Source organism: Coffea eugenioides, chromosome 8 (genome assembly GCF_003713205.1).
Source record: "Coffea eugenioides isolate CCC68of chromosome 8, Ceug_1.0, whole genome shotgun sequence".
NCBI classification, from domain to species: domain Eukaryota; kingdom Viridiplantae; phylum Streptophyta; class Magnoliopsida; order Gentianales; family Rubiaceae; genus Coffea; species Coffea eugenioides.
This window is the reverse complement of record NC_040042.1, coordinates 46398216-46636047: the sequence shown is the minus strand read 5'-3', so window position 1 is coordinate 46636047 and position 237832 is coordinate 46398216. Positions and strand designations below refer to the sequence as shown.

The window sequence follows — 237832 nt, the reverse complement described above, 5'->3', positions numbered from 1 at the left end:
GGATTTACCCGAAGAAGTAAAGAAGAAATAAGAAAATGGGGTGCAGAGGAAAGAGTCAAAAAGGTTTCAGACTCTGCCTTTTGAGCGTCCGTCTCCATTTGCTCAATTGGAAATTGTCCATCCTGACCTTTACCTCTCCCCCCTGACTGCCAGGTGCCTCTCAACCATAATGGCCAATACTCTTTGTCTGCTTTCACTACTAGTTTTTAGTCTTTTACTTGGCCATGGGCAGTTGAGCTAACCTGCATGATGGACAAAGCTAAGTACAACTAGTAAATAACCTACATTAATCATTTGGAAAGAGTTCATCGGCCAATGAACGGGGATTTTTCGCTTGCGTCTTTAACCCAATCGCATCCAGAATCTTATGAACAAATTAACAAATTGAGTAACTAACCAACGGGTCTCGCCTCTCATAGGTAACTGGATGGACACGTAGACTAGTTTGTCTTTTTTTTTTTCCGGAAAAAATAATCATTGTATAATCTATTCTATCATAAACTACAGGAAAAGGGGAGTCTAAAAAGACTTTGTGCTAGGAATTAGTAAGTACACAGATCTTACTTAAATTAAAAGGGTGTTTTGACACCACTCTTAAATTGTTTTCGTTGCACATGAAATTTAAACCTCCACCCCTCCTTGATAGTCAAGGGGCCAAACTCAGCGAGTATATAGAGTAGTTTGTCAAGGAGTAACTTTTACGCACGTCTCCAGCCGAAGCGGTTTAACTTATGCTGTGCAGTAAAAAGAAATTACTGCATACTTGATCAATGAAAAGCGGAAGAAAATGAATATCATTAAAAAGGGTTACAAAGGATAGGGTGAAAAATGCAATGATTATCATCAACCCTAGAAGATCAACGTAAAACGCTAGTCTATTAGCCAGGAAGTCTGGTAAAAAGATGAACGTAGTCATGTGATTACAATCATATCCTTCATCATCATTAAGGGATTTAAAGAAAGAACATTGACTTTATTTGCCTTGAGCGCCTCCCTTGTTGGCTGAGTTAATTCTCAATTGTAAAAACGCTTTAACTACTCGAGCATCTTTTGACAACCAAATGATAATGGTCTAAACATAGTAGATCACGAATGCGAAATCCCAAGTTCTGATCTAAATTGCTTTTTTAACTCATCATGATTGTATAAGATCAAACATAATTTAGAAAGAGCAGCCAAATTGAAAGACGCAAAGGGAATAAAAGATGAAGTGATCACGAGTGACCAACCAGATCTAATACAGTTTCCAACCCTCCCTGCGTTCGATCTGCATGAATGTAAAGAAAGCCATACTGATCCTCATGCTATTTGTGATTATTGTCCCGAAATTCACAGTTACTCGTGTGTTAATATGGTCGAAATTCTGTTTTATATTAACCTCTTCACAATTACACGACGATCTACGCATACAAATTTACTTTGCTTTTTTCTTCTTCTTTTTTTTTTTCTCTCCTATTCGCTTTACTTTTTTTTTTTTGGCTACAGAAAAGAAAAAATAAAAAAAAATCACTTCTCTTTGCCTATTTTCCTATGAATGAAAGATGAACAAATTAAAGAGTGATATATTTAGAAGCAAGCTTTTAACACAAAATTGTGTACCAATTCAAGAGAGGCTTGTACTTAAAATTGATTGTTAACATAAACGGCAAGCTTGAACTAACTAAAAAAAAAAACAACACTTTGGACTTTTGGGAACTTTAGTTATGCTTTTGCAAACTAATATCGAATGAACAAGTTGGGCTCAATCTCAGAATGTACCATAACAGAAATGTTCAACGAGTTTCGATACAGAATTCAAGTTTAAAGAAGAGTTTCAAGTATACAGAATTAACATGGATCCGATTTATTTAGCCTAGTCCGCTGATTCGACCCGTGTCTAGTAGAGTGAATCGGGTGAAAATGACTCCAGGATCTCCCACCTGCAAACTTCCCAACAACGTGGCAGCTGAAGGACGCATGGATTTTGGACCAGAATCATACAAATTGACTGGCGGTAAAGACCATTCAATAACCCGACAAACAACGCTCACGGCTCAGCCCCTTTAAAATTTTCTATCTGGCATTAGCATCGGATGGAACACCGACATCACGCGGTTAATATTTTATTACTGTTACTGACGGTCAAAACTGACTACGGCAATGGCTTGCTCGCGAATATCTCCCAAAGCTGAGGTTGTTTTCTCAACCTAGAAAATCAAAAAGCGTAAGAGAGTAAAATGACAAAAGAGGGAAGATACGGTCAAAGAGTGGGTCCACATAAGAAGTTCTTTATTCCAACCGCAATCAACGGCCTTAGGAAAAAGAAATTCGAAATCTCTTTTTCCTTTTGCTCTTTTCAGAAACAGAAAAAGGTACTTACCTCTGGGAAAAAGTGTCACGAAAGAAAAACAATTTGTAAAAATACAAAAGTGATCGAAACGAAAAATCTTAACACGTCATACATAAGTTAAAAGAGACCAATTTCCGCAGTTACCGGCAGGGGCTGGCGACGGTTTTGGTACGATCACGGCAGTATGTCCCACTACTGCCAATCACCGGCGGTCGAGCTATGCTTCCAGCGTTCCCACGTAGTGCCTTCACCGGGATGCCCCGGCCACCAACCGATTGCAAACTTGTGATCCTCCTTGTTTAGGATTACAACCTTGATTGACTAGGGATGTTTACAATTGCCCCCCCAAAAACAAATAAATCACATTTACAGTTCTTGAAAATTCGAGTACAAAATGGCTTTTCCTAGTAAAGTACGAATCTTCTTTTCGGTAACACTCGTTTGTTATGAAGTTCGTTCAAGGGTAATTTGATTTTGGTCCAAGACTATACAAGTTTGGGGAGCATATGTGTAAAGTTTAAACTAGAGATAAAACTATAGCATATATGTAGAGTTAAAACTATAGGTAAATTTAGGTTCTATACAAGGTCTTCGGGTTTAGTTGCATATTTGTTGTTGGTTTTTCAAATTTGAACTATTTGCAGAACGTACAGACGATTTTATGTGAAATAGTCATCTTTTGCGGCAAATCCCTTATCATATTACAAATAATTTCTATGCACTGAAAGTGTATACACTGTCATTATTAGATGTATAATACGTAATCTAAAATTTTGCATATATATCGTGTATCTAATCGTGATAGTGTATACACTGTCAGTGTATATAAGATTTACTCTGTTTGAAAATGGGAGCAATTCAAAATTGTGTTAGCTAATGTTTTGTAGAGTAAACATCATTGGGAAAAAGTTCGACTAGAATTCATCAGTAGTTGAATACAAAAATAAATGCTCTCTATTTCTGGTAAGGTCTACAAGAAGATAACACATCTATTAGTGTAAACTCTGCAGAAGAAGTAGTTAGGTGTAAACGCAATAAGGGAACTCAATTGTTTTTGGTTGGTGTGTGCTAAATGCTGGTAATAAGCTTCGATGGTTTTGTGTTGCCGAGCAATAACCGATTAATTAATCAGTTGTTGTGTGTGCTCGTCGACGAATAGTCTACTGTCGCTGAAGCCTCACCCATCAAGACTCAATTTCGGAGTTCCTGCCAGCAGTTGTTTCCTGTTTATGTTTAATCTACTACGCACATTGTCAACTCTGCGAACAGGAAAAATTTGAATCCCGATGAATAAGGTGTTAGTTTTATTAAAAGGTTTTTCTAAACTCTTTTTTCTTTTGCTGTAGTTGGATTGGAACCGAGTGGGCATAGTTCCACTTTTTCTCTTTTCGGTGGTAATGCTCAATTGCTGTCCTTTTGCAACTGTCGCGTATTCACACTACCGAATTTGCGTAACAAATAGTAGTAGTTCGGACTAGAGAATTTGGCCAAAGTCATTTGTCGGCTCTTTTTCCTGGTACTGAACTCTGAAGTTTGAAGCTTGCGGTATTGGCGGAGCAATCTTTTGCGCTGTAATCAGGGGGGAAAATGGAGTTAGACAATAACGTTGACTTTAATCATATTATTGTCATTTGTTGCATGCATTGACTGCATATTCAAATTGCGAAATTATTTTGATTATCTTCTAGCAATTGAATGGAGAAGTAGAGGAAGTAGGAATGCCCAAATGCATGGGGCAGCGAGATGGAGGGAGACAAAATGTTCTTTGCTAGTCTTTCGTACTTCGATATATAGTAGATCATGTATGTAAGTCCATTAAAAATAATATGAATAGTTAATGAAGAACGACTTAACCCCAAAAAAAAAAAAAAAAATTGGAACAAAAATTGTCTGACAAAATCCGCAGCTGACAATTAGATACTAACAATTCAAATTTCAAATTTACGAATGTGTTTGGTGGAAGATTTAAATTGATCAGGACAGAAAGCCGCAAAAGTGGAGTAATTCATGCTAGTGTATAGCTCGCTGCTTGCATTTAATTAGTCGAGTGAGCATTAAAGTTGTGGTGTTTTCCACTCAACTCAAAGATTACTAGATACGATGTCGAGCATTGACTTAAAACTAAGACCTTCAAATCTTGTACTCCTGTGTAACTGCTGTGTAATTTATAATTAATTTTTTAAGTGGAGTGGGATATCTTGCATGTAAAACTAAAAAGTGGCATGTCTTCTGGGAAGCTTCTGAAATAGTATATTCCAACCAAAGGCACCAAACATTAGTGGTCTCTTGCATAATACGGTAAGCGGAATTCAATCACCAAAGCTCAAGAATTAGCCCCTCAATCTTCAATCTTCAATCTTGTGGAGCTGCGTAAATCCGGATCCCTTGCTGCACGTGCATGAATTTTTTTGTCAATTGCACGAGTACATGAATTTTTTTTGTTTATTATTCCTTTGTCAGGATTCAGGAAAACAGAAAACTAGCTAGCAATGCTAATGCTTTTTTACTTTTTTTTTTCAAATATTACTACTAGTTTATTTAAAATGACCTCTCTAACAATAATAATAACCTTTTTTTTTTTTGGTTGCTAGAAGCACATCTTATTGCTATCAGCTACTATTTGTGAAAAAGATCTATGCAAGATAACATGAAACAGAGAGGTAAAAGGCATTAATTGACAAGCACAAATTTTAGTTCCACAACATATATTTCTTAGCCATGCCCTTCACCAGTTACACATTGAGATCATCTTAGAAAAGGTAAATTTGTCATTTCATGAATAATTTTACTGTGGAATAAAAATAAGTATTGTGACTCACCTAGAGGTAAATGCATACAATTTAAAAAATAATATAAAATTGACAAACCTCATACTGGTTGGTGCAAATTATTCCATTTCCCCCCAAAACAAAATCGTAAACAAGTTTACTACATCTAAAATTGGGAACGAGGAGTGGGGATATATGTTCGAGGATGAAATTGATTGTATGATCGTTCCTTCAAGTAAATCACCGCTAAGCTGAGCAGTTTTATTTTATAATTATTACTTCCCCCAACAAGCAAAAAAAAAAAAAAAAAATTTCTGGCCCCCAGCCACCGCTCCCTCACGGCCCTGATTCTATAAACATTATCCAAATGAAATGCAAAGGAAGTTCCATGGCATGTGAACTAAATTCACCCCCCACCAATAACATGTCTGTTTCATCATTTGGATGCCAATCAAATAATAGAGAAGACAACCACATGACAGGACTGATAATAGAGAAGAAGCAATTGTTAGTAGTTTCCAAAAGTGTGTATGTGGAGAGTTGAGACTGATAATGCGAGCTGGACGACAAATGCGTTCTCGGAGCTTTTTTGCAACTATAATGAAAACTGTCTGTCAAAAAAGCAAAAGCAAAAACAAAATGTAATAAACGAGAAAGAGGAGTTTCCAATTGACTAGACTCAACTAGGAATATTGAACTAGATCATCTAATAAGTTCAAGTAAATGTAAAAAATAAATAAGTAAAGCATGAAAATATAGTTTTTCACTATTTAACAAAACTTGCCTTTTTTATGATTACAAAAAAAAAAAAAGATATAGAAGGAAGCAGAGTGGCTCAAAATACATCAAGGATTACTAGTGTGGGGGGAGGGGGAGGGAAGGAGAGGAACTTAGAAGAAAAAGTGACTTGTGTTTCGTTTCCTTTTTCTTTAATTTTGTTAAGTCCTCTTATTTGGAATGTAATTTGTGTGTGTTTTTTTAATGCTATTTGGTGTATAATTGAATCTTCTGTGAGGGCTAGTATGGTCATTTTGTAGTAACAAGGGTAATAAATGTAATATTCAAAACGAGATGGGCGTTAGGTGAAATTATCAAAACTCAAGGGAGGTTTTCGAAATTATCCTGAATTCCAGTCCAATCACATTTTCGGTTTTACACGTGCATGCACAAGTACTGGAACATGAATAACAAGTTTCAGCAAGTATAGTAACGTTAAACTCAACCAGAGACTTTTATCTGAATGAATTCTTTGGTGTTTGAACCATCGGAGAATGGGAAATTTACGTTTAAACAATGAAGGATGCTATTGTTTGCCATAAAATTACTTGTTTCTTGTAATCTCGTTAAATTTTATAACATCTTAAAATCAAAGCAAGTACCTCCAAAAGTGTTTGTTTCATGGATTTGCCTCCAACATTGTTAAACTTAGTTGATCTTGTACTTGTTAATTTGTGCAGTAAATAGTTTATTTGATCTACCCAAAATATTTTCTTTTCCTACTCCATTTCCTTGTGGGTTCACACAGCAATAATTTTCTTATAGTTTAATTTGTAAGTTTTTGGAAAAAAATTACAATATTCCCTTGATACGTTTTCTAACTAGTTTCTTATCTTACATATATATCAAATCTTAGAAAAGTGCAGCTCAAAATCACCAAATCCAAACAAATGATTAGTTTCATACTCAGAGACTCGAAATTGTAATTACTGACTTCATTTAGATTTAAAAAAAAAGGATAATTTCAGAAATCTCCCCTGAGATTTCTGGCAATTGCATAGACCTGCCCTCAAGTTTATTAAATTACACTTACCTCCCTTGCTTTTACTGTTTATACAACAATATAGGTCCAAAAGGCTATATTTTTCTCAAAAAATTTAAAATACCCTTTTTGTATAAAAATAAAACAAAATTTGTTTTGCCAATTGGTTTTTCCCATATTTTAACCCAACCCACTATACTAATAAACTAGCCTAACAAATAGTCTAATTCCAAATTCTAAATCCAAGCAATTCCATCATCATAGTCATAAAATTGCTTCTCCCAAAGTATGCATTCAATTATGAAGATTCGTTCCATACTTTAGAAATATTCTTACCATATGGTTCCATAGAATAGTTAAACTCACAATCAACTGCGCTTATATTTGCATAATCTTCAACATAGAATGTTGTGATTTGATTCCATATAAGTGGCTCAACTCCTACTACATGAACCACATTATGGTCATGAAGAAAATCCTTAGAGGAGATTTAAGTATGGATGGGATTAATCAAATTTAAGAGAAGAAATGACATCATTATGACTATAGAGATCTTCAAGAAATTTATTTTGCCAAAAGTCAAAATTTTATTTACAACTAATCACATCCCAAATTTCAAACCCAATGCCCACACTTTTTCAAAACAAAATGATATAGTCTAAAAAACTCTATCTTCATAGCAAAACCACAACCAACAAATGTCAAGTATAAAAAGAAATATAAATGTACTTATTAACATCTTAAAAAGTTTTTTGGATAGATGATAGACAAATTAGTAAATTTATGAATTTCAGTCCCTTTTCCTCTTTTGGTCAATGATTGCATTATTTGTTCCATTATTATTGTGTGCCTCTTCATCTCCTTTTAGTCTGACCATGAAATTGAATTTTATTTCAACCATCAAATCTAATCCCTCAACTAAACATGCGCATTGGCAATTCCAAAGAGAAGAAAGGAGGAATAGGAATATATAGTAAAGTTTGAGGGATAACTTGTGGTGTGATTGATTGTAGTTATAGGCAATAGTTGGTGGTAATTTGAGAGCGAGTTATAGAAGGAAGGGATTTATGGATGAGAACAGATTGACAGTAAATAAAAGAGAATCATCGTTGGCTATAACTTATAAACAAAATAGTCGAAAAGGTCAGGTTTTTTTTTTTTAAATCTCATTTCATTATGCTGTGAATTATTTATTAAGTGAAGGTTATTATAGTCATTTTATTATGATAAGAGAGGTCAGTGTAATTTGTAAAACCTAAGAGAAGCAGAGTGAAATTGCCATAAACATTAGGGAAGGTTTGTGAAATTATCCCCAAAAAAAGGTGATTGACAAATGCATTAGAGAAAATAATTCAAAAAAAAAAACCAAATAAAATTTTTCCCTCAAAACAAGCAATGCAAACATTTTCTTAGGTAACTAGAAAACAAGAATAACAATACCCAAAAACCGGACGTGGGGTAGAGACATGACTGAGGTACACGGAACAGAAGTTCCTCAGTAATTGGAGTAGCAGCACTGAGCCCCGAAAGGAGAAAAATATAAGTAGTACTAATAAAACTTCCCGACATGCTATCAATCACAGTTGCCTTGTTATTACTTTTACAAGCTCTCATCAATTCGCATGCCACAGTAAATGGTGCCTCTCCCTTTTAAACCATTACGATATCATTACTCATTAGGGACATTGACCCCCAAAACCCAAAACCAGTAACACGCTTCATGGCTCATCGTCGTCATCGACTCATGCGCGTTCTTTTAACTCCCATAAACCTAATTACAGCTTTTGGTCCCAACTGTCACACGTGCTGTTCACTGTCGATTAGAGACCCTTCAGCACAGGACCCTCTTCTAGATCTTATCTGATTTCTTGCATGTTCCCGGCTTAAACTCCTTGAGAATGACCCTTCTCTAGGAGTAATTATTCTTTTCAACTCGAAGAAAAGGGAATGTGGTAACTAATCTACTTCTCTCGTAACGAGTTTTGTATCCATCCTGCTACCATGAAGAAGAATGTTCAATTATTCAAATCGACATCCACGATGTGTGACCAAATTCTTTGTCCCTGATTGAGAAATAAATTCAATTAGAGCCCAAAAAAAAAAAAAATTTTAACAGAGCAACGGATGTGGTCAGATAAGCCAGACATCCCCTACCATGATATAACAAACATCAAAGTAGCTTTCACATTTTTTTCTATGCGAAAAAATCCAAAGCACTGCATGTTCAATCAACATCCCGTTCTTCCCACAGCATATGAGACCACCTGCAAATAGACGCAAATCAAGGAAGATAATGGACTCAGATTATATATCGGCTCTGCTCTTTAGATTTTATAATAGCCTCACTCTTAGACCATCAGCCAATCGCGGAGGTACAGGCCTACACGGCGCACTTGCGTTTGATCTTTTTGCATTTTTTTTTTTAAATTAAAGATGGATGAAATCTTGTAATGCATGTATTTTTTTTTAAAATTTTTTTCCAAACAAGCTTGGACCAGTCTGTGGCCATTATATGATGCAGAATCTATTGTAATTCTAATTCCTATAATTGTGGGGCTTCCGCTTTATTAAAGGTTCCTTGGTTTCTAGTGCTAAGTGCAGACAAATATCCCGTTAATCAGTTAGGTTCGTGCTGTATATTCAAGGACTAGTTACATATTTGGACTCCCAACTTTCGGCATACGAATTTAATCCTTTGAGGTTTTAGTTCGAAAGCATCAAGAACAATTGTGAAATTTTGGTTAATTACCAATACCGGAAGCATATTTGCAATGAAAATAAGAAACGGGTCATTTTAAGAACACGAGTTGGATCAATTGGTAAATACGGATCACTTTCTAATAAAAAAAACGCGCGTTTGAATTTCGCTGTCGGTGCGATGGTTGCATTGATATGTATTTGAATTTCAATGCTGATGTGAGGATTGTGTTGATGTACGATGGTTTTTATAAGTGACCTATGATTCCAACTACCAATGTGAGAGTTGTATTAACGTGTGTTCGATCTCACTATTGATATGAGAGTTGTATTAGTGTATGATTTATAAGAATCATACAAGTGACCTATAATTCCAAATATATGTCTGACCTAAGGTGATGACTAGGGTCGAGCCTACCAAAATTTTTTTGTATCCACAAAAAAAATAAAGAGCATGTCGTATCTTTTACTTTTAGCAGTGTTTCAATTTCTATTTTTTTGGTGATATAATTGGAGTTCAAAAAGGAGAAAGATAAGTGATATGGCTAGAAGATCGGCGTAGACCGTTGATCCAAATGTTGGGGACTCTGAAGTGCTGGTGAATATAAAAAAAAAATCAGAATTCCAATACAACAGGGAAACACCGACGCTGTTACTGTACGCTATTTGAGCTATAGCAATAATTAATATTTAAAACTGTCACCAAGGTCCTACATACAAGCAGATATTATTCTAACCACCTGCTAACTGTTTGTTGCCTTACACGCCATCAGAAAGAACACCCATGAATTAAAATTTCAAAGATTTCATTTTATGTGACCTTAGAAACAAAAACAATAAAATCAAGGGCCATCATTCCCTTTTTTTTAAGCAAGAAAAAGACATGAATTTTTTAGTTTAATAGTAAAATCTTAACATCATAACGGTAGCCCAAAGCCGAAGCATTTAATGGTCAGCTAACCACTTCGTTGGTCGCATTTCCCAAATATTATTATTATTTTGTTGTCCATAGAGCTTTTAGGTATTGTGTGAATGTGACACAACTTAGGGCCAAGGTTATCACTTTCATGGCCACCGTTGATTTTCTTGTCGGGGTGCGCTCTTCATTTTAAGTTATAACTAGACTAGATGGCATCATTTCACTTTGATATATAATAATATCCCTTACCCCACTATGCATAAAGATAATAGATATGCTAAAATATGAGATGATTTCATGAGCTCGTAAAACGTTTAACTTTATCCCCAGTTACGAATGCGCATGGAGATCTTTCAGCCCCCAAAGGTTCCGCCTAGAGGTGTCAAAATGGGTGACTTGGGCGGGTTTGGGTTAGGTAAAATGGGTAATGGGTATAAGTGAGTCAACTCATTTATACCCATTTAATTAGATGGGTATAAATGGGTAAGTCAAAAAATGAATTGGGTAACCCAATTACCCATTTATAACCCATTTATTTTAAATTTTTGTAAACTCATTTAAATTCATTTTTTGCAAACTAAGTTATCAATTTATACCACTCTTTGTACCCATTATTAGTTTTAAATATTTACTTATAATGTTCAATAAACTTAATTACCAATTTTTTTTCATTTATACTCTATTTCACAAAATTACCTATTATTTAATAATTGAATAATAAGAATATAAAAATTTGAACTAAGTACTATAAAAACTTAATCCAAAAATTTTGAACCCCTAACATTTTTGTCATATATAAATTTAAATTTTCATTTTATAAAGATAAGAAAATAGGCTAAAATTTATCATAAATTGGTAATGCTAAAAAATAAGCAAGTTAACAAACTAAGAGAAAATAAAATAATAAGATAAAACTAACAAATAATAATAATAATAATAATAATAATAATGAAACAAAAATAATTAACATCATGACAAAATGAAAAATTTGAAAAAAAAAATGTGGGGGAAAAGAAGAGACTTGGGGGGAAGAGAATTCTAAATGGGTTAATTGGGTTTGATGGGTTACCCAATAATACCCATTTATTAAATGGGTATTATTGGGTAACCCATTTATACCCATATATAAAAATTTAAGATACCCATACCCATCTATTCATGGACGGGTATGGGTAAATTTAGTTAAATGGTTCGCAAGGCCTCATAAACTTCTTATCTACGGATATCATGAAATTTCAGAATTCTTTTGTCAAGAGGAAATTTTCCTACCTTTTTGAGCCAGAATTCCCCCCTGCTTCACCGGATAAAATAAATAAAAATTCTCCCACTGTGTCAACGGGATTGACAAGTAAGAGGAATTTTTCCTACCTTTTTGTTGAGCCAGAATTCCAACCGCTTCACCAGATAAAATAAATAAATATTCTTCCACAATGTCAACGGCATTGACATCTCAAGCATTCCGATGTTGCTTTTCCTACAAATTGTGGGGATTGCACACAACTTCCTCTTCCAGAGAGAATGAATGTTAGATGAGATTCGCCCGTGAGAAGGCAAGGGACTACTACAGGGATGGGCAAATCGATCTGTTTGGATTGTAAATTATTTGGGATTATTTGAGATATTTTTGCTGTAGCACTTTTTATGATGTGATGTATGTGAGATAAAAAGATATTGGGAAGATAAAAAGGTGTATTGAAAATTGTAAAGATAATGTAAGCAAATAAAATTGGGAAAATATGAAGCAATCCAAACAAACCGCAAGACACCGGAATGCCCACATATCTTTTTGCGAAATCCTTAAATACGTTATAGTTTTTTTTTTGGGACAAGCATTTGGAAGTTGGAACACAAATAATATTTCCACATTTCACTAAGTCTCACAAAGGTTAAAAAGCATAAATCTTGACAGTTAATACCATAATTGTTGTTGCAACAAAATTCTCATCGAGTCAAATATAATTAGTGGCGACAACAGAATATCCCAACTAGGGGCGGCCTCTGCCCAACTTAGGGGATCAGTTTTGGTGATTCTAGGATACCCCTTTAGATGGAAAAAAAAATTCAAGTGACATCCATCAAAGAGTGTCCAGAGCTTTGTTAATGATATACATGAGAAAAAAAATAAATAAATAAAGTGCTGAAATGCCAAAAGCATGGATTACTAATTTCTGAAATTTTTATAGAAAAAATATATTATAGTGATTTAATATATGTAAGATAAAAAATTAATTTAAAAATATGATAAAAAATGTAAATATTTTACTTTGAAATAAGGCAGTAAATTTTTTGCAATCCTAATCGTGAAGTACTATCATTAAAAAAAAAAAATTTTTTTAAAAAAAAGAAAAAGGCCGACAACAGAATCCCAAGCATAAGGTCGGCTCTAACTGCAAAAGATACGAGGGGGGCAGTTCTTTTTGTACTTGCATATCGTTGCATGAGACGCAATAGTGTGTTGTGTGATGCAACAATTGGATTCTCCGAGCTGCCCGACGCTGCACTCTGCAGTTTTTAACGATACGACCACTCATGGCTTTGCCCCAGTTTCCTTGACTTGCACTGAGCATTTAATCCCAACTGAAAACTGTCCCATCTCTTTCTTTGCTTTGATTTATTCTACGGTCGAGATTTAGAAGAAAATTTTATGCGCCTTGTTAAGGCCAAGAAAATCAACAAATGTTAGTAAACCTCAGGTGTTGAAATAACATGTTGAATGCTGTGAATTCTCAAGTTACCAATTTTTTTTTTTTTTTGGTCCTCAAGTTACCAATTAGTGCCTCGTTTGCTGCTTTTTTTTTTCCTACAGTCAATAATAGTTTATTCTACACTCACTTTGTTTAGTTTGTTATCGTTATTGTAAGTTGCTACCAAGAATCATGACATTTTTTTTCCTTGTCAACTAGTGATTATATATATATATATAAATTTTATTTTATATCTACCCCTACTCTGCATTAAGAGAAATAGTAAATTTTTAGAAAATTATGAACAAGAATGTTACAGCTATTGAGAGTTTTAGAACCCTCCTTGGTGGCCAACTATTGGTTTCGTCACTAGTGATTATGATATGGAAAAATTGTATGATGTATTATTAGTGATTATCGATGTGGGAAAAAAAGATATAAAATATGACTGGGGCTTAGCGAATTAAGTTATAAACATAAAGTAGGAGACGTCTCATTTTATAACTATCTCCCACCTATATATTTTTGTATTCTCTCTTCTATAGATGAAGTTAATCTTATGATCCGTATGATTCGCTTTCTGGTGTCGAAGTTTCGCTCGGTATGGTAATAACGTTGGATCGATATTCTTGCCCAAAACAAACCATTAGTAAGTAGTAATTCATTTGTTTTGTTAGAATTGTTTGTGCAACAGCCTTCATTATCGGACAGCGACTTTGAGCAAGCAGCGCAACGTCGTTGGTGGGTCCGACTTCATTGTCAAATCGCAATCACTGGTGGGTGGCGTCACGGCCGTTAAGTCCGGCGATGACGCGTGTGAGACTGAGGGGCAGACGACGATTAAGAACGGAGGATAATCTCCGTCATGTGAGGAAGGCCATGCAAGATCTGAGTCTGACACAATAGGAAGGGGACCCCACCACGTGCCAGCCCCACATTTTATTACACGAGAAAAAGGGCAAGAAGGAGCACATGCCATGTGCAAGGACCAACCAGTGAGAACGGGACACGTTGACGAGGGGACGATTGTAAGGTCACATGCTTATAACTACCACTTTGAATAGGACCAAGGAAGGAGTTCGCTTCGCAGTATGGGACAAGGGATGGAAGATTTAGAAGTGATCACCTGATATTTGATCTTAAATTCTTAATTAACAACACAATAATCTCTTTGCCATCTTGGATACACAACCAAAACGACCTCATCAATCCCTCTTCCCCTCTCCCCCCCCCCCCCCCTTAAAAAAAGAAAAAAAGAAAAAGACGTCCTCAATCCTCATTTACTGGCTCAAGTATGCGACGTGTGTCATTAGTCACAAGTACTCTTGTTTCAGTGAATGTTGACTCTATATATTAGCGTGCCTTAATCCTCAATCCAGAAAATTCATTCTCACACAATATTAACATATCAGTTATTAATTGGTTTTTTTTTATGGATTAATTTTACATACACTGATAATATATATACTTTTATTATTAGATGTATGACACATAATTTGAATTTGAATTTTGAATATGTGTCGTATATTCAATCGTAACATTGTATATGCACCACGGTATATAAAATTTACTTTTTTTTTTCGTATAAAACAGGGGAATGTGGGGGTTATACACTTAATACTACTTCACAATAAGAAATGATTTATGTTAAGTGACCCATTTTACGTCAAGGAAGGAAAGGCTTATTTTCCTAGTAGTACTGGAACGAAAATTAATGCCATCCCGAGAATGGCTGCAATTCTTCACTGAAACACAAATATGTGCATAGATTGCGGATAAAGTGATTCATCTGATGTTGAAAGATATATGACGTTTTATAGCACTACATATATATTTTTTAGTAATAAAGATCGTTTGTATTCATTGGTTTATTAAATATGTTTGGGGTTGAATGTGCCCTTAGTATGGATTTAAGGCAATGAAATTATTTTGTTTATTAAAAAAGAATATCCAAATTCGAAGTCTCAAACTTGTGTAAACGCTCATTGATGACTCTTGATCACTAGATAACCCATGGTTGCCAAAGGATAAACTTATTTAGTTTTGAGTCTTTGAGAGGGAAGCATTTCCTTCGTCTTTGATTTTGTCTGAGTTTTGCTGGAGTTATCAGAGAAGCAACACGACTACAGCGGGTTTCCTATGCATGCCAAATGATTAAAAAGAAAAGAAAAGAATATTGCTTCTCTCTTTCTTTTTTATTTCCATTCTGCTTAATTTGCACAAACTTTCAGTGTTTTATATTTTCTCAATCTTATAGTATATGCAGAAGAAGGAATTCTGCGTACGAGCATGTCAATTTCTGCTAGGTGGGAAGATGGAGGTTGATCATATATAGTAAATCAATCGGTTTGGATGGTTCTTTTAAAATGTGTTTTTTTTTAATATATATAAAAAGAAAAATATATTGTTCTAGCTCTTTTTTGGGGTAAATATACATGCGAAATGAAAAAATGGTTGAAGCGCATGGTAGAAGTTTTCTGTACCAGAAACAGAAATTTTAACAAAAGCAACTCCATCCAAATTGAGCTGAAATTCATCATTGACCGCGAATTCAGTTCTGCCAAAAAGAAAAGAATGATGAACTCTACTACTACTTTCTCTCCATTTTGCAGCTATCATGCACGTGAAGTTGTCCAAAATCAAATCGTAATTGATTGCAATTGCTGCTTATCAAAAGAGGAAGCAGGAAACTTTGGATGACAAATTTGATTCTAACAAGCCTCCAAATTCTGCATTATGTCTTTAAATTAAAGGGGAATCTTTGGATTTCAGAGAGCTTCATTCTTTCAATCTTAATGCACGCCAGTTTGTTGACGCCTGCGGTAGCACAAAATATTACAAGTAGCTAGAAAACAAAAGGACGAACATGCTACAATAATATGTATGAATCCATCCATACATGTATGTGAATGTTCATAAGAGAGTGCTGAGATATAAATGCATTTTTCCCTTTTTTGTGCCCTCAAATGGAGGTTGCAACTCACCAATCACCATGCCCGTGCCCGTGTGCTAACAATTCCCTAAACTATCCATGCGGTGGTGCCCGTCAACCTTTCTTCCCTTGCTGCGAATGGGCGGTACCCTCTTGCGTGAATATTTCCTCTGTTACTCAGTCAAAATCTAACGTCTACGAGTTGGTTGTCTTGTGATCATGTGATCAATCAAATGCTTGCCGGGCTTATCTAAGCATGCCGTCCTTGTTATCAAAGTCTGACTTGGTCTTTATCTTTTCCAAAGTGTTGCTTTAAGTAGTGTGCTTGTTTCAAGCTCTGGTGTTACACCGCCATTCCTTTTATTATTTAGATTATTTGCGGCCTAACAAACATGGCCCAACACAACAAGTGAGCCCAAAAAGAAACAGATGCATCGACTTCAATCCAAGTGATGAACATGTATATACCCTAACTACTACCATCCATGATCCAACCAACATTGAGAGGCGGGAACTATACTCTTTTTTTTTTTTTTTGGGTCAATAAAAGATTTCAAACTTTATAAAGAAAGGGAGAAAGAAGAAGACTCGACGGTTGAACATACCCAACAGGCATAATAGTATGCTGCTGGGGATCTTTTGGCACCCTTCATTTGTATGTAAGCAACAAAAAGATGCCAATCAACTTACAGTTGCACCGATGTACAATTTGATGTGCAACAAATAGACCGACTAAATTTTTCTTCTGATACTGCCCCAACCCTCACACTATTTTTATGAGCTATTTGATGGCTTTAAGTCACAGATGAAATGGGCCATTGCTTAGAAGTGCACCTTGACATCAGACTTGGGCCATTTGTTAACGCTCGAATCTGGCCTATGAAACTTGTCCAGTGAAGTTTGTCTTCTAATGGGTCCTGAAAGAACGGACGGTACGGCAATCTTTTTTTTTTGTTGCAAAAAAATCCTCTTGGGCAATCCATGTTTTTTTTTCCTGCGAAAAAAAATCAATAATGATTCCAAGCTTACTCCTTAATAATTTGAACATGCAACCCTACTACTTATTAAGTGAAGCGTCTAGGTGGTGCACAAAGCAAACCTTGTTTGTATTGCCATTTTTCTTCAAAATATTTTTATATTTTCTATGAACACATTTTTTGATTATTTTTTTAACTCACATATATCAAATTATTACAGTACACTTTTCTATAAAAACTCGAGAAAACAGCAATCCAAACTGGACAATTAGTTATATCGAACAAACAAGAGGGATATCAAATGATACAAATTGCTAATACGTTGTTCATGCCATTGACCTTCACAATAGTATATTGTTGAAGCTAGAGTTTTGTCCATTATACAAAAAACTGAAAAAGCTATACTTTACGTGTGGCATCCTACAATCTGTCCATCTTTGTAAGAGTAAAGAGTAACTCCCCTCCCAAAATTCAAAGACAAGATTGTTTTTCTGTTTTGTCAGGGAACTTGTTTTGGCAGAACATTTTGGCAAATGAAAACCATACTCCCTGTTGAGAAAAAGAAAGATGGGGAAAAAAAAACAGTATATTCACTTTAACAGCTACTAATCCTTCCAAGCTTCCTTGTTAATACGTCTTGAGGCAATGCCATTGGAAGAGATGCTCGGAGTAACTGGCACAGACGGTGTTTTCGGTGCCTCCTCGTCATCCCAACTGTCACCCCAACTGTCATCCCATCCATCATTTGAATCTGGTATTACTTTGCTGGCACCTGAAACCGGAAGCTCCATCTCGAGTTTTTCATAACTAGGGCTATTTCTTGCACCATATTTCCGCCGGAACCCAATACCAATGCAAACTGATGCTATCACTAGGATTGCAGCAAAAGATATGAACCATGCCGAGGGTGTGCTTTTAAGCAGGTTAATATATGTCAACTGGGCAGAGACAGCAGTCTCTTCCTTGGATCTCTGTACACTCATCTCCTTGATATCAATATTGCAATTGCCATTGCCTGCGTTTAGGATGATACCAGTTGTGCTTTCTCCATTTCCTATTGAAACCTTGACCTGAGTCACCCAAAATCATCAGATTCAGAGATATAAGGCACTTCTATTCAGAACAACTGGAGAAGGCAAGACATTATCCAATCGATGCAAAATATGTTACAATGAGTTAAGCTGCAATACCAAGTTAACTATATTAAGACAGTCATAACAATGACATCTATCAATAAACGACTAGGAGTCCTCATTTCTTTTGACAGTAAGCAGCAAGCATACAAATTTAGTCTAGCTATTGGAAAAGAGAAAAAAAATGTAAAATCGAATTTACAAAGTGCTTAGCAAATAAGCAATATACAATCAGATGTTCACGCAGATAAAAGTGCATACAGCAGGCGTTGATTTGCTTCTCCATGACCATCAAATTAAAGCATTTTCAGATGGATAACATGTAAGATGCTGATACGTACAATTAAGACTGACCTCAGTAGACAGTTTAACGGCAGTACTCTTAAAATACAATGGAACTCCACAAAAATTGATAAAAGCATGTAAAATGCAACTTCTTTCAGAGAATCCGACAAAATTAATAACATGCAGACTTCTTACATAAGGAGTAGACTTGAATAGCCAATGACTAGACCTGAAACAAACCACCATAATTATTTTCTTTAACATTTCACTGTGCTACATCAAGTCTTTTATAAGCCAGTCAAATTTGTAAATGACAAATGTCCTAAGTTTCAGCTGTGATTCCAGCTACACATTGAAAAATACCATCCTTCACTAGTTCTTCCTCCCAAACAAGTTCACAGCCAATTAAAGGAATATGCCATGACTAGACCAAAGCTATTATAGTTTAGAAAAGCACATAAGTCTCTATTTTACTTTTAAATTTCTGGTGCAGCATAGATTAATTTGCCAAGTCTTTTCTGTGACTAAATTAGGGGACATTTAAGGTCTTGAATCTTTCCTTTCTATCTAAAAGATTCCTTCCAATGAGATTGCTAAAGTTATGAATGAAAAGTGAAAGGTATTATGCATCTCATATACAAGTAGGTTGCATCCCTAAGTACTTCTAATATAAGAAATAACTAATGCAGCTGATCAAGCACCTGATTACACGTGTCAATCTATAATCTGCAAATAGCCTGCAATTCTTATTATTGTTTTTTCATTTTCTTATCTGAAGGGATAAAAAGAATATGGGACTAAGTCAAAGGAAATTTGTCACAGTTTATTCTTAATGTACAGAGCTTTTGAAAAGTGATGATTACTTCTACATACCTTCTCGTTGTTGTTAGCTTGAACTTGTACTTGCTTTTTCTCCAGCAGGACAAAATCAGGTGCAGAAAGTGTTACACTGACCGGTACATTCCCCTTGTTTTGAATCAGAAGTGAAAGTTGTTCAGACTCTAGGAGGTACAAAACAAAGATTGAATTGTCTTAGTACATTAATAAATTATCAACACATAATCAAGTCAAACTCAAAAGCATTAGCAAAGAACCTGTCTTTTTTAGGCTGCTTTTGTGGTGATCATAGCAAAGATGATATACATACACCAATTTTTGACACATATCAATTAACTTGTAAAACGTCCAAATTGAAAAATAATAACCTATCCACATGTGCAATCTAGCAAAAAGAAGAAGCACTCAAGGCATGACAAGCATTACAAATGAGCCACCAGTAGTATTTAAGAACCAAATGCAGTGCAAATTTTGACTATCATCCATTATGATACTCGAGATTCCTATTTAAGATGTTCAACTTATCTGCCATCTTTGACACCGTCCATCTAGAAATTGTTAAGAAGTACAATGTTCTATATGTCGTCAATAAAAACATGACAAAGTTACTAAAACGGTAGCCAAAAGCGCCAAAGCACTGCAAATGTCACACCCAATATAACAAACTCTTTTCAATGTGCAAGCCCAAGTTGAGGTCATTTTTTAAAACACTAGGACTTTGAAACTTTCCTTCAGATTAACATCTCCATCATACTTGTACAGAAGATAAGAGCCTCATGTCGTGAACGCATTAAGCAAGCAGATTAAACCATATAGGCATCAATTGAAGCCTAACTAGCAAGGTACCCTGAAAAAAAATCACATTAGGCCGTTGCCTTAAACATGCAAAAACACTTACCACTTCCTGGAACTCTCAGACAAGCAATGACTGACTTCTCCTCAATCGTGCAGCTATTTGATGATGAATCACAGGCTTCACCCCCTTCCTTCCTCACTTGTGTCGCGGAGATATCTTTAGACTGGGAACCCGAATCCCCTCGTGCCTTGTCTTTCTTGCCAACGTCCTTAGTGACATTATCATTTGGCTTCTCCTGCTTAGAACTTGTATCAACCGTTTTCTTCTGCTCAGAACCCGCAACATCTGTTTTCTTCTGCTCAGAACTAGTACCATCCGTTTTCTTCTGCTCCGAACCTGAACCGTCCGTTTTCTTCGGCTCAGAACCAGAAGCATCCGTTTTCTTCTGTTCAATGCCACCTCCTTTCGACCCAACTTGTTTACCTTTTACATCGTCAGTGGTTTTGTTATCAGCACCCTCTTTCAACCCAGTACCAACTTGATCTTGTTCTTTCTTTTCTGGGTTCACCACTTTCTCCTTCCCACCATCATTCTTGTTTGATATATCCGAACCTTTCACATTTTTACCAGTTTTTAAATCTCCCAGGACCTAAAAACAAAATCCCAAATCGATAACAATGCGCGTAAAACATTAAAAAGTTAACATAAAAATTGAATCTTTATTTACCTCTAAATCAGAAGCCTCAGAAGAGTTGACAATGAGTAAGGCCAGAAATACTGTCCCCAGAAGTCTACAACTTAATCCCATCTTTTAGTTCTCAAGCACTTGCTTTAATCTAAACTAAAAAAACAAAAAAAAAAATCCTTTTTTACATAATTATGATAGAAATATGGGATTTTTTCGCCCTTTTTTCTTCCTTTTTTCTCTTTGTCAATTTCCTAAAGATTGATGAAATCTTTGCAGGGTCCGAATAAACCAAAGAACGAAAATCCGATCAAAAAGTTCGAAATTAAAGTTTAAAGGAATAGCAACCTCAGAAGTCGTTCTCCGGTGCCTCCCTCGTCCCTCACGTCCCAGTAGTCACCAAGTCTTCAGCAGTCAACATCCAAAGCTTATAAAGTAGCACAAATATTATTGTATCTAAGAACTTAAATTTTGCATCCGCGAGGGCGGAAGAAGTCAATACTCCAGGAGGGACTGGGGGCAGAGGGCGGCCGCCGGCGAGGGAAGTGGGAGCTGGCGAAAGAAGGTCATCGGGTGGTGGACTATGAGGAGAGCAAAGGAATATCAATTTGGAGCGCTGCGGTCAACAGTAGCTTTACTGTTTTTCTGGTAAGTGAAATGACAAAAGCAACCCTCGAAGGTCAAGAAGTAGAGTTTTGTTGGGTTTGGGCTTATTATCTGGAAGAAAGCCTATCAAGTTACTTGCTCCCTATCATCTTGGGTTAACATCTTCTTTCTAAAGTGAAAAGCCCGGTAGTATCGCTCGAAGAATGGGCTAAATTGCATAGCTTATTAGTGGATTTTAGCAGAAAGCATTTGGGAGGCCGAATCCACTGATGGCTGTCCACTTCTTTTTTGGGGGACATGTTTTTGTTTAAACAACTTGGTTAGAGAGTAGAGAACAAGCCACTCAAGTTCAAGAAAGTAGGATAAATGATCGAACGAAAGATTAATTTTGTGAAGTGATACAGGAAAATACCACCTTTTATCTACTCTAGTGGATCATGGAAAACATTTGGATTGAGATGATTTGAAAAAAAATAATTTGCTTCACAAATCTCAAACACCTTTTTATCTTACATACATCACATTATAAAAAGTGCTACAGTAATTATCTCAAATAAATTATCCAAATAAACTCATATCCAAACAATTGATTGAGTAACGTAGTCTCCAGTGAATTGCATTGTACTAACTAGTCATGACATGTTGCCAATATATATATATATATATATATATATATGTATATATAGAGGTATATATAGTCATGAGAATGATAACATATAACAAGTTGGGTAATTTTGTCTTGAATGTCCGAACCAAATTAGTGCCATGAATTTGTATTCGAACAAATTTCCTTCTTCTGACTCAATCTACCATCTCACTTATATATTCACGTTAATATTTCATGGATGCTCTGATTTTGTGCTAGAGACAAAGACACTGGTTGAACACACTTTCAATCTATAATGTTGTGTGTACTAACATCATCATTATTGTCTCTCTTGCACCTAAATTTAGCCTTTGTTTGGATTGCATTTTTCTGGACTTTTTGTTGAAAAATTATTGTAGCGATTTGATAAATGTGAGATTAAAAGATGATTGGAAAATATGTCTACCGAAAACGTAGCAATTTTTCTTTGGAAAATTGCAATCAAACCTCAAAAAATTTACACTTAGTGTCTACTAGTATTACACAAACCCATGGTCAAACAAAGACATGTTTGGCCCTCCACCAAAAACAAGAAATTAATTAAATAAATAAATAAAAATTCCCTAACCACTCTACAGCGGGGGCTTTCCCATTTGTGCGTCTTGCTTTTCTGCTTTCCGGAGCTTAGAGAGGAAATATCATGCAGCTGGTAATGGATTATGCATGGACCGAGAAGTAGACTCGTTCGTCAGACACTTCAACATCCAAGTCGGTGGCGAGGCATGGCCGGCGGCCACGGGCTTAGAACAAGTCAATTCCCTTAGCACAGGGGTTTACAAATTCGACCTTGGATTAAGACTGGCAACCGAGTGGAGATGGCTCTTAAATATTTTGTGCTATTATACATCTCTGGAGGTGGCAACGGTTTTTCAATCATTGAACATCTCAAATAATTCTGATCAGCGTAGAAAAAGAGCTCAAAATTTGAAGACTGGTATGAAGTCATCAGAGTTAACAAAATTAGTCAAACCGACCTTGTTCCAATTGATACCTTTTCTAAAATATTCCTCAAGGATTAGGACATCTCGATAAAACGTTGAAAAAGGTTGCTCGAGAAGGCAATGGTTGCATTTTTCTCCTTTTCGTTTCGAGGCAATGGATCTTCTGTCCCAAATTTTAGAGTATAACTTTCACGTTATAAATTCTAATACATTGACACTTGTAATAAATAAGAGTGTGTGTATACATTAATACGTAACAAAAAAACCCCATTATCCAATTAGTTGATGATATTGCGATAATTTTGCAGGGAGTAACACTTATTTCCCCGACTAGAAAAGTGAGCGTCAGCGGGGTCTCTCCTAATTTGTTCATGACCAATCAATTCTAATTAAAAAAAGTATGCTTGTCTATTTCAACGCTCTCTAGCTTATTTTGTCTAACGCTTGCTTTTAACTCATTCCAAATTGGCTTCCAAAGGTGCTCGTACGTAGAAGTGCTTTTGTAGAACAAGTTTTGCTTTTCAACACATTTAAGACACAATCAATTACCTCTCAAATTTCGGAACAAAAATGTCATAAAATCATACTTGCGAATTAAGCAGCTACGAAAAGGTGGCACGTAGAGACCACGATAAAAGGAGCCAACATAAATGCGTTTTCCCTACCTTCAGCTTTACGGATGATAATAGAAATTGAATTTAAGGTTTCTAGAGGTTCGAAACTGTTTGGTGTTCCGTGCTTCTTTCATCTTTCTGTTGGTTTTTTTGTGTCATCATTTTACTCACTTTTTTGTCACTTACACTTAAGTTTGGATGGAAGGGGTTTGGACGGCACAAGAGAAAAGGATGAGAAAGAATGGGTCTTTTTAAGTGGAAGGAAAGGGAAGTAGAGGGAGAGAAATAGAAGGGCTAATGGTTAAAAGGTTTTTCTCTCCAAATATTGAGAGGAATGGAGGGAAAATGAAAGTAAAGCTTCCCAATCTTTTCTTATTATTCTCTCCGTCCCACCTTGATAGTCATGATTCTTTTTCACACAGTTTAAGAAAAAGTAGTTAACTTTGTTGGAAAAGTAAATTTAGATTGCTATTTTCTTAAAATACCCTCACATTAAATATGGTACAACTTTATAGGAACTTGAATTGATGGTAAAAAAAGAATCAATTCTCATTAAATGGGGTAGGTTTATAGTAACAACTAGTTACATTGAATAAGGGTATTTTAGGAAAATTAAAATACAACTACATTCTTCAATTGGAAAGTGGACTACAATTTAGGACAGATGAAAAAAGAATACATGACTATCAAAGTGGGACGGAGGGAGTATCAAACTTGTTCATACTATTCTAATAAACAAAATAGTACAACAATCGTATAGAACTCAAATTATTGTTATCCGGAAATGTTTGTCAGGAATCGTATAGAACTGGGCTAAGAATCTTTGCCGATTCAAACTACAACATCTACCATATTTCCAACCCCTTTACTTCGAGTCTTGGACTACTTCAATGAACTTCGACATTCTATCTGGTCATTCTTGTTATCGTGAATAATAATTAAGAAAAAAAATGGTGTGTACGTACTTAACAAAACCTATTTACTTGCACAACAGAAGTATTGAATATTGCACTACAGCATTAATTATCCCTCGAAAAAAAAGGTTTATGTAACTTAATAAAATGATGTAGGACGCAAGCCTGATAAGTTACTCCTAGAAAATGAAACAAACATAACGCGGAATATATCTGGAAATAAACATATTATTGTGAGTTTAGAAATAACAAGTATGACAATTAACATATATTTGTGAAGATCGAATAACTATCCATTGCAAGTTTGATGCCAAGCAATTATCCACTTTTACCACCCCCACGAGTACCGTCCCAAGAACCATATGAGTATATTTGATAAATACATTTATTCTTTTTGTGTGCAAGTAAACAATTAATTATTTTCGCATGAAATTCTAAAAAATCATACAAAACATAATAATGCGGTTTCTTACCGTAATACAACATAATAATAATTCCAAATCCACTTTACTTCCCACCAATTAACCGAAATCATGATACTATCTATCAATAATGCTTTTTGTAATTTTCTAACTCGAGATGTATAATTAGATTCTCCAATGCAGTTTTACATTACCTTTTACAAAAATTAGTCTGCTATTTCATTCTAATTGTTTACACTACTTTATTTATTCATCGTCTCAAAACGAAGATTCATTTTTCACTCACCTATGCCTCTTCTCGATTCTTCATTTATTTATCCTCATCCCCTTAATTTTTAAGATAAATCTTACACGTCTCTCATATGTAGGCAATGGGAACAGTAACCTTTATATATATATATTGGGAATGAACAGTCATGGATGTATTTTCCTCTATCATTGAGTATGAGCCGCAACCACCAACGAATACAACAGGGAACGAGGGTCGAGACTCGAGAGGCAAGGCCACGAGAGTGGCTGGCTAGGTCCACACATAACTTCGATATCAAACACCATGAATATTACAAGAGCGAGTGGTGGACCAGACAGTTGCCTCTGGGACACGTCACAAAACTGATGGTGATGATGTCATTATGACATGGCAGTTGACGTGCAGTAGCCTTGTCCCAAAACGTGAAAGACATGTACAAAGATGATAAAGCTTACCCATAACTTAAGTTTTGTACCTATAACTTAAGTTTGTTTTAATATATAATCCCTTTTATTACAAAAAAAAAAAAGATGATAAAGCTTCAATACATGGCACCCCCCAACCCCCCCCCTCCAAAAACAAAAAATGGAAAAAAAAAAGATTTTTTATGGGGGAGAAGGAGGATGGGGAGGGGGGGGGGGAAGAAGAGGGGAGAGGTTTTACACAAGCAGTTGACCCAAAACGACGTCACTTCGTTTTGCAAGCTTCAGAAGAAAAAGAAATCACGAGAGGGGGGTAATGAGTAAGGTTCAGCTGTATCGAGTTGTTGACCTTGTCTTGATAGTATTTAATGTACGAGGTGACACGTTGATGATCCGATCAGCCAAGTGGGACGCGTCGGCATTCGGAGGTGGGACCACATTTGTTGTCGGCGTCATCCAGTGCGTTTGTAGGCCAGCCCCAGCCGAATACAGCCAAAATACAACTTTTTGAAAGGTCAACCCTACACGTAATCACTCGAATTAGTGACTAGCAGTGAGTGGGGATGATCATATGGAATTTCAAACAATTTTGGGCCATGATGATGCGGATGCGGCCTCAAAGAATTGGCCAAGATGTCGTTTGTGTAAACCGCCACCGCCAGAAGAGAAATTTCCACTTTCTCGAGCAAGTATGATTTCACATTCACACCCGAAAATGCGAAGTGAAAGCCAAAAAAAGAAAAAAGAAAAAAAGGAAACTTAGGAACAATGGTGTTACATCAAAAAAAGGCCTGTTTCTTAAGCGAAAGGCACCCATTCTAGGTCTCAAATTTAACGAGTTGTTAATGGTGCAGTTCCTATAAGTAACAAAGATGCATAGCAAAGAATGTGCTTTTTTGAGCATGTTTAATTTGAAGACGAATTCAGAGAAGCCCGGTTTGGGTTCCATCAAGGAAGGAGAGAAAGAGGATTCTCATTTCGACTCAAATTTGGAAACTGAACGACCATAAAAAAAAGAGTGAAATTAGGTTGATGTCATCGTCATTTTTGGCTTTGTGAATTTCTTTATCGTTGCCTAATAATCCTCATACTCGTCTTGGATAGTTTGGTGAAAGAGGGAATTGAAGGCCAAAAAAAAAAATATCAGAAGAGTGGGCATTTTGCATAAAGGGAGGGAGGAGGGCATGAGAGGCACGGGGGATGGGGGGAAAAGGATATGAATTGACTTTACGAGAGAAGAAGAAGAGGGTTAGGTTTGTATCACATGCAGATAGGAAAAAAGGGCCTCTAGGCCTTTGAAATTGGGTCCATCACGAGCCTTGTCTTCAAAACGCCATCATCATCATCATCCTTCAAAGCCACCTTTACGTCTTTAATGCCTCGGGTCCCATGCAAAAAGATGCGACAACAACTCTCTCTGATGACTGGTCTGATTTCACTCCCTCTTCACCATCTAAAAGAAGATGAGGATGGATGCAGAATCGGTCATCAGCCTCCATTTGGAATTCAGCCACTGGTTGATTGTTGAGCGCTTGGTCCTCCCACCCTGTTTCACCCTTTGACGGTGATGATATTTTTGCAAGTTTCGTTTCGTAGTGGCTTTTGGACTCCGCTTGGCTCCTCCTTTTGACTTTTCTACTACCACATCATTAGTTAGTTCTACTTTGAATTATGCGCCGCGAAATCTTTTCAAGACCATGATCGATGATTATGCATCATACAATTTGGATCCAATTTGGTTAGTTTCTGTAAACGTGAACTTTTTAAATTACACATGACATGATGTGAATTTAGAGACTTTAAAAATTGTGAATTAATCATCAGGACTTTGCAGATTATTAGGTGCATGACAGTCTGTTGTAGGAGCATTACTCTTGTAGATTAAATTACGTGTGGATACAAATTTTGTTTTGGGCACAATTTAAGGTAGTAGGACAAAAGTGTGTCTTGTCATTCTTGAAATGCTGGCGATGCAGAATTTAAGATTAGCTTTCCTTGATTATTCCTGAAATTGCTTGTCTGTCAGCCACAGCTACAACAGGAATTATATAATCTTTGAGATGAATGTCAAGAGCGTGCGATCCTGTTTAATATTCCAGTTGTCAAGACAAATCCAAAGCAATATGCATAATTGATTGGGGTAACAGTGGTCAAGACACTTCCACTGAAATTTTAGGCAAGTACCATAGCTGACACGTACTAGTAAGTATAAAAGATACTAGTAAGTACATTTGCTCTTTAACAGTAGAAGGAGGGAGAAATTATTGAGGAGGTGTGCGATTTCTCCCGATCCGAATATTAAAAAGGGGGTTTGAAGCAAATTCAAACGTTAAAAAGGTTTACTTTCGGATTTTTCTCATCTACAGAGGGTAAAGGGCAACAATAATGATTCTATTTGCCTGAATTTTTGACAAGCAAATCTTTTGATAAGAAACAAGATCTAGAACTATTTTCTTTTTTTTTTTTTGTTTAATACGTACACTAAATAAAGTGCCTTTTTGTTTCTTTTGACTAAGCTCGTAACTAGGGAAATTTTTTTATACATTTGGGTTAAAGAAGCTTTTAGCTTTTCGACAGGATTCTAAGACTTTTTTGTGAGCTTTAGAAAAGTTGTAACCTTGATATATATATATATAAAGACCGTGAATGTTACTTAGAGGCCATTATTGGATGATCTAATCACTAACCACGTATATGAGTGTGTTTAGATTGTAAATTATTACATCTTATTTACATACACTGACTTGCTTGTATCATCAACACATTTTTAATCACTTTTTTATCTCATATATATCATATTAAAAAAGTAACAATGCTATAATACTTTTTTCATAAAATTATCTTAAATAATTTACGATCCAAATGCACTCGTGCCTTTCTTTGATTTATGCAAATGGAAAATCTAAATGGGCTGAATCCCAATAATTACCGGTATTGTGTAAGTTACGGAACGTTGAAAATATCCTGATCTTGAGTTTGCATTGTGAAATGAGAAGATTTTCATCTGAACAAGTTAACCAAGCTGAGCTGCAATCGGCCGTCGCTCTCCTCCCGAGGAATGGTAAAGAAGAAGAGGACACAAGGATTCATTCGTTACAAAAAGAGTGGAAGCAAATTTCCCCTGCCATACATAAGCAGAAAATGGCAATCAAAGGCAAAATCTCAACCAGACTGGGGCGCGTGGCAATGAATTAATGCGTACATTTTGGACTTTAACTGCAACTGGGCTGGCTCCACATGTAATAAATTCATAAAGTAAGCTTTTATAATCACTTGTACGGACCACTTTGGTCCACACGGGATAAGTTAAAAACTTAGCCCTCCTTCCCTCATGTCTGATTCTGTGCTCAGTCTCATCTCTTTTCTTTCTCCGTTTTTGCTTTATTATCATTTTGTTATGGACTTCTAAGGTTTCTGACACTTTCACTGACATCCCCTGAGGTTCTCAAAATTTCACTTACCTCCCTTGATAAAAAATTGGGCCCCTTTTCTGACGTCATCAGGGCCAAAATTACAGATATATCCCAAGTAGTTGGGGTTAATTACTACCGTTTATGTTTAAGTTACATAATGAATTTTCTTATTCTTTACGTACCTATTCTTGTCATGCAAGATTACACGCCTGACTTCAAATTACGTACTTTGCAAGAAAATGTCTGTGGAGTCATTTGTTACAAGACAAGAAGTTCAATCAAATAAGAACAATTTATGTACACAGGTGGGATTGGGAATTCAAGCTTGTCCTTTTTGGTATTTAGGATAATGTTTTTATATGAACTCAAGGAAGATGGATAGCCTATTTTGCAAGGTTATTAGGTAATTTACCTTTGTGGAATTCTTGATATCAAGCCATTTGATTGCTAATGTGGACAGGTGGCTTAAGCGCGTAATAAGTGCCATGGATTCGAAGTTCGGCTGAAATATCACATATCGAACGAAGTCTTTATTAGAAACCTAATTAGAAACCTATTAGAGTTCAGTGAGCTCTCGTACTAAGCTCCACCGCCAACCCTCCATTTCGAAAAAAAAAAGACAAAAGCAAAACAAAAGCAAACACACGAAGCGCAGAATAACGTTGAAACCCGCAAGCGGGATTATGTGTTTTTTCTATTTCAAGGTTAGCTCGCATGCGGGTTAATGTTATATTTGAGCGCGAGAAGAAAAAATTGGTAATTAGGCTCTTTGGGCATTATAAGTAAATATTTAAATTAATGGCAGTTTTATTACACCAATATTATTGTATTATCATTATTATGATTATTGTATTATTTCTTATGCAAATATAACATTTAATTATTTAAATTTGATTTTATTTTTACAATTTATAAAATTTTTATCACTTATATAATATTTTTAAAACCCTAATACATCTAAATTTGATTTTATTTTTCAAATTTATAAGATTTTTATTTAAAAAAATGGGATACGGATAAGATATCCGGTTGGTTCGATTTGCATAGGTGCATATGAGAATATCCGAATACTCCTGAAACCCGCAAGCGGGATTCTGTGTTTTTTCTATTTCAAGGTTAGCTCGCATGCGGGTTAATGTTATATTTGAGCGCGAGAAGAAAAAATTGGTAATTAGGCTCTTTGGGCATTATAAGTAAATATTTAAATTAATGGCAGTTTTATTACACCAATATTATTGTATTATCATTATTATGATTATTATATTATGTCTTTCGCGTGGTGTATCATTCTTCTAAAACCTAACCTCCCCTGAGGTTTCCACAATTACACTGACCTCCCCTGGCAGAACTTGGGACCCAATTGCTGACATCATATAATGCAAAATTACTATTATACCCAAGACATTTTGTGTTATTATAGGACTAAAATATGATAAGGCAGATGGTGTTTTGGATAGTATTGGATTGCATTTCTATTTATTTAATGTATGGTTATGAAATTTGTAATGATATTACTCTTGGATTGCAGTTTTGGTTTGCACCTTATTACTGTTAAGGTTTTATAAATGACTGTTTTAGTTCTTGGATTACACCTTACCTCCAAATTTTGGGAATTTACCCAAATTTTCCATTTTCTAATATTCCTACAAATATGCAAAATTATGCATATCCCTCAAATCTACCCAATATTAATGTTTTGTTAAACTCTAAATAACAAAAATATGAAATATAATATTTAAATATATTTTAATACACACAAGTTGGACGGGTAACTAGTGTGTCAGAGAGTTGCCATAATCTCCTTAAACCCGCATGCGGGTTTAAAGAGTATTCAGATATTCTTATATGCACCTATGCAAATCGAACCAACCGGATATCTTATCCGTATCCCATTTTTTTAAATAAAAATCTTATAAATTTGAAAAATAAAATCAAATTTAGATGTATTAGGGTTTTAAAAATATTATATAAGTGATAAAAATTTTATAAATTGTAAAACTAAAATCAAATTTAAATAATAGCTCGCATGCGGGTTAATGTTATATTTGAGCGCGAGAAGAAAAAATTGGTAATTAGGCTCTTTGGGCATTATAAGTAAATATTTAAATTAATGGCAGTTTTATTACACCAATATTATTGTATTATCATTATTATGATTATTGTATTATTTCTTATGCAAATATAACATTTAATTATTTAAATTTGATTTTATTTTTACAATTTATAAAATTTTTATCACTTATATAATATTTTTAAAACCCTAATACATCTAAATTTGATTTTATTTTTCAAATTTATAAGATTTTTATTTAAAAAAATGGGATACGGATAAGATATCCGGTTGGTTCGATTTGCATAGGTGCATATGAGAATATCCGAATACTCCTGAAACCCGCAAGCGGGAATCTGTGTTTTTTCTATTTCAAGGTTAGCTCGCATGCGGGTTAATGTTATATTTGAGCGCGAGAAGAAAAAATTGGTAATTAGGCTCTTTGGGCATTATAAGTAAATATTTAAATTAATGGCAGTTTTATTACACCAATATTATTGTATTATCATTATTATGATTATTGTATTATTTCTTATGCAAATATAACATTTAATTATTTAAATTTGATTTTATTTTTACAATTTATAAAATTTTTATCACTTATATAATATTTTAAAACCCTAATACATCTAAATTTGATTTTATTTTTCAAATTTATAAGATTTTTATTTAAAAAAATGGGATACGGATAAGATATCCGGTTGGTTCGATTTGCATAGGTGCATATGAGAATATCCGAATACTCCTGAAACCCGCAAGCGGGATTCTGTGTTTTTTCTATTTCAAGGTTAGCTCGCATGCGGGTTAATGTTATATTTGAGCGCAAGAAGAAAAAATTGGTAATTAGGCTCTTTGGGCATTATAAGTAAATATTTAAATTAATGGCAGTTTTATTACACCAATATTATTGTATTATCATTATTATGATTATTGTATTATTTCTTATGCAAATATAACATTTAATTATTTAAATTTGATTTTATTTTTACAATTTATAAAATTTTTATCACTTATATAATATTTTTAAAACCCTAATACATCTAAATTTGATTTTATTTTTCAAATTTATAAGATTTTTATTTAAAAAAATGGGATACGGATAAGATATCCGGTTGGTTCGATTTGCATAGGTGCATATGAGAATATCCGAATACTCCTGAAACCCGCAAGCGGGATTCTGTGTTTTTTCTATTTCAAGGTTAGCTCGCATGCGGGTTAATGTTATATTTGAGCGCGAGAAGAAAAAATTGGTAATTAGGCTCTTTGGGCATTATAAGTAAATATTTAAATTAATGGCAGTTTTATTACACCAATATTATTGTATTATCATTATTATGATTATTGTATTATTTCTTATGCAAATATAACATTTAATTATCCAAGCAGTTTGATTTTATTTTTACAATTTATAAAATTTTTATCACTTATATAATATTTTTAAAACCCTAATACATCTAAATTTGAATCTAATTTTCTACAAGTCATACTTATAAATGTGAAATCTAACAAAAAAGTTAAATACAATTTTTGCAGGTCAAATTTAACAAACGCGAGCTATTTGCAAAATTTTAAATATTTGCAACATTTTTTAAAACAAAAATTAGAAGCTTTCTGCAAATAATTCCCTACCTCTCAAAAAATACCAAAATAAAAAAGATAAGAGCTCGCATTTGCTTCCTAGAAATAATTCCCTAGCTCTTAAAAAAGGAAAAAAAAAAAATTGAGAAGAGCTCGCATTCGTGGAATGCGAGCTCAATAACCAGAGCTCGCATTTGTGAAATTCACAAATGCGAAGACCCCCCTGACGGAAATTAAACCCAAAATCACCCCTTTTGTAGAATTTTTTTAAAATTCATCACAAAGTTGGAAATTTCTCAATAGAAATACAACTTGTCTGGATTCCTTTCACTCTCTGATATCATTACGGTTGCTTTGCGATTACAGCGGCAAAACCTGTTTTTAATGGAGAAAGATGTAGGTGAATTCCATGATTCTCCCCTATGGCTTGAAGAGGCCATGGTTGCAGCTAAAACTTTTTACTCAGAGCTCTAATTGTAGCACAGCAAATGCACTTGTTATCACTCCAAATTAGTAGCAAAGAATGTTAGTAGCTTGAAACCTCAGAGGTAGTTAAGTTGCTTTGCTTTATATGCTATTGCTACTGAAACAGCAAACCTTCTGGCCGTTGCAATTTGCAGCTAGCCGTTGCAAAATCTGCCAAATAACTGTTGCATGGCACATCTGGTGCATGCAATTTTTTGTATTGCACTTACCCCCCCTCAACTTTACTAATTAGTCCAAATCATTTATTCTTCTTTGAATCTTCTACTAATACAACTTCTGCAAAGGGTAGCTATGGAATAAAAATACCTTCTCACACATGAAAATAATATTTTAATCTGATTTGGACTGGATTGTTACCACAAAATCAAAAGCAAGGGAGGTAAGTGAAATTTTGAGAACCTCAGGGGATGTCAGTGAAAGTGTCAGAAACCTCAGGGGAGGTTTCTGAAATTATCCCAAAGATTAATCCTATCAAAGAATTGATTAATTTTGTTATGTACTGGTAGTATAGTGATTATTTTTTACACTAACAGTTATATGTGCACGTCACGTGTACATGATTTAAATCTGAAATTTGAATTCGTTTTATAATCTAAACCTGTTAATATTTAAAAAAAATTATACATCGACAGTGTATATGTTAGTATTAAAAGGATTAAAACATATTAGATGCGAAAATCTATCATGATTATTGTTGAAAACACTTGAATATAGTTATAGCTAGGCACTTGAATGTTCTTTCTATCCACCTGATATGCAGAATTTAAAGAAGATGGAGGAGTAAATATTAGGCCCATTCTGAGGATCTTTAAATCTACTCTTCTACTTTTATCAGTAAATTGATCATTTTATCTACCTTTTTGGGGATAAAGTTTGAAACGAGTGGCACTGTTCTATTTCAGTAGATGAGAGTAAAAGTTGAATCATAAATGTGAACTCTTGACAGGCTGAAGCAGTCCTTGGCCAAAAAATCGTCTGCAGCTATAAATACAGCGAGCGGAGACCCAACCCTGAAATAATTCTCATATTGCAGGGTGTAGGCTAGAATCTCTGCGCTAGGACTACTACTTTTTACTAACAGCTTTCACATTTCTATCTCCATTCAAAAGAGTAAATACTCTCTGTTGCTTCTCATTCTCCAACTTCATCCCTTCTCTTCATTCAGGTCCTTCAATCCTTGTCTTCATCTTGTATCACTAACCATTTCTGCATCAAATTTTTGAACTCAAAATCCCTCAAAACCCCAGTTCCCAGTTGATCCCGATATTTTGTGTGGATCATCAGCTGCCATTAAGTACTGAATAGAGTTATTATCCTTCCTTTCATTGCCAAATTCTTCTTCTTATAGATTTCCTCTTTTCTCATCAATCTCACTCTCCTGATCCAGGAAAATGGGACAAATTTTTTTTTGAGTCCCCTGTTTCCTCCTCTGTTTCTCCCCTGTTTTGTCTCGCTTTGAAAATCAAATCCCAAGTAAAATGGCAAGAGTTCAAGAAAACACCGTGCCTTTAGCATTTGAAGATGGTGCTAGCATTCGATCTTCACTCTCGCATCTCATTTTAACTGGTGGTGCTAACACCTTAGACTCAATCCTCTCTTACGGCCAACAGCCAAATCCTGTGGCGGACTCTGTTTTTGAGCCACTAGGATCTTCAGTCTACCTCAAACAAAGAGATCTGCTCCACAAATTCTATGAAGAAAATAAAGGAAACTCCTCTGCAGTTTCAAGAATTAGGCTAACGAACCCTCTTCAGAACTCTGTATATGCACAGAGTTTTATGCATCCATGCAAGAAAAAGCTATACAGAGGGGTGCGGCAGAGGCACTGGGGCAAGTGGGTAGCTGAGATAAGACTTCCTCAGAACAGAATGAGAGTTTGGCTTGGAACCTATGACACAGCTGAAGCAGCAGCCTATGCATACGACAGAGCAGCTTACAAGCTTCGCGGGGAGTATGCCCGGTTGAATTTTCCCAATCTTCGCGATCCTAGCAAGTTGGGATTTGGAGATGGTGCCAGGTTGAACGCTCTGAAGAATGCTGTGGATGCTAAAATTCAAGCAATTTGCCAGAAGGTTAAAAGAGAGAAAGCCAACAAGAAAGCCAAGAAAAGTAGTGGCGGAAGTGGTGATGCTACAAAGGTTAAAGAGAGCAAGAAGGAAATGAAGATTCTTGATACATCCTCATCCTCATCCTCACTGCCTCCGCTTGGTAACGACAACAGTTGGAGTAGTGAATTGGTTTCACCGACTCCTAGTGTTTCGGAGGATGGAATTTGGAAGGGTGAGAATTCATCTACCTCGATCTCAGGTGAATTTCCAGTTGGACCGATGGGTTCAGAGTTTGAGGATTGCTCCCTTGCTAGATTTCCCTCCTTTGATCCTGATTTGATATGGGAAGTGCTGGCTAATTAGAAATTAGATTTTGAGGAGACTTCGCTTCTTTTTTTTTTTTTCCTCCAGTCACTATTAGTACGTCTAGAAATTTAGGGAATTCAGTCTTTAGTTCTTACGTCTTATGTAATAATACTAGTAGTTAGTGTAAATGCTTAATTTTGGTGGTACCCTGTCTAGTAGTAGTACTACTGTCAGGTTTGCTGCGCTCAGTTGTGTGTTGGTGTTTAACCTTTGTTTGGATGGTGAGGAGTTCGAATATTAGTGAGTGGAGTTGGGTGTTGAATCATCAATTTATGCAGATCACTTCACCCTGAAGAAGTTTTCATATGCATCTAGGACATGAGAAGTAGCAAGTTATCTCACCCACCCAACTCGTGATTACTAAAAAAAGTTCATAATGATTTGTCGTGATGGATTTGTTAATTTTTCTTCGATATGCAAGAAGATGCAAAGAACGTCTGGTTAGTACTCAATTTCTGCTATCCTCTGGCTCTGTCTATAATATCTATCTGTGGTTGATCATTTTGGAAGATGTGTGGGGGTAACTTAACCATAGTAGTGAGCTACAAATACAAGATTTCACCAAGGCAGAAATCCACGCGCAGAATCATTTGCAACATTCATTTGTTTTTGTTAGAAAATTACGAATTCAATCACATGGAGAAAATAATTTAGTCCTTTCATTGTCGCGAAGGAAAACCAGAGAGGGAGAGTACCGCGGTTGGCTGCTTTTGACAATGAAGAGTTCGTTCTGGTAAAGTCCCCCGTGGTGACTGATTTTGGGTTTGGTAATCAGTTATCAGTCTACGTGTTTTTAGACCGAGAGTGCAAAAATTTTCTCTTCCGATTCTCAAAACGTTTGGAACTCATGCGATTTTCTAAAAGCAAAGATTGAAGTCAAGGAGGTTATTTATTCGCAGTTTTACTTTCCAAGAACACGCAGCAGTGCTCTTTTAGCACTTCAGAAGGGTGAGGACCAAAAGATAATTCGTGTTGTACGATGGAGGATTTAGTACCCAACCACCAGCTCTTGGGCTGGTGCCCACCACCAAGCCCTTAAGGCTTTGGTGGGGTGGTGGTTCTGTCCCCATCGGTCCCCATAGGCTCAGTTGAATCTCTCCCGTAGATAGAGTAGGAGTAGGAGTAGAGATGACAATTGACAAAAAAAATAAAAAAAAAAAAGAAAAAAAAAAGATGGAGGATTTAGTACCCATGTTATTTTGGCACGAATACACGTTCCATTCCAGCTTCCACTTCATGGTTAAAATAAAAGAAAAAGAAGAAAAAAAGAAAAAACACAAGGCCTGTTGCTACACAACATTCCTTACTAGGACTAGGGAATGCAAAGTTGTCTGAAACATTTGCACAACATCTAATGGATTATGTTCTGTAATTAGCACAGAGATTATATTCTGAACAACAGTACATCCTACTGATCAAAGTGCCACTCAAGATTCCACCTACAGGTGCCAACTGGAAGCCCGTCTAAATATTTAGTGATATTCATTGCATGGAATAAATTGCACTTAAAATTCTTCAGATTACTTGCCTAAGCCATATGAGATATCTTACATACATGACAACTGTTAATAAATTACTGATCTCTACAACTTTTTGCCATGACAACTATAATATGTTACGTACATGACAACCGTTAATGACTCCCAACTGCTAACTGAAAAAAGTGGAGCAAAAGTACCAGCATGCCTCAGAAAAACAAATGGACTTGACACTTTTATATCAACCTATCAACTTATAGAAGTAAAATTACACATGATGAAGAATAATATTTACTCTACCAGTTCAGTGAGTTCTTTGACTCCTGAAGTTTGGCACTATAGGAACTCTCTATCTCCTCCTGCGCAGTTCACAAAATGCCTTGGGTCAATCCTAATGTTTCTCAACTCTGTTCATTCAAATTCGAAATAGATGCAGATTTCATTGCTAGTCCAGGGGAATAGCTAAGAGATAATTAATACAGGAAAAAGGCAAAATTAAAAAAAAAAAATGGAGTTCAAGGCCTAGGGCTAACAAAATTTAGATGGTGTTAAAAAACTTTTGACCTTAGATGACATAAGAGCTAGCCTATATACCACTAGTGTTCATAGAGAAAATATAATGTGTCTCAGAAAACAATGAACACAACCCCAAAATTCAAAAAAATAATAAAGGAAGAAAATGGAAAAGAGCATAGTCTTTTAGTATGAGAACAAGTTATCATAATAATTGGGAAATACCTTGCATGATTTTAGCAGAGGCTGCAAGAAAGATGATCGAAAATATCTGACAGAATCTCCCAGTGATGTTCTATCCCATTCTGCCACCAAGAATTACCATAATGTATAACTAATATCTGACCTTCCAGTTTGGAAAGACTTGGAGTCATTAGACAACTATCTTGAATGGAATATACTACTAAATGTGAAGATGTTTAAAAGCCATGACAGTTTTCAAGTTTTATCATGGTCATTCCAGATAAATTCACCTAATGACAAAAGGAAGAAACACCAACCTGAAGCAATTGTGTGCCATCTAATTCACAATGAACATAACATTTATTCTAAATAATTAGGCAATTAAGAAGAGCCAGAAATAATTATTCATTCTGGGATGCATGCTAGATTAACTTTCATCAACCAAATCAAAGAGCACTCATAGAATCTCTGGTTCTGTAAGCATACCATTGTCACCTTCCTTTCTTGAACCTTCCGTATTAAGTTCTTCAAGGATCTGCATATTTGGGTAAGGAGATAATGAATAGATAAGAAACTTATCTGTGATAAAAAACTAGATTTTTATTTTGAGAACGAATTAACTATTTAAAACCATTTGACCACTCCCAAAATAAGGGGGCATACAGAAGGCTATCAGCATTCCCATAATAAATTTTTGTAGAAATGAAGAATAATTTCTTGCACATTGATGCTTACCTTGGAAAGTGTCGGTACTGCAGTAGGGTCAAAATCTTCACAGCAGTTTGGATCAATAGGAATGCACACACGGCCTGCAGAAAAAAAAGGAAGCAAGATGCAAGAATTGTATGTCAAGGAGCTGCAAACAAGAAAAATGCATTTCAGATGAATCACAGTACATATGCTCAACAGGTATCATATCTTCACAACTAAAGTTTAAACCCAAAGTCCAAAGATAGGTTTTCCAATCAATGCACACGGTTTCTAATACTAAAATCAAATGAAAGTGACCACCCATCAGAATTTATAAAATCCTGAACTTCTATATATCTTGAAGGTTAATGCAAACCTGTTTTTGGGTGTACACAGAAGGGTGCCTTTAGCAAATGGTTCATGTGTCTTGAAACCTGATACATTTCAGTGATTCATTCAGGTTGGGAACAGAAGAAGTTAAGGTGATTAGCAAGGAAATATGTCGAAGAGGTAGGGGGAATTTACAGACCTCCATGTCAAGCCTTGGATATGTAAAAGAAAAAACTATCTCTTCCACACACCGACGAAGATGCAACTGAAACGGGAAAAGGAAAGTACATTTTGATTTACTCAATCAAGATTTGATTGTTTATCGGTAACTTCAGACTGGGAGTACATAGAAGGAGCAGGATACATGAATTAGCTTTAGCTAACTGCAGCTCCTTTACTCTGACCTACTGACCTTTTGTTTCCCTGATTGCAGCATGTGCTTCAGTTGCTGCCAGCGGACAACATTAATATCTTCTTTTGAGCGCCTATTGTCAGCCCACTTTCCACGAAGCTCTGAAGTAATGGCTGCAAAATAAACATTCTGTTTCACAACTTCCCAGTGCTTGAGGAAGGGTTACCCATAACACAACAGAACGAGGACCAGGAGATGAATTCCAATGATATTTAAATACACATACATTCATCAGGAATCATTCCTAGAATCTTCTCGTATCGGTCCTCATCTAATAATAGATTTTGAGTGGAAAGCAATTTTTCCTCGAAGAAAATTTTCAGAACTTCATTGTGTGCTCTCCTGCAGAGAAATAATGAGGACTAATTCACAAAGATGCAAATAGATATAGAAAATCACTTGATTACCTATCATAAGAAAATGACAAATGCACTTACACAAGGAAGGGATGAAGTGCTTGACCTAATAGAGAAACCATTTTATGACTATTCTCATTACCCTGAACAGAAAAATGTGCTCGTTAGATCTTGGGCTAAGAAAAAATAATCCAGAATCACTGGAGATCTGAGATAGGTATGGATTACCTTATACACACGAAAGTAATCTGCAATAGCTGCCCTCTGTTCATTATTCAACCTGGTGTAGTAGCAATATAAGGCACACCTCAATTGGTGAATAGCAAATTTACAAGTCTAAATTTCCTTTACTTTTCTCAAATGTTAGCATTACCTCCTAGCTTTTCCATCGCACACCCAACAATGCACACCACGTCGACCACTGTACACCCAGAGGATGTGATTAAATCCAAAGTCATCTGCAGGACAAAGTTGAGTGAAATTAGGATACTGTAGTATATGATATTTGGTCAACAGATTATATTCTTTTGTAGATAAATCCACAAAAAATTCTTTAGTATATAATTTCAGTATCTAAGAGATTATAAGAAAAAATTCGAACCTCAACAGAAATTGAAAACAAGTTCCAATGAAATGAAAGTAAGCACTCACAAAAAAAAAAAAAAAAGAAAACCGCTCTGAAGAGGAAGAAAATACTGTTTGACAGGACAAAAAGGATCAAATATTATTCAACCAGTTAAAAATTGGCAGTTCGCAAGATCATATACTACATCAGAAAGTGAACAAAGAGTACCAAAAAACAAAAAAACACTGTCAATTAGCATATCAATGAGCCGCAATACAATAGTGATAATGGAAAAGAAATTTCTCTTAACATATAAATGCCAGAAATGACAGCTTTAAGGATGAGCAGAGAACATACTCAGATCATAGATGAAAACAGTATGAATACCTCTAAGGGCAGAATCAAGAACTTTAATAGCAACTGTCATCAATGGCCAGCAATCCAAACAGACATCGGCCCCTGAGCAGCAATATCTTACGTCATCATAGTCAGACATATCCTGTATCATAGAGATGTCAAATGGCTGGGGATTCCAACTATGCAGTCTTAAATTGTAAAATTAAGCAACTCACTATATCAAAAATGAGCTCCCTCTCGACTGGAGTGAAGACATTATCACTCCCTTGTGCATAGGCATGCCTCCTTGCAGGCTGCAGGAAACGAGAAAGCACATAAAATGCTAAATGAAAAGCCGATGACTCATTCATGCGTACAGGATGGTACTGAGCATTCAAATAAAAGAAGCCTCAAGCATGTTTTGATAAAAACAACATCGATTTCCAGTCTTCCGCTATTCATTCATTGCATTCTCATATTGCGCTTGCAACATATGTCATAACTCATACGTACCCAGAATGTAAACAAATGGACATTTTTACCAATAAAACAGGACCAAAGCAAAGAAATCTTACATCCACACTGTAAACAGGGCCAATATCAATTTTAAAGGGACATTTTTCCCTTATAGAATTTTCCATTTCAGACAAGCCACTGAAAGACTGAAACCGCAAATATATGTCATTATCCAAGGTGAAGGAGAATTCTCTGCGCCCGAAGTATGAATGGTCGCACCCGGGATGCTTCCCATCTAACCAGCCAAAACATAACTCTGTGAGTTCTTCAAAAGAAAAGATACAGTATCTCTTTTTTCCCCCAACAAAAAGGGGAACCTGTAGGTTAAGATATCCAGCATACCGTTCCCATACGACATCCATTTAAACACATCAGCATGAGGAAAAAGCTTCCCTGCCACAGACAGAAACTATATAAGGAAGCATCCGGTAGACAATAGGTTTTTCTTTTTCCGAAAAAAGAAATCTTTCAACGGGAGAGAGGTGGGAAGGATGAAGTAGGATGGGGAAGGTAAGGGAATGGAGGCACTAAAAATTAAATCCAGAATCCTTGCTCTAAGGCAAGGAACAAAAAGGCACTGGGATTTATACAATTCTCGAATTTATGCATAATCGATGATAGATTAAAAGCAGTAAACTTGTTCAAGATTAAGAAATGAACATTCATATTCTAAGACGAAGAAAACTTACCGTAATAAAGTTTGAGGTAATTCACGTTGACTCCATCAAAGATTAAATTATTCTGCCTCTGCTGATCAGCTCCTGATCCATCAATAATCATATCGTCTCTTCCATTTTCAGCTCCCTCTCCAGCCATGACTAGGAAACTCGTCACACTATTTTCACAGATGATATGCAAAAAGGGTTATTGTAAAGAAAAAGAAAACCTGGCCCTAAGGAAAATTAAAATATTACTACTACTTAATATATACTGATTTTTGTAATTAAAACTTTGAGATATTGCAGAAACGAAGAAGAAAACTTACGATCCGCGTGGGGTTGGCGAGCTGAGGAATGGAGAAGGAGCTTTGAACTCTGAGAAGCGAATCGATTGAGAAGATTTGCGGAATGGCGGGAAAAAGGGAGGCCGATGAAGGCGAGGAGCAGTACTGGCGGGAAATTATTGTCCGGGAAGATCGCCTTCTGGGCCCGTTTGCAAACTGAGGAGCTTTTCATTTGGGTCGGCCCAATGAAATTTCCAGCAAATTTTCTTTACGTACGCAGTTGCAATTTACAAGTCTAGGATTTTGTTAAAGAGTTAATCTAATATGCATTAGTGTAAATGCTATCACTATTAAATACTGTATATAACATATGTGTAAAATTTGAATTTAAAATTCAAAATTTACTTACGTGTCATTCATCTAACTGTGATAGTATATATACTAATAGTATATAAAAAATTTACTCTTTGTTAAATCCTAGAAGAAGGAAAAAGTTGTATCTTGTGAAGTACCGGATTTATGAGGCACTTGCATGATCTCCGAGATGGCTACAATTTTGCACTAGTTAATGTAAACAAAAGACAAAACGAAAATTTTTTTCCAAAATAATGACATTTTTGAGTTCCAAATTCAACTAGACTTTGTCAAAAATTTTTTTTTTTTGGGAACTCAATGATTTTATCAAAGTTAATCTCTGAATAAAATGATGCTACAACATTTTTCTTCTAATGGGAGATTTTCAAACCTTAAGAAAGACGATCAGTAAAACTCAAAATGAAGGGTTTGAATCAAAGACCGTACGATCAATGTCCTTACAACTTAAGTTGGCTCTCGGAGGCTAAATGACATCATTCTACTTGGCCACAGCTCGGGCAAAGACTCTTGATCAAGCAATTTTTTTTTTTATTTTTTTTTTTGAAACACTTGGTCAAGCTAATTTTGATGTTTACTACTACTAGTGGAATGCCATTATTGACATGATACAAGTCCTAATTTTGGCTTTTGAAAGAGAAGAAGCGTCGCATGAAAGGCGTGAACAGAATAAATTATTCGATCTGTAAGATATTTGGGCAGACCTTTCACCTTCGTCGCGTGGATCATTTGGTAACTGGTACTACGCGCTTTCAGTCCTCACATCATTTCAAGTTCTACTTAAGGGAGGGCTTATTGGGAAAAAAAAATAAGGGAGGGCTTATGTAGGTAGGGTCGAAAGATGGGTAACAATCGACGCTTTAATTAGCCAACGCAAGTTAATATGGTTGAAAGGGGTTACCCTCCATCTCCATGCCTCTTTTTTTTAAAAAAAATATTCAACAGTATAAGTATTAGCCAAACCTTTTTATTTCATGCTTTAATTAACTTAAAATTGTCGTCAAATTTTGTTGTTCGCGTAGGGAAGGCAATTTGGACTTGAGCCGCCTCATTATTTACATGTAAATTTTTAACCTTTTCACTAATTTTTTTTCAACAATCGAAATTAAGGAACAAACACAACAAAATTAAATTAACACTCAGAGTTAATCGAAATCCTGGTGCAAAGCACAATCTAAGATGGAGTCCACAAATCAACACCATCCAGCCAATTGATAACTGGAAGTGCGGCGGAGAACCTTAAACCCAGAGTAGGGTAACCTTTTCACTAATTGCCAAGGCAATTTGGCGACGGCCGCTTCCTCAGGTCGTGTTTAATGCGGGTTTGTTTGGATACCTCAATTATCCCAAATAATATTTCGCTTGCATCATAGACACATTTTCCAACCCACCTTTTATATTTCCAACCACCTTTTTATCTCACATACATCACATCACAAAAAATGCTACAGTAATTATTCCAAATAATATTTCAAATAATACACTATCCAAAGGCAAATACTAACCGAACGTTTTAGTCAAGTTTAATATTTGACGAGCACTAAGTCGTAAGCCGATTTCATTTGATTTGTCCACAACCAAATGATTATGAATAAACTCTTACCAAACTCCCCGAGTATATTATACTAGGCAAAGCCAAAGTACTAAAAATAAGTACTCTAATAATATACGTGTGAGGTAAAATGATAATTTAAAAAATATTTTAATTATTTTTGAAAAACTTCCAAAGATTAGAGGAAAATTTTTTAAAATATTTCCTTAACACATTTTTTAATTATTTGTTTCTTGTCACCTATATCCCATCACTATAAATAATTTTTTTATATGAAAAAGGACAATGGCAGGCAATGAGAAATTTAGTTTAATCCATCTGGCCAATAACAAGAAACAGCAGACATTGCAGCCATTAATGCAGTAGGCAATTAAGTTTTTCTTTTTATTTATTACATAAAATGGAAATGAGATGTGGATGAGAGAGAGAGAGAGAGAGAGCACTTCTGTTCACACTTTTTAGGCCCATTATTTATTTAAAGCCAGGGGAGGTTTCAATGGCGGTGTATTTTGGACCCTTCCAGGGCTGACTTTACCGCAAACATCCACTCCCTCTGCCCTTTCTCTTCATCCCATCCGATAACACGCAAAATCCACTCAAGTTCCTGCTTCTGTCGGTGGAAATAATCTCTTACGGAATTGCTTATTGTTTGATTAGTAGTGATTATGTTCAGCATAATGAGTGGCGAAAAAGGAACTGGAATGGAAGATGAGCACATCAGAAGGCATCACATGCATGAGGTCAAAGCCAACCAATGCTCGTCGTCTCTTGTTAAACATATTAAAGCCCCAGTTCACCTTGTAAGTCAAAGGGGCTCTTGATTCTTTTTTTTTTTTTGGTCTATGCTTATATAAAACTGTTCAGTTGGGCTTTGGATCTGTGTTTCCTGATTTACGGGCAGTTAATCTTTTTGTGATTTTTATTTGGGATTTTTTTGAGCGAATTTGATCTGGGATTACTTTATTTTCATCATCGTCTCCTTGGATTTTTAGTTTGTCCGACGCTTTGGCATATTAATGCTTACTGGCACTTAGCAGTGCTTTTTCTGTTCACTGATACCGAAAGCGTGAGAGATAATGCAGGCAACGATAATCTTGAGGCTTTTCCCCTGCAAAAATTACTCATCTTTCCTTTTTTTCTTTTTTTCTTTTTTATGATACTTGGGGAAGGGGGAGAGGTCAGGACTAAGTAGTTGAGCTTGTGCGCTCCTGCAGTATGTAGCAGGAACTTCAACGATTAGCTAGTTTCTTGGAAGTTTTACACATCGATACTGTTAGCATTAACAGGGTAAACTTGGCATTTTCTGATTCTTTTTCCTGTGGGGAGTGGATAAATGAGCTAGCTATTGGGCATTTCAGGTGTGGTCTCTAGTAAGGAGGTTTGATCAACCGCAAAGGTACAAGCCCTTTGTGAGCAGGTGCGTGGTGCAGGGTGATCTTGAGATCGGGAGTGTAAGAGAAGTTAATGTCAAGTCTGGACTTCCAGCTACCACTAGCACTGAAAGATTAGAGTTTCTGGATGATGAGGAGCACATCTTTAGCATGCGGATTGTAGGTGGAGATCACAGGCTAAAGGTACTATACTTTATAGATTCTTCTCTGTTTGGCAAATTCAAAATGTGACTAGGAGAATACAAGTTGACTACTGATGATACGCAATTTCATCGGGATTTACCATGGCAGTCTAAATCGACTATATTAATGTAAGTATCTTTCTTTCTATGTTTTCTCTTGAGCCAGTAAAACACTTGTTGGTTGAGTTTTGTATTGCCTTGAGGAGTTTACTAGGTAATAAGGTGGTCTCATGCTGAAAAACTGTCCTCCTCATTCTATCTTGAAACCTCTTCATGTTTTCCAGTACAATTACCTGTGAACTGGGGGGAAATATTGTGACCTGGGAATTTAGGAGATTCAGTATTCAGTCGGCTGTATTTTGTACGTTTGTTAGATGACTGTTGATTTTCATTCACTACTTGAGGTGTAATATTTATTGCTGTGAACAGCTATTTTTCTTCAGCATGAATAGTCCATGAATGCATTTTTTTAAAAATCTTTTTAGTTGTATTAGTTTTTTTTTTCTTTCTGTTTTTATGTGTTGCCGGTCACCTACTGTATTATAACTGATACACAATTCATTCTCGAGAGAACGCACTGAGGTCCTTGTCACCTACAGTGCTTTAGAACATTGTGAGAATCGTAACTTGAAATGCTCTGGCATGTGCAGATTTGGGGAGGATTGAGTGTAAGTGAGAGGTTCCAGGTTCAAGCTCTCCCACTTACACTTAAAATAAACAAAAAAAAGAGTTATAGATGCTCCAATTCATATGCAACTCTGTGCCATGATTACAGTTTTTGTGCATTTGAGCGAACATGTTTATGGTGACTAGTTTCTACGCAATTAGCTGCATCAGCTGCAAATTACACGTACAGGATTTAGATTCTATTGATTTTTCATGGCTTCTTTGGCCAAACTTGTCTTGTTTGTGCTTTTTTCTTTACTATGTGTATATCAAGGGTAGTGAAAAATTCTGCAGAACTACATGTCAACCGTCACTGTTCATCCAGAGGTTATTGATGGGAGGCCAGGGACATTGGTTATTGAATCATTTGTGGTGGACGTGCCAGAGGGAAATACCAAGGATGAAACATGTTTTTTTGTTGAGGCTCTAATAAAGTGTAACCTCAAGTCACTTGCTGATGTCTCAGAGCGCCTAGCTGTGCAGGATAGAGTTGAGCCACTTAACAGAGATTGAGACATGATAGAGGTACACTTGATTTGCAGCTTCAGGTATCCAATTATCATCATTGAAGTAGAAGATTTTTCATTTCAATGACTAGAAAGAGCGGTATCTTGCCAATCCTCAATCTTTGAAGGATATGCCACTGCATAACCTAATCATTTGATGGCGTATGCTTGCTCTTTAGCGTCTCACGTCCCATCAGACTTTTAAACCATAAGTCTAGCATGTTATTCTCGAGTTTGGCTTGTAAATATATTTGCCTTTTAAGTGTTGTGTAATTCCAGGTGCATGTAATGCTTGGCTAAGGACATATTCTCTGGGTTTTCCTTCATATTGTCATATTATACTGTGAAGATGTTTGTACTGGATAGGTGATATGCCATGATAGATTAATAGTTGCATTCCTAGAATACATCCCGTTGTACCATTTCTTTTTAAAGAAAAAAAATAGGATACTCTTTTTGTTTACTGAAAATTATATTGATTTAAGCTTGACTTTTAAATGCTAAATTCTGCCTGCTTTTCACTAGAGGGTTGTCAACTCGTGTTTTGAGTTCTATACTATTCTTGCAGCGATTCATACCTGAATTGCTTGTGTAGCTTTCCTAGTTTTATGGATGAGCCAGTTGATGAATGTGCAATTTTAACTGTAATTTTCTATTGTGACCTTGCATGAATATCCAATGAATTGCCATCGGTAGTGGAATTTAGGAAGGAAAGTATATAGATACTGTTCTTTGTTGTGGACTGGACCTTGCTGGTAATGAATCAGTATAAAATATTAAAGGTGTCTTTGCAATAGAAGTGGTGTCATGGAGAAGATAGAGCATGGGCAGATTCTTATGGAGAATATGGTATCCATGTAGCTTGGGAAACTGAAAGCAGAGATTCAATGAACTTTCTCTGATTCGTGACCTATGAGAAGTGTTGTGCTATTAGCTTTATTCTTCATGTTCCCATTACTTATCTGTAGCTTTATGTAAAGCTGTGAAGCCTGTTCAACCGGCCAAACGATTAGAAAAAAAAAGTAAAAATGTGGTCAGTTATTGGTAAAGAGAGCGCAAGAAGGACAAAAACGTTGCATGCTGAATCTGGAAAAGGTCTGGTTGGAGAATCAGCGCATGGTTGAGCATTTGGGTGAGCTGGCCATGGCCTAGTGGCTAGTGGTGAGTGGTGACTTGAGTGATGAGTGGGTACTTAATCCCTACCCAATACCTCCACAAGGCAATAGGGTCTGCATTTAGATCAGGGGCCTTGAGGGCCGACAAAATATTTATGTGTTGCTAGCTCCTCGCCCACCTCTCTCATCCACACACAAGAAATGATGGACCAAATGAACAAACGGGAGGGGGTGCCTTGAGCCCAAGAGGACCACTTTTTCACAAAATTTCAGCTGGAAAATTGCCTTGCAACCAGAGCAATTAAGAGGACTTGTTAAGGGTGGTTCTTGAGGAATGCAACTTGCGAGTACTATTCTAGGTTCCACCATTGTCTGTCAGCTTTTTTAAAGTTGTGTTTAGATTGTATAATTTTTTGGAGTTTTTTTTTAAAAAGGTATAGCGATTTGATGAATGAGGTAAAAAGATGATTCGGAAATGTGGTCACAAAAACGGGTAGATTTTTTTTTTTTTGATAAAAAATTCCTTTCAAAACAAGGCCAGAGTTTCCTCTAGAGTCATATTGATGATTTAGTGGTCGTGGGGTCTAGCTGTGGTGTATGCATGGCTGATTCTATGATTCTGCTAGTACCGGGTCCCTGTAACGTACAAAACTTGAAGTAGTGTTTCAACTTTCCCCATAATTAATTATCAAAAAAAAAAAAAACTTTCCCCATAATTAAGGTTCGTGGCCCAAGTTGTGGTTAATTCCTTTAAAAAGTTTGTCAACATCATTACAAAAATTTCGCCAACATCAAAGGGTGCTCAACATTTCATGTTGTTTACCTTTTACTGAGAACCTTTTTTTAAAAAAAAAAATAAAAATCCAACTACCTTTTTTGAGACTTATTCTGTTTGATAATTTAATTCAGTGTTTAAATTTAATGGGTTTAAATTTTAATATGTTCAGACATATTTGATAATCAAGATAAATTTGAACATCTAAATTAATTAAGTGGCATTGAATGTTCTAAACAAAATTTGTGCTAAAAAATGAGTGATGATTTATTTATTTATCGTTTAATGTGATATATATATTTAAATGTAACAAATTTAGTACTTAATAATTTAATAAATTTCAATTTTAGATTTCAATTTTCAAATTTTGATTATATCAAACGCACCCTACTTGACTCGATAACAAATCTAGCAATTAGCACAATGCCAAGGATCTGTTATCGTTTGGGAAAAAAAAAAAAAAAAATTAGCACAATGCCAAGGACCAACCAAAGGCCCAAAAGGGACAAGAAAAGAGAGACGGAATTGGGTTTGGGGTGTAAACGGAAAGCTCTTGCTTGCAACTTGCAGTATCAGGGCATCCCCGAGAATGATCTATCAAGTAATGGTGGCCTAATTCCAGAAATACGTGCCTGCCTACATGACATTTCTGCTCATCAACAGATCAGCCCCCTTGGCCAAACTAAAATATGCTTCTCAATTTACTACTGCCACGTCAGTACCCGATCCAGCATGGAGCCATTAACTTCCTGTTTTGTATTGCGATCTTAGTTGTGAGTTACGAGTTATGCTGTTTTTTTTTTTTTTTTTTTTTAACGAGGAGTTATGCTGTTTAAGCTCACTCTGAAAAATTCTTAATAGCAGGGAACAAGAAAAACAAAACCGCCGTGAGCCCGTGACCGGGAAATCTGTTGATGTACCTAAAAGCAAGGGACTGTCTACTCCTAATGGTATTATAAACAAATGATAATGGTCTGTAAAGACGAATGCTATCGCAAAATCCAATCCAGGTTCCGCCTTGAATTCCTCTTCCAACACTTTTAAATATGCCAAATTGCTAATACAACAACCACAAATTGAAATTAACGAGATCTTGGGTTGCTTAATACTTGCTGTTTATTTTCTTAGTGTTTTATATGCACAGAATTTCTAAATTTTGTAAGCATTTTAGAAGTGAATTTCATTTTACTTTCTTTCCCTTCGAACTTTCGGTCACAAGTAATAAGACTAATGCAAGGCAATTAGTTTTTGAGTTTGGTATTTGGGCACTTCTTAAGAGACATTTTCAAGTGCTAAACTTTTTTTTTTTACATAAACAAAATAATTTTGAAAAGATGTCATGAAATAAATGTGAACGTATGCACTAGAAGTTATGCTTGATATAGGTATGTTGAGGGACGATTGACTGACGAGTGTTCAACTAGCATCATCCGTTAAAAATAATTCATAAAATTTTATTGAAAAATATTCTTTTAAAGATTTTAGAGAAATAAACTGCGTCATCTCAACAATAACAGAACATCTCAACCTAGAAATGTCTTAAACAAACATTACCATTCTATGAATGGGACAGTAAAGCCATTATACATATCAATTCTCGTCTTTGAAATGCAACTTTTGACAAGTTTTATGCTTTAATGTCGTAGAATTTGGTCAATGAAGCGGAATAAAGGGTAATGAAATTGAAAGGTTACTCGGAAGAGGCGGTTACAATCAATAGCAAAAGGCAAATATAACCCTGAGTGTGTGTTTGGAATAATTATTGTAATATTTTTTGTGATGTGATATATTATATATGTGAAATAAAAAGATAGTTCAAAATATAAAAAGATATATTGAGAAATGTGTTTATGATTCAATCGAAATTTGATATGAAATAATTCAACAATCCAAACGCATTCGCTAATTAATCAGTTTTAAGCCATCATAACTCGATGGATCTCCTCAAATCCGACCGTCAACTATCCGTTAGTTATTTATTACGGACGGCAGCCTTGAAAAATGAAAAGAATATATAGCAAAATACAAAATACTAATCAAAATGGCCATACATCCGTGTCCCTCCTTAGCTGGCGATTCGCATTAGCACCATATATTATCAGTCGGAATTTGCGCTCCCCTCAAAAGACGAATTACTTCTAGACAAGTAGAAGCTTTGGTTTTGCTTCTTCAGAGCCACTGCCTTCATCGGCTTCGGATGATTTCTTCAGGTGCTCTTTTGTTCCCCTTTAAAGGTTCATTTTTGTTCATTTCCGTAAGGTTCAGCTTAATCTTTCCTGGGTAAGATTCTTTATTGACAAATTTCCCAGCATCCATTTTCAGCTTTCTCGGTCGTGATTTGTTCTTTTGGAGCTTTCTGTTTGGAATGCCTATGGATCTTGCCTATGTTTATGCAGATAAATTTGAGGCCTTTATCAAGTTCTAGCCTTTCTTGGACTTACTTGCTTGGACTTCACAGCAGAAATTCACCGGCTTGTCAACCGCAGAAATTATTCTATTTCTCGTTCCTTCCTAGTCAATAAAGACTCTTTTGTACTTTTCCTCCTCGTTTTCCTCCATTCAACCACGAACACTGGTGGAAAATCTCGAAAGAAACTCCCCAATTTCACATATTTCCGTCATTTTTAGTTCGAAAAAGGAGAAAAACCCGTCTGGGTTCTAGTATGCGTCCAATTTCATCGATAGTTTTCGCCTTCTTGGCGGCTGCCCTGCTGCTAAACCAGTGCAAGGCAGCTGCTGAGTGGGTGACGTGCTCCGGCATTGTCCCGATGAGGTACCGGAATGATAAGATATCGATCACGGATTTTGGAGGAGTTGGAGATGGAAGGACATTGAACACCAAGGCATTTAGGGAGGCAATTTATCGAATTGAGCACTTGAGGAGGAGGGGTGGCACGCTTCTTTACATACCTCCTGGGGTGTACTTAACTGAGAGCTTTAATCTTACTAGCCACATGACTCTTTACTTGGCTCGAGGTGCTGTTATCAAAGCTACCACGGTAATCCAACTGTTTTTTGGTTGCTATATAGTTAGATATAGTTTTGAATATGATGGTGAACTTTTACTGCAATGATTAAGCTTCACTACCATAGTAGTAGTGTGGTACTTCTTTTGTCATGAAAATTTGAAAGAATTTGTGAAATGTGACATGCATATGCTTATGGGCTCATTATTCTGGTAGGTCCATATAATGCGGACGGATCAATTTCGATTTCATGCGATTAAGGAAGGAATGATGGTCTGGTTTTAGACTTCAGATTAAATTAGGTTTGACCATGATCCAATTTGAAGCCCTGAACTTTTATTTTATGTAGGGAGGGAAAAGGGTGAGGAGCACGGAGCGGATTATTATTTTAGGTCAGAAAATTAGAGGGGCCAAACATGAGTCGCATTATGCGCGTCATTAGCTTAAATAAATTAGTAGGACATGCATGAAAAGAAGGAACCCTTTATTTTGTTATCAAAATGGTACTATTAAAAGACTAAGGGTACACGTTAAGGATTACTTGTGGGCCTAGGATGATATGGATGTGGACAATTGTTCCCATGTGCATGGTTATTAAGATGTGGACAACCAAGCCAATCTGACACCTATAAGCCAAAGTTTTTTTTTTTTTTTTTTTTTTTTTCAAGATGGGATGTAAATACTATATTGATATGTCCTTGCTGTTGGAGATATGGCATGATGCTACTTCAATGTTCGTTAACATGGAAGATGATGACTATATACAGTACATAATATTGTTGCTGGTGAGACTGTAAAGCAACCAGCCGTAGCCCGTAGACCCAGGCCCTTTATTTAGTGATTCTGCTATTTCCTTACTGATGGCTGGTTCCAATAAAATCCACCAGTTTTACTTATCATCATACCCATTCAGTTAGTCTGGTGATTCGAATAGAGGCTTTCATTGACAAGATATATTAGTTTTTAACTGAAAGTTGAAGTTAATAGTATTGGCACCTCAGGGGAAAGGGATATCATCTCCAGTATTATAATTTTAATAATAATTGGTGGTTCCTATTCTCCCTCAAGTTTGCTAACATTTTCGCTAATGCCTATGTCGTCCATATCATGATATACAGTGAAGGTTGTAGCGAAATGCTAAGCTGTTATTAATAGTTCAGATCCGATTGCTAGTAGAAAGAATCTATGGATAGATTGTTCCTATTTTAAACAGTAATCCGTTTACATTAATATACACATTTGCTTTAATTGATACTTCAGGATACAAGATATTGGCCTTTAATTGCTCCCTTGCCTTCTTATGGAAGAGGAAGAGAACTACCTGGAGGAAGGTACATGAGCTTTATCCATGGGGATGGACTCCATGACGTGATAATCACTGGTTTGTTACTTTGTAAACCGTCTCTCTTGGTGAAGATATATTATTTGTAATTACTCCTAGGTGGACATGTGTCTATTAATATTCACATATTAATGTTTGATGACAAAGATTACAGTGTCATTTTATTGGCGTTGGTATAACAAATTGTATTTTTCCTACCTTTATTTCTCAGTGTTGTTGGTACAATGAACTGCTTTCCTTTTAGGTGAGAATGGGACCATTGATGGGCAAGGTGAAATATGGTGGAACATGTGGAGGCGTAGGGCCCTCCAATTTACTAGGCCAAATCTTATTGAGTTTATGAACTCCAGAGGCATAATTGTATCGAACGCCATCTTCAAGAACTCACCATTTTGGAACATCCATCCCGTGTATTGCAGGTAATATATCTTTGCTTAACCATGCATCCATTAGAGTAGCCACTTCTTATCATCTTTATGGCATCAAATCAAACTAAGAGGAGTTTCAATCATATTTTTAAGCTTGACCTTGCGCACAAAATAAGTTTCTTTTACAAGTCAAAAGAGTTTAGATCTTTTGAATAAAGGTCTCTAGAATAACTGCCTAAAGGTAAATTCTTTCTCTTTGTTTGCTATTTATGGGTTGTTTCTGTCCATAAGCACCTTAAATATGCTGAAAATGGAATCTGATACTTAACTGTGCAACTCTTAAGCTTTCCAAATTTGGTGGTTTGCTTGCAGTAGAAGGTCTCGCTTTGATAATTAAATAAGTAGAGGGTCTCGCTTTGACAATTAAATGAGATTATTTCTCTTTCGCGATCAACTCCATTATTTCAACTCTTTGAGGCATAAGGAGAAATAAGCCTAATCATCATTTCAGCAAAGAGTTTGCAACATGAAAATAGTGCAAATGTTATTAAATGATGTCCTGGACAGTAATAACAAAATGTGCATCTGATAGGATTCTGTTTCATCTGTCTGCAGCAATGTTGTTATTAACTATGTCACGATATTGGCTCCAGCTGATTCTCCAAATACTGATGGAATTGATCCAGGTACAGAATCCATTTCAGCAACAGTTGTTATATAATGCTCCCTTTATTGGTGATGATGTTGATTAAAAGTTCCACTAATACACTTATAAGATTACATTGTTTTCATTATGTGCTAGTCTGCACCAAAATATTGAACATCAGGATCATTGCTGAAATTCTTATCTATCCTGCTGTTAGATGGCATCTTTTTAACAGCATAAGTTCCAGCCTTTGATTTCTAAAGTATGTATCTAGGAGACTATTCCCAATATGCTTGATCTTACATTCACAACTGTTATTGTAGTGTGAAAACCTAAAGAAACAAACAGCAGCAAAGATCTTTTGCTGACGCAATACCTTAATAGGATCTCAATTACAATAGTGAAAGAGTGCAAAATGTCGACTTGCCTCACATATAACTGTGAATTCCATCCTTGAAAATTTTTAATATGACAAAGCATGCTAAAACTTCTAATTCTTACATTTGAATTGCCTCTACAATAATTTTAACATGTTTCATAATCTTGATGTACTTAAAACAGATTCAAGCACCCATGTTTGCATTGAGGACTCGTACATTTCCACTGGAGATGACCTTGTGGCTGTGAAGAGTGGTTGGGACGAATATGGTATTGCTTATGGTCGCCCCAGCCATGGCATCACAATTAGGCGGGTAACTGGATCATCCCCATTTGCTGGAATTGCAATTGGAAGTGAAACCTCTGGAGGCATAGAGGATGTGTTAGCTGAGCACATAAACCTGTACAACATGGGAGTTGGCATCCATTTGAAGACAAACATTGGCCGGGGTGGCGTCATAAGGAACATCACAGTCTCAAATGTCTATATGCAAAATGCCAGGAAAGGGATAAAAATTGCAGGGGATGTAGGAGACCATCCTGACAACAATTACAACCCAAATGCTCTACCAGTTGTTAAGGATGTCACGATAAAGGACGTCTGGGGTGAGGGGGTTCTGCAGGCTGGGCAAATACAAGGTCTGAAGAACTCCCCGTTCACGGGGATCTGCCTCTCCAACATCAACCTTCAGGGGAACGTAGGACCAAGAAATCCTCCATGGAAATGCTCTGATGTAAGTGGGGCTGCTGTTCAAGTTAGCCCCTGGCCATGTTCAGAGCTGACCAGCACCTATCAGGCTGGTTCTTGCTCTAATTCGTTCTAAGAACAATGTAACGTTTTTCATTTTTCAACTAAATATAGTATTCTTATGATTTGTTGTACACCTGCATATAAAGGTTAAACATCATCGACTGCCTAAAACTTTCTAATGAACATTAAACCATTTCTGTTGCATCCTTTCCTTGATACCTTTTCTTCATGCAACTCTTGTAATATTTGGGTGAACAAAATCAATTATCCTATGCCTTTTTTGGGTCCTCAAGTAGACTTCCATTCTTCTCTCTAGATAGTCCGCCTCTAATCGGAAACTCACTTATCATATTATAGATAGGACTTATTATTACAAGTCAAGCAGCAAATATGAAATGAAGTAGTAAATTTGTTTAACATGATCCTTCGAATTTTTTTTTTTTTTTTGTTTAACATGAAGAGAGCAGGTCGTGAGCGGAAACCAAACAAAAATTGCATCTTTTGACATGAAAGCAGGGGCAGGCCATAACTCATATCACAATACAAACGCGGGCTGATGGCAGGAACTGGATAGATATCTTCAACAAGATCACGATTTGAAGGAACTAATGACTGAAAATCTGAGCAAAACGGACCCATCCTATCAGATTGATAAAGTGTGATTACAACATATGTTGCAGTAATACATATGCTTCGTGCCTTCCTTACATCTCAGACGGATGCAACTTATTTACAAATATGACAAAACAAACAACAAAATCACTACGATCAGCAGCGCCATACATGCATGCAAGCATGTAAACTCATCAGACAGACATCTACAAAAAAACTTTTAACACTAGATCTTAGAAGCGATCCAAGAACTTGCGAATACGTTTCATAAAACTACCCTCTTCCTCTCTCTTTCCCACCCGCTCCTTCATTTCTTCATGATTATCCTCGTCCTCTTCCTCCTCATGATGGCGCAAGTGCTTCTTAAACTTCTCCTCACCAAACCTATGGCTATGCTTTGAAATAAACTTAGAAAACCCATCATCATCCTCCTCGTGATGGTCATCATGGTGGTGGTGATGGAACTTGACCAATTTCGCCGGGATCCGCCGCATGCGGCCGTGATGGAATATAAACGGATCCAACTCATTACTTTCGCCAGTGGACAATATCATATCATTTCCATATGGGACTTTCACGTGCTGTTGTTGTTGTTGTCCGATGGGCTTGAAAAAGGGGTGGTCATGGTGGTGGTGGTGGTGATGTCGGCAGTTGCGGAACCGAAAACTTGAACTGATGGGGAAGTGACGGTTGATCGGACGGAAAGTAGAGACCCTTAACGGAATAGATCCGACGGAGATGGATACAGATTCAGGGATGTCAACGGCGGGCTGATTAGAGCGAGATACATCATCGTTGACTCTGTCGCTGGGGAGATGAAGGACGGAGCTGGCGTCCGAGCCAGCGTGGGAGCGTGTAAGTTCAGGGTCGATGACATCACCCTCTGGGATATCTGATGGTACTCGGGCATGGGAAACTGTGACTAGAAAGAGAAGAACAAGTGTGAAAGTAAAGGCGACGGTGGCGGAGTATCGGGCCATAGTTTGAACGGTAAGGCTCGTCGGAAAATCGAGCATGAAAGGTAGATATAGGATGCTTAGGGGCTAGGGGGGATACTGGGCAGTTTGGGCAATTAGTGGATGTTTGACGGTTTGGAGTGATTTTGGAGTTTGGAGAGTGGAAACTGGGCAACGGGCAACGGGCAACGGGGTTTACCGTACACGTGTTATAATCGTGATAGTTGAGTTCGGCTATGTGTCTGGTTTTCCATTACGATGTGAGCTCAATTCTTTTTTTTTTTGAAAAATCGCTCATACAATTTTTTGACTTTTTGTCCACTACTTCAATAATTTTACCAATTACATGCCTCCTTAGATTGCGCAAGTGTCTGGTTATCTTAGTTGAGATAATTGACTTTGAATACAACAAAACAAACATTTCGATTGGCTCCCCCTTTCACTCAGCCAATTGTCTTTCAACGAAAAAATTAGAATTAAATTATTAACCCTAAATTTCAGGTAAACCTCAAAAGCCAGCAACTCTTGAAGCCACCCAGGGAACTAATAACCTAACCCTCAACCCCCTTTAATCGATGTGGGATTCTTGTGATAAGACCAGGGAGGCCTCTGCTACTAAAGGTGTACTAACTCCCAAGACACTCGGAAACCTCACCACTCGTACAATTGTCTGAGAGGGGAAGACAAAACGCGAGACTGTGTAGGATGGACCAGCTGAGTAATAGTTGAATATAAATAGGTCTTTAACTAGGAAGTTGGTGAGTGTATTTAAAATGTTATCTAAATTAATTATTGTAACATTTTTTTGTGGTAAATTGTATGTGAGATAAAATAAAGTAATAAAAAATATAAAAAGGATAATTTAAAAATGAATTTATAATATAAATAAATATTATTTATTTATAAAAAAAACTGTATCCAGTTGCACCCACTGTATTTTTTTTCCTTCTTTTTTGCGCAAAAGAAGAAGGTTGATGACTTCATGTCAAGCGTAGCGAAGCGAAAGGAAATGAAGGGAAGGAAGGAAAGGAAATGTGGAAGATGTTTCCAAGTTTTTAGTACTTTTCACTGGGATGCAATGGTGAATATTGCGCTTCAGTGTGGGCCAAAGCCCAAATGGAATAGTCAAAGTCCTGCGGAATGGCCCGAAGGCTTTTATATTAATCCCGACTCTTGCATGGATAGTAACCGAGGAAAAATAAGCTAATCCACTCTTTCATCTTCTTTGCTTATGTAGCTTACAATAGCCATAAGGAAAGAATAGGAGGAAGTGACTGTATAGGACTTGCTGTTTAACACTCTTATGCCCAGCTGGGCCTAGGCATACAGAATTCCTGGTCCTAGGCCATAGACATCTGACTTTTGCTTCTCTCTCTCTCTCTTATATCAATACGATAATTCATATTCTACACTAAAAGAATGGGTGCAGGAGTCAATGGACCTTTAGATCCGGAAGTTTCTGTTTTAGTCACTAGACTAATCCTATTTATATTATATGAGTTCTTACCTTATCCTTTTTCTTATCCTTATATGAGTTCCTACATTATTCTTATCTTATAGGGAGAGCAAACTCAATTGGACCTATATAATGGGTGAGTCGCCAGGCTAGATAAGACAATTTTTTTATCTAACAAAAATAATTTACACTATCCTATGCAGAGTGGAAGTTAAATTGAACCTGTATGGAGGATGAATCGCTAAATTAGACAAGTATAGATGAGAGCTCTAAAAGGCTCTTCTTAACCATCGGACCAAATTCAATGATTATATCAAGTGAAGACTTCGATGAATCCTATTTTTGGGTTAATCTCGTTCGTCCTATCGTTTTCTATTTTTTTTTATCAAGACGATAACTATTGTATAATCTATTCTATCCTACATTAGAGGAGAGGGGGAACCTAAAGAGGCTTGTATTGGGGATTAGCAGGTATACAGACCTTACTAAATCAAAGGGGTGCTCTGGTACCACCATTGAATTTTTTTTACTACAGGTGAGAATTGAACCGTTGCCTACAACTCAAGGAAGGACTTAAGTCCCACTTGGTGGCCACTGAGCCACCAAGCTCAAGGAAAACATGAAAAAGTGCATGACATAGTCAATTTTTAACAAACCACTGGGCCAATGGCCACCAGGGAGGGGCTTAAGTCCCTTCTTGGACCGAACCCTCACCTGCAGCGAAAAAAATCTAAGGGTTGTGTCATAACATTCTCTTGATCTAGTTGGATCTGTATATCCACTAGCCCCCTACCACAGTCTCCTTTAGCTCTCCTCCCCCTAGATTAGGATAGGATAGGTTATACAAATATATCGTTGCTGACAAAAAAAAAGGTCAATTTTTAACAGATGCAGCATATGTGTCCATCGTTCCTGAAGGTTCACGGCCACGATGTGGCCTCAAAAATTTGTGAGGCTCAAATTACAGCATGTAACTCGATTTTCACGTCATGTGTGGAGCCCACAAAAATTTGTTTTGAAGTTACTCTGTGTATAAAAAAAAGTTACGCGACGTGCAAAAAATATTACACGCTGTTGAAAAATGTACAAACCATCACAAACGGTTGCACCTGCCCCTTGTCCGTGTCCATTGGTGAATGTTGAGTACCTCACCTACGTGTGGGTCAGAACTCTGATGATGGACTTGACTGACTGACCATTTTTCATTTTGTGGGAAAAAGAAAAGGAGAGAAATTAATCAATCGTCAATCGACACATGGGAGGACCACGGCACCATGTGACTGAGGAAGCTGTCAGTGGATACACGTGTGCTTTAATGACCTTGTTATCACCGCTCAGACGGTACGGCCAGTCGGCCAACCTCTCCCGGCCGGCCCCCCACCCCCCTCCGCTAACTGCCTTCGTTTCTGACCTCTAGATCCCGCAATCAAGAATCTGAGCAATTTTCAGCTTGTAGTTTTTAATTTCTTGTCTCTCTTTGATTGGTACATTAGCAATAGCAATGGGACTTTAACAAAAATTTATACTAATGAATAACAATGAAAGTAATGTCGATCTAGATACCCTCAAAAAAAAAAAAGAAGAAGTCCATTTAGATGAAATTACACAATTTGCCTGATTTCTTTTTATTTTACTATAAATGCAAGGTTACCTCTTTAGTTCAGTGCGTGTCTGTGTGTGTGTTTATAAGATTTAATTCGGTATATATCTCTTTTAGTTTGGCCCCAAATCTCACCTGCATTTGAAGGTTAAGTAGAATTTCTTTACTTATAAATCCTTGGGAAACAAGAATCCTGTGTTCATAAAACTATAAATTTCAAGCTCAAACTCGCTTAACATACTAATCTGATTGTAAGAAAAGTACATTTGAAGAAACTTTGAAGCTCTGTTCATTTGTTGCCTGCATCCATAACCTCATTCAAAAGTCTGTACATGCTTTCAAAAGCAGATCATTACGCGATCTCTGAGTTCTTGCTACCAAATTCAATCTGGGAGCATATACGTTGATTGAATTTAAAGGCCGCTAAGTTTTGGCTACATCATGTTAATGCTCAGATCATTCGGAAGCTGTGATTTAACAGTATTTTTCTCTTCTGAAGAGATATTTGTCATTTTCTTTCTTAAAGTCGAGGTTTTGATTAACCAGACCAGATGAGCCTGTACATCTTCTGCAGGATTTCTCTAAGAACCGCTCATTGCATTTTGTCCTTTGTAGCCTGTTCACGGAGACGGATGAATACCGCCTCAGCGATCCATTGGATTAATCACTGAGGCAGCCAAGTTTGAACAGGTCCACCATGTTTGTTTAAAGAACAGGGTTGTAATTACTTTGCGTAGTATATATATGTGCATATATCTGCAGATACAAGTACTAAAAGAGCCTCGCGCTTTCCTCGAATGTCAGTAGTTGACTTTTCTACCATAATCACAATTAACTCGCACTAAAGCAAAACCCTAGGCAACAAAGCTCCAGTTTAAGATATTGTTAACTAAAGCATTATCTCCAGTATCGTCTAAACCCTACCCTAAGAAGGGACAAAAAAAGACGTTAAAGCATTTGATTAATTATATTATCGCAAAAGTGTCCCACTGGAATATATATTATGTTGTCAAAGTTGTCACTTGAATGACTTGGCCCCCCACCAAAAAAAAAAAAAATGTTGCCACTTGAATGTCTTCTTCTTTGTGATGCATCTTGCAGGGAAAATGAACATGATCTGCATCTTTCCAATCAGCCCAAATGCCATAGGATTAAAGTCTTTAACCGAAGAATAAGCTGTTCAAGTCTTGCATGATGAACATATATAGTCAATCGCATTCTGGCGGTGGCATATTTTGCTCGAGTTGTGTGGCTGGCATGAATAGGAATCTATTCGAGTATAACAACAGAGAAAAATAAAACTTTTGATGCATTATGCAATCAATCCTGATCAGTATAATCTCCATATACATGATTGCAGTTCTTGGTACCATTTTTTTTTAAAGGTGGCTAGAGTAACTAATAATTTCTTTGGGCTAGAAATGCTTATGCAATCAAGATTCCATGATTGTCTTGGCAAAAGTTTTCCTTTTCATTTTAATTTTGCTTTCTAGGTCGGCTTTTAAATGTCTAAGAGGGTAATTTTTCTTTACCCTAGTCGTGAACAGTTGGCACCGGGCATCACATTCCTGTATAAATAGCCAGGCAGTGGCATTTGTATCCTCTGCACATGTGCTAACTACTTAGCCAGAAGCAGTGATGGAAAGCACAAACAACGAGTTGCACTTCGTTTTCATGAATTATGATCCTGAATATGAGCGCCTTCGATCCAGCAGGTTTGTCTTTTGTTTTTCACCTAACTTGCTGTTTATTTTTCTCCATTATGAAGAAACCATTTCAACAAAAATAAGTGTATTAACAACGGTTTCGTCATTAATATGTGATTTCCTAAACATGTGGATCATATGCATCAACATTCTTTTCCGTAGAACGAAGAGGGGAGCGCATGAACTTCATTTGTACTTAAGCAAGAAGCACGATGATTTGTTGGCGAATACCCTCGAACCTGGCAGCTACAAGAAAACTCTGTCATTGGTCATCGTTGACGGGTTCGCGGTAGAAATCACTGATGATCAAGCAAATGTGCTTAGATCTGCTAAAGATGTCAGGCTTGTGGAGAAAAATCAAGAGCTTGCTTGATGCTAAACATGTCTGCAATTCGTAGGTAGCACTATTTATTGCTCTCACATATATATATATATATATATATATATATATATATATGGCGTGTGCTGTTTTCATCATTGGAGGTAGAAGTTAGGGGAAAACAAGTACGAGAAGGCGTAGTATAAGATACTAGGGTTTTATGATGCAAGATTGGGTGGAAGTGTTGAGCATTGTAAGTGATGAGCAGGCACTAAGGACTAGGATATTTCTCTTTGGAGCTAATTTTACTGCCTGTCCTTCGGCCTTCTCCTACGGTGAAGTCTGTTCCTTTTATTTTTTTTTTTTTGGGTGCTCTTGGTGTAATTATTAGAAATCATAACATGATAGTTATCGTCTACAATCTGGGATCTGGAGCTCATATCTAACAGTTCTTCTAGCCAAAAGATTGCACGTACATTCCTGCATTTTTTAAGGTCCTAATTACATGAACCATACATTTTGCTTTCTTGTCAGCTTACACTTTCACTGGGAAGCACCTATTTCTATGAAGCCGGATCTGTTCCACAGAAGTTAGAATGAAAATAAGAAAGAGACTCAATAAAACTGCACCTTTATTTATTTATTATTACGACTAGCATTGGTCATAAAGTCGAGTAACCTGTGTTAGGAATATTGTTGTGTTAATGAGTCAAGTAGTTGAATGGTTACCATTTGATGCAGTAATTACTTAAAGAAAGTGTGTGTGACTTGGTTTAGGATTGATCAAGTTATCTTTATTGTGCCTAAACACAAGGAAAGGATTTGTTATTTTCTACCACACTCACAAGGCAAAAATAGACAATAACATCATTCTCTACTACCCCACAAAAAATGTTAAAAAATAGTAGTCATTGCTCATCGGATATACTCCCTTAGGTAACAATCTACAGAAATATGATTCTTATGTTACTAGTAACACATACCAAGAGTCCAAGATCCATCGCATTGAGCCAATGCCTAATATTTCCAGTTTCACTTTCGAAGTCTTGTGTGGATGCATGTGTGTGTTTGTTTTAAATATTTCTCATCAGTCAATCACGAATCAAGCAATAACTCGAAAGAATAAGTCAATGACTCCATCAGTTGGATTAAATTCATTATCCATAGAGAAACATAATTATGCTTTCAACACTGTTCCCTATTCATATTTAATATGCTAATTATTGAGTTGTACTACTATATATTGAAACAGTATAAATAAATAAATGTGTGCGTGTGTGTGTGTGTTCAATGTTCTTTTAAACCGCGCAAGGCAAATCAAACCTAAAGAAGGGATACTGATGAAATGGAACACGGTCACACAGAGCGAGTGTAGGTGTATATGTGTGAAATGTGAAGCAGCAGCACCAAGATCAGAGTGGTTTTGAGTCTTCTGACAGCTTAAAATTAAAAATGCTACAAAGAGGTTGACAGTTCCTAGCTAGTGTACTGGGAGAAGTATGATTTGAAGCTCAATCAGGGTTCCCCTGAGAATCCTGATACACAAGTCCAGCTGCCAATTTCTCGCTTTCTTCTTGCACACAAAACATGCGGACACAAACAATGAGGTTCGATAAACGAAGAAATGCAGATAGATAGATTCCTTCTGATTAAGTTAGATGTGATACATTCATGCATAGGCCCTGTCCTTCCATCCCCACTTTTTCACTATCTTGTCCTTACGGATCCTACGAGTTGCAGAAGAGGACGACAGAGTTTCTACTTCTTGCTATATTATGCGTTTCCATTTTCAACAAAGATGTTTGAAAGAGAACCAAAAAAGCTGACATGCATGGTGATGGCCCTGGAGCCTGGTGGTGGGTGGGGGGTCAAGCCACTACTTACTCATCACATGCATCCCCAACGGCACTGTTTTGTCAAAGTTCTGTGGTACCACCACCACACCCTCTCCACTCGCTATTTTACTAGTACTACTATTACAAGTATGTTGGAATTTTAAGTCCAACTTTTTGTGTTGATGGAGTAATTTGATAATTGTCACACTTTTACACAATTAGTACGCCTATCACCGATCGTGAGCCTTCGGTATGGTAGCCTGTCGAATCCTTGTTCTCTAACGCGAGTATGCGTAATGTTTTGAGATGATATCAAGGAATGTAGCTGCTCCAGACCAGAATAAAATTTCTCAAGCATTCAAATTAATACGGACTCTCCCTCCAAGAATATCTTACCAATTATTGAATTAGGGCTAACAACATCAATCATGGTTAGGTAATGCATGTGTTAACCCTTGGAGATTGTTTCTTACCATGTATTTATCGTATCCAAATGGGTAGCAGGAAGAAAAAACTAGCACAAATATTTCCAACCTGATCAGAGAACTTAATTTGGCAGGGTCGGAGGAATAGTTGCTCAGGAGCCACTTGATTCTAGGCTTCCAGCTGCAGTGATAACTGATAACTAAACTACATGCGGTAACATTGGCTAGCATTATCCACTCTCCCCAAGCGCCTCAGCTCAGGCGCTCTTGAAGAGTCAAGTCGATCGGAAGCCCTTGAGGGAGAGTGAGCAATGAAAGCCATTGGTAATGCGAAACGATTCTCAAACTTCTGAAACGATGGTTGTCGGCATGATCATCATTTTTTGGCACAAGCACGCAAGGCATGACCTGTTCAATACTCCCCCAAGAGCTTCTCTAGCCTTGAGGCACGTTAACCCCTGTTAAATTATTGGGGCCATTCGTGCATGCCCCAGGTCGGGGAAGCCCTTGAGGGAGAGTGAACAACCAATGCCTTGAAGAATGAAGATTCTTGTGTATCCTTATTGGTCTATGAGACTCTACGCCTTGCTCCATGGACCAGGATTCGACAAGCAGCCCTTTATATAGACCTTAATAAAGTGGACATCTCTAATTCAAGAATGGAGAAAACGTGAACCGATCGACAGGGTATGATGGTAGGGTCTCCATATCTTGCCTTGTTATCTTTATCGGCATCGTCAAATCCCACTGCTTCCAAAAAGAGCTGGCAAAAAGGATAAAGGTATAGGCTAAATTATTTGCCTATGATCAACTGGCTTTTAAACTTTAAATCCACTACCGCTCAAATGGTATTCTCCACGTGAAAACTAATTTTTCAGCCATGCATCTATCTGCACTAAAGAAGATGGAGGGACTGTCACAAACAGATGGTATTAAGATTAATACACATCTGAGTTCGACTTATTCATGAAGCAAATACAATTTATATTCTCAATTTGTAACTCTTTAGGCATTATGACTCTAATGCGAACTGGCAATATAGTGACTGAAAGTAATATGTTACTATAGTAAAGAATCAAATAATTCAATGGATAGATGCGCTTAAAGGCTTTTCATTAAACAAAGACCAAAGAGAATTTTGACTTTTGCAAATAATGGAGTACGGAGATCACTCAGACACCTACCTTGAGAAATTGAAGGTTTCCAAACCCACCACAGAAACAGCGCTAAAGGTTAAACAGAAGTTGGCCCCTAAGAACCACGACTAGGCAATAAACTATTAGATTAATAAACAAAGGGCAAACCAGCTTAATCCTTAAGGCATCTCAAAACCATATCCAGCAAGGCTTGAAAGATAACACAGATGCGATTCCCCTGTAATTGATTGACATTCGCTTTTGCTGGCTAAAACATATTATTTGACATTTGTCGGAATCTTCATGTCCAATATGTTCAGCGAATTAACCAACTACCTCTGCAGCAGTAGTTGGCTACCACATATCTTGTGGAGTGGAAGATCAAGAATTCAAAATTTACCTCCCATCAAAGTTATCACTTGATAGCCCACATGAGAAGCCACATTAATATGGTGGTTTAATTCTCATCCGTTCTCGTGATCCTATTGGATCACGTCCCAGAATAGGTTAGAGTGGAGTAGGAATTGGTGTAGAAGATGACAATTAGCAAAAAAAAAAAAAAAAAGTTCAGCGAGAATTTGATAAGGGATCCTTGTAGCTGGTATGAATGGTACACTTGTGGGCATCTGATTGTTTGGCTTTTTGCCTTCACCATCTTGACTTTTGGGGGCACCTTTTTTTGTCATTACCCAAAATGCATCCGCCGATTTTGATAATATTGGTGCCTCTTGGGGTTGGCTCGGATGATTTTGGGATAGTCTTGCTAGGTTTCAAGATCGTGTGTTCGAATCACCTCTCTACCGCTTGTATATTCTTGGGGGGCGAGGTGTATAGGTGCAGGGAGATTAGTTTGGCAAAACTGGGATACTCCCTGTGTTAAAAAAAAAAAAAAGATTTTGATAATATTGGTAGCTATAAGCTCTAAGGAACAAATTTTACTAGTTTGACTTATCAGTATTTTGAGGGCCAATAGCTTCATTTGCTGAAAATTTTTTTACAGGTTTGAGCTACATACTTGGATTCTAGTGATAATTTGTGTGTAAACGCGAGGACTTCCCAAGCTTGTACCTGATCAAATGTTGTTTAGAGATCTAGTAAACTTAACGGGAGTCGGAGATTTGACTAGTGACGGAACCACAGTTTTTAATTTGCGAGGAGGGGGAGGGGGGATAAACGTGAAATTTAGCAATGGTTCTAGTAAACCATATTCCTAATTTTGGAGGACAACGGAGAAGGGGTCTGCACTGTACGGTTGAAATTTTTGTACAATTGGTACAGTTATTGCACTTTTTTTAGAATGTGTTGTACGTTTACAATCGTAGTTGTATTAAATTATTGATTTAGCGTATAAGAACAAAAATTACGTGTACAACACAGAAATGTAAATATACGCAAAAACATATAAAATGAACAATACCCACATAATTGTACGAAAATTTTGGTTGTACTGGCCCCTTCTCCAAGGGGAACAATAATATTAGATTAGTTTATTGAGTTATAAAAGCTTATATATCTAAAATTAGGATTTCTGAAATTTGTGGAGACAAAGATAGAATGTATGACAGTAATGTTTACTAGTATTCTCAACTGTAAATGGGTTGGTATGAACAACTGTATTGACCCAAGGTATGTATACTGCTGAGATCTCAAAGGCCACTAACTGGGCTTAACGCCCAAAACTTTTAAAAATATGGGCCTGCGGCTGTGGGTCTGATGCCCATACTTGCCCAATATTTCCCCCCAAAAGCTTGTGGCGCGAAAATCACAGCAAGAATCGAGAAAAGCATATAGTTAGGGGAAGAATAATAGGAAGTATGAAGCTGCTGAATTGATGAATTCAGAAAACCCATTTCTTAAATCTACTCATCTTCGCTTCTCTCTATCTGAGAATACTGTCAGCTATGCGGGCTTCAAAACGTCGGCGTACGAGCAGCCAGAGCCTCGAAAACGATCCTAAGGAACAAAATGCAGAAGAAGGGCGGGAAGAAACGACAGTCAATACCAGCGCATCTGTGAAGGGTAAGAAAGACAATTCATCACCTGTAATTGTCTTTGCTCATGGCGCTGGTGCTCCTTCTTCCTCTGACTGGATGGTCAGGTGGGTCCCGCGTTTCACCTTCCTCTACTGGTTTTGTGTGAGCGCGCTTTGGCTATATTGAATCTTCTTAGCTTGTGAAATCGACAGACTTGTATATTTCTGAAAACCTAATAAAAAACCTCAATATTCCTTTATTTTGTAAATAACCCAACTTAATAGTATTCTAAAGCAGATGGAAGAAGATGTTGCACAAGGCACTAAATGCTGTTGAAGTTGTAACCTTCGATTACCCATGTAAGCTGTTCCTTTTTCTTGCCAATCCCGACTCTTGTAGTACTTCCTTTATTTTTCTCGGTCACATGGTTCCTGTTAATATGAGAAATGATAGTGGGCATATTATTGTGTTCGATTAGGAGGTATAGTTTGAAGTTAGTGAGTAAAAAATAGCATGATATTTTTATGGTGTTTCAAAAAGTTTGAATTTTTAAGGTAAGGTTGTTGGTTTGATTTTTGGCAGATATTGCTGGAGGGAAAAGAAAGGCTCCTCCTAAGGCAGAAAAACTGGTTGAATTCCATACAGATATTGTTAGAAAGACGATGCAGATGTACGCCGGGCATCCGTTGATCATGGTTGGGAAATCCATGGGTTCTAGGTAACACTAGTTCATGCGTTATTCTTCTTCAGTTTGTCACAAAGTTGTGGAAGTCTTATAGATTGTCTTTCTGTTTGTAAGTTTTCTTCAATTGTGGCCAAGGCAATGGTCCTTACAAAGCTTACTGGTTTGCTGATGAGTAAATCGCCAAAAAAGCAGGAACCAATCAACTTTTGGAAATTACTGGGTACAGCATGAAACCTCATATATTTATGAGTCTGTCAAATGAGATCTTTTGCACTCTATCATCCTAGCCGAGTGAGACAATTATAATTTTTTGCAGAACGGCTTTATATGGTTTTGACTACTTTTTATTGAGACTATTCCTGGCTGTATGTATGGTACATGATGCAGATCTTTTTGTCATGGCTTTGGGTGTATAGGGTGAGCTGCATGGTTGCTAGTGGTAAAGAAGTCAATGCTTTGGCAGTAGTTTGTTTGGGCTACCCGTTAAAGGTTGGACATCATTTACATCTGATTTTATTTTTTCTGGTAGTTTTACTAGTGATGATCTGGTCCCTTTTTGTGCATATCAGATGTTTTTGAACTGATCTTTCAATTTGTATTCTGCAATTAAGCAATGGTCGATTCCATGTCTTGTCTCTGCACGAGCTGGAGATCAGTAGTTTTTATTTATGTAAGTTAGGCAGATGCATCATGGTGCATCTTACTTGGGTATTAAAGATGAAAAGAACTCATCCTATTAAGACTTCTTTCCTTTTTTGGCGAGCAGATTTTTGAGACTTGAGCAAGTATAAATATTCTGGAGGACTAAATTTCATAGGCAAAGGCGAAGGAGTGTGAATTTCCATTTAAGCCATAAAAACGAGTTCAAAAGCCCTTTACCCTTTATATTAGCACTGGGCAGTATTTTAATGTGGCCAAAAGTAACTGGGGAGTACAAAAAGAAATTGCTATATCTTTATCTGTTGAAGTCGCCGTTTCTGTGTGTGTATGTCTGCATGTCTGCTTGGGTGCACAAATTTATATTCTTCTACTCGGTTTAATCCCTCTCAATTTCAGGGGATGAATGGTGCAGTACGAGATGAAACACTGTTGCAACTCAAAGTTCCTGTCATGTTTGTACAGGTGACGAGATGATATCTTTTTTTTTTTCCCCCTTTCTTTCTTTCCCATTATGTGGAAATTTTCCCTGGTTGAAAAGCATGAATCTGGCTTCTATTCTGAGATTTGCTTTGGTTTCCATCTTTCTTCTACTGTGATACTGAATATTTACATGGCTGGTTTCAATTGAATTTATCACTGCTAATTGCATTATAGGCTCCTCAATGTTTAAGCATCATTTTTCCTGCAAACATGAAATTTTAACTGTATTTTCTGCTGTGTCATACTTGGCTGTGGGTTACATAACATTCAATCGTAAAGGGTAGCAAAGATGGGCTTTGTCCACTGGAGAAGTTGGATGCTGTAAAGAAGAAGATGACTGTAGTCAGTGAATTGCATGTTATTGAAGGTGGTGATCACTCTTTCAAGATTGCTAAGAAGCATCAACAATCATCTGGAACTTCTCAAGATGAAGCTGGAGACCGTGCAATCCAGGCTATAGCTACTTTTGTTTCCAATCTTTTAAAAGAAAGGTGACAAAGTGGCAGCTTAACCCTTTTGGTGGAAGAGTATTTTGTTTGTCAGATGGGCACGAACATATTTGGTTGACATGTTCTGCCGAGCTATCAATGTTTTTGTGCATATGTCTTGGTTATTACAAGGAGATGCTCTCTCTATTATTCACTAAAGCTTTTGTTGCATGTATGCTCCTAGAAAACAAGTTATTAGGATTTTGTGAGTTTTCATTTGGTCTTCCCAGGAGGATGTGGATAGACTACTTGGATCCTCGGAAAACTTTGAAGTGCAAAATTTGTTACTGTTTGTCTATATGGATACACATAACATGTTTATTTCTTTTATTTTACATCATTTTCCTAATTTATCGTGTTTCTGGTAAATACAAGTAACATCTCTTGTCTGGTATAATCTCATCTTTTGACTCTCATCCGGGGACACTTTGTGCGTGAACGTCTGATGGTACCTATCTGAGGCAGGAGTAAAACCAAATTTGATCCAATTTTGGTTTTGTTTCTTTTGCTTTTTTTTTTTTCTCTCACTTGAGTTATTCAGCTCTTTACATGATGACAGATTATTCAGTGCCTAGAACGCTGCATTTGTGCTGAAAAATTATTACTTTCCTGAAATTTGTGCTTTCCAGAGTCTCTGTAATTGGTTGGAAGTGCCCATTTACTATTTTCAGAAAAGAATTTACTTTTAAACCTCTGTAAAGCTCTAAGCAAGATGCCTCTGTAGAGAGTCTACCGATGGTTGAGTCAAAAGATATTGCGATCATAGTCTAGCTAGATTTAAAAAAAATAAAAATAAAAAATTGATCAGTACCATTTACCCATACTCGTTTCTTCAAGAGCATTGTTGAAAGTGTGGCCATTCAGAGAAGCTCAAAGTGATGGAACATGGAATAAATGAATAGGAGTCAGGCGAATGTTATCATCAGGGAATAAATTCTCCCAAATGTGTGCTTCGCAGGAAAAGGAGATTCGGAGTATAGCGTGACGGGCGGGGACTGAAAGCAATCCCACTACTATATGTAAGTTCTGATCAACAACTCGAAAGCTCAAGAAGCACTAGCAAATTAGCAATCAGAATCAGAACGGAAGCCGGCCAGAAACTGAACTTCAATGGCTTCAATGCAATGCCATATGCCTGTTGAGCAAACTTACACTCATGTGGAGTCTACTGTCATCAGCCAGAAGACAACCACTGAGACTTCCCACAAGGCTAACAATGAGCACTCTTTCACTAACAAGGTGAAGGAGATGGCTAATTCAGCCCGCAAAATATTCACTGAGCACAAGCACCAAGAGCATAATGGGCAAAATGGTGACCGTGATCACAGACATCATGCACAGCATGGTGCGGCCAAGAATCACGTTTCACTCCATCATGACCATGAGAGCCACGCTACTAGCCATGTTCAGCAATCGGCATGTCAAGGATCACAAATGTATGTGGCTAATGCTGCAGCAAATGACAAGAAAAAGAAGGAAGGCCATGGAGGCCATTTCATTGCCAATATTGGCGAGCACATAAAGAACATGAAGAACAAAATGAATCACAAGGCAGGCAAGTCCAGTGATGGAAGCAGCAGCGACGATGAGAGTGACAAAGAAACTTCTGCAGAGGTGTGTGTTTCCACTGTGTGCTAGCTTATATGAACTGATATCCCATGTAATGCCTGTCTAATACTAAAATACAAGAGGGAAATATGGCAACTAAGAATTGGCCGTCATTTTAAGACAAGGAGACTTGATCAGTGGGTCGTATTCTAATCTCTAAGATGTTTTTGTAAGAACAAGAAATTACTCTTTGTCCGGTTGATGGTACTAATTAAAGTTTGTTTTTTGGGTGCAGAACTGAATGCTGCTGGGAAAGATCAACGAGGAGGGCTGAAACTATACAGCAAGGGACTAATAAATATGAAGCAGAAGCTAAAGAAGTACCGAATTCTCAATTCAATTGCTATAAAAAAAAAAGCAAATTGAAAATGTTTTATCCTCCTAATTCTGAAACAGTACGAAGGAGATAAATCCTGGCTTATAAGTGTATAAATAAGGCTTCTTCAAGGTTGAAGTTTCTGTAGCAAAACCTTTACTATTTAAATTACATCGCCCGTTCAATGCAGTGCTGAACCAACCATTTGTAAGTTGGATGGCGGATCCAAATATTCGTTAGCTGATGTTCCTTATGTGAGCTCTAAATGAATGAATCTTTTTTTTTTTTTTTCGATACGATAGCTTCCTATACTATGTGGATGGGAAGGGCCTGAAGAGGTTCTGAGGTAACTCGGAGAGGACTAAACCACCACCACAAGGAATCCCTCCTCAGTTTTTTTGAATGAATGAATGAATCCTACACTAAATGAATGAATCCCTCCTCAGTTTTTTTTTACAACAAATCTCTCTATAGTCTCAGGTTTTTTTTGCCACTAAGGTAAACAAACTTTGCAAGAAGACACGGCTATAGAGACTCCCATTGAATTTTACGCGTTAATGGCTTTTAACCATACAAAAATTCGTAGGAAATGATATACTGCTGCTTTATCCTGGTGACTGGAGAGGTGCTCCTTATTTCTTAATATTGGCTGCCTCGTTGAAAATGTTATCATTAGTCAAATTCTATAATCCACTAGCCGTATACTGCTATTATTCCTGCGCAGGAGGAAAAAAAAAAAAATTAATTTCTCGTTTTTTTTTTCTATTGCTTCGAAGCTTCACCAGAGTCCTTGGTGCGTTAATTAATTGACCGTGATTTAAACTCCGGCAAAGTATTTTGCTTTTATATTACAGCTGGCAAGAACTGGTTGGTATATATCGCGGTGTGAATAATCTATAAATTGTAGAGCTGAAATCTAAAATCTTTTTAATAATTAAAAGTAAGAAATTCTCCACTACTCAAATCTTAGTGCAAGACAAGAGAGGCTTTCATTTACCAAACTGGAATTATGCATGTCTAATTTGTTCCCTTATAGGAATAAGAGTGAGTGGAGTATAAATGGTACATTTTGAAAAGAAGAAATCCTTCGGGGCCTATCTTGAAATTTTATGGACACAACATGTTTTCTTTTCTTTCCCGGTGAGTCTTGGATGTTCAGTTAATTTCGTTACTATAGACAAGACTGGTGGCAGATGCATACATGTCATATTAACAGATTTTTCTTTTAAATACCACCTTATTATGATTATGCAGTGGAGGGATCGAACTCGAGCCCTCTCATTTACACTTTTTTTTTTCTTCGAACCATCCGACCTATTCTCAATCATATATAATAGGAACTCTTTTCTCAAAAAAAAAAAAAAAAAAGGTTAAGAACTCGATTTACGAGTGGGACTAGTAGTTAAACTCACCAACTCTGATCCTTTGTTTTTCATTTTCGGTGGGGTAGGGGTGGGGGTGGGGGAGGGAGGTATTACGAATTGGAATCTTCATAATTTGGCCATTGAACGAAGTACTAGTATGTGGTGTCGTAGTAGTGAGAAGCCGCAATCAAGAAACCACGCGGAATGACGTATGAGGATTTATCTAAGCAGCTGCATATCCAAATCACCTAAATCCCTTTCTCTGACTTGGTAAGCTCCTCCAAACTTCAATCATGTGCGCCACGAATTTGCTGTCAAAAAGTATTTTCAGAGAAAGGAGGAAAGAAGGAAAGAAAGGAGGCCCATTTGGTTTGGAGCTTTGAATTGGTCAGCACTTGGACCTTACCAGTTACCACTGCATTTCCCCCCCCCCCCCCCCCCCTTCTTCCCCCGATGTGTTAGATTCTAGAATCTAATAATTCTAGTCTCAACGTTTCCAGTTCCAATTGTCAACAATTGTGGAGTAAATAATATATTACTACTAAATAAGCGAAATTTATTTTTTCATGACAAATTGTAAAAGATTAAAGTTCTTATGCCTTAGGCATTCTTTTGGATGAGGAATGGTGTTTTCCTCAGTGCAATTGAGTACTAGTTGTACAGCTTTTCAAGCCTCTACTCGCACATATAAATTCCCTTTTTAATGAATGAAAAGATCCTATCGTTTCAAAAAAAAAAATTTATGTGCTTCAAAGTTAGCAATAATTGGTGTCCATGGTGTGATGTAAATTGGGAACTTTTTTTTTTTTTTGAGGATTAAATTGAAAATTTCAAAAATCCAATGCTACATGCACTATTCTAAACAATTGAAGTTACCAATCTTGGTACATATTATAAAAAAAAAAAAAAGTAGAGGAGGTACAACAGTACACTTAGATGGAGAGGGGACTTGCCACTACCGCTTACCGGAACTCAAACCTTAAACGTGCTTTTTGAAACTGTTTCAAGGAAAAAGAACCCTTTTGAATTGGTCAGCATTCTTCCTTAGTTCCACTGCCTCACTATTCAGTAAGAGTACGTTTTACTTCTAAATTCCAATATGACCAAAGACCAATCTACGCGGAAAAACTCGGTTTCTCAGTCAAACTTCAACTCTCCCAGTCTTTTTCCACAGCCCCTCCTCTTTGTCAAGTATTCAAATCATAGATTAATACTCAAAGGTGTCTGTCTCTTTAAATTCAAATCCATCACTCTGCTTCTTCCTCAGCACTCAGCAGCTGCGGCTTCTCTCATTTTCAGTAGCGTCTTAGCAGTTAGCAGTTGCACCCAACAGCGTAACCTCAGTTTAGTTGCCCAGAAACAAACTTCCAAGTCCTCCTTCCAAAATCACTCCAGTCTGCAGTCTGGCAACTTCTTCATCGACCCTTTTCAGTTTGACAAAACATTTCCAAATTTTTTCTGCACCACTTCTGCTCCGTCTCCTGCTTATGCTGCAAACTGAAAACTTCGACAGCAGCAAACTCGCGGACCGAGTGTCGCTAATATAGCACTTGGACGAGATAAGCCATTTAAAGAAATCGAAGGCATTGTTCTTGAAACAGCAGTTAGTTGGGAACTATATCAAGATGGAGTACGGATCAAGCTGGGATTACTACACGCTGGTTAATGAGCTAACTCAAGGGATGGAGCAAGCTAAGCAGCTCAGAGTTCACTTGAGCTCAGGATATATGGAGCCTCAAGATTTGCTCTTGCAAAGGATCCTATCTTCTTATGAGAAAGCTCTCTCGATCCTCAAGTGGAATGGTGGCGGCTCGGTAGGACAATCACAGCCTACGCCACTGGCATCTGGCGCCCCGGAGTCTTCAATCTCGGTGGAGGGCAGCCCTCAGAATGAGGAAGCGAAGAACAACTTCAACGATTATCAGGACCTCAGAGATGTATCTAAGAAGAGGTGAATTTCGTCGAATTCAAATCTTATCACAACGCTTAAGTTTATGATAGGATGTCACCATGCTAAAAAATTCACCATTAATCTTGCAGAAAGACACAGCCCACATGGACAGAACAAGTGAGGGTTAGCCCTGAGAACGGACTTGAAGGACCTGCTGATGATGGCTATAGTTGGAGAAAGTACGGGCAGAAGGACATTTTGGGAGCCAAATATCCCAGGTGAGCGCGGTCAATTTCCTTTGTCCTCCCGCATAAAAGTCATAATAAAGCTACACACTCGCTTATTATTTAAAGTTCAAACAAACAACTGTAATAAGTACACAACCGATGCGTACATCCAGCTGACCTGACTACCTTAACTAAACTGCACTAAAATATGTAAAACACTCTGCAAACATGAAAGTAACCCTTACCTAAGAAGGTGCCTGCTTTTCAGATAAACAATCATCTACACGAAATGTAAATACTAACCCCTGTTTTCAATTTATCTGCAGAAGCTACTATAGATGCACATACCGCCACATGCGGAATTGCTGGGCAACAAAGCAAGTTCAGAGGTCTGATGATGATCCTACTCTATTTGAGATCACTTACAAAGGGACGCACGTATGCAACACGGCCACCAGCATTTCTGTTCCACAACACCCATCACCAGCAAAGCAAGAATTTAAACATAGTTACAATCACAATAACCACCAACAACCTCAACAGCCAAACCAGATCGTAATGAATTTTCGAGCAAATTTAAGGGTTAATACTGGGGATTCAGAGGCTAAGGAGATTGTATCCCCCTTCTCTTTCCCTTCAGCAACACATATGGATGATGAAAGTCAGCTCTTTCCAATGTCAGCACTTGTTGATGAAAACATCTTGGGGACTTATTCTCCATCCTTTGTCTCTCCAGCAACATCTGGATCGAACTACTTCTCGATGTCACCCTGCCACATGGCAAACCTTGGAAGGATTAAAAATTTGCACGGTTCAGAATCTGATCTCACGGAGATCATCTCAGCCACTGCATCAGCTACCAATTCACCAATCGCAGGGTTGGATTTTTCAATTGATTCTGTTGAGCTAGACCCAAATTTCCCATTCAATGCGCCTGGATTTTTCACATGATCCCAGGCTTGAATGTAAAAGGAAGAGGCGAATAGGCAAACAAACTGGCCATGCTTCTAAAATGGATAATTTGAGCAACTAATCTTTCCCATTTTCACAAGTAGAATGAGAATGTGCCTGTACAAATTTGTACGTCAGCTAAATAATGCTAGCCAAGGTAGTATCCAGAATTGTTTAGTTATTTAGCCAAGAGAGTATCTAAAATTGTTTATGAACCTAATAATATAGAGGCCAATCTCTGAGTACAGGGGCCATAGCTATAACATTCCCATCTAGCCCATCTAGCAGTTAAGCTCTAGAAATGTTCTTTATGAATAGACCAGTGTTCCTGAGAAGCTTAAGAATCTTACTAACCACTAACCAGTCGCATTGGATTGACAACTTCTTGACAAAGGCTTTGCCGCCAACTGCTTCCTAGTATGTTGGTATCCATGGATATTGCCTTCAATTTGCAGGCCTTCACTGAACAGAAGTTGCTCTTGTTTGCCAAGAATTAAGCTAAGAGTTCTCAGATGAACACAGATTATTTAATATGTATTTTCTTTTCTGTTTAGGTGTGTTCATAGGCCTTTCTTTAGCTAGCATAATTGCTCAATTATGTGCATAAGCGCTTGAGAATTAAAAGATAAAGTTGCTCCAGGGAAAGGAGATCAAAAATTCTTCGCATGGCACTATTTACGGTACCTGATATGAAAAATGTAACATGATTAATATTTTCTTCTGTCCTTTCTGAAGGGTGGATGGGGTTTCGACTCCATTAATATTATCTCAGGATGATTATTTAAACACGATACAGAATCAACCTGGAAAATTAGGTTCACAACCAAATTGCATGATTTTTGCAAACAGCAGACTGTCAATACTAGATCAAATGTATGCCAAAAGTTGTCCAAAGACAGAGGTGACGGAATTAGCTACGTATAAACATTGGCAAGGATAAGTATCCAATATAAAATGTCCGTTCTCTTAAAATTTGACATTGGATGACTTTTCCGTTTCAATACCAGAAGCCAAACTAGAGGAGGTTTCGTCTGCATTTTTCAACTTTCGAAGAGCTTGCCTCAGCCCAAGAACAACAAACAAGTTGGATAAAGTCAGCAGTGACTCAGCTCCACCATGCAACCAATCTACATTGGACAAGGAAGTTCCATATTGCACCTTTGCTGCTCAAGAGCACAAAATTTAGACAATTTTAGATTATGAGGAAGGTGTACTTGATTTGCATCAAAAATTTTGATAAGGGACAGTAGTTACCATATATTCCAGCTGGGACTGGCAGAAATAACCAAGAAGCAAAATGTTAGTGGTGTGGAATACTAGCTCTTGGTAGCAAAAATATGAAGCATAGGATGGCAAAAGCAATTGCAGTCAATTTAATGGTAAGAAACTTCACTCAACATAGCGAACATTGTTCACTTTCCAAGCGGTACACTAAGTCAGGGAACTGATTGTTTAATTCCAGATGTTGAATCAGAAAACATAAACAAGTCACTAGCAACTCATACCTAGTTTAGATTTGTTATAGTCATAATAGATAAGAAGGACATTCGGAATTAGAAATCAAAAGAGCAGAACCATTTGATTATTTGTTTATACAGTTATAGTCGGCAAAAGGATTTAAGTATTGATGAATATGATAGATGGCTTTCTTTTGAAAAGAATACGTGGAAAAGGGGGAAAGAGTCGAAGCCTATTTTTCTTGAAATGACAAAGGGATAATTGCAACTTTCTTCGTGTTCACACCCCAAAGAAAACACAAGAAATTCAGTGACAGGAAAAGAGCAAGAAACTCACTGGTGGCACCAACAAAGGCAAGCAGGAAATAGAATCCAAAAAGAGTGAGTTTTGGGGCAGACTTGGATTTGGTGATGTAATACAAGAAACCAATGTAGGGGAAAAGAGATAAAGCAAAGAGCGGTGGAGCTATGCTTTGTGAATCAACATTAGGTGCCCAGGGATCCACTGGCAAAAGAAACCCACCACACACTACAAGTCTCGCTCTATTTGCCAAAAATCTCCTGCCAAACTTGGATTGTTTGATTTTACAACCAAGATTTGTCTGAGAAACGCTAGTCCGAAGTGAGTAAGAATAAGAAGAACCCAGTGACAATTTGGGGCTCTTCAAACTCCAGAGAGGTTGTACGGAGTTCATCGCTGATATCATTCTTGCACAACGCGTAGTTTTACGGTAGTGTATCTGCAGTTCTGCGTTGGAAATTAAAGGGTGATATTGAGGAAAATTGTGTCTTTTTATTTATTTATTTATTTTTTGGAGGAAAATTGTGTTGGATATGAGCAGCCTTATCCTGTTTTGGAGAACTTAAATGGCCGGAGGGAAGCCAGTAGGCCCAAATGCCCAGGTGCCAAAAGCCCAAAGGTTGGAATCAGATGAGAAAGACATTGCCGAGTCCCTTCCGGGCAAAGTCATTCAACATGATTATAGAATTTTTATATGAAAAGTTCTACTACTGCTTATTATTGGTGAAAATCAAGAAACAAATGGAATCGGTGCCGGTGCCGGTGCCGGTTACGGTTAAGGTCATTATAATGTGGTTCGCCTGTGATGTAGGAAAGAAGAAACTTTAGTCGGACAAAGTGTATATCTTGCTCCTGGCACATATTAAGGCACAAAGAAAAATTAAATGTAGAAGTGCCACATTCTGAGGAGAAAGTGGAAAAGGAACATGCAGCAATACTGTCCATCGTCCTATGAACTCAAACAAAACCCCATTTAACTACTAAGTCCTAATTACCGATCCCTGCTCACTCACCTAAATACCTGTCTGCCAGTGGCTGGCTGAAACATGACCAAACCTTAAAAAAACCCAAAAAAAAAAAAAATTTGTAGACTTTCAGACCAACGATTGCAATTAACAATTGAATGACTTGTAAGATTGAAATCTTCTCCCCCGAAATATGTACCAGCTAATTAGGCAGACTAGGAACTTGGAACTCGACCAGCACTGCTTTTCATCTGATTAGCGCGATCAACAACCTTCTTTTTCATCTCTTCCATATCTGCCATAAGTCGTTCAAGTTCATCAATCTCTAGATCATCAACTTTTGGCAAATTCCATGAGGCCATCACCTTTGACTTCGCCGCTGCTGCATGCCCCTCCACTCTCTTCTCCCCTTCTTGATTACTACTGTTATTGTTGTTGTTCTTCAACACCAAACCCTTCTCCTGACCAGCCTTCCCTTCGTCAGATCTTTCAGGAGTCTCTTTTTCATCTGCAGGTAGTGATAAAGACAAAGCCAGACTCACCTCCCGTTTGTTCTGATGGTGATCGCCTGGAGAAGTTTCGTTTTCTTGATGATTTTCATCAGGTTTCTGGGCCCTGTCGGCCATGTAACGCTTCAGGACGGAGTCAACTGTGGGATGTCCCCAGGCATACATGTTGCCGGCCAGGGAAAAAGTGATGATTCCAATCTCATAATTGCTAATATTGCAAAGTGCACTGGCTTTCTTGAACAGCCCTTGCCGCCTTTTCGTGAAAGTCACTTGTCTTTTTGCTTTATCCTCAATTTTCACGATGTCCACTTTCTTTCTCACCATCTTTAACGTTTCTTGATCACAGAGAAGAATGGGGAGAAAAGTTTGTGGAGGCAGAGAGGAGGTGTCTATACATATATGTAGGGATACGTGTGAATGCAATGCAATGTAAATCAGCAGATTCGTCGAATCCCTACTGATTCTGGAATTCTAACTTTCCTAAAACAGGTTTGCTGCTTCTTTCCCGGTGTTCTAGTAACAATCAACCAAACATCCTTGTTCATATCTAGTCTCTAGTCGGTGGAACAAGCATACAGAAGAAAGCTCAGCCCAATTATTTTGGGCATTAAGATGATGGGCTTACAATTGAGGATAAAATCAGACACCAAGCACTAATTACGTAAAACATACATACTATGGATATACAATGAACACTTTTGCTAGACTCCTACGGGCATCAGGATTTTTAATGGGATTAGCTTAATACTTTATTTTAGGCATGTATAAGATTTATGCCATTGGCTCAAAAACATTTCGTGTGATCTCATGAGATTACTACGTGGAAGACGAACACGTATGAATAAATCTTATATATATTGATAGAATATAAATTATCACTTTTAGATTCATCATACATGTGGTGCTACTTAGGTTAATAATACAATACACAGTGAGACAGCGTATACATTCTTATTGTATAGAAGATTAATCTAAAAGGTAAATAGGATAACTTACTTTTTACTTTGATTTAATGTTTTACCATATAACTCCAATATGGTTTAAAAATTTATACACAATCCACCCATGGTCTAGGCTAAAAACTAAATGTCAAAGTCAAACTAATAAATTAACTTTTTACTACTTTTTTTCTTTTTTTGTCCAAATACCAAAAAAAAAAAGAAAGAAAAGGACATAAAAATAGATAAATAAGAAATAGAAAATGTTAAATCTTTAAAAGAAAATATTGTTGTATGATTTTAAACCAAATCTTTAATAGTATTCTCTATTTGTTATTTATCTATTTTTTTTTTTTGTATTTGGAGAAAGTTAAGATTTAGTAGGCCAAAAGTACAATCTTTCAAAATCATCTCTTATCTTCCCAAAGGGAAAAAAATAAAAATAAATAGACATGAAAAGAAAAAGAGAAAAAATAGTAGTGGAAAGTGAATTTGTCAATTTAACTGTTTCACTTTGATTTTTTAATATTGATCATTAGTTTTAACCAAAAAAAAAAAAAAAACTAATGATGATACTTTAACTCAAACTGTGATGGGACTATGTATAGGTTTTTAAACTATGGGGGGTAATATGATAAATCACCAAATCACATGCGGGTAAAAAATGATTTACCCAAGTAATATGCTTGTTTGAAGGACGGTTTTACACTGGTATTTGATATAAATTCATTGCTGTTTGTAGAAAGTAGAAAAAAATTTACTACATTACCTAAGCTAGTTTGTACAAGTCGTTGAGCCATAAGAGATGATGGATCGTGGAATTGGAATTGATCAAAGGCGTTGTTGATGGTCTCCGTCAAATGTTAATGGTTAAATTCAACCTTTCTAAAGGTTAATTTGTATTTCTTTTGTTTGCATCATCTGAAAAGGCAAAAACATTGGTTCCTGCATATTGTGCTACAGAAGGGGGATAAAGTATAAAAATTTCCAGTGATTGTGTATCTAGTAAACTATACTTCCAACAGGACATCTTAAGGGCTTGTAGTGATTGTGTTACAAGGTTTGCAGGAATTGCAGCACACTTGCAGTCAACCGAAGTAAAATTTACAAACTGAGTGTGTTCAAGAAATTGCCATTTCCTTATTTAAAAACAAAATTCCAAAACAAATTCACAACAACAATTTTGTACGAAGATTCAAGTAGTCGGGAGCACACCATTTTTTTACTTTTTTTTTTGGTAGTCAGATGTCAAAATTAGACGATTCATTCGGCATAAAGAGTTCTACCTTCTGTTGTTTCTTGCTTTTGCTATCTCCAATTTTTTTCCAGTATCGTTATTTTTGCATTGGCTTGGCCTAATAAAAGATTTTTGACTCCTTGTATTCGAACATATATCCCAATTTAAGGGAGGATTGAATTGAGTGATAAGATGGAAAGAATTATAAGTAGGAGATCCTGAAATCAAGCCTTCCACTTACGGAAAAAATCCCAATTTCCTGAATTTCGTCAAATCCATCAGTACCATCGATCTCTTCTTCCCCAATATCAAGTAGATCACGTTATAGTGGACAAAGTAGAATGGTCCCAACTTCTCCAGTTGCCTGGTTAAAGCAATTATCATCGCTCTTGTAATTACCATCTTGTGGAGCCACATGTAAGTGCCGTGAAAACTACACTTGCAATTTTACAGTCAAATATTAGCACAAGTGCCCCCAATCCAATTCGAATCCAAGAATTACAATCCAAGAGGAGTCAGGAGGACGAACAAACCCAAATTCTGCATCTATAACAGTGAAGCAAACTAACTGGTTGGCTCAAATAGAGCCTGCTCATGCCAAACCCCATTTAGGTTAGATTGCCATAACTTGACAACTCCATCGCTGCCGGTGGTGGCCAATGTCATTCCGCTTATGTCCCACTCCATCTGCCAAACCTATACAAGAAATATAATGTTTTTGTCAACCCAAAAATAACTGGTGTGCCAGGTGAGCTGGAGGTTAAAGATGCAAGGATAAACAATTCAATGTAAAACATTTCACAGTTCATACGTGCCAATTGACAATAAGATTTAGTAGAGAAAAATTTGTAAAGATTGGTAAAAGGTCCACAGACACAAAAGCATTGCAAAACCATATTGGGATTAGAGTGCAATATGATGTCACACCCAAAAACCAGAAAAATTGCACAAGTAGTTTCATACCACTATTCAGAATTGCTATCTAACCCCTGAAAGGAAAATGACATCGGAGTACATAAGCTTTAGCAAATGGTACCTCGCCGTTATGACCTGAGAGCAAGGCAACCCTCTCCACGGAGAGCCTCCCATTAGGATCATGGTTTGATCCGACATGCCACATCGAGATTCCCTTGCAAGTTGCAACTGCTATCACTTCATATGGCCTGCACAAAGTACAATGCTCTTATCCGCCATCATTAAACTTGAATATTTTAATCTGATTCTTATTCCAATTGCACCAATTAAGTAAAGGATCTGAGGTCCAGTGAGATGATAAAGTCCAGACTCATGTCTTGTTAGCATATGGTAGTTTCGGCTAACTAATAATGTGTTATGGTAGTCCTTGCAGCTTTATAAATGGTTTAATGTGCTCCACAATTTCAAATTATTAAATTTAACATAGGTGAAAGCATTGGAATGGTTCAAGATCTCAATCACCTATAACTTTTTCATAACCAAAATCTTGCTTTAGAAGTCAAAAGAACGGAACAGAAATGTTGGATCAAGTGCCTTATGACAAAGTAGACTAATCATAACCTAAAATTGTCACATCAACAAATTGCTATCTAGCTTTATCTCCTTGCTGTTTTGATTTCATGCTCTTGAAAGCTAATCTCAAATCAGAAAAACCAAATCCTATTAGGGATCTCATGTATAAAGGACAAATTCATGAAATGAACAGCTGTATGCCACCTTCCAATATTTGGTGCCCATTCAACAGCAAAAACTTGATCACCCTTATCTTCTGGCAAAGCCAATTCAGCAACAGGTAGCCATCTCTGGTGATCCTGATCAAATTCCCAAACCTGTGGAAGCCTATAAAAAGGTCATACAATGGAAACCTCCAGGGCAAGTCTCACCCAGCACTTCGTTGTTCACTCAATACTTGGACAATGATGATTTTCAATTGGACAAGATAAAAAATCTCAATTAACACATACAGTGCCACCCCTCATATTTAACAGAAATGGAAGCTACCTGATGATAATGCATCACCATATGGACCAACATATGTGCATTTCATGCAATAAGAACTATGGGACATTTAAGTCATGCACAAGCTTAACAGTTAAACAATTGACAGGATCCTCTTCATACAACAAACAGCACACTGTGAGAAACTAAGCATTTGTAACTAGTTATTCTAATAATAAACTATGTGAACAAACAAGTTTTGATGCTGAATATCAAACAGGTAAAAGAGTCAAAACCTTATGTTTCCATCAAGTGTCTGTAGCGTGAGGTGAAGAAAGAAGGAAGAAAGAATCTGTAATACCTTAGAGGAATTGAGTTGCGGAATATCTGAATTGAAACCCAAAACAAAGCTTGACTGCTGGAGTTCACCCCTTTGAGGATTCCAACACACTGCTGCAGACAAGCACAAAGGTCTACCAAATTTGGATGTAGATTCAATGACATTCTGAAATTCAGCCTACAAGGACAATATTCAGACCCACCATTCTCAAAAGATCAAAATATCATGTTTGTTAATGTGAATATTAAAAGTCTTCCAGCACATACAAGTATTAGGATCTGAGGGTGCAGGGGGCAGGGGAAATCTACTCAATACTTGAACCATGAATATTATTGAAACAAAAGAAGGAAAGAGAGAATAAAGGGAAAAAGGAGAACAATTGCTATAAGACACAAAAGCCTTGGAACTCCAAAGCCAAAAGAAATCGCAGCAATACTTGCTGTGACTAGTTTGCAGTAATATAAAGTAATTAAGTGATATAGAACAACCACCTGAAGTTGCCAATTTATCAAATCCAGGGGATCAAGGAGATCAAAGATTTTCACTTGACCATCTGAGTATGCAGCAACCTGGAAAAGACACAAAAGTGACATAATTAAGCAACTTGTTGCACATATGGAATAAATAACAGCAGGAATGAAAAAAAAAACTTAAATTTAAATTAGTTATATTAGCTAAGCCACAGCAGTTCAATCATAAGATAAGAATGGAGATTAGCAGAACTGTAAATGTTTTGAACTCCAGGAGGGGGGCAGAAGTCAACTCTTTCTTGCAAAAACTCCTTTAAGAAGATACAGGGGGAGTAAAGAATGAGTAGCATAAGAATGGCAGAGTCATGGAATATGTCTCTCCTTATTCATTCAATAGGGCAGGGCTGAACGATTCCCTCATCCTGTTAGAAAAATTCTGGCTAAATATACATCAGAGCATCGCATCAGGAGTTCTACTATTAGACCATTTCCTTTTGGTGATTAATTAAGTCCATTGAAAGTCACAAAAATCATCCAAAGGTTCCTTAATGAGAAATAGGAAGCCAGCCACAGATGTATATACAGCAGAAACAACACTGCATTGTCATTAAACTGGTGCATATACACCCTGTACCTCAGAATTGAGCGTACAAGAACTCTACTTGTTGAGTGCTGCAAGTAGACAATTACAAAGGTTTTACTATAGGAAGATCATATCGGGTAGCATCTCACTTTCAGAAGCTACCCTTCTTTCCTTCCAGACATACACATGACTAATACAACTTTATCAGGAACATTTATTATCAATATTCATAAAAGAAGCTTTGTGTAGTGAATGGAAGGATAACAAGTCTTTTCTTCCAGATGTACCCAAAAAAACAATGCAACCTTATCAGGCACTACAAATTCTTGAACAATAACCTACAGAATAATGACTTAATATAGAGTAGAAAAAGCACTCAACATATGTAGTCTGTGTTCATATCCCTATAAACTTACTTTTAAGTACCATTAAGTGAACAACAAAGCATTCACTCACTGGCTAATTGGAGTTTTTCCTTCAACAACAAATAAAACCCAAAAAGAAGGGGGCCACTTACAAGCCACACACTGATGCAGAACCAAAAAACAAAGAAGGGGGCCACTTACTAGGCACATAGTGATGCAGAAAAATAGAAAAACCTTACAAGTTATTTCGGCTCAGAAATTGGAATTTGTAATTCCCATTGCCCCACTACTAGAAATTTCAATGCAGAGTTGCAATTGTTATTAAATATCCAGAAACAGTTTCTCAATTTTTTCAAGTACAATATACAGTGTCACTGCAAACAAGGCTTAGAGTGTTATATCAGGCATGCTGGATTATTCAAACTTCAAAGACTAGGTAAAACGTAGCATGAGGAATCAATGCGGCAAAAAAATACAGAGAAACTTCTTCAACACATTGATACAGTAATAGACAATATATCTAAGAGATAATTCTATCAATAATTTCCCCATTGATCACACATGCATCAGAAAGTACAAATAATGAGAAAAGATGTTACTGGGCCTTCTTCAATATAATTACAATGTAATACTCTGCAGACTTTTAGATTTTGGTGGTTGAAGAAATGCAGAACTTTTAGTTCTTCCTTTTGCTATAAGCCCTTGTCAATTGTTCATGACATGACATGCATAATGAGATTGAAGTCGTCAAGAACTAAGTCCAAAACTTACCAATTTCAAACATGTGGCAAGGACTCCAAATTGAATGTCTAAAACTCGACTTGAGTTCCTGTCAAAGCGTTTGCACAGCTTCCACTGGAGAATATCAGCATCTAAAGAATTACCAAACGAATAGAATGATGAGAGTCAGGTTACATGGTCTAAGATTAAACATTTGATGCACTGATTGGTCCTACTGAACAAGCCCAGCATTTCAAAAGATTGTGGTAACAATTTTTATATAGGACTATAACTTCAAGGATAAACACCGTGTATTAAACTCAATAAGTACCTTCCACAACTTCTTCCCACAATGAATAACTTCCATCAGAGCAAATGCAGGCAACTGCGTCTCCAAACTCTGGAGGAACCCAGACAATTTTCAGAATGCTTGTTTCTTGCACCTAATTTGCATAAGAAATTGCATCATGTTTGGAATTTGAATCTCAGACAAATACAACATCAGAATACAGCAGTTGACCATACAAAGAACAAACAACTAATTTGAGTGTTTAAGTTCACAGAAACATCAACTCCAAAGCTACAACTTTAGAAAATGAAGCATTTCCACTACAGTTAAAGTTCCTTTTATTTTTATTTATTGCCTCAGAGCAGTGATAAGAAGAACTACACCCAGAAATGTTACTTTCTCAACACCGAAAACCCTGCTCAACGAGTAAGTTTTCGAATAAGTTTTTGTCACCAAAATCTATATCCTTTTCACAAATTAAACAAAACCCAACAAAATCTTCAAGAAAAGATGATTATTAACTTAACAATTTAAAGCCCACTGCATTTATAGCAGCAACTAGCAAATTGCACATTAAAAAGGGCAAAAAGAAAAAAGGCAAGAAATGGGTGCAGTAAATTTTTGTGACGCACCTTAAATCTGGAAGTGCAGGTGAAGGATGAAGAAGCTGGATCCTTTGAATCGTAAATGGCTAATGTCCCATTGATGGAGCCAGCAGCTAGTCTTTGCCCACTATAATTCCAAGCTGTACAAGTAGTATCCTGATCCAGTGTCAGTATTGTCTCCTCCATCTGCTGATCCTAAACCCCTTTCTCAGATTTTTCGCTAGGGTTTTAGGTTTTTGGGTTCATTTGAAAATTTTAATGTTCTCTACTAGGTAATTAGTTTACATGCTATGAATGAAGATTACTCATATGGCCCTGGGGTTGGGCTGCTTTTAATTCTGTCTCTCTAACGGGCCCAGTGACTAAGGGCTCTCTTCTCTTTTCGGCATTTTAGGAGGATGCAAATACTCCTTTGAAGGAGAATGCTGTGGGCTGAATACTTAGCTTGATTAATAGTCAAAAGTTTGGGAGTGATCAAGGTTTTGTTTGATAATCCAATTCAACACTTAAAATTAATGAATTTAGTTCTTAATATGTTCAGATGCGTTTGAGAATAAAAAATTGAATATATGAATTAATTAAGTGGCAAAACTTACTCTCAAAAATAAATGATAAACTATTCACTTATTACTAGATATGATATACATTCAAATGTATTTGATTTAATAACTTAACAATTCAATAATTTAATGGATTCCAATTTTAGTTTTCAGATTTCAGTTTTATCAAACGCACCTCAAGTGTAAGTCTTGAAGTGATGCTACATTAAAACAAGCTTAATTCCTTAATCCAGCTCATCTTTTTCAAGAGTTAAAACAAGCTCGATTCCTTAATTGAGCTCCTTTTTTTCTTGTAAAAGAAACATGGAAGCCGTTGATTTATAAGTCACCCTGGACAAAATTTCAGAGTAGGTGGTGGACTGTGATGTAGAAGAATTTTACTTTTGCACGTTAAAGGAACTCCATCTATGAGCCACTTCAGCAAGTGCCTTAACCGATGATCCATCCTCTCTCAAAGCCCTTGCAGCTGCACCTTTAAGATCTTTCATCTTGAGCCCAAGTCCCTTTCCTTCTTCTCCTCCTCCAATTAGGCCTTTTGCCAAGTTTGCAACTTCTTCTTTCCCCACCAGTCCATTTTTCATCCAGCTTAACCCTCAAGGCAACCTTCCAATCTTCAGTTAACAATACAGCATTCATCTTTTGCTCAGCATAAAGTGGCCATGCAATCAAAGGCACCCCATGCACTATGCTCTCCAGAACTGAGTTCCACCCACAATGAGTGAGAAAACCCCCAGTTGCGCCATGGCTGAGGACTTGAATTTGAGGAGCCCATGAGGCTACCACAAGACCCTTCTCTTTAGTCCTCTCTGAAAACCCCTCGGGAAGAACATCGAAAGGACTTTCCACGCTTTCGACACCAAAAAAGGCTGCATTCGCAGCCTTCTCATTTGGGCTTCTAACAACCCAAAGAAATCTCTCTTCACTCATTTCCAGTCCAAAAGCCAATTCATTCAACTGCTTCTGAGACAACGTTCCCCCGCTCCCAAACGAAACAAACAAAACCGACACCTCCGGCTGCTCATCTAGCCATTTCAAACAATATCCTGGCGATTCAGATTCGTGTATTCCGCGGGATGATATTATACCGCTGCCTTGAACCAACGGTCCAACCGGATAAACCGGTGGTTTCAAGGACAATACTCTACCTTCCTTCAGAGCCCGAATTGGACCCGGTTCCAAGTCCATAAAACTATTAATCAATATCCCTTGTGCTGAATTGTAGCGGTCGCGTTTCTGCAGCAACCTTTTGTAGGCCTTACCCTTCCTATCTTGAACCGGGTCCATGAGGTCCTTCCCGTGCAACGGGAAACACCCGGGTAACTCGATTGGTTCAGGCAAGTCCCTATATTCGCCGGGGTAAATTTTATCCAGCTCCGGCATATGCAAGACCAAGGAGAAGCACGTAGCTGTGGTGGGATAGAATACATAAGATGGGATGCCAAATTCTTTTGCCACATCAATTGCTGAAAGACTAAAAAGATCAACAACCAATGCACAAATACGAGTACAACTACATGATGATGACCCAATTGAGAAATTAGTTCCAATTAATACCAAAATTACATTAATTACCTATACAATATTGATGCACTAATTTTGCACTGTACATTTATTAGGAACACCATATTAAATTAATGCTGCATTAGTTTTCATTAAATACAGAACAATATTAGTTTGCATCAAGCATAGAACAATACTGAAATATAAGAATTGGACATGCCTTTTTGTTGGTACAATAATAAACTACTTTTTCCCACATATTCTTTATATGTGTCAACTATCTTTCGTTGCATTTTTAGATGCTAACAAAACTGAATGCTTCACTTTCTTTCCTGTTTCATCTCATAACAGTCAATAGTGTATCATGTCATTAAGCAAAAATTTTAACTAACGGAGTATAACACATAGGCCAGCGTATCTTAGAAAAGAAACCATCATAATGCTTAGAGCATTCATGAGTCTAATGGAGGACAAAATATGTGTACCAACATAAAAAGCACGAAAAAGTTTATGAGTGATAATAGTTGAAATGTTCTTGCCAAAAAAAAAGTAGGTATAATTTCAAAATCCTCCCTCGAGGTTTTTGACAATTTCACTCAGTTCCTCTCAACTTTTGAAATTTTCATTTAGCTCCCTTATTTGAAACTTTTGTGTAACATGTAATCCCAAATCAAAAAAAGGTAGAATAGGAAAATAATTGTTGGAGAGAGAACGTAAATTGGCATAAAAAATGCCCTTACCAATTGTTACAACGATTGTTTTGAGAAACTATTAAATGGATTAAAACTGGGCAAAAAAAAATCAAAAGCTGGAGGTAAATTTCAAAAATATGTAGCAGATGCATTAGCAAATTTTAGATGATCAGACTAACTAAAATCTAAATTTGCAAAACAACTCAACAAAATATAAAGGCCAACATTAAAAACTTTAAAAAAATTAAATGAAATAGCACACTTTTTTAATAGTACGTAATTACTATTAGAAAAGTGTGCCACCTAGATTTGGAGGAGAAATTCACACCAACTTGCTAAAGACAAATGGCCAATTTTTTATTTTTTTTCTTCAAATATAGTCCAATAGCGGTTTTTGTAGGTATTGTTTAGTTAATCTCACTAAATACTTAGGATATAATAGTGGTTTTGCCACACATTATATTAGCAATTCATCCCAATTCCTTATTAGGGGAGATATTTGAGATTTTCAGAAGTTAAAGGGAGGCAAATGAAATTGTCAAAAACCTTAGAGAAAGTTTTTGAAATTATACCAAAAAAATAATAAGACGAACAATAATACTCCCTCTCTGAACCAATTATTTAGTTATGTTTCGGAAATCCAACTTTTTAAGAATAGTGGTTTAATTGTGATATTTGTGCTTCTCTTTCTAATTTTTTCCTTACAAATTTAAAATTTAAATTTGAATGGTAACATGCATATAATTAGAAAGAAACGTTATATTGAACTTTGAATTTTCTAATATAACAAATGTTTTGAGACATTAAAAAAATGAAAAGTACGATATTTTCTTTCAGTGTAACGACGAATAGAGCAGTTGAAATGTCACCTCCTGCCCAGTTACTTTCTGTGCTGACATCCAACGGCCAGCCCTACCATTTCTTCTTTCCTCTATTTTAATGCATCTTTTCAATTTTACCATTCTGAAAGCTGAAAGGAAAGGGCCGCTTAGGAGCTGGACGACATTAAGTTCATTGTCTGTATTTTCTTTTCTGTCTTCTTTTGTAAATTGTTGTGGTTCATTCCAATGGAGGGGATCCGAGGGAATTTGAATTCATCAACCGGGCCTAATAAATTGAAGAGAAAAATACTAGGAAGCAAGCGTAATGTAATCCAAAGAACAATTAATATTTCCAAGGCCACGTAATTTTTTACATTTCTTTTTGGGTGAAGCATAAATTGAGACTGCGACACTAGTTATAAAAGGGTATCCATTAAAGGCAACCTATTCAGTAGAGCACTCGAACAGGAAAGCAACTACATAGCTAAGAGTCACTTAGTTTTCAATACACTCATCTTCTGAGCCACCTGGGCAAGTGAGATTGAAGAAGAGCCATCCGGTTCGAAAGCTCTAGCAGCAGCATCCTTGAGTTGTTTCATCTTATCTCGAACATCCTTTCCTTCATCTCCTTGAATTAGATCTTTTGCGAGTTTTGCAATTTGTTCTCTCCCCACAAGTCCGATTTTATCCGCCTTGACCTTTAAGGCAGCCTTCAAATCTTCAGTTAACAGAACAGCATTCATCTTTTGCTCCGCATAAAGTGGCCATGCAATCAAAGGCACTCCATGGACAATGCTCTCCAAAACCGAGTTCCAACCGCAATGACTCACGAACCCTCCGGTTGAACCATGGCTCAGGACTTGAATTTGAGGAGCCCATGAGGGAACCACTAACCCCTTTTCTTTTGTTCTCTCCAAAAACCCTTTTGGAAGAAAATTCAAAGGATTATTCACGCTTTTGTTGGTAAAGAACGCAGCATTTGCAGCGGTTTGATGCGGGCTTCGAACAATCCAGAGAAATCTTTGTTCACTCATTTCCAGACCGAAAGCCATTTCATTTATTTGCTCCTGGGACAGAGTTCCTCCGCTGCCCAAACAAATGAATAAAACCGACTTTGTTGGCTGGTTATTTAACCATTCCAAACAATCTGATGATTCCGGAACAACCTCGTTGATTGATCTTGTCTGAATCAACGGTCCAACTGGATAAATCGGTGGTTTAAACCATCCCTCTTCTTTCAAAGCCTTGAGAGCACCGAATTCCAACTCCACAAAACTGTTAATCAGTATCCCATCAGCGGAACCATATTCCTTGCATAATTCGAGAAGAAGTTTATAAGCATCATTCTTCCTCTCCTGAATAGCATCAAGAAAGTCTTTCCCGAGCAGTGGCACACATCCGGGTAACACCACTGCTTCGGTCAAGTCCCTATACTCACATGTATAGGTTTGATCAAGCTTTGGCAAATGTACGAGTAAGGAAAAGGACATTGCAGTCGATGTGAAAAACATGTAGGATGACATGTTTAAATCCCTAGCCAATCGGAAAGCATTTGAACCAAAAAGATCAACCACTAGAGCTGAGATAGGACGTGAGCATGGCTTGGTTATTAGCAACTGAAGTAATGCATCGTGAATTGCGGGAAGAGATCGAGAAATGGTGAGGGCGATACGGGTTTCGACCCTGGTATCCTCAGGGAGGTCGTCGAAACCAACCGAAGGAAGGTAGATGGGAGTTATGGTTGCGGGTAGTGATTGAAGATAGGATTTTTGGGCGCTCATGGGTGAACCGTCTGAGGGAAGTATCAGAGTGACTAAGAAGTTATGGTGAAGAACAAGTCGTTTGGCGAATTCAGTGAGAGGAATGAGATGACCCATTCCTGGAGATGGTAACAAGGCTATGTGAGATTGTATGGTTTCCATGGTGGAATCGGCTGTTGATGGAAGATGATTGTTATTGCTTAGGCCCTGATACTTATAGCCAAAATTCTCAATTCTTGTTCTCTATTTATTGGTCCTTGAGACAGGTTTTTTTTTTTTTTTTTTTTTTTAAGAAGAAGAAGAAAGTGTGGTTTGATTCGGTTTCAATCACCACTGTAGATCAAGAAACGCCTCCTAAATCATAGATGATTTATAGAGCTTCTTGCAAATCATTACCAATACAATATTTACATTAGCAGCGAAATTCAAACACACATTAACATGACCCTCACATCATAGTAGAATTCAAATATGCAACCTTTTTATGAAGAAATGGTTTATTTTTTTCAATTGAGCCAACTTTTATATATATATATATATTTGGTGATGCTGCAAAGACCGGAAATTTCGTACTCAAATGTCTCTACCCACGTCCTAACTTCTGTAATACATCTATGTATATCATTTTCAATTGAACATTTCTACTGCAAAGTCTGTTTGTTTGATACATAGATTTTTCTAAATATTATTTTATTTGCATTATAAACATATTTTTACTATCTTTATATATTTTTAATTATTTTTTATTTTACATACATTACATCACAACAACTGTTACATGAATTATTCTAACTAATATTTTTTCAAATAATCATTCTTTTCAAAAGAAATGAAGGCTAAATTTTTTAATACAATAAAGCCTTTATATATAAAAAAAAGTAGGTGCATTTTAAATGCAAATGATTTTGCATATTTATATATTTCGTATTAGTTTCCTTCAAATTTTAGCCTGGTCTGGTATTGAAAAAAATAATGCTTTGATTTAACTAATCATTTCATTGATGAAAACTGTATGAATTTTATCTGTTCGTCTATCCGTCACTTCGATTGTTAACTTGTTAGTGTTGGTATGAAGGTTGGAGGTGAAAATCCTTTTACTTCCTACTCTTTCTGGTATGCCATTGTTGTCTTGTCCATTCCAAAATGAATCTGAAAATGATACTCAAATTGACGACAGTACAAACACCACTTAAATGGGTTTCTGATAAGTAGGCCATAGGCCTGAATCATTTTTCGGGGTTTACAATTCACTCAAATGTGTTGCCCACAAAACGGCTGCATTGGGCTGTCTTCTGTATCTCTTAATTGGGGTAGGATCCTAACTATGTCCTGAAGATGGCTGATGGGTGGGGCATTTTGGCATTAATATGCTCCTGCGCAGTAGGACATGTCCGTGCGCTTTTAAGTTCAAGTTGCCCTCAAAAAAAACAAAGGGGGTATTAGTTCACGTTTGGGTGTTTGGAATTGAGCGAACCAAAAATTGAGGCTATGTATGGGTTCTAAATTCTTGGAAAAAATTGTATTTCAAATACAAAATCTGCAGCGGGTGCTTTAGTGTATTTGTGGGTGCTCAATTGTCCTAGACAACTTGGCCATCACAAGGGACTTAAGTGTTTTTTTGGGAAAAGAAGTGAAGAATTCAAACTTTGAATCCCATAAATATAGGTGCCTTTGTGGTGACTCGACTACCACAAGACACTTAGATCAGGCCCTTACTGCATTTATTTGGCCTGATCCATCAAAAAATTATATACATACAAAGTCTATAATAACACCAACCCAAAAATATTCCAAGAAAAGAAATAACTTAAAAATTCTCAAATATAACTCACCACACTATTCTTTCTTTACCACTACCCCTACTTCCAGCTACCACTAGTTCCAACCTTTTGCCACCATCACCCACACCTTGGCAACCTCTCCTCTTCCTTCACCACCGCCCATTCTCCTCTTCTCTCTTCTATTCCTTCTTCTCATTTTCCACCACCACCCCTCCCTTTCTCTATTCTTTCTCTTTCTCCTCTCTCTCCCTACAACTAGAAGGTGAATAGATGCACGAGAAAGGAGGGGAGGGCAGGAAAAAAGAGAAGGATGGGGAAAAAAGAACAGTCGAGAGTGAGAAGAGAGAGGAAACAGGCCTGGTGGTGGCTAGAGAAGAGAAGGTGGAGAGAGGTTGGTGAATGCTTGTGTTAGGAAAGATAAAAAAATTTTTAAATATGCCTTAACAAAGTTTTAAATTTTAAAAATATTTACAAAAACATTTATAATAAAAGTTTTTAATCTAACCCTATGGACCCTGAAATTTCGAAGGAAGGGACTCCTGCTAATTCCTAACCAGGCTGGAGTTCTACTACAGCCACAAAACTCTCAGTCGCTTGGTGTAATTTGGGAAGCATAATGGCGATAGTAGTGAACTGTTTTGATTTGCTTTGGTACTGGCTTTTCTTTCTCTGGTTCATGTGACTCAAATTAGCTCTTTTCCTTCGCTTGTGATATCTGTTTCACGATATGTGCAATTGTCATGGTTGTCACACTAATTATTACGGGAAATTGTGTGTTTGTTATATTTAATACACGATTTAGCTTATACTCGTCTAATTTTGTTGTGCACAATTCTTTTGATGTATGAAAAAAATATAATATAAATGAACATGCTAAATCTGGTAAGAAATGCGTCAACCACATATAATTGTATTTGCAAAAGCCAATCGAACCTATACATTTATTATGCTTTGTCGGTGAGATAAAGTTCAGAAAGTGAGCATTTTTTCGAACATAAAGATGACAGTAACAAAATTTCAGCATAGATTAGGACCTCGATTAGTTCGTGGAATTGGATTACATTCTTATATTTTGTGCTGTCATCAGGTAATTTATGCAATAGTACTTAACGAGAAAAGAGTTTTTAACTGTCTAACATATACTCACTCCGTCCCACTTTGATAATCCTGTTTCTTTTTTCACACAGTTTAAGAAAAAGTAGTTAATTTTGTTGGAAAAGTAAATTTAGATTGCTATTTTCCTAAAATACCCTCAAATTAAATATGGTACAACTTTATGGGAACTTGAATTGATGGTAAAAAAAGAATCAACTCTCATTAAATGGGATAGGTTTATAGTAACAACTACTTACATTGAATAAGAGTATTTTAGAAAAATTAAAATACAACTACATTCTTCAATTGGAAAGTGGACTACAATTTGGGATAGATGAAAAAGGAATACAGGACTATCAAAGTGGGAGGAGGGAGTTCGAGAGTTAATTCAACCGACAACCCGACGTTCGAGAGTTATCCGTCCCTTTTGAGCAGATCTCTGAGAGCTGTCCTATATACTGGTATGGTTATTTACTACGCTGTACATATTAAAACGCTGTTTGATGATTACGATTTTGAGCGGTCCAACCTCATTCAAAAACAAAAGGACTACCAACTTGCAACAACCTCATTAATTGGGGAAGGTAAAGATAATACATACTCCCTCCGTCCCACTTTGATAGTTTTATTTTCTTTTTTCGTCTGTCCCAAATTGTAGTCCACTTTCCAATGTAGTAATCTTTCAAATTATCTAAAATACCCTTATTAAATATCTTGTTATTAATACATTGTTATTAAATACTAACCCACTACATTGAATACATTGAGCTTTTCCAATGCATAGATAAATGAAAAGTCTATCTTAGCATAAGGGTAGTTTAGGAAATTATTAATCTAAATTTATGTTTCCAACCAAATTAATTACACTTTCTTAATCTGTGTGAAAAAAAAATCAAGACTAACAAAACGGGACAGAGGGAGTACATGATACAGACAAGGGATCAATTATGAGCCTTTACTTCTTTTTTGGAGGTACAAGGGAGAGACCACAAGTCCCTTAACAAGGAATGAAATGGAAATGTGGGTAGCCACCCCAATTACATCATTATCCCCTAAAGTTTCTCCAAGAGCTGCTGGTGGCAAACGCCATCGTCCGTCGTCCTCCAGGATTATTAAGCCCAAAGGAAGGAACCACAGCCACCTCTTTAGAATGGCTGAAAAAAAGGAAGGGGGATTGGAAGGATTGGATGAGGTAGTAGAATTAAATGCATATATCTTGGCAAGTTTCTCAAATGCCAAGAGATCACGGATTAAAGTTACTTTGTAAGTTCATTTCACTCTTATGCCACTTAAATATGATCTAATTAACTTGTTGCCAAGTTTATTAGATTACCTAATGGGCAAGGAAACCGGGGCATAACCTGTACTTAGGGTTCATAGATTTTTCTTCTTGAACTCCCGTCTGAGAAGACAACAAAGGAATTGATGTACAACTATAAACATTAGTTCGAACAGCTGGTGACACCACTCATCATTAATCCGATAGATTTACAGGACTATTTTTGGTTTGGTAATTGTCAAAACTAACATCTAGCCAGACACAACTACTGTACTATCACTGTGAACCTTATTCATGCATCCTATTATGCGAAAAATCCAATATTGCCACTTATCTTTTTGGTGAAGTTTTGTGGTACTAATAAACCACATCTCAAGCTCTAGAGTTCGATCCATGCACACCTGCGGGAGCTCTGAAAGTTCTACTGTCCATTTTTATCATGGAACAACTTAAAAAAACAAATATGGAAATTGGCCAAACATGGAAAATACATACCTAATCTAGAAGTCACTAGGAGTGATAGCCAGCCAAAATTGACTTTGGCTCTATTGCATCTCTTTCTTTAAAACGAAAGAAAAATCTATTCATTATACGCATTAAAGATGTGCCAAATGTCAGAATTAGAAGAAAGACAAAAAAGGAAGAAACCCGAATACATAAAATACAATCACTACGGAGCATGACAGTACTGTACAACTGGTTATACAATCATTAGGGAATATTATTTCAGTTTATTTCGTAGGCACGTCTAAAATTTTACTGATTATGGAAATATTCACACTGCCACAGTTTCTATTTATCTAATCAAGCACAAGAAATACCTATGGAACTAACGGCAAATCGATCAGATGCAGTTCTTCCAACCAAAGATTTGTACTCGGGTGAAAGACCATCGAACTCCGAAACTTCTGGAATAGTTGAAAGAGCCCCGGACTTGTCAATGTCATAGACCACGTAAAATCCATCCCGCGTAGCCTGCTGCTCATTAGCCGGAAAGAAAGGATTCTTGTTACCATTTTGTGCCTTGGGCTTGAATACTGATCGAAGAAACTTGTGAAACGAACGCGAAATTTTGGAGGACTTCTTAGACATGGGCTGAGGCGGCTGAGATGGCGGCTGGTGGTGATTACCACCATCAATCACACGACGATCAGATAAGTGGGGCATTGACAGAGTTCTTGAATGGATGGCCGAGTCAAGTTGGCGTTCAAACGACTTGAGCTCGAAAGAGTCGTATAGGGAGCTTCCACAGTCCCAAAGAAGTGGATTGGCGGCCGCATCAGCTGGTTGTTCTGCCGATTTAGAAATCTTAGCTTGGTTTTCCAGGGGCCTCGCGGTGGCCTGTGATTCGTTTTTGCCATTTACCTTGGATTGGTATTCTTTCTGCTGGACTAACACGAGTGTAGGAGTCTCTGCAGATTCATTCTTGGCAAACTTGGTTTGGCTTTCTTTCTTCAGCTGCTCGACTGGTTTTTCCATCATCTTTTGAGTAGTTTGGAGATTGGAAGGATTGGAGAGATCAGGGATGACTATATATTTTGGTGTGGAGTCATGTGGAGACTATTTTGACCGCTATAAAACAACTACTTGACTCTTCAACTGGATAACGAGGGGAAGGGAGGAAGTTTCTGACTTCTGGTTGGTTGTGCGGGCTGAAGGGTTAAGATTTCAAAGTTCAAACACGGTAGCTACGAGTGAAGGAGTCTATACCATATGAACAAGCAAAGTTTCACGCCTTTGTTGTGGTAAGTAGCTCGTGTAGACCGCTAGCGGCCACGTCTCCGTTTCTCTAACTCTGAAATCTCATTACCTGGCCTTGCGGGCAGTGTAAACCCAGCATTAATTAGGAGGGGATGGTTGGCCATAAAGACTTTTACGCTTTCAGTTTAATCAACATAAGTTAGGTAAACTGAGGTTGGGGGAAGGAAAAAGAAACTCTTTTACCAGTTAATTATCACGTTTAATTGTTATGGTTCTTTGGTACTAATAAAATACGATCCAAAATGTGCAAGCTTCTCTTCTCTGAGGAAGATTCCTCTCATAAGAAAGCATCCGGAGTACTGTCATCGTTTTGTAATGATGTGGCAGTCTAAATAGATGTGTTTACATGCGGACAAAACGGTAGGAAACTCAACTGTTGAAGTCAAATTCTCTCCCTTTTCTTTTTTATGCACCAATGGAAGTTTCACTCAGATATAATTGTGTTGGCCATAATAGACCAAGCACATTTAGAAGTTTAGTAGTTCTAGAATTAGATTTATTATTTGATAATTAAATTATAATTAGTTTAGGAAGTAGCTAGAGTGATTAATTGATTTTGTTTCCCTATGTAATGCCGCGGTGTGGCCAGGTTGCATCACTTGAGCAAACAATCAGAATAGTAGTATTGATTTAATAAAAACTAGTTTTGTACCCATTCGTGGAATGGGAATTGTTTAAAAATAATAAATTATTTAGTGTAGTTCATAAAACTATTTGCATAAAATACAAACGTATTGTATAATCTATTATAACCTTTCTTAAATACATTACTATGCGCACATTGTTATTCAAAAATAGTCTTATAATGTAAATTTAAACATCTAATTCAGTGATTAATAATTCAAAAAAAAAAAAAACATTCGACGATATGATAACATTCAAAAACTTGAAAATAGGCAAGATCAATCTTGGCTGATCTTCTGTAAACAAAAGAATGGCCAACCCGTTACCAAAACATCAATTTTGGTACTTAATATAAATGGCTTAAAGGTTAATGTGAAAAGAAAAGAAGCCGAATGAAATATTAATAAAAGATCAGAATTCAGAATCAATCATGTCATAGGAACACAACAAACTTCTAAATCTGTTCACGGCTAATAGAAGCAAAACGAAAATATAAGATGTATTTTGCTCCTAAGTCAAAAACATAAAAAATCTAAATAGTCTGATGTATATTGCATGACGTGAACTGTTGTATGACAATGAACTTGATGCCTTGCCATTTATGTAATCAGTGACATCTTCTTGTTCTTTAGAAGCTTTCTACCAAAGTCTAAAAAAAACATTGAAAACTGCACAAAATTTTTTTAACCCCAGAAACCTAGAAAATAATAAAAAAAATTAGTACATTGTTGAAGACAATTAATAAATTGTCAAAGGCAATTAAAAAATCTTGTGAAAACAAATAGTTTAAAAGGCCACTTTTAAATCACTAACCAAAAAGCAATATATGTTCTACTTTAATTGAAGAGTGAATCCATAAATTGAAATAACAAATTAATTACAAAAACCTTGCTAGAAATAAAAATCAAACTGAAACTTTTGAAGACTTAGAAAATTCAAATTCAATGACCTAGTTATGAAGAAAGTGTAGGAAATTATAGACCACATACAGCGAGCATAAACAAAGTCCAAATGCGGTCCTTGCATTGAAGGGAATAAAAACGAAATTCCAAATCCGATCCTTGCATTGAAGTTAAAAAAAAAAAAAATTTCCAAAAAAAATGGTGGAAAAAGTGTAAACATTTTCACTGCTTGATAAAGTAATGAGTAATAGATCGAGAACCACATATATGAGTAAAAATATAGAGTAACTGCGATAGCGATAATCTGATAAAGATAATCTAATATTCGAATTGATATTTCGAACTTTTGAGTTGAAGATGAGAGCGAGTTAAAAACATAATTCAAAATTATTTATACTAATCCTCAGGAAATTTAGGCTTGACGATTAGGGTTAAGGAAAAAAAAGGTGAAAGAATGGAAGAGATAATTATGAAAGGATTATCTAGAATTGTAAAGGCAAGAGAAAAAAGAGGGATGGAATAGCGTAGGTTATTAAGGGGTTAACTCATAAAGCGCGTTGCACCTACTTGCCCTGTCGTTAAGTCACGTAGGAAAGATATAAAATAAAAGGATAAAGATGAAAATACGACTTTATTATATATATATATATGATAACTCCCATGCCTTGTTATTATCCATGCAATCGCATAATAATTTCTTTCTTGGCTTACAAAACTTCGGTTCTTGGTTTGAGAAATATTAAGTGTGTTTAGATAATAAATTATTTGGGATAATTTTATGTAAAAGATATACACTTTAACACTTTTTTTGATGTGATATATGTGAAATAAAAGGACGGTTAAAAAATGTGCTGATGATGCAAATAATTTTTTTTTTTACAAATAAGTACCTATTCAAATTGTTTTCTGCTGCATTTTTTTTTTGTTATGCTAACGAATTACCCTATTTCTTATTGGACAAAAAAGGGTGTTGATCCTCATAACTTGTGCCACATAATACCGTTCAAAATTTTAAACATTTTTTAGCATAAATTTAGATAAACAAAACATCACCACATGCCTACGCCGAAGGGAAAACAACTACATTCCGCCGGTTTGGGTAATCATTGGGTAAATTGGAAAGAAAGAGTGAACCGGAAGGACGGTTTACCCAGAATTCATATGTCGGTAATGGCATTTAATAGTTTGGGTTAAGGTTGGTGCCAAGATCAGGATACCATAATAAATTAATAACAAGCGTGGGGAGCAAGTGCTTAATAAAGAAGGCATTCTGACGCATCCACGCCACCAAATTACTTACCTCAAAATACTACTCGTAAATTGCTTTCCTTGAGTGGATTTTCTCGTACGCTGTTATTATGTTTTCCTTAGTCAGAGCCGCCAATTGTCTAGAGACTCAATTTTTTTAACACACCGTCCAGACCTTCGAAGTTGGACTCGAGCATTGTTTGATAATCAATTCAACACTTAAATTTAATAAATTTAGATTTTAACATATTCATACGCATTTAATAATCAAAACGAGATAAAATTAATGTGATATATATTTAAATGTATCAAATTTAATACTTAATAATTCACCAATTTAATAGATTTAGATTCAAATTTCAAATTTCAGATTTTAATTTTATCAAACGCACCTTTAGTCATTAGAAAAGATAAATCCTTAATTACCCCCCCCCCCACACACACACAAAAAAGACTCAATTATTATATTTCGATTTTCTTTTATCTCTATATATACTTAATTATGGATACCATATGCAGTTGATTTTTCAAATTATGGACACATAGTTTTAAGATTTGACCCTTAGTGGGCATATATATAATCATACACTTGACGAGGGATCGTTACATTAAAGAGAGAGAGGGAGAGAGAGAGCCATTGATCTATTAGTTTTTAAGTACCTTATTGTGGAATTTACTATACAAAACAGTCCATGAAGAGAAATCTTCTCCAAGCACTCAGATTTCCTTGAAGAAAAAGCTACCCGCAGAGATTGAAGTCAATGTCGATCCCTTCCCACAATCACGTGAAGGTGATTCATAATAATATAGAGTAACAAGAAAATATGTTGATGTCAAAAACGCCATGAATATTTCCTGCTTGAAGGATATAGTTTTGGCTCTTGTACGCAGCACTTGTTTTCTGACTTCATATGCGTTAAAAAATGGTCCAAACTGAGAATGAGACTTCATTTGATTATTTGAAGATGATGCTATATATGGAGATATCTTTAGAAATTGATTTTGTAGAAAAAGTCCAACAAACTCGACATCTCACTGCTGAACTCTGCCTTGACATTCTCTTGGTCTGATTCCCCACCTTCAAATGCAGTTAACCTACTCGGCTCCTGTCCATGTCTGCCTGGCTTGCTAGTACCATCAACACTTGTAACCCCTACAAAATTATCCAGTCATGAAATTGTTATATTACCTCTCTACACCATTGTCCACTTATATAGAACTCACAAGTTCACCTAAAAATCATATGATTATTTAGAAGCCAGGGAAACATTCCATGTAGTATTATATATTTCCTATTCTGAGAATCTAAAAGTGTTTCATAATTTTAGATAATTTTAGATAAAGGAAAATTTTATTAATGTGTGTGGCCACCACACTGATTTTAAAATTATCCTTTTTTCCATAATATACGTTCAATAAAGGATGTATAAGTAAGGAGTGCTTATCAAACGATAAAACTAGACTATGCAACAACACGACCAATATATGCTTCAATACCATTAATATACTGGAGATATATACAGTTTTCAACTTTTGCATGTACAAAAAAAGGATATTTAAGGACTTATAATCATTTTCTACGACGAATAGTGATTTTTTTTTTTTCCAATAGCGACGGATTGAGTTCTTAGCACCTCAAATCCTCTGGCAACATAAAGCTTCTATATTTGGACACTCCCTTAAAGGATCAATACAATGCTAAAGGTTAACCTTACGCTTGCTACATAGATTGACGTCAATCCTCCAATAGTCCAATTCCATACATAGTAAAGTTCATTAAAACCCCAAGAAAACGGCACGGGGATTGTTGCAATACTTTGCATTGGGGATCTTTTTGGGTTTTAATCTCTGTGTGTGTATTGGTGACTGGGAAGAGGTGGGCTGCATTGGCTGGGGACAAATACAGAACAAATTATCGTAAGCAGTTGCTGGCACTAAAGCCAAAACGAAAACAGTTGTCTCGGTGCTAAATGATTGTCCTCCTCTCGTTGTAGCCTTGTCAACTCAATTCGAGGACCATAAAACGCACTAAAGGCGGTTTATCAATCACGCAGACGAGACAACAAGAGAAGAGGGACTGAGGGACTTATCCTGATCGCCCTATCTATGATCGTAAGTTTACACAGTTACATCGATGGTTGTCGGACAGGGTGGTGAGTAGCTTGATACTTCTTTCTTAAATAAGGTCTTGAGTTCGAATTTCTTAACAGTGATGGAGGAGAAAATAACATTAAGAGAGTCGCGTCACCCTGAAAAGAGTTTCATAGCTCAATGCGAATTTCTCCGTGTATAGAGTTTCAATATAGTAAGCTAATTTTTCCATGTACTCTTGATTCTTGTAAAATAAATGCAGACTTGCATATTTCTATAGGTCCATGACGCTTAACAAGCATTTAACCAGATAAAATTCATCTGGAAACATTTGTTTAGACTTAATTAGTGTTATTTGAGAAGGAAGACTAGGCATTTAATGCAATGGGCACAAATCTTTATTCTATAAGACAATAATTAACACTGATTGACCATAATGATTAAAAGATAATCTTCCGTGCGAAGGGTCCAAGTTTATGTTTAGTCTAAGAAATCGGGCGATCAGGTTTCTAAAAGACTTCACGTCATCAAATTCATAAAGAATACTGCTCAATCTGTAAAATTGCGAGATGCTGAGCACGATGATCTGGATTCTTGTTGCCATTAATATGAGCAAGACCCACAAAATAAGGGGGACAGCAATGAATGCATGCTTTCCTCGAGATTTGCTTTATTAATCTTTATCTCTATTCATGGATCAGCTGCTTTGAGTTTGACCCAAATGAACAAAACTTGTGACGAGCACGAACGTGTAATTTGGTTGCCATAGAAGTCTTTTTCTGGATGGACTGAAAGCTATCCATGGTATATATCGGTAGTTAAGGCTGAAGTATTGGGGCCTGTTGGCAAATGCTGATTTGTTGCACACCACCACCTTGATTGCTTTATTTCTCGTCGAGTCACTCTTTGGATCATGACAAATGGAAGATTTTTTAATAAAGATTGAATAGATATCTCTGCCCTAGCAGCGACCTAAGATCAATTGTGGGTTTTTCTTTGTAGTTTCATGCCTCGTTATAACTCTTATTACTAGTTTTTGTTTAGAAATTTGCCGTCCTCCAACGAATTCTTTATAATCAAGAATACTGGTGATGCGGAAGTAACAATTTCACCCTGATTACCAATGGGGTTATTCTACTTTCTTTTCAGTAAATTAACAATTAACATAAACTCTGGCATAGACGCTCGAGTAAGGCTTTGTTTTGTGGGTTGGGGAAGGTGGAAGTGGGGGAGTTGGCGGGGATCATATGCTGCTTTCCTAGCATTAGCAGTTGTTTATGAATCTCCTCCCTCCTGTCAACTCGCTTACTACATAATGCTAGATTCATTAAGAAATATCTCAGCACAGAATGTGGAGCTTGCACAACATACTTTATAAGGGAAGAGACAAAAAGAGGCTGGACCCTACACAAGGTCATGGTCAATTCCTAAAATTCCATGTACACCTGGTGATTGATCTGGTTTGAGGGGAAAGTAATTGAAACACCACAGAAAGGATTCATGATTCATTTGAACATAATTTCTGCATGATTTCTGTAAACTAAACTCGCAGTTTCTCTATATCTTCCGCCGTTAGTGAAACAGTAACATGAAGGGGTAGCAGATTATGATTCGTATTGTGGATTACCTCTTTCAGTTCTATAACTTTTTAAAATTACTCCTGTGGCATATAGGAGGAGTTAATCAACTACATCACTGCTGAAGAGTTTGAACATTTTAGCGTCTATAACTAATTTCCTAATTGAAGCAAATGAGCCCAAAAGTCCTACACCTGTGAAGATGATGATGATGGAGTTGTTGATCCAAAAACTGAGGGATGATTTTGAGGGTTTATGTGTCATATTGTAAAGAAGCATCGGCAGTACGAAATCTAGCGGGATGAATCCAATGGCTCCCACAACACCATTGATGTCCCCAAAGAATGGTAACATGGCTGCAAAGAACCCACAAAATAGCATGTAGAGTGTCCGAAGAACTATCCTTGGGATTAGATTTCTTTTGGAGAAAATTCCTTTGTTTACATCAGCTGATTTCTTCTCCATGATCTCGTAAGCTACTTGAGAATAGACCTGTCATATATATATATATCAGAGAAGTTAAAGCAGAAGGTGATATACTTAGGAAAGATGCAAGCATTTAATCAAATGGAACACCTAGCGCAGTTCTAAATGAATTACAAGAAGTAATCAGGATTTTGCTGTAAAAATGCATGATGAGCTTACCAGGCCAATGGCAAATAGTTGAAGGAGAATGAAGACAACTGAAAGACCTAATACCCATGTGGGAGCCAAGGAAGGTCCCTCATCTGGCAGCAAGCTCTTGAGAATGTTTGAGTTCGATTTATTCCCAAATGCCCAGTATCCCGAAACAGCAGCAGAGTAGAAAGTCACAAAGATTACAGCATAGCACATTGCAAGACCTTTAAACATCTTCCCAGTGGCTGGTGGAGCTAGAGTAGCCTGCATTGATTGTTTCAGAAAACTGAATCTCAACAGGCGACTACTTTCTACTAAATGGATCTTAACACGTATGTGACCGACTACTGATTGTAATTTTTTTGCAGCTAGATACTAATGGGATCAGAATTCTTAAGCCTGTTTCACTGAAGTAAATGGATGCAGACTACAGCTTATATACCCATTTAGGAGGTCTCCATGACTGTATCCAACTGCAACATGAAATGCCTCATTTAACAGTTCCCCATGACATTTACTAATAGTGAAAGAAATGAGTTTGTTGGCCCAAAAGCACAAATGGATTGATACCCTAGAACCATGGCTTAAACAGGAAAACTTACTTGAATTTCGGGTAGTATCCCATTTCCATAAATAGCAGCTATAATAGATATTGAAGCGAAAGCATTTAAACTCCTAGACAATGTTGAGCCTTCTAAAGAATAGTCCTTAGGAGGTGCATTCTTGGATGTTCCTGCATAATACTGAAACAAATTAGATCACAACCAGGATCATATGTATTGTTTAACTTCTAATTTTTCTGATTTTGCAGCTGGCAGCAACATGTATATCATTTTCAGGAATCCAATATAAGCCTCTTTGCAAATCATTTGGTGTACATTGCAAAAACAAGGGTTCAATCCAGATTAAGGTCCAAAGTATAGCTTCAATTGTGGTAATGGATTCACATATGTTTGTGGTAACGGATTTCACATATGTTTTACTGCTCCGGAAATTTTACTTCACTCAGGATTAGGTGAAAAAAGAGGATGAATGTTATGTGTGCTACAACACTCTTCAAAGTGCAACAATCATTCATATCACAGGCATCTTTCTCAAAACACCAAGTACTGTTTTCACTATTTAGTCAATTACTTTGTTGTGTCAGCTGCAAAATATATGTATAATCAATCAGCACAAGTAGAGATTAAAAGAAGGATCTACCTGCATGTATACAAGCACCGACTACAAGCAAAGTGTAGCCCAGACTCAGAAGCAGCGAACCAAGATTAACATGCCTGAGGGAGTGGAAGGTTGGAAACTGGGATAGGAGTATCATCACTACAGTCACCATTGCTATAAAGTCATACAACTTCAGTGACCCATTTGGAGAAAGGTTTGAGTACATGATCTTGTAACAAGAACAACAGCTGGTGTCAGTTCAAGAGAAGACAGTTTAAAAGAATTACTGGCTTGTTAATAAATCTATGCATGGTGATAAAATAGGTATTGATACTTATGCAGAGCAAAGAAACCATAACTCAGAACAGATTGAGCAATCTTCATACCAGAAAGTAATTATGTTCCAACATGTCTTTATCCCAGTTATGAACTTCATGATGTTTTCACGTCTGTGCCTAGAAGACACATTGTGCCATGGAAGAGCATAATCACTCAATTTTGATTTCCAACATGGTTTTGAAATACAAGAGATATGCATGACATGCAGACACTAATGAGTTGAATTTTCACTAATTGAAACCTTCTTTAAGTTTTATCAACAAATTTCTGTTCATTAATAAATTTAAGCTTTTCTAAGTTAACACCTAAAGTTGCCATCAGCAAGGTATCGATCACAAAAAGCCCTTTTTTTTCAGCCATTCCGTATTATCACTAATTCTGAGTTCTGTTAACAGATTTCTATTCCCTGTTTTTGCAATTAAAGGTCTCAAACCAAAATCAACAGATCCCCTTGTCCGGCACATGAAGCTTACTTGCACAACCCCCAAATACAGAGGCAGCAATGACAGATTATAGATCAAATTGAACTGCCAATTATGATAATAAAGATAGCCAGAGCGCATTAAGAAGTCCTCTAAAGCTTCCAATACCATATGTTTAATCTGTCTGCACGCTACAAGAAGCAAGTGGATACCTATGTTGCTATACCTGTAGGCATTCCCCAGCAAGCAGAATTGCTCCTATGCTAATGCCTGTGTTGATGGCTGTCTGAATGAATATTACAAAATAAAACATCCATCCCGATCCTACAGAGTGAAACGCAAGGCCTTTAGTCAAGAATTACCGATACACTTCTTCCCAATAAGCAGGAGCAAGCAGCAAAATAATTAGCAAACTTTAATTTGTTGACAGCCAAATGCTCTGATCAATGTCAGAATGCCAAAAATGCAGAACGTGAAAGCAAAATTGTTTGAAATGTAAAAGACACGGCTCCAATTAGCGACTGAAACATAACATGTATTGATGCTCCAACAATATAATGGTGCAGCCTAAGTTTCTCCAAGAGGCATTCATAGGACGCTGCACAGGGCGTTATTGCTCAGAGTAATTAGTTGTTATCCCCATAAGATCCTTTCAAAAGTCTACTCCATGGTATCTCAACAAACCATGAACACTACGATTATCACCAGATATGTCAGGTTAAAAGTAAATTCCATAACCTTCCTACTAATCCAAAACTAGAAAGGAAAGCTCATTCACTTAAATAACAAATTGCACCCAGAAAAAGGCCATCAACAGGTCCCAGTATAGCTGCACATTTCTTCTCAAAAAGGACTCCACAGGTCGAGAACTGAGGCAAGGCAGTTAAAAACTTCACATCAGAAACAGAGTACTGGTGTGTGCGCGTGTGTGAGAGAGAGAGAGAGAGATGAGCTAATGCGTAAAAGATGAGGTACCCAAGACGTCAGCAGCGAGTTCGCGGAATCTGATGTGGCGACGTCCAGACTTCTCACAGTGATCAAGCACCAAGGACATAAGATAGTAAGAATAGAACGTAACCGCCCCCATCACCGATAAGCAGAAAAAGCCCAGACCCCATCCAAGACCTCGGAATGCGTACGGCAACGTCAGTATTGTGGGCCCCACTATCGCTGTCGTCAGATGAAATCCCGCATGCCACCACTCCCCTGGCCAGACCGGACAAAAGGAGAATCCTCTGATTAATAGAAGAATACTAGAACTAGTTAGTACCGACTAATCTTGCATTTGATCTTCACACAAAATCCTTCTTACCTTTGGACTCCAAAACAAAAACTGCGCCGGCGTCGTGCTCCCGATTTATCTCCGGTACAGATTGATCATCCCGTGGATTTTCTGGCGCCATGTATTACAGAACGTATCAGTACATGCAAATATATGTATGCTGGTTTTAAATTTATATCAGTTGATCGTGCATGTAATTGGGTCGTCAGAGAAGAAGAATATATAAGAAGAAGGATATGGGGTTGATTGATCGTGGTCGAAGGAAGAAAGGCAGGAAGGATATGGGGTGGCTCGTCGCTGTCTTAGTCTCAGGAAAAAACAAAATAGAAAAGAAGCACCAGGGGGAATGGGAATACGAATATATGCATCTACATCCTGCTTTAATTACTAGTAGTTTATATATAGAACATGTCCTTTTTATTTTTTTAATCAGAGTATAGCAATATAGGAGGGGATGAGATTAGAATGAGGCAGCTGGGACGACGGAATTGCCGAACGGGAAATTTTCACTGTTGTTATCAATGAGAACGATGACTATAAAATGAAATGGTTGACCTCTATTATATTCATATGATGGACTGGGAAGTGAGAAGCCTGACGAAGCCGCAAGCCAATGGGTGGGAAAGGAAACCAAGCCATCTTAGTTGTCGCGCACAAGCAATCGGTATCCTTTTTTTCTTTTAATTCTAGGAGCACGACAATATTTGAAAATTGAAAGTTACATATATCTATTGAAACTACAACACTGGAAATATTAGGAATAAATAGATAGAATAATGACAGACAGATTATGCAGTATTGCGCTGCTATTATTAGGAATATTATTATCATCTTGTTTTTAGGTAGGGGGATAGTCTTCAATTATCAATATGCTAACGTTATTCTAATTTTGTGAGAGAAGAGACAAAATGGAAGACTTTCAATTATTAAGGCTTGTATGGTTTAACTCAATTTATGCCCTAATTTAGAATGGTTGAGTTGCTGAAAATGATAAGAGAATCTCACAGTTTTCGGGACGCGGGGCTGGAGCGGTTGTCAGAACAACCGCTCCGGAAGGTGTAACACCATTTGTACATAGTGTAACATTATCTGTACAAGGTGTAACAATAGAACAACAGCAAGTAACACTAGAACAACATTTTTGTGAGTCCCACACGGCGTGAAAATCGAGTTACAAGACGTGATCTGAGCCGCACAAATTTTTGAGGCCTCATCCAAGCCGTGAACTGCCTGGGACGGTTGTCAGAGACAACCGTCCAGGCCCCTCGTCCAGTTTTTCGGGGGAGGGGGGGGGTATTTGTAGCTTGTAGGAACTGGAGAGAGTTGTTTTATGGCTGAGCAAGCAAATACTAGTAATTAAAGTAAATAATCCCCCATGCAGTACTCCTCACTCCCCCCAAGGGCTCTTCCCATGCCAAATTAATAGAGAGTGAAGCTGTGATTAGCATCTTTTTCCTGGATTATAGTATATTCTACAGTTTCTGCCTAATCCAACCAAAAATAATAATAATAATAATAAGTGGTGTACTATATTAGTACTGTGATGATGACAAGTAGAGGTGGCAATTTATCCCAAGTCCCAATGGGTTATCCATGCCCATGGGGACTTTGGGCGGGATGGGTATTGGAATTTGGTATTGGGTTTAAAATGGGACAAATCCCAATTGTACCCATTAATTGATGAGAAATTTTGAGAAATACTTGGGTACCCATTGGGCTCAAATAACAAGGGCTCCGTTTGGATTAGTTATTTTTTGGAGTGTTTTTGAAAAATTTTATTGTATCAGTGTATATGAAAAATTTTTACTATAAAATTTTTTTGAAATATTTGATATACTAATATGGATGAGATGTTTTTTGAGTTATTGTATATTACTGTAACATTATATTTGAAAAACTTGTTTTTTGAAAAAATAGCCAATCCAAACGGAGTCTTAGATTAAAAAATTATCTTTAACAATTTTTATAGTCATACGAGCAAATATAATCTATCAGTCTTCCTAGTCATTATCCACAAGAATTTCCAACATTTCATTTAGTTTAGACCTATCATCCTTGGACAATGATGAGGATAAATATTCAACACCTTAAGTGCCTTGGTCATCTTGATATATGTTAGAATATGGCTGTATATCTATCTTTTCCTTTATTTGTTAATCCAATTTTTTGTGAGAATCCTGAGTATAAAACACTTGCATGTTTATTTAATAAAACTAAAAGAAATTTAATAAAACAAAAATATTAAAGTTATATAAAAAATAAAAAATGAATTAAAGAAAAAAAAATGTAGAAAATAGATTTGGGTATTGGACGGAATCAATCTAAACCCATTCCAAAGTGATCCCGCCCAAGTTAGTCCCAAAACACATATGGATAAGGTTGGACCCAAACCCATATGACTCGATTCCATCTGAAACCCAATCAAATCCCGCCCATCCCGCCCATTTTGCCACCTCTAATGACAAGGAATAATACGCGGAAAAGGCAAAGGGGGAAGTGGAGAAGCAAAGCCTTGCGTTCTTGGCTTTTTGTCCAAATTCATGATGGCAACCCGGCAAACACAAACTCAACCTCCATGAGACGGAGACGATCATTGCGGCCACGGCACCTCTTATTGTCGATTTCCCACAAGCAAGTAACAAACAAATTTCAACTTCTATCGTTTCAGGAAAACAAAAAACAAAAAAAAGTAACAAACAAATTTCAAGTGACGTCCAAAAACACTTATTCCTTTTTTTTTTTTTTTTTTGAAGGGCGGGGGCGCTCTCTTTAATTGGCGCAAGCAAAAAGGATTTTGTTATTGAAACAATTTGGTAGCCAAGAAACTTATAAAAGTAAAATGAAAAGCCTAATCTTGTTTGAAAAGTAATTTTTCAAAAAAAAAAATTACTATATAAACATATTTTTAATTACTTTTTTATCTCATATATATATATATATATATATGTCAAATTATTACAGTAATTTTTTTATTAAAAAAAATTCAAAAAAATACCATCCAAACATGATGACGAGGTGAAAGAGTGAAGACCAGAGGCAGAACCGCAGGCCCCAACGCATGGTTTGTTCCCACTAAGATGAATGGATTGGGGCTTTACGGTTTTAGGCTTTTAGGCTTCTAGGTGGTGGGTGCATCTTATTTCTTAGCATCATTTCTTGCCCGTCCTAACCTCCTTCACGACAACCGTAAGTAAGATTCCTAGCTGCTTAGAACCTTTTTTTTTTTTTGTTTCATGATGTATGAAAAAGAGAGGAATTGACAGCTATATAATAAATAAATAAATAAGAATCGCAAGTCAGCAAGCAGTTTTACCTGATACGAGCAAAGGAATACTCCCTTCTTCTGGCGCTCCGTCGGAGGACAGTCGGCCCATCTTTCCGGTTCAAGCTCTGAGTGGCCGGCGATTTTAGAAAGGCTTGCTTTTGTTGCCCTCGGCTAGAAGTAGAATAACTAATAGCCTACCTGGCTTCCTTATTTCGATCTATTTTTTATATCTGCTTGGTGAGTCGTTACAAGTAGAGCATGAACGAACGATTGAAGTTTAGTAGTCCTAATTTGGTATATGCAGTTGGGAGTTGTCATCCATCTGTTACAAGAAGATTGTAGAAGGCGTTACCATTGGCGGCACATTTTAGGAGGGGAGGCGTTGACATTGACGGCGCATGTCGCGCGACTATTAGTAACTGCGGAAACGTACCTCTCGTCTTTTGGAATCGCGGACAGCAGTGTCACACACCAACCTCTACCTTTTTCATTAACCTGGTTTTGTGGGCCATGGGTAGCCCTATAGGAATTTGCATTGTACATAGCTGGTGAAGTATCCTGGGCCTGCTGCTGATTCTCTAGTTCCATTTTTTAACGCTTCTATGCTTTAATTTATAATAATTAAAAAAAAAAAGGCTGCCAATTCGCACTGCAAAGCTCACAATTCAACTTCTTTCATTTTTTGTTTCTGATATTCTTAATAACTGGCAAAAAAATTTTATGAAGAAAAAGCCACTGTAGAACTTAAAGGACTCCTTGGAGTTGTGCTCAAAACTGTCTAACCAAATGATTGTGTACAGAAATGTAACATAAGCATTAAGCTCGATTGCGAGCAATGCCAAATTTATGTATTCGAACGCAAAAGTAAACTGTATTGATATCGAGCTTTGGTTGGTAGCAATTAAGACTAGCGGAACTTTTGGTTCGTTAGCCAGCCCACATGGCCAACAGAACAAATTGCAGACAAACAGCAAAATCCCCTTGGACTGTAATTCATTGGATTGTCTACCACCAGAGCTCTTGTGTTCCATCGATTCCTTGTCACATGCCTAATTGCTTTTGCAGCTTTAATCATTCCAACTTTTCCTTCTGCTAAGCATAACCTTCCATGTAACCGGGATGAGCACATCAAGAGTTCAGTTGTTGATTTCAGGCAATTCTTCCAACAATATCTTCTTACTGGCCTATTTGCAGCATGTAATGCCGAATTCCAGTTCATTTTGGTTGACTGCCAGAAAAGGAAGGAACATGTTGGCTTCTTGGTTTGTGTCCTGGCTGTTAGGACCTTCTATGCATTCTTCCTTGTGCACTTCTCCTGCATTGTAGTAAAGCATGCCAATGCACCTCAGTCAGCTAATTTCAGAAGCTTAAAATTAATCAGAAAACAAGGGAACAATCATTATTAACAGACCTTAAGGTTTTTTGGCTTCTCTTTCTTCGAAACATATGCAGAGCTTCCTGTTGAAGCGCTATATCACCTTTCTCCTGCTTGTGAAGTCCCATTCTACGCATGTACTATTACTTTTTCCTCCATACCATCCACAGTTAACAAATTTGTTTTGCAACTCAGAAAGTTTGTTTTACCAGACTTTCGGAGATCTCTTATCCTTACCTCGCTATATATTTTACAAAGTACAAAAAGAAGTATGCAGCAAAGAAGTTCGCCCGCACTCCCAGTCCCAGTCGAGAGACTTCTTATGATTTTAAAGAACTTTGCACATATATGAGTGACCCCTTCCCCCATCCTAATCCATGTCCACCAACATAACAAAACATCAATGGTAATGGAGAGATTTCCAATGATTTAAAAGATTTCAACTTAAACAGGAGAAAAAGGTTGAAGCCCTTAGCAACTTAGAATTGTTGCAGCCCTTTGTCCTTTTCCTAAAGAGGGCCAGCAGATTTACATTTGTTGACCTCCAAATGCAATTTCACATCTCTACAGCAGTCACGAGGATCCTACCAAAGAAGTAAATATTAAACAAATTTGTCCCACATCATGATATCACCTGAGCTTGGACAAAGGACAGAACTCTTTCAAGAACATTAGATTCTCCTCCTATTGTCAACACGTGGTCTTTTAGACGACTGAACCTCTGAATTGTCAGTGCTTGATTGTATCTCATTAAGTTTCTCTCTAACCAGGCGAACTGTTTGATTCATAGATTGCAATGGGAAATACTCCTTGTCAGAAGAAACATGAGTCATGGAAGCAGAACCTCCACTTCTAGCAGTGTAATGGGAGTCACCAAATTCCCGTTGTTGTAACCCCAATGACTGATCTCTAGCTGATGGCCCATGACCGTACGCTGCAGAGGCATTGGAGCTCCTAGGTTTCAACCGTGCAAGAACTTCATTTCTCCTCCCTTCTAATTTCTCCTTGGTATCAGACAAGCTCTCAAAATCAGGTGCATACGAAACCTGCAGCCTGTTCCCCAGAAAAACAAACTCATCCAACTTCCTTTTAGCAAACCTAGCATTGTCAACCTGATGAAACTTAATCCAGTAAACATCGGTAAAGGGCTCACAATCTTCAGCATCCATTGGCTTGCATTCTTCAATCTGTCCATATGTTGAGAAAAGTCTCAACAATTCATCACCACAACCCAATGCTGGAACATTCTTGACAACCAGGTACTTAGATTCATCGCAAACTGTATAAACTCGAACACCAGGAGGCTCGCCACGGTAACGAGGCATAATACCCTTAAACCTTCCTTTTGCCCTCTACTTCAACAACCTAGAAAAAAACCCTTAAACATAATCAGAACTTTTAGAACCGTTAAATTTAAACTTGACTCAATACATAAAATCTGAATAGAATAATAATAACTACATTGAAACTAGACTAGGATTGGATAAACTAATCGGCAATCCCAAAGCAGTGTATATGGGAAAAAATGATAAGATGGAAATAAAAAACAAAAATACTTTAAAAAATTGTACCTTATACTAATTCAGTCATCCTCCCTCGGATGAGGAAGAGGAAGACCAGGCAGGGCTTTTTGCCTGTGTGTTGACGACCTTGCCCATATAAATCAAATAAAACAAATCACTACTAAAAGTTTTTCATAATAATAGTAGTACGACAGCAAGGGAAATCTGGGTTGCGTTTGCCTTTGGGGGGTGCATTGTTTATATTGGTAGGATTAATTCAGCTGCTAATTCCGTGTTAACAAAGCAAAAAACGTTATCAAATCACAAGTGTCAACTAATTGGTCTGCGTTAAAACCCAAGGCAACAATATAAATCAGAAAAAAGTACTCCTACGTAAATGAGAGAATCAATATAAAATAATTGTAGATGAATTTTAAATCCAAAGGATCAATATTCAGAACAACGGTTACCATGTAAAAGGAAAGCGTTCCGACATTTTCTGTAGGTTACTGATTAGTGGCATCCGACAAGCGGAGGCTTTGACCATCAATGAACTCAAGGGCAACAACCCAGTTAAGCAAAAACATCATTTTAACTAAAGATAGAGAATGCATTCGAACTATTCACCTATACAAGCATAAAAAATATAACATAATCAAATACATAATAAATAGCACAAAATTCATGCAACATAAATTAAGCAAACATCTCATTAAGTCAAAACCAATTTAAAATGCAGCTGGCAGAATAGTAAGATCCAGAACTCGGTTTAGTTCTCAAACTTTTAGAGCAAGAAAATCACACTTAATCGAGCGTATAAAAGTCATAAGAATTATTAGGACATCCAACAGAAATACATCAAATAGTCAAACGAATCCTAACTAGTGCCAAACCTAGGGTTTTAGCGGTGCAACTTTCAAAGATTGAAGTGAATAAGCTCTAAGTTAGATTCTCAAAATGCTAACTGTAATCGGAGAACATACCACAATCAATCACTCTGAACACAAGAATGGGCGGCAAAGAGACGAGAAAGGAATAATTCATGGAAGGAGGGCAAGGTGGCGGTATATATGGGTCGCCGGAGGAAAAGAATAGACGAACTCCGGAGCACGCGTGTAAAAATGGGGAAATGGGTTAGATGGGAAATTCACAACTGGGCCTAGTCTTTAGAAAATGACTATCCACATATGTACGCTTGGACCTAGTAATGAGTGGAGGTCTAGGAGATTTTTATTTTTCTTTTTTTGGGGTCCCTTGGAGGGACTTATTTATTACTCTGTGGATATTTGCAAAGCCTTAGGAATGGTTCTAAATTAATCACTTACAATTGAAGATTTGGATAGGAAATTAGGGATAGAAGCTTAATCCTATCGGCTAACTCCATGGGTTTTTATTTCCATTACAAAACCATCTCACTTGCAAGTTCGGATTACCTACTCACTAAACTTAATAGTTCAGAAAAAAAAAAGTAACCTTTTATCAAACAAAAATCAATACATACACCATGTTAACACACTGTGTGTATTGAAGTCATAGAGTTTGCATGAGAAAAATTCAACATTTAATGAAGGGTTAAATCAACATTCTTTTGTTTTAAATCATAATTATCTTCATTTGTGTTGGGTTAGAATTGTATCTTATTGAGTTATAAGATTAAAAACAGTATCGGACTATATAGAAAATGTGTTATCGGATCCTCTTACTATTTATACTTTATCAGGTTACCATCGATAGCTCCTCATTAAAATCAAACCCTAACGGATAAGCGCGCAACGTATCATCCTGCCCATTGTCACCCCTAGATTTGAACGGAAGTAACCAAGAATGGTTTATTTTTGGAGCTCAGTTGGAGTTGAATTATCTCTATTTGTACCAGCAAAGCCTTCAACGGCCTATTACACGAGTACAACAACACAATAGGCAAATTGACTAGTTGGCAATCCAAGAAATGTCAAAACCTTCGTGACACAACCAAATTTGTACTAGCATTCATTTGATTGTCAGCAATTGAAAACATTTCCTAAAAGCACAAGTATCTCATAGATTACCCACCCAACACTACCATACTTCTCCTCCTACCTGATTGTTCAATTGTCAGCAGTTGAAAACATTTCCCAAAAGCACAAATATCTCACAGACTGCACCCATTACCCATTAAAGTCTAAAGACACATACATTTGAAGAAGAAACAATTAGCATGCATCTAAGATGTTCAACAGAACAAGTTGAACACCAGCACCAACACTATCTATGTCTCACAGACTGTCTGTGTTCTAGTTTTTCTGGTTCTCTGCCACCAATTTTTTGTTGTATTCTTCCACCTCCTTCTTGTATGCCTCCATAGCTTTTGCAGCTTTCTCATTCCAAACTTGTTTCTCTTCCTCACTTAGTTCCTATGAGGATTGCAAATTAAACAAATAAATCCCTGAACTAACCGGTAAACATAAAATAAATACAGCTAAAGAACACATACTGGGCGGGGCTTTGTGTACAATATATACCTTCCACTTAACCGAAATGAGGGCATTAAGGGTGGAATTGTTGATCCCAGGCCTTTCTTCGGACAAAGTCTTCCTGGCCTCTTTGCTGCATTAGTAAAAATCATAGAACAAAATGCGTTCATTCCAATTGAGTCGTTAAAGAACTATCACACTCTTTATCAATCGTTTGGTTGACAGACTGAGTAGTAACCTGAATAGGAGGAATGAAGATGCTGGCTTCTTTGGCTTGTTAGGATCAACATCCTTCTCTTCCTTCTTCTTTTGGCGCTTCTCTTTTGTTTTCTAAATTGTTAATGAGCAATGCATCTCTCAATTATATATTTATATATTTATATTGGCTTAGAAGTTTTCATGTGCTTCAAATAAATCAGGGAGGGACAACATGACAAATAATATATGTAACACAAACCTTAATAATGTTCTCAGCTTTCTCTTTCTTCTTGAGCAATTGCAACGCTTCCTGCTTTTGAAGTTTCATCAGCTCTTCCTCTTCCTTTTTGAGATAAGCAGCTTCTTCCTCTTTCCTCTGCTTGTAGAGCTCAATTTCAAGCAAATACTGCTCCTTGTTCTTGTTTGCAATCTAGATATCATTGCAGAATTTTTTCAATACGCAAAAACCCTCAAATCTCCAACAAACAGAAGGACTGCATCTAGAAGAAAGGTATGCATGTTAGGCAGGGGTGTAATACCTTCTCATAAGGTGCTCTCTGCTTCTCCGTCATGTTCTTCCATTCTTCACCTAAGACCTTTGCCACCTAATAACATATCCCACCAATTTCTCAATGAAGAATTCTACAATTTTTATTAACAAAGCATATAATCAAGCTGCATTTCATCAATCACCTCCAACACATTTTTGTTCTCTGCAAGCAAAGTTGCGCGTCGCTCATTCGAGTACAAGAAGAAAGCCGTGAGTGGTTGCTTTGGTTTTAAAGGATCTTTTTCCTTCCTAAATACAGAAATCAAAGCAGACAAAATCAGTATAGAAGTTAAAGGATCTTTTTCGGCCATCTATAATTTATTATAGCATTAAAAAAAAAAAAGCAATTTAATTGGAACTTGCTTGTTAGTCTTCTTATTTTCTTTCTCTGCTTCCTGTTTGAACTGCATGTATTGTTCAAGCAACTCCATGGCAGTCTTCTGTTTTTGCTCTTCCTCCAAAAGCTTCATTGCTTCGTGCTCGCGTTTCTCAATTCCAACAATTTTCAAGTAAGCTTCCTTCTCCTCTTGGTACCTCTCCTCGTAAGGTTTCTTCTCCTCTGTGCTGAGTGTCTTCCATTTTGCCCCCAACAGAGTTGATATTTCCTTGAAATCTGCTTCCGGATTTGCTTTTTTCACCTACGTAACCAAAGATTATCACATCAGAAAATTATCCAGCTAAGTCATCCGATACTTTAACACGGTAAAACGGGAATTAAAGAAACCTCAGTGCGCATTCACCTCATTCCACTGATCTTTGCACCACAAGGCGTAAGGAGGAGATGGTCTCTTTGTCGCAGGATCCGCCTTCTTCTTCCCTTTCTTTTCTTGATCATTGTCTTTCAAAGCTTGCAACATGGGTAAGGTCTGACAAAAGGTTCAACAGAATGGAGAACTTTAAAATAAGATAACAATTGCAGCTTCCACTGTTTCTAATGTCTCCTTTTGTCTTTGCAGTGGCATCAACTTCGATTTGGAAAAAAAAAAAATTTCAACCAAATATTTTCTTTGTATTAAAACCTAAAAATCGCAAATTTTTGAAAGCAAATAACAAAATCAAGCAAAATCAACCCTTTCATCAGATCTTGTGAATCGTAATTAAAGGGGCGATCAGAACAAGAAATGAGAACCAAAAGCAGAAGAATTCAAAACGACACAACAGAAAACAAACCATGGTGGGTTTAAACTCCTTGACTTTCTGTAGCTTCTTGAGTTCGACATGCAGCTTCTCCTTCTCTTCCTCATTTTGTTTCAGGGCTTCTTCTTTAACCTTCAAGAGCTCCTCAGTCTGCTGTTTCTCAAGCCTCAGTTTCTCAAACCTTTCCTGCATTTCCAGCAATTCTTTCTCAAAGGACAGTTCTGGTTGTTGCTTGGAAGCCTTTGAAGCCCCTCTCTTTGATTTTTTCTGGGGCGAAAGCTGTGAGGAGAGGCTTTTATGGTTCTCTTTGGTGGGACAGTTCTCAGATGGTGGCGCAACCGGAGATGGCTGAGGGACAGTTCCGGCCACAATGTTGGCCTCGCTGGACGATGGGGTTTTCTGCTTTAGTGCTCTTCTGGATCTCCCTTTCTTCGTGGGAGCCGGTTCAGAAACAAGAGGCATCTCTGCAATTGCAGCCATGGATGGTTTCAGAGAGAGAGAGAGAGACAGAGAGACAGAAAGAGAGAGACGTTGCTAACAGTGAGTGTGGCTTCTCCCGAGAGTGGTTTTGTTTTATATGCAGATTCCAACGGTTACTTGTTTCAAATTCAAATCAATTGTTGTTAACGAAGAAAAGGTTCGAGTCCCATTGGTGCAAATTTAAAAGCTTGACCGTTGGTGTATTTCAATGCTGTACAATGGATGATTCGGGGCTTCCATTTTATGCTATGTCATGTTTGCCTTCCTTCTTTTCTTTTTCTTTTTTCTTTTTTTTTTTTGTTTCCTTCCATTATTCCAGTAGAAAGGGAGACAAAAAAATAAATAAATAAATAAAAAATCAGCAACAATCATAAAAATATAAACTTGATGGTTTTCAAACTAGGATCATTTTTTGGTGTAAAGATAGATTTCCTTACAAAGAGTGGGCTAAATGCAGAAGCATACTTAAATCTCTCTATAAAAGCCTCTTCTTGCGTACATGCTTCACATATAAGCCGACTTGTGTCAAAGAATTTCTACACACTATTTAGTGTAGAAAAAATTAATCTATCAGACTAATTATAACTCTCCCAAACATTGACCAATTTCAGGTTTGAAGAATCTCAAACCATTTATATTCATCGAGCGGAGAGGCAAACTTGATCCACCATTTTCTTGACAAACGTAACGGCAAGCCAACATCAGGTGCGCTCAGCCATTGACCACCATCTTCATTAACAGATCGTTCCAAGTATCTATAGGGCCCGGCAAACACCAGTGTAGACAGTCTTTGATTATCTTTGCATTTTTGTCCTTGGCAAATGGTTGGAAGAATCTGTATGGACCTGGATGTCCATCAGGCCTCAACAAGGAGAGAGGATTTACGTCAAAAAGTTTGAGATTCACCCCTTTCTCAGAAGCTTTTGTGGATGCATTCCTGAATTCTTCTATTTCAATATCTCGAAGAATCCTGTTCAACTCATTTCTCAGAAACTCACCTTCCGTCACTGGTTCAGTTCTATTGCAGGTTCCACCGCTAAACCATTCACCGTTCTCAAAATGCTCCGGTGTGCTGGTCCTGAAAAAGATCATCCCCTTGTGATTTGACTCGGTTATGTAGTCAAAAAAGTTCCTGAGCACCTCGCGATAAGCAAAATCAAACCCACATTCCGTCAAGTTTCTCTTAGGACAGTAATGGCATCCCAATACTGTGTTGTTCTTGTAGTAGATTGCTGATTTGGCATACCATTCACCACTGGAAAACATGATGTAGTCCAAGCTCTTGAATTGTTCAGTCCATGTGCCATCTAGTTTGTCAAGATGCAGCTCAATCTCTGATGTAGAAACACCATTGTAGTCTTCGAAAATGGCAGCTTGTGCTAAGAAAGGAGACCATAAAACTGAAACGGTGAAATTGTAGGAGGGGAAGAGCCATCTTCTTGATTTGTAGTCCTCATCATGATAAACTTGGACGGCTTTTTCCGCCTAAAAGAATATAACTCGAAATACTTAGCTATGTATAACTGAAAAATCTTTCAAATCCTCCAAAAATAACTCTGACTCGAGATATATAGCCACCTTGACAGCTTACACATAGGAAATGAATAAACAGGATGAAAATAAACACCAACGTCCAAAATTTTCAATCAACGATTATAAAAATTGAAACGAAAGCAGTTAGAATCAGAATGAAGACAAAATCACCAAGTAGCTAGCCAAGTAACACTCAGCTGCTAATCAGATTCCAACAAATAAATGCCTAAAGCAGTGCAGTAAATCCCCATAAGGAAAAGGTTTCTCACCCCCATAGGGATGTAGTGAACCTCATTACTGACCTAATTTACTGCAGTTTTGCTGCTTTCTGTGTCCAAAAAAAATTACAGAGAAGTGTCTTAGCCAAATGTTTCCATTTTTGGTTCCAATTGATTTACGAAGAATAACATTTCCTTTTCTGTTTATAGTCACCTACAGAGTGGTCCAACAACTATGTATTTCTACCCAATTCTCATGGTGCAGGGGTCTAAGATATGTTGAAACTATGTCATCATTTTTCCAACAAAGAAAAGAAATTAAAGAAAATATATGTAAATATGCCACATAACTTGACCAAATAAAAGAAAGATTAACATCAAATCAGAAATATCCAAGCTGATGATGGTATCTAACCATCACACAGCAGCATCAATGAAGATATTCCTCTCACTCCAAACTCTGAAATTAATTAGTTGCGTAAAAATGGAAGAGTGCATTATCATACAACATGTGGATATACAGAAATGAATCATATACCTCACATTGTTTATGACTTGTGTTTTCCTGAATTTCCTATATTTACCTCATGATATCACAGTCCACTCTGCACTAGTATCACACCAATTACAATATAAGGAGCCCCGGTGGATCATGTAATGGATAATTTGGCAATTGAAAAATTACAGAGGGGATCCCAAAGCACAGAACAAATAAACATAACCAACAGTCGTTTTCAGTACCAATCCATAACAGCTAAAGATTTTACCTTTGAAAGAACACAGATCAATGACTGTATGTGGTTACGCGATATGGAATCACCAATCAATGCCAAAGCTTTATTTCTCATCGACTCAAGAAACCTATTAGGATTTAGTTGAGGTAACTCGCATTCTCGTGGACTCCACCTCCAGTAAAGATAACCTGTATCAGGTCGACCATTCTTCATACAGTTTTGATGGCCTTCAATCCAGTCACAGGTCTCATTAGTGTAAACAGGACCCCCAGGATGAGGAATCCAATCCCCAACGAACAGATCACATCTTCCCGCATCTTCTATGGAATAATAACCATGCAAGTTGCAGCACATCAAATTGAAACATCCTTTATATATTTTGTAGATATTCGCCTATTAATATGGCAGCAGAACAGGCCACGACAAGGCATACATTAATTTAAATCAAAAGAACCACCTTTTACCAAGAAAAGTAAAATTATACGATGTAATTCATTCAAAGCCAGCAAGAATAGTTTTGTACTCTAAATGAATAAGAGAAACAAACCTCCTTGTTATGGATCCTAAACCACCCTATACTCATCATACCCAATCTCTCCACTAAAACCAACTAACTGATTTGTTGATTGTTGAAATTCATATCACAAAAAATCAAATTAGAACATCACTATGGACATCACCTTTGACAACTCATTGATCGCATCCCATCTTTTCTCGAAAACCCAATAAAATTTCTTAAAGTGGTTCTGTTGCAAAATTCAATTGCTAAGAGAAAGAAAGATAAGATGCAACAGTCAAATGGAAGGAAAAGACTGACCATTTTCTTGACTTTCGTTGTCATCCTCGTTGAACCCACTTGAATCTGAACTCCTCTCTGAAGTTTCAGTCCCATTCGGAGAATGCTGATTAGAATTTAGAGGTGAACTGACAGAAACCAGAGGCGGTGGCGTACTTGAACTAACAGTTTGCTGAATAGGGATGTCTTGTACTTCAGACACACCACCGGATAGAGGGTATAAAAGCCTAAAAACAAGGCCAATTAGAAGAATTGAAACTCCCAACTTGAGAACCAAGTAATTCTGCTTGTGAAGAGACCACCACCATGATGTCCAGTTGAATGAAATTTTCTTCATCATTATTGTTTTCTATCAGATATTCCACAAGCTATCCGCTCACTCGTGTTAAAAAAAAAAAAACGATCTTTAAGCTCAAGACTGCAGCTTTTGAGCTAAAATTCAGAAGGGGCTTGAAAAAAACCCAGCTTTAAGTTCAAGATTGGAGGAATGGAGCGATGTGATTAACCGACAAAGATGCAGTCTTGGCAGCTTTATGAGCAGCTTGCAGCTTTGCACAAGCTTTGCTCAGATCCTCGGAGTAAGGATACAACGACCAAGTAGTTGTGCAGTATGCTAGAACAGTTTTAAGGATTTCATAGGGGAATACTAAGGTGGGATAGGGCCCTTTTTTTTTTAATTTTTCCCCCAAAACGTAACATGGATAGGGCCCTTTATGAATTTTGTTTGTTTTTTTTCTCTTTTTGGTTGGAGAATTTTTTTTTTTTTTAGCCAATAGCCTTAGACAGAGTTTTCAGCTACATCAAATCAAGTGCATGACGCTAATTCAATTTATATTAAACTTTGATATATAGACTACTATAAGAAATTATAAAAATGTACGTATAAAAATTTTTGCAAAAACGTATGCTTTTGGGGAAGCTTAGAAACGGTTAAGGTGGGGATAACAAAGATTTAGGTAGAGGTGGCAATTTGTCCCAAGTCCCAATGGGTTACCCATGCCCATGGGGACTTTGGGCGGGATGGGTATTGGATTTTGATATTGGTTTAAAATGGGACAAATCCCAATTGTACCCATTAATTGATGGGAATACTTGGGAAATACTTGGGTACCCATTGGGCTCAAATAACAAGGGCTCTGTTTGGTTTAACTATTTTTGGGGGGTATTTTTGAAATATTTTATTATAGCAGTATATATGAAAAATTTTTACTATAAAATTTTTTTGAAATATTTGATATACTAATATGGATGGGATGTTTTTTGAGTTATTGTATATTACTGTAACATTGTATTTGAAAAACTTATTTTTTGAAAAAATAGCCAATCCAAACGGAGTCTTAGATTCAAAAATTATCTTTAACAATTTTTATAGTCATACTAGAGAATATAATCTAGTAGTTTTCCTAGTCATTATCCACAAGAATTTTCAACATTTCAGTCAATTTAGACCTGTCATCTTTGGACAATGATGAGAATAAATATTCAATACCTTAAGTATCTTGGCCATCTTGATATATGTTGGAATATGACTGTATATCTATTTTTTCCTTTATTTGTTAATCCAATTTTTGATGGGAATCCTGAGTATAAAGCACTTGCATGTTTATTTAATAAAATTAAAAAAAATTTAATAAATCAAAAATATTAAAATTATATAAAAAATAAAAATGAATTAAAGGAAAAAAATATGTAGAAAATAGATTTGGGTATTGGGCGGGATCAATCTAAACCCATCCCAAAGTGATCCCGCCCAACTTAGTCCCAAAATACATATGGGTAAGATTGGGCCCAAACCCATATGACCCGATTCCATCACAAACCCAAGCAAATCCCGCCCATCCCGCCCATTTTGCCACCTCTAGATTTAGGTTAGAACTTAGAAGCCACTTTATTGTCACCTCAGCCAGTGCCATTTTGGTACAACTTCAGTTACACCAGAATTGGTTTCTGCAAATCAAGTTCTGTGCAATTACGAAATTGTCAAGAGTTTGTAAAGTCAATTAACCAACATTGCAATTACCAAGAAAAAAAAAGATAAAAAAATAGACTTCAATATACATAAAGAGTTTCAATAAACTTCAGTGGCTCATGACACAATTTAGTAAATTGGCGTAAAATTAATGCAGAAGTTGTTGCATCTGTTCCACTTCGGCATTGGCCAAGAAGCGGAGTGGATACACATTAATTAACTACTGATACAAGATGGAAAGTCAAATGGAATCTAATCTATCAACCAACCTAATAAATTAGCCTGTCCAATTGCTACAACAGATTTACAAGTAAAACAACTAATCAAAAACGATTTTTTTCATTAAATGAAAGAAGGTCTACTAAACTCGACCGACAAGACTGTTGCTCAACTCCTGTTCACCGCAAAGAGGAAACCCCCCATTGTAGCCCAGAAGTATTGTGCATGCTTACAAGTACAAAGTACAAACCACAGATGTTGCAAATACCAGCTCAGATGAACGTTGTTTCCATAGATTTTAATATACAGGAAGGTCTAAATCGGTCAAACGGCTCTCTGAGTTGGGTCTGCTTGAAAAGTATAAACAATTACATATCTAATTAAAGAATATATGGGTCACAGTGCAGAGACAATAATCAGTCGATTCAGGAATATTTTTGCATCACATATTCACATGCAATGGATTTCAGGACCATGGCAGCACAACAGACCGGAGCAGCAGCAGCCTCAATTAACTACTCCATTAACGTTGCTTTTGGAGAAGTGATTTTGGAATTCTCATACCAAATCCATGCTTTGCTCTCTGAACCCTGTTTCACATATATATTGAGAAACAGTCAGAAAGGGACCCATAGCATGATATAATTCCACCAGTCATGAATGAAGACAATAGCCGCAAAACAAGCTTTTCACTGGATATGAGAACTGATTCTCCCACCCCCGTTCCCCCTTCTTAAAGTTAAAGCAAAGCCATCCAAGCACAACAGGTTCATCACAGATACCATAGTCAGAATCTATGATAATCACAAAAATACTAATCCTCGGTTAATGAAATTCAGCCAGCAATAGGCAAATGATGGAGAACCACAGAAGATAGCACCAAACCAATGACTTGTACTTGGATAAATCTCAACAACTTCTTGAAATATCCAATTGTTTCCTATAAAATTTTGACTCTTTTCTCCTTCTGTTCCTCCAGGTCATGTGCATTGAGCTATATTTCTAGGCTATGAGGGGCACTAACAGTACTCCATCGACCAAAAAAACTTCCAATTTTAACAATTGATCAGTTGGGCATATAAATTTCTCTGACAAGGGCTAGAGTTCCAATGAATTGTCTGTCAAGGTCCTCAAGGCACTAAGAATCTATCATGTGGCAAAGCAATTGTAAGGTACAATCTGTATTTAATCTACAGACAAACCTTGAAAACCATCTTGAGAAAAGATATGCCGAAAATCCTCTAATACTGGCTAAAAAATAGAACTGATTTCTGCCCAAAACCATTTAATGTGAAGCTGATATTCACTTATAGGTGATTCACAGTCCCTTATATACTGAAGCTAGGCAGGGGCAACTATAAAAGTGATCATCTACCTGGACCTTCTAAAAAGTTAATTATGTTGCAACAGTTGTTTCATGATACATTGGTGAATAAGCACATAATAAGCAGCTATCCTCACTTATTTGTACTTGGAGGAAGTAAACCAGAAAGAATGAGTGTAATACATGAGGAAGCAAAACTTACGTTGGGGCAAGTTTGCCTAGTCCATCTAGTTCTTCACCTGTGTTCTCATCCACCACTCTGCCAGAAATATCAATGAGGTAAGACTTGTGCCTTGTGATTGGAAGGCCTCTGCTGGCAAGTAAATCTAGATCCTTCTGGTGAAGCTCCCTCCCATTCACAAAAACTTCAGTGTTTCCACCAGCACAATTTTCTAACATAGGATAATTGAATTCTTCTATGTTTGGCTGCAAAACAGGAGTGCACTCGATAATTTCTTTGTGTAAACAAAGATTTTTTCCCGTAATAAAATTATATTTGATATACAGCATGTGACAGAATTTTATAATCTCACCAGAATAATGCCCAGGCATGGATGTCCCATGACACCCCAAAATCCTGCTCGGATATCATACCTGGTATGGCAAAGAAATTAGCAGGAAATTTGGCATTGATACTCAGTGTACAAGGACATGAAGAGCATCTTTGTCAATAAGAATGTTGCCACATTAGCTACACATGAATCAAAAGAGGTCACGAGAGGGAAAAAGGGGACAGTTGCGGCTCAGGGCTGAACGAATTCATCCATACACAGTTTGTTTTCAGAGCTTAGCACCTATAGTTGCTAGAAAACAGAATGTGACTAGTTATGTTGAAAGTGTTACACTTTAAGAGTCAGAGAATGATGCATTCAAACTTTCAAATTTGCCCTTCTGAGTAAAGATATAAATAGAGAAAATGCATGTGTAGAATATCAAAATGACAAAATGAATGAGATGTCGAGTATGCACTCACCAGTACTCTCCTGGCTGAATAGTCCCAGACAACTTTTCTGCCTTCTTAACTACTCGGTCTGGTACAAAGTGCCCATTGATGGAAACATTTGATTTTCCACTTTCTGTACTCTTACTTGACCTCGAGAAGTCTCCAAAACTCCTCTTTATGAGACCAACGAAGAAAGACTCACCCCCTTTGTTGATTTTTGGTAGATATTCCTCTTTGCGTATCTCAGCAGAATCATGAGTTGAACCATCATTATAGGACACATCCATCTCAGTTGCCACCAGGGTGTCCTTTAGCGAGTTTTGCCTAGAGATTTTCCCGTCTGCAGTGTTCCTATCTTCCTCAATACGTTTGCTTTTGTTTCCCTGGCCATATTTGTGCATAAGATTATCAGGGGAATGACCTGGGTGTTTCTGGGAAGGTGAATCTGGAAGATGTAATAAGCCTTCATCTTTTTCAGCTATCACGCTATTTGGACTTTGCTCGCCCTCAGAAGAACTTGCAGTGAAAGAATTAGGATCCCTTCTCATCTCAGACTCACCAAAACTCAACTTGTATTCTCCTGAAGACGGAACAGGCTCAGCATCTGTCAACTGATAGCCATAATTGAAGTTCTCATAGCCATCGCAGTTGCCTACTGCATCAGCATCTGGGGGATCATGAGAACTTTCATACTTTTCATCTGAAATTTCACTGGAGGAAGAGTGAACCTTCTTAAAGACTCGCTCAGTTGTTGCAGATACTGATACAACAATTCCTTTGCCATCAAGTTCAAACAAAAGCACAGAAGAACAACCCCCACATTTTATTTCCCTTGGGTTTTTCTGAGTTAAAAAAAGTTTCCTTGGTAACTTCAACAACTCAAAGCAATTACAGCAGGTTACGAATGGAGCACCACCAGCAATTGGCTGAAAGAGTCGTCTGCCACCAGGGGCTGCCACTACCTTCTTTGGATGGCTTCGACCAAATCCAACTTTTTCTCTGCCCAAGTCACTAGAACTTCTTGTAAGGTGCTTTCTATCACGAGATTGTGGTGGAAGGAGATTGGAGGCTTCGGAAGTGTAAACCTGAGGATCATATGTAATAGGATTCACATTCTGATAGAAACTACGACTTGTGTGGGTGCTATGCATATTTTGGCTACATAGATTTGGGGGCTGAATTTTCGAAGAAACTTGCCAATTCTTGTTGACACATTGCAAGCAAGAGCAGGCAGGCTGGTGAAAAAAAGCTTCATGTGGGTGTGACATGAACAGATCTTGATTGAAGTCCACGTGACCTGGAAACTGCTCATAACATGATTCCTGGAAGTACCGACTAGGTGGCTGATGGGAAGGCCTCCTCAGCATCTGCGTCTGATAAGCATCAGTAATTCCACCATATTCATAAGAAAAATTCCGTCGAGGGTAAGATTCTTGAAAAGGTATGCCGTGTCTATCCGTGTAAGGGACATAGCCATGACTGTGAGGGACATATGGAGCTCTAGAAATGTGTTTGTCAGGAATCAGAGGTTGCTTATGAACAGTATAAGAGTTCCTCGTACCATCTTGCACAAAAGCATCATGTCTGTCATATGCATCTGGAAGAACTGGAGGTATCCAGCGGTCATGATGGATCCTTTCCTTTGATTTATCTGCTACATCACAAGATCTGGTGAGTTGATCAGCCAACTCATCAAGCTTCCTAAGGAGCTCCACTCGATCATTCTCCAAATTTTCAACTCTTGCAAGTCCATCTGATCTGTCACCATACCTTCTCTGCTCAGCATAATTGTAGTAAGAACCTCCAACATAATTTGAAGGCCCCACTTCAGGATGTTGAAAATTGACAAACCTCCCCTGCCCTGCAACACTGCTGGCATTAGCACGGGACGCTATCGAGCTATTTCTGTCCATACCATTCTGGTCTATAGCCGGCCTCGATCTCAATAACTTAATCAAACGCTTGATTTCTTCAAGCTCATCTTTATTCAATCTAGTATAATCAGGCCTACTAGAGCGGAAGTCACCAGTTCCATTATCACGAACATATTCATCATTCAGACCCTTCAAAGGATGTTTGTATTCATCTTCTGAGTATCTAATCTTTCTATCCTGATCAAAACCCAAATCCAACCTATCTCTTCCTGTTTTAGATCCATCACAATCATCCAAACCTCTACTATTATCGACTCCTGATGAAGAACTACCATTCAAGACATTTTCACAATTGTTTCTTTTAACAATCCCGTTACTCTCTATCTTTGCCCCAGCAACGCTACCTAAACCGACATTATCGACGTCCCCTTTCTCAGAAGCTCCTCTACTCCTTTCCTCATCAGATGTCCCTAATAAGCCATCGCCCAAAAGCTCTTTCTTTTTAGCTGTGACATAACTTAAAATAAAAAAACCACCGTTAACATCCCCTTACAACTCATTCAAACATAAAGATGAACACTTTAGGTGGGGAATAATTTAAAAAAAAAAAAAAACTTAAAAGCTAGCACAAGTTTGGCCTTTTATTTAAACTCAATTTGTATTTAACACAAAAATACAAGCGCATACCCACAGTAACACAGACAAATGTATAAATAGAGAAAAAGAAGTGGGGAAAGGAGGGGTGCATACCTCGGAGAACAGCTCCGCAACCACCACACTGGTAGACAGAGAAGCCAGGGGGCTCAGGCAGAAGATTTTCGCATTTGGGACAACGAACTAAACGAACTTTTGAAGCTTCCGCCATGAAAGCTTCTTCTTCCCACAACAAAAGAAAAAAGAAATCCCTTTTCCAACCCGAAGATGAAAGAAAAACTCAAACAGTCCAGAGAATAGAAAAAACTCAAATCTTGAGACCCAAAACCCAATAACTAACGAAAATGAACAAGAAAACACGGGCCAGATAAGAACAACCACAATAGTTGAGTTTAACTACTGCTGCTATCCAGCTCGACAATTCAACGAAGTGTTGATTAAGCTTTAAAGGATTGATTTTGATGGCAAAAACAAAGCAAACAAACTAGAATTAAAATAAAGAGAGGGAAATAAATGAACAACTGAGAAGACTTATAGGCGCAAGAGAAGGACGAGAAATCATTTGACTTGTGCAACAACTGTTAGCTAAACCCGAGTCTTCTACTAGTATATAACTCCCAAAAAAAAAAAAAAAGAAGGATTTTTATTTTTTTTTATTTCCTTTTTCCATATGGGATCGTTATACAGTGGTCGGTTGTCCATGACTCTATAGTAAGTACTACTCAATAGTGTACTTCTTTTGGCAGTCTAGTCTTAAAAGTAAAGAAAAGGCTGAAAAAACGTGGGATTCCCAATAAAAGGGAAAGGGGAGGTTTGGATTCGGAGGGAACGGAAGGGAATATGGCAAATAGCTTACGGGATTCCCGACAAAGTTTCGGCAGAAATAAAATAGAAGAAGACATGAAGTCGGAGGAGTCCGAGGAATTGTATGACAAAAACGACGTTGTTTGGTCACAAAAATGACAAGTGCGATGTCGTTTCTTTTGTCTTTTGTAGTCCACCGGAAAAAAATAATATTAGAATTTTAAAAAAGCAGCAGCTTTGACAAAGCAAAAGAGGCAAGTGCTGAGCTGTGACTTTCACAAAAGCAGTAATGGGATGGGAAAGAGTCAGCAGACGGTTCACTCGGTCATGAGTCATGACTCATCAGTGGGGATGAGATTGCCGTTAAGCACCTGGACTGACCCGACCCTCATTCACTTTTCTCTCTCTCTTCCAAAAGTATTTCATGGATTATATGTACTGTCCCAGGCTAGAAGTTCTTTTTCATACTTTATGTAGTACTAGTATGCAGTTTTTATTCAAAAATTCATAATCATATTATTACTTTTTAGGTCTTATTTGGATTACGAGTTTTGATTAAAAAAAAAACTTCTCTCAATATATTTTTTTTACCTCACGTACATCATATTGTTACAGATATTTTTCTACGAAAACTGTGAAAACTTGCAATCTAAAAGGGACTTTAATTTCATAAATCGAGTTTTGTACTAATCCATCTTACAATGGAAAAGTGAATGTATACTGTAGTGCTAACAAAAATTATACGTGTACTGTGAAGTAACTGTAATTAGTGAGTACTTATGAGTTGTAATAATTAGTTTATAACTAAGTTGTTTTTAGGGGTAAATCATAAATACTAACATCAAAATGACGAGAGGAGTTAATACTATATGCCTTCTAGTATGCATGTAGTATAATGAAAATGCATATACACTTGATATTAAAGTTTTAAAATCATTAATTTAATAGCTAAAGTTTGAACTCTAAAATTTAAAAATTTTAGATTTAAATCCCCCTTCTTTTTTTTTATTTCTTAAATCTCACACATCCGCAGTTAGGGAAAAAATATTTTCAAAACTAATCCCATCCCCTACGCTCCTCCCCCACACACCACTCAAAAAAAAAAAAAAGAGAACAAAGGAATGATTGCTTCTATGGTACTTTTGTACTGGTATTTTGCATCCTTTTCAATCATGAAAGTACAGTACAGTGTTATTTGTTGAGGGAAACATGCGTTGTTTTTAGATTTATATCACAATTCTGAAATAGTGAAATACACACAGCGTTCTCCTCCGTTAACATGTACAAGTCATGTTAATGGCCTCCTCATTCCAGATATCCACTGACCTTAATTTTAAAGGACAATTTGTACGATCCGGTCCACGACACCAGTTGACCACTTCCGTATTCAGGCCGGGCAACAACCAACAAATGGATGAGCTTTTGCTATTCGGTGGAACCTATGTGAAACTCTCATCATAAATGTCATGAAAATAATAAGACACACGCCGGAAAAAAGAAATTTATATCTATTTGACTTTTGGCACCCAAGTATACCCAGACGCATTTATTTAGGAAAATGGTGGTGAATAATAATAATAATACTGTTGACTGAATATCTGACAGTAAAGGACGTGGTCAAGTTTTGATGAATTCTCCTCCGAGTTCGATTAACATCTGTCGGTTGTGGTGGTGGAGCTCCGACTCTCCATCATCTTGCATTTGGATTTGTTCGGTTGCTGCCTCTCTCTTTTTTTTTCTTTTTTTTTTTTCTGACGGAGTGGGTGTCCGGGTCAATTCTCACGGGACCGACTAATCCCACTTCGATCCGAGAGGAGAGACCCCATCCCCTCGAACACAATAACCACGGAACTCGAACTCTTGCGGGCACTGGACACCAACTGCTAAGCAGGCTTGTTGAGACCAACCGAGCTGCCCATGAGGGGCAGTTGTTGCCTCTCACAATTGCACCATCATTGACTAATGTGAGGGAATTTATTTTGCCAGCTTGTTATAGGATATTCCTGTCATCTTAGAGACCTTCAATATGGAAAATTTCGGGATAAGGATAAAGCAAGGAAGAAAAAAATATATGAAAAAGTATATATATTTTTTTAATATAACTTTAAAGATTAGGAATTAAGTATTAAGTTGTATGTCATTTAAAATCATCACAAATCCGTTAATTAGTACAGTGCATTGCTCAACAATAATCCCATGTGTTACGTGTTGTGAATTTTATTTTTTCCCAAATATTATTATTGAGAGGTTGGTTTAAAGCTTCAAGTAGTAGTAGAGTGTCTTCTAGTGCTGGCACTGAGAGATTGGCTATGTGATAAGATTTTGAAAAAGTAGTTGCAAGACGATGTGAACTGATCTGACGTACACGTAGGTTACATTTGACTGTAACTAGCAGTTAATTAGTCATGCGCCTCGCTTGCTTTGAATCCTCATTCAAATTAAAATGATTACAAGCGAAAAACAAAAAAAAAAAAAAAAAAGGTTGAGAATAGCCAAACTACGCAAGCCATAATAGTAGTAATACTTAGAAGATGCCTTTTTTTTTTTTTGTTCTCTTGGATGCTTCTATTCTATTGTTGAGAAGGGCATGGTCCTTTTCTTCATTCGATCCTGTCAAAGTTCGATTTAGATGTTGTAATTTTTATAATTATTCGCTAAAATTCGTACAATTTTAATACAATCATGAATTAATTATATGAATTGGCAAAATTTATATTTATAATAATTTTGCACCAAATGTTATATGAATTATATAATCAAATAGAATTGGACAAAAATTTAACTTGAGAGACTCCCGTCTAGTTGAGAATGAATGCACTGCAAGTTTTTTCTGCGAAAGTTACATTATTTTACGATTAATCAAACATCAACATCTTACTTTTCTTCTAATTTTCTTCAAAACAAATTCAAATTCATCTTATCGACGCCCTACTTGGATCAAATTCTTCTTCATCTAATCTAATCCTCCTTGTTTGAGTCTTCCTCTGATTTCGACCCATTAATTATCACATGATGGAATAGCCATATCACGCGCTAAAGCAACCAGTTCGTATGAGCTAGTCGTACAACGGACCCCCACAATCCCATGAGATGATAAAAATTGGACAGAGAGTATTTGGTTTGCAAAATTTATTCTCACAAATCCCAATCACCTTTTTATCTTCCCAATCACCTTTTTATCTCACATACATCACATCATAAAAAGTGCTACAGTAACTGGATCAAATAAATCATCCAAATAAATTCTTATCCAAACAAATATATACCTTAACAGTTAGCAATAGCATTTGGCCAGCCCCCTGTTTTATTTTTTTCTCCATTTAGTCCTAATGCGTGTTGGGTCAATGCCATAAAAATTTTTAGAATACCTTTATGCTGCTGCAGAATGAATCATAGCAGTAACTCAACACGAGACTCTGTGAAGAATTACAAACCCAATTTAGAATTCCTTTTTTTTTTTGGAACAAGATCCATTTATTCACGTTTTGATGTGTGCCTTGTTATCAGCCTTAGCTATAGGCCCTTTTGGCAAGTGAGTTTTTTGAGTGTTTGTTTAAAACTTTATTGTAGTTTACTGTAGAAGTTTTTTTAAAATTTTTTGAAGTGTGTAAATTTTTGAATATTTTGAAATATATAGTTTAAAAACTTTAATAAGTTTTTTGAGATTACTGTGGATAAAGTTTTTAAAAAACTTGTAGCAGATAAATTTGACAAAAAACTCAAGTGCTAAACAGGGCCATAGTGAAGCTTCAAGTTGATTATTTATTTAAAAAAAAAATCAAAAACTACGTAAGCCTCGTGTGATCCATTTTCCAACGTGATCAGAGTTGAGTTGAGCTAAATTTTATCCTACAAAAGAAGGAAAAAAACCTTAACATAAAAGTTATAGATGCAACTAACTTGCAATATTTCAAACCTCGTATTGACTAGCCATTCCATGGTTTCTTTTCCATTTTTCTTTCGGGTGATGAAAAGAGGATCAATGGCTATGCAAACAACCGTGTAATTTTGTCATTTCCCACTTCCTGCAAATTTTATCTGAATCCTCTGATTTTCCACACAAATTGAAGAGGTTGCAATCATCACCCCCATGCTGAAGGAAATAATCATGATAGCTTAGCCGGAGGCCAAGAGAAAACCATGGGAGGGGCCGAGCTTGATTCGTGCAACCATCTTTTAATGGATCTCAAGGCAGGCCAACTGACTAACTTGTTTAGGCGTTAATGGGCCAGATGTTGTTTCTTTCACAGCCAGCGGTCGCCGACAACAACCCATACGTGTGCAATTCGCGCAAAAGATACTTTCTAAATTGTCTTAAGTGGCACGATTAGTAGCCAGCGGCATCACGAGCAGCATCTGATTCATTTGCAAGCTCCCATTTGTGAGGATAGTGGATGGATACTTTTAACAGTAAATATTCTGCTAAGGCAAAATGCGCATCTGTTTTTTTATCTATAAATTGCGAATATGCACATAATATAACAGGCTGGTCATTCTCGTTTCTGGTATTTCATGCTAGCATGGCATGTAATAACTTATTATCAATTTTTTTTGATGTGATGTACGTGAAATAAAAATAATTTACTGTCGAAAAAGTCCAATTTGGATAAAAATTATCTATAGTTATGTGATTGGTTGGCTAAAGAACAGATCACAAATGAATCCAACTAATTAGATCAACTCAAACATCGAATTTTGGTAACTGCATTCACATTCCCCTCAATTGGGTCTAAATCTAGACAATAGTCATGCTTCAGACCAAAAAAAAAATTCCAGACATGGATCATTTTTCCGGTCCTGGTGGAGTACTACACAATAACATAAAATAGTCAAAAATTAGTTCATATACTTCTTGCTACGATTACTCAATTCATGAGCTCGCTTATGTTGAAATTAAAAAGAAAAAAACACATGTCAAATCATGTGCTAATACTTATGATAATTGACTAACACCTTTTTCTTTATTAGGTTGCCCAACTCCAAATTGTGTGGCCAAAAAATATATATATATATATATTTATATGATTCAGATTACTTCTTGTACAATATTTTTCACATCATACGTGAGATTAACAAATTTTGTTCTATAATTACACATTATTAAAAGTAAATTAAGTCATGTGCATACAAAATTACATATCGTGCATTTTGTACAAAATCAGTCCGAATGATTTTTTAACAAATCGTTCCGGCCCCTTGTGCCTACATCCTATGAGTTTGGTACGGTTGACATCATCAATATATATATATATACATACAGAGAGAGAGAGAGAGAGAATATTTACCCTTTGAAATTTGTCACAGGGAAAATGTATTACTGCCACATATTACCAAGCCATGTCACTGATTGTGGTGGGGAAAAATCAAAATGAAACTATATAACACGCAAATAAATAAATAGATACGAGAAAATTGGTGGACAAGTATTGTATTGAAGCTACCTTGCTTTTATCCTCAAAGAAAGCTACCTTTCCTTTCATGGACCATTAGCCATTAGGCAAGATGGATGCAGTTGGTGAGTTGGTGGTGGCATTATGGTGGGGTTTCTAGCTAAAGCCAGAATTTGACAATTAGCCAGAAAGGAAAATTATTCTGGACCCAGAACCATTTATCCACGCCACTTATTCTATGCTGTGGGATCTTTGCTTGCAGTCGGACAATGATGTGTTGAAGATATAGTCATCACTCATCGTATACTACTGTATTACGTTATTTGATGATAATCACTGGGAAACAAAAGAAGGAAAAGAGTTGTTGATCAAAATAATCTAATCATGCACTTAAGTGATGATCAAAACTTGTAATATAACCCGTATGACGTGCATCAAGTGTATTTATTATTTCTTTGGATTTAATAATCAAGGTAAATTGTAGAATTAATTGTACTCTTAAAACCCATTTTTATAGACAATTAATGTGCTTAAACAGCTTCTTATTTGCAAAAAATAAAATAAAATTATTTGATTGTATTATAAATACAATTTTCAATCATCATTTTATATTGCATATATCATATCACAAAAAAAAAAAGTGGTACAATAATTTTTTTTTTTGTAAAAAAAATTCTAAATAATTTATCCTATCCAAACAAATTGGTGTTAACAAATGCATTTTGTTATCTATAATGCTGGCTGTATCTTCCTAAAAAGAGAAAACAATTGCTTACCATGATTGCAATTGATTGCGCGCAGGTTTGTTTGGATTGTGTTTTATTTGAAATATTTTTACTGTAGCACTTTTTGTGATGTGATGTGTGTGAGATAAAAAGGTAATTGAAAAGATAAAAAGGTGTATTGGAAATTGTAATGATGATGTAAGTAGATAAAATTGGGGAAATAAAACACAATCCAAACAAACCAACAGTGTGGAAGCTTATTAGTGACTTGGTAATCAAGTTCCAGCCCTCCATAATTTGTACCCCTACGTCTAAATTGCCACATCAGTGACACTCAACAACAATTGCCCAAACATTAATGATAGATTATACCACTAATTTTAGTTAATCACAAGTAAATTAACAGCCGAAACTTGACCATCAATCATCAATCTCTACCCATTTCCGCTCCCTGTCAAGAAACCAACAAAATCTTTAAACACCACCAACCGACCTGCAATATACTCTACAATTTTCTTTCCATTTAATTTGTGTCTCGAATTATCCAACTAATCCATCTTTTGGCCTCAACTTTTCTAAAATCACTTACCAAAGAAAAAAAAAATTACTCAAATGAAATCTATATACACAAACCCTACGAAATACTCTATAATTTATTTTTTATTTAAAGAAAATGTCATTTGAACTCTATTTTTTATTATTTGCATTCACATCATCTGTATTATCATATAATCTAATAAATAAAAATTATATAATTAAAATAATAAACAAAGTGTGTCTCGAATTACCCAACTAATCCATTTTTTCGGCTCAACTTTGCTGAAACCACCGGCCCAAAAAAAAAAAAAAAACTTTGCTCAAATGAAATAATGGAAAAGATAAAAGCAATAAGAAGAGGGAACAAATTAAAAGATAATAAAAAGATTTTTTTTTTTTTTTTGTTTTTGTTTTCCCAGGGGATTGATGCACTGAAGCTATTGCTCATTTTTTTTCCCCAAGAAAAGGACCAAAACCATTAAAAGCTCTTTCTTTCTCACGCCTCTCACCGTTTATTCTCTTCTCTGTCGATCGCCGGAAGGCCTAACAACGGAGATTAGGGTTCCGGTGGGAATAGGTTTTAAATTAAGTTTTTTTTAATGGCGTCAGAGGATGTAGTAGGGAAGAGAAGCGAGAGTGCGGTGACGACAATTGTGAATTTGGCGGAGGAAGCTAAAATTGCCAGAGAAGGAGTTAAAGCTCCTAGTCGGCATGCTCTTCTTAGCATTTGCAAGTCTCTCGCTGCCGGTGGCATCGCCGGTGGAGTGTCAGTCTCAGACTCTCTCTCTCGCTCTCCCTCTCCATATGCATAGATAGATAAATGTCTAAATATCTCCATGCATATATTCTTTACTTTGCGTTTCCGCGCCATAGTTTCACAAATCGAATGCATGCATAAGATTTTTTTTTTCTAGTATGATATTTTATGGAATATATTGTATGGTCTATCTGATCAGGATTGTATATTATGTAGCTAATTTTTCAGTCATTTAAATAATAAATAAAATTCTTGTTAGATTTTTAGGTGAACATTTGCTCATCAGATGAAATATTACCTAATTAAGTGTTCGTATGCCTGCTAACTCAAGAAGTATCTTTTAACAGCTGGAAAATTTTGAAAGATTCTTTCTTCTCAAACTCATAATAATGTCTTTTGATTGGATTTGAACGCCGTACCTTTAATTTAAGTGTATTTGCCGTTCAGCATCATGAGCGAAATGAACATTGTTGAATTAAATGGTCTTTGGTTATTAAAAGATACGATTTTTAGTGTGCTATTTTCATGCATCTCGAACAAACTGGTTTAGTGTTATGTTATTAACTTCTTAATATTTATCCTTACCTTATCCTCACCTTCTGGAGAATGAAATCTGTTAAGAGCTTAAAGTTTACCACATTCAAAATTACTTTTCTAGTGATGTTATTTGAAAGAGATCATAATTTTGTACATGTATTCTCATCATTGTATCACTTTTCATTCTTCAAATGTTCAATTAGTTAGTAGCATGCCTCATACGCTTTGTGACATTCAACATTTAGCTTTTATATGCTAACATGGTCAATGTAGTGTCAGGTTTGGCGGTTGAATGAAAGTCAATTGGCAGTTTAGTATCATGAAATAAATAGAGCATTTTTTAGTTCCTATGGTTTTTCGGTGAAAACATGTGATTGTCATCTGCTAATTTCACGTGTCCTGAATTTTTTTGGTACCGTATGAGTTGCACTTGATAAAATATTGTTACTTCTTTGCATTTGTGGTTTTATTTATCTATTCTTTCATTGTGCTGCAACAAGCAAGATAAGGAACCTAAAGTTTACCGAAAAACTACTTCTTAAGTTATTTTATTAGGTCTTACCTGTTTAACTTCTCAAGTTTTGTTCATTTTTCAATGATTATATGGTCGACATGCTATTAGCTTGTATGTGACTCGTATTGCTAATTTAACTTTTAGCTTTTGTGTCAATTTGGTCAATAAATGTCAAGTTGGGAACTTGAAAGAAATTGTCAGTCTTGAAAAGTGTCTGACATGGCCATGTCATCATTTTGCGAACTTCATTCCTTTCAAGCTGATCAACGCCAGGAAAAATTCAAGTGTAATGGCTGGTTCTCTTTGTTCCTTAATATAATCAATACAGTCTGCTTCACTCAAAGAGACAACGTTCAAAACAGGAATGATTGGAAGAATAAGAAGTACTAACAATTTGAGTGTCTCTGAATAAATAACTTCAATGGCTCACAAAAAATTGGAATATCTATCAAAATGAGATTTGTGATTCTCTTATTCACTTCAATCACTTTTGAGAGACTAGTTATTCTTCTTTCTTTCCCCCCATTTTTGTTCTGCATAGACTAAATCTGTATCATGTACTTGTGTTTCAGGTCACGTACTGCAGTTGCTCCTTTAGAACGGTTGAAAATTTTGCTCCAGGTTATGCTCACTCTGATTTTCATGTAAAAATAGGTGTCCTGTGTCATTAGCTAGGGATATTACTTGCACTGCATCTTGAAATAGATCTTTATTCTTTAAGAGGAATCTTGTGGATGATTTATCTTTTTATTGTCTTCTACCTTCTTGTGGAACTTACCTCTAAAAAATAAAGTTAATTCACTTGTCCCCATCGCCATGTGGCCTCACAAAAATTGGCTTTTTGCTTATTTGCCATAGATTCGTTTGTTGGCATGTTTAGGTGTAGGTTATTCGGAATAAATTGTTGGAAGCTATCTGATTTATAAAGGAAAAAGGATAGAGAAGCTTTTTTTCATGAAGGATGTCAAGAACATTTCTCTTTGTTGTCAGGATATTTTCTCTACAAGATAGTTGCATTACATATCTGGTGGATGGTGCAGGTTCATGGTCTTTTTTCTTTGCCAATTCCTTAGGTTCTTTCTTGCATTTTGCCTGATAGTTTGAATGTATTACATGGTTAAATTCTTATCCAATTTCCAAGCCAAAGGCAGGTGGGGAAGTTATTCTTCCTAATGTTGGCTATTAGCTTTTATTTTACTTCATTTTATCATTTAAGGCTTGCCAAATTAGCTCATGGATTTTCTTTTTGATTTTGTGTACTGTAGGTTCAAAATCCTCATAGCATCAAATACAATGGAACTGTTCAAGGGTTGAAATATATATGGAGAACTGAGGGTTTCACGGGATTGTTTAAAGGAAATGGCAGTAATTGTGCTCGCATTGTCCCAAACTCTGCTGTCAAGTTCTTTAGTTATGAGCAGGCATCGAGGTGGGCTTTCACATTTCTCTGTATTCATCTGCTTATTGCATTTTTACTTCATTTCTCAATTTTCATGTTCTTTTAACAATTATAATCTTACAGACAAATCTTATGGTTCTACCAGAAGCAAACTGGGAGAGGTGTGACAACTTCTGCCCTTCCACTACATTTTCATGAATTTAGTTTTTACATTTCTTTCTTTATCCAATGTTTCATTCACTTGCATTTTTCATTCAGTCTATTTAATATCATATTTTTCCCATCTACTGCCTATGTACCTTCTTGGTGTTTTCCCATGACAATGGCAAAAGTAGTTGCTTGTTGCTTGATTTTCAGCCTTCCTGCCTTCCCCCCTTCTCTCTCTCTATCTCTGTATCTCTCTGTGTTTGATGTATCTCGTTGCAAGCTATGTTTGCTATCTTGTTCAGTATGCTGTAGTACATCGATTGCTCCTATATACTTTTCTGAACAATATTTATTAAAAAAGCATTCACTTTGGTACTTGAGGAGTGCAACGTCATTCTTGCTGTTTATATTCCCTTAAAAAGTGTTCTGATAAATTCTGCACAGTGCAGTGAAAACTTTTTCCCTGACATAAAAGTTGTTAGATAATATTCACAAGATGACCACGTTTGTATGTATAGAATATTGTCCATGATCTAGTCAGTACAAATGAGTTTTTGTACCAAAGAAAATTTATTACTATTTGATTTTTTACTTTTGAACTGACAAGTCAGATGTGCTGGTTCCTGGATTCCAGATGATTTCATAGCGACCGTGAGGTAATTTAGTTTTCTTTTCTTTGACTTTTTACAGGGGATGCTGAACTCACCCCAGTTTTACGCCTTGGAGCTGGAGCATGTGCTGGAATAATAGCCATGTCTGCAACATACCCAATGGATATGGTACGAGGTCGGCTTACTGTCCAGGTATTGCTTAAGAGGTTTTCATGACATATATAGATCTGAAGGTGATCTATTAGAAGGATTCTACTGAACTGGAAAGAAACAGAACACAAAAAGTATACCATCGAGGTTGCTGGCTGCATATGATATCTTAATGTTTTAACCTATGCTCTTCTTTGCAGACAGAGAAGTCGCCTACCCAATACAGAGGTATTTTCCATGCTCTAAGAACAGTATTCATGGAAGAAGGGCCTCGTGCATTGTATAAAGGGTGGCTTCCTTCTGTCATAGGAGTTGTAAGTATCAGAAATTACTTTTTTCCTTCGGTTCTGCACTCACTTTAGTCAATTTCTGATTCAATGCTGTTGATGTTTTTAATGCTATAAGCTTGACTGTTACTTATAAATTGCAAATGAGCTTCTAGTTGATGATTGGATTGCTCAGAGATGATATAGTTATTGATTTATGAAACATGTTCTACACTTTGATACTTGGTGGGCTTTGTGGTAAAGATATGGTTGGTAGTCATGTATGCCTGTATGGAAATTTACGGAGACATATACAGTTAAACATATACCTGCTTTACTTATTTGGGTGCAGTCTGCAGGTGTGTCATATGCATGTCCCCACTTTTAATAGTGTCATTAGCACTCCACTTAAAGCTTTCTAACTTGAAATGTCCTGTGGCATCTTTGTATTGTGCTGCTGATTACTTTTGCATGATGCGCCTCTTTGGATGCACAAAGGGTGGGCAATTTATGATGAACTTGTCAATAGGCTGAACAATAACTGGCATAGTTATAGTAATTCAGGAAAAGAAGAAGAATTGACTATTGTGCAACAAGACAGGATATAAGGATTGGTCAGTAGTAATGGTGCTGTTTTTGGTATTCAACCATTGTTTTTTTTCTTGAAGAGTGATTTTTAACCATATAAGAGTGATTTTTTTTCTTAAATTTTCTGTTTGACGAGCCCTCACGTATAGCAAATGCGAAATGCAGATACCTTATGTGGGTCTGAATTTTGCTGTATATGAATCTCTGAAGGATTGGTTGGTTAAAAGTAGACCACTTGGACTGATTCAAGAGTCTGAGTTGAGTGTAACAACAAAACTTGCATGTGGTGCTGTTGCTGGAACCGTTGGCCAAACAGTGGCTTACCCACTTGATGTCATCCGCCGGCGAATGCAGATGGTAGGTTGGAAAGATGCTGCTTCAGTAGTTACTGGTGACGGGAAGAGAAGGGTACCTCTGGAATATTCTGGTATGGTAGATGCATTCAGAAAAACAGTTCGCCATGAGGGATTTGGGGCTTTGTACAAGGGTTTGGTCCCTAATTCAGTGAAGGTAACTTCGTATTTTGAATTTGTGAACCAAGATTGTTGGCTGCTAAACATATTATTTTCTTGTGACTATTTTTATCCACTTTCTTTTGTGGAATTTTTTTTTTTTATATCATGGTGTGTTATTCCATGTAGGTGGTTCCATCAATAGCAATTGCATTTGTGACATATGAAGTTGCAAAAGATATTCTTCGAGTTGAGATGAAGATATCAGATTGAAACAAATGGAGGAAGTTCAGAATATGCTTTGCAGCATCATACTAATTTTGCAAGTTGGAGCAGTGGAAAGGGTATTGAGCAGGGATGGTGGCCTTTTTCTTTTATACCCTGCTTAGAGTCTATTTCCCTCATTGTTTCACATGGTGCCCCTGATAGGATTGTTATGCACCTTCTTCTAGCATGTGTTCACATAGCTCATCCTATACACCTATATTTTTGTTTCTCCTTTGTAGCTTTCTTATGCGCTCCAAACTTGGCCAATAAATGTGTAGAAATGATTATGTAGATGTACGTATTAGGAATTTAGCTTGCTATGCGCTGTTATCTTTGTGTAATTGATTATTTAGAGATGAGTTTGGGTTTACATTGTTGACTATTTTTACTCTTTAATTTCCCCACCGACCCACACCACCACCACCACCTCGCTTCTTAAATGAGCCTGTCTCTCTATTTGGTATTGCTATTATTGGCGAGTTTCAAAAGCTGCACTCACCATCTGCGTAAAAAATCAGTGTGCTCAGTCGTGGTTCCAATTTGCTCTTCCCATTGTTTTCGTCCCTCACTGGCCTGGGGTTTGGGATGTTATGGATCAAAAAGACATCAATCTTACGTAGAACCTGAACAAATAATCACATATCACTGCTAATAGTTTAGTACTACCATATCAAGAATTTTTAACGATGAGGCGTTTCTTTACTCAATATCTACTTTTCCCATGGACAAAATACCAAGCAACCCAAAACAAATCAATTCCAATACTTTCTATACAACCTAACGGGTAAACACGAGACGGTAGTAATCTGCCCCTATCGACCACACTGAGAAAAATGGAAAGGACCAGAGAGAGACAATCTTCAATTTAACACCCGAAATAAAAGAATCTAAGGAAAAAATGATACGAAAAAAATCAACAGATTAAGCAGTTATCTGCCTTCTTGCAGGAGATGTCTTGGAGATCATCTCTTTGAGATCGTCATAGCGATTGCGGTGGTAATCTATCCAAATGCACAGCTGTCTGATAGCTTCTCGTTTCTCCTCACCTAGTTCCGAGATCCCATCATCTTTACTCTTAATCTTTTGTTCTAATTCTCCCAGCATCTCATCCTTTTCTTTTACCACCTTTTCCAGTTGTCCCAACTTCTCTTCAAGACCTTTCAGGCTTTTAACTAAACTGATCTTCTCATCTTCACCCTTCTGTAAGGATTTCTCCATATCTCCTACCTTTTCTGTTAGCACCAGACCATGTTCTTTCTCATCCCTTAACTGCTGCACTATAATGGATATCTGCTTCCGTAGCTGTTCCTTTTCACCATTCGTCTCTTTTATCCAGTTCGTTGTTACCTTAAACTCATTCAAGATTTCATAAATTCGGGACTCCAAATGGCCATAGTCTTCCTCGAACTTCATGTTAAATGTGTCCATTTCAATCATGACATCATTAACCTTCTCTGGAACATCTCTCATTAGTCTGAGTTGAGCCTCTTTATGTGCAGCAACTAATCCTGATAATGTAGCTATCCTTTCTTCAAGTAGTGCTTGTTCATTGTGCAACTTTTCTTCTTTGCTCTTGTAGCTTTCTTCATTTTCAGTCAATAACTGTTCTGTAACCCGGATCTTCTGGTTTGCCAGACGAAGCTTAACTTCAAGTGTCCGGACATTCTCCACTAATGTACTGATTTCATCTATTTTCATTTCCAATTCTCTCTTCAGATCTTCAATAACTTCTTCCAGTTCATTAACTGTCTGATTTTTGGATTCATAAATTTTTTGAGATTCTTCTACTATCTCTGTCATCTTTATCTCTGTGACCCTAAGATTTTCCTTGCACTTCTCAAACAAAAGCTCTAGCTGTTTATATTCATCACTCAATTTGTTGAATGCATCTTCCTGCTCTTTCAACTTCCTCTCTTGGTTTGCAACCTGGTTTGCTAATTCAGAATTCTGATCCTCTGCTTGAGCCAAATTTGCTGAAAAATCTTCTATTCTCCTCTCCATTTGTAATTCCAGTTGGCTTTTCTCAGACTGTAAGGAGTCCCTCTCCTGTCTCAAATTTTTAACCTGCTCATTCAATGCATCGATTTGGGTGGAAGCTTCAATATTTGCATCATCCAATATCTTTTGGATGGCAAAGAGCTCATCCATCCTTTCTGTCAATACTTTCTCCAATTCAGAAATCTTGCTCTGCAAATGCTTGTTTTCCTCACTTAACCGGTTGCTCTCATCAACTTTACTATTTATATGCCCTTCCAATTCACTTTTGTGGTTATGCAGGGACTCCACCACCAGTTCCAGGTCATTTATCTGCACAAGCAAACCATCCTTCTCTCCCAGCAATCTTTGCCCATCCACTAATTTGCTTGCTAATTCCTCCTTGAGATTTTCTACCTGATTGGCATATTCCACTATTTCTGCAGTTTTCTTCTCAAGCAGGGCATCAGATTCAATTTTTAGAGCAGACAAAGAATTCAACTGCTCTTGGAGATTGTTAACTTGTTCAGTTAAGGCTGCTAATCGAGCAGATGCTTCAATCTCTCCATCTTCCAACCTCTTCTGTAATTCAGAATTCTGATCCTCTGCTTGAGCCAAATTTGCTGAAAAATCTTCTATTCTCCTCTCCATTTGTAATTCCAGTTGGCTTTTCTCAGACTGTAAGGAGTCCCTCTCCTGTCTCAAACTTTTAACCTGCTCATTCAGTGCATCAATTTGGGTGGAAGCTTCAATATTTGCATCATCCAATATCTTTTGGATGGCAAAGAGCTCATCCATCCTTTCTGTCAATACTTTCTCCAATTCAGAAATCTTGCTCTGCAAATCCTTGTTTTCCTCGCTTAACCAGTTGCTCTCATCAACTTTACTATTTATATGCCCTTCCAATTCACTTTTGTGGTTCCGCAGAGACTCCACCAACAGTTCCAGATCATTTATCTGCACAAGCAAACCATCCTTCTCTCCCAGCAATCTTTGCCCATCCACTAATTTGCTTGCTAATTCCTCCTTGAGATTTTCTACCTGATTGGCATATTCCCCTATTTCTGCAGTTTTCTTCTCAAGCAGGGCATCAGATTCAATTTTTAGAGCAGACAAAGAATTCAACTGCTCTTGGAGATTGTTAACTTGTTCAGTTAAGGCTGCAAATCGAGCAGATGCTTCAATCTCTCCATCTTCCAACCTCTTCTGTAAGGAGGAGACCTTGCTTTCTTTCTCAATGATTATTTGCTCCATTTCAGAAATTTTAGTTTGAATTATCTCCTTCTCCCCATGCAACTCAGTAATTTCCTTGCTTTTGCTTCTCAGCTGATCCTCCATTTCATCTTTTAAAAGTAGCAGGGAACTTACCTCCAGTTCCAGGTTCTTCACTTGTGACATAGAACTCTCCTTCTCTTCCAGCATTTTCTGCTGATCAGCAGACTTGCTTGCTAACTCCTCTTTCAAGGCATCCATCTGAATGAGGGATTCTGACATTTCTTGAGTTCTTCTCTCCAGCTGTCTCCCTAGTTCAACTTTCTCAATAGATAGAGAATCCAGAATCTGCTGCTTCTCATTGATCTGATCTGTTAGGTCCTTGATTGTAGCTGATGCTTCATTGCTTTTACGCGATAATTCTTCTTCTAACTCACTCTTTTGACTGAGCAAAGTATCAATTTCAACTTGCATATCCTTTTTCTTTGCTGTTAGATACTCTAGTTGAGATGATGAATCCTTCTCTTTGTCCTCAAGTTTCTTCAGCATATCAGAAAGTTCTCCTTCTTTCTGTTTTTCTATTTCTTCTCTCTGAGTGCGTAACAGATCAAGCTCCGTTTCCAAACCTCTGACATGAACTGTTACTTCACTTTTGTGTGTTTCATGAGCCAAAATCTCCTTTGCTTTCTCATCCAACTTATCCCTCAACTGGCTAGATTCAGTGACATGATCTTCGAGTTTATGTTGCAACTGCTTGATCTCATCTGAGAGCTGTAAAATTTTCAAGGAAAGAGAACTATTTTCCTGTTCAGCAGCCCTCAGCATGCTGCTTAGCTCTGCAACTTGCATCTGTGAGGACTCCAATTTCTCCTCAGCTCTAGAGAGCTTCTCTTTTGTAGCCTCCAACTCCAGCTGCAGTGCTTCTTTCTCATCCTTTAACAGACTGCTATAAGATCTCAAATCCTCAGCAGTTTTATTTCCCTCTTCAATTCGACTTATAGTCGCCTCTTTTTCGAAGATTAAGCTGTCTTTTTCACTATTTATATCCGCTAGTTTTTGGTTTAATTCAGCTTCAAGCTTACCAGCAATTTCCAACCTTTTGTTTAGCTCTTCATTCTCATCCAAAAGTTTTAACTTCTCTTCACTCCATCTTTCAGATTCGACATTCAGATCTTTGATAACCTTCTCAGATGCTTGTATTTTGTCCAAAGCACTTTGATATTCCGAATCTGAAGTTTCTTTTTCTCCAATTGCAACCACCAACTTCCTCTTGAGATCAGCCACTTCCAGTGTTGCAGCTTCTAACCCTAGCTTATAATCATCGACTACCTTCTCAAAGTCATTTCCTATTTTTCCATTTTTGCTGCCCTTCTTTGATGGGCTATGATCGGAGTCTGAATCTGAGCTGGATGAAGAAGAAGAAGTATCCTTTCCATGTTTCCCATGGATTCTCTTTCTCAACTCCCCAGTTAGGTGATCATAGCGAGTATAGAGAGATTCATAATGTCTGTGGAAATCCTCAATCATGTTAGCCAGAGGCCCGTTTCCATCTCTCTCACCATCTTCTTTGAGAAGCTTCAAGATCTTCTGAACTCTATCCTCCATTTCTGCAATAAATTTCGAGAATTTTTGAGACACATAGATATTACTACACAAAATTATGAGAAAATGTAAAATCAACATCTACCCCTCCATGCCCTTTCTCTATTTGGACTCTTAAGAACAATGAAGGAAGAAATATATTTGCAAAGTGCAGCAATTGTTTTCGCAGATGGTACGTATTGTTGAATGCATCTGGAATTTGCACCAATGTAGGCTCTCTCTCTCTCTCTCTCTAAGAAATCAATATTCAGACTCCAAGCTTAATCATGGAGGTGAAGTGTATATACCTGCTTTTGATTCTTTAAGTTCCTCATCCTTGTCAGGGTCAATGTGGCTTCCAAAAAAGGATTTAATTGACTCTCTCCACCGATGCTTCGGCATCTCCTCCTTTATTTAGTACTAAAAGAAGTCTTCAATTGCTTACTGAGACATGGATGCCACAATCACTAGGAATGCCAGTTCTCTGAGTCTGGAAAAATTCTTCTAAACGGAAATGCTATCACCTCCAGTCATTGTAAGTTGTATTCAGATTGCGTGCCTAAAAAGATGTTAAGAGGACTGAAAAAATTTAATGGAACACCAGTACCAATAAGCAATCTAAGGATTTAACCAAAACAAAACGGAAGACTCAAGTTCACAATGAACAATTTCTGTCCTTTCTTTCACTTTTGGAATGATTGTTTCTCTGAAATAAAAATCAAGAAACATATAAACATCTATTTTTAAAGGAATATGGATCAAATAGAAAGAAATTAGATAAAATTAAAAACCCATACCAAAAAAAAAGAAAAAGAAAAAATGAATCCTAAGTCCCAAGTAGGACACTAATACTTACTAAGTAGTATACAAACTACAAAATGCTAGCAGCCATGCCATGTGGAGACGGCAAGTCCGAATGCTCCAAGTCTGGCCCACTAGAAAATTTGGTCCATGTTTTCAGTGAATGCAAACTGGTATACTGTTGTGCTGGGTTTTAATCATAAATTATTGGATTACCAATGCAAATATTTTTGTTAATGAAATTTTAATTAATGAAATCCTGATCCGTGGGCTCTGAGAGAGCCAAAATCTAAACCCAAATAGACAGCTAAGAAAACTACAGACGTGATGTTTATTCTATTCTCTAAGCTCCAACCAAAAAAAGCCATCAAAACGCCTTTCTTTTTGAACATTCTAAATGTGAACAGTACATACCAGTTGGTGGCATAAATCTCCGTTTACTTAAGCCCTTTTTCTTTTCCCTGATTTGATTGAATTCCTGTGGAAAAACAAGAGACAATTGGCACATAAGACACTTTCTGAGTAGACAATTCCGGAAGGCAAACAAAATCTTCATATAACACGACAGCTTTTTTTTTTTGAAAAAATAAACTTGAATTTGATCACCCCGGAATTTTCTCATCCAAAAAAGAAAAAATCACTAACTCCAACTTTGCATTGAAATTAAACAAAAAAAAAAAAAAAAAAAGTCAGGCAGCCTGGAAATTGAGGTGGAAACAAGCTTAATACACGGCCCACCAGTCAGCTACCACCACCGCCACCCCAATAATAATAATTTGCAATCTTAATCCGAAAAAAGAAACGATAAGGAAAAAAAGGAAAAAAAAATGATAATTTGTTTATCCTAAAAACACAAGAAGCATGTAATCATCCAGTTGATTATTTTCCTTACACACAAATTCAAACGCTTGAACACATCCAGTCAAGAAGAAGTAATAAGCAGAAAGCAGAGCAACTGCAATCCATCGGACAAGAAAGCTTTTTATCATCAAATAGTGGATCTCAAATTCAACTTTAATTTTTCACACTTTCAATTCAAGACTGAGCTCTTTAACTTCAATACTCAATCAATAATCAACCTGATTATATAATCAAACATGAGAGTCTGACTCTTCAAGCTCCAACAAAAGAAAATGAATGAATAACATAAAACCGCAACCAAGAAAACAAAGAATTCAACGAAAACAACATATCCGAATAATCCAAAAGGCGAAAGAATACAAAGTAGAAAGAGTTCAGCTTGATATAAAAGAGTAGAAGCAATTCACCTGAACTTTGTTTATTTCAGAGCTCAAGAATTCGCTCTCCAAACACAAGGAGCGAAATTTCCCTTAATCTGCAGCCAGCATCAAAGAAGAGATACCTTGAGAGAAAGGTAGAGAGAGAGAGAGAGAGATTTTGGAGCGGAGGAGTCTACTTGAAAATGAAAAGAGACAACTTGATGCTCCAAATAAAATTGAAATTCTCCACGGGAGAAAAAAACAGAAAAAGGTGAAAATGATATTTACAACAATACCAGGATAGGAAAAAGAGATTTGTCTGTTATGGCATCTATGCAGGTATGCGTACTTCTAGAGAGAGAAACATGAGGGGTAATTTTTACTTTTGACACCCCCTGAGGTTTTATTGAAACTCAATCTATCCCTTTTCTCTATTATAATTTTTACTTTGTCCTGTATAATAGTTTTAGCTTTATATTTTATTAGTGGTTGACGACTTTGCCTGATTAAAAACAAAGGTCATAATATCCTTCCTCAAACCATAAACTAGGCATAATTTTGAATGTTGCAATTTTTGACTTTGTCGTGTTATTTTAATGCAAAATAAATAAAGAAAAAAAATTGCAATGCAAGCAAACAAAGAACTTGCATTTGTCCTTTTTAATATATTGATACTTCTATGCTTAAAGGTTCAATTAGAACATCATAAATTACTAGAAGAAATGAAAAGTACATTAAAAAAAAAAGATAACATTAATAGGTTTTCCTACTTGTTTCCTTCCTTTCTTATTAGAGATCTATTTCATTCTTTTCATTTTCTTCTTTGTTTTGCTTTTCTATGGCTTTCCAAATTCTAATCATCCACCAATAAGAAGTTAACAATACAGCACATAAGTAAGTGGAAGCTTGAAAATATATTTTGTTTAAGTGAGTGATATTCTCGCTATTTTTCAGTTAATCAAACATCAAACTCTTTGAACTAAAACTATTACGGGCAGAAATTAAAGATAAGCAAAAACCTTAGGGGGAAAAAGTGCAATATACATTATTATATCCAAGATGAAGAGAGAGGAGAGAGAGGGCTCAAACTGTCAAAACATGTTAGAAGCGCAGCAGCTGAGTGGGCACCGCAATTAATACAATGCTACAAATTGACAACAGATGGAATCTTTGGAGTTTCTACATTCATTAATGGCCCCTAAACGTTGTTATATTTACTTCACTAGTCTCATTGAAGCTGTCGTAATTTATTAATGTTGATTTTTTTCCAAACATTATAATTGGCACCTGAAATTTTTGTGGGGTTAAAAAAAAAAGGACACAGAAGAATTGCAGTTGGTTTTTGTCCAATTATAAAGCAATTATTCGGACACGTGGATCCCACGACGGCAACCTGTGCGTTTTTGTTTGTGTTGATTTGAGTAGTCTGCCGTCCAATTGCAGGCGTTGCATGAATGCCATACATTGTTGTAAATGACATTAAAATATTTAGATTCCGTTCTATTCGGATTGCTTTTTTTTAATTTTTTTATAAAAAAAATATACTTTAACAATTAATATATATACCTGAGTTGAAAAAGATGATTGAAAAAAATATATATTCGCAAAAAACTTAAAAATTAGGAATGTCTCTGTAGATTTGATAATTACTTTAAAACCGAGTAGGATTCGGTTAATCCATTTATTTACTCCCTAATTCGCAGAAATCCAAATAGAATTGTGCCCATTAAGGTTCTGGTATCAAATAGAGAGTCATGATCCATGTGCACCGAAGTAACTTTCTTCTTAGACCTTATTGCTGGCGCGGTGCACAAACGATTCCATACTTTTGCAATTGAGCGTGCAAATGACTATAACCAATTACCCGGGAAAAAGGCGCGTCTTCCGTAGGAAGTAAAGGCGTGAAGTTAAATAAGGGGTGGTACTGCGCCTTTGTTACAGCTTTTACTCACTCATGTTGCCTGCTGACGAGATTAAATTATCACATTTTCTCAAATTTTCCATTAAAATATCGGGGTTATAATTTGCATTCTCGTTACAAAGACGTTTACTTCGAGAATCACTTGTTCGAGTTTGAAAACAAGCATCCATCAAGGAAACAGGCTTCAAGAACTCTTGTCTATCAAACAGATCCTGACTCAGGAATGCAGTTCACATGGCATTTAGCTATAAACTTGTTTAAGGTGTTAAAATGTTGTCAATCACAAACACACTTATTAATCAAGCAACATGCTTCCAAAAGATATCCCAGATAATTATATCTTGTCTTTGCTGATCCTGATTCCTGGGCTGTAGATATGGGAAAACATATCCATCTTACTAGGTGCATTTGCCCTCGACATGAGCGAAATTGGTTAGAGAGCCAAAACTCGAAAGTCATGATAATAGCTTCCATCAAACTCAGTAGCAACAAGGGTAAAGAATTTTTAGTTGACAATCAGAGCTTGAAGCTTGATTCACTTTCCCTGCTAGATACAGTTTGGAACACTAGACCAAGCTATGCTAACATACACCTATCATGTAGTATTCCCAAAATGAAGCCTATGATCCAAAACTCTGCTTTTGAATCCTCGACTAAAGATGGGAAATTTTGACTGAAAGGCAAAAAACTAGAATCCCTCAAGTTGTTTTCCTGCGTTGAAGTGTCTTATCAGATATCATTTTCTTGTAATAATCAGAGTGGCTGCGGTGATAATCAATCCAGACGCACAGTTGTCTTATTGCTTCTCTTTTTTCTTCCTTTAGGGCCAACATCGCTTCCTCGTTCTCTGTGATCATTTTCTCCAGTTCTCTGACTTTATTCTCTGATTTCCAGACTCTCTCTCGGAATACTAATATCTCAGCTTCCTTGTGATCCAGCTGCGTAAGTAGGCAATCTAGATCATCTTTGACGTGTGTCATTGCTTTGTTCTTCCTCTTGATCCAGTCTTTTGCAAACTTAAGTTCACAAGAAACTTTGGAGATTCGGTTGAGGAAGTTTGCACTGCAGCCTTCAAACTTTAGAGCAACAGCATCCAAATCTGACAGTGTGCTGTCTGCAGTCAGGGTCATATCCTTGATATTGCTAAGCCAAACTTTGTTATTTTCTACCCTTTCTTTGAGCTCCTTGTTTTGTTGCTCATACCTGTCTTTCGTCTTCTCGTACCATTCTTTGTTCTCAACATGCAACTGTTCTGCAACTCGGATTCTCCGGCTCAAGATGCGGAGATTGTCCCCACATTTTTTGAAGAACTCTTCGGCCATTTCTTCTATTTTCCTCTCTGCGATCTGGAAGTTCAACTTGGAATCGTCAAATCTATTTTGGACTTGTTTGTGTTCCATATTCAACATGTTGACAGCTTCCTCCAGCCCTGCCGCAGTTTTTTGCTGATCTGCAATCTTCTTTGTCAATTCGATGTTCTTTCTCTCCATATGATTTAGGCTCTCAGAAGAAACTTGTTTTTCCTGCTCAAGTTGCAGTTGCAGGCCGCTTTTCTCATCGTGCAAGGTTCCCAGTTTTTTATGGAAATTGTTTATCTGTGCTGTTAATGATTTAATCTGAGTTGACATATCATTTTCCTGAGCCTCAATTTTCTTTTGAAGGGCACATAGCTCATGTTCTCTCTCTTTCACAGTTGTCTCCAAGACGAAAATTCTTCTGTGGAGATTCTCATTGTCAACTTTTAGATGATATGCTTCATTCTTTGTGCTAATTATCTGATCTTCCAATTCAATCTTCTGACTGGATATTGTACGTATCTCCTGCTCCAACTCTTCTACCTTTACTTTTAGACAGGCCTCGTCTTCTGTTATCTCTTGCCCATTTAAGGCCTTGTCTGTTAATTTATCTCTCGTCTTTTCCATCTGTATAAAGCATTCTGATGCTTCTAGAGATTTATTTTTATGTTGCGACTCCAACTCAGACTTTTGGCTGCTGATGAAATCGAGTTGCTGTTGCAGAAACTCTACCTGTTTTACTAGACTACTGACTTGATTAGATCCTTCATTCGTTGCATGCATCAATTGCTCTTCTGATATGCGTTTCTGAGAGCGCAAACTATCTACTTCCAGCTGAAGCTCACTGGCTTGTGCCATCAGGTCCTTAAATTTAGACAGTGACTGCTTCTTGTCTTCTTCAAATTTCTCAAGAAGAGAAGAAATTTGAGTTTCTTTCTCTTTTGATAGTGATTCAAGTTCTCTGATCAGAATTTGTAGTCTTGAATTTTCCTTCCCCATCTGTTTAGCTTCATTAGACTTGGTCTCAACTGTCTCTTCTAAGGTCTTTTTCTGCGAGGTCACTGTTTCCAGCTCAAGCTTCAGACTTGTCACCTGCCTCTCTAGCTCCTCTATCTCAAACAATTTTTGGTCCCCAAAAGCTTGGAGTTTCTTGGAGATGGACACTATCTCCTCTTCTTTCTCATGCAATTTTTCCTTTAACTGTGCACATTCATCAAGTAACTTTTGTCTTACGCTTTGAGACTGCTCTTCTTGAATCCTTAGATCTTTAAAAATTACACTTGATTGTGGTGCTTCGTGAAGAGATACTAATGAGTCCACGCTTGGGGATTTCTTAATTTCACTGGTGGAGGTCAATTTATCTTTTAAGATGGCATCTTCTGGATCTGAATCTTCACATTTTCGATTGTCACTTTTCCTTACCTTTTGAAGCTCAACATTAGGTACCGCATTTCTAGCATTTAGTTCCTCTGGTGTATAATATTCTGTACCTGAGTTGGACCCCAAGGAAGAAGTAGATGAAGAAGAAGAAGAACCTGATTCATCTTTTCCATGCACTTTGTTCCTTACTTCGCCTCTGATATTATCATAGAGGGCATAAATGGATTGGTACTCTTTGTGGATATCCTCAACGAGCTGAGTAAGTTCCATCTTTTTCTTTAGATTCGCTTCTCTGTTTTGGTTGATGCTCTTAATAAGCTTCAAAGACCTTTTGACCTTGTTCTCAGTTTCTGCACAAAAACAAATGTTGTGTGATAATGTAGACATAATGCATGAATGGCCTACAGAACATGAAATAACTCTCCAAAAATTCACGGGGAGAAAAAGGAAGTGACTCTATGCTTATATTGTACAAATCACATACGGTCACATTTGCCAAAATCTTTTACACAGGTGTGTTCGGTGAAGGAAGCATCAGTTAGGAAATAGGTGCAAGCTCTTTGATATGCGTAATGCCATCTCTGAGGCTTTCCGTCTTTAGGTCTAAATGTTATGCCTTTTAGTTACCATTGCTCTGAAAGAAAACAGAATTTTCACAACAGGCAGAAAGTAAACAGCTACAACCATGGAATTTTGCCTTACTCCATCATGTAGTTTTTGGTTTCAGACTATCTAAGTATAAGGGCTACTTTTGCATTCATTTTGGTCAAGAACCATCATGGAATACAGGTACGCACTTGATATGGTATGCCATACTTCTAAAAACCTCTACCCTTTTCTAATGTTCGGCCAAATTAGCAACAGAGAGTTGCCTATCAATATTTTGCGTGTTCTGGTCTTGCTGCCTCTGCATTATGAGCAATCCAAACCTCTATTTCTTGTGAAAGTACACAAAGAAAGAACTCTCCCATTCTAGCAAAGTTCTTTGGCATAGAGGACGTTTGCACTACTATAGTACTATGATGAAGCACATCATAATCTTCATCAGAAAATGGATTTATAGCTACCAATTTCAACAATCATAACAGTACTACCCCCATCATACAGGACAGGCAAACTTACTGCGTACCCGTTGCAATTCTGTATACCACAAAAATCGACGTTGAGGATAACATTGATCTGGCAGGTGAGCTTTAAATTGCATTGAATTGTTCAGTATGGAAGAACCCCACAACCTCCGATAATACTGTAAGGGTTGAGGTTGTTCTGGGCTATAAAATTTACCTAGTTTTGTCCAGTTCAGTCGTTCTTCCATTTCAGGATCGATATGACTTCGAAATAACTTCATGGAGTCCTTCCAGTGTTTCGTCATGTCTGCTCCAAGTTCTGTGTAGAATTTGTTTAAACAGCAGATTCAGCACAGACTCCCAATCTGAGTAAAGATGAAGACTGCGGTCTGCAAACCATGCAATTCCAGATGTGGTGAAAATTTGTACACGAACAAAATTTGAAACGACAAGACTGTGAAAAACTTTGTGTAGCCCATGAATTCAAGAACATGTTTGGGGTTCTCACCAGAAACAGAGCCAAGGATGCCTATGAACCTGCCAAGTTTTATCACGGGAAATCCTCAATCAAAGAAAGAAACACGAAACATTCCAAGCAAGAAAGAAAAGAGATGTGCCTTCTCTCAATGCTGATAGTGTGCAAAACAGTTTAGGATAGAAAATGTTGGTTAAACAAACTACACATGCTACTCATTGAAGAATAAATAGATATCAAACAACTTGTCTATGGTGTAAACTGTAAATGACAATGATATTGCCATCAGGAAATTAAGGTCAGTGTACGCTACCATGATTCAGAGTATCAAGATTCATGCATATTTCTTCCAAGCAATTGATGATCTTAATGCTATGGCAATCTCTAACAACTTTTGCTTTAAAAAATCATCTGATCTGCGGGCATTCTTTTTCTGTCTTCGTTATCTTTTTTGCATGCAGGTACAGGTGAGCCGAATAAAGGGAGAGGGATTACCTCCAGAGAACTTCCGGAGACAAAAGATGATGAAAATCAAGATCTGATACCCGAAAAGGAAGTCTAAGATAACAAGAAATTACTACTTATGATATTCGCAATCATGCATACAAATATGCAATGAATACTATCATAATGTAGCATGAATATATTAATTTTCCAGCAACTTAAAAAAAAAAAAAAGAAGCACCATATGTAGCTTCCTCAATTTTATAGGGCATGCTTTATCTGTTTTCTTTCATGGTAGGATTGTCTAATATTTTAAGCAGTCAACAAGAAAATCAGTCTAAGATAGACGTCCACATATTTCATCATAAATCTCCCACAAACGCTCTCACACCATTGCATTAATTATCACCCATGCTTGTCAAAATAGTAATAGAGATCCCCCAAAATAGGCACTACAAGTCGACAACGCCCTGTGATAAAAGGATTAAGACTATACGTGCAATAGACCAATTCATTAGCAGGCAGTATACTAATGAAATCAACTTGGCAAACTTCAGGGGCTTTGCAAATTGTGAAAATAAATGTAGAAGTCATTCTTGTTATTTTGGCGAAAATATATAGGAGTCTTACAGTAATAATATGATGAATTCCAAAAAAAAAGAAAAGAAAAGAGTACTAGGTGGTCACTTGATTCAAAACAACGTTTTACTTTTGATTATTAATATTAGAAATGGATTTTAGAAACCAAGTCGACAATATAGGGGGAAAAAAAAAAAGAGCCCCGGTCCCCCATTAATTTCCTGTCGCTGGCGGATTTCTTTGTTCCATGGCAAACCCCAAATCGTCCTCACTCTCGTTCTTGCTAAGCCCACAACTCAGTCGCGGCCCTTTACAAACTCCCTCCGCCGCTGATTTTTTTCAGCTCTCAAGCAATCCCAAAATTCTCCTCCCTCTCATTCTTGCTGCCCCACCGAATCAGTCATAATCCTCCTCAAATTCCCAATAACCTTCTTCTTTCTACCCTAATTCATTTACAGTAGCGTATATTTTGCACAGCCTTCACCGGCGGCCACGTCCCTCCGCCCACCAGAAACACCGAATTCTAAAACCCAGTTGTGTCTATCCTCTCAGGTGGAAACCTAGAAAACCCAATAAATTCTTACATAAGGTTTCAACTTCGGAAACACTTTTGTCCTCCTTATTACCTCACCTCACAACACAACAACAAAGATGGGTTCTATGAAAGAATCCGACCCTTCGTTGGGCTACCTAACCCACAAAGAAACGGAGGTGAAGCTCCCCAGGCCAACTCGGGTCAAGAACAAAACTCCGGCGCCAATCCAAATTACTGCCGAGCAAATCCTTCGAGAAGCCCGAGAACGCCAAGAAGCTGAAATCCGACCACCTAAACAGAAAATTACTGACCCATCCGAGCTTGCTGACTACCGTCTCCGCAAACGCAAAGAATTCGAGGATTTAATTCGGCGTGTGCGATGGAACAAAAGTGTCTGGGTCAAATACGCCAAGTGGGAAGAGTCCCAGAACGATTTTAACCGTGCCCGGTCCGTGTGGGAACGGGCCCTCGAAGTGGATTATCGAGACCACACTATGTGGTTGAAGTATGCTGAAGTTGAAATGAAGAATAAGTTCGTTAATCATGCTAGGAATGTTTGGGACCGGGCAGTTACACTCTTGCCCCGGGTTGATCAGCTGTGGTATAAGTACATTCATATGGAGGAGATGCTCGGCAATGTTGCTGGGGCGCGGCAAATTTTTGAAAGATGGATGAGTTGGCAACCGGACCAACAAGGATGGTTGTCGTACATTAAGTTTGAGTTGAGGTATAATGAGGTTGAGAGGGCGCGGGCAATCTTTGAGAGGTTTGTAGTATGTCATCCTAAAGTGAATGCTTGGATTAGGTTTGCTAAGTTTGAGATGAAAAATGGGGAGATTGCTCGCGCTAGAAACTGTTATGAGAGGGCTGTGGATAAGTTGGCCGATGATGAGGAGGCCGAGGTATTGTTTGTAGCATTTGCTGAGTTTGAAGAGAAGTGTAAAGAGGTGGAGAGGGCTAGGTGTATTTACAAGTTTGCACTGGATCATATTCCGAAGGGTAGGGCTGAGGATTTGTATAGAAAGTTTGTAGCTTTTGAGAAGCAGTATGGAGATAGGGAGGGGATTGAGGACGCCATCGTGGGAAAGAGGAGGTTTCAGTATGAGGATGAAGTTCGGAAAAATCCATTGAATTATGATGCTTGGTTTGACTATATACGATTGGAAGAGAGTGTTGGGATAAAAGAGAGAGTTAGAGATGTGTATGAGCGAGCCATTGCTAACCTCCCTCCAGCTGAGGAGAAGCGGTATTGGCAGAGATATATTTACTTGTGGTAATGTTGAATAGTTCATGACGAGTTTCTGGTGCTGTTGAATGATTTATTTTATATAGTAGTTTCTAATTGGTTAATATGTCTGTGCTTTAGGATCAACTATGCTTTGTACGAGGAGCTTGATGCTCAGGACATGGAGCGTACAAGAGAAGTTTACAAGTAAGTACCGATTGCTGACGAGATTGATAAGTTGCATTGAACTTTTACCGTTCTACGTTGTCTGATTTTGCTTCAATGATTTGCTTAATTTCCTGAGTTAGATCTTTTTCATTATATGCTTGTTTTGAACTGGAAATTTTTATTCAATTTCCAAGTTTTAAGCAGAAGGAGAAATTTGTCTTAGTTATTAAAGTGCCAAAGTCTTCAGGACTGCTTTTCAGTTTGGATGGGTGTTTTTGCCAATGGATGATCAGTATCGTTCTTGCTGGTCTCATTTGCTACTGAAGTTTAATTGAAATACAGAAGCTGCATTGTGTGAAACATTTTCTCTTGTTAATATTGGTTTGCACCTTTCTTTGACAATTAACATTTTTTAATGAAAAATGCGCTTCATATTCTCGTGATCTGTTTCTATTTGGTTGAAAGTAACACTTGCAAACAACAGGAGAAGGTTAATGTGCATTAAAGTTTAGTAATTATGTGAACCAGCAATCCATTGTGAGGTTACAAATATTTTGCCCTGTCAACTTTTACTTGATGTTTGGGAAGAGTTTTATAGTAGCAGTGTTGTAGTGTAGATGATTTCTTACTCTATCCTCTGATTAGGGGGTGAAACTTTATTTTATTTAGTGGCTGTCCAGATTGTTGAATTGATATATGCTTGCGACATTGACTTGTGATTGATGCAAATCTCTATGTCGCCACGCTGGGGCAGATGGAAGTTGGGAGTGGGACTCCCATGTAGTTTTCAGATACTTATTGGCAATTTGAATGCCACAATAATATCAAGAAGTTGTGCAATGTATTAGTCTTAGTAGCTTCAATACAATGTTGCATTATCTTTTGTTAAAGGGTCTTTATACTAGATAAATTGTTTGAAGGAAAGTGCCATTTGCATACTTTCAAAAAAAATAAAATTTTGGAGCTAATTTTTTAAAAATGGTGCCTTAAAGATTTAGAGGATCTTGTTTGAGTCCTAAATGTTTCATTTCTAGCATTTTAGTGCCTAAACTCTTTTTCAACTAGTTAGAGGTATACCTTTGGTGGAACTCCTTGACATGTTCAAGTTGAGGGGTGTGAAGCTAGAGTAAAAGATTGTCCCTTCTTACCCAGCTTTACCATCTACAGGCTAATCTGAAGGGAAATAATCTGCTAAAACTGTTCCTGTCTTCTTTGTCTGCATTTTTAATGCTCACACACTAACTTAGAGGGATAAAGGCAGAAATAGAGATAATCATGGTAATATATGGGCTCTTGGCATAAAGGACTTAGCCAATAAATGCTTGGAATGATGGGAATATATCTGCTTCCTATTAGCTGAAAAATTCATAGAAGCTATAGACAAAATGTATAAACCATCATTAGTAGTGCAAATTTTGTAATCAATTGAGGTTTCCAGCAGTCTAGTATCTTCGGTCCTTTGTTCTTGCTTTCTGTTAGAGTATATCCTATTAAAATTGAACTGTATCTAGCCACAAACTTCAATTATAATGAGGGTGCAGCATCAAAGTACGTTATGAAGCAAAAACCTTTTCATGATTGCTGTTGAATAGTAGTTGTATGATCTGATCATCTACCTACTCCTGCCCAGGCTTGAAGCGCTGAATTTGCTTAAATGGTCCCTATATCCAATTTTATTGCTTTCAGTGCCTGGTTGATCTTATCATAGATAAGCACATGCAATTGTAGAAATTAGATATTGTGATCTGTACCAAAAAAAAAAAAAAATTAGATATTGTAATCTGGGCAAGTGTGGAATTTTGTTATTTCCCTAGGCATTGTTTGCCATAATTCATAATCTAATTTGAAGCTAGTGTCATTTTCCTGCCAAGTTGCTAGGCAAGTATAAAGATCCAGAGATGTAGGATTTTGGAGGCTGTCATTCACCAAATGGGGTTTGTATGGTTTATTCTATAATGATCATGACATTTAGGAAGAGCACTTTCTGGAGAGTGCACAAGTGCAGGAACTTGCTTTCCGTTGACTTGAACATGTAAAGACCAATGCATTCTTTTCTGTATACTGGTGAAACCTTTTCAGTACCCGTGTTTGAATGTTTGCATCTGCTAAATAATGTTTACATAAATGGACCGGTGAGAATGAATTGAATTGCTATTTCTCCAGGTTGTGCCTCAAGGTCATTCCTCACGAGAAGTTTTCATTTGCAAAAATTTGGTTGTTAGCAGCACAGTTTGAAATCCGACAGCTAAATCTCCAAGGTGCTCGATTAACCCTTGGAGCAGCAATTGGGAAGGCTCCAAAAGATAAGGTAGCATCACTGATTGGGTCTTACTTTTTCTTTTCTTTGGGTTTTATTTGTGTACTTCAACATGAAAGGTTTTGTTTTTTGCTTATATTGTTTCTCATAAACATCCAGATTTTTAAAAAATACATCGAAATAGAGCTGCAACTGGGTAATATAGACCGTTGCCGTACACTGTATGAAAAGTATCTTGAATGGTCACCAGAGAACTGCTATGCGTGGAGCAAGTATGCAGAACTGGAAAGATCTTTGGCTGAAACAGAGCGAGCAAGATCTATTTTTGAGCTTGCAATTGACCAACCTGCATTAGACATGCCAGAGTTATTGTGGAAGGTATTTCATTTTAACATTATACTGATTTCTATCTGAATGTTCTTAGAATCTGTTGTATTTTGCACTCTTTACCTTTTAGGATGTATTATTCTGTTGTTTATCTATTGGTTGGTTTATGAGGAGCAAGGCCTTGGTTAAAAGGGTTAGCTGCCCAGTTGAATTTGTTTAAAAGCACTCATTGTTCTTGCCACTTGCATTTGGCAAGAATATACATGGTGGTAGTGATGAGTGGGAGAGCTCCTACTCTGTTTTAAACTTGGCTCTGAAGTAGGGAAGTTAATATGCCTTGTTTTGGTTTAAGACTCAAAATGAGCTGTGATCTTAAGCATCTGATATTAATATTGGGATATTTGACCATTCGGTTATTCTATTGTGTTAAAGACTTTTCAAACCACAAGGTGTCTGATTTAATACATCTCATTATTAACAGGCATACATTGACTTTGAAATATCGGAGGGTGAATTTGAAAGGACTAGAGCTCTCTATGAGAGGCTCCTAAATCGTACAAAACATTTGAAAGTCTGGTTAAGTTATGCTAAGTTTGAGACATCTGCTATGGAAGAGGTAGAAGAAGATCTTGAACAGAAGGAAAAATGCATCCAGCGAGCAAGAGGTAAGGAACTCTTATTTAAATGCATTCTGTTTATTTTCCATTTTATTCTTGACCACGATTTTTGTCTACCATACAGCGTTCCAAGTACTGGTAGTATTAAAGTTCCTCTCTTTTTAATACAGGGGTTTTTGAAAGAGCACTTAGTTACTTTAGAACATCCGCTCCTGAACTAAAAGAGGAAAGGGCAATGCTGCTTGAAGAGTGGTTGAACTTGGAGAGCAGTTACGGGGAGCTTGGCAACGTTGATTTGGTCCGCGTTAAACTGCCAAAGAAACTCAAGAAGAGAAGGCAGATAGAAACCGAGGATGGTCCATCTGGGTAAGTTGAACAAACTGTCTGTTACATGTCTGATGTGTGTAAGGTTGTGTTTATTGATTCGAATGAAATTTGCTTGCCCTAACATCTCCAGAATCTGCAGGTATGAGGAGTACATTGACTACCTCTTCCCTGAAGAAACACAGACCACAAATCTCAAAATTCTGGAAGCCGCATACAAGTGGAAGAAGCAAAAGACGAGTCATGATGAAGATTAAGATCGTTGCTGTTGTATTGCTATGCTGTTACCTTGTACATATTGGTGGCTGACATTTTGCGAAGAAGTTAACATTTTGCAAAATTTTCAATTTTGTATTCAGAATTCAGTGTTGGGGTTGTACTTGTAATGATGTTTCTGGTGGTTATCCAGTTTTTGTAATTGGAAAATGGGATAGCGAATTGGGCAGTAAGTAGCCTTGAGTTCGTTTAGCCATTTAAATGTTCATAGTTTTGGATAAAGAAATTTTGGGTTATATTAGATGGAGTCAGATCACGCACCATAGTGATTGTTATGTCAGGGAGATTGTACTTTTTACGTCATTCAATCAGTCTATTAACTGATTTAATTTGTTCACTGAGTTCCAGCTTAAAAGGGTAATTGCATTTTACTCGCTATATTTGGAACTCATATGATACCAACATATTATCTCAAGTTTAGTCAAAATTCAGATGGTTCTTTTTTAACCTTCCATTTTGTACGAACATTGTGGAAAAATGCTTAATTATTTACCCAAAAAAAATTATGTAATCTACATGGAGACGCCCTATTTTTTTCAGCTATAAGGAAAAATAAACTTATGGAATTATGCTATTTCCTAGCTAGTATTCTAATGGAAATGCTTAGATTGAAATTGCTACGAAGAATAGTGCGAAAAGTGGAGTTAGATAGATTTATATTTCTTCAATACTAAGAATTAGCATCACATGTTGCTCCATCAATTATATAAATAAATAAATAAATATATATATATATATATATATATATATTGTGTGTGCATGTGAAAGTTCTTAATTTGGTTACCTATTTATTTTCTTTCTCCTAGGTGTCGTGCATAATTGATGAGAATTGATAGGTCATTTTTATGTGATTTTATCCATATTTGTATCTTAGTGCTCTCTCTCTTCTAATAAACTATAACATCTTTATTTATAAATTCGCATTAGTTTATTATATCCATATGTAGTAATTTTATTATTTTTATTTTATTCGTTACTTCATTAACATTGCTAGAAAGTTAATATTTCATTCATGGAGAAAATATTTTTTTTTTGCATATTTAGTATGTAGTTTGAGTATAGAGCCGTAGTTTTAGGTTTTTAATCATATAAAAATCTAATAGTTAATTCAAAGAATATCTATTAATTTTTTCATATACCTTGCATATATTTATGAATTATATTATATTAGAATAAATGCATGTATAGAAGTTTTAAAAATTAATATGGTACTTATATAATTTATTTTCTAGCACAAATATTCATGAGTAGGTAAGAGTATTATTTTATCTATTCTTGAATTATTCATACTTATATAAATTGACAACTAAGACTAATATAAAATACTGGTACTATGGGCTGCAAACGAGCCGAGCCGAGTCGAGCTTTGAGCTAATCGAGCCGAGCCTCGACTAAATTTTACCAAGCTCGAGCTCGAGCTCGAGCTCGACGAGCTGGCAAATTTCGAGCTCGAGCTCGACTCGAATCAAGTCGAGCCGAGCTCGAGCTCTCGAAAAAAAATAAAAAATAATTATTTTATTTTTAAAAAAATAAATAAAATAATATTTTTTTCTTAATAAATTATAAAATATTAAGGATATATACGTAATTTTACTATGAAAATAAAAAAAATAAAAAAATATATATATAATATACGTAATTTTATTATTAAATAAAAATAAAAAAAAAAATATATATATATACCCAAGCTCGCGAGCCGGCTCGCGAGCTAACGAGCTTAATATTCTGAGCTCGAGCTCGAGCTCGAGTTTGACTCGAGCCGGCTCGAGCTCGACTCGAGCTCGATTAATAGCGAGCTCGACTCGAGCTTGACTCGAGCCGCTCGCGAGCGGCTCGCGAGCGGCTCGATTCGTTTGCAGCCCTAGTGCTAATGCATGGATCAGAATGCTACTAACTAGTGAATTTGTACTAATGATTCTTGATCAGTCTAATTTTAAACAAAAAAAAAAAGGAACATAGTCTCTATCAACTTTAAAGATCAATTTAGTTTATTTTTCAATTATTAGGGAGAAAAAGTGAAATAAACCAAACAGTACAAAGGTGAATATTCTCTAGATATACGTCTCTTAATAATTTCATTTTGTTGTTAGTAGGTCAACATCACAAAATAATTACACCAATTATTGTATTCCTTATTTGGGTTGGGAAATGAAAAAAATTAGAAAGCTCATGCACATTTAACAAAAAAAGATTGTGCCACATGAATAATAGTCATACAAATCCCTTGCTTGAAATTTTATGAGATGAATTGAAATTTGAAGATGGTGATATACTTACCTTAATTGTCTCACATAATTTCCTTGTTCGGCAACAGGTACGATTTGATTTGGCTATGAGAATACCTATCAATTCTTCTTTTATTTATCAATCTCCATCCTCGTTCCATTGTTATTGTCATGTTCTATTTATTAAAGGAAAATTTAGTTGGATGATAAGGTGAGCAAAATTATAAATAGAAGGTCTATTTATCAATCCTCATCCCATCATTAATGTTCCATTTATTGAGGGAGCGTTCAGTTGGGTGATAATGTGAGAATGGTAAGTAAAAAGTTTCAAGACCTCTCATTAAAAAAAGATGTTCAATTTATTTGACCTATATTTAGTACATTTTCTTAATAATGAGGAGGGAAAGTTGTTAAAAACATCTCTTAAATTTTGTAAAATAATTTTTTTGGTCCTTTACTTTGAAAATTGTAATTTTACATCTCTTGCAAATTTACCTTGGTCAAATTTGTTTCTACATAAGTTTTCGACTAGTTTTTGGTTGGAATCCACTATTTGAGGGGTAAATTTGTCAAATTAAATTTTACATAATTAGATCCATAGTCCCTCACATTTCACAAAATAAATTTTTCATCCCTTATTAATCATGTGTACAAATAGTTTTTTTTTTTTAAATCCATGTATATATTTATTTGATTTCACCTGAATAGTACGAATAATATGCAATATATCTCTATTTGATTTTACCTACCGTTACAATTAGTTTGTTTAGGTGAAATCAAATAGAAATATATTATATATTATTCGCATTGTTTATATAAAATTAAATAGATATATACATGGGTTTAAAAAAAACTTATTAATACACATGATCAATTATAAATGAAAAAATTCATTTTATGAAATGTGAAGGATAAAAAAATTCATTTTATAAAATATAAGGGATGAAAAAATTTATTTTATAAAATGCGAGGGACTATGGATCGGATTATGTAATTTTTTATTTGATAATTTTGCCATTATAAAATGATCACGTATAAGGCACATTCTAAATTCCGACAAAAAAAAAAGTTGAAAATCTAGATAAGCACAAATTTAATTAATGTGAATTTGTAAGAAAAGTAAAATTATAATTTTGAAAGTGATGAATGAAAAAGTCATTATTTAAAATATGAGGGATATTTTAAACGATTTTCACTAATGAGAATTAATAATTCAACTCCTTTCAAACAAAAAAGAGAAAATTATGAATCCATCTGTATCATTAGCGAATCAGATTAATTCCAATCTGACAAATTTCCCTCCCAAAGTGCATCAGAATTCCACTCAACAGCCGTTACATTTCCCACCAGTCGGACCCAGCTATCCACGTGGTGTCGTTGCATTATCTCCCTCCCCGTCTCCTCTGCCACCAAAAAAAGAAACACTCCTTCTTTCTGCACTTGTCTCATATTCGCTCTCCACACTGCTCTGCTTTTCCTCCCAAAAACGTTCCGGTTTCTTTCACGCTCTTACAAGCAGGGAAAAAAAAAGAGAGAGAGAGCATATTTTACCCATTTTGCAAAAAAGTTCTTCATCTTTCAATCAACCCCTTTCGACGTCGTCGTTTTACCTGCCTCAGAAACCTGGCTTGTTCGGCTCCTTCATTTTCTCCTCATGTGGGTTTCTTTTTTTCTTTGATACATCTTTGTACTTAAATCTCTCTTTAGTTTCGCGAGGAGGGTTTTCAAGTTGACGTCGATTAAACCGCTATTTAGTTGGTCTTGGGGATAAAAGTTTGATCTTTCCACTTTGTAGTTGAAGAAAAATCAGAAAAAGCTGTTATCTTGATGTCGTGTTTTTTAAAAAAAAAAAAAATTTTTGTTTGTCTGATTATGGGTTTTGTTTTCTTTTTTTAAAAAGAAAATAAAACAGAAATAAAAAGAATGAGTTCTCCAGACTCGAAGTCGGTGTTTCCTGAAATCTCCGAGGAGTCATCAGTGCCTGAGCTGATGGCGTTTGTGCGGTCGTCTTTTCGCCAAGAGGATTTTCATGAGGTGGAGAGGTTGCTGGTAGGTCGAGAGGAGAAGATGGAGATGGAGTTGAGAAATCTGAAGAGGGACTATGAGGAGATGAAGAAAAAGTGTCAATCGCTGGAGGCTCAGAATTTGGAGCTTGAGGAGAAACTGAAGAAACGCAGGATTGAATGTCAGGAGTTGAGACAGCAGCTGGTTAGCCTAGAAATTGAGAAAAGCGTAGCTGAGGACATGGTTACGCTGCGTGATGCTCAGCTGATGGGCTTGACTAGTAGAGTATCCAACTTGGAGGAGGCTGTTGCTCGGTTATTGAGAGTTCCTGTCGCGATCATAAGGAGCGGTGCTCTTCTTGCTCAAGAAAGGACGCAAGTCCAGGTTTCAGCAAATGGGGTGGGCCTTCTTGTTTATGACGGTCATAACAGGGGCATGAATATAGAGAATTTGCGGAACGGAAATTTGAAGAACGGAGATTTGCAGAACAGAAATTTGCAGAACGGAAATTTTCAGAATGGAGCTGTCAATCACGTGGGCAGTGAAAATGGAGAATTTCATCTCGAGAATTTGCACAAGGAATTAGGCGTTAATTTTGAGAATCGCCAGACCATGGACTCTTTTCTGAATAGTCAGCTACAGTTTGCTCGCATCATAAGTGGTACTCAATTCCCTGACTTGCCGAAGGAAGGTAAAGCTGAATGCGTGCTCTTAAAGCATTTAAATTGCATATTGTTCTTATCAATGTTTTGGGCGGTCTGGGATAATCGAGATGAATTTAAAATCTTAGCTGTGTGAAAAAACTAGATTTTAAGATGACCGAATAAAGTACACTCTGGACATCATATGTTTACAGGTGGTGTATTTTTGCACTAGCTTGGTTAATGAATGATATAGGTTTTTACTTCGGGCCTGCGCAAACTGCAGAGACTGCAGCAAGTGACCATGACAATGCTGAGGCTTCTTCTGGTGCACAATTAACTTTTGATTGTGCTGAAGTTGAAAATGTTGCTTCTGACAAAAAGGAGGAGAGTAATGGATCTCCAGACACAGGTATCTTGTCATATACATCTCTGTCAACAATGTCTTTAGTGTGATTTAATTAAAAAACCAAAGCATGTAATTTCGTATGATCATTCCAAGTTTAAGAATATGGCCACAGAAAGTTATTTGCACAACTAAACCATGTTTAAGCTTGAACTTTTCCAGCTTTTGAGTGTTGACCAGTCAATCAGCAGTATTCTATTGGCAAAAAGTAGGTGCCACATTGAAATGCACGAAAGCTGTCCTTTGTCTGTGAATGGTGGATTTTCTTAAAGAGTGTTAGCTGCATTTCTGGAGGGACTCTGGGGTCATAAATTTAAAGCAGTTGTCAAGGACTGGACAGCTTGGTTTGACGAATAACATTTGCTTATTGGTCTGTGTTGATTGATACCTAACCAAGGCAGCTACTTCATACGATCCCTGTCATAGTTATAGCCAGTTAATGGTTTTATTTTTTATTTTTTCTTTTTGGGGGAGAGGGTTGGGGGTGTGTGGAGAACCTTAATACCTAACCAAGGCAGCTCCTTCATACGACCATTGTCATAGTTATAGCCTGTTAATGGTTTTATTTTTTATTTTTCCTTTTTTTTTTGTTTGGGGGGGGGGGGATGGGGGTGTGTGGAGAACCTTAATAGCCATTGCCGTTTAGGCGGGACTCTATTCTTTTTTATCGGTGGCAGACCTATAATCCAATCGGTTGAACTTGCTTTTGGGGGTCATCTATCATTCAGATAGCTAGTGTCAAAACAGAATTCATACAGAGGTTCCTTGAGATAGATGCAGTCTTAGCCTGTTTAGAGATAGTGTTACTGTCATCCCATTGATTGTGATTGGTGTTGCTTCACTTATCTCATTGTTACTGGACCTCTTGAATGTTTAGCCACTGACTTATGCTGTGCATGCATGAGTATGAATATACATACACATAGCCTTCTCAAAACTTAAACAGGCATTTTTGTATGAACCCCCTCTGATACCCATTCCTAGGGTTGGATGGATTACCAAAGCCCCTCTCTCTTCATCTCCATCCCCTGTGCCTGCCTTCTTCCCCATCTACCGTTGTACACCACCTAAGGGGATGTAAAGTGGCATTAATCCACACATGATACAACCACCTATGGGTTCAATACCAATAAATCTTACAGCTCTAAAGTTACTCAGAATAAGATAAGGATTTAATAGTGCCTTGGTACAGCAACTATGAAATCTTGTTTCCCGAACAGGGGATATTCTGAAGTTGAACAAATACTAAATACCAGAAGCTTATATTATTTTTCTCTCCCTCGGATACCTTGAAGTTTATGAATATCAGGTACATGTATTTGTGTTAAGTGTAATTGATACTTTGCTATAAGGTTCCTTTTTTCCCATTTCATCACTTATATTTTTTAGTTTTCTGGATTATTTTCTAGTGTAGAAAAGATTATTGGCTGATAGCTGAAGGGTAATCATGTTGTGCCGTGGAATACCAGTGATGGGAAGTCACTATATGAAGTTGTCAGAGGGAAAATCTTGTAGCCTGCTGTTTTGTTTGTCCAGATGGAGGAAGATAAAGCTGCATAGGGGGGTTGCATCTGAATTTGGCATTGATGGGCTCTTAATGCCTTAGTACATCAAAATTCTTTTTGTTGGCATTAAATTTCAGAAGGATAGTTCTTTATATTGTTAGTTTGTGTTTTTGCATTTTCTTTTTTAATTTATATCTTGGATTAAAAGGATATTGTGCTGTGATGATGATCGTGAGTTGTCATGACTTTTTGGTTAAGAATATGTTGCTTTTAGCTTTTGCTAGTTATATCCATCTATGATGGGGCAATTAGTTTCACCTTCATGTGCTAAATCTTTGAGGAGAAGCAAGGAACACCTACAGAAACCTTTTGAAACCAATTAATGGCCCATTCGAGGGGATGCATTCTAAGTTTTAGTTTATCTTGCAGTAGCATTTAGCTTTGTGCCATTTAACTTAATGCCCCATTAATATTTTATTTAGTACATAATCACATACTGGTGTAACACAGAGACTTTCTGAAAGGAGTAAAAGAATATTGGACCTTTGTCTCTTCCTTGAGGGTTACAGTAACTTGATGTTGGTGTACAATGTGCAAGCCCCTTCCTGATATCAAATCCCATCAACTAGCGAGAAGTTCTGAATCTTCTTTGTGTTGTCTTAGGACAGAATGGCAGCCTTGACCAGAGGTGCAATATGTCTGGGAATCAGATCAATTGAGTTCTGAATGGATTAGCTCCTTGGTCCACCTCCAGGTTGTCAATACTCGTTAGAGGGGTTCCTGTGAGTGTCTAACATGTTAATAGTGGCATGAGAAGGTTTCTCATGCTCAGCAAACTACTAAAACCTCTGCTCTCTCCGAAATGCTTCTTCTTCTTCTTTTTCTCTTTACCAAGTTTCCTTTCTTCTTCCTAGCATCTTTTCACACTTCTTTGATATTCTTTTGTGTGATAGATCATTTATTTTCTTACCCTCTCTGCCTTTGCTTTCTTTTAAACTCTATTTGATCACCTTAGACATCCCTTTCTCGATTGATTACGTAAAATCAATATCAAGACTCATGCGTGATACAAATTCTTGGTTGATCCTCCTCTTAACTTACTCTTCTTTTCTGTTATAGAAGGCAGATTTTGGTTAATGCCTTTGTTTTAGTATAATCACAAGCTTCACTTTAATGCCATCAACTTTCTATTTGATAACTGCTGTAAATGAGGTAGCTATAGTACCTTGGGCCTCCAAAATTTATGGACCCCTCTGGTGTTATAGGTTGAGTAGATGATATCTTAAGGATGGCATTAGAACACCCTGGTTTTGGTAGGACTTGAGTTTATCAAGAATTTTTAATGCTCTTTTTTCTTTTCAATTGTACCCAAGGAACTATTTTGGTTATATGCTCCCTTCCATCCTTGGGGTAAACAAGAAGGTCTTCTTAACTTTCCTAGACAGGATTGGCCATTAGTCTAAAGAATATTTTTTGAAATCTTAGGCTTGGATTGATTTGTTTGACGCCCATATAACTTAGCTTAGGAAGATAAAGAGCAAAGAGCCAAAGACCTCTAAAAGCATTTTTTGCGGTCAAATTAAGAGATGAACATGGAGAACTCACAGCTTCTTGTTTAGCGCCATTAAGATTACCAATATCTTTTCCTTGATTGCTTCTTGTACTCGTTTCATCTTGTTCCTTTTTCCTTTGAGCTGTTTATAGGAATGTCTAGTAGTCTGTTCTCTTCCTTAATCCCTGCTTCTTCTTGCTAGAAATAGGGAAATACTATTTCTTGGACTATAGCTGACACGAAAGACTAACCGGATATTTGCTAAGAGAACAACTCTGAAAGTGCTTTTTATTGCTTAATCGTTAATGACACTGACTATGCCTGATCTATGTGAGGGTCTTCATTTGTGTATTGCACCAATCAACGCTAAGAGCATGCTCATGTATGAAAAATCAAACATTATCCAATTGCCACCTTTAGGACAATTTCTTAGCCATTTTCACCTTCTATTGCAAGCAACAGAGGGAACTAGGACTTCCATTGAGCTAACCAAAGAGCAGATTCCTCCAATTGAAGATTGTGGTACTATTTTTATATGTATATCATGTTATGACAACATAATTAACAACCAGAGGATCTCCTCAAGAAGTTGGTAGGTCTGGTGCAATTGCAGCAATTTGTTCATTGAAGATTACATTGGCGTCCAATGTACAACATAGTACGAATGAGGATATAATTGGTACAGTATAATGTAAATCATGGTGTTAGAAGCTTGGAGAGAATTCTCAGCTTGAGACGTTTGAAGGTGTGTGAGATCAGTAGGTATCAGAATATCAGATCTACAAATATTGCTTCATTAGAAGTTGCTTTAAAGGAAATATCCCTAGTTTGCCTATTCATGCTGTGGCATGGGATTTATCAAGAATATCACTATATATATTAATGTAGAATGCGTTCCTCAAATGGAGGGGAAAAAAATATGGCATGTGACTTGAGAAAATAAACTTCTAAATTAGTCAAAACCACCTTTGCCAATTTGGGAAGTTGATTTAGTCCATCTGGTACAGAGGCCAGGAAAGAAATTTAGAAATGTGGTTTGTGAAATCAGTGTAGTGCATTCCAAACACCATGGAGCTTCTGGTGCTCTGCACTGATGCTCTAGAAGTAAAATGTCCCTATTTGTAAGTCACAGTTTGGGAAGTATATGCTAAATGGAACTAATGTAGGACATGTAATTTTTTTCCACCTTTAGCACCGTTAGATCGTGATCTGTTTGAGACAGTAATTGTGATAAAATGCTATCCCAAATTTTATAGTAACATACCATGTGATCTAAGGACCCTATTAGGTTTTTGATTTATAAAGATCAAAAAGAAATGTTTTTTAATCTTTGTACATTCACAGGGATACAAATTTGTAGCAGTCAAAGTTGCAAATGTTATATCATTTCATTCAGAACCTAAAGCTTTGATGCTATGATTAAGGATCTGACTTTAAAATTTTAGCATTACAAGAAAAAATCGAGCAAGCTGGCTGGTTATGGAACTTATTGATCATCTAGAATAATCTAAATCCTTTTAGTGACTTTTCAGATTTAATTCAGGAAAATTATTTTTTTATATTTGTTAACTTCTTAATCAGATCAGAATCTAAACCTCATCTAGTAGCCTTTACACTTTGGATAAAATGTCACATGATCCCGTCACTTTATGGTCTTTTTGTATACTCTGGGCTATTAATTTTTGTTTTTATTATTCTTTTGTGAAGTTGAATTTGTCATTGAAGCTCTTTTCAAACCACAATGTTGACAGGAGGGAAAAAAAAGAAAAAGAAAGACCCCAATTCTTTATCATGGTTTTGTTTACAAGGGATTACTATTTAGTGTATCCAAGCTGGTTTTTAGTTGGTTGCAAATGTGGAAGTCTTGAATGCGTTTCTCTCACTCTTTTCACAGCTTTGAGGGTGGTGTTTTACCGAACATTGTTGACTGATATGCAAATGATGGAAGTGCAAATATAGTTAGTTACTTTGGTGTCCTTGAGGACGTCACCATGATATGTTTCCTCTTTGATGAATGTTGGTTTTCTATTTCATCTAAAAGAAGCCTCTATCCATAACTTCTAAGTTATTTATCCTTTGACCTAGTTTACATTTCTTTTTCCTCTTAGATGTCATCATTGATGACATAAATTGATGTGAAAATGTTGTCTATGCCTTATGTGTCTGTGGTTTGTATATATTGCCATGTACATCATTGTGGTGCAGTATGTCAGTCAAAATTACGTTAATTTTGTAAATGTTTCATAACAGAGTTGTATAATGCTGAAATCTCACATACATCCATGGAGACTAGTGTCTATTGTTTTGGTGACAATATTGAGTCTTTAGTGTGTCTTATGTGGATGCTAGTATTTACATGTTTGCAATTCCCCATGAAAAAGTAAACCATGCAATTCTTTTCAAAGAACATGATGGGGTTTTAGGTTACCCTGGATTCACAGTTGATGAATAATGGAGGTGTTTATGGTTAGCTAATTCAAATAATGATTGACAATTATGATATTTTACTGTTGTCAAACATTTTCTGTTGCTAGGAACAAACAAAAGATCAAATTTCAACTGTTCCCACGTCCAAATTTTGTGTATCTTCTAAGTATGATAGTGACGATTTAATGTTGTGCTCATACTTGTGCATTGTCCATCAAGGTCAAACATGTGGCTTTCATATTTTGCTACATGCATGATGCATCACATGCTAAATGAGGTTCACTTTTTATCCTGCATACTCAAATCTTCTCTGAGCGTATGTGTCTCTGTATTAAACTCTCTGCTGTTGGTGCTGGTTTTTGTCTTATTATTTTGTAATTGCTCTTTCATTGGTAGCTTAAGCTCAGGATCAACCATAGCGTAAGATGTAACTGATAAAATGTAAACCTAGCAACATCTTTGGCACTCTTAGAAATTTCAGAAAATACAAAGGTTTTGTTTCAAAGGACTTGTTTGTACATATTGTATGCTTAGCAGAGCTAATGTCATCTTCTCTCATATGCAACCAGATAACTAGATACCTTTTCTCATTTTTGTAGATTAAGTTTTGTTTCTATTTCTACAATTTGAAACCTATTACTTTTCCTCCATCCTGCTACAATTGTTAACATCTTTGACCATTTGAATTTTGTAAGTTGAATTCTAGAAGCACTTAATAGTTTCTTAGTGAAAGTTCTAAAGGCGAAAGAATCTTGATATTTATACCGCAAGATCTAACAAGAGATAACGGAAGTTCTTCTTCAATTCACTTTTATTTTCTTTTACCATCTTCTGCATTCAGCATATCATCCATTCTCATTCTTACGTCATATTTTTTAAGTTGAGTGATCCTTTACCAGTGTCTGTCAGAAAGGTGACGGATTCCTCTGGGATCCTGTAGCATGCTGTTAATAAACTACTGCTCCTCCTCATGTGCACTAATGCTTGTGAAGTGAGACCTTCAAAAGAAATTTTATTCATGGATATGTATGACATGTTTCAAGAGCTCTTTGAGATCATTGGTCCCCCTTATATGTTTGCATTTCATAAGGTTAATTAACAATTAAATGTTCCAAGAATGAAAATTACTTTACTAGGAAAACTGTAGGAGTGTTACTTGTAAACTAAGAAAAATGGAGAGAAAAAATACTTTTCTTCTATATCACTTTGGACTACACAATATACAAATATATATATACACAAGTGGATACTATAATCATACTATTACCTAATTAATATATGATACTATAATCATATGATACCTAATTAATATATGATACTATAATCAAATATTTCCTAATATTTATATTATCAAATCTTTCCATAATATCAGATCACATATCTTCAACACTCCCCCCAAAGCTAGTGAATATAGATCTTCCATTCCCAGCTTGGCAACACTTTCATGAAACATGTTGCTACACAGTCCCTTTGTCATCACATCTGCAAGTTGAAGTCCTGTCGGAACATATGGAGTACAAATCAGTCCACTTTCTAGCTTCTCTTTAATAAAGTGCCTGTCTATCTCTATGTGCTTCGTCCGATCATGTTGCACTGGGTTGTGAGCTATACTTATAGCAGATTTGTTATCACAATATAGCTTCATCGGTTTGCTCCATTGAATCCTCAAGTCTTCTAGGATAATTTTAACCCACAATAATTCACATACCCCTGCTGCCATAGCCCTGAACTCTGCTTCAGCACTTGACCTTGCTACCACACTTTGTTTCTTGCTTCTCCAGGATATTAAGTTTCCTCCAAGAAATGTACAATATCCTGAAGTTGATCGCCTGTCAACTGGAGACCCTGCAAAGTCTGCATCTGTGTAAACTGCCAGATCAATTTCAGGACCCTTTTTGAATAAAATTCCCTTCCCTGGATGTGCCTTTAAGTAATGAAGCACTCGATAAACTGCTTGTAGATGAACTGCTCTAGGATCATGCATAAACTGACTAATAACACTGAGTGAGTAAGCTATATCTGGCCTAGTATGTGCGAGATAAATGAGTTTCCCAACAAGCCTTTGGTACATCTCTCTGTCCACTGCTGTATCTCCATGAGCCTCAATTTGTGATTCTGCTCAATGGGAGTTCCAACTGGGTTGCTCGCTGTCATGCCTGTTTCCTTGAGCAGGTCCATAACATACTTCTGTTGAGAAATAAAAATTCCCTGCCTTGATCGAGCCACTTCAATTCCCAGAAAATACTTCAATTTTCCTAAATCCTTTATTTCAAATTCCTTGGCTAGGCACCACTTCAAAGTTTTCTTCTCTACTTCATCGTTTCCTGTCACTATGATGTCATCTACGTATACAATCAAAACAGTAACTCCCCCCAAGGCTGAATGCTTGATGAACAAGGTATGATCTCCTTGACTTTGCTTGTAACCATTAGCTATCATTACCTTGGCAAATCGTCCAAACCAAGCACGTGGGGATTGTTTCAGCCCATATAATGCCTTTTTTAACCGACAAACCTTGTTCTTGTCAACCCCACTGAATCCCGGTGGAATGCTCATATAAATCTCCTCTTCTAACTCTCCATGAAGAAAAGCATTCTTCACATCGTATTGCTGTAATTCCCAATCAAAATTAACAGCCAAGGATAGCAGAATTCTCACTGTATTCATCTTTGCTACTGGAGCAAATGTTTCCCGATAATCTACTCCATATGTCTGTGTGTATCCTTTCGCGACTAACCTTGCCTTGTAGCGTTCTAGGGACCCATCTGCTTTAAACTTTACTGCATACACCCATTTACAGCCCACTACTTTCTTGTTCTTTGGTAAATCAACTAATTCCCAGGTCCCATTCTTCTCTAATGCATCCATTTCTACTTCCATAGCAAGTCTCCATTCTTTCTTTGATAATGCTTCAGACAATGAGCTAGGAATAGAGACTGTATTTAAGGTGGAAAGGAAGCTTTGATGGCTCGGGGAAAACTTCTCAAAAGACACAAAGTGAGACAATGGATATAGGGGTCTTTTGGTGCATTCTCGGGGTTTTTTCCTTACAGCAATAGGTAGATGTAGGTCCTGGTCAGGGCTAAGAGGCTCAGGACAAGGTGATTTAGAGCTGGAAGAATGGTCGGTCGGTGGTGTAGAATTCAGATTTGATTCACTCATTGTTACCTCATTCCCGGAGCTTGGTTTAGAGGATTGTTCTTGCCTTGTAACCACGATGGGATCTCCTTTCCTTGTATACACTTGGTCAAACCGGAACCAGTCATAGATTTTACGGTCTTCCTTTTTTTCTTCTACCACATCAGATTGAAGAATTGACTCTTGGAATTCAGATTTGGATGACTCAGATGTGGTCAACTCTAAGGAGGGAAATTTTAACTCCTTATCTTCAAGTGTATCTAACTCCCCCTGAAGATAAGGAGTGATGAAATAGGGCTTATTTTCAACAAATGTAACATCTGCCGAGACATAGAGTTTTCTAGTAGGTGGATGATAACATTTGTAACCCTTTTGAGTAGATGAGTACCCCACGAAGACACACTTAAGAGCACAAGGATCTAACTTCCCACGGTTATGACTATGGACATGAACAAAGGAAGTACATCCAAAAACTCGAGGAGTGAGATTAAAGGAAGATCGAATATCGGGGTAAAATTTGGATAGGTTCTCTAGTGGACTTTGAAACCCCAAGACCTTGGAAGGAATTCTATTTATGACATAAGCTGATGTGAGTACAGCTTCTCCCCAATATGCTTTTGGCACACTTTGTTCAAACAGTAAGGCTCTAGTGCACTCAAGAAGATGTCGGTTTTTCCGTTCTGCCACTCCATTTTGTTGTGGAGTGGCAATACAGGATGATTCATGTATGATTCCTTCTTTTTGGAAAAACTGACTCAAGGTTTGATTGAAATAATCACGAGCATTATCTGAACGAAAGTGTTTTATCTTGGTGCCAAATTGATTTTGAATCATTGCATGAAAAACAGGGAAAATATAACTCAAATCAGACTTATTTTTGAGTAAATAGATCCAAGAGACTCTTGTGCAGTCATCGATAAATGTGACAAACCACTTAGACCCTGAGATGTTTGGAATAGTTGATGGCCCCCAAATATCACTATGGATTAAAAAGAAAGGAGAAGACGATCGTTTATTACTTATAGGAAATGGGACACGAGTGTGTTTAGCATACTCGCAAATATCACAATGAAAAGACTGAACATCAAATCCCCTGAACAAGGAAGGAAACATTATTTTTAATGCAGAAAAAGACACATGACCTAGACGTCTATGATGTAACCAGATGACATCTTTATTGGAGGGTGAAGACAATGTGGACAGGGCAGATTTACTAAATTCTGGTTGACTTGATGTATCCAAGTAATAGAGTCCATCATGCTCCTTAGCTAGTCCAATCCTCTTCCCCGAGCCCCGGTCCTGAAAGTCACAATAGGATTCATCAAATATAACAGAGCCAGCTAGATCCTTGGCAAGTTTTTTTACAGAAACCAAATTTGTAGATAATCGAGGAACATGAAGAACATTTTTAAGAATCAAATTTGGAGTAACTTGGACATCTCCGATACCTGCCACAGTGGTTGTAGTACCATCTGCAACAACAATCTTTCTATTGCTAGGACAGGGATTATAGGTTTTGAATTTATTTGAAATATGAGTCATATGGTCCGTAGCACCAGAGTCAAGAATCCAGACATTCCTAAGCTCATTGCCTAAAACACTAAATGCAAAAGAGACTAGAGCCTTACCTGAAAGTGTCAATGAACACATACCCGGATTCCTTGATTGAGAATTGTTAGTTGCTGGTTTGTCAACTGTCTCTAACATACTTTTAAGCTTCTCAATTTCCTCCATACTAAACCCTCCAATCACTTGAGTTGGATCTTGAACCGACATATGAGCCTGCCTTTGCTGGCCACCTTTTTGTCCCCATTCACGAGTGGGTGGTTTCCCATGTAGTTTCCAGCATTGATCTATGGTGTGTTGTGGTTTCTTGCAGTATGTGCACCACAACTCCTCGCGATTCTTTTGCCCACTTGTTTGATTGGTCTTGTCCGCAGCAACCTTGTTCAGTACCAACCGCTGAGATTTGGAACTTAAAAGGGCTGAATTTTCTATTGAAGGTAGCTCTAACATAATACCCCTGCGACTTTCTTCTCCACGTACTTGGGATATTGCTTCTGTTAAAGAAGGAAACTCTGGCCTGCCCAGAATTTGAATTCGTACAAGATCGAATTCAGAGTTTAGGCCAGCCAAAAAATCATAAACTCGATCCCTTTCTATGAACTTCTTGATAAACACTGCACATTTGCTACAGTTCAAATCAAGTGCCCTGTAATAATCCAGTTCCTGCCACTGGTTTTGCAGAAAATTGGCATACTCCGTCACTGTTTTTGTCCCTTGTTTTGCTCCAGTTGTCTTTGTCTTGATGTCATAGATAAGAGCTGCATCATTAACCTTGGAATATGTCTGATGAAGGGCATCCCAAATTGCCTTTGCTGTAGGAAGAAACATACATGTATCGCTGATTTCAGGAATCATGGAATTCCATAACCAAGACATGATCATTGAATCCTCTTGTTCCCATGCTTCAAACCCCGCCGTTTCACTATCCGGTGCTATTTCCAATAGATGACTCAACTTTCCTTTTCCTTTCAGGAATGTTCGAACCAATTGAGACCACTTCAAATAATTTTTTCCATTTAGTCTATATGCTGCCTGGATGTTTTGAAGCTCTGTTGTGTTCCGTGTACTTTGTTCTTCTTCCATAGTTGAAGACAATTGCCGCGTTGAGGATGTAGCATCCGCCATGATTGAATAGGAGGGGGGGAAAAAAATGTATAGTAACAGGAACAGCAATGAAGGCTGGAGAGAATAAGAAAGGAACCAGCAATTAAGGCTGGAATTGACAAGAAGCAAAGGTGGTATTTTTCCCAAAACCCTAGACGGGCTCTGATACCATGTAAACTAAGAAAAATGGAGAGAAAAAATACTTTTCTTCTATATCACTTTGGACTACACAATATACAAATATATATATACACAAGTGGATACTATAATCATACTATTACCTAATTAATATATGATACTATAATCATATGATACCTAATTAATATATGATACTATAATCAAATCTTTCCTAATATTTATATTATCAAATCTTTCCATAATATCAGATCACATATCTTCAACATTACTTATTTTTCTTTACCTGTTTGAGTCTGGTATAACCTCATATTTGGATACAGATCTCAATGGCAAGGAGTTGTTGCAAAGTAATGCGAGGACAATGAATGGACATGATGTGGTTCTCTGTTCTACTGATGTACAAACTGCTTGTGATGCTCCTGAAGTTGGAACAGATGGTATTCACCCAGAAAAAGAAAATAAAACTTTGTTGGCAGCAGGTATTCTAATTTATTTGGTTCTTTTAGCTATATTTGTAGTCACAGTCTAGCAACTTGCTTGAAGTATTTCTCTTACGGAATTTAGTTACAAACCTGGATCTTAAGATTGATGTTTGTGAGCTTAAGAGCTTGTATTCACAGTATCTAAGCACCAGTGTTGATTTTCTTTGTTATGATAGGAGTGCATGTAAGGCATATCACTCAAATGCATGTAAAACCACTTGATGCTATGTGAAGTAACCCCTTCTTCAGAATCTTGCACATAATTCAATACCATATTGAAACTTATAATCTCCCTTGATTCAAGTAGATTTCTAATGTTCGGGCTGCATTGAAGTTTTACGTGCATCTAACCAGGTCAGTTGAATAATTTCATTATATTGGTGTCATAGAAGATAGGTCAATAAGCACTGAAGAAGATATGATCTGAAAACTAGCACCTTCTGAAACAAGCTTTAACAGTGGTAAATGGTACCCTTTGAGGGTTTTGGACGGCGTGCCACTTCTAGCTTTGTAACTGATATAGACTTAATCATAGTAGAATTGGTGCCTTGTTTCCTAAGGACTTCAAGTTGAATACTAAGTTAAAAACAAAAAAGGGCGGCATGTCGAATCACTTGGTATAAGGGTCTTTTTGAACTACTTTCAGACATAACATATGAATTTTACCAAGCAGTAGCAGCTTGTTGCTGCATTGTTGATATTTGTAACTTTTTGGGTCAGTCATACGTTATTATACTGGCTAAATGGAAGCCACCTCCATATTTTTAATTATGGAGAACATCATAACAGTTTTTGTGTGTTGTAAGTCCTTTGTTATTTTGAACTTTAGAATACTTGCTAAATGGAAGCAACCACCATATTTTTAATTATTTTGAAATTTATAACAGTGTTTGTTGTTAGCAACCTCCATACTTTTAATTATACACAAACAAACATAATATTGCATATCCTTCTTCCCTTTTTTATCTTGTGAAGATGTTTATTCTGTTGATCTATTTGGAAAGATGTTAATTTGCTACATTTTTAACCTCTTTATATTCATGTCATTGTGTTGTTTACTTATTAGCTGCATTCATGTTACACTTACTTCCCAGGATCAGTTTACATGACATGCCAAGTGAAGTTATAGTTCCAACAATCCAAATATACTGAGGGAAAAAAAAATCTAAGCTACCTCATGTCAAGGAATGCTAGCTAAAGCACCAAGCATTTGAAATGTGGCCAGTGAAACATAAAACTCTGCTTTCTTCAGCAATATCTAAGGACTATGAACAGATGCCTGCAGAAAAGTGACACTCTGGCCTTTTCAAAACCTTTGGCCATATTTGAGTTTGCATTCTTACATGTAATGTTTCTCCTTGAAATTTTTGTATCCTGTTAAACTCTGTATGTTTTCTGTTGCAGCTTTAACCAATACAGATAATGGTTGTGATAATCAAATGGGTGGTCCAAAACAATTGGTGATTGAAACTGATAGCTCCAATCAGGCAGCTGCTTCATGCATTCCAGTTAGTGAGGCACCTGGATCTCCCATTGTTATTGAAATTAGTGATAGTGATGAAGAAAATCTTCCTGCTGGGTCTACACATTTCTTTACTACTTGTGCTTCAGACATCAACTCAACTGGAAAGAAGGTGCCTTTCATTAATATTGGGAAAGGCGCATGCTTTATGAAAACAGAGGAAGAGGATGGAACTGATTCCATGGAAGATTGTGATATTTATCAGATGCCAAAAAGAAAAAGAAGCATGATTGAGACTAGTGACACTAACTTTATGGTGGCTAAGAGGAAGAAAGAAGAAAATGGGCAGTTGCTTCGTGATGAAAATGGTTCCCTTGGTAGTGACAGCTCAGTGAAGCTTGACTGCAAATCCGCTGGTCTTGAACCTCTTTTGCCTTCTGTTCAAAATCGCTTAGGAGAAGTAAGGAGAGGTGGCAGTGTCCAAATTGGTCTGAAAAAATCACTCTTTGATGATAATGATTACTCGAGTGATTGTACTTCTAGTGATTCAGAGAGCGAATCTTGTCTGGAAGCTTATGTGGATAAAATGGTTGCAATTGCTAAAGGATACAGGCTGAAGACATGGAATTTTGCAGCAGACATGCTTTCAGATCTTGAGAAGGATGATGAACTCTGCATGAATGCAGTTTGTGCTCTCTATCGGAAGAAAAATTCTGCAGAGAAATCCCCCATGAAATCATCAGTTCTTGCAGATCCAGGTTTTTCCTATTGTGATGCAATGAGGTATGACCAATGTGAATGCAGACAATCCATACTTTCCAATATGTTTCATTTGAATCTCTGACAATGAAATGCAATGATGTTTAAAATTAGTCATCACTGTGAAACAAACAGTTATTCAAGGTTTTCTTGTGTGCTGTTGCTGTGCTTTTTGCTTATTTAGATACTGGGAAAGGTTATTTGGGGAGGAGACTCTAAAGAAATTATTATCAAGAAAGCTGTTGCTTTTGAAATGTTTGGAACAAATTATAGCCTTTAATACTAATTTTGGCATTTGTCATGAATCTCTTTTTTCGGCAGCTTTACGAAAATTGAAGAAAATAAGACCAAGCCCACCTTTTAATTTCAACTGGATTTAATCTTGAACCAGCGTGGTATTTTGCTCAGCCTGTTTTGGACTGCGTGCTTCATTTTGTATGTAAATAGGATCAAGTTTCTTTTAATATCAGATGATACACTGTAGCAGAAAAGCGTTAGGGTATGCAGCTACTTGCTGAGAACTATCTACATTTGTTCCATTTCGGATGTCCTTTTAAGTATTGTCATAGTGAAAGGCATTGAAAATTCTATGCACTCTCCTATTTGAGGGCTTAAACACTCGTTCATTTAATAGACCTTGGTTTTTTAAGTTTTTTGATTGCCTTGACTGAAGGACGTGCTCGTGATTTTTTTTTATTTTTTTATTTTTCAGTGTAACTCAATTAGCTGAGTTTTTAATTGATGGGGATCCAGAGTTCAAGTTAAAGAGAACTGTCTCAGACGCTCAGCAAAAAGATCCAAAAGTGCTTTCAAAGTGTAAAGATCTTGCGATTCAGTACTATGAGAAGCTGTTTGAGTTATATCAAAATGGGCAGGATCCTTTCTTCCATCCGAAGTTCTAAGCTCATTTTTAAGAAGATACTGAGATAGATGATGCATACAGGCTAAGTTATATACATGACAGGCAGGGGTGCCTCAGCATTGATAGTCTTTTTTTTCTTACAGCCTAATACGATGGACCTGGTGAAGTTCTTTGTCATACAAACTTGCATGGATTGGAGGCTTTGCATTCTTCAATTTGTATAGTGCGACTCCCTGAATGCAGACAGCCTTCTGAATAGTTTTGCTTGGTTTGGTCATAGAAATAGCCTATAATAGGTAATAGTTTTTAGAATATTTCCCTTAAAAAACAGTAGTATGTGTATTCTATTCTCTGGAATACAACATTTAGTCAAGTGGTATTTATAGTTGCACACGATCAAACTGCAGCTAGAAATTGTTGAGTTATTTAGGCCATGCAATGCAGCATCAAAATTTACACAAATTGTCTGGAAACTCTCTCTCTTCTTTTTTGTCAGCAAAATTCACAGTAATATCTGCTCTGCGTCGTGGCTTCAAATGCTGTCTTGTAAGCTAGGGCCTAAGGAAATCTGAAACCAACCCCATTCGAATTCCTTCATGTGAAGAAGCATCTATTTCATTGTCGCGTGGTAGGACAAGATTAATATGGGCTCCAATGGGCCTGCCTGAGTTTTCAGGCTATTGGACTCAGAAGCATCCATTCCCTCTAATTTGTGTCAAATGGACCGACAGAACAATAGACACCAAATGGTCTTCCTCTTTTTTTTTTAAACCCTGAATTTCGCATTTAAGTAATTTATTTTCTCAAAAGGAAGTAAGGAACCGATCCAAATGTTGGTTTCATCTACTTCCAAGATCGCCTTTTTCTTCCAAAGAAGATACAGACAATTTGATGCTAAATTTAGCATTAGTTTATCAATTTTATATTCCCAAAGCACATTGAATCATCTGCCGCATTGAGCAGCAATAACTGTCACTACTCAAGTTGTTGTTCCATCCTATGTTTCTTGTACGTTACTAATATTTCTTTTCCTTTTCGAGAGTCCTTAAATGAATCTTTTTTTTTTTTTTTTGGTTGTCTTGGTTGAAGCATTCAGTCGATATTGGTTATTAGCACTAAATCATCATTTTCTCTCGAGAGGGAAAAGTAAAAATAGTAGCACGTGATCAAATAAAATGTTTACGAGTCCTCAAACTCTAACTATACAAGCCATCCACGGAAATAATTCAAACAGATCTTCCTTAAGCTACATCACATGTTCTTTTTTCCTATTACAATTGCAATGGATAAATTGCAGCATGATTGATATCTTTATCAACTGAACTAAGATGATGACGAACAAGAGTGCTTTTACGCATGATTTATAAGTACTTTTTTGACTTTCTTGAAAGGGATCAAGGGTCGTTATAATTATTTGCGACAATTAATTACACCGTGCAATACAAATATTAAAGGATAAAAGTAAATGTTAACACAATAACATATACAAGTCACAACAATTTTTGTTACACGTTTAAATGTGTAACTGAAAATTATCTTAATATCTACATTTATTCTACTAATACTATGAACACTACATAGTGTAATTGACATCGGTAATTGTAGGTACCCTTATTCCACTTGAAACCTTGGTAGGCGGTGATCCTGTTAGGAACTCTGTGACATGTTTTGTTGGGCTTTATTGTGTCATGAGTAGACTCTTCTTCAAAATCTTGAGAGGCGGCGATACTAATAGGAACTCCGTAATATGTTTTGTTGGGCCTTAAATATTACTGTGTTATAAGTAGACTAACAATAAACTAACTCAGGCTAGTCGAGATGGTCACCAAATTTTTTATTGAATGTAGGTCGAGAGATCAAATTTTTAATTTTATATTAATATTTCACTAGAAGATGTATTAGCCACTTGTCTGATTTGATGATGGTGTAGAAATATAAGTCGAATAGGAATTCTTGTATCGACCAAAAGAAGGAGAGTAGTTTAGTGGCACCCGTTGGAACGTGGGTTAGTATATGAGGTCCAAGTAGTTGTTATCATTATCTAAGGGAGCATTGGCTTGGAATTTTAGATGGGCAAGCCAGTTGATGGAGGACGTGTCAGCAGTCATTCTTCTGAATCTGACTGCAGCTGCCGCTGACATCTACATAGGACATCACTGTTTGACAGACGTGGAGGACTGTTTGCCACTTCATATATATCCCACGCACCTCTCACCCTTTATCTACAGGTGTAGTTGGATCGAGTCGGATTGACTCGATATAATATTTAAATTTCACTTGACTTAAAAAGTTCGTATTCTAACTTTTGTTTGGATTGTAAGTTATTTGAGATATTTTTACTTAGCACTTTTTGTAATATGATGTATATGAGATAAAAAAATAATTAAAAAGATCAAAAAATATATTAAAAATTATAATAATGATGTAAATAAATATATTTAAAAAATAATCAGCTATCCAAACAAACCCTGATCAATAGCCGTGTATATTGTATATATTGGTATACTTACAAGTTATAGTATATTGTCTCCTTACAAGTTATTCAATTGAATTCAACTCATTTATATAATCTAAAAAGCTAAGACGATCATAATTAGGAAAGTTGATTTAACAAATCACATATTTATAAAGATCCAAGAAACTTTTTTTTTTAATTTTCTTCACATATTTCTTCTATAATTTTTCCAAGAGATTAGATTTATGATTTCACAACATTATGAGTCAAACTTGAGTTAAATCTCTCAACAATGAAATCTATTTTTTTAATAATAATTCTTATATTATGTGCTCTTAAAAGTTAAAACACAAGATAAAAGATTAGTACTGTGATAATTTCAGTTCTTTCATAGTGAGATTCCCCCTTTTTTTTTTTAATCATTGTGTTTTATCCTATGTCTTAAAAACTATCTAAAAAGCAACCTGTAACGTGTAGGGTTTTAGAAAGAAAAAGAAAAAAAAGAACTAATTATTGTGGCGAAGATTAGAAGAAAAAAGTAATTTTCTTTTTTGATAAAAAAGTATTTTACTCTCGTGTAGAATGAGCAAACTAGGCAACTATGCCTATTTTCCAAGGTATTACCAGTAATACAATAATCGGAAATTGGAGATCCCATGATTTTTAAATATTTAACAAGTGGTTCTAAACTTCTAATGACCGCGGATATAAATTATTCTCCTATGGCCAGTAGCGTACCCAAGATATTTCTTGCCATTTCAGGTAAGTCCCATGATAATTTATCCCTCTCCACACCATTTTTAAGCTAACACCCTCAAAACTTTAGGGCTCTTATTATTTATTTGTTTATTTATTTTCTTTTCCATGGTTCATAATAATCCTCTCCTTTCTTCAACTTTGGCCGGTACCCTGAGGATTTTACTGCTTCATGCCGTCCTTTAAAACCCAATTTAGGTAATCCTTTAACTGCCCTTCAACTTTAATCCCTTCTTTTTCTTGGAAAATCTTGAGTTAAAAATGCAATATTTGCTGTAACGTTTTTTTTCTTCAATATAACTGTTACTGAGTTTTGGGTTTTTCTGGGTTTTTTGGGGAATATGTAGAAAAATGAAGAGTGAAGGTTTGAATTTGGAAATATGGTTCAGCCCAGACCCCAACTAATTCTTCATCTGAATGCTAATAAATTTAAAAATTGCAGCTTTTTACTTGAACCTTATTATCTTTTGTGGTTTTTGCTTTCTGAAAAAAGGATAGGAAGAAATGTTGTTTATGTTCTTCAATTTACTGAATCGTTGTTTATAGGAACGTAAAAGTTCTGAGCTTTAGATAGTTTTTGTATTTCTGCTGGATGTGTTGAATATTTTGCAGTATTTTAGTATTTATTCAGAGGTCCAAATACTGGGACAGCTCCTCTTTTGGCTCTAAGGGATGATTTTTTATTTTTTATTTTTTGAGTTATACCTAATTCTGAAGTATGATACTATCTGTTTTCAGCTAATCATTATAGGCTGAGTAAGCTGGTAAAGGTTTTGGCTGTATGGTTTTCCTTTTATCAATGTAATATTTTCTTTTGATGCTGAGATGATGTTGTTTGGCTGTGCTTTATTGTTTTTTGGCAAGTTTAATTTTATGTAAGGGGTATTGATTGGCAGTTTAAGGAAACTATTTTTGTTGTTTTTTTATACATATGCCAGTTAAGGAATTGCTCGGTGCAAGGAGCAGATTATGACTTTGGCAACGTGTTATTGTGTTGTTTGTATATTCGTCAATTAATTGGAGTAGAGACACAGATTAAAAGAAAAAGAAGTGGGAGTGAACGGGAAAAGTCTAGGTGTTGGAGGAATCTTTTTCTTGAAGCATCTTAAATGGTTGACATTTTGATTTTGATTGGTTATCTTTGTGATTTTATTGACCTGTCAGGCCACTTTGGTTTGATGTAAAATGTTGTCATAGCAAAATAGTTTATCAGAGTCAATATTCCTGTGTTTGGTTGACAATATGCAGATATGAAAATGACCAAGTAACAATTGTATTATGAACTAGAAAAGTGCAAGTGGTGAATGATCTATGATGGTAGTTTTCTTTTTGTATGTTTACCTATTATCTTTTTTTAAATAGTGATATACATGGCCCCATCTGTAGGAATATAACCCTAATAGGCTCACCGGAATTGTGATAATGCTAAATGTCATTTGCAGTTCAATCCAATAACATGGAGTATGTTCTTCATTGCAAATTGAAATAGGTCATTAGATTATTGATGAATTTCATCATCTTTTCAAAGTTGTAAGAATTGCACTCGTGAAAGTTTGTAACCTTTTAAAAAATTTTCAAAAAGATTAGATAAGATATTGATATGGAAGACCAATGCTTTGATCCAAAAAGAATAAAAAAAGACATTCGTTCTATGATTGAAGGAGCACGAACTTCACTCAACTTAGCTCCATTTCTCTTTCCTTATACAAATTGAGCATATTGTATCCACCTCTTTCCTTTAGTACAATTGAGCATATTGGATGTGACCTCTTGGATTTGGGTGGATTATTTGTCTGTGGACTTAAATCACTGTCCAAGTTCTCGGACATTATTGGCTAGACTGAAAGTAGCTCAAATATGCTCTAAGTTGTCTGACATAGTCTGGTCAAAGTGAAGAAAGTTTTTTGTGATTTTAATAGTTGTCTTGACCAAATGAGCATGTTACATGCAGATTGGATGCATAAGTGAATATACACTTTGAACGGGATGGATGAGGCGGTTGATGATGATGCAACAGGAGTTACTGCTGCTGATGGTATGCACGTTATACATAAACAACGTGAATACTCCTTAAAGCCCAGTAACTCCAGTCTTTTAGAATCACATGAGAGTGATCAGAATGAGGGCTCGTCTCATTTGTTTACAGATATTTTGGATGGGAAAAATTTGGATAGAATGGGTTCTTCAGAACAAGCAAGTGTGAGTCCTCACTGTATGAATAATTCTGGAATTATGGTTGAAGAATTGACGTTCACAAATTATAGTGGTGAAAATCTTGCTATAGTGGGTACCTCTGACAATAGAGATCGAGTGCAGAGCTGGAAGAAGCATTTGCATCAGAAGGCGACTGGATCAGGAAGTGCAGGCTCAAATGGAGATGCTGCAAATAGAGACAGGAATTGGGAAGCAAAAAGTGTCTGGGAGGATACTGGGCATTTATTCTATTCAGGGTTTTTGGATCAAAATCAGAAGCCTTCTGGTGAAAATTATCAAGAACTCTTGGATAATTTTCCAGGTAATGACAATAAAAGTATGTTAAGTAATGCATTCTCCTCAGGAGTTACCCGAACAAAAATTGTATCCAAGTCTGGGTATTCTGAATATTTTATAAAGAATACATTGAAGGGCAAGGGAATAATATACAAAGGTCCTTTAGACAGAGGATTTGGTGATGAGTCAGGGAACCAGAGTTATTCAAGGTCTACCAGTACTGGGATTCTGAGTTCAAATACCCCATTGAGTTCGACTCGAGATGTTGTTATGCCTATCAGCAATGTCTTTCCTGAAGTTTGGTCTAGTATTTCTACCTTTCCTAACCCTGATGGGGTCCTTTTGAGAGAGTGGCTTAGAGCTGGCCAGAATAAGGCAAATAAAATGGAGAACTTGCGCATATTTAGACAAATTGTCAAACTGGTGGATTTTTCGCACTCTCAAGGAATTGCTTTGAAAGAGTTGCGCCCATCTTACTTCAAGTTGTTGCCATCAAACAGAGTTATTTATCTGGGATCATCTGTTCATCTTTCAGACAATGTCTTGGATCATGATGTTCCCCGGTCTGAGCATGATCAAATTGGCAAGAGGCCACTCAAAAAGAACTTGCTACCCTTTGACCATCATTTTGCAAAGAAGCAAAAGTTTGGTGATAATATGCTACATTCTGGAAGGTTGCCTCACTCTTCATCCAGTTTTGACTTCAAAACTGCATCTGTTGATATTAGCAGAGTGGATAGTTTCTTGGGGCCTAATTCTGGGAGTGGGTCTAGTGAAAATCAAAATATCAAGGTGGACTTTAAGTCTCAGAGCAGATCCAGTGTTCCACAAGCACCTGATATGTCACCACCAATCTTAACTTCAGTAAATTTTATGTCGGAAGAGAAATGGTATTCCAGTCCTGAGCAGCACACTGAGAGGCGTTTGGCATTTTCATCGAACATTTACTCTTTGGGAGTTCTTCTATTTGAGGTGAGAGAACAATCCCTACCCCCTGTGGTTTAGATGTTATACTTGTCCAAACAGGATGTCTATCACATTGTTTTTGTTGTCCGTGGGATCAATTTAAAATTTGACCTTATTTACGCTATAATCCATAAGATCACCATCCTTGTGTTTCAATTGCTTTGGCTTCCTTATATTTAACTGGAAATTGCAAATTACCCAGTTTAAACTTGCAGTTCTGCCGATCTTAATTATTTCTAGATAGAGGTTTTATAATTTGGTCTTCCCCGTGTGCTTATTGGTTTTAGGCAGTTACTCACAAACTGTTGAAAGTAGGTGCTAATGGAGATGAACTTCCCAGGTCTTCTTCGTGGTTTATAGTTGTGTGAAAATTTGAACCATGATAGCGTGAGAAACAAAAGTTGGTTGTTAGCTTGACTAATAGTACTGAATTGGACATTTACAGGAAGCCTTTTTCTCAGCTTATGAAGCTTATGAATCTAATGAGAGTGGAGGAACTATAGTTACTTTTCTGTGAAGGCCCAGGGCCAGTTGTATTGCTCCACTTCATTTTGCAACTTGGCCAGAAAAATAGTTGTCTTCTTTTTACTTGTAGCTCTTCGTCATTAAGGGTAGAGTTGTAAAACTAAAATGGATGATTTGCAGCTACTCAGTTCTTTTGACTCTAGAAGATCTCATGAAGCAGCAATGCTGGATCTACGTCACAGGATTCTTCCTCCAGAGTTCCTGTCAGAGAATCCCAAGGAAGCTGGATTTTGCCTTTGGCTGCTTCATCCTGAATCATCGTCACGTCCGACTGCCAGGTATATTCAGTGTTTTCATTGCACCTGTATTCCCTGGTTTTTCCTTTTCCTTATCTTGTACATGGAAAACTGAAATATGGTACTCAAGCAAGTTTCCTTATTGAAGCCTAAAGGCGTCCAGCTTATCAAACATGCATCGATCCTAAGCCTCTCTACTTTTCAGCATATGTTCTTTTTCATTCCGTCTAGGGCCTCTTCTATATATAAATACTAATAACCTAACTGGTGGTTACTGGACAGACTTTCAGATTACTGTAATCAAGTCAAGCCCTTCCTGCTTGGCTTAACTTATTTCTTCATGTCTGTGGGTCATCAATTTGTATCATTACCTGGTAAATTTTCCTTACAAGCAAATCTGCTTGCATCATATGTATGCAGTAGTATGAGTCAGTGAAGCTAAATGCATTACACTACACTCATTTGCTGCTTCGGTTGGCAGGGAAATTCTGCAATTTGAAGTTATATGCAGCATTCAGGAATTAGCTGGAGATGAATTGGTATCATCTATTGAGGAAGAGGATGCTGAATCTGAATTGCTGTTGCATTTTCTCTTGTCACTTAAAGAGAAAAAACAAAGAGATGCTTCAAACTTAGTAGAGGAAATTAGGTTCATAGAAGCAGATGTTCAAGAGGTTGAGAAAAGGCAAACTAGAGAATTACCAGCTTGTACCTCCTTAGCTGAGGAGTCCCTTGCTACAAAGAGAAACAGATTGCTTAGGAGGGGGCATGTAAGTTCAGATTTTCGTCCTAGGTTGCCTCTTTTATGTGATGAGAAGATGACAAAGAATATCAGGCAGCTTGAAAGTGCTTATTTTTCAATGAGATCTAATATTCAGCTTCCTCGAAAGGATATGACTACACGTGGTGACAAAGGATTGTTAAGAATTCGAGAGAACTGGTCGTTAGGGAAGGACAGAGGGATATGTAAAACCACTGATTGCCTTGGGGGATTCTTTACCGATTTGTGCAAGTATGCTTGCTATAGTAATTTTAAAGTGCGAGGGGTTTTGAGGAATGGAGATATGGCTAATTCAGCAAATGTAATATGCTCCTTGAGTTTTGACCGGGATGAGGACTATCTGGCTGCTGGTGGAGTCTCAAAGAAAATTAAGATATTTGATTTCCATGCACTTTTTGACGATTCTGTTGACATTCATTATCCAGTAGTTGAGATGTCAAACAAATCGAAGCTCAGCTGCATTTGCTGGAATAGCTATATAAGGAACTATCTTGCCTCTACTGACTATGATGGGGCAGTCAAGGTGTGTATTACACGGTTTGTTCTTCAAGTGGTACAGAGTAAATTTATTTCTGTCATATATTTCTGCTAGATAACAGTAACCCTTTTTTTTTGGGGTGGTGGAATGGTAACAAAACAATACATCAAAGTCATTCCACTCGGTAACTGCACAAAATTGCCATTGATTCTGCAGGGGCTTGAAGTTTTTATTTTGGTTAATTTTTCGGATATAGAACTTCGTGCAGAATTAAAATTTTAACTGCCATGACATAACCTCTAGTTTTAGTTCTTAAAAAATATAGATATATGGATGGCGTTTTTTCTTTAGAATCGTTAAATTTCAAATCTCTGTCATCTGATCTTTCCCCTTTGAGAGAGAACTCTACATTTCATTCTGAAGCTCATAATGAAATCATGATGCTTTTTCTTTGTTTAGTGTAGGCTATTTGGTCACGCTTTTTTTCCCTTTCTACAATTGGTGTGTACCAAGTAATGTTAGGCTGTAGTTTTCAAAATCGCTATTTCAATTCTCCATCATCATCATGAGAACCAGACAGGCAACTTGATTTTCTTATTAACACTACATGAGCTTCTTCACGGTACATTTATATGCAGGGCTTTTTTTCCCCACCCTTAAAACCAAGCTTACCACTGCCTCAAATCTAGCCAAATTAATATAATGCAAATTTAGCTTCCTTGACCGAGGGTGGAGAGCTTATTTTGGCAAATATGCTGGATAGACATATTCGTTGGTGAAGCACACATCAGCCATGTGGGTCTTTTTCCCTTCTCCATGTGTCTCTCTTGCTTTGCTCTTTGAAGGGATTTTCAAGATATTATATATGTCTTGAAATAAGGAATTGGGGTCTTCTGTGTACTCATTGTTTTAACGGTTTTTTTTTCCCTTGATGTTCCTGCATTTCTCATGTTTTCTGATTGTTTACTTAGAGGGCTAATAGAGTCATGGATCCGGCAAAATTCTACAACTAGTATGCTTTCAGCCTAGGCTATTGTTTTTCACTTTTTGTTTTATGTGAGCATGATTTACAGGTCTTTCTCTAGGTTTGACTGTTTGGCTTTGTCATGAAAACTTTGGCTTGGATTGTTTTTGATAATTGATAAATTTTAAAATTTTGATGCTCATTTTCCTTTCTTAAAGTCTTTATCTCCTGCTATAGTGACCTGTAATTGTTGCTGTTGATATTTACTGATTTTCAGCAAACTGCTAATGACATGATATACCTGGATGGTTCCAGTTATGGGATGCAGCAACTGGTCAGGGATTTTCTGAATTTGTTGAGCATGACGAAAGGGCTTGGTCTGTTGACTTTTCTCGGCTGGATCCGACAAAATTTGCCAGCGGAAGTGATGATCATTTGGTGAAACTTTGGAGCATTAATGAGGCATGCTTTCTTCCAAATCTTGTACTAGATGTTTTCTAATACCTTGAGTAACAAAATACAACTATCTTCTTTCTTTCTTTTTTTTTGGGGGGGGGGGGGGGGTACTCAAGTTCTTCCTGCCAAGTAAAAATGAAAAAAAGAAGGGGGGGGGGGGCAGGGGAGAGAGAGCTCCAACTTACAGATGATGTAAGTTAATTAAACATAGAAACTAGACATTCATTGCCTGATGAATATAAGAAACGTGCTTCAAAAAATAATATCATATAATTGAGTTTACAATCTCAATTTTGAATTGCCATCTTAGGAGAGTAATTTGTTTATTTAAGGAGCTCAATAAAAGCTGCATCGGATATGAGAAAATGCATACTTTAACCATGAACTGCAACCTCATGTGGTGACATTAGTGTGGATGTTGGAAGACTAAACAGCTTGTGACTGTTAAATAATGAAACATAAGAATGAAAAGATATGCTTAGCTGTCCTTGTTGTTAAGTGGAGGATATAGAGAAGAAGCATGGCTATATCTAGTTTTCCCTTTTACCATGAATATGCTCAGAGGTGTTTCTATGAAAAGGTAGTCTTATGCCTTTTGTAACTACCAACAATAGTCCAATTTCACATTTGGTTCCAGCTGTGTTTCAGTTGGATGTATTGACTTTGTTTTTCTTCCTTTTGATGCAGAGAAACAGTTTGTGCACAATCAGGAATAATGCCAATGTCTGCTCTGTTCAGTTTTCAGCTCAGTCAACATACTTGCTGGCTTTTAGCACTGCTGATTACAAGACATATTGTTATGATCTTCGAAATATTTCGACACCTTGGTGTATATTGGCTGGTCATGAGAAAGCTGTTAGCTATGCCAAATTTCTGGACAATGAAACACTAGTTTCTGCATCCACGGACAATACATTGAAGATTTGGGATTTGAATAAAACCAATTCTAACGGTTTGTCAAGGGATGCTTGTGTATTAACCCTACGAGGACATACTAATGAGAAGGTTGCTACTCCACTTCACAACCTCAATTCTTTTAACTCTGATAGTGATTTTCTTTACTTGGTCAGACATAATTACAATGATTATTGTCCTTACCTACTATAATTTTCTTCTCTTGCTCCTTCAGAACTTTGTGGGTTTATCTGTTGCTGATGGATACATCACATGTGGTTCCGAGACAAATGAGGTGAGAACAAGCTGCGATTTGCACCAACTTAGGTGTTGATGTAATGTAGACTGAATTACAAGGAACTTATGACCCTTTCTAGTTTGTCTAATTGATCATACTTAATTTTGAGGATGAACGTTGACAAGTAAGTGCTTTCGCTAAAGCCTATTGAGAACAATAAAGAATATCATAGACTTTTGGAATTTTGCAATCAAGTTGGACATGATACTTTGATGGCAAGTTCAGGATTATTAGAAACAGTGTGCTTTGATAGATACCCTGGAGCAAAAGTCCTTAGATCAGATTCACTCTAGAAGACTATGATTTTGAAGATACGTAAACTAAATGTGCAAAATCTAATAAAGGATTATGTGCTAGTGTGCTTTGAGTTTAGGCTTTGTGTTAAAATTATCTTTCGCATGTATTTATTTAAGACTTGTAATACCTGAACCCTATCTATAAATTAGTAGTAGTTTTAGATTCTCATTGAGAGCGTGAATCAAATTGGAATTTGTTTGAGAAAAATGTGAACCAATGCACCATGCATTGTACTCTTTTTGAGTTTCCTGTATGCCATACAGAACATTAAGGCCAATATCTATCTTGTTTGTATATTAACAAAGTTTTGTTTTAGAAACGTATTCTAGGTTTTCAGATTTTGCTTCTACCTGTTTTCTGTATCTGTCAAGAAGATGTTCTCAATGTGTTTCTAAAGTGTTGAAGTTCTTTAAATGAACAAAAGTACTCTTATTACTTTTCCAGCAGATTGTGTGGTGCTGGATATTGGTGAGGCACTGATGTCGAAGTGCACACACAGGATGGTGATTACTGTAGATCTGGTAAAAGCGAGAATTTAAATATCTCGACGTCTTTACCTATTAAATTCAGGAAAGGAAGAGAAATTAAAGAGGTGTGGAAAGCTAAAGAGCCTTCTGAACTGTTGGTTCCTTGGTTTGCCTTATATGATTTTTTTTTTCTGGACCTTGTGTACGTATTAATTGCATGACATGTAATCCAATTTTCCCGTGCATGTAAGTTGAACGGTTACTTTTTGCGCATAAGAGTTCATAATTCTAATTGGACGTGCCTTCTCATTAAAATAATTTACTCAATTATTTTCACCTGGACATGGTCATGACTGAGAACTGAACAAAGACTGAGTGAATTGTTGAGTTTTTTTTTTTTCCATTTGATCCTTTTCCTCCTATTTGTAGTTGGTAAGATGTCTGATGTTTGCATTGGAAGTCTAATCTAAATGCATTAAATATCATGTGCTTTATGGTGCTTATCTTCTTTGTTGACAGGTCTTTGCTTATTACCGATCTCTGCCTATGCCAATCACTTCCCTCAAATTTGGCTCCATTGATCCCATTTCTGGCAAAGAGACTGATGATGATAATGAACAGTTCGTTTCAAGTGTCTGTTGGAGACGAAAATCAAACATGGTCATTGCAGCAAACTCCAGCGGCTGTATAAAGTTGTTAGAATTGGTATAGAAGAAAGGTCATGCATATAAAAAAGGTGAATATTGCAGTTGTTAAGGTGTCCCAGCTTTATTCTCTTTCTTGACAATCCTTTATTGGTGATTTCCTTTCTTTTAATGCTGGAGGTCTGCATCGTGAAGGCAGTCAAAGAACACATTTCGGGGTTTTGGTCTTGGAGGGGGGAGTTTTGTTTCACTGTGATCTCTGGTTCAAACTTTTGGCCTTGAAAATCCGGTCTTAATCTAAACCAGTGCATAGAACAGCCAAGGATGGAAGTTTGACTAGGCAACTAGAGACTACTCGATTGAAGATCATCTCCATGCCAGAGGAAACCAAGAATTTTGGTTTGCATTTCAGCCGCATGACAAGAAGCAAGATGGCTTTTTACTGGAGAATGTCAGGAAAAAGTAACAACTGCAGCTGTGACAAATGTGTTTGCCTGAAAGTGTGAAAGTGCCAACCAAGGGAATGAATCAATTTTTGCCACAGCTAGAAGATGACGGTTATTGCAGTCCTCCAGAGATTGCTCAACAGACTTATCTGTGATTGGGAGGAGGGTTCATACTATAGAATAATTGCCAAGATGTTTATGGTAGCAAGGCAATATGTTAGTTTCCATTGATCTTCTAGGTTTAAAGAAATATATTCTCTCTAAAAGCTTTTCCTTTTAGCACTGCTGATACTTGAGTGTTGGCACTGTGTATATCAAATTAATTTTTTTATGTATATACAGAAACCTGTTTCATATTAGATGAATGGGTCTATGATATTTTTGACTTTGGATACACTGGCTGGTTAGTGCACTCGGGTGATTGTTAGCTAGAACTGATACTGTTTGGAGCTTTTTATGCAGGTTGGTTGAGAAATGAAGTTTTGGTTCCCAAAGTTTTGACCTTGCGCCAAACTGGTCCTTAATGCTATCAAAACAAATTTAGTCCCCATAGTTTTTGATTTGAACCAAATTTTGGACAATTGCTAGAAATTTGATAATCCTAACCGTCAAAATCAATTTGCCATTAGTCAATAGCTTTGATTTTATATTTTTTGTCCCACAGTTTTGGAATTTGAATAATTATGGTCGCCAAAATTTCAAATAAAGATTTTGGGTCAAAATATATTACTAATTACACCTAAATTGTTTTGGAAGTTTATTAAGAATTCTAATTAAACATCTTTTTATTCCTTCTTTTTTTTTTTCTTTATTTCAGTAATATGCCATTAGTTTCTCATATCTTTTTACTCTTTTGCATATATTGCTGGTTTTGGATTTGGTATAATAAATGCATTTCTTATCTAGCATTATGGAAAATCAATTGATCACAAGTGCTATCATTTTTCACTCATATTTATTACTAAACTCAATATCTCTATAAAAACATGAGTAATATATGTGAGTTAAGTTGATAATCTAATAGTTTGTTCTTTCTTCTTTCTTTTTGCGCTTCAATGAATTATCAATTAAGTTTCAAGGGAAATAGGTATTTTGCAGAATTATTTAAATTATTCAATAAAATTATCAATTTTCAGACATTAAAATACATACTTAAATACTTCATTATTGGACTATTAGGTTTTAATATGAAGGAAAGACTGAGAGAAACAAAAGGAAATTTTTTTAAAAAAAATAGCTAAAGCATTTCGTATTGATAGTTACCTTCACTAGTTATTTTAATCTCAATTTCTAGCTATAATCATTTGAAACCTACACACACAAGTATTGCAAAAATTTGTGTACTAGTAGTTACAACAGAGCAATGTACTAAGATTAGTATTCTCCCCCTTTTCAGCTAATTATTATTTATAAATTATCTGTGTATATTTATTCAATTGTCACTAATTTAACAAAGATTTGCTCTTTAGACTACTAAAGGACAGTATCATACCATATGAAGTGCTTTTAAAAAATTTCTATAGGGATTTAAGAACACACAAGTTATATATTTAATTAAACTCAGATTGTATTTCTTTTTGAAACCATAAGTATGATTATTTGACATTTAAGGGATTCTATTGATTGAAACTCCGAATCTTAAGGACAAAAAATGTTAAAATAAAAGATTTTGACTGAGGCCATTTGATTTTAATTGTTAGTTATGACTGCAATGTTTCGTTGGCTTTTCTTGAATTGCATAAAATTAAAAATTTTAAGATTTGATCAAAACATTAGGGACCAAATTAACACAGAAGCCAAACTTTTGGCAGGAAAACTGCGTTATCCCAAAACTTTCTGTGGCTGAATAAAATTATCCATGGCGTTGGCGATAACAGGGACTTGTAGAACCTACCCACGGGATGGTTATAGTAGACTCAGCATTTGATGCCTCTGAATTTCGAAATTGAATTACGGTTAAACCAATGGAATAGCTAATACATTGTCAATGAGGTCTCAACTCAGTGGTAACATAAACCCTGAAAGCAGGGGTCCTTAAAGTTCCGCTAATTAGTCGGCTATAGTCTAAACTCTATGCCAGTTGATCTCCATTGGAAATAGGTTTCTTGGTTTTGTGTCAAAAAATGAAAAGAAAAAACTAAAGACATTGAGGAGGCTTTTGAGAATGCAAAATTGCTTGTTTTAAGCATGTACTACTATTCGAGCTGGCTTTTTGCATAAAAATCTCTAGTTGAAAATGAGCTGTTCAAGCAAAGTTTAACTGATGATTATGCAATCTCCGTCTCCGATACATGCGTTAGTCTAGCTCTGCATGGGCTCATTGCTGGTGAAGACAAGATGGCCTCTCTGCTTGTCCGGCAGCAACGAGCACATGGATGCAGTGGTGATGCTTGTGGTGACATATACCCTTTCAACGCAAATGTTGATGAAAACCTTGTTCCTCTTGTTGGTGATGCTGCTGCTGCTGCTGATGATGATGATGCAATCGTTTGTGATATTCTTGCAGACGAAGACCTTGGTAAGTTATCTTTTGAATTTCCTACATAACATCATAACAGAATGGGTGAATGGTTTTTCGTGTCTGCAGTTGTTATGTTAATGTACGTGGACATTTGACGGCGAAACTCAATAACAGGTTTACAGTTACCTTTTCTAGAAGAATAAAAATATACCTGGATTTTTTTCTGAGTTTACATCTTTCATTTTCTTGTTCATGGAATGCTTCTTGTCCGAGTTCTTGGGAGGAGAGGGCTTGGCGGCAGGTCTGGTTGGCTCACTTTTCTTATTGGAAGAATTTGACTTCGGATTTAATAAGGAAGCTGAGACAGACTTTTCTGGAATCTCAGAAAGTTTTCTTTGATGAGCTATTTTCCTTGACGAAACTTTCCTTGATAAAGCTCCAGAAGTAACTGGAACAGGGTCAGCAGCTGTTTTCGATTTGATTTCTTTTTCTGGTACATTGGAACGTCCATTACTTTGTTCATGCAGCTTAGCTGCAGTTTTTGACTTGGAATTTCCATCTTGAGACTTAGAATCAGCGGTCGTCTGATCTGCTATTGACCCCATATCCTTCCCCAGGTTCTCAGAATGCTTTGTCTTGTGATTGATTGTTGCTGTTGGAGGAACTTTTCTTTCTGGAGTTCGAGAAAGAGAGGAGATTTGATCGACTGCTACTGCCACTGAGACTTTCCTTTGTGGAGTATCAGCAACATTTGGCCTTTGCTCAGTTGGAGCTGCTAATAGAGATTTCCTCCCCGGACTTTCAGAACCAATTGATCTCTGATCAGAGAAGAATAGTTTGTGTGGAATCTCAGAGATAACCGACCTTTCATCATATGCCGCCCGAATGTTCTTGCTTTCAATTATTTCTGAACAAACTGACCTTCGATCACTTGGTACCAAAAATAGATCATCTATTGCGGCCACATGCTCATCACCATATATTGATGCTGGCCTTTGAGGTAGTTCTTCGTTTCCCAAATCGCAGTTCTTGTCTTTAGAGCTTCCGCAACTCTTTTCTTTCTGAACAAGTCTATAAGCATACAACTGGAAGGGAATATCGGTTACCGGGCTCAAATCAGGGCTCTCCTCCCCCGGGAATTTCTTTGAGTACGCTGCTTCTATGTCACAGTAGTCCACAAGTGGAGGTGGTGATTCAGGTTGACCATGTTCAGGATTAATTATGAGGTCCTTTTTAATGTAGCGTAAAATCCTACATATGGAAGAAAAGCTCGGACGGATAAGTGGATTTGGATGCCAACATTTTCTGGTTAAGTTTGCCAGGTATTTGGGCGCTGGATATGGGAAAAGTGGCCTCTCTCCTGCTCTAATATTTCGAACCATCTTGTCCCCTTGGAGGTGGCTGTCTTCAAATGGAACTTTCCCTGTCAAAAGTTCAAAAAAGAGCATCCCAAAACTGTAGACATCAGCTTTTTCAGAATACTTGGCGTTGCCCTTTTTTCCTGGCTGCTCTTGTTCAGCGAGAACTTCTGGGGCATACCATATAACAGGGTCAACACTCGAATGTTGAGATCGAGCAAAACTCTTGATAGAGACCAATCCAAATCCAGTGAGTTTTGCTTGAAAGTAACTCTCGGTGGATGAATGTCTAGCTCTTAGAAGGATGTTAGATGGGTTCAGTTCCCCATGATAAATCTTTCTTGAGTGCAAATACTCCAGTCCTCTAGCAATCTGAAGCATGATATCAACCGCAACTGGAACAGAGAAAGGAATTCGCTTTCTTTGCCCACAATTCTCTTTTATGTAATTTTTAAGATTCTTGTGCATAAGCTCCATCACTAAAAAGCCCTCTTTCCTCTCCTCGTCATAGAAAGCGCAAAGGTGCTGCAAAATGTTGGGATGGGAGAGTGAAAGAACTAGAGAAATCTCTTCTTGTAATGGTTCTATCTCTCCAAAGAAGGTCCTCAAAGCAAAACTTTCCCCCAGCCACTGGATTTCTTTCATGTGTCCCTCACCCAATCCTAACCTCCGCTTCACGTAGAAGTCATGTGCTCCCACTAGAACAGAAGTTGGCAGGAGCTTCAGTTTTGATGGCTCCGATCCACTTAATTTTTTCAGCAACAGGTCTCCAAGCCTGTGTTCATGCTTTGCCAACGTAGATGGAACTGCACTTTTCTTTTCTCTTATTGCTTCGAGGAGAAACCATCTATCTTCTTTCCCAGCAGATTGTAAGCGGCTGCATATCTCTCGAGGCACCAAATACTGCTTACCATGCATCCACTGGAAGAATTTTGGATCACTGCAATCTGCTTCATATTTTCTCATTAGTGCAACTCTCCTTTTTTGCATATCTTCCAGGTCTGCGCCCGAGAATTCTGCAACAGCTTCAACAGCCTCAACGACAACGGGAAAGCAGCTAAGCAAGTTGTGAATGTGAAACTCAACACAGTCCCTGTTGAGATGGAGACTGATTGCCTTCCCCCACCAATCCCTGACATCCAGGCACAATCTTATGTACTGTTCACCTTCCTTGAATACCCTATGAAGCTCTTTCAGAGGATACTCGAGAGCTTTCCACTTGACATTCCTCTCATCTAGCCTTAAGTTTTGCCTGATTTCATCCGAAATAGTTTCAAAAGCCAACACAAACATATCGAAAAGCAAACAGCATTGTCTCTGGTTGATTGGAATATCATGTTTCAAAACCATTAGAGCTTTCAAACCTCCCACAACCTCCCCAATCTGGCGGAACTGTTCCATTTAAGCCGTGGCGCACAACTTATAGAGCCCCAGGAAACACCAAAATATGCAGTCAAGCCTTGAAGATGCAACCAAAGTTCAAGAAGAACAGAATGCTTCAAGGCCTATCGCAAAAAAAAAAAAAAAAATGGAAGATAGGCATCCTAGTTTAGACCACAATATTACGCAACCATGCCAAGGAGAAAATCAACAATAGACAGGTGCATGGTTTAGCAATTCCTGATCTCATCATGCATCAAACACAAGAAGCATCCCTGAGTGAGTTATCAAGAAAAATTTTCGAGTCATGGAGTGATTCCATTTCCATAGCAAGTGATTAAGCCAAAACTTATTCCCTTGACGCATTCATTTCAAAGTTTTTTGAACATATTCATCATATCATCCACATCAATGTCAAGCAAAATTCATGAGAAAAAGAAAGGGTAGAACATGCAACATAAGAAAATAGTTACCTGACAGAGGAAATCGTCAATCCCTACAGGTACTCTGGCCACTCATCACAGGCGGGTCTCCTACAAGGAACCCGCCATTTTGTAAGAGAACAAAGCTATGCAAGTTATTGGAAATTAGCTAACCCATTTAGCAATTTTTTTCCTCTTTTTGAGTCAGTCAAAATTGACAGCTTATGCTGCAAAAACCTACAGAATCAAACGATAAACGAGAAAACAGAAAAACTGAGGTGGGTGCGTGTAATACCAAAACATCCAAAATAAAGCTGATGACAATGGAAACCGAAGTATCAAAAGGTTTATGTCATCATCAATTCATCACGTAACTGCTTTTCGTTGGTCCAAACCAGAATTTCTCAGCTTTGACAAATTTCTTACTTTTTTTTTTTGGCTTATCTTTTTCGCTCATTTTTCCGTTGATTGACCAGTGCAACATGACTGCTCCACTATGGCCGTTGAAATTTCCGTTTCTTGTGGACTCCCGCTCAAGACCAATTCCGTGAATTTCGCGCCACTTTAGCTTTAGATTTTAATATTTCTTGGGAAAACTATTATTCCACTCCTCCTCCATTTCCACTCTTAAAAGAAATATCATTTTACTCGTCTTATAAATATATCTTTCAATAATTCAATCACTTTTTTATATTTATAACCATCTTTTTATGTTACATAAATTAGGTAATCACTGTTATTTCAGATTAGTTGTCGAAATAATCTCCCAGTAAGCATATTTGAATAGAAAATTTGGAAGAACTTTTTAAAATAATATTTTAGCGCTTTTATATGAAATAAAAAGGTAGTTAGATAGATAAATAAAAAAGTGCTTATAAAATGATGCAATTTTTTTTTTGCAAATAATAACATAACTCTTCCAAATTTAAAAGTATTAGTCCAAGTTGTGGGCCCCACAACTTGATAACCGTTTTCTACTGATTAATCACGGTTGACCGGCATTGTGCAAACATAAAAGAAAGACTAGGGGGAGTGCCCGCGCATCACGCGGGTGTTTGGTCCTTGTGGGGAATGAGGTTTTTTTGTGGAACAAACAATAGTACATTGTGAGAAGAAATAAGATTTAGTATGAAAAAATAAACGATATAATCAATCAATTCACACAACGTTACAATAAAATTGTGTCAAATTGAAGGTCGTTGATAATGTAGAAAGGCAGAGCAACACAGAAAGCGAACTTTATTCCAGAATCTCCACCGAGAGCTCTTACTTGTTATTGCTGCAAACTTATAAGATTATAACCAACCCAAACCAATTGGGGTTAGGCAACGCGATAAGAGTCGCTAATTGTAGGTACTAAGAACACACCGACAAAATTAAGAGAGAAACTGAAAAATTGGGGGGGTGAAATCTAACCTCACACTGAACCACCAGGAGTAGCTGGGACTGAAGAGCATTCTGAGCTGATTAGTATGAAGCCAGGTAGAATTATCCCAATCTTAGAATGCGAACAGGGAGAAACTGATAATCAACCGTTTAGGCATTAACATTAGAGATGGCAATTTCCTACATGACATGAAAACATGACACGAACCTAATACGAAATTAATGGATTTGGGTTGAGGTTTCGGGGGTTCGGGTCAGAATCAGGTCGAACCCGATAGACTCGAAAAGAAAATGGGTCGAATTCGGGTCAACCCGTGGGTGACCTGATATGACCCGATAACCAATTTTATGAATTAAAAATAATTTAATAAAAATAAAAATTATTTTATCTAACTAAACTAAGTTATTCTTTTTTTCCAAAGGCATTAATCACTTAGTCCTAAATGAATTTATTTAACTTGTGTGAAGTTGAAATTATTATATTTGGACAAATAATGTATTATTTTATTTTTTACTTTTATATTGTTTTAATTTATTTTATATTTGGTTTGGGATAAAACACTTTTACAGTGTTTTAATTTATTTTAGATTTGGTTTGGAATTATTTATTTAAATTTTTATTACTTGATTATGTAATTAGTCTTGTACAAAATTGATTTTATTAGAAATTACAGTGATAAATTAATAAATTAAAATAAGTTTCGGGTCATTTCGGGTCTACCCCCCGCCAACCCGCCAATCCGAAATTTTCGGGTTCGTGTCAGGTATTTTGACCCGTTTCGGGTTGGCGGGTCAAGTTCACGTCAGCGGGTTTTCTGTTATACCCGAATCTCAACCCGACCTGCCAACTCGAAACGGACCCGATTGTCACCCCTAATTAACATACCAACGGTTGGGCAATTGAATTGGGTGTAATTAATGACAAAATAATAGGTAATTTTAGAGTTGATCTCGGATAGAAGAGAAAACGATAAGACAAATCGTTGTAGACAAAGGCAAAAAGGGAAAACTTAACTCCTGAAATTGAAAGGGGATAAACTGACCAACGTTTGTGGCTCATAAATGTAGATTATAAATGATAGATAAATGGGTTCCTACCATTGATAGAGAAATCGTTGGCTCATTTCCTAAATCCGATTGTCATTCAAACGCTTCAGACAAAGCAACATTTCAAACGGTTATCTGCGGCTGAAAAGATGAATTATTAGTAGTTAAGGGGTATTCCGGTAATTACACCAACACACAAGCATATATGGGTTGTACAAAATGGAAAAACGGTTGCACACTAATTAAACATTCCATCAATACCCAGATGGCTCATCAATGACAACTTTAAATGTATTAAAATGGGGTCATTTCAGTAAACATACCCAAATACATGCTTCCTTAACTTGTACCTAAAGTTTTTAAATTAATACACAATATTTCATATTCCCAAAAAACCCCCACCTATGCAGTTGAAATTCAACCTATTCTTTGACCAAAACTCAATCTTATATAGTATAAGGAAGTCTTTTCTTTTTTCTTTTTTCTTTTTTAACTCAGACATTACAAGCTTCATTCTCTCTCAATTAAATAAAAAAAAATACCTAAAAACACAATAGAAAAAAATCAATAATAAGTACAAATGTATATTTCAATGTTATAACAAATTCCAAGAATAAACTGAAAAAGTATCGATCTAATGATTAAAGTCAAAACACCAGAAATTATAGTTTATGAATTCATATATCCAATCTCCCTGTTCACTTCTTAAATCCCACCCCTCTTCACTCTTTCCTTGTTAGAATTAACCGTGCATGTCAAACTGACTGAGCAACCTATGTGTCACGGTATTACAGAACGCTGCAATACCATGTAAATAGCAACGATTATCACCTAAAAGAAACTGCAGTAGGCTACGTAAATTCAACAGCATTTGGGCTATCATATCAAGTAGTCTAATGAATACAGGTGCATTTAATATTGGGAATTAAAGTATGGTTGTCTCAAGTCGTAAGATTCATGGAATGGAATGTGTGGCTATGGCTTCCATGAATCTTAGTGGATGAGAAAGTCGCTGTCTTCCACAACCTTCCCTTTCTTGAACGTTAATGCATGCCCTACCCCTTGGGTTGCATCTGCACGTCGACCATTTTCTCAGAGTATATAATTCACAGGCTACTGTAATAAACGGGTAGTTTTGAGTTTTGATGTGAGCCCGACATTAGCTTTAGTGTGCAGGTTTTGTGGTGTTCAGGGGAGTGTATTTTTCTTAGTGGAGAAAATAATACACTTTGTAACTTCGCGAGTACGACTTGTTTTAGTGGTATAATTTATGAAACTTCCCCTAAGGTTTCTCATTATTTCACTTGCCTTCCTCCAAGTTTCGAAAATTATACTAACCTCTCTTGAGGTTCATTATCTCGGAGCATTTAGACCCAATCAATAATTAAAAAGTGATATTAGGAGAGAGAAAATAATATGATTCTATTATTGCCCTTCATATACTACATTATTTAATTGATTTAATACCAACCCACACATTAAAGAAAAATACTAAAATTTGCTTTTTATCATTAGGAATCAAATCACATATAACATCAAAAAATAGTATACTAGTTTATATTTTGCATTAATACAAGATCAAAGTTACTCTTTTCAATTATGTACCTATTGTCAAACTTGATTAACAGCAAATAATTAAAAAATTTGCAGCCAAAATATTACACAAAACAAAATTTAACATTATAAATATTCTTGTCAATATATTAAGGTTAGTTGCCGAGATTTTTATGGCATTAAAGTTTGTTCTTTGTAATATTTTGTTTATAGATTGTTTTTATTATTTATTGTTGATAATGTTTGATAATGAGTTTGTAATTAAAAAATAATTTGGATCTTACATTAAGTAAAATATGTAGAATGGTATACTATTTTTGATGCCATATGTGATTTAATCCCTCATGATAAACAATAAATTCCAATGTTTTCTTTAATGTTTAGGTTGATATTAGATTAATTAAATAATTTAATAAAAGAGGGGCAATGATGAAATCATATTATCTTCTCCCTCCTAGCTAGGGGGGGGGGGAAAGAGGGAGGAGAAGAAAGAAGGGGCAGGGGTTAGTGGTGTATTTTTTGTGGTTAGTGGTGGTGGTGGTATATATATTTTTTGTGTATTTGGAGTTGGTTTTGATATATTGTATAGATGTGTTGTTTTCGCATTTTTTTGTTTGTATATTACTGTAACATTATATATGAAAAACTTGGTAGTTTTTCAAGATTGTGGAATCCAAATGGAGCCCTGGGCTCCCTTTGTTCAAGTTTCATGCTACTTATTAAAGCAAAATTTTACTTATAATTGGTTCAGTGTGCTTTTTGGTTTACTTATGTTTGGGATTTTGTTTAAGGTTCCTACTACTTGTAATATAGAAATTGGAGAGCGGAAAAAGTGGGGGGAAAAACTAGCTAAAGAATATAAAAGAAAAGAAAAACGAAAGAGTGCACCAGCAAATCGGACGTCCTAATTGTTAGCTAAAAGATGAAGTGAATTAATAAGTGTATTCCTGATCTAATCATTGGGGAGAAGGGTAGAAGGGGAAAAAAAAGAGTGCATTCCAAATAAAAAAAAAAAGTGGAAAGTTATCGAATGTTCATTATCCCACGTCCAAACTCCTATATAAAGGTATACGCATGGGCCAACTCTCGTTTCATTCACCAAAGGATAGTTTCCCGAGACGAAAAACCAAAAACCAAAAATAGTTGCAGCAGCAATCATGAATGGAGCAGCTTCCCTTCCTACCTCTGCTACACGCAACAATTACAATTCTGGTCTAAATATGCCAAACGGCTACCACCAGAAAAACCAATCTTTAGGGACCAGAAGCAGCAGCAGCAACTCCTGTTGCGCATTTCAGATGCCTTTGCACTACCCCAGGTTCAAGAAGACTGACTACGAGAAGATGCCCGAACCCCAACTCGATTGTCTGCTCAAAGCCTACGGACTTCCCGCCGCTGGTGACCTCAATCAGAAGAGGAAGTTTGCTATGGGAGCTTTCCTCTGGCCTGATCAGTATTAATTAAATACGACGCACTACTAATATACAATTCCAATCCCTCTGCGTCATGCACGTTCGATGTGTGTACTACGTTTCTTGCAGTACTTGTTCCTATACTAGGTAATATATACTACTAATAGATTGGGGTATGTAGCAGTGTTAATCATGGTACTTGTTAAAACGAGTTTGATGATCAGCTTCCCATGCATGAGTCCTCCTCTGTAATTAAAATATAAGCTCTTGTTCAATGCAATAAGTTTGGAATTTCGGAAGTTAATCGAATATGTGTAGTCTGACGGTGCGTAACTTTGAAATTAAGCAGCTTTCCAGATTCTTGATGCTAACTTATTTACCATGTCCAGATAGAACAAGAAATTCCGGATTAATGCTAATGTCAAGTTAAAGTTGCGTGATTGCATCTGCTTTGATCCACTACAACCAAAACAATTTTGTTCACAACGTTGTTGCTTCCTAATTAGCTCGAATCCTTGCGCTTGTGATGGAACGCGATCTGTTCAGTCCCGTTCTGTCCAGGTGTTGTATTTGTTACAAATTTTTTGATGTAAAATCATGTTGTATTTTTGTACCAGATGTATGAAATTTTTTGTTTACATACACAATATTTGTACATCGAAATATATCACAAGTCAAAAAACTGCATGAAATTGTATAGAAGTACAGCCATACCTACTCCAAACCCTGAATCTCGCCTCGCCAATTGCTAGAGTAATACTACTGTAATCTACCTACTGATAAAGAGAAATTAACGTCTGAGTTATATGCCCACATCTAAGTACAGGGCATGCAGATTAAGCTTATCTAAATTTGTGGTTAGTTCTGGGTGCATGTTCTATGTGCGTCGATCACCGACTCATTTGCTCTTGTCATCCATATATAAAGTCACACACCCCAAGGCTCGATAGATAATAAAACCAGGTGAATATATATGAAACTGAAAAGCACAAGGGGTTTGAGAATTTTGTAACTCTTATTGTTAGGATTTCACTTGTCCATGTGGAAAGAGATTCAGTGATTGCATCAACCTGGAACACAAGCAGTACATAAATTTTCTTAAAAGAAAACAGTAAGGTAGCAGGCAGGCATGTAGCCATATATACCATCACTGGTTCAATGAATTTTCTTTTCTCTGCTCAATTGGAAAGGCTAATGAGTTCCGGCAATTATTGTTGCATGTAGTTTCGTGTTCAAAAAACTCTCAGTCTAGTAGCTCTCTCATTTATTGCAACAAATGCATCTGCCTGCCCTCTTATCCAGGTAATCTTGCTGAGAAGCAATAATTAAAATAGCACACTTGCATTGATCAAAATCAGGATCGAGACTACTCAAAATCTTTCTTCTGAAACGAACTGTACAAGTGGGAAAACGCCTCGGTTTTATTGCAGTCTCCCCACGTATGACACGACGGTTAGATTGTAATCAAGTTGCTCGAATTAAAATACTACTTGTATCACTAGAACAAAAGTGTCCGGTCTTGTATGTTATACTGATCCACGCACGTACACCCGATTTGTGACGTAAAAGGGACTTATCTTAGCAAGATGAAGTCATTAAACATTTTAGTGTGTGATAATGGCTTGAGCTAACGCTTTGACATTCTTGCTACAGTTCTTTTGAGATAATGATAAAGGTTTAGAACTTTTTTTTTTTTTTGATAAAAGACCATTTCATTCAATAAATTTGCACTAATGGTAAAAATATATCAAATCAAATGCGATACGGATATATACAGACCTGAAATCAATACTGAATACAAGAAACAAATAAAGATAAACTCTTAACACATTTTTCTCTCAGATGAATCATTGCAACCCCATAGACCTGTGCATGTCTTCCAACAATCAGACATGATTAAAAGTTGGGGCAAGTCAAAAGAGAAAATTAGATCTAACAGTAATAAATGGAGAAATTGTAGATTTGAAAAACTAGATTTATAGAATTTCAAATTTCATACAAAGATATAAAAACTAAACAAAACTTTCATGAAGAAAAATGCTCGGAACTCTCACTAGAACACTCTAGAGAGAGAAGAAACTGGAGATTCTAGAAAAGAAGAGTCTCTCATTAGAAAATCCTATGAAAGAATTTACTCTTATAAGTAAAAATCATATTTGTCTAGTCTCTCTCCCATGAGAGAGAGAGAGGGAGAGAGAGAGAGAGAGAGAGAGAGAGTTAGAAGAGAGGAGCTTTTGACTGAAGGAGTTCTAAAGAGGAGGAGGAGAAAATAAGGTTTAAAAGATCTAAAGAGAAGGACTTGGTCATTTATGCGAGAAATTTAGGATATGCAATGACAAAGATAGATTAAGGTCGATTGCATCTAGGTTTAATTAACTCGATCCTATATAAGTAACTCCTATATAGTTCCAGGTTCAGCAGCTGACCTTCTATACACATGGTGGGTTTATCCAGCAATTCATCTGTTCTTCTTCGCCATGACTACTACATATGGATATGGTGTCTCGTCTGGTATCTTTTTACGCCAGAGAATTTTGAGTTCTGGTCATATTCACATTACAACAAACAATGCCTAAGCATATGTTCATGTCATTAGATCCGAATCCGATACGACTATTATGCATTTATTTCTTAAATCATAACGGGGATTATTTCTCGAGAAACCAAATACTAATAGGTATCTAAATTTTGGACATACTGTTAATGGAGTGGTTGCATTGCACGACCGAAAATCAAATAGTACTTCATTTACCCAATAAAATTAAAATTTGTTTTATTACGAAAACTGAGGGACTTGAACCAATGTTATTAAACTCGGACCGGATAACGACTCGGCTAAACTATTGGATCAGAGGTCAATTGGTCAGATTGGTCGGATCATTCTTAAAAATTCACTGACATCAATATGATATCATAATTACTTTATACTTTTATAAGTTTCAGAAATATTGAAATTAAGTTTTTGGTTATATTCGGCTAATCATAGAAAATGTTCCAAAAATATTAGACTTGCAATCAAATATACACCTAATAATTATATATAAAAATGTAAATTTATGACTACTACTTGAAAAACTGAATTAAAATAAATTAATACAAGTTGAAATCACTGATACTAAATTGATAAGGTCATAAGGATGAAAACATCTTGATTTAGAGATCATTCAAAAAAGTGACTGATTTTGGTATTTACACTAAGTTGGTGGTGTTTTCTTATTCCTATTAATATATGAATGTGTTACAATTTAGGTAACTCAAATTATGTTTGGGAAAAAGAAGAAAGAAAAGTTTGAGAATCGGGTCAATCGGTCGAAATCAGGTCACTGGTTTAGCCAATTTTGAATGGTTCTGACTGATTTTTGATCAAAACAATTTTGTGTTATAAATCAGCTCGAGATGAAGGCTAGTTCACGGTCAGACTGCTCGAACTGGTTGATTCGGTCCGGGTCTAACAACATGACTTGAACCGGAGGATCATACTAGCCGCTTCTTTCTCTACAAGAAATCCAAAATAGCAAGTAATTTTGTTGATTAGGCTGGCGCTATTAGAGATTCTTAGGCATTCTTTTACTTTACACCTATCTTTTTATTACCACGTGCTAAGATAAACTTAGTACTTATAACTTTGACGACATCAACCATTTTTGACAAAAAGTAAATCAAGGGGCATCGAATTTTTTTTCCTTTCTCTTATTTTCGTTATAACCTCACATTATCTTCTTGGATAACAAATAACATTATTTTATGCGGTTTAGAAAATGAAATATTTGAAAATTAATCTACAATCATGTGCAATAGGACAACATGGAGCCCATTTGTGTAGCACAACTCAACCACAGGAGTAGATTTTTGCAAAAAGATATGTAATACTTATATAAACCTACTAATAAAGTATGGATTTTTTTTTTAACGGGCAATATTTTATATTTTAATTTTTTTAAATGATCAATATGTTTCTCACTTTTTCCCTTGATGATTCAAACTTTGACCTTTCGATTTTAAGTAAAACATCTTACAATCTAGATCGGGTTTCATGATTCTACTTACTATTTTATATATACAAATTCATGTAATGGATAATCGAGGGTACTCGTGACTTATTAAGTATGGATTTTTTTAACAGAGAATCTAGAGCACCTGCTGATACTTAATAGGGATAATTTCACAAACCTTCCTTGAGGTTTTTGACAATTTCACTCGGCTCCCCTCAGGTTTTACAAATTACACTGACCTCCCTTGTCACAATAAAATGACTATAATGACCTTCACTTAATAAATAATTCACAGTATAATGAAATGAGATTAAAAAAAGAAAAGAAACCTAACTTTTTCGTTTATCCTGTTTACATATTGCAACCAACGTCCATTCGCTCTCACTGACCGTCACTTCGTTCTCATCCATCAACCCCTTGCTCCCATAATTCACTTTCAAATTATCACCAACTATTGCTTATAATTGCAGCCAATCACACCACAAGTGATCCGTTAAACTCTACTATATATTCCTATTTCTCATTTCTTCTCTTTAGAATTGTCAAATCATAAGTTTAGTTGAGCGATTAGATTTGATGGTTGAAGTAAAATTTGATTTCATAGTCAATCTAAAAAGGAGATGAAGAGTCACACAATAATAATGGAACAAATAATGCAATCATTGGCCAAAAGATGAAGAGGGGCTAAAATTAGTAAATTTGATAATTTGTTTATCATTTATCCAAAAAAATTTTTAACATGTTAATAAGTACATTTATATTTCTTTTTATGCTTGACAATTGTTGGTTGTGGTTTTGCTATGGAGATAGAGTTTCTTCTCTATATTTAATATGATAACATATTTGGAGATTTAATGGTAGGTTAGATTATTTTGTTTTGAGAAGGTGTAGGCATTGGGTTTGAAGTTTGGGGTGTGATTAGTTGTAAATAGAATTTTGATTTTTGGCAAAATGAATTTCTTGAAGATCTCTATAGTCATAATGATGTCTTTCCTTCTCTTAAACTTTGATCAATCTCATCCATGCCTAAATCTCGCCTAAGGATTTTCTTCAAGGCCATAATGTGGCTCATTTAGTAGGAGTTAAACCACTTATATGGAATCAAATCATGGTGCTATGTGTTGAAGATTATGCAACCATAAGGACAGTTGATTGTGAATTTGACTATTCCATGGAACCATATAGTGAGAATATTTTTGAAGAATGGAACGAATCTTTAAGATTGAATGCATGCTTTGGGAGAAACAATTTTATGACTATGATAATAGAACGAATGCATGCTATGATAATAGATTGAATGCATGCTTTGGAACGAATATTCAAGATTGAATGCATGCTTTGGTTGCTTGGGTTTAGAATTTCAAATTAGACTATTTATTAGGCTAGTTTGTTAATATAGTGAGTTTGGTTAAAATATGGAAGAAAGCAATTGGCAAAATATTTTTTGTTTTATTTTTGTACAAAAAGGGTAGTTTAGGATATTGTTATATAACAGTAAAAGTAAGGGAGGTAGATATAATTTAACAAACTTGAGGGGAGATCTCTGCGATTGTGAGAAACCTCTGATCTAATATACACAACTTACTATTTTATATATACAACTTTAAATACATTTTTTTTATTCGTACGTTTAGTCACTTTTCTGATCTAATTTTGATTAAGGAAAAACTCTTAAGCCTCAATTAAGTAGTACCAGCAACCTTATGTAAAAAATTAAAAAAAAATTGAAAAGATTTGCGGCAAAAGTAAAAATGGGCAAGTTGGCATGAGGAAGAAAGAAATCATTGCAGCCTTTCACGTACTTGTTTAGAATCTTGTTAGATCTGTTCCAAAAGAAGAGTGGGACACAAAAAAAAGGGGGTGCAAGTAGGGGAATTAAAGCTGCAAAAGTGGTCACCATTTCCATTCGAAGACTCGTAGTCTAGTACCAGTACAATTTCCTTGTAGGAACGTATTATTCAAGAATATAGCAGCTTCATTCCTTTCGGAGCGCTGTAGCAGAAATAGAAAGTGAGAGCCAGAGAGCAAAATTATTTATTGATTAGTACAAAGAGTAAGAGATCAACCAGAGAGAGAGAGAGAGAGAGATGGAGATCAATAAAAGAATGTGCAATGGCCTCGTCGTTGTCGTCCTAATTGCTGTTATTTTCACCGCCTTTATGCCTGCTGCTGCTGAGGGTCATGTTCATCATAGCTTCCCTCCAGCCCCGGCTCCTGCTCCGACCAGTGACGGTAAAATTTTCTTTTACTGTCATTTGTGTACCATTTTGTTTGGCTTGTTCAATAATGCGGATTTTATTTTGTTTTCTTTTTCTTGTTCTGGTTCTTAGAAAAATGTGGGATTGCTGTTCATGGTTGGCCGGGAAATTCTTTGATGGCCATGGGTTTATGGTGAAAATGGCAATACGTTGTTTCCTTTGGAGGAGGGATCTGGGAGATCTTCTCTTCTTCTTGTGCGTAGAGTGCCTATAGTTTTGTTGCAGCAGCTATTTGCTAAACATGACAATAATGTCATCTTTTGAAGTTTTGAGATTGACAAAATGTAATTGATATTTTCAACTGTCCTTTTGACTAATTTTTACTGTAAAATACGTAAATCACTATGAGTTTTGGTTGACTAAAGTGATACAATGAAAAGCAATCGCCGGGCAGTTTACTTGATTATTGAGTAATCAAGTTATGCACCGACCGAGTTTCAAGACAAGAATTAGTTAATTGACAGTTAATTGATTTCCAAAAAAAAAAAGAAAAAAGGAGCATATGATACATTGCAGAAGTCATCCTCTGAAACAAAATCAATTATACAATTTACTTGTCCTGACTTTTAATGACAATGACGACACAGGATCTTTTCCCATTTGTATTTTTTCTGGTTCCTATTTACTTCATGGATATTTGCTACGTAGAAGAAGTAAATCCGCGGTTTAAGACACGATTCCTAGCATGATACAGTTATTCCTACCTAAATCGTTACTTTTTCAGGCTTGCCTGCTAGTAAGCATATTACAGAAAGCTTCCTAAAAGTTTTTGATTTTGTATTCATATTTCAGGGACAACTATTGACCAGGGGATTGCTTACGTCTTGATGTTGTTGGCTCTGGTGCTTACATATCTCATCCACACCCTGGAAGTTCCCCTCAACTTCCAGGTTATTTGATTATAAATCCATACTACTATTGCCCAGGAAAGAGTTATAGGCTAGAGTGAATTGAAATGCACGAGTAAATTGCTAGAAAGACTTTCACGATTGCTTATGTAATGTCGTCCTGGGACATACATTAAGCATCTTACTATGGGATTCTTTTGAGTAATTGTTGCATTAAACTGCTATTTACTAGAACAGGTTTTGGTTTATCTTTCCCAACTTGCTTCCTACTTGACTGGATCCAATTCTATGTGCTCATCTCCAAACTATATTTCTGTATTTCTTCGTCAAAGGTGAATTATCAAGATCTTTTAATCAACCTAAGAGAAGAGGTTGTATCCTGAGGCTTTCTGCTGCAATCCTATGCAAGTATGGGTAGTGTATCCTTTGCCATGGCAATCTGAGATTGCAAGAGCTCAGTGGAAGCTCAAAATGGATTAGATTAGTGTCATATGCAATGAGCTTAAACAGGGGCCGCAGCTTTGCTCCCCCATTGACACCTGATCTACCGCGCTCTGAGCAATTCTGTGCTATATGCTTGCCATCATGAAATGAAAGAGGAGGCAGGGACATTACTTCGGAGGCTAGCCTCTCGGAGAATTCTGATAAAACAAAACTAAGCTGCATAAGCAATATTTTGAGGTAACCTGATCCTCTTTACACCAGCTACACAAAGTCTACAAAAGATGATTTTGACTACAGAATTCATAAATTTGTTGCAGAGTAAATGTTTAAAGAATCTGTTGGGTATCGCCAGTTTGGTAACTTGACTTTCTGGCAAGTACACCACCATTAGTTTGATGGCTAGAATAGACTTTCATTTCCAGTAAATTTGAAGCACCAACCCTATTGTCAACTATACTACGTATCCTACTGTGTTCAAGGATAACAATTATTTTTAAACGAAGAATTGTGATTGTGCAATTTCAACTTTCTGGAGCGTTCCAAAGGTTCTTGTCAAATGCTTTGAATCATCATAGAGACAACATCAACTTGTAAATCGAAGGTGCAGAAGAACAAGTCCTACCTAGCCTTCAAAAGGAGCTCTTTAAATTGAAAATGACATGAAAGGAAGAGTTTCTGATGTTTTAGTATGAAATACAGGATAAGATCATCATTAAGCAGAAAACCTTGGCCCTCTTGATTATGCAATGTGCAATCATCTTTCATTGTCTAGCCTCAATCACTGTTAGCTGAAAAAATAGTGCAACAACCTGGTCAAGTTTAATACATGTCTAGCAATCACAAGTGATTAATGTTTCTTCTCGCTACTCGCATCAACACTTCCTTGGTTTTCTTCGGCCAATGAGAATTTCTTCACTCTCTGTCAAGAAAAATAGGGTATGAGTATGGCCCATAACAAATCCAAGCAATACTGCACATTATGTATGAAATAGAGCAAACTCTCAGTCTTAGATAACAGTAGTATTGTTTATTAGCATCCCAAAATCAGTGGAAACTTTTTTTTTTTTTTTTTTTTTCAGGTACAACAGCGGAAAAGATTTTGGGAAAACCACACTAACCTAGCAAGACATAATGAATCAGAGAAATACCAAAAAGATACTATCTCCTCAACATTCTCTATTCCAAGTTTCCAACTGAGTTATTGATTACTTCAGAGGTATCATGCCAATAACTAAGAGAAGCAAGCAAGACAGGAGGAAAGATAATGCTAAAATTCGTTGAATTCAATACAAAACCACTTTACCTAACATGGGAGAAGCTAAAAATTCAAGTATCAAGTATCTGTTATGCTACATGCAAAGCAAGGAGGCAAAACTGTCAGCTATTATTACATGAAGAAGAAATAGTTGGAACGAGCTTTAACACATAACCAACTACTCAAGGACAATTTGATGCAAGAACTTCAAAGTTTTTCCACAATCACAAAGGAATATGTTTTACTGACTGTAGTCAATTATATCCACTACAACAAACAAGACGCGTCTCTCCTCATCACCTTACAATTGGTCACCAAGATATTTCCTCCTCTACTAGCAAAACAATCGATGTACTCCTACAGCATAATGCTAAATAAGGACCATTCACTGTAAACTAGGAAAGAAAAGAAAGTGAGGCAACAAGTCAGCGAGTCGTTGTATTCCTCACTCGAAGTTCTAATGATTGTTCTACTCTATTTCCATTCCAAATTGGGTTATCAACACTCTTTTTAGATTTTTACAGCTCTGATCAGCTTATGAACTCATTTCCCTCGGCATCGCAATGACTAAACCAACATTGCCTGAACAAAGGGAATAATGGTTGCATGATTCTATAAATGGACTTTGATGGTTATTGAAATCGTCCATAGTCTCACGCAATTGGGTCGGACAAGGTACTTCAACATGAAGATACCGTCAAAGGTCCTTCATTTATTATTTCGATGCAGCAATAATTGGTAAAAAGGCAAATGATCAAACACAAGCAACTTTCAAGCCTTTAATCTCCAACCCTTATCATTACCTTTCCTCATCTATTTCAATTTTAATTAATCATAATCGTAATCATTAACGCAAACCAGTTGATTTCCCAATCCGCTTCAGCAACTTAATTTGTCAATTTAACAAGCACAATATGTACAACCAAATCCAGTACTCCGCAAAACAAGTAGGAGTATCAAATCATACATCATAGTAAAACATAAACAGACAAACAGATAATGAGCACCTTGTCGAGGACGCATTGGCGCAACGACTGAAGGAGACGGAGGCACTTCTCTTGATCGTAAGGGGTTTCGGTCACGCAGTTGAGCAAATTCAGTGCCTCCTGCCCGCATACTGCTTGGCCTTTCCGAGCTGAATCCATCTACCCCTGTTTCTTCTGATTTTGGGGGTTCTAGAGAAAGTAGGAGGGTTTTAGAGAAGGGACTGTTTGGTCGTTTTCCAGGCTCTGGGAAATTGAAAGAGAACCAGACCGCGGCCCCCGCGCACACTGTTTTAAGTTTTACCCAACATATAATTTCTTCCTCCTCAAGAATGTTATGCAAGAATTGTTCAGACGGCCACCACCACCCAAACAAAAAAAAAAAAAAAGAAGTCTAATCATCGCGTTATTTTATTTCTTACTCAAATCCGATGCCTCTCTAGTTCAGTTCGATTGATGTAATTCTTATAATATTTTAGTGTAAATTTGTACAACTATGATGTATTCATCAAAATTGTTTACTTATATATAATTAAATAATGTAAACTTTACAATTACACTAAAATTGTGTAAATTTAAATCAAATACTCCCTCCCTTTTTTTATAACTGACGTTTAAGAAATTTACTCTAGTGTACTTTTATCTGTCGTTTTATTATCTCCATATAGTATTAATTATTTTTTCACAATTTTACCCTTTTATCTCTCTTTTCCAGTACAGGGTTCTTAATTACTACTCCTAGTTTGGTGGGAGTTAGTTTGCATTGCTTTTGGCCTAGTAAAACAGCACCATTTAGTACTCTAGTGAGAGAAAATATGGGTGAATTGGACAATTAATGAGGGTACAAAAGGAAAGTAATGTACAGATTTAAGCAATGAAACACTTTTCTTAATTGGTGTGCAAAACCTTTAACGTCAGTTATAAAAAATAAAGGAGGGAGTATTATTTTAAGAATGATAACAAGTGCACGGAATTGGACAAAACTCAACTGGAGGGGTTGCATTTCCTTCTTAAAAGTGGTGGGTTAGACTGCATACTGTCTGAATGTACATATATATATTGGCGTTATCACGTGTGATTTTGCGCATATATAGAATATCATCTTTTGTAGGAGAAAGGATAGATAATCTTTTGGAGGAGAAAGGACATCAAAAGACATACAAAAAAGATGCTCCTTTTTATTTCTTAAGTGACTAAACAATAACAAATTTTTTGTCCCGATGGTCTTCGCACATAATACCACCCATCTAATTTTAAAACAATTCAATTTCCATGTAGCTAGGTTTAGTTTTGTGGATAATTTTATTCAAGTTTGATTTTTTTTTTTTTTTTTTGGCAGAATCGAATTCGATTGAGCTTTCATCAAGTCAAGCTCAAGTAGTTTGAAATTTTCACATATAAAATCCAATTTTATAGGAATAAAATTAAACTCGAGTTAAGTTTAAAAGTTTATTGACTATAAAATATTGTTCAAGTTTGATGTAACTAACTGACGAACCAAATTTAAACGATATTTTTATTGTATCGAGTTCGATTCGAATATCGAATATCGAATAGTTTAATTTATTTTTTGCCCCTTTTTTGTGAACCATTGACTCTGGGTTCAACGTAAACGAGAGTATATAAGTTTTCCTAGCACACTGGTGGCTCAAGATTCTAGCAACACGAGGATAATTGTAATCGTTGTCACGAAAGGGGTAAGGTCTAGAATCTACTTTAGCTGCAGTTCACTGATCACGGGCTTCAGTAGAAGACTTGGATACAGAAAGCCAAAACGGCCCAAACATCAAAAGGATTCCCCGTCGTTGCATGCAGAAGCGCAAAACCAAGGGCAACAAAACGAAAGTTGGGCTGGAAAAGTGACTAAGCCGACCGAAAAGCAGGCCTGCCATAAGCTGCACTGGTCCAACTTTCCCAGGTGTCGACAAGAAGTATATTTTAAGGGACGAATAAAACTGTCTTTAATAGAGATTTTGATAAATGTAAGATAAAAAAATGATTAAAAAATATATTTATGAAAAATGTAGAGATTTTTTTTTTTTATGAAAAATTCCTTTCCAAACAAGGCGAAACTTTGAAAGGAAACAAAGTAAGAGAAAGATCTAAGAGTTACCAGAACGGAAAAAGATTAGAGCGAAGACGTGCAAAAGAGGATGCCACAAGAATGGCAAGGGAGACGTGGCAATATTTAATAAACCATGCACTTGTTCGTGAGAAGCCAGCATCCCGCCTGTTGGTGTTTCAAGTCTCAAGCATGGTAAGGTGGACGAGCAGCAGGGGAAGTGGGCCACTCTCTCTGATATCTGGGGGCCCAGGAACTTTTATGATATCAAAGCCCCGAAACATCTCTTCATTCCGCCCCCATCACTTTCCTGTCACTAGGTGAGAGTGACCCTTCTGCACCTACCTACATGCTAAATCCCCAGTTTTTTTTTTTTTTGCAAACTACATTCCAATGCTTCTCGCAATTTCAATCTCGGTTCTTTTCCGATAAGCAAATACCATAATTTTGAACAAATCGTGCAAACAAAACCAGAGAAGTAGAACAAACACGAGCATATGGGCTTTAATTATTCCGCGATTGGTAGCAGATACTATCATATCATATTTACCCCCAGACCTCTCCTCTCAGGCCGGAGTAGGATTAGTCGGGTCCCGTAAGAATTGACTCGGACACCCACTCCGTCAACAAAAAAAAAAATTAAAGGTGGCTCTAAATCTTCATGAGGCTTCCATAATACAAGCTAAACCCATCCAGTAAAGAAAAAGATTCTCATTTGAACTATTATTTTCTGAATTTTTTTTTAAAAAAAATATTATAACGAATATTATAACGAATTGATATATATATATATATATATATATAAATGGTGATTAAAAAATGCATTTACAAAAAATCTAAAAATTTTATAGGAAAAAACAGTAATCCATACAAAGCGATTTATTAACCTAATCACATGATGCACATCCAAAAAGCCAGATGGCTCATACACGTTAGCTTCCGGGACCATTTTGGGAATTTGCAGTAGTTGCCTTTAAGAGAGAGAGAGAGGGCGTGAAAGAAAAGAATGAACAAGGCGAGCCTCCCGCGACGCGCCGCAATGCAGAAGCGACCTAGCTGAGCTGCTGCGCTTTAAAGACAGCGCGGCGCACCCCTCCATCCAGCGCAATACTAACTGCATTTTGTACTCACCCCGGCGCAGCACAGAAATCACGTCCCCGTCTAAGCTGCATATTATCGAGTGCTGTCGTACGCAGGTTCGCTGAGCTGGACAAAGGGCCCACAAATTGGAGGGAGCAGCCCAGAAATCCTACTAGGTGCAATGCAAAAAGATGAGCAGTACGGTACTGGGATGGGACCGATGAATGATGATGATGATGATGAACCGAAGAAGTTCGTTAAGCTGACAAAACAAAATTGAAAATACTACCACGTTACCTTAAATGCTTGGCTGCTGTGTCAACCCCAAGCTCAAGATTCCAATCTTTGCTGAATTTTTTTTTTTTTGCTCTTCTTTTGAGTTTTCATCCAAAAATCTACTTCTTCTTCTTTTTTTTTTTTTTATTGTATGTTTCTGTCTATCCACTCTCCCTTGTGCTTTTAGCATGATTTTGGTTCTTGTGAAAAGATATTATGTGTACAAGTTGTACGTTGTTTCTTATTTTTTTTAATTAAATTGTACATTTTATTGATAAGAATAGTAAGTTTGTACACGAAATGTAGAATTTCTATTACATCAATAGTACTCTATGCTATATAATGCTAGTCAACTAAAACAAGTCAGAGGTAGTCCCAACTCTATAGCTAATTCTAAACTTGTCTTGTTTACAGGAAATTTTTTCCAACCTGCCACTACATCTCTTACAGCAGTATGCACTTCATGAATAATGTACTCTTCTTTTACAAGCACGTGTTTGAATAAAGATTGGTTTCTAGCCTCCCATATATGGTATACCACCCCAACATATACCAATCTCCTCACTTGATTAGGAAAAGATTTGGACTTCCAATGGGCATTTAACCATTGTACTTCATTTGTCCATGGTAGAGTATCTCTAGCAGACAAGCACATGTGTAACAAGTTTTTCTACACCTTCCTTGAAATGGAACATTCAAAGAACAAGTGATACATACCCCACGGGATAGTTCAGTCGGTCATGTAATCCTTATTTAAGGCATTGATCAGTGTTCGAATTCCGTGATTACCGAGTTCGGAGTGGGTTGGGACGCCCTCTCTCGAGCCGCAGGGGAATTAGTCAGGCCGATGACCTAGATATCCCCTGTGTCGTCCAAAAAAGAAAGAAAAGAAGAAGAACAAGTGATTCATGGTCTCCAATTGGCCTTGACATAGCTTGCACAACTTACCTTCCGGTCTTACCCCCTAATTCTTCAATCTATCCGTAGTATTTAATTTCCTAAGACATAGCATCCAAACAATAAAAGCATATCTCGGAAAAATGAATTTCCTTTATTTTTTTTATAGTGAATAGCGAAACTCGGAAATAACTTGTCTAAGGCAACTTTGGCCATTAGGAGGGATTAAGAATCCCTTTCTCAGCTGTAGACCAACAGGACAAACACACCACACCGTAACTCAAAAATCCAGAGGTGTGTCAATAATGCACCCCTTTAATTTTAGGTGGACCTCCTCCTTCTCTAACTCCTTATATAACTTAGGTTTCCCATTAAGTATAGGTGGTGTCATTTATAAGAGAAAGAAGGAGGACTATATTGTTTAACTTCTATGCACGATGATTAAATCCATTGTAATATAAGCTTCAACTGCACTTAGTTTTTCTGCAATGCCTTTTTTTTAAAAAAATTTATTTCGAGTACGTATTGTCTGCCTAAACGGCATCTATTTGTTTGCTTAAAACAATCTTAATCTATTTTAAGTGTGGAAATCATTAGATGGAGATAAATGTATCAGTTAATGCAGTTGAGTTATTCTAGGCTGACTGAGCAGTTCCCGCTCTTCAAACTTTCCCCGGTGATAAATTGCACATCTGTATTGACTCTTTAAGTAAATTTCCATGACAGTTAATATTCCTTGGAGAAATGGGAATACAAAACTTTCCGTAAATAAGCCAAAAGATCTCCAAAATCATTTTGAATTATCTATCACCGGACACTGTGTTTAGATTATATCATCTAACAAAAGTACCTAAGTTACTGTTGAGGGAGGTCAAATGCATACGGATGTCGAGCATTGAGCAAGAATGTGCAAGAGATTTCTTGATTGCAGATGACATGATACAAATGTTTCTTGATTGCGGTTACAAGTATGCATCAAGATTGGCATTGAAACTCACATTTCAGATGAATGGGGGTCATGATTTTTCTATCCACCACATCTCTAACATCTTTCCAAAATGTTGAGTCAACAGCTGTTATATAGCTTATTGGTTCACAGGATTGGAGGAAAAGGAAAAAGACATCTTGAATCATGAAAGTAGAAAAATGTTGCCAAAAATAGCAGAAAGTTATGAACGAGTTTCATATACAGAAAAAGAAAAGAAAGGAAAAAACAAAGAAAGCTTACGGCCATCTTGTTTGTGTTGTCTCTATTTGCTGCGACTTATAAGTTGAAGGCATTGGTTTGACAAATTTATATGGGGCTGGCTATCAATGCTCTGGATTTATTTGGAGAATGTAACAAGGTGGTTGTTATCGTGATGTGATCCTCACATTGTATTCTCATATAAGTTGTGAAATGAACGAAAAAACAAGTTTCACATCTTAGTTAACTTTCAAATGCTTTGCCATAATCCTATCAGGAAATGAGCTTAATTTGAGGCTATCCCCCTCTTAAAAGTTTTTTTAAAAAAAGAAAAAGTCTAATTATGTATGGGGATCTCGTTATGGTAAATTATCTGTCCTTGTCCGCTTAAATTTGTGGCAAAAGTTAATAAAAATAAAGTGAGGAAGCAACAATAATATATTTAGGGATTGAAGAATAAATTCAGGGATCATGATCGATAAACCTGCAGGCTGACAATTTAGACTCGTTCTGTTGCTTTTACATCCGGAAGTTCTTTAATTTCGAGGAGATAGATAGAACAAATGAAAAAGTTTTGTATCTCCTGGAGACAGATGAATATCTAAGACATGCTTCCTCTAACCGTGACCAAGAATACGGATTAGGGCATTTGATTTTAAGGTCAAGAAATTTTATCTGAGTTGATATACTAACTAAATCACTAATACTGGGGACACCCAAGCTGAAGAAGATACCTGAAAATGAAAGATGATTTGGTAGCTGTGTTTTTTGCAGCAAAAATCAACTTGACAATAAAGGTGCCAAAGATCCTTGTTGCAGGCCTTATTTTTGAGTACGTGGGGGGCTATGATTGTGAGATGCTATCTATTTCACTCACTTCTGAAATTGTCCTATACCATTGATTTTGCAATGACTCCAAGTTGTTTGTCCAAATCTTTGTCATCCCTGAATCGTGAGACTCTCCAGCTAACTACGTACAGGACCACCAATGAGATGAAAACAATTGATAGAAACCACGATCAGATGAATAAAATTCTGCCAGCAACCTGGCCTCGGTGAATCAATTCTGGGCATCTTTCTTTAATTTGCTTGCTTATCGGCATGCCCGCCTCCTTCAATATTCACAAGCATGAGAGAAAAAATAAATGAACAAATCTTGTGTTTGATTTTACTCGAGGAATGAATTTAACCCCTAAAATCTCGTTACAACCATGCATATATGCATGGACAAAATTATTTATACATTAGAACGAAATTTTGATTGCTGAGTATTAAATCAACCATTTGCAAGACTGGGTGCTCAACAAAATGTGAATTTTGTATGCTATGAAAGTATTCCTTATGCTTTGAGAAGTCTAGTAGATGCAGATTTTAAGGGAATTTGTTTCCCTCGTTTTGTACCTATAACTTAAGTTTGTTTTAATATATAGTCCCTTTTATTACAAAAAAAAAAAAAAAAAAAACCATTTGCAAGAAGGGAGGCTTGAACTTGAAGCTGCTGGCAGGGTATTCGAATTCGACTCATGCTTAAGCAATGAGGCTTCTCCTTTTTATTATGTGATATTATCGAAGTCAATAATGGCTTAATTCCTTTTTATTTTCTTTTTAAGAAATTAATGAGGTGAATTCTTTCGGACGTGGATGAAGAAGATTCGTTGCCATTTGATGCTGGACAATATTCAATGCATTTACAACAGGTGGCAGCAATATGCAGGGAATGACTCCTTCGTTGCCTAACCCAACAAGAAAGCAAACTAATTAAGCTGCTTCAAAAGCAGACTGCATGAACTGAAGCATTTACACGCGATTGTAGATAATCATTTAATGACAAGTTAAGATTTTCTAAAAAAAAAAAAAAAGCCTATCTAATCTATTTACAATTTCGTCCCTAATCCAAACAACATTCCCGTCTATTCATATTGAATCCATCCGAACAAGATCATCATCGAATATGTGAATTACTTACTCTGCCCTGTCCTTGTTTCTTTTCCTTCCTATTCCCTCAAAACAAACGAACACTCGAATACTTCTTCTTATGGAAAAAGGAAAGCTAAGAAGAGAGAACATCACTAAATTAAAGCTGCACAGCAACAGTCGGGTGTTTGGTCCTTCGGTAAGCGTACAGCAAACAGAAGATGGAGTAGGATAGATATGGATGGAGTAGGAGAAATGGGCAGCCACCATAAATTTCATTTACTCCCACACCACACTGAAATTTCCGAAAATGGTGCAGCAGAGAAGAAAGCCGCAACAACGACACAACGCTTAAAACTGAGCTCGTGCCCATTCATGCCGTGAATGAGACTTTTTAAAAAGACTTGTTACAAAACACTGAAGAAAACCTTCCCACTTGCTCTCCCACTCACTCATTCATTCAATTTCATTGTTTTACCTAACTCAATTGCTCTTCAGAATCACGTGTTCTTACACGTGCCATTCACATCAAACATCCACAAATTCCATCCTTTACTACCATACCAACTTTAATAGTAAATGTTTGCACAGAACACAACCATCAATTTTAATTTTAATTTTTTTTAGACTAATAACAACAACGTATATGTCACGGAGTCGTGTTTTTTTTTTTTTCCTTTCTTGTTTTTTTGTCTTTTAGTAAATATATATATATATATCTCACCAAAAATTAACAATGACATTTTTACCATATGTCATAATATTACTCATAAATCAACAAATAAACACTACTACTACATAGTACATACATACTAGTAGAGTACTACTACTACTTTTTAAACCCATAAACAAAATTGGCCACAATAAACTACGTAATAAATAACCCAAAAAAAAAACATAGAGAGAAAGAGGAAAAAAAAACATCCGATAGAGTAAGTAAAGTAATTCACATATTACTTCATGCCTCAAAACTCAAAACTGTCAAAAAAAAAAAAAAAAAAAGCTTTTATGGAGAAAGAAATCTCAAAGGGCCACCAGAGGATCCTTTCCAAATATGTCTCCCAAGTCTGAAAAGAAATCATCAGGCATTGCCGATCCAAACTCTACACTCTCACTCGAATCCACGAACGTATTATCAAAATTCCTAGCATACTCGAAAATATTTGAGTTGTCCTCGAACAAATCGCTAAAGTCCACTACTGGATCTTCAAACTCGAATCGCAAGTCCTCTGGAATCAACGAATAATGCGAGAAGTTCTCCGATACGCACATCTCCTCGCCACAGCAATCACGCCTTTCCTTTCCGATTCCGACCACTTCTTCGTGTAGAGGACTGGGTAAACACGACTCCGCTTCGGCCTCCTCATTGCTGTTCGACGTGGAAGCAAAGCGCAGGACAGACTTGGGAGAGCGTTGGTTGTTGTGTGACTCCTCGCCGGAGTTGTAGCCGGAGCACGTGGCGGACTCCGGTGCAGGCGGACTGGCGCTTCTCGCCGGAGGGGTTGCGAAGTTAGTCAGCGCGTCTGGTCCACGCAACTGTATAGCCGCGTGGTCATAAACCATGGCCGCCTCTTCGGCTGTATCGTAAGTGCCCAACCACAGGCGGACACGTCTCGAAGGATCTCTAATCTCAGCCGCCCATTTCCCCCACGGCCGTTGTCGTACACCGCGAAACTTCTTAACATTGCTCCCCTCAGCTACCCGCGTTTGCTTTCCGTTCCCAACGCCACCGCTGCTCTTTTTCCTCTTCTTATTAGTAGTACTAGTACCATTCCCAGCGGCCGCCGGAGCAGCAGACCCCCTACTCCTCCAAACGCTGTTAACATTTCCGGCACTCGTACAAGCATTAACGTTCCCGTCGCCGTTGTCCCTGAAGGTCTCAATCTTGACCTCGTTGATGAACCTCTTAACCCTGTGTCTTCGTTTGAAGGCCTCCTCATCTTCGTCGCTGGAGGAGTCAGTCGCGTCAGCGTCGGTGACGGAAATCCGCACGACTCTAGGTTTGACGGCATTCATGTCCGGTGACTTCCTTGTCCGGCCGGCGAGGGAGGGCAGTAAAGGGGAAGGTCTGACCATAGTGGTCTGCTTCCTGTGCTCAGTGTATTTCACTCCTTTTTTATTAGTCAACATGTCTTGCATTCTTTGTTGGTCCATCGTGTTGGGGGAGAAAGTGGAAAAAGAAAGAGACCCGAGGAAAAGGAGAGAAGATTATGAGTCAGGTTCGCATTTGAAAGCGAAAGGGGGTAGAACCCAGAAGCAGAAGTGAGGAGAGGAGAAGGGATGGAAGAGATTCTCGGAATAAAGGGGCAGCTGAACGTTGCTAAAGATCAAACGCCCTTGAAATTAACACTGCAAAATAAAAATTACCATTGGTTTCTAAGATGAGGTGACTAAAAAAGGAAGAGAAAGTTCGAGGAAAGGAGCAATAAAAGAAGAGATGTTTACTTAGGAAAGTGAGTTAAAGATAGATACATAGATGGATAGATATCTTCCAAAGCCTTCTTTTTTAAGTCTCTCTCTCTCTATCACACACACACACACTCAAGGGTGTGTTGGAGCAAAAAGAGTGAAGATGAGAAAAGAGAAACATGCAGGAAAGTGTATATATATTGGTGAAAGTTTTTGGGATGGAAAAGGAAAGGGAATATATGTTCCAGAAGAATCACAAGCGGTGTCCCAAAAGCTTCATGTTTCTGTTTCTGCTCCTCCTGCCTCTGCTATAAAAAAAAAAAAAATCCAAAAGCTCAAAAATTCAGGGGATGGATGTCAGGGAGGGTGGTGCGCTTGAGGCTTTGAGCAGGAGCAGATGGAGAAAAGGAGGCAGAGGTTGTGGAAGAAGAAGAAGAGAGCAAGAGGGTGAGACTGTGAGGGAGGAGGAGTGTGTATTCAGTTGGATTGTAGACCGAAGCTACTGCTGGAAATGCTGTTTTATAGGATACGATTGTTTCAAAAGAACTACTATTATTATTTAATTAAAAATAAAATTCTCAAAATTAAACAAATATATTAGTAGATACTCTAGTCTAGTAGTTTTGTTTTTACTTATAGTAGTAATTTGTAGTTATGCCGGTTTAACCTTCAGTTAAAATTGATTAGTAATTCTGGTCTAATCAGAGAGTGATGCAGCGGAGATATTTTAGGCGAGCCGCCGCATCTAGTGGAGAAAGCAGTACGATCTTGACATGTGGATAAATGGGGTCAATAATTTAACGGCAAGCAATGAGTGATGGATGGATTGTAGATGGTGTTGAATCAGTTACAGCAGGCTAAGGGTAGTTTTTTTTTTTTGGGGGGGGGGGGGGGGGGTGGGGTTGCGTTGCTTTGTACCGGTAGTGTATTTTTTTTCATCCTCCGAGTCATTGGAATCTGTGATTCAGGTCACGTGACACCGGAGAGGGCGGTTCCGTTAATTTAGTCAGTCAGTCAGTCAATCAAATGACTCGGTAGTTAGCTCTTTAGCAGTAGCGAGCGAGTCATTGTACTAGTAATAATGCGTCAGTCTATCTTTGACCGAAAGATCTTAATTAAGAGTAGCAATCTCAACTCTGAGGCCTTATAGTCCTGGGGTTAGCGTTTAATGCTGGTAATTATGAATTTAAATGTGGTTTATTGAACAGATTTACCAGTAAATAGTAGTAATACACTACTATAATATACTCTGTCAACCGATGCTTTTATAGAAGAGAGCTGGTGAGCTTTTAGCGCCTGATTTCCAGAGACCGTTGTAGAGAAAGTTTTACCGTTTCTAATGGTACAAACAGAGCAGCAGTGGTGAATTTTAAATTTGGAGTGGTTGCAATTTTTTAACTGTTTTCCTGCTGAATTTACAGCTAAAATAAACGTGGGAGGCAACCTAGAATTTGGCGCCATTCATAAAATTGCCTTTTTTTTTTTTCTTGGGTTGGTTTGGAATTCCCATGCTGCTCTCTAAGCAATTTTATACTATTCGGGAGTAGACCAAAGACCAGATAGATGTAGAAAAGAGCATTCCACTCGTACTTTTGCCAGTTGCCACCTTGGTACCGTATCATCTGAGACCCCAACCACCTCTGCTCTACCACTCTCTTGTATTTGTATTTAGCTTACGAGTGGCGTTTAACGTTTGGGCTTCACTATTTCCACTTGATCCTTACCATTACCTGCCTTTTGGGTTTTCCAAGATTTTTTTCTTTTGTTGGTTTTTTGTTAGACTACAAAATTAATGGTTTTAAGTTTTCCAAGTCAATAATGTCGTATAGTATTGTTAAACACAGTGAAAAGCACTAGAAATTACCACTTCTTTACACGGCATGACATGCAAGAAAGACAGGTGTCATGCCTGTTCCAGGATAAACATTGGCCTAACATTTAAGAACCAGGAAAAAAAAAAGAAAGGGACCATTGTACAAGATGAATTTTACAATCTAGCTACACGGATGCTTCAAAGATAAGTTTCGCAGGGACAACCTAATTAAGTACTTAATAAGGGATGGAATAAAGATAGTCATATAACATATCCGAGGATAATAGTCACGCCGGTTTCATATTTCCCTTTTCAATTTCTTAAGAATCCCTGACGAAGGAATACAAATTTAGATGTGACGAGTTTGTTTGGATTGCGGTTTATTTATCAAAATATATTTGCTTACATCATCATTACAATTTTCAACACATCTTTTTATCTTATCAATTACCTTTTTATCTCACATACATCACATCACAAAAAGTGCTACAGTAAAAATATCTCTAATAATTCACAATCCAAACAAACACAATTGTATGTCTGACCAAATCTCTATATTCATAAATTCTGTTATTTTTTATGGAGCCAATTCCTTTATTATCTTGACACAGATTTAGGTGTTTACAATGAATAACTCCTGTCATGCACATTTAAAAATGTACTCATGTTTTGGTGTCCGCAATCAATAATCACCTCAACGTTATAAAAGCTTTGCCCAAATTCATGACCGGACAGGATCGGTTGGTTCAACCGATCGAATTGCGAATCGTTCACAGCTCTGGTCCGATTTATACTTTAGGTTAATTGGACTTAAAAATTGATAAAAACCATTTGAACCATGCAATATCATGAAATTTGGAATAAACCGTTGGACCAATAGTTTTTTTTTTTGTTTTTGTCTATTAAATTGAAAAAAATAAAAAAAATAGATTTCCCTTAACCCTAAAGACTAATTATTAAATGTCACATCCATTCACTTTTTTCTCATTTTTTTTGCCTCTTATAAAGTTTGCATCTCTATTTTTTTATTTTCCTAACTTCCTCCAAACTCCAAAATTTTTTTTTTTTTAAAAAAAAAATTGCAATCTCTAAATTCCAAAAACATGATTTAAAATTTAAACTCACAGTGTCTAATTCCCATGTGCGTGAATTTTGTATCATTTCAAAATATTATGGTATTTTTGGATTGGATTTCAAACTCACAGTGTCTAATTCCGAAACCAAACTAACTATTCTTCAAAAAACAAAAAAATCCAACCTAAATTTACTTGTTTATTCATTTAGCCCTAGTAAGTTCGTTCATTTAACGTTAAACCAACAACAAGTTTACCGTACAATACAATTTTTTTTTCCCGTCCCCACTTAAATCTTGAGTATACAGACGGCAAATTCAGATGCTGCTAAAAACCAAAAAATCTTTAACGGTTTTTATCCTTGCGTACATGTTTCAAATTAGGCAACACAGCTAAACGAACGTAAAGTACGAGGGGCAGTACAGTAACTTTGACTCACTGTTCACTAGTCTAAGGTTTCAGTGTGGGCGTGGGCCGGCCCAAGGTTATTGGATCCCTTGCTGCGGCTGCGGAAGGACCAATCATTCCTTCGCGGCACATCAGACAAATAAGCCGTCTAAACTGTTTCTTTATTCACCAGCCGGTTTCTGATTAGTCATTAATTATGTTATTATCCCATTAATCAAACTTAAACAAAGGTGACGCAGGATGTCAAGTTGAGCGGTGCGGGTACCACTTGACTTACACGAGCCTGATTATGGAAAGAAGACTTGCTCTGGGGGCCTCTTTCCAACATTTAATGATTGGATGTAGGTTTCAAACAGTTCTAATCCCGTCGCGTAGCTTTTAATGAAATTCATATCTCTATTTATTCATTGTGCTAATTGATGACCAATGCCCCCCATATACGTAATTCATTAGTTACTTTAAAATAATCCAAAAATACTACGATATTTTATATCGAGTGTTTTGGGAACACCCGGCATGTCATGCATAGAATTTACTATTTAAATGCACGTACTCGTTTATTTATTTTTCCACTTGATTAATTTGGGTTATTTTTCTTTTACGATTTAAGCTCGTTTAGAGGAAGAAGAATAAGCTTACTGTAGGTACACTCAATCGATTAAAAGGTACTATGGCACCATGTGTAATTTGAATCCCCACCTATAATTCAAAGAAGGATTTGATCATTGAGTCAAGCTCAGTGGTTGATAGCTCTCGTTTCTATCTTTTCAATAATTCGGGAATATGATTCTCAACGTACATCCAAGTTGACTCAAAATATGACTCACGTGATCGAGTGTTCATTACAAGAAAAAAGAAGAAAAAAAAAGTTTATCTCAATCACACGAAGGATATCTTGTTGAGAGATTTACGAAAACAACCATTTCTCCTGTGCTACGAAAGGATTCCCTCAAACCAATTGGGGCCGTATACAACAAACGATGACTCAATAGGCCATATTAAGGAAAGGAAAGAGTACTTTTGTTTGTTTCATGGTCAAAGTAAAGTTGACCCGCAGACGGGAATGAAAATTGTCTTTACATGGATGAGATCTCCAGCCTCCGTTAATACTGTCCAAAGGGTCACTTTCTCCCAGAATGCATTAGCACTTTTCTTAAACTTAAATTAATACTGGGATTAAGGCTAACACGCTTTTTGTTAGGTGTTGTTTGCTTTGCCTGGCTCAATACCATCATTGAGCTATAAACTCAATTGACACGAAATCTTATTTCCTAGGTGGCATTATTGAATGAATGATTAGTTGTTAGGCCAAGAAATGGTAACAGGAATTTCCTAATTAATAAATCTTTTGCCGGTTTGTACACTAATCAGATTTTGGATTATGCTTCATCACTTTGTGTACAGACACATGTAATTGTACGTTCTGTTGTTGGATGCAAAATTTGGCCATAAAATGACTCATTTAAGACACTAGTGGCTTGGTTGGGCATATATATATATATAAGATTGGTTTATACTTGATTTTACGTAAACAGCTGAAATGGGAATTTTTTTGAACTTAGTATGGTTAATGTTACCTAGGACATTTACTTTTGTCTTAAGTGAAATAGCTAGCACTAATATAATAAGATTGATTACTAGCACTAATATGAAATTAAGGTCCTAAACTAAACCTGTGAGAAAAGACTGCAGTGAACTTTGTACAGTTTATTCCATTTGTTCCCTGAGTTAGTAAAATGCTCATACCGCATGAGCCACTTACAAGGAAACGTACATTGAAAATAAAAAACAATAAAATTGTCGACCACTCACATAATGTATAGTTTCACTGAATGACATTTGAGATTAACTAAATTGACATTCATCTTGTTGATCATACAGTATTATTGTCATGTTAACATGGTAATGATAATAATTGGTGTTTCATTTCATAAGAGATCCAGAATGGTCGAGTGAAGAAGGGATTAGCAAAGACAAAATACTCAATAGATACCCAAAACCATAAACTAAAGGACAAGTAATCTAAGTACAAATGGATTCGACAAAAGTCTCTTAAAAGACTTTTTGAGTTTTTGATGCATATAAAGTGGGTAATACTCTCTATAACAACATGCATTGATCTTCGTTTTCTCGAACTCCGACATTTTTACCATTGATTTGCCAGTTGTGATTTTTAACTCGATCGATCGACTTCGCAGGAGGAATGAAGTCAATGGACATCTTCCCCAAGATGGCAACTAATTAGTACTGTTCCCCCTTTGAGCCACCCAATTGCAGAAAATCAGTAGTACCTTTCTTTGCGTCCTGTTCTGTATATCGGCTTCCAGTTCCACCCAAGTCAAAACCCATCATCGACCTTACCACCTCAATCAAGTTATACCCACAGAATCATGACCCTATAATGAGGAGAGCATAAGTCTATTCTCCTTTATTTGTTTATTACTTACTTTTGCCTTTTACCATTGGAAGGAGAGTGCTTGTACTATTGTTTCGGATTTTAGTTACTATAAAATATACTTGGGAAAAAATCCCTTAATTTTCTCAAGAAAATATACGTGTTTTTCAGCTTCAGATCAATTTTTCTATCGGTAAGTGCAAAATTTTTTCTAGAACTTCATACACCTCCTTCTTCCCTTTCATGTGTATTCTTTTTTTTTTTTTTTTTTTGGGAGGGGGGGGGGGTGTTGGTTAATAAATCTTAAGCTTGGGGAAAGCTGGTTGATCAGCTGTGTAACTTTGGGGTGTGTTTGTCCATGTATAACTACAGCCTGATAAAGGGACTCAATAGGGATATTTCTCAATTTGTTAAGAGTGCTACATACATACATACATACATACACTTTTGTTGGATTCTTGCCATTTTCTCCTACAAAATTTTTATGTTTTTCATGAACCAATTTTTCAATCGTAATTTTACCACATGTACATTAAATTGGTATAATATATTTTTCTATAAAAGTTTCAAAAACTAGCAATGCAGATAAGAGCAAAATTAATTGTATTAATTTTAGCAATCCAAACTCCAGAAAATTAGCTAAAGCACCTTAATTAATTGTATGATTGCGTACATAAATTGGCACCACCATTTACATTCATCTTTTTTGTCTACCGTCGGAGCAAAATTCTTGAAAGCACATTCTAAAATTGGCAAGATCTGTTCTTGCATTCAGTAGTGTCAATTCAAGCATCATGAACAGTACACAATAATAACAATGCATAAGTTGGTGGAATGAAATATATAAATACGGTTCAGACAATAGACTAATACAGCCAACTTGCTTTGGCAGTAATTTAATTCTTTTCTATCTGCAACCATTTAATTTAATTAACGAGTTAGACCCCCAAGCTGAACATTTAAGGGGAAGAAGGAACTAGTTAGACTCAAGATTTAGACATGAGACCACATCAGTAATTAAGGAGAGCGGACTGAGAAACAGCAAGGCACGTGAAGCCCCTCCATGTTTGGAAGATTTGAGTGCAGCCCTCCTAACAATCCTACTAAATTAATCAAAATCAACCTGCAAAACTCGTCCTTCTTGTTAACACTTACGTACGTGCATGCAACAAGTTTCCTTGCATGACTTGTGCAAATTGTTTTTCTCAAGTCAAACTCTCCCTTAATCCTTCCATTATTGGATTGATATGCACTACTGCAGCAGTTCCATTTGACATTTCTGGAGTTAGTCAGTCTCTCACCATTTCGCCTTTCACTCAGTATTAGCTTAGCGATGGTTCTGTCCTAAACAACGAAATCAATAGTTGACCAGAGCTTTAATCTGCTAACTAATAATGACAATCAATAGTTGAGAAAGAAAAAGGGAAAAATCAAAGGTTAAATTATGGCAAAGTGCTGGAAATAAAATACTCATTCGAATGTGTATATTTCTGCTCTTCTAGCTAAAATTTTAAAAAGCATGTAAGGAAGGAAGAGGAGCCCTTACTTAGGTGAGCGAAGCGAAGAAATGGTGGGGAGGGAGTGAGCGAGCATGAGCCATGAGGTCGCCGGAAAGAACAGGGGGACCGTTCGGGCCCATGTCTGCAAAGTCAAAGACAAAATTACAGGCCGGTTTTTGGATTTGGGGGAAACCCCAGAAAAAGAAAAGGGGGGCTCCATGCTGACACATCCAACGTTTGAAAAGTCCGCTTCCGGCGCCTTTTATGCTTTTCACGGTCAGGGCGCTGACACGTGCCCCCATGTGATGTCGACGTGGCTCCCGGTTCCAATTTCAATTCGGGCTTAGGAACTTGGGAAATCCCATCTACTCAACTCTGACTCTACGGTGATACGATCACGATTGAGCTTGACAATACTGCGACTAACACATGAGTCCATAATAGTCATTTCTTAATTAAGAAGAAATATTATATAAATAATACAACAATTATTCGATTAGCCTCGTGGAGCACTTGAGTATAGGGATGGCAATGGGGGCGGGTGCCCGCGGGCAACCGCCCCGCGGGGGGCTCTCGGGGCGGGGGATGGGGCGGGGGGTGGGGCGGGGGCGGGGGGGAATTTTTTCCCCCCGCTTAGAAACGGGGCGAGGGGCGGGGGAGTATACCCCCGCCCCATCCCCCGCCCCGCCCCCCGCAAAACAAAAAAAAGTATATATATAATTATATATAACATGTAAGTTAATTAGTTATAAACTTATGATAATGATATTATTAGTTAGATGTATTATATAATGTATATTAGTTTATGTAATATAATTGATATTATCAATTATATGAATAATTCTACATGTCTACTAATAGAATTTATTAATTAGTTATACTAAATTTACTAATATATTTATACTAAATTTCTAATTACACTTAATAGAATAACACTTTTTTCTAAAAAAAAACCACAAACACAATAATGAATTAGTGATTACATTTGTACTAAAAGTGAAAACTTGACTATTTTAGTTATATTTATTTCATCATATTGGATTGTATTCAAATAACTTCTGTTTGATTGTTTTTATGAGTTTCAATTGCAAAATTACAATGAATAATAATTTGGTGATGTGTTGATATTTTAGTACTTGATTATTTATTAAAATTTAATTATAATAAAATTATATAATAAAATTTTATTAACCCCGCGGGGGCACCCGCGGGGGAAGCGGGGCGGGGGCGGGGCGGGGCGGGGGGAGCAGGAGGCGGGGGACGGGGCGGGGGACGGGGGGAACTAATAGGCAACGGGGCGGGGGATGGGGGAGGGGTCCCCCGCCCCAACCCCGCCCCGTTGCCATCCCTACTTGAGTACATTTACTAAATACTCGAATTTAATTAATTCGAATTCGATCAAACTTAATTCGAGTCAAGTGTTTAACTAAACTGTTCGCAAGTAACTCTCGAGCAGTCTGGCTCGCCCACATCCCAAGTAAATAGGAGGCCTCACTTTAAAATCTCCCGCTTATTAAAAAATACAAACAAACCAAAAATCAGCAAAGAGCAAGGACAAGAAGTCTCAGGGCACCAAACTTTTTTGTTTTCGGTTGTTTTTCTTTCCGGGTTCTTTGTCTTTGTTTTATATATTTTTTTTCTCTGTATTACTGCGATTGAATTCTATTGTTGAAGATGTTTTTCCCGTCTTTCTAATTTTGCTTAGCATTCTATTTGAGGGACTCTGTCTTAATTGGGTCTCTCTAATGAGACGTAGTTTATAAGTATTATTTTTTTTTTAAAAAAAAATGAAGCTTAATTTTAAAAAAGCTTGTAAATGTCAGGGAAGATAATAATGATTAGCGTGCGTGTTCTCATGATAAAGTTAAATGTCCCTTAAATATACCATTTAAAAAAAAATCAGCTCTATTTAAGTGGGACGATGCGATTCACATGGAATAGCTCAAGTGCATTTAGTCAACAAACAAACTCTGGTACCGTTACTTCTCTAAATTGAGAAAAAGGGTAGTACTTGATTATGAAATTAATTTAATTTGTTGGTGGCAAAATAATGGTCCAGCACTCGTGTGCATGAACACTTTTGCCTGGCTAAATTACAAATTCCGTACTCTGTAGTCTGTACCACAATGCAAATAAAATATTTTCACAGGTTCAGTAGAAAAAGATGCAACAGTAGTCTATAATAAATTATCTTGTAAGTATACAAATGTTGCTGGATGGGTCACAAATACAATACCCCATACAAAAGCTAATAGTAGTATAGTTTAAATGAAAAGAAGCGACAACTAAGCTCTAAATCTGTTCTCCAACACAGGGTGGTGGAGAGTGGAGAGGCTCTTGACGACCCCCGGATTTTCCGGTCTCCACCACCGATTCAAAATTGCTGCTGCAAGATTGCAGATTGCAGACACCACAAAGGCTATCCAGATACTCGTGTCTGCCTTCGGGTGGTGCTAACGAAACGAAGCATTCCATTTCAATTTATTAGATGCAATGAAACTGGTCTCAATTCATTCATTCATTAATAATAACACGAATGTCCCATGCAATGCACCCAACCAAGTTTTCTTTCTCTTTTTCTTTTTCCTTTTCTTTTTCTCCCCCCCACAACAAAAAAACCAAAAAGAAATTCTTTACACAGAGAAGAAAACAAAAGAAGCGTTGACGACGATCTTGTTTATGAATTAATTTTTGATATATGTATTGATAGTGTATGCACTATTATTAAATTAAATTTGGATGTATATATGAAAACTAATTTCAACTTAAATTTGATATACTGACAGGGAAGAATGTAAGAATTGCGCCTACCGGACATATAAAACGAATCAATAATGACATGACTTCAACAACTACTACTTTGTAAGAAAAAAAAAAAAAGAGCCACGTTATTTACATGTAATGCACATAAACATTGCATTCTCCCTCCCTGTGACTGTGAGCTGAGCTGGGCCATTTCAATATTTTATTTTGTTTCCCATTATTTGCAATTCCTCAAGAAGGACGTACACTAGATCAAGTCGACCAGTGCTAAACTATATACTATGTTGTAGTATTTATTGTTGGGAGTTATGAATGAGTGCTAGGCATTTGCACAACTCATCGATAATTGTGGCCGGAAACTGGTCCATCCATTTATTATGATATATAACGAGTCTAGTAGGCATATTAGCCAGTACTGTAGATATATACGTACGTGGGCAGATATGCTTATAGAGCCTTTTTTTTCTTTTTTTTTTTTCTGTGGTTTTTCAAAGATGCTGATGGGATCCAAGTAAAACTGCTGTGCTTCCAAAGACAGATTCAGGGAACATGTAGACATAGTGGGGTGCTCGTGGTCTTGTATTATGCACTGTAATTGGACTCACTTTTATTATGAGATGAGAGATGGGATGGCAGACCTATGAATGAGAACTACAAGTATTATTACCGGCCACCTAGAAGCGGCCTTAAAAACTGGATGTACACTTGTATCATTTATTCATCACACACTTGACACTACTACTAGCGTTTATCTATCTGACTCAAAACTGCACAACAGATTCATCATTATTCACACACCCAATCCAATGGGAAGAACACTACTAGCGTTATTATGCTGTCAGGAGGCTGGGATTGTAACAAAACATTAGGAGGCCTTCCCTCTTCGTTAAAGAAGAGGAGCCTAACAAAAACAAAAGGTGATGTAAGAAAGGCTATAATAATGTTCTGCGGAATTTTGTAGCAAAAAGTAGCATACGATAGCCCTTTTGAAGAAAGTTTGAGTAGTTGGTTGGATGATATGATCCATCCCCATTGCACACCAAGGAAACAGGGCTCCATTAAATCTGAAAAGTGGCCTCCTTCTGAGCTGCCACGTGAAAATGTCTGCCTATTTTTTTTAACTGGCGCAAGGACGAGCAGAAAAGAAGCTACACTTCTTATAGTTTACAAAAATTCCTCTTACCGTCTTTTTGCAATTCACATTCTTTATTATGTGGAACATTTTTATCCCCTTTAAAAGGAGATTCAAACACGTGACATTTCAGTTACACCAATTAGGCCGCACTTCATTGTCCAAGGATCAAGCTTGAATTTAATTTTCATGACATTTTGCTATTTTTCCATGCTGCCTTCCTTATCTCATTCTTTCAAAGATCCACCATGCACGCACAACCTCCTCCTGTTTCTCTTGAAGGAGCCACCACCAGCGTAAATGAAGCAGCATGGGATCAAATTTTTCATACCAGACTTGGACCGTTCTTAGAGATCCCGAGCAGAATTCCTCCAATTGGGCCATCTGAACCCAAGGTTTTTCTGGAACTAAAAGAATTTAGACCGTGCTTTGTTGCGAATTCACTGTTTCCGAGCCTCCAAGAGACATGACACCTGGATTTGGGCCATCTCAATTTGACAAAATATATTACAACCGTTCTTCTTTAACTTTGAACCCCCATTCAAGACTAACCAGGCCTAATAGCCCGAAACACCAATAGTCCACATAGTGCTTCATTTTCAAGCCAAATTGGACTAGACCAATGTTCAATTCCCTACCAACCCCTCGGGAAGATCGCTTTTCCTTTTCCAAGTCATAAAGACGAGAAATATTTAGGTTACCTCACAAATCAAACATTTCTTTCTCTATATATATTTTTGGGATAGGATTAAATTTGACCTGCTCACCACCACAAATCAAGATATGCCCTAGAGCCGTTTACACAAGTTCTTACAGATTGCTCACCAATACATTGCATCCACAAGTAGATTCAAACGCACAACCTTTTGTGC

At 36.7% G+C, this 237832-nt stretch overlaps 30 protein-coding genes, 1 long non-coding RNA gene, 1 other non-coding gene and 1 pseudogene across 48 annotated transcripts; 12 read left to right on the top strand and 21 right to left on the bottom strand.

The window, feature by feature from the left end:
* Nucleotides 1–17358: 17358 nt before the first annotated feature.
* Nucleotides 17359–21409, bottom strand: LOC113779890. 2 transcript variants are annotated; one of them, XM_027325660.1, is made up of 5 exons: nt 21150–21409; nt 20844–20957; nt 20219–20765; nt 19357–19484; nt 17359–18135 (listed from the first exon to the last, which is right to left on the bottom strand). In XM_027325660.1, exons 2-5 carry the CDS (start codon nt 20922–20924, stop codon nt 17671–17673), a joined length of 1221 nt encoding a protein of 406 aa, XP_027181461.1. In that variant the 5' UTR covers nt 20925–20957; nt 21150–21409; the 3' UTR covers nt 17359–17670. The 2 variants fall into 2 exon arrangements, with proteins under 2 accessions (XP_027181461.1, XP_027181462.1); XM_027325661.1 differs by having other exon boundaries at nt 20844–20952.
* A 12769-nt stretch (nt 21410–34178) lies between these two features.
* On the top strand, nt 34179–35851 carry LOC113781195 (ethylene-responsive transcription factor ERF061). The gene has a single exon (XM_027327073.1). It carries the CDS (start codon nt 34622–34624, stop codon nt 35552–35554), a length of 933 nt encoding a protein of 310 aa, XP_027182874.1. The 5' UTR covers nt 34179–34621; the 3' UTR covers nt 35555–35851.
* A 1204-nt stretch (nt 35852–37055) lies between these two features.
* On the bottom strand, nt 37056–42004 carry LOC113779628 (DNA primase small subunit). Its single transcript, XM_027325278.1, has 17 exons — nt 41922–42004; nt 41626–41771; nt 41279–41329; nt 40996–41171; nt 40657–40734; nt 40472–40583; nt 39893–39977; nt 39748–39799; nt 39601–39662; nt 39390–39505; nt 39164–39276; nt 38951–39016; nt 38798–38855; nt 38467–38540; nt 38218–38266; nt 37774–37853; nt 37056–37394 (listed from the first exon to the last, which is right to left on the bottom strand). Exons 2-17 carry the CDS (start codon nt 41750–41752, stop codon nt 37332–37334), a joined length of 1362 nt encoding a protein of 453 aa, XP_027181079.1. The 5' UTR covers nt 41753–41771; nt 41922–42004; the 3' UTR covers nt 37056–37331.
* Nucleotides 42005–44284: 2280 nt separating this feature from the next.
* LOC113779629 (abscisic acid receptor PYL8-like) lies at nt 44285–47018 on the top strand. Its single transcript, XM_027325279.1, has 3 exons — nt 44285–44603; nt 45162–45377; nt 46337–47018. Exons 1-3 carry the CDS (start codon nt 44469–44471, stop codon nt 46553–46555), a joined length of 570 nt encoding a protein of 189 aa, XP_027181080.1. The 5' UTR covers nt 44285–44468; the 3' UTR covers nt 46556–47018.
* Nucleotides 47019–50485: 3467 nt separating this feature from the next.
* Nucleotides 50486–55093, top strand: LOC113779586 (probable polygalacturonase). Of its 3 annotated transcripts, none has more exons than XM_027325215.1 (6): nt 50486–50648; nt 50835–51437; nt 52665–52785; nt 52991–53165; nt 53730–53800; nt 54322–55093. In XM_027325215.1, exons 2-6 carry the CDS (start codon nt 51102–51104, stop codon nt 54960–54962), a joined length of 1344 nt encoding a protein of 447 aa, XP_027181016.1. In that variant the 5' UTR covers nt 50486–50648; nt 50835–51101; the 3' UTR covers nt 54963–55093. The 3 variants fall into 3 exon arrangements, with proteins under 3 accessions (XP_027181016.1, XP_027181018.1, XP_027181019.1); XM_027325217.1 differs by having other exon boundaries at nt 50761–51437; XM_027325218.1 differs by lacking the exon at nt 50486–50648 and adding an exon at nt 50664–50718.
* Nucleotides 55094–55498: 405 nt separating this feature from the next.
* LOC113779562 lies at nt 55499–56602 on the bottom strand. Its single transcript, XM_027325171.1, has one exon. The coding sequence runs from the start codon at nt 56515–56517 to the stop codon at nt 55735–55737; it is 783 nt and encodes a 260-aa protein (XP_027180972.1). The 5' UTR covers nt 56518–56602; the 3' UTR covers nt 55499–55734.
* A 4505-nt stretch (nt 56603–61107) lies between these two features.
* Nucleotides 61108–61984, top strand: LOC113781040 (subtilisin-like protease SBT2.5). The gene is made up of 2 exons (XM_027326871.1): nt 61108–61228; nt 61382–61984. The coding sequence occupies exons 1-2, from the start codon at nt 61152–61154 to the stop codon at nt 61590–61592; spliced, it is 288 nt and encodes a 95-aa protein (XP_027182672.1). The 5' UTR covers nt 61108–61151; the 3' UTR covers nt 61593–61984.
* Nucleotides 61985–66746: 4762 nt separating this feature from the next.
* Nucleotides 66747–69541, top strand: LOC113781158 (KAT8 regulatory NSL complex subunit 3). The gene is made up of 6 exons (XM_027327031.1): nt 66747–67032; nt 67205–67266; nt 67490–67625; nt 68009–68081; nt 68649–68714; nt 69012–69541. The coding sequence occupies exons 1-6, from the start codon at nt 66836–66838 to the stop codon at nt 69225–69227; spliced, it is 750 nt and encodes a 249-aa protein (XP_027182832.1). The 5' UTR covers nt 66747–66835; the 3' UTR covers nt 69228–69541.
* A 733-nt stretch (nt 69542–70274) lies between these two features.
* On the top strand, nt 70275–71376 carry LOC113780985 (probable zinc transporter protein DDB_G0283629). Its single transcript, XM_027326793.1, has 2 exons — nt 70275–70834; nt 71064–71376. The coding sequence occupies exons 1-2, from the start codon at nt 70331–70333 to the stop codon at nt 71067–71069; spliced, it is 510 nt and encodes a 169-aa protein (XP_027182594.1). The 5' UTR covers nt 70275–70330; the 3' UTR covers nt 71070–71376.
* A 2365-nt stretch (nt 71377–73741) lies between these two features.
* Nucleotides 73742–75842, top strand: LOC113779523 (probable WRKY transcription factor 53). The gene is made up of 3 exons (XM_027325113.1): nt 73742–74459; nt 74549–74677; nt 74953–75842. Exons 1-3 carry the CDS (start codon nt 74134–74136, stop codon nt 75575–75577), a joined length of 1080 nt encoding a protein of 359 aa, XP_027180914.1. The 5' UTR covers nt 73742–74133; the 3' UTR covers nt 75578–75842.
* Nucleotides 75843–76222: 380 nt separating this feature from the next.
* Nucleotides 76223–77814, bottom strand: LOC113779524. 2 transcript variants are annotated; one of them, XM_027325114.1, is made up of 3 exons: nt 77372–77812; nt 76832–76849; nt 76223–76740 (listed from the first exon to the last, which is right to left on the bottom strand). In XM_027325114.1, exons 1-3 carry the CDS (start codon nt 77739–77741, stop codon nt 76544–76546), a joined length of 585 nt encoding a protein of 194 aa, XP_027180915.1. In that variant the 5' UTR covers nt 77742–77812; the 3' UTR covers nt 76223–76543. The 2 variants fall into 2 exon arrangements, with proteins under 2 accessions (XP_027180915.1, XP_027180916.1); XM_027325115.1 differs by lacking the exon at nt 76832–76849 and having other exon boundaries at nt 77372–77814.
* A 415-nt stretch (nt 77815–78229) lies between these two features.
* On the bottom strand, nt 78230–79199 carry LOC113781687 (agamous-like MADS-box protein AGL29). The gene has a single exon (XM_027327658.1). The coding sequence runs from the start codon at nt 79131–79133 to the stop codon at nt 78516–78518; it is 618 nt and encodes a 205-aa protein (XP_027183459.1). The 5' UTR covers nt 79134–79199; the 3' UTR covers nt 78230–78515.
* A 2137-nt stretch (nt 79200–81336) lies between these two features.
* Nucleotides 81337–86557, bottom strand: LOC113779865 (protein SEH1). Its single transcript, XM_027325628.1, has 8 exons — nt 86298–86557; nt 85708–85819; nt 85428–85528; nt 83730–83807; nt 83260–83415; nt 82677–82789; nt 82021–82147; nt 81337–81680 (listed from the first exon to the last, which is right to left on the bottom strand). The coding sequence occupies exons 1-8, from the start codon at nt 86454–86456 to the stop codon at nt 81549–81551; spliced, it is 978 nt and encodes a 325-aa protein (XP_027181429.1). The 5' UTR covers nt 86457–86557; the 3' UTR covers nt 81337–81548.
* Nucleotides 84335–84455, bottom strand: LOC113781827. Its single transcript, XR_003469730.1, has one exon. It is a non-coding gene; the product is annotated as a small nucleolar RNA snoR104 (small nucleolar RNA).
* A 650-nt stretch (nt 86558–87207) lies between the features above and the next one.
* Nucleotides 87208–88455, bottom strand: LOC113780914 (annotated as a pseudogene).
* A 1801-nt stretch (nt 88456–90256) lies between these two features.
* LOC113781477 (hydroquinone glucosyltransferase-like) lies at nt 90257–91820 on the bottom strand. Its single transcript, XM_027327420.1, has one exon. The coding sequence runs from the start codon at nt 91763–91765 to the stop codon at nt 90335–90337; it is 1431 nt and encodes a 476-aa protein (XP_027183221.1). The 5' UTR covers nt 91766–91820; the 3' UTR covers nt 90257–90334.
* A 4578-nt stretch (nt 91821–96398) lies between these two features.
* LOC113779972 lies at nt 96399–97587 on the bottom strand. Its single transcript, XM_027325784.1, has one exon. The coding sequence runs from the start codon at nt 97238–97240 to the stop codon at nt 96563–96565; it is 678 nt and encodes a 225-aa protein (XP_027181585.1). The 5' UTR covers nt 97241–97587; the 3' UTR covers nt 96399–96562.
* Nucleotides 97588–103833: 6246 nt separating this feature from the next.
* On the bottom strand, nt 103834–111436 carry LOC113781677 (probable GABA transporter 2). 2 transcript variants are annotated; one of them, XM_027327649.1, is made up of 8 exons: nt 111097–111436; nt 107814–107894; nt 107477–107707; nt 106728–106825; nt 105783–105969; nt 105182–105312; nt 104607–104843; nt 103834–104453 (listed from the first exon to the last, which is right to left on the bottom strand). In XM_027327649.1, exons 1-8 carry the CDS (start codon nt 111155–111157, stop codon nt 104064–104066), a joined length of 1416 nt encoding a protein of 471 aa, XP_027183450.1. In that variant the 5' UTR covers nt 111158–111436; the 3' UTR covers nt 103834–104063. The 2 variants fall into 2 exon arrangements, with proteins under 2 accessions (XP_027183450.1, XP_027183451.1); XM_027327650.1 differs by lacking the exon at nt 111097–111436 and having other exon boundaries at nt 103836–104453; nt 107477–107736; nt 107814–107897.
* Nucleotides 111437–112848: 1412 nt separating this feature from the next.
* On the bottom strand, nt 112849–115062 carry LOC113779149 (RNA-binding protein 48). 2 transcript variants are annotated; one of them, XM_027324620.1, is made up of 3 exons: nt 114909–115062; nt 113995–114072; nt 112849–113788 (listed from the first exon to the last, which is right to left on the bottom strand). In XM_027324620.1, exon 3 carries the CDS (start codon nt 113746–113748, stop codon nt 113095–113097), a length of 654 nt encoding a protein of 217 aa, XP_027180421.1. In that variant the 5' UTR covers nt 113749–113788; nt 113995–114072; nt 114909–115062; the 3' UTR covers nt 112849–113094. The 2 variants fall into 2 exon arrangements, with proteins under 2 accessions (XP_027180421.1, XP_027180420.1); XM_027324619.1 differs by lacking the exon at nt 113995–114072.
* An 826-nt stretch (nt 115063–115888) lies between these two features.
* Nucleotides 115889–118812, bottom strand: LOC113779730 (high mobility group B protein 13-like). 2 transcript variants are annotated; one of them, XM_027325432.1, is made up of 9 exons: nt 118297–118812; nt 117867–117992; nt 117486–117764; nt 117270–117371; nt 117116–117181; nt 116836–117006; nt 116617–116708; nt 116427–116511; nt 115889–116318 (listed from the first exon to the last, which is right to left on the bottom strand). In XM_027325432.1, the coding sequence occupies exons 1-9, from the start codon at nt 118741–118743 to the stop codon at nt 116199–116201; spliced, it is 1488 nt and encodes a 495-aa protein (XP_027181233.1). In that variant the 5' UTR covers nt 118744–118812; the 3' UTR covers nt 115889–116198. The 2 variants fall into 2 exon arrangements, with proteins under 2 accessions (XP_027181233.1, XP_027181234.1); XM_027325433.1 differs by having other exon boundaries at nt 117270–117375; nt 117490–117764.
* Nucleotides 118813–119114: 302 nt separating this feature from the next.
* On the bottom strand, nt 119115–122618 carry LOC113779025 (protein trichome birefringence-like 23). Of its 2 annotated transcripts, none has more exons than XM_027324432.1 (3): nt 122046–122618; nt 121262–121548; nt 119115–120228 (listed from the first exon to the last, which is right to left on the bottom strand). In XM_027324432.1, exons 1-3 carry the CDS (start codon nt 122362–122364, stop codon nt 119455–119457), a joined length of 1380 nt encoding a protein of 459 aa, XP_027180233.1. In that variant the 5' UTR covers nt 122365–122618; the 3' UTR covers nt 119115–119454. The 2 variants fall into 2 exon arrangements, with proteins under 2 accessions (XP_027180233.1, XP_027180234.1); XM_027324433.1 differs by having other exon boundaries at nt 121262–121545.
* Nucleotides 122619–124468: 1850 nt separating this feature from the next.
* Nucleotides 124469–129544, bottom strand: LOC113779068 (protein ENHANCED DISEASE RESISTANCE 4-like). The gene is made up of 5 exons (XM_027324492.1): nt 129104–129544; nt 126510–128859; nt 126070–126130; nt 125739–125962; nt 124469–124802 (listed from the first exon to the last, which is right to left on the bottom strand). Exons 1-5 carry the CDS (start codon nt 129216–129218, stop codon nt 124736–124738), a joined length of 2817 nt encoding a protein of 938 aa, XP_027180293.1. The 5' UTR covers nt 129219–129544; the 3' UTR covers nt 124469–124735.
* A 7362-nt stretch (nt 129545–136906) lies between these two features.
* Nucleotides 136907–142533, top strand: LOC113779534 (mitochondrial adenine nucleotide transporter ADNT1-like). The gene is made up of 8 exons (XM_027325127.1): nt 136907–137229; nt 138844–138892; nt 139537–139700; nt 139794–139831; nt 140508–140620; nt 140779–140892; nt 141598–141942; nt 142074–142533. The coding sequence occupies exons 1-8, from the start codon at nt 137063–137065 to the stop codon at nt 142155–142157; spliced, it is 1074 nt and encodes a 357-aa protein (XP_027180928.1). The 5' UTR covers nt 136907–137062; the 3' UTR covers nt 142158–142533.
* Nucleotides 142534–142828: 295 nt separating this feature from the next.
* On the bottom strand, nt 142829–149114 carry LOC113779611 (COP1-interactive protein 1-like). 2 transcript variants are annotated; one of them, XM_027325257.1, is made up of 4 exons: nt 148988–149114; nt 148134–148197; nt 147227–147497; nt 142829–146944 (listed from the first exon to the last, which is right to left on the bottom strand). In XM_027325257.1, exons 3-4 carry the CDS (start codon nt 147318–147320, stop codon nt 143073–143075), a joined length of 3966 nt encoding a protein of 1321 aa, XP_027181058.1. In that variant the 5' UTR covers nt 147321–147497; nt 148134–148197; nt 148988–149114; the 3' UTR covers nt 142829–143072. The 2 variants fall into 2 exon arrangements, with proteins under 2 accessions (XP_027181058.1, XP_027181056.1); XM_027325255.1 differs by having other exon boundaries at nt 147227–147477.
* Nucleotides 149115–151558: 2444 nt separating this feature from the next.
* On the bottom strand, nt 151559–154007 carry LOC113780913 (COP1-interactive protein 1-like). The gene has a single exon (XM_027326696.1). It carries the CDS (start codon nt 153920–153922, stop codon nt 151559–151561), a length of 2364 nt encoding a protein of 787 aa, XP_027182497.1. The 5' UTR covers nt 153923–154007.
* Nucleotides 154008–156320: 2313 nt separating this feature from the next.
* On the top strand, nt 156321–162170 carry LOC113781071 (crooked neck-like protein 1). Its single transcript, XM_027326912.1, has 7 exons — nt 156321–157908; nt 158002–158067; nt 160192–160336; nt 160445–160663; nt 161094–161277; nt 161400–161595; nt 161696–162170. Exons 1-7 carry the CDS (start codon nt 156752–156754, stop codon nt 161808–161810), a joined length of 2082 nt encoding a protein of 693 aa, XP_027182713.1. The 5' UTR covers nt 156321–156751; the 3' UTR covers nt 161811–162170.
* A 3354-nt stretch (nt 162171–165524) lies between these two features.
* On the top strand, nt 165525–182550 carry LOC113781255. Its single transcript, XM_027327161.1, has 6 exons — nt 165525–165710; nt 165955–166749; nt 166986–167111; nt 178856–179014; nt 180422–181262; nt 181951–182550. Exons 2-6 carry the CDS (start codon nt 165978–165980, stop codon nt 182138–182140), a joined length of 2088 nt encoding a protein of 695 aa, XP_027182962.1. The 5' UTR covers nt 165525–165710; nt 165955–165977; the 3' UTR covers nt 182141–182550.
* Nucleotides 176828–178527, bottom strand: LOC113781257. 2 transcript variants are annotated; one of them, XM_027327162.1, is made up of 2 exons: nt 177356–178527; nt 176828–177026 (listed from the first exon to the last, which is right to left on the bottom strand). In XM_027327162.1, the coding sequence occupies exons 1-2, from the start codon at nt 178416–178418 to the stop codon at nt 176992–176994; spliced, it is 1098 nt and encodes a 365-aa protein (XP_027182963.1). In that variant the 5' UTR covers nt 178419–178527; the 3' UTR covers nt 176828–176991. The 2 variants fall into 2 exon arrangements, with proteins under 2 accessions (XP_027182963.1, XP_027182964.1); XM_027327163.1 differs by having other exon boundaries at nt 177380–178527.
* Nucleotides 182551–185330: 2780 nt separating the features above from the next.
* On the top strand, nt 185331–195649 carry LOC113781652 (protein SPA1-RELATED 2). 7 transcript variants are annotated; one of them, XM_027327616.1, is made up of 9 exons: nt 185332–185509; nt 187263–187346; nt 187458–188773; nt 189413–189570; nt 190010–190832; nt 192067–192213; nt 192895–193212; nt 193337–193396; nt 194683–195649. In XM_027327616.1, exons 2-9 carry the CDS (start codon nt 187298–187300, stop codon nt 194872–194874), a joined length of 3063 nt encoding a protein of 1020 aa, XP_027183417.1. In that variant the 5' UTR covers nt 185332–185509; nt 187263–187297; the 3' UTR covers nt 194875–195649. The 7 variants fall into 7 exon arrangements, with proteins under 7 accessions (XP_027183418.1, XP_027183417.1, XP_027183416.1 ...); XM_027327615.1 differs by having other exon boundaries at nt 187263–188773; nt 194683–194899; nt 195003–195649; XM_027327614.1 differs by having other exon boundaries at nt 187263–188773; nt 194683–194899; nt 194988–195649.
* Nucleotides 195650–197228: 1579 nt separating this feature from the next.
* LOC113781343 (serine/threonine-protein kinase MARK2-like) lies at nt 197229–201013 on the bottom strand. Its single transcript, XM_027327261.1, has 3 exons — nt 200926–201013; nt 197926–200577; nt 197229–197792 (listed from the first exon to the last, which is right to left on the bottom strand). Exons 2-3 carry the CDS (start codon nt 200471–200473, stop codon nt 197521–197523), a joined length of 2820 nt encoding a protein of 939 aa, XP_027183062.1. The 5' UTR covers nt 200474–200577; nt 200926–201013; the 3' UTR covers nt 197229–197520.
* An 11047-nt stretch (nt 201014–212060) lies between these two features.
* LOC113781639 (arabinogalactan protein 41-like) lies at nt 212061–213749 on the top strand. The gene is made up of 2 exons (XM_027327599.1): nt 212061–212497; nt 213316–213749. Exons 1-2 carry the CDS (start codon nt 212353–212355, stop codon nt 213420–213422), a joined length of 252 nt encoding a protein of 83 aa, XP_027183400.1. The 5' UTR covers nt 212061–212352; the 3' UTR covers nt 213423–213749.
* A 577-nt stretch (nt 213750–214326) lies between these two features.
* LOC113781640 lies at nt 214327–216354 on the bottom strand. Its single transcript, XR_003469649.1, has 2 exons — nt 216078–216354; nt 214327–214734 (listed from the first exon to the last, which is right to left on the bottom strand). It is a non-coding gene; the product is annotated as an uncharacterized LOC113781640 (long non-coding RNA).
* An 8011-nt stretch (nt 216355–224365) lies between these two features.
* LOC113781152 (ethylene-responsive transcription factor CRF2-like) lies at nt 224366–226350 on the bottom strand. Its single transcript, XM_027327020.1, has one exon. It carries the CDS (start codon nt 225620–225622, stop codon nt 224492–224494), a length of 1131 nt encoding a protein of 376 aa, XP_027182821.1. The 5' UTR covers nt 225623–226350; the 3' UTR covers nt 224366–224491.
* Nucleotides 226351–237832: the final 11482 nt, after the last annotated feature.

What these genes read in the sequence shown, in the direction of transcription:
- LOC113779890 (XM_027325660.1), bottom strand. Translation starts at nt 20,924, where the DNA reads ATGGGATTAAGTTGTAGACTTCTGGGGACAGTATTTCTGGCCTTACTC. An exon ending in CTGAGGCTTCTGATTTAGAG is followed by an intron (nt 20,766 to 20,843) that starts GTAAATAAAGAT and finishes TTTTGTTTTTAG; the next exon opens with GTCCTGGGAGATTTAAAAAC. An exon ending in AAGCTAACAACAACGAGAAG is followed by an intron (nt 18,136 to 19,356) that starts GTATGTAGAAGT and finishes TGGGTGACTCAG; the next exon opens with GTCAAGGTTTCAATAGGAAA.
- LOC113781195 (XM_027327073.1), top strand. Translation starts at nt 34,622, where the DNA reads ATGGCAAGAGTTCAAGAAAACACCGTGCCTTTAGCATTTGAAGATGGT.
- LOC113779628 (XM_027325278.1), bottom strand. Translation starts at nt 41,752, where the DNA reads ATGGCTGGAGAGGGAGCTGAAAATGGAAGAGACGATATGATTATTGAT. An exon ending in ATTACTTTCGTGTGTATAAG is followed by an intron (nt 39,663 to 39,747) that starts GTAATCCATACC and finishes TTTTCTGTTCAG; the next exon opens with GGTAATGAGAATAGTCATAA. An exon ending in CTGTGTACACCCAAAAACAG is followed by an intron (nt 38,541 to 38,797) that starts GTTTGCATTAAC and finishes TTTTTTCTGCAG; the next exon opens with GCCGTGTGTGCATTCCTATT.
- LOC113779629 (XM_027325279.1), top strand. Translation starts at nt 44,469, where the DNA reads ATGTTCAGCATAATGAGTGGCGAAAAAGGAACTGGAATGGAAGATGAG. An exon ending in TTAAAGCCCCAGTTCACCTT is followed by an intron (nt 44,604 to 45,161) that starts GTAAGTCAAAGG and finishes TGGGCATTTCAG; the next exon opens with GTGTGGTCTCTAGTAAGGAG. An exon ending in GTGGAGATCACAGGCTAAAG is followed by an intron (nt 45,378 to 46,336) that starts GTACTATACTTT and finishes AAAATTCTGCAG; the next exon opens with AACTACATGTCAACCGTCAC.
- LOC113779586 (XM_027325215.1), top strand. Translation starts at nt 51,102, where the DNA reads ATGCGTCCAATTTCATCGATAGTTTTCGCCTTCTTGGCGGCTGCCCTG. An exon ending in ATCCATCCCGTGTATTGCAG is followed by an intron (nt 53,166 to 53,729) that starts GTAATATATCTT and finishes ATCTGTCTGCAG; the next exon opens with CAATGTTGTTATTAACTATG. An exon ending in TACTGATGGAATTGATCCAG is followed by an intron (nt 53,801 to 54,321) that starts GTACAGAATCCA and finishes TACTTAAAACAG; the next exon opens with ATTCAAGCACCCATGTTTGC.
- LOC113779562 (XM_027325171.1), bottom strand. Translation starts at nt 56,517, where the DNA reads ATGCTCGATTTTCCGACGAGCCTTACCGTTCAAACTATGGCCCGATAC.
- LOC113781040 (XM_027326871.1), top strand. Translation starts at nt 61,152, where the DNA reads ATGGAAAGCACAAACAACGAGTTGCACTTCGTTTTCATGAATTATGAT. An exon ending in GAGCGCCTTCGATCCAGCAG is followed by an intron (nt 61,229 to 61,381) that starts GTTTGTCTTTTG and finishes TCTTTTCCGTAG; the next exon opens with AACGAAGAGGGGAGCGCATG.
- LOC113781158 (XM_027327031.1), top strand. Translation starts at nt 66,836, where the DNA reads ATGCGGGCTTCAAAACGTCGGCGTACGAGCAGCCAGAGCCTCGAAAAC. An exon ending in GGGAAATCCATGGGTTCTAG is followed by an intron (nt 67,626 to 68,008) that starts GTAACACTAGTT and finishes TTGGGTGTATAG; the next exon opens with GGTGAGCTGCATGGTTGCTA. An exon ending in TTCCTGTCATGTTTGTACAG is followed by an intron (nt 68,715 to 69,011) that starts GTGACGAGATGA and finishes TCAATCGTAAAG; the next exon opens with GGTAGCAAAGATGGGCTTTG.
- LOC113780985 (XM_027326793.1), top strand. Translation starts at nt 70,331, where the DNA reads ATGGCTTCAATGCAATGCCATATGCCTGTTGAGCAAACTTACACTCAT.
- LOC113779523 (XM_027325113.1), top strand. Translation starts at nt 74,134, where the DNA reads ATGGAGTACGGATCAAGCTGGGATTACTACACGCTGGTTAATGAGCTA. An exon ending in AGAGATGTATCTAAGAAGAG is followed by an intron (nt 74,460 to 74,548) that starts GTGAATTTCGTC and finishes TTAATCTTGCAG; the next exon opens with AAAGACACAGCCCACATGGA. An exon ending in TTGGGAGCCAAATATCCCAG is followed by an intron (nt 74,678 to 74,952) that starts GTGAGCGCGGTC and finishes ATTTATCTGCAG; the next exon opens with AAGCTACTATAGATGCACAT.
- LOC113779524 (XM_027325114.1), bottom strand. Translation starts at nt 77,741, where the DNA reads ATGATATCAGCGATGAACTCCGTACAACCTCTCTGGAGTTTGAAGAGC.
- LOC113781687 (XM_027327658.1), bottom strand. Translation starts at nt 79,133, where the DNA reads ATGGTGAGAAAGAAAGTGGACATCGTGAAAATTGAGGATAAAGCAAAA.
- LOC113779865 (XM_027325628.1), bottom strand. Translation starts at nt 86,456, where the DNA reads ATGGAGGAGACAATACTGACACTGGATCAGGATACTACTTGTACAGCT. An exon ending in TGATAAATTGGCAACTTCAG is followed by an intron (nt 83,416 to 83,729) that starts GTGGTTGTTCTA and finishes TTGTCCTTGTAG; the next exon opens with GCTGAATTTCAGAATGTCAT. An exon ending in TCTCAGGTCATAACGGCGAG is followed by an intron (nt 81,681 to 82,020) that starts GTACCATTTGCT and finishes TTTCTTGTATAG; the next exon opens with GTTTGGCAGATGGAGTGGGA.
- LOC113781477 (XM_027327420.1), bottom strand. Translation starts at nt 91,765, where the DNA reads ATGGAAACCATACAATCTCACATAGCCTTGTTACCATCTCCAGGAATG.
- LOC113779972 (XM_027325784.1), bottom strand. Translation starts at nt 97,240, where the DNA reads ATGATGGAAAAACCAGTCGAGCAGCTGAAGAAAGAAAGCCAAACCAAG.
- LOC113781677 (XM_027327649.1), bottom strand. Translation starts at nt 111,157, where the DNA reads ATGGGCCGACTGTCCTCCGACGGAGCGCCAGAAGAAGGGAGTATTCCT. An exon ending in TTTTGTTTTGGAGTCCAAAG is followed by an intron (nt 107,708 to 107,813) that starts GTAAGAAGGATT and finishes CGGTCTGGCCAG; the next exon opens with GGGAGTGGTGGCATGCGGGA. An exon ending in CGGTGCTTGTATACATGCAG is followed by an intron (nt 105,313 to 105,782) that starts GTAGATCCTTCT and finishes AGTATTATGCAG; the next exon opens with GAACATCCAAGAATGCACCT.
- LOC113779149 (XM_027324620.1), bottom strand. Translation starts at nt 113,748, where the DNA reads ATGCCTCGTTACCGTGGCGAGCCTCCTGGTGTTCGAGTTTATACAGTT.
- LOC113779730 (XM_027325432.1), bottom strand. Translation starts at nt 118,743, where the DNA reads ATGGCTGCAATTGCAGAGATGCCTCTTGTTTCTGAACCGGCTCCCACG. An exon ending in AGGAGTTTAAACCCACCATG is followed by an intron (nt 117,993 to 118,296) that starts GTTTGTTTTCTG and finishes ACCTTTTGTCAG; the next exon opens with ACCTTACCCATGTTGCAAGC. An exon ending in ATAAGAAGACTAACAAGCAA is followed by an intron (nt 117,372 to 117,485) that starts GTTCCAATTAAA and finishes GTATTTAGGAAG; the next exon opens with GAAAAAGATCCTTTAAAACC.
- LOC113779025 (XM_027324432.1), bottom strand. Translation starts at nt 122,364, where the DNA reads ATGATGAAGAAAATTTCATTCAACTGGACATCATGGTGGTGGTCTCTT. An exon ending in CAACGAAAGTCAAGAAAATG is followed by an intron (nt 121,549 to 122,045) that starts GTCAGTCTTTTC and finishes ATTATTCCATAG; the next exon opens with AAGATGCGGGAAGATGTGAT. An exon ending in TGATCTGTGTTCTTTCAAAG is followed by an intron (nt 120,229 to 121,261) that starts GTAAAATCTTTA and finishes ATATTCTTTTAG; the next exon opens with GCGGAAAAAGCCGTCCAAGT.
- LOC113779068 (XM_027324492.1), bottom strand. Translation starts at nt 129,218, where the DNA reads ATGGCGGAAGCTTCAAAAGTTCGTTTAGTTCGTTGTCCCAAATGCGAA. An exon ending in CATGCCTGGGCATTATTCTG is followed by an intron (nt 125,963 to 126,069) that starts GTGAGATTATAA and finishes CCTGTTTTGCAG; the next exon opens with CCAAACATAGAAGAATTCAA. An exon ending in CTAGGCAAACTTGCCCCAAC is followed by an intron (nt 124,803 to 125,738) that starts GTAAGTTTTGCT and finishes TATGTGAAACAG; the next exon opens with GGTTCAGAGAGCAAAGCATG.
- LOC113779534 (XM_027325127.1), top strand. Translation starts at nt 137,063, where the DNA reads ATGGCGTCAGAGGATGTAGTAGGGAAGAGAAGCGAGAGTGCGGTGACG. An exon ending in GGTGGCATCGCCGGTGGAGT is followed by an intron (nt 137,230 to 138,843) that starts GTCAGTCTCAGA and finishes CTTGTGTTTCAG; the next exon opens with GTCACGTACTGCAGTTGCTC. An exon ending in TGGTCCCTAATTCAGTGAAG is followed by an intron (nt 141,943 to 142,073) that starts GTAACTTCGTAT and finishes TATTCCATGTAG; the next exon opens with GTGGTTCCATCAATAGCAAT.
- LOC113779611 (XM_027325257.1), bottom strand. Translation starts at nt 147,320, where the DNA reads ATGCCGAAGCATCGGTGGAGAGAGTCAATTAAATCCTTTTTTGGAAGC. An exon ending in ACTTAAAGAATCAAAAGCAG is followed by an intron (nt 146,945 to 147,226) that starts GTATATACACTT and finishes AATTTATTGCAG; the next exon opens with AAATGGAGGATAGAGTTCAG.
- LOC113780913 (XM_027326696.1), bottom strand. Translation starts at nt 153,922, where the DNA reads ATGTCTACATTATCACACAACATTTGTTTTTGTGCAGAAACTGAGAAC.
- LOC113781071 (XM_027326912.1), top strand. Translation starts at nt 156,752, where the DNA reads ATGGGTTCTATGAAAGAATCCGACCCTTCGTTGGGCTACCTAACCCAC. An exon ending in CGTACAAGAGAAGTTTACAA is followed by an intron (nt 158,068 to 160,191) that starts GTAAGTACCGAT and finishes CTATTTCTCCAG; the next exon opens with GTTGTGCCTCAAGGTCATTC. An exon ending in ATGCATCCAGCGAGCAAGAG is followed by an intron (nt 161,278 to 161,399) that starts GTAAGGAACTCT and finishes TTTTTAATACAG; the next exon opens with GGGTTTTTGAAAGAGCACTT.
- LOC113781255 (XM_027327161.1), top strand. Translation starts at nt 165,978, where the DNA reads ATGAGTTCTCCAGACTCGAAGTCGGTGTTTCCTGAAATCTCCGAGGAG. An exon ending in CCCTGACTTGCCGAAGGAAG is followed by an intron (nt 166,750 to 166,985) that starts GTAAAGCTGAAT and finishes CGCAAACTGCAG; the next exon opens with AGACTGCAGCAAGTGACCAT. An exon ending in TCCTATTGTGATGCAATGAG is followed by an intron (nt 181,263 to 181,950) that starts GTATGACCAATG and finishes TTTATTTTTCAG; the next exon opens with TGTAACTCAATTAGCTGAGT.
- LOC113781257 (XM_027327162.1), bottom strand. Translation starts at nt 178,418, where the DNA reads ATGGCGGATGCTACATCCTCAACGCGGCAATTGTCTTCAACTATGGAA. An exon ending in GTGTTCATTGACACTTTCAG is followed by an intron (nt 177,027 to 177,355) that starts GTAAGGCTCTAG and finishes TGTGACTTTCAG; the next exon opens with GACCGGGGCTCGGGGAAGAG.
- LOC113781652 (XM_027327615.1), top strand. Translation starts at nt 187,298, where the DNA reads ATGGATGAGGCGGTTGATGATGATGCAACAGGAGTTACTGCTGCTGAT. An exon ending in TGGGAGTTCTTCTATTTGAG is followed by an intron (nt 188,774 to 189,412) that starts GTGAGAGAACAA and finishes GATGATTTGCAG; the next exon opens with CTACTCAGTTCTTTTGACTC. An exon ending in TCGTCACGTCCGACTGCCAG is followed by an intron (nt 189,571 to 190,009) that starts GTATATTCAGTG and finishes TTCGGTTGGCAG; the next exon opens with GGAAATTCTGCAATTTGAAG.
- LOC113781343 (XM_027327261.1), bottom strand. Translation starts at nt 200,473, where the DNA reads ATGGAACAGTTCCGCCAGATTGGGGAGGTTGTGGGAGGTTTGAAAGCT. An exon ending in AAACTCAGAAAAAAATCCAG is followed by an intron (nt 197,793 to 197,925) that starts GTATATTTTTAT and finishes GATGTTATGTAG; the next exon opens with GAAATTCAAAAGATAACTTA.
- LOC113781639 (XM_027327599.1), top strand. Translation starts at nt 212,353, where the DNA reads ATGGAGATCAATAAAAGAATGTGCAATGGCCTCGTCGTTGTCGTCCTA. An exon ending in TCCTGCTCCGACCAGTGACG is followed by an intron (nt 212,498 to 213,315) that starts GTAAAATTTTCT and finishes TTCATATTTCAG; the next exon opens with GGACAACTATTGACCAGGGG.
- LOC113781152 (XM_027327020.1), bottom strand. Translation starts at nt 225,622, where the DNA reads ATGGACCAACAAAGAATGCAAGACATGTTGACTAATAAAAAAGGAGTG.